Below are 287,246 nucleotides of genomic sequence, written 5' to 3'. Positions count from 1 at the left end.
AACGTGTGATGCAGGTAATAAGGGCAGAGCCGCAGAGTGAAAAGTGATGGGGGTGGTGGGCGGACGTTAGGGGAAGGCGTCTGAGTCAGTGTCAGAGCAGAGACGGAAGGAGATGAGGCCTCCTGATGTCAGCCTAGGTTCTGAGATGCATGTTCTTTACTATTAGGCTATAAAGATACTGTATCCCTCCCCCCAAATTTCAATTCAGTAAATTAATTAGAATTCTACACTAGATCAAACCAGTCAGTCCTAAAGGAAATCAACCCTGAATATTCATTGGAAGGACTGATGCTGAAACTGAAGCTCCAATACTTTGGCCACCTGATGTGAAGAACTGGATTAGAAAAGACCCTGATGCTGGGAAAGATTGAAGGCGGGAGGAGAAGGGGATAACAGAGGATGAGATGGTTTGATGGCATCACCGACTCAATGGACATGAGTTTGAGCAAGCTCTGGGAGATGGTGAAGGACAGGAAAGCCTGACGTGCTGCAGTCCATGTGATGGCAAAGAATCAGACATGACTGAGCGACTGAACAACAACTATATTAGTAGCTGCATTTTTTTTTTTAAGCAGTGGCAAGAATAACAGTCCATTTTGGGGTAAAGAACCTGGATTTAGGGTCAGCTGGACCATCAGCCAGCTTCTCCCTTGGTACCGAGCCACATCCTCACCGTTGGGTCCTGAACTGGATTCCAGGTGCCTCCACACGGCAGGCAGGGAAGGACACCAGCACTGAGTAATGGTCAAGGCCTCCCCGGCGTGGACCACCTCGGACAGTGCTCAAGGGAATATGAGGTTGGCCCGTCAGCTCCTGATCGCGGCTCTCTAGTGGTGATAGTGCGGCCCCTCATCCCCCTTAGGGGTGAATGGAGTGGCAGGTGGGCCCTCTGAGGATGTGGACACCGGCCCCCAGGGGCAGGGAAACCCGGTGGACTCAGACATGCCTCACACTTCTTCCAGGTCCCCCAAAGGCTAAAAGGGACCATAATCCGGTAAGTACCCGAACTGTTAATTCCACAGCAGAGAAACAAATGGGATCTGTGCTCGTGGCATTTAGCATCAGGCAGCTCCTCGCGGGAGTAATTCCATGATGCTGTGGGGCTCTGAGTGACCCGAGTGAACAGGAAACTGTTTTTCCAAATTGGAGCCTGCTACTTGGCCAGTGTCCTTGGGACTGTCGCCCCTCCTGCAGCCCCTTGGTCACCTGCCTCCCTCTGGCCGGGCCTGCTCCCAGGTCCCCGTGTCCCCAGCGGGGAGTCGCCCTTGAGCCTCTCCCGAGTGTCCGAGTGTCCTTCCCTAACGAAACCCACCACCCAAGGCCACCAGCCCTCCGGCCCCTTGACTCCTAGAGGCCTGGGGGTTACCTTTGTGCCTGTGAGCTTCCACGTGAAGCCCCCGAGACCCTTGTGATTCCAGACCCCTGCAGCCTTTCTGGAACCCTGAATTGGCAAGGGCTGAGTCACAGAGCCGGCTTGGTAACGCAGCCCACAGGGTCCCTCCCACCCCTGTGCAGCGCCAGGAGCCTGGGGTCATGGGGTGGTGTGTCGGGGATATGGGAGCAGCTGATGTTAAATACCTCAACAGGAAGAGTGCTGTGTCCCAGCTGCCAGCACCGCCCTTTCTGAGGTTCCAGGAGATGGAAGCAGTGGGCGGCAGGAGGAAAAGGCCCAGCCTTTGGGACAGTGGGGGTCCTCAGGCCCAGAGCAGAAGGTGAGCCTGGGAGCAGACGTGGGGCAGCAGGCCTTTGAGGCTCCCCACCTTCACCTTTGTAAACGCGTCGAGCCCTGTGGATCGATGACCTGCCGGGGTCAGAGCCAGCGTGGGGTAGGTGACCATGGGGAGGGAGGCCCAGCTCTCGCCCTCCACCAGCAACTCCAAACTGTGGGTTTTGTGGCCGCTTGAAAGTGAGGGTTTTGACCCAGTGGAGATTTGACCTTGAGGACATTTTGACTATTTATAAACAGAGTTCCTACTGTGACCCATTTTTTTGAAGGCCTCTTCTGCTGTGAACCCTAAGTTGTTAAATTCTGCACTGTTTACATAGGTTACTAACCAACTAGTTTTAGTCCGATCTTATAAAAAAGTTATTTTCTTTAAAAATTTTTTTCCTAGAAAACTTAAGTGATCAGTTTTTAGTCCCTGGGACATTTTATAGCACTATTATGGCTTGATTTCTGCTGAATCTTTTTGAGGGCACATTTTGCTGGTTTAAATTTGGCAAAATTGGAGTTTTAGCCTAACCACGTGACTCTTTCACCCTCCTCAGCTGTGTTTCGTGTTCAGGAGTCAGCAGTGGTGGTTGATTGGCTGCAGACGTCTCCTGGGGGGCGTGGTGTCTTCAGATGCTCCACGGCAGAGGCCATCAGCCCCTCCTGCACTGGGCGACCGCCCATCCCGAGGTGTCCCAGCGAGAGTGGGTGGGCAAAGCACAATGTGGGGACTGGTCCCCAGGCAGACACCCAGGGGAGGACGGCCTCACAGCAGGCGGTGCCAGGCCCGGAGGATGTTCCCTGTGGCTCAGACAGAACAGGAAAAGAGACAGTGGAGAGTACGTGCCTACCTGTGTGTGTGTGTGTGTCGTCCACTGGTCCTTCATTTGGAGATTTTTCTGGACTCTTAGTGTGTTTTGGCTTTCAAGTATCTTGAGTAGGTGATTTAGGACAGTGCTGCTCAAACATCGCTATGCGTTCAGTCACCCTGGAGCCCATGAAAATGAAGCCAGTGACCCAGCAGGTCTGGGTGGGGCCTGAAAGCCAGCGCTCCTACCAGAGCAGGGGGACCCCGTGGCTGTGGGATCTTGCCTTACCCAGATTAACACTCTTCCCATAACTTTCTTTTTAACCCCCAACAGCACAGAATCAGAACGACTGTTCCGCACTCAGCATTTGCATTTGGTTTCCTCAGTTGCAAGTCGGTGCTTTGTGATGCTCTGGGTGTCACAGCCACAGGTGACAGGGGGTCACAGCCACAGCAGCTGCAATGGCAGTGCAGAGCTGAGCTGCGGGTGGGTGAGCCCAGAGCCCGGGGTTCCCAGGGCCGCCCTCCTGCAGCCCAGGAGGCAGCAGGCCCGGCGGGCACGGGCTGAGCGTGGAGGCACACTAAATCTCCTATTAAAGCGGCTTCTCTGGTGCCTCAGTACAGCCCCCAGGTGGCAGCGTCAGTGGGTGTCCCCACGCTTTTACGCGCAAGGCCAAGAGCCAAACCCGGGCAGTTGTAATCCGTTCCGCTCCCCCAGGCCCACCTGCTCGAGCCGTCAGCAGGCTGTGCATGTTCTCCTGCACTCACTACACTGGGTCCCCCAACCTATCTCCCCCAAGTGTCGCCAGCTCTGACCTGCACACCACTAGGGACCTCTTAGCCTTTTGTATCAGGGTCATCAGCCCAGTCGCTACTTGAGATGCTAAGGCAGCACTGAGCTGAGCTAAGTCGCTTTAGTCTTGTCTGACTCTGCGACCATAGCCTGCCTGCCAGGCTCCCCTGTGCATGGAATTCTCTAGGCAAGAATACTGGGGTGGGTTGCCATTCCCTTCTCCAGGGCATCTTCCCAACCCAGGGATCGAACCTGTCTCTTAATGTCTCCTGCATTGGCAGGCGGGTTCTTCACCGTCAGTGCCACCTGGGCCCTTAAGGCCGGGCACGCCAGACTGAAAATAAACATACAAAAGAGGAGAGAAAAGCCAGTAAAGACAGCTTTTGAGATCACTGCTTTAGGCAAAAAGGCTCAGGAAGAAAAAAAAAAACAAGGACACCCAATGAAGTGTGGCACAATCTTGCATTCAAACACTAGTCACGGCTGACCTGAAATTCCACTGTAACAGGGCGTCTGTGTACACAGCTGCCTCTTGGTAAGGCCAACCGATGTCCACAGACAACTGGGAGCCACACCTCTGCTCAGGGCCTCTGTCGCCAGAGGGGTGGACCATGTGTGCTGTGGGTGCCCCGCCACCAGCCAAGCTGTTTCACCCAGAGGACACACAGGCCCAGGCCCGCACTGCCGCCCCTGGTCTGAAGCCCACAGCGTCGAGTTAACCTTACAGCAGTCAAGGATACACTTTTTTATCCCCACGTGAGAAGTGCTGGAGTTCGGGGTGGGCCTTCCTTAAGAAGGCTGCCAACTCCTCACCCCCACCCTTCGACCCCCAGAGCGCAGCCCTTGCTTTCTCCATTTGCAGCCGGGATGTGCAGCGGTGCCTGCAGCTGTGAGGCCTGGGACACAGATGAGCACCACGCTTGTCCCTGTCCCCCACGCCCAGCTCTTCCGATCCCGTCGGAGGCTGGGGCCCAGGTTGCCAGCCAGCGCCACCTCATGCCCTCTCGCTCTCAGGGGATGCACGGCGCTGGCAGCTACACCCAGGGACTCTGAGCCTCGGTCTCTACTCGGGCCCCAGATGGAGAGAGGTTTATGCACAGCCCTGGCCTGAATTAACCACAGCTCCAGCTCTCCCAGAAATGAATCTTAAGCCAGTCAATCAGGAAGCACCTGACGACCCCCAGCATCTCCTAAAGACAATACAGGCATACCTCATTTCATTGTGCTCAACAGATATTGCTTTTTTTTTCTTTCTTTTAACAAACTAAAGGTTTGTGGCAGCCTTGATTCAAGCAGGTTTATCCAATAGCAACTTAAAAAAATTAAGGCATGTACGTTGTTTTATGCAAAATGCTATTGCACACTTAACAGTGTAATGTAAACCTAACTTTTATAAGGACTGGCAAACCAAAGCCTTCCTTTGACTTGTTTTATTGCAATATTCTCCTTACTGGGGTGGCCTCAACCAAAGCCACCACGTCTCCAGGTCTGCTGTGATGACCTTATGATAACCCACCCACCTTCAGTCTAAGGTGACTTCCTGTTCCTGCTCCTTGGAACTCCTTTTAGCTGCTAGAGTGCATGCTGCCTGATTCAAGTCACTTTTATTCAAATCAGTTTTAATGTTTTTCTAGGCCCCAGTTCCTGTAACAGTTGTGGCATCAGAAGCGGGGCCCAGAGGAGCCCCCGATGGTCCCGGGAGCAGCAGACAGCCAGGCGCAGGTACTCACTGGGCCCCACAGCTTTGGCATCCTGAGCTATCAGACTCTATCTGAACATCTCTTCTTCTGGTTGGGGTCCTGGAAATCGGCTGGTGTCAGACTAGGTCAAACTGAGAAACAGGACTGGGTCCAGTTTCGACTGGGTCTGACTTGTGAGCCAGCCACATCTGTGGTTAAACCGGGTCTGACTGCGGCTCAGCTGGGTCCATGAGGCCTCACGTGAGTAATGGTCTAAGGATGAATAAGCAGGTTAACGGTACTGAAGGTGATCCTGAATCAGCGTCTATAGAAGAGAGCTTTTAAACTAGAGGAGTTTCTGTCTCCTCCTCTACAGCATCCATTGACCAGGAAGACACCTCCGGACACAACTTATCCCAGAGCCTGCGGAAGAAACCCTGGGGAAACTGGAGAAGCCGGCAAAGTGTGAGAATTCTGCCAAAGCCAGCTCTGCCAAGATCCACCACGATGCCCAGTGGGGAGGAAGGTAAAGTGTTCTGTTGTCACCTGCTTTCCAGATCCAGACTAGCAGGCAGAGAATACTTGTGAGAATTAAGTGGTACCTGTGATGTGTGACTGTGCTTTCGGGTACCCAGTCGTGGTTGACCTTTTTTCTCCCAGGGACAGATGTTACCTTCTTACTGGTCTCATTTTGTGTCCTGAGAATTTGGCTTAGTTGCCATCAGGTTGGAGATCAGGCAGAAGTGAGGGCCGCACCCCATTTGCTGCTAGGGTCCTAGTGACTGGCCAGCTGTCAGGGGAATCATCTAAAGAGCTCCTCCTTTGGGCCCTTTAGGGGTGGCTCTGGATTTTGGGGGCACCTGTTGCACCCTCTTTTCTGACACCCCTTGTAATTTATGGGGTTGCTGTCAGGACTATTTACTGAACCTGGACAAGATATTTGAAAGTTTTTTTTTTTTTTCTAAGTAGCTTTATGGTCAGAAGTTGGCCAAATTAGAAGCTGATATTCAGAGCCTAATATGAACTTTTTTTAAGCCTTCTCTCCAAAGCTGGAATGAAACTGTATACCCACAGGGAAAGAAAAACATTCTGAAGCCTTTGGAATGTTTAGTAAGTCCTTCTACAAAGATATACAGCTCTAAACCTAGGACATGGGAGCTTTTGATTTTCAACTTGACTGACCTTCTCGCTGATATGAAGAAGCAAACAGAACATGATGTAGTTGGGAGGGTGGGCAGCACCTTGGTACCATTCAAGTTCCCACCCACCTCTTGGAAGAATTTAACAACTGCACTTGTCTTACAAACCAAGTCTTCCCAAGAACAGTAATGCAGCTCTAGAGACAAACCAAACCTCCACCTGTGCTTTTTCACCAGTCCTCAAACCTCCCTGTTCACCTCAGGATTGACGACATCAAAAAGATGGGGATTTTAGGGAGCAACAGTCCTTCCACGGTGGGGCTTGCATTCTTTCTCTGTGCCTCTGGGGGTGTAAGTACTCTCCCTGGTTTCTCTAAGCAGTTCTCATCAGAGGAGAGGCTTCTGAAGACTAGGGCTGTGTTATATTCCACTGTATGGCAGAGTGATTCAGTTATATATATATATATCCATCTTTTAAAAACAAATATTCTTTTCCACTGTGGTTAATACAGTTCCCTGTGCTGTATACAGTAGGAACTTGTTTATCCATCGTATATGTAATAGTTTGCATCTGCTAATCCCAACCGCCCAATCCCTCCCTCCCCCTTGGAAACCACAAGTCTGTTCTCTGAGTTTGTTTCTGTCTCATGGATAAATTCATTTGTGTCATATTTTAGATTATATGCTTAAGTGGTACCATATTTATCTTTTTCTTACTTAGCATAATAATCTCTAATTGCATCCATGTTGCTGCAAATTGCATTATTTTGTGCTTTTTTAATGGGCTTCCCTCATAGCTCAGTAAAAATCTGCCTGCAATGCAGGAGACCCCGGTTCAAGAAGATCTGCTGGAGAAGGGACAGTCTATCCACTCCAGTATTCTTGGGCTTCCCTTGTGGCTCAGGTGGTAAAGAATCCACCTGCAATGAGGGTGGGTTGGGAAGATCCCCTGGAGAAGGGAGAGGTTACCCACTCCAGTATTCTGGTGGAGAATTCCATGGACTCTATAGTCCATGGGGTTGCAAAGAGTCAGACAAGACTGAGCGACTTTCACTTTTCATGGCTGAATAATCTTCTGTTGTATATGTGTACCACATCTTAATCCATTCTTCTGTTGATGGACATTTAGCTTGTTACCATGTCTTGGCTATTGTAAATAATGCTGCTATAAACATAGAGGTGTATGTATCTTTTTGAATCATAGTTTTGTCTGGATGTATGCCCAAGAGTCGACTGCTAGATCATATAGTAATTATATTTTTTAGTTTTTTAAGGAACCTGTACGAGTTTATATTCCTACCAACAGTGTAGGAGGGTTCCCTTCTCGCCACACCTTCCCCAGCATTTTGAGACTTGTTAATGATGGCCATTCTGACAGCTGTGAGGTGGTACCTCATTGTAGTTTTGATTTCTATTTCTCTAATAGTTAGCAGTGATGAGCTAGCTATCTCATGTGCCTAGTGGCCATCTGTGTTTCTTCTTTGGAGAAATGTTTTAGATTTTCTGCCCATTGTTGGGATAGGATTATTTGTTTTTTTTTTGTTGAGTTGTGTGAGCTGTTTATACACTTTTGGAAGTTAAGCCCTTGTTGACAACATCATTTGCAAATATTTTCTCCCATTTTGTAGGCTGTCTTTTTATTTTGTTTATGGTTTCCTTTGCTGTGCCGAAGCTTATGATTAAGTCCCATTTTATTTTTATTTCTATTGCCTTGGAAGACTGACCTAAGAAAACACTGGTATAATTTATGTCAGAGAGTGTTTTGTCTCTGTTCTCTTCTAGAAATTTTACAATGTCTTTAATCATGGCTAGAATTTTAAAACAAACACTACAAGGTATCTCCTTATGTCTGTCTGTCTGTATGTCTACCTCCAAATGGTATTGCCAGAGTTAATTTGTAAAGAGCTCTATTTAACTAGGTTTTATAGACAGGTGTTACATAAATCATATATTCTCAGAAATATTGAAACTAACCTAAGTGTTTTTCAGGTTCATATGATCTAGGATAATATTCACTAAATAAAAGCTAGTTTAAGTCTGTTGGTTTAAGGAAAACAGGCATGTCATTAAAGTTATTGGCATAAAATATATTTTTATTCTACCTAGGTTTACTAAAAAATAAGCTGTCATCTGTTACAGAATTTGTCGGCAAGAAAGATAACTTAAGATGCTTATCTGTTTAACATCTTGTGAGATTTTCATGACTGAACATAATTGTTGAGAACAAGTGAATTAAATAGAGGTAAGATAAAAGTTTATAAATAAACTTTCCAACAACAGTCATACTTTACCAGTATGTCTACTTAAAAATAGTTTCCAAAATCTTTTTGGTAACTTGAAACCTTAAAGTTATACTGAGAGAAGTTAAGTGATGGACATTCATTAGGTATCACTGAATATCTAAATCATTTCCAAATAAGATAAAAATTCTGACACATTAATTACTGAACAAATTTTTACCCACTTTTGGCTTTTATGGAAGAACTAAAGATATTTGGGTCTCTCTTTCTTTGTGTCACACTGGAAAATTTAACAAGGATAAATGTGCTTCTAGAAATTATAAAATTATTATTAACTTGCCAGTCCACAGAATGCTAGTGCTAAGGTAGTGTTCACTAAGAAGTAAGGATTCTAAGGGTTAAGAACTCTAATCACTAAGTCATTAAAACTACTCAGATAGTAAGGCTGAAAGGAAACTATGAAAAGTAGATAAGGAAAATAAAATGACAGTCTCAGGATGAGAAAGAGGAGAAAATCTGGGACAGAGCTTGGATGCACAGCACAGGATGCAGAATGTCTGTGGAAAAGGAAGTGTGTATGTGGTCAAACAGGCTAAGACTGAAATGGATTAAAGTTTTTCTTAAAAAATTAGTTTTACTAGCAAAATACACTGGTGCAAAATTAGAATTTGACTTTTCCCTCTGTTAAAAGGATAAAAAGTCCTCTTCGATTATTGTTCTGCTGTTTATAAGATATTGTAAAGAAAGAGTTTGTGTTTGTTTTACCTTTTAAGTAATCTATGTGGACAGCAAAAATTTTGTATGTTACCAGAATAACTGACTGTTTTATATTGTTTTTATCAGATCTTCACTTAACAAAACCTAGTCTTCTAAACATTAAGAGCACTAACTTTTAAGGTAAACTTTTGTATTTCCCTTTAATATCTGCTACTGTCACCTTGCTTAAATAGACAAGTACCATTGTATCAATGATCTGTGATCCTACTGAATTAAATGTTCAATCCTTTTGACATTTTCTCATCAAATTACTAAAATAGATGGACTTCCCTGGCAGTCCAGTGGTTAAGACTTGACGCTTCCACTCCAAGGGGTGCAAGTTCCATCCCTGGTTGGGGAACTAAGATCCCTCATGCTGTAGCCAAGAAATTTAAAAACAAACAAAAAAAATTACTGATATTCTTTTGACCTCAAAGTAAACTCATGTTTTCCAGGAGCCCTCTGGGAAGTCAAAAGATTTGCCTCTCATCTTATAAATGAGATGTTAAATACTTGGGTTTAGTTGATATAATATGTGGGAAGAATTGTCAAATAAGAAATGATAAACCTTCTTAGGTTATATTTATATCAACATATGTTCCTAGTATATATATTCCAGAAATTGTCTGAAGTTTCTAGAAATGTGTCAATACTTTAGGATAATCATTGGATAGTGAGAGTATTGCATGCCACAGAAATAACTGCATTTCCTCATCAAATGAAACCTCATCAGCTCTTTAATCACGGGCATTTCTCAGTCTTGTCCTTTACAGTTACTGTTTTACGGGTATGCTTTTGGAAAGGGCAGATTTATGGAAAGCACCCTACAGGAGACTCTTGACCACAAACACCACTGCCAAGTTACAAGGTGTGGAACCTCGGCTGTGGATTTCACAGCTGAAGGCCCCCGCAGACATCTGGTCCTGTGCAAATGTTGGAGACCACGAATCAAACCAACCAGGAAGAGAAGCGGCTGCCATCATGGTAGGATACTCCCTCCCAAGAGGGCTGAGAACATTTCTCTCCACTCCTCCTTCCCTCTCTGACCCTCCTTTTCCCAACTGCTATCCCAGGAAGGCCTCTCTGGGCCTTCTACTCACATTCTGTGAGCGCTTCTCCGGCCTGAAAAGATAATGCTGTTGTCGCAGGGTCTGACACGCGTCTGAAGATCCTATAGTTCTGTCCATCACAAACTCCGCCTTCTCTCTATCATATCAAGACCCTGGGTCTATCTCTCCATCTCTGGTTGACAACCCCCAAGCTGAGGGACTACTGCATCTAGGCACTGGGAGGAGAAAGGGACACCAGCACAAAAACACCTAGGAGGCCTGCAGATCGTGGCATTTCCCCTCCTGAGCCTCAGAATAAGCCACAGTTAGCAGAAGGCATTCGTGATTCAAAAATCCCTTCCCTTGGCAGCTCTCCACTGCCCTGGCTAGGAGAAGGTGCAAGATGAGGCTGTGGTCAGGGACTGCTCCTAAACTCTTCAAGACACTGCAGATGCTGCTGCTAAAAGCAAGAGCTGCCCAACAAAATCCCCAGACTGGCCAGAGTTGTTCTTGACTCCAGGACAGTGAGCAATTACCTTTAGCTGAGCACTGAGGTGTCTGTTCTGGGTCTGGATTAACAGCCCTGGGGAAGTGGAAACTTAGCTCCCTGAGGTCACTGAACAAGCCACTGGGCTGCACAAAGTATTGTCTTCAGCAGGCTCTTTCCTGACTTATGTGACTTTGGTGTAGGTCTCACGACCCCAGACACTCACTGGTGGTGATCCTGCTGGGAAAGCCTTAATGTGTGTCTGCAGCACTCACCACCAAGCCGACCAAGCTCTCCCTCAGACTGGAGCAACAACAGAACAGGAGCAGAAAGAACCACCAACTTAAGACTGTGAACCAAGGTCAGGACCTGTGAATGCCACAGATTCAGCAAAACTGGCACAAACTCCAATGTGGCAGCTGAGAGGAGTTCCAGTGCCTTAAATCTCAATCAGAATTCTCAGGCTGAGAGTCTGATTAAAAGATAAGTTAGCAGGCCCAAAGCAGAGTCACCTAAAGGAAGCCCCGCCTTCACCAAACTTGAGACCATCAGTGTTGGCTCGCCCAGAACCCGAGCCTGAAACCATCAGTCTGGAATCATGTGACCTGCACCAAAAAGGTGACCCACTGGACAGACAGACCCCTGCCATCACCTACAAGACAGTAACCTGATCACAACCCACCTTCCTGCCCAACTGGGCCGGCTGACAGGGCATCACTCACAGAAGCCACTGCAGATCCAGTCCAGGCAGCCAGACACCCACTCAGCACCAGCCGGGTGGGGAAGGGGACACAAAGCGAGTTAACACAAAACATCCTGCTCACTCGTGGACCTTGAAGGCACATCAGACCAGCTACAGTGCACTCAGGTATTTCAAAGAAAGAACGGGAACAGAAAACAAGAAGCTTTTTTTCTCCCTCAAATGGCTGTTGAATTTATTTGCTTGATCAATAATGGTCCTGGCAAAAATTAGTTAACCAACGCTGAGACAACTGTAATGAAATACTGATTTTAAAAATTCATGACACCGTGATAGAAATTAGAGTTTACACAAACAAAAAAGAAACCTTCAGTATTGCCAGCAAATATAAAATAAATGTAATATGACCGACAGGACAGCAAGAAGGCTTTTATACATTTATATTTGACACCTGACCATATTTTCAGTCACCATAATATCTTCTCTCCAGGTTTAAAAAAATAGTATGCTGATTTCTATAACAAAGCTTTTTTTTCGTACAAAAATCAAATAATGGCCAACAAGTCACAACAGTGCAATAGGTAGAGAATAAAAAACCGCATTAACCAGGTGCTGAAATAAATACTAACCAGAAGAGGATGCGCCCTCATGGGGTGTTTCCATCACCAGGACGTGTGGGTTTGTCTTCACAGTCCAGAGCCTCTTGGAGCCACTTACTCGGACCCAGCGGCACCGGACCCCGGTGCCTGTGAGCCGGACGCCTCGGGTAACCAAGGTCGTGGGGGGAGGGTCAGGACCACGGCTGACTCCCGAGGAAGTCCGACTCCTAGTACTCAGCCTGGCCCACCGGGCGTCCAGCAGCAGTTCGCCGAGCCTATGTGGACACTGACTGCAATCCTGTGTGAGCGCGTGGTTACCCATCGATATGGCTTATGCAGGCAGACACGCTTACATTCGGGCCCGAGCAAGCCACCCACGGCGCTCTGTCCTAATGGAAGGTCGAAGAAATATGCTGTGTGGACGCCCCGGGTCCTCCCACGACCCAGGCCACCGCGGTGACTCGGGCGGGGCTGAGAGGGGAGGGTGGGTGGGGCCGGCCGTTCAGGAAGGAGGCCCCCAGGACCCGCACCGCGGAGGTGTGAAGGCACAGGCGAGTGGCGGCAGCGAGATCCTGGGGACGTGGCGGGCGGGGCGGCCCCATGTGGCTCCCCCATGAACGAGAGAAAAATCCTGATTCTGCCGTAATAAAAAAGCAAAGAAAGACGATTTTTGGTTTAAAAAGAAGCCACTCAAGGGTTAAAATAGTTATTTAAGTTAACAAAGGAAATGACTCTTCCAAGAAGCCGACTGTCTGGGACACCGCTGTGCCAACCAGCAGTCTCCGTCTCTGGAGGCCCGCGCGGCCCGGCTGGCTCTCAGATGGGCGTCTCCTTCCGCTCCCTGCCGGGCGACGGCCGCGCCTGCTCCTTGGCGGCCGGGGGCGGGGGCGGCTCCCGGGCGCTGGGCTCGGGCTCCGGCAGGGGCTCGGGGCGCGCGCGCTGCAGCTGGAGCAGGCGAAGCTGCACCCGCAGCTCGATGATGGCCTCGCGCTCCTCGTGAATGGCCTGGTTCAGGTGGTTGTTCTTGATCTGCAGGGACAGACGCAGTGGACTGTCAGCGAGGGGTCGAGACCCCAGAAACGGTCAGGCTGAGCCACTGTCCGGAGTCAGTAGGCCTGCCTCCCTCTGTGGACCCGGGGGGCTCCCTCCTTCCCGGGGTGGTTTTCCTGCTCCGCACTAACACGATCTGTAAACTGTGGGGCAGAGCAAGCTGCTGTCCAGGGCCTGTCACCCGGCCCCCCAAATGGCTCTGGGGCCAGCAACCCCGGGTGGGGGGTCCTGGGTGGGGTTCTCTGTTGTGTCCCAGCCCCTGCCAGAGAGAGACAGCAGCCCAGACGCACAGGCCCGCGTGGGGAGACGAGGAGCGAGTCAGATAAGCACGATGCGGACCCCTCTCACTCCCAAGGGTGGCAGGCCCGCGCATGCGCACCTCCAGCTCCTCGTTCTGCCGCTGCAGATCCTGCAGGATGAGCTGCAGCTCGTCCTCGTCCTCGCTCTCGCTCTCACTGTCCGATGAGTACTCCTCGGTCTCGCTGCGGCCGTGCTGCTGGCGGCTGTGCGGGGACAGACGGGGCGGGGAGCGCGTGACTCACCCGCACATACAGGCTCGTGGTCAGCTTCCGGACTGCCCAGCTTTCTAGCGGGTCCACTCGGGACAAGGCCAACCTCAGACGTAATACAGAAGGTATGGAAGGGGTCGCTCTGCCTGGCTACGTCACAGGAAGGGGTGAGGCTGGACCGCCCTGCTCTCCCCAAAGTCCAAGCGGAGCCCTGACCCCTGCCCTCACCTCTGGATCTCCGCGATCTCTGCCCGGAGGCGCTCGATTTCTTCCTTCTCCGAGGCAATCTGTCGGCGCAGGAACTGCTCCATGGCTAGGAGCTCCTCCTGCTCAGTCAGGATCTCATTCTCCTAAAGCAGTGACACTGGTGAGCACCTCTAAAAGTCTAGGAAAGGTCGCTCTTCTGGGGTCTCCTCTGCCGCCCTGAACTGTTTACACCCATACACACAACACTGGGGCTTCTTTGGTAGTAAAGAATATGCCTGCAATGCAGGAGACCTGGGTTCCATCCCTGGGTGGGGAAGATCCCCTGGAGAAAGAATTGGCAACCCACTCCAGTATTCTTGCCTGAGAAATCCCATGGACAGAGGAGCCTGGCAGGCTACAGGCAGGCTTTGGAGTTACAAAGAGTTGGGAGTTGGACAGGACTGAGTGACTCAACACTTCACACACGTTAACACACACGTTACAGGAAAGCTTCTACTGCACACCCCTAAAATACCCAGTTTCCCTAATTTCAAGAAAAGCTTTGAGAAAAGGTAGACTAACTTGTTTGGGAGGAATGACTAGATTTTCCTCGACATAAAACGCTACTTAGGAATCCTTGTTATGCAAAGGATCCACAAGAGGCCAGCCAGCAGGCACACAGCAGAGTACGAGTGACTGTTTTTACCCCTAGCCTTTTGGAACATCTTCTCACAGAGAGTCTGTCTGAAGGCCATAGAGGCCTTCAACAGTGTCACCAGGGAAGAAAGGCCCCAGTGATGTGCAGCTGTTGTATCACCTGAAAGCAGAGCTGGTGATGGAAAAGTGTTCACAGAAGAAATCTTTCCTCCTCAACACAAGCCACTGTCCTCTCAACCCATGTCCCCAGGGATAATATTTAATCAGTAAATATACTCCCTTAACAGAATATGCATTTCTAAAACTGACATCTGTCCAGGATCTAGCTAGCCCCTCCAACCCAGAGAAAAGAACCACAGCAGACAAAACTTAGGAGAGAACAGAGATGGAAAGCTATAGAAATGAGCTGAAAGCAGCCAAGGCCTACATTTCTTTCCAAACTAACAGGTGGTGGGAGGATAAGAACCTGTGATCAAACGTGAAAGGCGCTGCGGTCAAGTTCACTTTAAAGTCAATGGCCTGAAGTGTCCAGTGTGCATAAGAAACCTCTCTCAGAGCTGTGCTCCTCACAGTCCCCAGTGTTTCTAAACACAGGTGCTCATCCTTTTTATGAAAGCTAATGTTACAAGAAAAACCAGGCTGAAAACTCTGAAATAAAGATGCATCTAGGACCTTACTCTCTCTTCAGGGGAGAAGAGTTACATGTCCCTGGTAGGCATGACAGAAAAGGACTAAAACTTGTAGGACTTTAGTTATCTCTGCGATACAAGGATGGTTCAACACAAATCAATGAATGTGATACACCACATTAACAAAATGAAGGATAAAAATCCTATCTCAAAAGATTCAAAGAAGCACTTGAAAACATTCAACATCCTTTCACAATAAAAACTCAACAAAGTGAGTATAAAAGGAATAGGTTGACATGATATGCTGATATGACAGGCCTACTACAGATAACATGGTACCCCAGTGAAAGGCTGAAAGTATTTCTTCTAAGATCAGAGAGAGGACAACAGGCCCAGTCTCACTACTTCTGGTTATGCTGTACTGAAGTACCAGCCAGAGTAACTGACAGGAAACAAAGGTGTCCAAACTGTAAAGAAGTAAAATTGTCTGTTTACAGACAACATGATCTTATACACAGAAAACCATAGATTCCATCAAATAACTGTTAGAAGTAATAAATTTAGGAAAGTTGCAGGACACAAAGTCAACATTCAAAAACCAGTTGCATTTCTACACACTAACTACTACCCAAAAAAGAAAGTCAGAAAACAAATCCATTTACAAATTTACAATAGCACTTAAAAAAAAAAAAAAATACTTTAGAATGAATTTAAACAAAGAGGTGAAATATCTATATACTGAAAACTATAAAACATTGAAGAAAGAAATTGAAGACACTAAATACAAAATGAAAGGTACCTCATGTTCATAGATTAGAAGAAATAATATTGTTAAAATTTTCATACTACCAAAGTGATTTACACATTCACTGGAATCTCTATCAAAATTCCAATGGGGTTTTGAGGTTTCCCACAGAAACAGAAAAAATAATCCTCAAATTCATTCAGAACCACAAAAGACTGTAAGGACCAAAGCAAACTTTTTTTTTCAGCCAAAGCAATCTTAAACAAAAGAACAAAGTTGAAGGCATCACCCCACACCCAAAACAGTGCAATACTGGCATAAACACATACATATAGACCAATGGAGCAGAACAGAGACCAGAAACAAATCCACACATTCGCAGTCAACTGATCTTTGACAAGTGCACTAATAAACAATGGAGAAAGAACAGTCTCTTTAATAAATGATGTTGAGAAACTGGTTTTCCACAGGCAAAAAAGTGAAACAACCCTTACCTTCTCTCACTACACACACATCAATCACCTAAAAATGGACTAAAGACAAATATAAAACCTGAAATCATAAAATTATTAGAAGAAAACACAGTAAGAGTTTCTTAACACCGGTCTGAGCAAGAATTTTTTTAGATATGACCTGAAAAGCACAAATATACAAAAGACAAATGGGATTGCATCAAACTAAAAAGCTTCCACACAGCAAAGAAAATGGAGTGAAGAGACAGCCTACGGAATGAGAGAAAATACTGCAGACCTTACATCAGATGAGGGATTCGTATATATAGGAAGAAGTTGAACAACTCTATAGCAAGAAAACCACCCAATTAAAAAATGGGCAAAGGACTTAACTTGACATTTCTCAAAGGAAGATACTGAAATGGCCAACAGATCACTGTCACTCATCATCAGGGAAATACAAATGAAAACCACAATATCACCTCATACCTGTCAGAACGGCTTTTATCAAAAAAACAAGAGGTAACAAGTGTTGGTGAGGATGAGGAGAAAAGGAACCCTTGCGCACTGTTAGTGGGAATATAAATTGGTACAACGACTGTGGAAAAGAACATGGAGGTTCCTCCAAAAATACAAAATAGAGCTATCACAGTTCTAGCAATCCAGCTTCTGAATATATAAATGTAAACAGGATACTGAAGGGATATGTTCACTGCAGCATTATTCATTATCAGTCAATATATGGAAACAGCCCAATGGTTGATGGATGAATGGATAATAATGTGATATGCATATATTCATAATACCTAAGTATACATATGCCCACATAAATATAAAAACATAGAAAACATAAACATAAATATATATGTAACGAATATTATTCTGACATAAGGAAATCCTGGCATTTAATAGCACAGATGAACCTGGAGGACACAGTGGTAAGTGAAATAAGCCAGTCAGAAAAAGACAAATACCACATGATTTCACTGATTATTTGTGGAATCAAAGAAAATGTTGAACTCATAGAAGCAGAGAGTACAACCGTGGTTACCAGGCCTTGGAGGGTGAGTAAAATAGGGAAGTACTGGTAAAAAAAAATACAGCTGCACTTGTGTTGAAGGACTGTATAGAGAGGCAATGCTGATGACGACACTGTACTAAATGCTGCATTATGCCACGAGAGTATCTTTCAGGTGCTCTCATCACAGAAGGTAACTGTGAGAGGGTAACTGACTGTACCAATCATTTCACTGGGTGAAGATGCATCAAATCATGTTTATACCTTAAATATATATTTTTCTTTTTTTTTAAAGATCTTGCAAAAGAGAGGAGTTACACTTACCTGGGCAAGAAGAATATTTATGACTTCCTCGTTTTCATTCATTTCTTCTTTGGAAACATCCTCTTTTGAAAGACTGGCTATTTCTTGTGCAATCTTGGTTTCACATTCCTGTCCAACAAGAGAAATGAAAGCACTGGTCAGCCCACTGTAACACAGTCAACAAACTTACACTGTCCCCATTCCCAAAATTTCTTCCTCAGCTTCTAGAACTGAAAAACTAAGAGTGACCAGCCAGCAGAATCTCCAGACAGTGGGGGCAAATGCTAACTGGGTTTTGACAGTAACGTGTGGATCTCACACTGTGGATACACTGGAGGAAAATGTTCGGTTTCAGCTAAAGTGCTCAGCATTTCCGGAACCCTCCCATATAAACTGCCTTCCGTGATCCTTCCTTTTTGGAGGGGGGTCTACTTTAAGCCTACAGTTAGTTGGTTTTGCCGATGGTACACAGTCAAATAGCCACTGTCTACCACAACACTGAACGTCTTCAACACCACAAAGTACCCTTGGGCTCCTCCGCCACCAGTTGCCCCTGGAAACCACTAACCTGCTTTCCATTGCTCTGGTCTTACCTTCTTTTATGGTTCATAAAAACTGAATTAATCAGTAAGCAGTTTTTCTCCTGGCACGTTAAATTTCACAACTCATCTATGTTGTATCAGTAGTTTGCTGAGTAATATGCAAGGATATGAATGTACCCCAGTCTGTTTATCCGTTCACCAGCTGGTAGACATTTCAGTCCTTTCTACTTTTGAGCTACTAATCAAACCTGTAAAAAACACTAAGTATCTGCTCTGTGAGGGAACATGCCTTCTTCTGTTAGATAAATACCTAGGAGTGGGATTGCTGGTCCAGTGATAACCTGATGTTTTAACTCTGAAAGAAACTGCCAAACTATTTTCCAAAATGACTGAAACAGTCAAGATCAGTAAAGCTGCTCTACGTTCCTGCCACACTTGGTATTTTTAACACTGGTCATTATGGCTGGTGTGCAGTGGTTTCTCACTATGACTGTGGTCTGTTCTTCCTCAATGACAAACGATCTTCACATGTGCTTCTTTATCATCTATATATATTCTCTGGTAAAGATCTTCAGTAAAGTGCTGTTCAAACTTCTGCCTTTTTTTTTTTTTTGCCTTTTTAAAATTGAATTTTTATTGTAATAATCATACACTCTTGTGGAGGATATTAATAATGAGGGAGGCTAAGCATATGGGGTAAAGGAGTATGAATTCTCTGTACCTTTCCCTCAGTTTGGCTGTCAACCTAAAACTGCCCTAAAAAAATACAACTTAAAAAATTGGCTTGTCTTATTAAGTCTAAAGAGTTTTTAATATATTCTAGTTCAAGAACTTTATCAAGTGTCTGTGTTTTTTTTGCAAATATGTCACAGCCTCTGGCCTGCATGTTCATCTTTTTAACAATATCTTTTGAACAGTATGTTTTGATAAAATACAGTTTACCACATTTTTCTTTTATAGTTCATCAATCTTTGTATCCTATCTAAGAATCACTCAAACAGCTCATCCAGCTCAATAACAAAAAAAAACAAAAATCCAATTGGAAAATGGGCAAAAGACCCAAATAGACATTTCTCCAAAGAAGACATACAGATGGCCAACAAGCAAATGAAAAGATGAAATCATCATTGCTAATTATCAGAGAAATGCATATCAAAACTACAATGAGGTATCACCTCATACTGGTTAAATCTACAAATAATAAATGCTGGAGAGGGTGTGGAGAAAAGGGAACCTTCTCACACTGTTGGTGGGAATTTAAGTTGGTACAGTCACAATGGAAAACAGTATGGTGGTTCCTCAATATACCAAAAAAGAGAGTTGTCATACAATCCAGTAAGCCCACTCCTGGGCCTATATCCTGGGCCTATATCCAGATAAAACTATAATTCACAAAGATACATGCACCCCTAATGTTCACAGCAACACTACTCACAACAGCCAAGACATGGAAACCACCTGGCCACTAAGAGGTGAATAAAGAAGATATAAATCCACATATCTATATATAAACACATATACAATGGAACACTATTCAGTCATTTAAAAGCAGTAACGCCATTTGCACAAACATAGATGCAACTAGAAATGATCATACTAAGCAAAGTCAGTGCCCTTATACGTGGAATCTAAAATGACTCGAATTATTTATGAAAAAGCAAAAGACCCACAGATACAGAGAACAGACCTGTGGTTGCCAAGGGAATGGGAGCACGAAGGAGGAATAGACTGCGAGGCTGGGGTTAGCAGATGCCAGCTATTACATGCAGGATGGATGAACAACAAGGTCCTACTGTACAGCACAGGGAACTCTCTTCAATATCCTTTGAAAAGCCATAATGTAGAAGAAAATGAAAAAGAATGTGTATCTGCGTGTGCATGGCTGATTCACTTTGCTGTAATTAAAACAACACTGTAAATCAACTATACTTCAATTAAAAAAAAATTACCACCTAAGTCAAAGTCAGTAAGATCTTCTCTGTTTTATTAAGTCTTAGTCTACGATTCATTAAGCACTAATTTCTATATATGTTGTGTGGTAAGGGGGGAAAAAAGTTCTCTTTTTTGGCATATAGATATCCAATTGTTACAGCACCATTTGTTGAAAAGAAAAAACTTCCCTAGTCAATTGTCTTAGTATCTTTGTTGAAAATTACCTGCCCACACATGTGCTGGTCTGTTTCTGGACTTTCTATTCTGTATGCCCATCCTTATTGAATACTGACTGTCTTGATCACTGTAGCTTTACAGAAAATCTTCATCAGGTGGTGTGAGTCTTCCAATGTAGTCCTTTTTCAAAATTGTTTAGACTATTCTAGATCATTTATATTTACACACAGATTTATTTTCCACAGAGATTTTAGAAAAGCTTATTAATTTCTACCAAAATCACCTGTTTAAATTTTGACTGGAACTGAATCCACAGATCAACTTGGGAAAACCTAACATCTTAACAATATTATGATATAAACATATTTCTAAATCATTTATGTCTTGTTTTTTTAGGTGCACTATCCAATAGTTCATTGTAAACATACAGAAATACAACAGACATGTATATCTGATCTTGTATGTTGGAGCACTGCTAAACTCACATATTCAATATTGTATAGATTCCTTAAGATTTTATACAGAGATGATCACATGATCTGTGTTATAAAGACTAATTTCTCTCCAATCCATCTTGTTTTGCTGCACTGGCTAGAACACCCTCCAGTACAATGTTGAACAGAAGCAGTAAAAGCAGAAATCCTTGCTCCTATACCCAATCAATCCCAGAAGAAAATATTCAGACTTTTGCCATGAAGTACAATGTAAATCACAGGTTTTTTCCTGTAAATGCTGTTTATCAGGCTGAAAAGATAAGAGTTTTTATCAAGAAATAAATATCAAATTCTGCCACACACTTTTTCTGCATCTACTGATATGATCTTATCATTTTTCTTATTTTTAGTCTGTTAATATAATGAATCTTTAAAAGTCATTTATTCCTCAAAGTTGAAATCAACTTGATAGAACCTTTGCCGCATTCTGTGAATTAATAAGCAGACATGAAGATAGCTTCAAGAAACTAGCAAAGCAGAGGTAAGCCATTCCATTCTGTCCTGGCTCTGGCTTGTTACGTCACAGTTCCTTTATCCAAGAGGGATGCAGAAGCGAGAGAAAGCCGCACCCACATGGGTCAAGACCCCGTGTTAAAGGCTGATGGGTGACACCGCACGGCGGACAATGACCACACGAGGCCTGGTGGGTCTGTCACTAAAACCTTATTCCAGGCCAAATCATGAAGGGAGTAATTAAAAACAGGCATTGTAAGCAAAAGACAGACAATCTGGTAAGCAGGGGAAAAAGGAGAAAGAAAAATGCACAGAGGGCGTCTGCCAGTCCTAGAGTGCAGGGCAGACAGCTCGTTGCTGCCTCCTCTCTGACAAAGACACCGCCATGTCCATGCAAACCGCCAGCCCTCAAGCCATAGAGGACTGCCGTGTCTGGTCTCTCAGCAGAACCACAACTGTGACCACCACAGACCACATGGTCCCAGTCTGACAAATGCCAACTTGTGTCCCCTGAAAGTGCTTTTGGACCCTGGTATTGAATCTGCACGTGGGTGTAGGAGATGTGGGACCTCAACCTCAGACTAGCTGACACTCACAGAGGCCCAGCGCACAGCAACACACTGAGCCAGAGGGAGACCAACAGTCTGGCTTGCAAACCCCAAGCTCATCAGGCAGAACGTGCCACCTGCCTGTTTCCAGGAAAAGAAAACCCCTCCTAACCTTCTGTACCTCCATGTGTAAGGCCTCCAATTCCCCTGCAGCCTTTGAAATGTATCACCACTGGACTGCTTCTCACCCTGGAAACCTGTTTACAGGTCCAACCAAGCCGGAAACAACAAAACTGATATCTTTTAGTCAAACAGTTTAATTAAAAAACTCAACTTCCTAAATTAAAGGAAGCACTTCCCTGATACCAAGCTGAAGGATCAATAATCCAGAACTGGAAACGTGTGAACAAATCTCCCACCAGGGAACTTCCCTTCAAAAGGGATTTGTTGTCATACTTTAAAAAAATAACTTAGAATGGTATATAAAAGATTTTAGCACAGCCTTTTTACATTTCATTATAAACATGATATACTAAAATAATACATTTACTCACTTGTCTTTTCGCTTCTCTCAGTTTTCTCTTGAGGGCTGTCAGAATTCTTTGTACTTCCCATAATCTCTCCTCTTTTGATAAATCCTTTATCCCGCCCTGTAGATCTCGATGTAAACAATTCAAAAGAAACTCCTAGGAAGTAATACACCACACACTGAACAGGATTTCACGTCTTATCATCTTAAAGCCACATGCCATTTCTAAAGATGCAAAATCGACTACTTTTCAGTCATCATTAAAGAAATGACATAATGGCACATATTGTATTCTCAAGGCTATGACTGAAAAATCCTCCTTAGTTTTTCTGCCTGAGCACTAAGTTCTAAGCCATCAGCACACATTGGTTCCCAGTAGTCAATTCACATTCCCTTCCCCCAACATGTCAACTATTAAGAAACAGGAACTTGGAGATGATAGGGAAGAAAAGTGAGCAGGGATCTGATGTGTTACATGCAAACAAAAGATGTAATAATAATCAAATGTAAGTAAATGTCTTAGTCTTGAGCTTCTTACTGGGCTTGCCAAGCACACACAACTGCCCAGCGCTATTGGAGAAGGACAGTGGGAAGCACAGATCCGGGGTCAAATCCTGGTTGTACAACTTGGTAATAACCAGGTGACACACAGTAAGTTATTTACCTCTGCCCACTTTCATTATTCTCATCTGTAAAATAAAGCCGATAAAAGCAGCCTTGTCCAGATAAGGCAACATTTTTGGACTGCTTGCAACATACCTGGCACCTTGTTGAACATTTTTAACACATTACTTCGTTTAAGGTCATCTTCAGATCAAACCTAGGAGAGCACTCACTTTTAAATGCAATCCCAAAGCCTTAAGGAGGTTAAGCAATGTGCCTAATTCAGTCAGTCAGGAGCACAGCAAGAATTTCAAGCCAGGTCTTTTGACTTCCAAACCTGTGCTGTGTACCATGATATCCTGACTTAATGAGCATGAATCAGCACCATGGGAAGTTCTGGCCTTGGTGTGCCATGAAGAGTGTGCCCGAAAGCTACATAAACACAGGAAGAACTCAAGGACCAGGGACTCATGGGCCATCAGCACCCCAGCCTCCCGCAGGGTCAGGGCCAGAGGGCGGGCGCACACACCTGTCTCCGGATCTCCTCCTTGATACTCTCCTGGGTCTCGGGCAGTATGGGCATTGTGGCCATGTTAGACCATCGCAGGGGCTTCGTCACTTGCTTCAGTGTCACATTTCCAAAGAGCTCTTGCACGTGTGTGAAAAATACGTAGAGAACACGATTGCTAATCTAAAAAAAAAAAAAAAAAGGATTTGCAAGAAAAACATTAAATTCATTTCATTTCATTTATGTCTATTGCCTAAGTTCCTCCTTTAATCCTCGGGAGTCACAGGACATGCTTTGCTACTTAATGGCCAATTTAAAGAAGAAAATGAGAAAGTACAGGTTAAGTGGTAGACTCAGCACTATAAGGGACTGGGGGAAAAGCCAAGAAAGGGACACAGAAGCTGATTATCACTGATTTATTCTGCTTTAGCACTAGAGAATTAACTGATTTTTTAAAACCTATGTTCTTTATTTTCCAGTTACTATGAGGCATTCTAACACACACGACTGGATCAACTGCGGAACAGGGGAGCCTGTGGCTACAGAGCTGGGCTAAACACGGGAGCCCCCACTCCAAGGACAAACACCTTCCGGGAAGTTCCAAAGCTCAGACGCTAAGACAGCAGGATGTCAGGTGGCTAAACAGCTAGTAAAAGAAACTGTTTCCTACCTAAAACTTACTCTGACAACACACCTGCATTTTCTGAGACACCATAATCCCTATTACAGAAATACTAAGTAATAATGTAATATTTACCAAATTCTGAAAACTTGACAGGAAATTTAAGAAACATCTTGTTTCCAAGCTATAAGCAATGAAGGAATCTTCAGTGAAAGAAAATACACTGTTATATGTGACAGTGACCAATAATAACCTGGTGTATTCGCCAAGAGGGCTTAAAACAAAAACTATAACCCCTCTCATTATTCTGCCCTCTGTTTCCGGCCTGAGTGAAATATCAGTAACTCCAATAAAGGAACTCACACACACTATGCCAGCACCAAGTGAGCAGCAGGAAACGAAGACCAGGAATTTACGTTATAAAGAATCACCACCCACCTCCTTGAAATGTCTCCCCAGGTTAAGATTCTATAAAATGCTTTATATAACCTTCCTGACTGAAACCCTCAAGTTAAGTCCCTGACCAAATGAATAATGTTAGGCCCCCTTGGGCCTGAGTCTGTATGTCTGTGTGACATGATTGAGCAGTAATGCTATTTGATGGAGTAACTGAAATCTTTAAAACTCTGCAGATGAACTGGGACTGCAGGTACCCGGGGGCTCCTCCTGCACTAAGGACAGGTCACTGTCATTAGGAGCTCCTTACAGACCTACACCCAAACCTGGACAATACTCAGATTTCACAGGCACAACATGCTCACCGCCTTCCACGTCAACACCGTCCACATTGTAAAAGAAAACAGCAACACTCAGGGCAAGCCCCTGCCCGCTGTCCCTGGTCCACTGCTTGGTGTGTGACTCAGCAATAGGAAGCACCCTCGCCCCAACCCCAAGGGCCCACACATGTGCCAGGAAGGCCGTGTACCTGCACAGTGGGGCTGAGCACTATGGAAATGTTCTGGATGTTCATTTTCGTTTCCAGTTCCTTGGCAATAACATGGTCCATGTGCACAATGAGCCAGGAGATGAGAAGGCGGCTGCACTCGGGCAGCTCTTCCAGCAGGCGCTGAAACTCCTGCACCTTCTCGGCCTCCGAGCTCCGGCCACACGCCTCCTCGAAGCGAGGCAGGAGCTCCTTGGTCAGCAGGTTCTCAGGCAGGTCCCGCAGGTACTGCTTCAGCAAACTGGCCACCGTGTTCGGCTCATACTCTTCCAAGTTTGGAGACTCCTCTCTGTCGTAGGCTGCTTTCAGCTCGTCCACCTTGGATTTAATTCCTGAGAACATTCAAATTCAGAACAAAAAAAAGTATCAAGAAAAAAAAAAAATCAAACACACAGCCTTCTTCCCCAGCATGCCCACCATCACCCCTGGGGGAGATGGGAAAAGAGCCAACCTGGCATGTTAACTGTTTGTCTGCATATTGTTCACACAATTCTTCCGTAAATAAGATAGAAGACTATACTCGGAAGACGAATTTAGCCAAACGCTAAATGATAATGGAAAAACAATATTCAGAACAAATATCACAGCAAACACAGAAACACTAAGCAAATACGCCAATCGATTCAGGGAAAATATGTTTTTAAAGATTAAGTAGGCAAAAGTTAAACTACAATTCAAGCATAAGCCTTCCTCTACATGAGTAGCCAACTGCTTTTTCTAACCAGTCACAAGACTAACCACATAAAATACAAGTCAGTACACAAAAGCACGCTGCAATGGGTGATGCAATGTTTATACTTTTTTATAAACAAAAATTGTATCAAATGGAAAAGGTGAGCTCACCATCTAAACAAACTTTCAAAATTATTCCCCAACAAATAATACGCATCTAATTTCTAAGTTTAAATTCTTTACATATTTTCTTAATCTGAAACAGGGCTAGAACCAAAAAAAAAAAGTGAAATCTGGGTTACTAAAATCAAATTGTTTTGCTTTTCTTACTGGTCAGAAAGAAACACACATAAACATTTCTCAGACACTAAGTATGTAAGTCTTGACTCCAATCTGCATTTAAGACAGAATTCAGTGACACTGACTGCTCGCTCACGAGAGCACAAGGTAGCTTCCGCTGTCTTCACTACGTGAAACTTCAGGTCAAGGTGTGACGCTACACACAACAGAGTACCACTCAGCTATGAAAAAAGCATGAAGCCCTGCCACTGGCAACAGCATGGCTCCACCTGGAGGGTGCTGCTACATGAAATAAGCCAGAGAAAGACCAGTACTTCTTTTATGGAATCTAAACAAATAAAGCAGTGAATGTACCAGAAAAGAAGCAGACTCAGACACAGAGAACAAGTCAGTGGAAGAGTGAGGGCTAAGCCAGAGGGAGGGAACTAAGAGGTACAAACTACCATGCGCAAAATAAATACACTCCACAGTACAGCACAGGGAATACAGCCAGTATTTCACAATAACTATGTATAATCTTTAAAAATAGTGAATCACTGTGTTATAGCTCTGAAACTTATAGAATATTGTACATCAACTATACTTCAATTAAAAAAAAACTTTAGGCCAGTTATTAAAAACAAGCCATGAACTGAGGCTAACACTGTAATGGTAAACATTATAAAACCTTTTAATGGCATCACAATAAATCAGTAACTTAATCCAGCACTGACAAAATAAAACCAGCAATTCCAAATAGGAAAATAATAATATAGATTTTATTTTGCTACAATCTTCATTTTGAGTGGAAAAGTTAGAAAATAATTCCTATTTTCTTACTTTTCTGAATAGAACATGGAGAGTGCTAACTTCAACTGAAATTCCTCATGACCTCCTCTCTCTCCCATGAACACCTTGTAGATATGTAATTTTGCCCCAGCAGTGCCTACCCGGAAAATGGCACAAGTGAACAATTAGCATATGTGTTTGGTCTGTTACTCGGAAACTGTTACCAAAATGCTTTCCTTTTAAAAACTGAACACTTCAAAGTCCCAGGTACAGAAAGAGCAGATGAAAATAGATTAATTTTAAAACTAGAACTTAGACATGAATAAGTGCGAATCAAAGTTCTCCATGAGAAAGCGATACTACTAGTATTCGAAAAGCAAAAGTCACATGCACAGTTCTGCAGTACAGAATGCTAAATGCAGTGTTCTGCCAGAGCCTCACAAATAAATACAAAACTGATCAAAGAGGGTGCTCATTCTCAAGAAGCCAAGGACCAGGGGAGCAGTTCAGTGTTGAATAGAGAAGACATTCCACACCTCCATCTCCAAAAGAATACAAACATAAAAAATCAGGACAAAGTCCAAAGAATCCTCTGAACAACACTGTAGGAACCTTCAGAGAAGCTTTCACCTAAAATGAAATTTCCTCATGCCTGTCAAAATCACGAGCGAGAAGCAGCTATGTTAGTATCATGTAGATCTTTAAAAATCCATCATTAATTTTTCTTAAAAAGCAAGTTTTACATTCAGTTAAATGTGTTTATTTTATGTAACTAAGAAGTCATAAGTTAAAATTCAGTGCCTAATTCATTTTCTTATTTTCTATAAAATAGCAGCTTCTTAGCCAAAACACTCTTCAATGACATGTTATCTGCAGGTTACGTAAAGGTCTCCCCAGTTATCAAACATGCCTGCCCTTTCTCAACAAAGAAAGGGCATATCACATCTACCTTCAAGAAATGTGCACGAACCAATTAAATGGAAAAACTAAATCTAGCCTCTTTATTCTAAATGTGTATGATCTAACTCATCATGAATATGCATGAGCAATGATGCATGTTACAGCCTCAGCCATGGGAAGGTGATGAGCGACAGCACGGATGTCGCACAGCTAGGACTTGCATCCTGCACCAACACCAAGGCCACACCACTTTGTAAGAACAGAGTCTCAACTTTGGACCACACGTGTCTTGCCTGACTTTAGACACCCAAAAGGAATCACACTCCTGCCAAGTATGAGATGTAAGTTTTCACACACACGGAATGTAGGAAAATGGAACCTAAACTTCACTAACGTCATGTCAGAGCCACACCTGACTTAAAGGAATCCACCCCTGGGGTCTAAACACTTAGCAAGAACAGTCCATCCCTCAGATAAACTGAGGAAATACTTACATGACAGCGTCAGTCACTATGCCTCGTGGCCAAGACACATCCTGAACCCAGACATCAGACGTCCTTTCTCCCCACTGACCTCCTCCCAGCACCCAGACTCTTGGGGGCACCCAGGTGAGGGGTGCTGCCCACATGCGCCAGTCGCTGCACAATGAACCCACTGTGAATCCTCCTAATGGGGGTGTGGGGATCGAGTAAAAAAGGCAGCGTGCGCATACACATGCACATACACACACGGACACAGTGTGGGGGCCTTTGTTCAACTGGAAGGACCAAGGACATGAATGAGGCTTAGGACCCATGTCACAATCTTGCTCACAAGTATCCTGCTCCTTCCTTTGAAACACAGAAGCAAGCCGACTGGTAGCAACTGGTGCAGCCCTCACCTGACACCCTGTAGATGCCCTCGCACTTCATGCCGTGCTTCTCCACATAGTCCACGCACTCCCGGAAGACCGCGGGCAGCTGCACGCCGTCGTACATCATGGTCCTCTCCACCGCATCGGCCAGTGGGATCCCGAAGATGGGCCTGAGGCTCGGGACGTCCAGCTGAGGCACCTCTGGCTCCTGAATCGGCTTCTTCTTCTTCTTCTTCTCCTTCCACTGTTTAACCACGTCAGCTGCTGTCAAGTCTTTTGACTTCTTCTCTTTATGCTTCTCCTCTTTGTGCTTTTCTTCTTTATGTTTTTCCTCTTTGGGTTTCTCTTTTATTTTAAAATCCTTCTCTTTCTTTTTAGAAAAGCTGGGCTTCTTGAAGACGTGGATCCCCTTGGACCTCTTCATTTTGGAAGGACTTTCGGCTTCATCCCCCGAACTATCTTCCTGAAAGGCAGCATAGCCTTCAGCTGCCAAAGAAACGCAGGGAGCGTGAGTCACAGTCTGCTGAATGTCACACTGTCCATTTTCTATGTTTAAAACAGGACCAAAGGAGAGTCACCTGGCCTTGGCGACCTAGCTTTCCACCTGTGGCCCAGCCCTCCTGTTCTCCCAGCCACTCATCTCAGCTAAAAGGTGTTGTTGTGACATCTCTCAACCACAAGAGGGCAATGTGCCCAGAGACAGTTACCCTTGCAACTGGTTTTATTTTATACATGTGTGCAAGAGGAACTTTTACAAACCACATTACTGTAAATGATCATTTATTATTTCAACTTATTTGGAAAAAAATCACACCATCAGACACAACGTTCCTTCACAGTCAAGAACATCCTCTAACCTGCACTCCTCTTAGCTTAGGTTCTCCTATTTGGTTCCTGTAATCTGAAACCGTCTGCAGTCACAACTGGAGATGCAGGACTGTGTAGGTGCTTTTCCTCCCCACTGCATCTGGCTCCCAGGTGTCTGGCTGGTAAGTCCCCTCTGGGGCCAGCAGCAGGGACTGAGCCTCCTCTGGGGAGAACCGACCAGGAAACCCCTAACATTGAGCGTCGGCCCCGCCCCTGAGTCAGAAGCCTGGGTTTCACACTGACAGCTACTCAGTATCAGAGCTGTCCTAGTTTGGCTTCCTTGTTTTTTGTTTTTTTTTTAAAACATCTAAAACTCTCCTGTTCTTTTCTTTAGCCAAATATCTTACAAGCTAAAATAGAGATTAATAATAGAGATTTTACAATAGAGATTAAAGGTTTTGCATAAATTCCCCTCTAGTTAAAATACCACGAACTCCACACCAACCAGAATGGCAAAAGAAGAGCATGATAATGGGTGGCCAAAAAGTTCATTTGAGTTTTTCTGTTACATCTTACAGGAAAACCCAAACTTTTTGGCCAACCCAATAATAGAAAGCTATCATCCTCCTTACAGAACAGGAATCCCATATAGGTGTGTTGTGGCATCTGCTTAAGAAAACAAATACAAAAAGGAAAAAAGAAAACAAATACACTTTCTTTACCATGTACTCCAACTGGCCTATACAACCTCACCAAGACAGCAAGACTCCATAAGCACAAAATTTCAACATTTACTTTTCATACATTATTTTTAAAAACCAACTTAAGAAACCTCCACCAGAAAACTTTACCACTTCTGGAAATTCAGTACTTTTACTTGCGATAGTAAGACCCTAAAATACAAAAACTGAGACCTTGAAAAGAAAATATAAAACAGGAGTCCCTGGATATAGGATGGCAGGGACACGTGACCAGAGCAGAAATGTATCAGGACTAAAGCCACAGCACAGAGGGAACAGCACTTACTCCTCTTTTCCTTCTTCTTGAACTTTCCCTTCTTCTTCCCATGGTCCTTCTCATCGTCAGACACTACGTCGGGAGGCTCGTGGAGGCTGTCGTGGGGGGGTGAGGGCTCGCCTGTGCGGTATAGCCCGGGAAACTTGGTGGGGCTGATCTCCTCAGAGCTGGGGGTGCGGGTGAGCCCGCTGCCATGCTCCACCCTGCGGTGCTCACTGGGGCTGCTGGTGGGGGGCAGGAAGCACTCGGTCATGCTGCCTCCCTGACGACAGCGAGGAGGGCTTCTCGGTCACCTATCCATCACACCTGCGGGAGACAGAGCATCACGGTCACCGGTGACCACCACCCGGGGCGGCAGACAGACGCACAGCTCGGCACACTCCCCCTTAAGAACCGCTGCTGGTTTTGTCATCTTGAGTTGCATTCGTGCATCACACATGCACGCTGGTTCTCAAAAAGCTGAAAGCACTGGATCTTCAAGTGTGAGGAAAATTAACCAAATGAAAGGACATAAGGACAGCAAGGCAGGACACAGAGTTTCTCCTAAAAAGAGCCCGCTGCTGTAAGGGGTTTCATTTTGATTGGTATCTAACAGAAAACCTTAATTTTTCTTAAGTTATGACCAAATAACCATGAATAACAAGAAGACTCTTATAAACTATACATGAATACTTCAGTATCGTAAGTAAAATTTACAAAGCAGTTAAAGTGAAAGAAGTAGTGATTAACACAGTTATAGATCATTAGCTGCAGTTACATACTGCATTAGACAATCCATGTGTTGATACAGCTAACAAAGGAAGAACCTCATTTGCTCATTCCTAAACTATACACAGTTTTGCTAGAATGGACACTACAAAGGACAAATGTGGGTAAATAACAAGGTTCTACTGTACAGTACAGGGAACTGTACTCAATATCATGTGAGAAACCAGAATGGAAAATATGAAAAAGAACACATGTGTGTATATCTATGTATAACTGAGTCACGGTGCCACACAGCAATTATTAACACAACACTGTAATCCAGCTATATCTCAATAATAAAATTTTTGAAAGAAATAATAAAAAAGTACAAATGTAAGAAAAGTTCAAGATCTGTTCACATTTTTCTTCTTTAGACAATGGTACACAGTTTAAAGTACCATGTTCAAAAGTAAATTGTGTTAGTTCTTAATCCTCTTTAATGTTTTTCTAATATTCATTTGAAATACTACCAGAATCACTTGTTTCTCTTTGCACTGACTTAAGGTGATTTTGAAATTTTAAAAACACACAAACACAAGTGATCACTGATTAAAACAAAGTCAAAAGACAAACAAATATGAAAAAAAATGTGTAAATTATGATAGCAAACTTTTCTAAAAAGCAGAGTTCTCACATATCAATAAAAATTTCAACATAGCAAGAATGTGAAGCAGTTCACAGGAAAATGACTAATATCCACATGAAAATAACTATTCAAGTACAATTGCAATTTTAAGAACATAAGACAGTAAGTTAGAATTTTTATAACATCAGATTGGCAAAGAACAAAAAAGTTCTATAATATACCAGCATACCAAGTGCTGGTAAGGATGTAAATATCCACTAAGGGAGAATATCCACTAACAGCTTAAGTATGAACCAGCTCAGTCTTTTCTGAAAAGCAATTTGGCAAAATCTATCAAATGTGCTCTCTTTGATCTAAGAACTCCTCTTTTTAGGAACTTATCCTTCAGACATCCTTTTACAAGCATTCAAAGACGTGCATGTGAAAATAATCATTTTAGCATTGTGAAAGCAAAGACAGCAAAATCTAAATGGCTATCAATAAAAGACACATTAAATTAGGCTTGATCCAAATAATGCAATGTAAAGTCACACACAAGCCATCTCTGACATAATTAATCATTGTTAAGTCTCCTAAGTTGTAAGAGAGGGAGAGAAAGATTTTATTTTGAGCCTTACCATGCCCATCTATCACTTGTACTGCTATTATCACGTTTTTCAAATGAACAGGCCATGTTTTTTCAGTCTCACAAAAATTGTTTTTGACGATATTTAATAGTCTGAGGAAAGCAATTTACAGCAGAGTATCAACTTTTAAATACATAAGCACACGAAAAATGTAAGAACAAGGGAACTTTAGTGATAATTATCTCTGAATTATAAGGTTATAAGTGATCTTTTCACTTTTTCGCATTTCTTCAGTTTTCTACCAGTACAGTATACACTACTACTTGCCTAAGCAGGAAAAACATTAAATGAGAAATTTCATCAAAGGAACTGTAAGCACCGCTGTCACTCTAATTCTCTGGTTTTACCTCGTGGGTCCTGATGTTGGCTTTTTTTTTTTTTTTTAAGTACATTCTTTTCTTCCCTTAACTGAAGGGATGAGAGTTTAAACAGAGCTAAGATGCCACCTGCTAAAGCTGAAACTCCAGTACTTTGGCCACCTCATGCAAAGAGTTGACTCAATGGAAAAGACCCTGATGCTGGGAGGAATTGGGGGCAGGAGAAGGGGACGACAGAGGATGAGATGGCTGGATGGCATCACTGACTTGATGGGTATGAGTTTGAGTAAACTCCGGGAGTTGGTGATGTACAGGGAGGCCTGGCGTGCTGCGATTCATGGGGTCGCAAAGAGTCGGACACGAATGGGCGACTGAACTGAACTGAAGATGCCACCAGCCTATTGGTTATACACCACAGGTGAGGAAACTGAGGTTTGAAGACCGGAGAACCGAAACACAGGTGTGGGAAGGAGCACAGCTTGACCACCATCCCTGCACTCTGTCTCCTCCGTGCCCTGGGACCCAGCCTTCCTTCCAGGATTCCTGCTCAGCCAGCTCATACTCGTCTTTCCACATTAGGCCCACAGATGGGCACAAGGAATCTTTCTGGAGTGATGGGAACAGTCTAGATCTGGATTGTGGTGATGGTTACAAACGGTAAATTGACATTTTAAGTGGGTGAAATCTTATGGTATACAAATTGCACCTAAATAAAGCTGTTAAAAAAAAGGATCAAGTACCAGCACCCCTTTCTCCAGGAATCCCTGCTCATGCCTCACGTGCCCAGGCTAAGCCGTGCCCGCCTCCCGAGCTACAGAATCAAGGCGCACACCTGGACGCCACACTGGGCCTTAAGGACCTGTGCATGGGGCCATCTTTCCCAGTAATTCACAAGCCCAACATTTAACACAGCACAGGCTGCACGGGAAGTGGTCAGACGTTTCCTTAACTAACTGAACCCACTAACAAGTCTCTTCCACATTCTCAACACACTGTATCCCGTGGATGACACAAAGACAAGGAGAAATGACCTGGCCCTCAGCCTCAACTTTTAATTACAGAAACAAAGAAAGGAAACCCATATTTTATTTTAATTCTGTGGCTTCAGGAACTTTCACATCAACCTAACATGCCCTGTGAGAAAAATGTTTTTCCAGGTTTACAAACAGTAGAACTAAGGCTCAGGGAAGTGAAGTAACTTATCCTATGCCACACAGCAAGAGGTAAAACTGGGATGTGCTTGACGGAAACACACGTTCTTTCCACTGAAGTGCCCTCTGTGTACACATGTGCACACACACACACACACACACGAGCACACTTATGCCCGGAGGAGCAGCATATTAATGACACAAGCAGAAACGTGGGGCTTGCTGTGAGAACAGCAAGAAGACAGGTCTGATGGGAGCAGATTCATGAAGAAGCAACAGAAAAGACATGGAAAGACAAGATGGGTCTGAACTGAAAGCCAGCAGGTGTCGAGCTGAGGAGGTCATCACCAAGTTCAAGTCCAGAAGTGACAGGCTGGGGCTGAGAGGCATGAGGGCAGGACCACGAACCACAGAATGCAGGCGGGTCTGGCCCACCCCCCAGTCTGTGGTCTGCACGCTCGGCTGACAAGGAAGAGTCCTGTTTCTGACATACTGAAGAGACGATCTTGCAAAACCCACTCCGGAGGAACAGCTGCTGCCCAGACTCAGCCACGCGCGGCTGGGAGGAGCGGCCACCGGCGCACAGGACGGAGCGAGGCAGGCACGGAGGTGCAGGGACGGTGCCGAGCTCAGGGAGCCACAGCACACCTCAGCGTCCTGAGTGAGTGGGCAGAACGGACAGGCCTCGAAGGGTCCACGGTGACTTTCAGCATAAACAGCCGAAGGCGAGGAGAAAAAAAAAAGAAATTCCTACTTCTGAGGCCCGAGGAGAAGTGATGTAAACTTGTCAACATTTAAGAAAGATGTCAGCACAGCTAAGAAACAGACCACACACTGACAGGCAAAGAAGGCAGACCGGACTGGGCCTCGAACACGAGGACCAACACTGTTCCTGGAAGGTTCTTTTTGCCTTTGCATCGCAGACTTGCAGCAAAAGATGCCAGAAACATCAGCGATGACGGAAAAGTCAGCCCTCTCAGCTGAAGGACCAGAAATGGGCGGTCCTTCCAGACAGAAAACTTCAGAAGACGCAGTCTACTCCGTCCAGTAGACAGACGACAGCGTCTACTCTGTGGTCTACCCCACCACAGAGACGTAACCATGACAGATGGTACTCCGGCAAGGGCAGACAGGTTAGGGAACAAAACAGAAGCTTCGCAGAGGCATGCATATACAGTCAACTGCCTGTCAACGAAGGTTCCAAAGGAATTCATGGGGCAAGGAAAGTCTTCAGCAAGTGGCGCAGAGTAACCATGTGGGGAAGAGAGGTCAGCGCTCCATCGCATCACCATAAAGTGTGCATGACAAACTAGACACAACAGTTCACTGCTAACAACTTAAAACTTCTAAATAAAACACATTTGTGAGCCCTTGGGGGTAGAATTTCCCAGACAGGAACAGAAAGCAATTAACTACAGAATTAAAAGTCCACAAACTAGACTTTTTATCAAAAGCAAAAACTTTTGCTCATCAAAAGACACTAGGAAGAAAATTAAAAGTCAAGGCCAAGATGTGGAGAACACACTTACAGTGTGTGTGTGTGTGTTTGTGTCTCACAAAAGACTTAAATCCAGGATATATACAGAACCTCTACAATTCAACAATAGACAATCCAAAACAAAAATAGGCAAAATCAAGCAAGCAATTTACAAAAGAAAGTCTATGACTGGTCAATAAGCCCATGAAAAAACCTTCACATCACTAAACATCAAAGAAATGGAAATTAAAACCACAACAAGCTATCAACAGACACCATCCCAAACGGCTGAAGTGCAAACAGAGCTATAATTCCTAATGTTGGTGAGGATGTGGGGCACTAGAAATTTAATACATTGCTGGTGGGAATGTAACATTTAACCACTTTGGAAAAGTATTACTATTTGTCAGTATCTTCTAGTTAAATCCTTACCTTATGACCCAGCAATTCCACTCCTGAGTATTTACCCCAGAGAAATGGAAACATGTTCACGCAAAGGCATGATCAGAGTAACTGTATTCATAACAGATAAAAAACAGAAACACATTGCCATTAACAAGACTGGATAAACAAGCGGTAATATATTCACACAATGGAATACTAGCATTTTTGAAATAAACAAGTCATTCATACACCAAAACAGATGAACTTCAAGACAGCACTGCATACACCCAAGATCACATAGTGTATGACTATTTATATGAAGTTCTGGAAGAGGCAAACATCTCCATCACAAGAATCTAGAACTGTGGTCCTGGCGTTTGGGGAAGAGGCAGGGACAGAGTACAGAGCAGCTAGAGAGAACTCTCCAGGGTGATGGCTGTGTTTTCTGTCCTGACAGGCATGAAGGGCTACACACACATACACATTTGCTGAAACACACCTCAATGAAACGCCGCTGACACACACTGTTGTTTGGTTTCAGGTGTACTAGTGGTTTGACATTTCCGTCCATTTTGAAATGATGACCAGTGGTGAGCCTAGTAACCACCTGTCTCCACACAAAGTTATTTCAACATTATTCCACATTCCTTATGCTGCACGTTACATCCCGAGGCTTTTCTTTTAATAACCGGGGGTTTGCACCTCCTGATCCCCTTCATCTATTCAACCCTCCACCTCCTTCCCTTCTGGCAACCACACATTTGTTCTCTGCATCTATGAGTCTATTTTCATTTTGTCTTATTTTTCAGATTCTACACATAACTGAGATCATATCTGTTTTCTCTGTCCGACTTATCTCACTTAGCAAAATGCCCTCTAGATCTACCCATGGGGTCACACACACACAAAAAAAATTAAACTGTGCCTATCACTGAATATAAATTAGCCCTCAATAAAATCTCACAGATTAGGGGAAAAGCCACGGATGCTATGCAGAGATGATCATGAGCCATTAAAAATATGAACTCTCCTCAAATGTTGCCACTCTCACCCTAATGATTGACATTCCCTCCCAGCCCCCCACACCCAAAATCACTGCAATAGGAATGTCTATTTCCAGTCTTTCCCAAATGAAAGCCTATGGCTACTTGGGGAAAAATCTCTCTCCAGAGAGAATTTAAGGGAAAAAATGTGACTTCCGTAATAACTAACAAAAACTATTAAAAGTATATAGCAAAAACAATACATCTAGAATTTTACTTTAGAATCCCCCAAATTATACCTTTGAAGTTAAATATTTCATGTAAAAAGAATAGTTATGACAGTTTTAACTGGGGTAAAGCCAAAAATAAGTTTCACAAAATCAGACTCAAACTTAATAAAGACTTAAAAAACTTCACTCCTCTATAGAACCAGGATATACACTGTCCCCAACAGCCTCTTCCCCTCATGTACCAGGATTAATCAGCACAGGTAAGAGGAACCACTCACCCATGCAAAGGACAAAGCAGCATCAGCAGGAAAGACAGACTGCTAAACTGAAGTCTCCTGAAACGAAGTTTTGGAAATAACTCCAATGACTCATTAAATCTGATAATATCTACACAGACAAGGGCCTCTTCCAAAAAACCAACAGCTTGCTTAACTAGTTCACAAGTTAAACAAATCCAATATTTATAAACAATTTTTATTAAATATAGCCTAAAAGTCACTGGAAGCAGCTTTTCCTTAGTTTTTATGGTTTTTAAAAATAATCTGGGGAGGGGGGAATCGGGATGGGGAACACATGTAAATCCATAGCTGATTCATGTCAATGTATGGCAAAAACCACAATACTGAAAAGTAATTAGCCTCCAACTAATAAAAATAAATGAAAAAAATAAAGTGGGTATCATCTGCAAAAAAAAAATAATAATAATAATAATCTGTAAATGGAAAGTCTCTAACCTAAATCTCTACCAAGGAATCCAGACACTGGTTCGTTAGTATATACCGAGCACTGACTCCCATTAACCTACTATCTGGGGGTGTCCAACCTCATAAGCATGTGTGCATACAAAATACATTCTTGTTCTTCAGATTTTCTCACAAGTAAAGAGCATCCAGATCACAAGAGACCACTAAGCACCAACACCATACGTGCAGAGACCCCTCAGAGCACACCATGAGGCCTCAGGGCACAAGGGACAGAGACGATCACCGGGCAGGAGCAGGACAAGCAAATCACAAAGATCATGATCAGCTTGCCAACAGGACACTGGAAATTTACAGACAACAAACAAACACATTCAAAATTCTGGTAAGAAGACCAGTGTCAACAACCACCCAAGTGTACAGGTAGAATAAAGACACTTCAGACACACAGGGCCAAGAACTGTATTCCCTGCACACTTGCCCAAGAGACTTGACGACCTGAGATGTGACCTGATGGGCAGCAAGGAATCCAGGAAAAGCAGGCCTGTGGCCAGCTGGTGACAATCCCCGTGACCCAGGGTAAGAAGGGTTCCAAGACATCTGCCTGTGCGGAAAAGAACAAGAAGACTGGAGCTTTGGGAACAATCTGCCATAAAAACAGAGTAAAACACAAATAACAGTAACAGACAACCGTTAACTTTAAGAAAAAAGGTAGATGGGAAATGAAACTGTAGTCCTCTGCCTGGCTCAGGATTACACAATGCTTCGGTAATATCACAATGAAAATGACGGATGCTGACTGATGGAACCAAACACTCTGCAGGGCATGACTATGCTGGAGGGCTGGGGGCAGGGGACCCGGGGAAGCGCCTCAGAGACCCAAATCCTCATCCACCTAACGCCCCGGTAACAGAGGACATCCAAAACTGCCACCATCAAAAACAGCAGTTTAAGGATATTACTTAGGTAAAGGAAATAAACACCAAAAGAAATAGCTGAAAGGCAACCTTCAGCTATAAAACTTGGGGGGTGGGGAACATAGCATTTTGCCTATGAGTCTTGACACTGGGATGGGGTCCCCAAGGCCACCCTGGGGTCATCGATTCACGAGAAGGACTCAGATCAGTAAGCACACAGTCAAGCTCAGGCTAAGACTTATTACAGAGAAAGGATACAAAGCAAAAAAAAGCAAAGGACAAGGGGCTGAGTCCAGAGGAACCAGGCGTATGCTCCCAAGGGCCCCCTGGCAGGGGAGACATGGGGACACATATGAAGCACCAGGGGTTTCTGACTGCTCCTCAGTCAGCCCAAGGTCCCCGAGGAGACCGGTCACAGCGGTGTTCTCTGTGGAGCGGGTACTGAAGCCCCAGACTCCCAGAAAGAAGGGAGGAACTCTGCATAAATCAGGCTATTCTACAAACTGCTGAGGCCCAATAACCACACTTCTCACTTACACAAAATTTTATAGGCTGTACGGAACTCTACTCCTCAAGGGATTTCTCCTAAGACATGAATATTACTATTCAAGAAAAAAAAAAAAAACAAGTTTACAAGTTGAGATGAGGCAAGTAATCCTTCAGATGAAGTGGGCTTAGAGGGTTTCTGATCGTCCACAGCGAAGTCCCTGTCGCACCATCACGCGCAAGGTTCACTGCCTGTACCCATGGCGCAGAGCAGTAGCCCCAGCTGCAGGACCACGCGTACCCCCACAGACCAACTCTCATCCCTCTGGGCTGTCACCTAATTGGTCCTTCAAAACTTCCAACTTCTGTTCAGGTCTATGAGGACAGATGAGCCTGGCGGGCTACAGCCCATGGGGTCACAAACAATTGGGCACGACTGAGCGACTAAACAACAAGTACTTTAACAGACATTTTACTCCTGAGTTACTGTTTCTTTTCTGTAGTCTTCTTATATATCATCAAACTTAATCTTTATTTTAATTTCTCCCCCACCCCCAGGAGCTTAGCCAAAAACTTTCAATTAGTGTCTCATATGCCATAGAGAAATTCACTGAATGACACAGTGATTTATGTTTTCTACTCAGCTTCTCAACATTCTCAGTGTCGTTGATTAAAACATGCCTAAGAGGTCTTCCCTGGTAGTCCACTGTCCAATGCAGGGGACACGGGTTCGATCCCTGACCGGGGAGATTCAACATGCTGCGGAGCAACTAAGCCTGTGTGCCATAACTCCTGAGCCCGTGCTCCAGAGCCCGGGAGCCGCAACCTGTGCTCCGCAATGAGAAGCCCGGGCACCTCTGGCAGGGAGCCCCCGTTTGCTGCAACCACAGAAAGTCCAAGTGCAGCAACGAGGACCAGCACAGCCTAAAGTAAATCAGTAGAGTGAGTAATAAAACATCTCTAAGATATAGGTTATCAAATCAGTCTAAAAGATGTGAAATTCCAAAGTTCATGATAATGAATATGAACGTATGAATGTCTTTTTAAGGTTGACAATAACTATTACATGACTATCAACAATAAAACAGAAAAATTCACATTTTAGGAAACTGATATGATGCAATATAAAATCAACCTCTGGATGAAACACAAATCTGCAAAGCACGGACTATGTCCATTAGTTAGGTGAACATAAAAACTCTGAGGTTCAGAACTCCAGGTGTCAGGAAATAAGCAGCCAGAAATAATTCCACCTCTGCCTGGGCTGAAAGGCTGGGGAGGACACAGTTCAGTTCTGCATGCAGCTGTCCAAATCAAAGGGCATATATGTATAGTAAGTATGGAGAGAAAAGTCCACTGCCTTTACACAAAATCAAAACTGTTATATCATGAGCAGTCACAAACACCGAGGACCAAAAAAAAGTTTTCTTATAAAAAAAACCTTGTGACCTAAATGAGAAGGAAATCCAAAATGAGGGGGTATGTGAACACATTTGGCAAATTCACTTCGTTGTACTGCAGAAACACAACACTGTACAGGAACTATACTCCAGTAAAAACTAAATTTTAAAAAACTTAATAAATATCATTTGAAACTTAACAGTAAAACAGCACTTTTTTAAAGTAACAGTATACCCTTTGGCTGGGGGACAGGTGGTATCTTTCCTGCCATATCTCATACTCACATGATCTAGTCTCAAGTAAATCTTAACTCAGAACTTAGCATGGAAACAGGGGAGTCCAATAAACCTCATTTAATAATTTTTAAAACGCACACCATCAGTTACAATAGAAAGTGGGTAAAAGCATCTAGTCCATTGTTCCCCGACAGTGCGCAGAGGGACCCAGGGCACTGCGAGCAAACGCCACGGGTCTAGGGTAGCTCAAACTGAGGGAAGCACAGTGCTCCTCGACACCTGTCAGACACTGCACAACTACCAGAAAAGAAGGAGGCTTTCAACACTCGACTGTGCACGTTCCCTTCCACAGCACACCTTCATAAAGCAGGGTTTTTTAGAGGTTTTAAAAAATCAACATGAAACAAGAAATAAGGGTGGTGATGTTTAATCTGATTGCAAGTATCATAAGCTGCACAGTGTTCAATGGACACACACAGACCACTAATTTTAGTTACTTAAGATTAAGACAAAAATTATTTTCTCTTTCAGCTTATGTGTATGATTTTTTTCAAATGGCTACTAAGTTGCCTGTCAAGTGGGCCTTAGAAAGCATCACAAGGAACAAAGCTAGTGGAGGTGATGCAGTCCCAGTTGAGCTATTTCAAATCCTAAAAGGCAATTCTGTTAAAGTGCTGTACTCAATATGCCAGCAAATTTGGAAAACTCAGCAGTGGCCACAGGCCTGGAAGAGGTCAGTTTTCATTCCAATCCCAAAGAAAGGCAATACCAAAGAAATGTTCAAATTACCACACAACTGCACTCATCTCACACACTAGCAAAGTAATGCTCAAAATTCTCCAAGCCAGGCTTCAACAGTACATGAACCGTGATCTTCCAGATGTTCAACCTGAATTTAGAAAAGGCAAAGGTCCATCTAGTCAAAGCAATGGTATTCCAGTAGTTATGTATGGATGTGAGAGTTGGATTATAAAGAAAGCTGAGTGCCGAAGAACTGTGGTACTGGAGAAGACTCTCGAGAGTCCCTTGAACTGCAAGGAGATCAAACCAGTCAATCCTAAAGGAAATCAACCCTAAATATTTACTGGAAGGACTGCTGCTGAAGCTGAAGCTCCAATACTTTGGCTACCTGATGCGAAGAACTGACTCATTGGAAAAGATGCTGATGCTGGGAAAGATGGAAGGCAGGAGGAGAAGGGGATGACAGAGGATGAGATGGTTGGATGGCATCACCGACTTGATGGACATGAGTTTGAGCAAGCTCTGGGAGTTGGTAATGGACAGGGAAGCCTGGTGTGCTACAGTCCATGGGGTCTCAAAGAGTTGGATGCGACTGAACTGAACTGAAAGTTGCTAAGACATAAATACGTATTTAGTTGTGTGAGTCTAACAATATAATTTAACATACTATTAAACATTTCCATTAGGCTGACGCCAGGTCTAATACATAAGATATGTATGAGACTGAAATATCAAGTCATAAAAGAAATGAAAGATGCTTGGAATCAAGACAAAAGGACTCAGAAGTCAACTAGAAGATACTCCCACTGGCCAAAGAGAACGAATAAAATTAATAACTGCCATGAACTAAAGTAAAGTACCAAGTATATTTAAATCCATGAGTTCATATGGATATTTAAAAATAAAATTCACTGATCACTTTGGAGGATATGGGAACTAGAGAACCATGTAATTGTTTGGAATAACTGGCAAATAAAGGGGGGAGCAGGGAAGCATTTATTCTGAACCTCCTATACAAAGTATAGTTCAGCCAAGTTTCCTTTTATCAAAATCTTCCACGTAATAAACAAAGAAATAAAAGACTATCACCACTTAATAAGCAACTTAAAAACAGACACTGGCAACGATCAATGGTTGTAAAGATCACAGACAAAAAAGAGACACCCGCCTGGAAAAACTAAACTGATAAAACCTTATTCTGATTAAGTCTCAAAATATAGGGACATACAATTTAGTTTATTTAGCTAATACTAAAGAAAAAGAGACGGGAAGGAGGAAGAGTGGGAGAATGAACATAAAAAGTAAGAGACTTAAGACCGAGAGAAGAAGGGGGCGACAGAGGATGAAATGGTTGGATGGCATCACCGACTCAATGGACATGAGTTTGGGTGAACTCCAGGAGTTGGTGATGGACAGGGAGGCCTGACGTGCTGCGGTTCATGGGGTCGCAAAGAGTCGGACATGACTGAGCGACTGAACTGAACTGTAAGACAGAGAATGAGAAGACAAGCCACAGACTAGAAGAAAATATTTGCAGAAGACATACCTGATACAGGACCATTATCCAAAATATACAAAGAACTCTTAAAACTCAACAATAAGAAAACAAAAACAATTTTAAAATGGGCAAAAGACCAGAAGAGAAACATCACCAAAAAAGATACAAATGTCAAATAAGCATATGAAAAGATGTTCCATATCATTGGGAAATTACACATTAAAACAGCAATAAACGTGACAAAAATAAATTTAGATTTTTTTAAATTTCTTAAAAATTTTTTGTAACTGTGTGGTGATGAATGCTAACTAGATTTACTGTGGTGATCATTTCATAATACATACAAATATCAAATCTGGCTCTCAATTTGCAGTGCTTCTGATTTAATTTAGCCTCCAAATGATTACGATCATGCTTCATTTTATCAAGGTATCACTCTGAAAGCAACTCCAAACAAGTTCTGCTAGTATTTTTGTTGTTCAGCTAGTATTTTTGTTTTTAATTATTTTTAAGACAAAAGCTTCACATTTAAATATCTATACAACCTTTCCAGGTGATCAGTTTGATGAACTTCATTCAAACTGATCAACTGCAAAGAAACAGACCTAGCGCCTGGTATAGAGTTAGCACTCAACAAATAAAAGCCTCATTCCACGATTTACACTATGATAGTTTAGAACAGAAAGTATACATGTTTATACATTCTTTGCTCATATGTGTATAAAACGCCTCTGGAGGAATATACCAGAAAAGATTAAGTCGTGATCTCTTCAGTGTTATCCTCAATGGCTCACCCAGGCCCCCAGTTCTCAGTAAAGAAATTGGGAGAGACCCTGATGGGGAGAGAGAATATGGCACAGCTGCGGGTCTAAGTACTATCACCCTTCATAGACGGGGTTTCCTTATCTGTTAATGTTGACACCGACCTGCCACAGCAGTGCCAGAATTAAACAAAACAGTATTCGTGGTCTACAGCAGGTACTCAGTAAGCAGCAATAACAACAACTACACAAAAGCAACAATATAAAATTCCTGGACAAAACTTGAGATTTTATAAACTATATTCTCCGCCCATAAAAGTGTGGAAAACGAAGAGCTTTACTGCTTTTTCTTTCCTTGACTCCCATTTTAAATAACGCTCAGAAAATTATAAGTGCAGTGTTAAGAAAAAAAATCATAAACAAATGTTAAGAAGCCAAGAAGAAACCTGGAGGAAAAGTACTGACACTAAACATGACAATTACTTTGCAAATTAATAAACAAAAACAAAAAGCGGCGGAGGATTTGAATCGGAAGCAAATACTTTTAAAATGAAAAAACAGGGAATTTAAGATTCTCTTTTTCACCCACCAATTTTCTAAAGAGGAACAAGTTTGATAACCCAACACTGGGAGGGTGTGATGAAAGAGACAGTCACATGCTACTGGTAAAAGTGTAAACTGACTCATTTAGAAGGCAATTCAGCAGCATCTACCAAGAATTCTCATTCTGACCTAGCAAATTCACTGTTAAACCTTGTCCCCCAATAGACAAAAGTAAGCAAAGTCCTGATTTTGATGGCCAAAATCCTTTATTATGTTGCATCTCTACAAGCACCTCAAATTCTTTATGAAAAAAGCAAAGAACAGAGAAAAAAACTAACCCAACTATATGCTGTCTACAAAAGACTCATGTGAACTATAGTAACAGAGGCAGCCTAATAATGCATGGAGTGTTAAATAAACAGATGGAGTAACGTTGGTAAAATGAGAGCCTGAGTGCTCAGCTGCTAAATCGTGTCCAACTCTTTGCAACTCCATGGACTGTAGCTCACCAGGCTCCTCTTCCATGGGATTTCCCAGGCAAGAATACTGAAGTGCGTTGCCATCTCCTACTCCAAAAATGATAGCTTAAGGAACTCCAAAAGTTCACCCTCCAGGAAAGCCAACGAAAACCAGTCAAAATCCACTTTTCACAACCCTGGAAACTAACCAGAAGCTTGCAGCAATTCAGGGAGCATTTATTCAAGAAAAACAGCTGAATCTTAGTGAGAACGTAGGATTTTGTGATTATTTAACTCACTCTGATCCTATCCTGGGCTTCCCGGATCAGTGGCAGCCTTGAAAATAAGAGCCCACATTCCCAGCACTGGCACAGCAGAACAAACCTCATTCACAAACAAACTGAAATTATTATTCCAGGCTCTTTGGAAGACCTACCTGCAGAAGAGGCCTGCCTTGTCTCACCTAAATGCAGTTACCTCAGAACTTTCCCCACGTCCAGGGCTAAGCCCATTAGGGTGTAGGCAGAGAGAGGTGTTAGCCGCTGCCCCTGAAGCAACAGGCAACAACTGGAGTCAACACTCCCTCCAAATCATGAGAAGAAAGGCTAAGCCGAGAGATGCTCAGGACACAGAATTCCTGGCTGATAATTTTTCCTTGCAGTAGTGTGACTGTGTCATCCCACTGCCTTCTGGTTCCTGTGGTTTCTGATGAGAAGTCAGCTGATGATGACACTGAGGATCCCTTGTATGTGACGAGCCACTTCTCTCGTTACTTTCAAGATTCTCTCCTTGTCTTTGTCTTTAAACCACTGGATTAAGAGGTGTCTTAGGTGGATCTCCTTGAACTCATCCCACCCGAGAAAGCCTACCCCACTCACCTCTGGATGATCTTGATGTCTGCACAGACAGAAACAAAGGCTAAGACCAAAGTTGTCAAGTGGCTGAGTGCTGAAGCTACATCCAAGAGATACACAGCTGCTCTGGTAGCTTACTGGTCTGCTAATGACAAGGCATTAGCAGCCAAGAGAATAAAACAGGAATAAACATAACCAAGGAGGTGAAAGACTTATACACTGATAACTACAAAACACTGCTGAGAGAAACTAGAGTAGACCTAAATAAACTCCTTTTTAATGGGACAATTCAGTACTGTTAAGATGACAAAGTACTGCTGTAATTCAAAATGATCTATAGACACAAGGCAAAACTTCAACAAGCCTTTATTGCAGAAATGGAAATCTGATCCTCAGTATGGAATCGCAATGGGCCTCGAATACCCACACAAAAATAAGGAAGAACAACAAAGGGGGAAGACTCACACTTCGTAATTTCAGAAGCAATTACAGAACTAGAATAACCAAAACAATGTGGTATTGGCATCAGGATAAGCATACAGACCTATAGAATCAATCTGAAGAGTCCAGAATAAACCCAAACATTTATGGTCAACTGATTTCAACAAAGGTGTCAAGACTATTCCATGGGGAAGAAATGGTCTCTTCAACAGATAGGAACGGGATAATTAGATTTCCATGTACAAAAAACAGGGCCTATCTCGGACCATATACAAAAATTCACTCAAAATGAACCAACACCTACATATAAGAAATAAAACTATAAAACTCCTAGAGGAAAGCACAGTGTAAATCTTCATGCCTGTGGATTTGGCAATGGATTCACAGAATATGACACCAAAATCACAAGTAACAAAAGAAAAAAACCAATAAATTCTACTTCATCAAAATGAACACTTCTGTAGATCAGAGGGCATTATCAAGAAAGTAAAAAAGACTACCTTGAGAGCGGAAGAAAGTATTTGCAGATCACATATACTGATAAGGGGCTTCCCAGATGGCTCAGCTCCTGGAATGCAGGAGGCACAGGAGATGCGGGTTCCGTCTCTGAGTTAGGAAGATCCCCTATAAGAGGAAATGGCAACCCACTCCAGTATTCTTGCCTGGAAGATTCCATAGACAGAGGAGTTTGCTGGGCCACGGGGTCGCAAAACAGTAGTAAACAACTGAGCATACACTGATAAGGGTCTACCATCCAGAATATACAAAGGAACTCTCACAACTCAACAACAAAAAGACAAACAACCCAATGCTAAGCTAGAAAAAGGACCTGAATAAATCTCTCTCCAAAAAAGATATACAAATGGCCAATAAGCACAGGAAAAGATGTTCAACATCATCAGCCACCAGGAAAATAAGTGCAAACCAAACCCACAATAAGTTACCAATTCACATCTACCAGGATAGTTTAAATTTTCAAAAACCAGAAAATAACAAGTGTTGGTGAGGATATGGAGAAATGAGAATCTTTACACTGGAGAGTGAAGTGGTGCAGCTGCTTTAGGAAAGAGTTTAGAAGTTCCTCAAACTGTTCCAACATAAAAGTCACTACATGATCCAGCCAATTCTACTCTTAGGTATGATAGTTCTTCCTTGCAGTAGGGTGACCGTGTCATCCCACTGCTTTCTGGCTCCTGTGGTTTCTGATGAGAAGTCAGCTGATGATGACACTGATGATGATGAGGATCCCTTGTATGCAATGAGTCATTTCTCTCATGAAGAACAATGAAAACAAGTATCTACAAAAACCGCTGCACATGATTATTCACACCAGCACTATAGTCATAATGTAGAAAGAACTTAAATGTTCAACAACTTATGAATAAACAAAATGTGGTATAACCAACCAGTGGAATATTCTCAGCAATGAAGAGGAATGGAGTCCTGACACCTGCTACAAAATGGACAGGTCTTGAAAACATGATGCTGAGTAAAAGCTGGTCACAGATGATCACATATATGATTCCATGTACATGAAATCTCCGAAAGAGGCAAACCCACAGAGATAGGAAGTAGATTAGTGGTTGCTAGTGAGTGGGAGCAGAGGGAAAGGTGAGTGGCTGATAATGAAGAAGAGCAGCAATGAAAAGATTCTAAATTGATTGCAGGGGTGACTGCACCCCTACACATACTAAAAACACTTTAAATTGAATTGTACACTTTAAAAGGATCAATTTTATGTTATATGAATATCTCAAAAAAGGTAGCATAAGGAAAATGCCAGCAATTTCACTCTCCTCTTTCACCCTCATCAAGAGACTCTTTAGTTCCTCTTTGCTTTCTCCCATTAAAGTGGAATCATCTGCATATCTGAGGTTGCTGATATTTCTCCTGGCAATCGTGATTCCAGCTTGTGATTCATCTAGCCTGACATTTCGCATGATGTACTCTACATGTAAGTTAAATAAGCAGGATGACAATATACAGTCTTGCGTAGTCCTTTCCCAATTTTAAACCAGTCAGTTGTTCCATGTAAGGTTCTAATTATTGCTTCTTGACCCACATACAGGTTTCTTAGGAGACAGGTAAGGTGGTCTGGTATTTGCAACTCTCCAAGAATTTTCCATAGTATCTTGTAATCTACACAATCAAAGGCTTTCACGTAGTCGAGGAAGCAGATGTTTTTCTGGAATTCCTTTGCTATCACTATGATCCAACCAATGTTGGCAATTTGATCTCTGGTTCCTGTGCCTTTTCTAAACCCAGCTTGTATATCTGGAAGCTCTCCATTCATGTACTACTGAAGCCTGCCTAGCTTGAAGGATTTTGAACATAACCTTACTAGCATGAGCAATGAGCACACTTTTATAGTAATTTGAATACTCTTTGGCACTGCCCTTCTTTGGGGCTGGAATGAAAAGTTAAGATCATGGCATTCGGTCCCATCATTTCATGGCAAATAGAAAGGGAAAAAGTAGAAGCAGTGACAGATTTTATCTTCCTGGGCTCCTAAATCACTGCAGATGGTGACTGCAGCCATAAAATTAAAAATGCTTGCTCCTTGAAAGAACAGCTATGGCAAACCTAGACAGAGTATTAAAACGCAAATACACATTTTGCCGACAAATGTCCATATTTTGACACATATGACAAAACCATAGTTTTTCCAGTACTCATGTACAAAAGTGAGAAACCACCAAGACGACTGAGTGGTGAAGAAGCAATGCTTCCGATTCTGGAGAACACTCTTGAGAGTCCCTTGGACTGCAAGGAGATCAAACTAGGCAATCCTAAAGGAAATTAATCCTGAATATTCATTGGAAGAACTGATGCTAAAGCTCCAATACTTTGGCCACCTGAAGAGAAGAGCCCATTCATTCAAAAAGACCCTGATGCTCAGAAAGATGGAAGGCAAAAGAAGAGGGCAGCAGAGGAAGAGATACTTAGCGTCACTGACTCAACAGACATGAATCTGAGCAAACTCTGGGAAACAGTGAAGGACAGGGAAGCCTGGCGTGTCGCAGTCCATGGGGTCACAGAGAGTCAGACACGACTTAGCGACTGAACAACAACAAGCAAAAAGCAGGCTCAGGTCTTTGTCAAATTAAAAGTTCCTTCCTATCCCTTTAGTAACCTCTGGTAACACTTCTTCCTATTCTCTTCACAGCTGAAAATTTGTTTATTCTTGAAATAATCTACATTGGCTTTCTCCACTCTGACTTTCCACTTACACCTCAATTCAATCGAACAGTTCCCTCCCCAGATGACAGCACTAAGCAGGATGCTATGAAAGTGCTCTCAGTTATCAAATTCAACAAATTCCGAACAACCGAGTTTTCCTCAAGTTCTGAAAGGAAGCATAAAGCTTCCTTTATTTTTTATTTATTTTTTTTTCTGGAGAGGCAGTTGTGAAGTACAGCTTCCTTCTGAAATGATCCCTCTTGGGCTTCTACACCATTTTCTCATGATTTCCTGATTTCTAAACACATGGGAATTTCCCTTTTCAGTTCTTCTTCAATTTGGCTTCAAATGCTATTCTTCTCCATGGCCTATTTCAGGACTATTCACCATCCGGAAACTCTTCCTATGTCGTGTTACCCAATGAAAGGCTTCAGGTACCACCTATAATAGATCCTGATGCCTCTCCTATCAAGCCCTCTCCTGTGTGCTCCGAAACCACACACCTGACCCTGCAGCAAGCATTTCCACCTGCATGTTCTATAGGCAACTCCTACTCAATTTATCCAAAAGTCAAAATACTATTCCTCCCCAGATCTGCTGATCTTCCTGAATTCCCTCAGTGTACTTTCCCGCTGTCTATTCAATCACCCAAATTAAAATCCACAGTTACCTTGTCCTACTATTTCTCTCTCACTTCCCAAATCCAATTCTCACCGAATCCTGTTAATTCTACCTTGTTAATATTTGTGCTATTAACTTACTCCTCTGCATCTCCACCGACCCTACCTTAGTTTAGGCCCTTATCTGTCACCTCAAACACTGCAAAGACTGTTCACTGTCCTCCTACACCCTGCCTTGTCTTCCCTCCATCCCTTCTGACTTCTATATGAGACCAGAGTGATTTTCCTAAAATGAAAACCTTATCATGACTCTTGCCTGGTTAAAATTCATATGCTCTATTATTACCAAGAGAAAAAGCCCTCGAGAACCCTTAGGATGGCATGGGGACTGATCTGTGCAGCCTCAACTTCTGCTACTGACACCATAAGCCCATGCTACAGCTGCAGAGAATGACTTTCCATCCTCGCAATCCTCTGGTTCAACTTTCCCTTGGCCTGAACCTCTTTTCCTGCAATTTTTGCCTTGGTCATGCCAAAGCTTTCTTCAAGTTTAAGGACATAAAGTCTAAAACATCTAATACAATGCCTGACACATAGGGAGGAGTTACATTGGGGAGAGAGGCTTAGGCCTCTTCATTTTGTCTCAGTGACTCCCATCTGCTTCGAGGTAAAGCTGAAATTACTTCACCTGTCTACAAGACTCTTCCTAATTTGGCCTCTGCCTACCTCCTGGGTTTCACAGCTTGCCACCAACCTCCACCCTTGTGGGCCATACCTGCAGATCCCACACTCACTCTGTAAGTTTGGACTCCTGGCTTTTCTCAAACAGATCCTCCTAACGAAATGCCCATCCTGTCTGAGCCTGTCTCCTCACTGTTCTCAGCCCTTCCCATACACTTTTCCCCTACCACTGCCCCCTTCCACACTCTCCTCCCCGTCCCTTAAAACTCTGACCACTACCTCCCTTCTATATCCTCTGTGCCCCTGGCCTTCCTCCAGTCAAAGCAACCTCAAAAACACACTGTCTTCATGGAAGTTCACGTAAGAGATAAAGTGTCAGCATCCTGAAGGCAGGGGCACTGTCTTATCCATCTGTAAGTCTTCACAGTACCTGCTACACAGAAATAAAACTAAATGATCTGCACTTTTACTTATTTTCTCTACATACACTAACAAAAGCTTCTATTAGAGATTTTCTTCCAAAAAAGAAAGAACATACTTCTGGGCTACATTTTGGGCCCAATCCCTCCTTGTAAAGGAAACACCGTAATTAAAGTTAATATGCACTTTCTGATACCACTTCTATTTTTCTAAATCAAGGGAGAAATGATCCCTGGAAGACCTGAAAAGATAAATACTATTTTAAAGACATAATAAATTATCTCTCACAGCTTTGAGATACTCTGTTTAAAGAATTACTTCCCAGCGGCTCCTGTTAAGCTAGCCCACCTCACTTCCTTTTACGGGTCACTCTGAAAGGTGTAAGCCCCTCTGCTAACTTCCTTCCTGCCGGCACCATCTGCCGAGAAACAGCTGACAGCAATTAACTCGTCCTCAGGAAGACACTCAGAAAGGAGTTACCAAGTGGCCAAGCCAGTTCGAAAGGCGGAAAATGGATTACCTTTCTCATTTCCACACAAGACTCCGTGACCAGCGAACCGCCCGTGGCCGGCGCCTTCCGGAGAACGTGAGCGCCTCTCCGCCGAGCACCTGCACCGCCACCGGGGCCGCAGGGCTGGGACCCGCCCGCTCCAGCCGCACAACCCGTAGTGACCGGCTCCTGACCCGGCGCGTCCACGTGAACGCGGCGTCCAAATCACAGCACTTTCACCCGCACGGTCAAAACCGCTCGAGGTAACACTTGATCACCTTCGAGCACTCAACCAGGCCTTAGGGGAAGATGCTCTGCTTGCTCAGGGCGGAGGCTCTGGAGTCACGACTCCCAAACCCGAGGGGCATGAGGACTTGAGGGAGGCTCGGGTGTGGGCTATGCGGGGAAAACTGTTTCACTCTCACGACGGTTAAAACAAGAAACAAACAAAAAAAAAAAAAAAAAAAAAAAAACGAAAGCCACTCCACAGCTGACCTCCACAAGAGCCTGTGGGCACAAGCCCACCTGACGAGGAGTTCTGAGAATACCCAGCTCGGACCTGCCGGCGCACCGAAGCACCCCCGCGTCCACCAGCCTCCCTCCGCGCCGAGCGCGCACCGGGGACCCTCTCGCATCCCGGCCGCGGTTACGTAAAAGCCTGAGTCCCTCTCCGCCATCCGAGGCCCGGGCCCCGGGGAAGGGCCCGGCTTCCACCCTCCCTGCCCGGACCCAAGAGCCCCGGCCGGCGAGCGGAGAAATGGGCTGCGCGGGCCAGAGCCGCCGACCAGCGCCCGGCCCCGCCGCCCCGGCAGCCACGCCCCCGCCCCGCCACCCGGCCGCGAGAGCCCGGCCCGCTGCCTGACAGACGCCGCGGGGAGGCGCGAGGACGCCTGCAGGCACCGGGCCCCGCCGCGACCGCCGCCCGCCACTGACCTGCGCCGTCGCCGCCGCCGCGCGACCGCCAGCCGCCGCCTCCTTGCTCTCACGCCGCGGCCGCCTCCTGCGCTGCGCCCCCGGCCGGCCTCGGGCGCCCCATTCCCACCCCGCCCCAGCCTCCGCCTGTTTACAATGATTGGGACAGAACCGGGTGAGCCGGCCCACCGCGCACGCGCACTCCTTCCTCCCGGCGCCGCCAGCTTCCCGGCTCCTCCTCCCAGCGCTGACGGCCGGGGCCGTGAGGGCAGGCGCCCCGTGACCCCCGCGCGAGGCACGCTGGGAATAGCAGTCTTCGGAAACCCAGTGCCCAGTCCTTAGGCGGCCCTCCGCGGGAGGCGCACTACGACATCCAGGAAGCATCACGCCTGTCCGGCCCAGGGGCCCGCGGGGGAGACCCGGGAGCCCGAGAGAACGCTACGCGCCAGAGAGCCGCCGGCGCCTGCGCAGTTCCCGGTGATGAGGGACCGGTGGTCGCGTACCTATCCAGCGCGGGCTCCGCGAGGACTGCTGCGGGCAGAGCCGGCCGAACTCCGGAGAAGGGCAGGAGTTGTCCTGCCCACGCTCCGCACAGCCTGTACCCTAACTCCTGAGGCGCAGACCGTCTTCACCGCGGGTTTCAGCCCCAACCAGTTAAACCGGCCCTGAGGCCGGCCCAGCAGCCGCGGGGTGGGGCTCATCCCGGGTTGGGTGGGGAGTCTGGCTTGGGGTGGGGACTTTTGCTGGGGATTTAGACAAAGGAAGCGCCCCGGGCTTCCAAAGAGGAACCTGCTAGGATTTCGTGTCGGCCTTGGCCTCAGCGTTCCTTAAACGGGGGCCGACGAGCGCCTCGATCCTTGCACCTTGTACCGAGGAGCTCTTGAGTCAGAGCTGCCCTTCGCTCGGCAGGCGTGCACACAAAACTGGATCTGAAGGAAGATGGAAGTAACTGCATTTCCTCCAGAAACCCTTCACAAAGGCTTCAAGAATTGTCCTGCAAATGTTCTTGTCTTATAAAGTTTAACAGTTGACTTGGGAGATGTCTCCTGTCCATCGAATTCTCCAAGGAAGAATGTTGGAGTGGGTTGTCATTCCTTTCCAGGGGATATTCCCGACCCGGGGATCCAACCCCGGTCTCCCGCATTGCAGGCAGATTCTTTACCATCTGAGCCACCGGGGAAGCCCCTAGATTGGGGATAGATGGCCCTTCCCAGTCACCTCCATTACTGCCTGTGCTCCTCTTCCTACAACTTCATTACATGTTTAGACTGACCTCTGATCCACCCTACCCTGTTCCAAATCAGCCCGCCTCAAGTCTGATGGTAGATCTCTCCCTTGTACCTTGCATTTCCCACTGGAAAGTTCAGCCCTCTTGGCTTGATACCCAGGAAGGGCCCACAACTGGCCCACAACAGACCAAGATGGTCTGCTGTAGCCATTGTATTCTGACTTTTTGAAAAGCTTTCTTATTGCCCGTCTGGCAACAGAACGGTGTCCTCTGTCCACTGGGATGGGCATGTTATCTTGCCAATTACAGTACTCTGGCAACTTTGATTGGGTCACGGAATGGGCATTGACCACGTTGGCTATTGAACCCTTGTTGGAAGTTGCTATATGGACACACAAAAGGGAGGAAAGATAGCATCTTATTGATGGTCATGTTATTCACAAAGAGGCCTTTCTCAACTTCACTGGTAGTCCAGTGGTTAAGAACCTATCTGCTAATGCAGGGGACACATTTTAAATCCCTGGTTGAGAAAGATCCCACATGCCTCGGCAACCCCATGCACCAGAACTACACCCCTGTGCCTAGAGCCTGTGCTTCACAGCAACAAGAGAAAACAATGCAATGAGAAGCCTGTGGACCTCACGGAAGACTAGTCTCCACTTGCTGCAACTAGAGGAAGCACACACATAGCAACAAAGACCCAGCACAGCCATAAGTAAATAATTTTTTTTTTTAAAGAGGCATTTTTGCAGCAGCAATGAAGGAGGCTAAAACAAGTGGGGGGTTGGGGAACAGAGGGAGAGAAACCAGAAGCTGGAACTACGCAGACTGGCTTCAGCTTCAGAAGCCATGGTTTGTATAGCTCTTTTGAAGTGCTTTGCGTATGTGAACCTAGCTGGGTGAGGCAATGCAATTACTCTGTGGTTATGGAACACATTTGTTGGTTGCCTCTTGAGAGTCATTCCTCCCACTTAAACCATGCAGCATAATCATTCCCTTTGGTGGCTGAGCCTTTCAGAGGTGGTAACCCAATCAGAACCTGACAAGACCCAATGGGATGTGGGTTGGGGCTTCTAGTAAACTGCAGCATCCTTGCTCTTCTGGCAGGGTGTACATTTGTGAGGTCTGGACAGGTGGCAGCTATTTTGCTCCTGCAAAAAAGAAAATCTGAAGGGAAAAGGTTTAGGTGAAAAGGCAACAGTCAGGCCTGAAGATGAGGTCAGTACTGTCAAATGTGCCCGCCCTGTTGCATCATCAGATCTGCACTGTCAAACCTCACCTCTTTGACCTGTCTCATAGACAGTCCTATAGACTGTTTAGAATTTACTGTGTTGATTCAACAAGTTTACATTGGGGAGTTTTCTGTAACTCAAAATTCTAAAAGTCCTAACTGGTTCTGTTGGATTTCTTATACATGATGTTGAAAGACCCTGACTAACACAAGAGAAACTGTGGAATAGACTTTCAGCTATGGTTATATGTTACAGTCAACAATTCCTCTGCACACAAAGCAAGTATAACTTGGACAATATTGTCAAACACAACCATTTCAGGGCATTGGAAATCATACACAGACAATTTGAGAATCAGTTATTCTTGAAAATCTGCTAAAAGATTCTAGTAGGAAGATTAGATATCTGTAACCTTGCCCAAGGCTGCCCTGTTGCCCCAGAACTGAAATTTTACTTGTGTAGGTGGGGCTAGCCAAGAAAACTAGTAGCTTTGCTCCCAGAGGGGATGAACTCGATTTGCCGTGGGAGGTCAAAACCCATGGCTTTGATGGCTGAAGGGAATATATAATAGTGCATCTGTTATGGAAGATAGCACGGTGGTTCCTCAAAATACTAAACATAGAACTACCACTTGATCCAGCAATTCCACTTCTGAGTACATACCCCAAAGAAATGAAACCAAAGAGAGAGAGATTTGTAAATCCATATTTGAGGTATTATTTGCAATAGCTGAAAGGTAGGGGGCTTCCCTGGTGGCTCAGAGGGTAAAGCATCTGCCTGCAATGTGGGATACCCGGGTTCAATCCCTGGGTCAGGAAGATCCTCTGGAGAAGGGAATGGCAACCCACTCCAGTACTCTTGGAAAATACTGGAGTACTCTTCCAGTACTCTTGGAAAAATCCCATTGACGGAGAAGCCTGGTAGGCAACAGTCCATGGGATTGCAAAGAGACACAACTGAGCGACTTCACTCAAAGGTGGAAACAACTCAAGTGTCCATTAAGGGATGAATGGGTAAACAAAATATGCTGCATACATAAAGTGAAACACTATATAGCCTTTAAAAGGAAGGAAATTCTTTTTTTTTTTTAACTTATACTTCTATTTTATTCACTCTAGGAACAATGTTATGAGATAAGCACTATATTACTTAGTGGTATTAGTGGGAAATGGATAGTAGAATTAAAAGGAAGGAAATTCTTAACAAATGTAAAACAAAAATCATGAGAGCTGAAGGAGAAATTGACCATTCATTTGCAGTTGAAGATTTAATCTTGGCCGTTGATCACACAAGATAAAATCAACAAGGCTATAGAAAAATCTGACTTACACCATCAAACATCAACCAACTTGTAATACTTCACAACTATAGAAAACCATCCAACAGCATCAGAATACACATTCTTTTCAAGTGCAAATGACACTCCAGAATAGACCATATGGTGGTCACTAAACACATGTCAACAAATTGAAAAGCATTAAGAACATACAGAATATGTTCTCCTTCTACAAGGAGAATTTAAATTAGCCACAGAAAGAAAGCCGAGAGATTTCCAAATAGTTAGAAATTAATATATTTCTAAATAAGATGTGGGCCAAAGAAGAAATCACAGGGAAAATTAGAAAATATCTAATTTTAATTTAGTTAGAAAATATCTAATTAATTGAATTAAAAACATCAAATCTAAAGGAATCAGATTTAATTGCTTCTAAAAGTGTGTTTGGGCTTCCCTGGTGGCTGAGCGGTACAGACTCCACCTGCAATCCAGGAGTCACAGGAGACATGGGGTTCAATCCCTGGGTCGGGAAGATCCTCTGAAGGAGGGCCTGGCAACCCCACTCCAGTATTCTTGTTTGGAGAATCCCATGGGCAGAGGAGTTTGGAGTGCTACAGTCCATAGGGTCACAAAGAGTTGGATACAACTGAAGTGACATGGCCTGCTCAAGTGTGCTTAGAGGGAAATTAATAGCCTTTTAAAAGCTTACATTAGAAGGAAGACTAAGTTACCAGTTTACATTCCCACTAAGCTCCCCCTCAAGAAAGTAGCAAAAAAGGAGTGAATCAAGTCTAAATTAAATAGAAGCAAGGAAATAGTGAAGATCAGAATAGAAATCAATGAATTAAAAAAGAAAATAGAGAAAAGGACCCAAATGCTGATTCTTTGAAAGATCAAATTGATAAACCATTAGCTGCACTGATGGAAAAAAAAATACACAAATTATAGAAATGAAAAATAAGGATTATAAAGTATTATGAGCATCATAACTCCAATAGTTTTTTTAATCAATGATATTTTACTCTTCTACTCATTTTTGGCCTCGAACAAAACTTACAAAGTTTATTTTGTATATATTTTTTTCTACTAGTCATACAGTGTATGGAAGACTAATAGCTGTATTAATTCTGTTGCTTAACTACAAAAAACTGTAAGCAACTCTTTTCAGATATTCATTACACTACAAAATTCTCTTCTCAAGCTCAAAATGCTTCATTTGATATCTCTACTGTTTTTAATATCTTTATTTGCTGCTTTAACTCCAATAATTTTTAAAGTAGATGAAAATGGAGGCATTCCTACAGAGAACTAATTACCAAACCAAAAAAAAGAAATTGAAAATCTGAACAACTATATATCAAGGTAAAAAAAAATTGAATCACTAAGTACAAATATTACCACAAAGAAAAAAAAAAGCAAAAGTGTTAGTCACTCAGTCATGTCTGACTCTTTGTGACCGCATGGACTGTATGCTGCCAGGCACCTCTGTTCAAGGGATTTCCCAGACAAAAATATTGGAGTGGGTTGCCATGCCCTTCTCCAGGGGATCTTCCCAACCCAGGGATCCAGTCCACATCTCCCGCATCCCAGGTGGGTTCTTTACTGTTGAGCCACCAGGGAAGCCTACCACAAAGAAAAGCCAGGTCCAAATGTCTTCACAGATGAATTCTATCAATATTTTAAGAGGGGAGGAACCCTCAACCTAATAATAACTTTATAGAAAATAGAGAATTAAGGAACATTTCCCAGTTTATTTTAGGAGGCCAAATCACCCTGGTACCAAAACCAAGAACATCCTAAGAAAATACAGAAGTACAGACTGAAATCCTTCATGAATTATACATCTTAAAAGGGTTGATTTTATGGTATGTGAACTGCATCTCAATAATGCCATTATATTTTTTTAAGATATGAGAGTTCAATGAAATATCCTAAAGAAAAACCCTACCTTTCAATGAACAGAGTGGAAGAATCCAGTGCCTTTTGTCTGTATCCTCAGGAGTGGCACTAAGGTCTTGATTCCTAAACAGTTCACTGGGTCATAGCACTGTTACATGATTGAAATGGTCTACTTGTATATATTTAAAATGTATGGTAAAGCAGAGACATTACTTTGCCAACAAAGGTCCGTCTAGTAAAAGCTATGGTTTTTCCAGTAGTCACATATGGATGTGAGAGTCAGACTATAAAGCAAGCTGAGCACCAAAGAATTGATGCTTTTGAACTGTGGTGTTGGAGAAGACTCTCGAGAGTCCCTTGGACTGCAAGGAGATCCAACCAGTCCATCCTAAAGGAGATCAGTTCTGAGTGTTCATTGGAAGGACTGATGTTGAAGCTGAAACTCCAATACTCTGGCCACCTGATGTGAAGAGCTGACTGATTGGAAAAGACCCTGATGCTGGGAAAGATTGAAGGTGGGAGGAGAAGGGGAAGACAGAGGATGAGATGGTTGGATGGCATCACTGACTCAATGGATATGAGTTTGAACTCCGGGAGATAGTGATAGATAAGGAAGCCTGGAGTGCTGCAGTCCATGGGGTTGCAAAGAGTTGAACACAACTGAGCGACTGAACTGAACTGAACAAAATAAGCGTCAGAACTGTATGAGTTCAGTTTTGCTCTTTGCAGCAATTTGCCCCACAACTTAATGGCTTTAAAGTTTTCAGCTCTTGCGACTGTAGTCAGCTGATGTGTTAAGTGGAGGTGGGCTCACTTGGAGCAGCTGCAATGGCTGAGCCTCTCTTACAGCCTCTTGGCTTCCCACTGAGGCTGCATTCTCAGGGCACGAGCACTTTTCAAATGTTTGCATGTTGTCTATTAATGGGATACTGGCCAAAGCAAGTCACATGCCAAGTCCCAGACTCAAGGGATGGAGAATAGATTCCGCCCCCAGATGGGAGACAATGGAAAGAATTTGTGCCATTTATTTGCAAACTATGACAAGAACTCTTGAATCTTCTTGGCTCCTAAGGAATGATTTTATATCCTCCAAGAATCTGTGATAAGTCACTGTGATTGACACCTTTGCTAAACCAGCTTCCTCTCAGGTTTGGCTAACACTGTGGAAGTAAGTACAGGAGCAAAAATTCAGCATGTTCACCATTCTACTTCTCATGACTGGTAGAGTGCCTGGCACATAATAGATGTTTAATAAATTTTTGTGCAATGAGGCTGTTAAATTCTTTCGGTAGCAAGTGATAGAAATTCAATTCAAATTTGCTTAAACAAAAAAGAATTTATTCACACACATAAGCAAGAGGTCCAAGATACTGACTCTCCACACAGCTGGCTTTAGGGCTTCAAATGCATCTTGAGGACTGTCCCTTACCATCTTTTGGTTCTCCTTTATGTTGGATTCATTTTCTGACAGCCTCTCTCCATGTGATAGCAGACACACCACTAAGTTTATATTCTTGGATAGTATCTGCCCTATAACTGTATATATCTTCTGTGTACGGATAATTGATAAAAGTGAAAATGAAATTTTAGAAAATGTCATAGAAGGTTATCACATACTTTTAGATGCTGAGATTTATCTAAGAGTTAATGTGATCATTTGGGTCTGATCCACTATATGACTGAGCCTAGGCCAGGGCTATTCACAGGTGTGCCATGTAATGAGCCAGAACTGCCTTGCCTTTCCTGTACCTTCTATTTTCTGAAAAATTGGTGATTGCTTTTTTACTTTTTTGATTATTTAGTTTTCAATGTACTTACAAGTAATTTCCTCCGAGTTGTGTGTTCTGTGTATGTAAACACCCCGGATGTCTGTTACTTCTTGAGATGTCTCTCCAGGAACTTGTGAGCTGCTCACCTCCGTGACTTGCTCTCTATAGGCCTCTGCCGTTCCTCTTCAGGCATTCCTTCACCAGCATCCCAGGCTTCCCCTTTGTCTTGCCATATTGGATCCTTCATTAGTTTCTAGGGCTGCTATGACCAAGCACCACAGACTGGGTGGCGTGAACAGCAGCACATTAGTTTCTCACAGTCGTGAAGGCTAGAAGTCAGAGATCAGGGTGTGGGCAGGGTTGGTTCTCCTGAGGCGTGTAACAGCCGTCTCCTCCCTGTGTCCTCACATGATTGTCCTTCTGTACGTGTCTGTCCCCTCTTCTAATCAGGACACCAATCATGCTGGATTAGGTCCCACCCATGTGACCTCATTTTCCTTTGATTACCTCCTTAAAGGCCCTACTTCCAGATACAATCATATTCTGAGCTCCTGGGGGTTAGGAGGTCAACATGTGAATTCAGCCCATAACCAACCCTTCTTTCCTGGTCTTACTCTTTCTTAGTTTACTCTTTCCTTTCCACAGAGCATACCATCTAGTAGCCTTTAGAGAATGGATGTGTGGAGATTCACTTTTTGGAGACCTTGCATATCTTAAAGTATCTTTTTTCTGTGCTGACAATTAACTGACTTGGTTGGAACAGGTCTACCTCAGATATTGACAAGTTAGCTGCTGTCTTCCCACTGTCTAGTGTTACTATGAAAAAACTCAAAACTTTTTAAATTTCTGATCCTTGTTTAAAAAAAAAATACTTCAACTTCCCCCTTCTTTAAGGAAAAAATGTTTTAAAATTCTCTATTTTGTCCCTGTTTTTATAAAATTGAGCTAGGATTAGCTTTATTCTTTGTGTGGGTGAGCTGCCTAACAGGCCCTTTCAACCTGAGGACTTGTGCACTTCAGTTGTGCAGCATTTTCTGTATTTATTTCATGATTTTCCTCCCGCACTGTTCTGTTCTTTATTTTTGTAACTCCTGTCATTTCTATCAAGTCTTCATACTTCTCTGCTTTTATGATCTTGCTTCCTATTTGTTATCTCTTTGTCTTTATACTTAAATTCTAGGAAACCTCTCCAACTATGTTTTCAACCTGTTTATTGAGCTTTTCATTTCTGGTTTCATACTTTTAATTTCCAAGGGTTCTTTTTTTGTTTTGCCTTTTTTGTTATTGTTTTTCTCTTAATTATTTATATGGCATCCTATTCTATTCTTATGCAATAACCTGTCTTATCTTCCAGAGGCTAGGGAAAGTATGTATGTTCCTTGCATAATCTATGGCTATTCTTCAGATTGTGATTTTTTAGTTTTGTGGCTGTTGTTTGTGTTTGTTTTGGTCTCTGACTTTCATATGAGAGGTTTTTCTCAAATGCTCAGTGATTCTTGGCTGTCCAAGTACATTTCAAAGTGTAGAACTAAGCTACAAGAGATATCACCTCACACCAGTCAGAATGGCCATCATCAAAAAAATCTACAAACACTGCTGGAAATGGTGTGTAGAGGAGAACCCTCTTATACTGTTGGTGGGAATTAAATTGATACAACTACTATGGAGAACAGCATGGAGGTTCCTCAAAAAAGTAAAAATAGAGTTGCCATAGACCCAGAAACCTCACTCCTGGATATATATCTGGACAAAACTATAATTAAAAAAGATACATGCACCCCTATGTTCACAGAAGCTTTATTCACAATAGCCCAGGTGTGGAAACAATCTAAATATCCACCAACAGAGGAATGGATAAAGAAGATGTGGTACACATATACGATGGAATATTATTCAGCCATAAAAACACAAAGTAATGCCAATTGTAGCAACATGAATGCAACTAGAGATTATCATACTAAGTTAAGTAAATCAAAGAAAAAGTCAAATACCACATGATGTTACTTACATGTGGAATCTAAAATACGACACAAATCAACTTACCTACAAAACAAAAACAGACTCACAGACAGAGAACAGATTGTGGTTGCCACGGAGGAAGAGGGTAAGGGAGGGAAGGTTTTAAAGTTTGGGATTAGCAGATACAAACTAGTACATATAAGATAGATAAACAACAAGGTCGTATTGTATGGCACAGGGAACTGTATTCAATATCCTGTGACAAACCATAATGGAAAAGAAGATGAAAAAGGCTATAATATATAAAACTGAGTCACTTTGCTGTGCAGAAGAAATTAATACAACATTGTAAATCAACTATACTTTGATAAAATTAAAATATATGTGTGTATATATATATATATATATTTAAAAAAAGAACTCCCGTCGAGTTTTCTCCAGTCACCTAAGCAACCTCCCCTCAACTCCAAGACCATGGCATATGTATGATCTCCATGTGACTGACTAGGGTGACCTTTCCCCACAGACTCTGAATTAGTGAGTAATTGTACTGATGTCCATGACTCTAACTTGTCCACAAGGATACACGAAATACTATCTCAAACTGCAGGATTCTGTTACACAAGGAGCAGGTATAATGAGATGATTTAATGGGGCACAGTATTTTTTTTTTAATTTGATAAAACTGAGTTTGAATGTTGTCAGGTTTCCGGTGGGAGGGGCGGTGCTACATGTCTCTGTCAGAGCTACCCAACCCTGCTGCCCTGCAGTTGTGCAGAGACACCATCTCAGCATAGGAGTGTGGCTGCTCCTCTTCCCCCCAAAACCTTTATGTAGAAAAACAAATGAAGGACTGAATTTGGCCCCTGGGCCATGCTCTGCTGACCTCTGCTCTGTGAACTAGTTGATCACAATTAGATCATTTGCATCAACACTCCTGACGCTAACTACAAGGTTGTTCTGGCACTTGTATAAAATAGTAGGCACCAGGCACCGCAGTGGGCCCAAAAGACAGAGAATCTGGCCGGAGCAGGGATCTGTCGCCACCTACTTACAGGTGACCTTGGGCAAGTTGCTGAACCTCTCCTTGCTCTTTGCTCTGGCTGACTGGACAGAGCCTGGAATAGCTGAAACTGCACAAGGTAGTTTCATGGTGCATTAGACTTTCTGGTTCACTGATCCATCTGGGGTTCTGGCTCTTGTTCCAGCCACACAGATATGCCATTTGTGACTCAACCAAACACCTTCACTTTAGCTCCTACGCTTTGGAAGCTCTTAGTAGCTTAATTTTCAGGTTGCGGTCCCTCCTTCCCCCTCTTCCTCCCACTCTTTCTCTTCTTCCCTCTCCTTCCTTCCAGCAGAGCTTCCCAAACAGGAGGAGAGAGCTCAGGCTTATTCATAAATGCAACATCTCAATCCTGTTGGATTCAGGGATGCTGATAGAGGCACGCCTTTAAGGACAGAAAATCGAGTTTTCAAGTAAAGGAATTTCATTTTTTCACTGAGGTTGCAACAGAAAAGAAAAGAGCCTTAACCAAAACAAAACTTTGAAGTTTGCCATCAAAAGGATGTTCTTCTTGTGGTTGTTGAAAAGCTTTTAGAGCTACACAGGCTTTTAAAAGCAAGGTGGGTTACCATTTCCCTGGGAAGGTAATTGTGGGTCTAATTACAACAAAGAAGCATCAGTTGAAACAATCTCTTCAGAGTCTGAATGAAATGGCAGGGGGTCTTTCTGCTAAATAAAGAATGAGAAATGTCCCTCTAGTGAATATTTAAGAGTTCCTTTGTTAAATATTTTACTTTGCAGGTTTCTAGAAGCTGAAGCAGTAGCGAAACAAACTCTCATCCTCTTGGTGGGACTGTAAATGAGGCAGTCTTCTGAGAGAGAAATTGAGAACATCTAACAAAATGTAAAGTGTACATAAACTGTGATCCGGAAACTTATTCCAAGGTTGTAAGATGCCAAGTGTGGCATGCATACATATTACTGTTTTTAATAATGAAACAATGGAAAAACTAAAGACCCATCAACAATGTATTGATTAATTCAATTATGACATTCATTTCAGTAGAATATTATGTATTTTTTAAAAGTCTATGTATCTTTATATTTTGGCATGAAAGATGTCCATGACATTCAACAAACAGCAAACTTAGTTATCTGAATGAAATATGTATGACAACAACCTGTCAATGTGATGTCATTAGGTATGATTCTCTGGAATAGGATATTCTGATTAGTCTGATTAGACTGATTAAAGTGGCCTGATTAATCAAGCTCTAGAAAGAGTATGAATGAAAAAAATTAAGGAACAAGTAGTCATTACACTATTGACACTTATCTAATTATAACACATATTTGACTCTCCAACCTAAAGCAGCATTTCTAAAGAATTTGTTTATTGGTAAACAAAAATAAAGTAAAATTATGAAAAACTTTTGAAAAATTACTAGATGTTAAAAACATGTACTTTTGAAAGCCTAGCAGGGAAATACCTGGAAATCATGTTTTAGTAGGCTAATATTTAAAATCTCGAATATCAAGCATACAAACAATTAAGGTGGCCCTCAAGAAGCAGTTGCTGCTGCTGCTAAGCCACTTCAGTCGTGTCCGACTCTGTGCGACCCCATAGACGGCAGCCCACCAGGCTCCCCTGTCCCTGGAATTCTCCAGGCAAGAGCACTGGAGTGGGTTGCCATTTCCTTCTCCAATGCATGAGAGTGATAAGTGAAAGTGAAGTCGCTCAGTCGTGTCCGACTCTGTGTGACCCCATGGACTGCAGCCTACCAGGGATTTTCCAGGCAAGGGTACTGGAGTGGGGTGCCATTGCCTTCTCCCTCAAGAAGCAGATCTCGATATAAAAAATCAGGATATACAATGTCAATATAAATTTTTAAAATTCATTTTATGCTGTTTTAATATTTATTATTTTCCTAAAGTTGCTTCACATGTATTTTCTCTCTTGTCCCTTGGTTTGATCTCTGTGCTGTCCAAGGAACACTCAAGAGTCTTCTCCAGCACCACAGTTCAAAAGGATCAATTCTTTGGCCTTCTTTGTGGTCCAACTCTCACATTCATACATGACTATTAGGAAAACCGTATCTTTGACTATACAGACCTTTGTTGGCATTTAGTTGTATGTAGAATTAAATTGTACTAGATGGAGAGGACTTTGACATAGGGCCTGCTATATAGTATGTTGCTTGTCTCTCGTGGCCTCAAAGTATTGGAGCTTCAGCATCAGTCCTTCCAATGAATATTCAGGACTGATTTCCTTTCGGATTGACTGGTTTGATCTTGCAGTCCAAGGGACTCTCAAGAGTCTTCTCCAACACCATAGTTCAAATCAAGGCCAACAGTACTTCCATAAGATAAAATTTTAAAAAACAGGCCAAATTTTTGCAGTTTTTGGTTAGAAAATATCAGTTTTTTTATTTTTATGATTTTTCTGTTTCGTTTCAAATTATGTTATTATTCTTTCAGAAATCATATGTTGTAAATAGAAGAATTTTTTCCTCCATAAATGAAAAGCCAGGTTGAATTTTTTAAAACTGTGTTTTCTCTTTTAACACTGATTTTTGAAGAATTAGAGATAGTTTGATTTGCTGCCTAAGAATTGTGGTCAGATAAATACATCATAGATCTAGGGGAAAATGTTCGTATATTTCCTTCAGAGAAATGTACATTTAAGGCCTTTGCCCATTTTTAACCAGGTTTTTCATTTTTGTTATTAAGTTTTAGGAATTCTCTATAGGTTCTGGGGGCTCCCATTCAGTGGGTTTCCTGTTTTGTTGTTATTCAGTCGCTAAGTAGTGTCTGACTCTTCATGACCCCATGGACTGCAGCATGCCAGGCTCTCCTGTCCATCACCATCTGGAGTTTGCCTAAGTTCATGGCCATTGCATTAGTGATGCCATCCAGCCATCTCATCCTCTGTTGTCCTGTACAAAACAGCAAACCTACTGAATGAGAGAGAATATTTGCAATCCCTGATAAGGGATTCATTTCCAGAAGGTAAATGACACAGAAGTAAGGATAAAAGCCTGAGGACTTAATATTCCTCTCAAAGAGTCCTCTTAGAAGCTGGTACAGAGTGAGCTCAGCTAGTCTGTGCACCGCCTAAGCATTTGATGGCTCTCAAACTTGTTTTAAGGCTGAAATTTTAAAAAAGCAGATACTGAGCTGTTTTTTAAAATTGAAATAGAAACAGTGGCCATTCTATCTTCTAACAGAGTAAATCTTTTGAACTGTCAGTTGGGAAGCACTGCCTGCTACAATGAATCTGATTTATGATGTCTTTGCTTTGACATCATCCAGGACTCACTAGGCGCCCTCCTCAGAGTGGGAGATGCTGTAGAATTTTCAGGCTTCGTTTGTTCCCCCATCAGTTCCTCCCTCTCTGACTCTGTGAGCTGAGCCATTCACAGGAGTCCTCTGTCACCTCCACATGGGTGAGAACTTGGAAATACAATTTTAGAATTTGAAGATGACATCAGGGCTTCTCTGGTGGCTCAGAGGTAAAGAACCCAACTGCCAATGTGGGAGACATGGGTTCGATCCCTGGTCTGGGAAGATCCCAAGTGCCACAGAGCAACAAAGCCCGTGTGTCACAACTATTGAGCCTGTGCTCTGCAACGGGAGAAGCCACTGAAATGAGAAGCCGGTACACTGCAATCAGAGAAAAACCCGTGCAGCCACAAAGACCCAACACAGTCAAAAATAAATAAATGAAATTATTTTAAAAACTATATCGACATATTTGCCAAAAGAATTACATTCTGTGAAATCCCCTTTCTAACCTGAGGAAGATTCAGACCTTGAGTGTCAGTCTCTGGCTCAGGGGTCTCCCTGACAGCTCAGCAGTTGTTAGAACAAGTGAAATCTGAGGCTGGGGAGCAGCACAGCCCTGGAGAAGCTCCAAGCGGGAGCCAGGACCTCAGATGAACATTGGCCCTGCCCTGAGACCCACATTCAACCACGGTGTGTCCAGTTAATAAACGTACATGAGCTAACTAGGAAGGAGATTCCGTGCTGGTCTTACGAAAAACAAAGGACCAGGTCGCATTACTCTTGTGGCTGTTTGAAAGTTCTATGAGAAAAAAGCCCAGCTGTGATCTTGGGACAATTAATTATAAGATGTGATTTCAAAGGCTGTAATTCTATTTCAAGAATCCTGCTGATCGCCAGCATTTGAAAAACACTCTCCACCATGCCTGTTTCACAAAGATCACTTTGACATGTTTTGCTTGGGGAATTTCTTTCTTGCCAACACTTATAAAAGCATTGAACTGGGTGAAACTGCCACTCTAAACATTTGAAGTTTGTCTTTGATTCAGGAAAGAGAAAGAGAAATGAAAGGAAAGGGAGGTCCGTTTAACATCATTAAAAACATCTTTGAAGGTGTGATAGGCTAGTGCCATGAAAACCTAGAATGAAATGGAGGACCACAACTTTCCTCACCCTCCTCTGCAGAGATGTATAAGCCAAATCTATATTATGGGGTCTCTGCACCCCCAAGACATAGCCTGGTTATAGGAATGCTCCTGCTGGACAGGTCAGCACACATCCAGTCCAGGTAGGAGGCCCCGCCAGTCTCTCTCCCGGTCACATCACCTGCCTCCTGATTCTAAATCGCCAATGGGGCTTCCTTGGTGGCACAGTGGTTCAGAATCCGCCTGCCAGTGCAGGAGACATGGGTTCCATCTCTGATCTGGGAGGATCCCACATGCTGCAGAACAACAAAGCCCGTGTCCCGCCACAACTGACCCTGTGCTCGAGAGCCTGGGAGCCGTAACTACTGAGCCCAGTGGCCGCCACTGCTGAAGCCTGCGCTGTGCCCCACAACAAGAGAAGCCACCACGATGAGAACCTTGCAAGCTGCAACGAGAGAGTAGCCTGGGCTCGCCAAAACTAGAGAAAAGCCAAGGCAGCAATGAAGACCCAGCACAACCATAAATAAATTAATACATTTTTAAAAAGCATTAAAAAAAAGATCATCAACAGCAGCAAAAACAGCAGAAAGAACACAACAGTCACCTCCTAATTTTGAAAGTATGGTTGTTAAGAAAAAAAAGTATGGTTGTTAAAAATGAGTGTGATGGCTCCATATATGCTGATGTGGAATACCCTCAGTGCAAAAAGCAAGTCACAGAGAAAGTCAATGTGAGCTTTGACTTAGAAATTCATTTTTAAAAGAAGGAGGGGTGACCTTGGCTGTCTGGACCTGCTGGAGCTTGTCTCTAGGCATATTGGCCTGCCTGGGGCAGAGGACCCCTGGACTGACCTGAGCGCCCTGGCAGGTTCGTGGAGGGGAGAATTCCTCCTGCCTGTCTGGTAAAGAAGGTACAGGGCTGGGGCAGGACTTGGGGCCCTGGGAGGACTTTTGGTGGAAGCCCGGGCTCTAGGGGCAGGGCTCCCCCTTCACATGGTAGGGATGGGGGATCTCGGGAGGACTGGAAGGAGGAGCAGATGTCGTTAAGTCAAGGTCATTAGGCCCTGGCTCAGGCAGGAAGGGTGCTTTCTGAGGGTCTTCCCCCCACCTGCTGCTGAAAAATGTACAAAACAACCTGGAAGAACCAGCCAAGGTCAAGCCTTGTGAGCCCAGAACTCGTACCTGTGACACTTGGTCCTGGGGGTTCGGCTGACGGTAGGACAGCCCCACGGTCTCCAGCTGGAGTCCATCCCCTGAAGGCCAACCGGGGTTCCCCCGTCATGGTGCTTAAGATGGTTCACTTCTTGGCGGCAAAAAGCACGGAACGGCCCAGAACAACTGTCTCCAATGGACGCCTGCCCCTTCTGCCCGCCTCTGTGGATCGGGCCGAGGTCAGTCAGTGTCTCATCAGAAACTCAAGGCTTGTGCTGCGGTGTCCGCTGCACCTGGGAAGTGTTCAGGGTGGGGGTGGAGGGAAGCGTCAGATGCGCTCAGATCCGAGGCTCAGGGCGCGTCTTGCTCCTGTGGGGAGCAGCGGGGCACAGCGGGTCTGCCCCTCTAGCACGCCGCCGCCTCCAGCCTCCAGCGCTGCTTCTGAGGGCTGAGCCGCCCCTCCGAAAACGGCCGAGTAGAGAGCACGCAAGCAAGCAGCCCTCAAGTCAAGGCTGAGTCAGTAGCCCGGGTTCCAAACAGTCTGTGGACTGCAGATCTCTGGAAAATGGCCTTCTCTCACTCCCCACCAGAAGCAGAGGCAAAGCAAGAACCTTAGGGTTTAGCAACCAGTTCCATCTGCTAGTGTGGCTTCTGGAAAGAAGCAAGCAGATGCAGGGGTGACTGTCCACAGCTTGGCCGTGAGGACAACAGAGGACGAGGAGCAGCATGGCTGTGAGCTTGCGGAGGGGACCCTGGAGAGCTTCCCCACAGGAGACTGTCGACAGCTGTGGCTTGAAGGTCACGCGTGCCACCTGGCTGCCAGTCTGTCCTGGCAGCTCCAAGACTGCAGGCAGCGGGTCACCTCTCCTGACAGTCCCCGTGTGCTGAGGGCGGGGCGGCCTGCCACAGTCAGGGAGTCCAGGCTCCGTCTCACTCAGCATCTCAGATGGCGAGGAGTGTGGAAGAGGGGACTGTGTCCCCTGAGAGAAAGTCAGATGAGGGGCTGCCTTAGACTCGGAGCTGAATCCAAGAGAGGAATTCAGGAGGACAAGGGCTGAGATACTCAACCCTCACCTACTCTCTGCGGGTGTATGGGTATACTCTTCCTGGGAGATGACAAAGCATTTCACCTCCTCAGCAGAGCCACAGACAAGGTGCCCTAGACATCTGGGCAATTTCCAGGTAGAGTACACTCAGCCCGAGGTCTCCAGAGCCCATGGCTGTTAGCACCATCACCAATGTTTTTCCTCCTAGCAAGCTTTCTTTTTTAATGTGTGTGTGGGGGTGCGGGTTTCCCAGGTGGCACTACTGGTAAAGAACCTGCCTGGCAATGCAGGAGCCTTAAAAGACGCTGGTTCGATTCCTGGGTTGGGAAGATCCCTTGGAGGAAGGCATGGCAGCCCATTCCAGTATTCTTGCCTAGATAATCCCATGGACAGAGGAGGCTGGTGGGCTACATCCATAGCATCGCACAGAGTCATGGCCAAAGCAACTTAGCATATATCCATCCATACATACAGGTACATACATACACAGGTGGTGGTGGCTTAGTTGCTAAATCGTGTCCAATTCTTACAAACCCACAGACTGTAGCCTGCCAGGGTCCTCTGTCTGTGAGATCCTTCAGACAAGAATACTGGAGTGGGTTGCCATTTCCTTTTCTAGAGGATCTTCCTGACCCAGGGATCAAACCCAAGTTTAGTGCATTTCAGGCAGATTCTTTACTGACTGAGCTATGAGGGACGCCCATATACACAGGTGTATATATTTATATGTATATACACACAAGTACACGAGCAGTTCAATGTTAACTACCTGCTAGTGTGGCTCATACCAAAGGGTTAAAATTGTCAGTAAGGATAAGCAACAAGGTCCTCCCGTATAGTACAGGGAACTATATTTAATGTCCTGTGATAAACCATCATGGAAAAGAATATAAAATATATCTATATATATATATATACACGTATGTGTGTGTATATCTGAGTCATTTTGCTATACAGCAGAAATTAATACAACATTGTAAATCAACGATACTTCAATACACTTTTTAAAAAATTGTGTCAGTGAGGAAAACCCAAAATTTGTCCCGTCGTATGAAGGCTCTTCCCTAGCAAGAAATGGGGATAAAGCTGATTTCATCTGATTTCTCCTCTCTTTTGCAAACACAAGTGTAATTGTAAAACAGTATTGTAATTCAAAGACCCATTCTTGGGCCATTTTCTCCCCCTGACTCCAGCTAACGCTGGGACCAGGCAATACTACAAAAGAAAATCATTCTCTTTTCCATAACTCCAGTATGCCATTTTATAGTAGGAAGTCATAGAGAACAGGAACGTAGTGTTAAAACTTACAGAAGAAAAGCACGCGGTGAAAAGAACCATATTGTGATCAGAAAAGACACAAACAGAGCAGAAAAGGTACAAACAGCAGCGCACACACTTGGCGATGGAGCTCCATAGCCACAGGATTCTTAGCTACGACCTGCATCAGGCACATCACCGCCATCTTCAAAACACTCAGACCTCCTCAGGGCCCTCCCTAGACATATTTAACATCTAGAAGCTATTTTCAACAACCCCACTAAAATTTTTCTTAACAAGTTTTGCTTATATTTGGAAGATTTTTTTGTTTTACCCTTGGCTAAATGTAGGCCAAGTTTGACGACTGTATTTTTTATTTCAACTGAAAGTAATTATATAAAGTCCCTGTTTGTTCTGTTACTGCCTTAACAATCTCAACCTTCCTTAAATACCTATTCATCTAATAACATGGCCCCACCTGTTTCATTTCTGTTTAATCTCTACCTTTCATTAAGTCACTAAAGACCCACAGCTATGCTTTTTAATCCATGGTGACCGCCCATTCGGAAATAGATGATTTCTCCTAGCTCTCGTTGCTCCTCTACCCTCTCACCCCAAGAAGATAGTCAGGTCTGGTTCCATTAAGAACACATACCTGTACTGGAAATTCCCTGACAGTCCAGTGGTTAGGACTCCATGCTTTCACTGTCAGAACCTGGGTTCAGTTCCTGGTAGGGGAACTAAGATCCTGCAAGCTGCATAGCAAACTAACTAAATAAATGATATACAATAAAAATTTAAAACAAACTATTAAAAAAAGAATACTCACCTGTATCAATACCGCCAGGTGATCTATTAGGTTAGGTGAAAGCCCGACACCTCCATAAGGCAAGGTTTCTACTCAGCGGACTCTCATTAATATCAGGTTTGCTGCTGCTGCTGTCACTTCAGTCATGTCTGACTCTGTGCGACCCCATAGACGGCAGCCCACCAGGCTCCCCCATCCCTGGGATTCTCCAGGCAAGAGTACTGGAGTGGGGTGCCATTGCCTTCTCCGTCAGGTTTGCTAAAGTCATTCAAAAAGCAATGCCTATTGGCCAGTCATAACAAAGAGAAGTCAGACACAGACAAGCACAGACAAATGCACAAACCTAAAGGCTGGGATCATGACCTGGGACGCGGAACTCTAACCAGAACCTCTGAGAACCTCAGCACCTAGAGCTTATCATATTGTCTCTCCAGGGTGGGACTCTAACCTGCAAGCCCAACGAGGTTATTAGACAATTTAGGCAGAGGTACATTTTAACACAGTTACCCCCAAAGATGGCTGAGGCTGACCCAAAAGCTATTCTTTTCAAACGTGAAGTAGCTCTGAGAAGCATGGAGCACCACGATGGGGACGCAGGAACCCAACCACCCACCGTCCAGGCAAATTCGGTCTGAGTTGGCTGGTCAGGATCAGTGGTGAGGGCCCACACCCGTCGGGGGCTACAGTGCCTTGGGCAGGTGGTCACAAGACGTTGCTCCCTTTGTGGTTGCCAGAATTGTACCTGGGTAACAGCTTGCTGCCTGGGACACACTGAAGCCAATGTTATGGCATCAGCTTTTGAGAAAAGAAAGAACTTTATTGTGGGGTCAGCCAGCAAGGGGACAGATTCGAGAGCCTTCAGTCTCCATGCCGGTCCCCCTGGCAGTAAACCTTTCTCTTCTCAAGGCGGGTGTCACAGTATTAACTCCCATGCAACCGGGCAGTGAATCCTTACTCTCTGACAATATGGCAACGTTTGAATAAAAAAATAAAAAATATTACATAAGAAGTACGAACTTAGAAAGTAAATACTGAGCTTGCATTTTATAACTTTGTGAAATAAATGCAGACTACACAACACCTCCTTGTGAATAAAACAGGACATTTCAAATGTATTCCAGGGAATTTGCTGGTGGTCCAGTGGCTGGGACTCCGTACTCCCAAAGCAGGGGGCCTGGGTTCGATCCCTGGTCAGGGAACTAGATTCCACATGCCACAGCGAAGACTGAAGATCCCACACAGCCAAATACATAAAATAAACAAGTATTGAAAATATTTTTAAAAACCATTGGCTTAGAGAGTAAAGAATCTGCCTGCAATGCAGGAGACTCAAGATCGATCCTTGGGTCTGGAAGAGCCCCTGAAGAAAGAAATGGTAACCCATTCCAGTATTCTTGCCTGGGAAATCTCAAGGACAGAGGAGCCTGGTGGGCTATAGTCCATGGGGTCACAAAGTGAGTGACCAGCACTTTCACTTTCAATGTGGCTATCACCCAGCCAACAGTTCTCTATACATGGCCAATCCCATTTCACCTTAATCCTAAGCATCTGCCGTTTGATGGAACGGCCAATGGTGTGCTTCATGTGCCAGAGTCGGCCACAGACAACTCTTCCCAGGATTCAAGACGTTCTCTGACGGAACCCATCTGATGAAACATCACCAAGCCCCCCCTCACCCCAACCGCATGGATTCTGCTTCTGCCTCTAGGCTCACAGCAGGCAGGTCACCTTAAGCTCACAATACATTTGTGTAGCACTGAAAAGATCATAGGTTTCTCTGTATCCAACAGTTCACAGATTCCTCCTCCTTTCGGGTGGGTGCTTGTAACCCTGGTTTTACATAAAAAGAGAATGAGATTCAGACTCGCTCTGTGACCTGCCCAGGACATCCAGGCAATGCTGGGGCTTAAACCACAGCCTGAAGCCCCGCCCAGCGCACCATCTTCACATCTTGTCTGGCTCACAGATGAAGCTGGGCACGTGTCCCGATTTAAGGTGAAAATAGAAAACTTGTCCATGATTTTGGAAGCCCATGAACACAGTATGTGTTTCTCCTGGCACCAGTTCTAATTTGGTGATTCAGGAAAGGCCATTTCTAGCAGGAGGCAAGCAGGACATGTGCGGGATTACAAGTATTTGAGCTTCTGGAGCCAAGCAGGGGTGACAGCAAAGACTAGGGAGGTGGGCAGGAGTCACTCTCGGAGGTGGACTGTGCACTGTTAGGAGCTCAGCTGTTAATCCGCTAGGGAGCAGGCGAAAAGTGACTGCAGATTTAAAGCCAGAAGTTTGGAAACATTTGCACTTTACAAAGGTCATGCGGTGACTATGAGGAGCATGGGTTGAAGGTGCCAGGACCAGAGTCAGAAAGAACAGCCTGTGGCTGCACTTGGGCCAAGTGAGAGCTGCAAGGGGGTGGAGGGGGGGCAGGATGGGACAGACCCCATGGCCAACTCAGGGAGCCCATGGGAAATGCTGACTCATTTGCATCCTAATTATATTGGGCTTCTCAGGTGGCGCTAGTGGTAAAGAACACGCCTGCCAATGCAGGAGACTAAGAGACGTGAATTCAATCTCTGGGTTGGGAAGATTGATTCCCTGGAGGAGTAAATGGCAACCCACTCCACTATTCTTGCCTAGAGAATCCCATGGACAGAGGAGCCTGATGGGCTACAGTCCATGGGGCCACAAAGATTCGAACACAACTGAAGTGACTTAGCACACACACATGCTATTGTTATTAGGCAGAATAATATGTGGCACTATTCCCTGGTTTCATGTTTTTATTGGAAAAAATTTAAGATATAATGAACACACAGCCAAATGACAGGTATTCGGTGTTCAGCCAGGTCTGTTCTGACAGCTGCGTGAGCCATGTGGGCAGAAGGATAGTGGCTGGCAGGTGACTTCAGGTGCATTCACGTGGGGGAGTGAGCACCATTTTCCTTCCCTTTCTCCTGCCGTGTCCCAAAGGCACGCGGGAGAGGACAAAGCCAGCACCACAGCCTCGCAGTTTTTCCTGCAATCTGGATGATGCTAGAGAGATTGCAGAGGGCTGGAGGGCAGAAACAAACATGGATGTGCACCACAGCTGGGGGTGACAGGAGCCTGGTGTTTAGTGATGCTGGCAGTCCCACAAACCCAGGGCTCAGGACGGCACTCGGCCTAGGTCACTGCCAGGCCCATCCTCACCACAGACAGCACTTGATACCAAAAGACGCGGCTTCTGTTTCAGCTTGTCTTGATGACAGACTTGTTCTTTTAAAAATGTCACAGAACAAGTAGAACTGGAAGTTATGCTTATGCTTCTCCGTGGCTCATTTCATGTTCTTTTGATAGTTCCAATATGTTTCTGCTCTTGAAAAACTGGTTTTGGCCTGAGACAATGAGAACTGTAGTTAGATGTCTTGGGCGGGCCAGGGGAGGGTGAGGTTGGTGGCCAGGACTGGGGCTGGACAGACTCTGGGGGGGACAAGTTCACCCAATTGGGTGGTGGGTTTCTGTGGCAGATGGTTTTCAGTAGATGGGCAGCAAATTGGACTTGGCTGTCATGATGGCTGTTCAGAAGTCTGGGTGCCTGTCAAGGAAATTCGATAAAGCCTTAGCCATATTTATGAGAATTCTCACAGTATATTGTCAAGTTAAAAAGAAAAAAAAGACTGCATTTCACTGGCCCAGTTCTGTAAGAAAAAGTACACAGGTACATGTGGGTAGAGAAAAAACACTAGAACATTGGGTTACTTGGGATTTGGGGTTTTAAAGAACAGACTCACTGAAATTTCTCAACAAAACTGGCTTGTTGTAAGAAAACACCCACACGAGGATATAGCAAAAGCAGAAAACATGGAGCTGAGATTATTCTGGGTTCAGGCAGGCCTGAGCTCGTGCCACGGGGGCTTCGCTCTGTCTTGTGACTGGCCAGCCTGTGACACCCCTTTCTGTTCCTCCACGATTCTGGCGTGCACAGGACCTGCGGGCTGCAATGGTCCTCCTGCCTCCAGACCGCGGCTGGGAGGCAGGCTGCTTTAGGTGGGACACCTCTGCTCCCTGGTGCACCCAGCACGGGACCTGGGTTCCGGGGTTACCTGACCAGCGGGGCAACCCCAGGTGTGCTCAGATCATGCACACACACGTTAACCTAACCATGGATATGGGAGAGGACACAGTTCTGCATGGTGCCACGGTGCCCCCTAGAGGACAGTTGTCACCCGCAGTCTCCAGACAGGCAGGTGGACGCCCCTCACGCACCCCTTGTCCCGCAGAGTGTGGAACAAGGCTAGCTTCCCGCCGCTGTCTTGCTCTGTGCTCAGTGTGGCTTGGAAGCATCCGGAAGAGCCCCAACCCTGTCTGTCCCCATTTCTCAGGAGAAACATCTGAATTCGAGAAATAATTTAATCATTCCCCACCCCTCCAAATCCATTCTGTGAATCCATTACTATCAGGAGAATCAAGCAGTAAATGAATAGTTTTCTCCTTTGCCCTATGTTCAGTGGATGTTTGTTTTTCTTTTTATCTAGAAATCAAAGAGAAAAAAAGAATGGGAGAGTCTTGAACACAAAGACATGGCTGTTAGGAGACCTGAATGCAGGAGGATGGGCCACAAAAGCCCACACCTCTGGGTAGTGGGAAGAGCGGGGCCTTGCTGTTTGAAGACCGTCTCCAGAATTGCTGAACACCTGCACCTTCTGAACATCACTCAGGATGCCTGATCAGTGAGAATGTGTTCTTTCAAGTGGTCAGGTCCACTTCTGGAGCCTGGAGAGGAGCCTGCCTGGTGCCCTGCCACAGCCCAGGGGTTCCTTCAGTCTGTGCTCTGGGCCCTTGTGGAAGGAGCTCTTTGTGTCTGTGCTCATGTCAGAAGGTCCCTGGGAGGAGACCTGGTAGGTCAACTCAGAGGATGCATACAAGGAGGGTTGTAAACACTCTGGGAGACAAGGTTTGTTTTAATAAACTAGCAATCACCTTGGAACGATGACACGGCTCCGCTTCCTCCTCCCCACAGGGCACTAGGAGCTGCCAAAGTTGCTGGGCGCTTTAGAAAACAGGCATGGACAAGGACACTCCAGCTCAAAAATGTCACGGAGGCCCCACTGCTGGGTGGGAGGGAAGGGGGAGGTAGCACAGCCTTGAAGGCGGCAGTTCCACAGCTGGTCGGTCGATGCAGCAGCAGAGGCGGGCCCTAGGTCAGTGTGCTTTACTTGGCCAGAGGACATTCTTCTTAAAGATAATTCTCGTGGGATTTTAAAAAGCAAGGTTTGGAGTTTCTTGCTGAGGTTTTTGTTTAATCTGATTAGTTTAAGGAAGTTGAGATGTGGCTGTTTAAATGAATACTGTGGCCTGACTTTATATTCTTAAAGTCCTTTATAAGGATAATGAAGTAAATCCCAGGTAAGAGAAAACACAGACCATAGGACTATCTGTCTTAAAATCTTATCGCTCAAATCTTAGATCCCATTTGGAAACTATTTATTAGAATTTGAGAAATGAATATATGTCACTGGTCTGTCAAAAATGTGACTAGATCAACCATTTCGGGGATTTTCAGTTACTATCAAGACTCGCACTGACAAAGAATTTTGTCCTTGTCATATGTTGTTAGCATGTTTATTAGAGATCAGATAGCTAGTCATTGAGAGGGACTCAGTTTTTGCTGTGTGACGGAATAGATTTTTTAAGGAAAAATATTTTAAAGGAAAATTCTGCTCATGTCTTTTTGAAAATTTTAGTTTTAGGTATGTATTTCTGAAAAGGTAAAACAGGCTCATGGCTCACAATTCAGGGATAAAAGGGTCGGTCCCTTCCCATCCTGTCCTTCAGCCTCATGTTCGCCCACTCAGAGGCAGCCAAGGTTTTCATCTTGTGAATCCTTCCAGGTATTTTACGTGTACAAGCGAACGCGAACATTGTAGAATATCATACGTTTTAGGGTTCCTCAGGTGGCAGCCCCATGGAGCAGCTACAGAAGCAAACAAAAAATATTCCCAGCAAGCCAGGTCTCCTGGGAACGGACCTAAGCCTGTTTATCTGAAAGAATAATGTGAGTGGAAATGAGACTAGATGTAACCGCTGGAATCAAATGCATAGGAATGCTCCTTTAGGCAAAACCTACTACAAACACCTGTGGTAAGCCTGCCGCCTCACTGACTGGCCGCCCCCCTTGTCTGTCCAACTCATACATATGCTGAGGGGCCCTGAGAGTAAAGTCCTTGGCAAAGACACTCAGAAATGCCACCACTTCCTGTCAGCGAGGTCTGTGCCCCAGACCAGTACAGACATCAATTCCACCAGTACCTGCTTTATTCCCCAAATGCCCACAGGCATAAGTTTCAAAAGTTTAATTATCAATACTTCAATTTATTTTCTTAAAAAAAACCCCAAACCTGAGGAACCTGCTAGCAGTACCTGGAAGAAAATCTCAACAACAAACCAGGGGGAAAAGTCACTTAAAACAAGCAGCAAAGCCAAAAGCATTACAAAACTATAGAACGTGACCCCAGACTCTGTCCAAAGGCAGGGAATACAGGATCAGACTTGGCAGATGGAAGGAATACTCAAAACAGGTGTTTGTACTCAACACGGAGAGTGTAGAAATATTAAGTATTTCCTGAGTTCCCTGCGGCCCAAGTATAGGCTCTAAGTAAGTTTTTAAATATTTGGCTGCCAAAAGTTAGCCACCTGGTTGTGGTGGGTGTTTAGTTGCTAAGTCATGTCCAACTCTTTGTTACTCCATGGACTATAGCTTGCCAGGCTCCTCTGTCCATGGAATTTCTCAGCAGGAATACTAGAGTGGGATGCCATTTCCTTCTCCAGGGGATCTTCCTGACCCAGGGATTGAACCCAGGTCTCCTGTATTGCAGGCAGGTTTTTTACCATCTAAGCCACCAGGAAAGACCTAGAATTAGCACCTACTAAATTATAAAATTAAAGATTATAACAAATTATTACTGCATTATCCTCTTGTGAATTATGAATAAGCTTAAAATAACAGATGTAGCAGTGCAGGAGTAAGTCCTTGTTGATGAATGTTTCAGTTCAGTTCAGTTCAGTTCAGTCTTTTAGTTGTGTCCAACTCTTTGCGACCCCATGAATCGCAGCATGCCAGGCCTCCCTGTCCATCACAAACTCCCTGAGTTTACTCAAACTCATGCCCATCAAGTTGGTGATACCATCCAGCCATCTCATCCTCTGTCATCCCCTTCTCCTCCTGCCCCCAATCCCTCCTAGCATCAGGGTCTTTTCCAACGAGTCAACTCTTCGCATGAGGTGGCCAAAGTATTCAAGTTTCAGCTTCAGCATCAGTCCTTCCAATGAACACCCAGGACTTATCTCCTTCAGGATGGACTGGTTGGATCTCCTTGCAGTCCAAGGGACTCTCAAGAATCTTCTCCAACACCATAGTTCAAAAGCATCAACTTTTTGGCACTCAGCTTTCTTCACAGCCCAACTCTCACATCCATACATGACCACTGGAAAAACCATAGCCTTGACCAGACGGACCTTGGTTGGCAAAGTAATGTCTCTGCTTTTTAATATGCTATCTAAGTTGGTCATAACTTTCCTTCCAAGGAGTAAGCGTCTTTTAATTTCATGGCTGCAGATGAATGTTTAGAATGTCCTTTATTGAAACTCAAAGTACTTTTTTTTTATCCTCAGAAAGTGTATCGTGCTTGAGAGTCAAACTGGCTTTCAGACAAGTTCTTTTCGTACTTTGGCTAAAGTACTATTTCTTGACTGATTTACTAAATTATATTAGTAAGAATTTTTATTATGTCAGGCAAATAAAAAATATTAATTGCCAGACCTCAAATGAAAAACTGCAGGTGTGAGAACATTTTAATGCAGATTTCCTGTTGTTTGATGGTGAGGTGAGAGTGGCAGGGTGAGTGGGATCAGACTGGAGGCCTGAGAGGACTGCTGAGGAGCCGGGTCTTATCTGAGTCCATTGTGGAGCCACCGCTTTACGCAGACATCTGATAGGATCTGCTGAGTTCATTCATCCATAACCCAGTCGGGTCCAACCTCCAGGGTGCAGGGTACTGTGCTTAAGGCAACCACAGAACAGAAAAACAAGGCCCCATCTTCATGGACTTTGAATGCTGGGTGAGAAGAGATGATTAACAAGAGACTGACTGGTAGATACTTTTGTGTGGGGGGGGTTGCTGTCACTGCCTATTAAAACAATGGAACTGGAGGGGGGTCATGGGGAGGGGTTGCTGTTTCAGAAACAGAGGTGGAGAGGCCTCAGCTGAGGTCTGAGTCAGAACAAGGAACCAAAACCTGCACAAACAGCAGAAGCTGCGGAGGAAACAACTCCTGCAAAACCCAAGGGTGGCGTGAAGCTGCTGGGGGGCAGAGCCAGCAGGTGTGGGCAGAGGAGAGAGATGGTCTGAGCAACGAGGTTGCTGAGACTGCAGGCTGAGGGGCTGGGGAGTCACGACCATAGACCCAGGGATGCCTCATGTCTCGTTTCCTTACTTCTTTAAATCAAGTCTGATCCTGAGTTCTGTGGCAACCAACGTGTCAGCCCGAGAGGCTGTCACCTGCCCTGTGTCACACAGAGCCCTGGGGCCAGTGTGGGGGGCCCTGAACAATGAGGGCTGAAACATCCATAAAGAGGCATCTTCAGGCTCAGGAGCCTGGCCCTCTGCATGAGCTGCCAGCCCTCTCAGAGGGCCTCTGCCCCTGCGGAGGCCGGGGCACCCCGAGGTTGGGAAGGCCCAGACCCCTTCTGCAGCCTCCTCTGTGCTCTCTCCCCTCCCCCCAGCAGCATCCCCAGGGGCAGGTGAGGCTTCTGGAAAACAAAAGCAGGAAGTCTGCCTACCTGACTCCTCCTGGGCACCTCAACCCTCTGGGGCACAGGAGCACCCAGGCCTGGCTCTCTGCCTGGAACTGGAGCTAGGGTTAGGTGGTGATGACCATACAGGCAGTCTCGGAGGATTGCCTTGGCTTCAGTGTGAAGCAGTGAGCTCCAGGGGCAGGAGCCATCAAGATACTGCAGGGGTGACTGTGTCTGAATGGGGGTGGGGTGGGGGAGGGAGGCTATCTTCAGGCAGAGGGGCGTCTCTGCACTCTCCAGCTTCCTCCGTCAGTCCCAGCAGCACCAGGAGGACGGGGGTGGGGGTGGGGGGCCCTTCTTTCCTCATTTCTGCTCTTCGAGCTCTCATTTCAGAAGCCAGATGGCAGAGTTGTAGCTGCCTCCATCCTGCCAGCACGACTTCAAAATAAAAAGATGTGAATTTATTTTTTGTAGCTTAGGAAAAACCTCTAAGAACTCAAGAGCCACAACTCCTAACCAGCAGCTGCAGGCTTGTTTGTGGGCACTGTGGCCTGGAGCTGATGCATCTTCGACAGCAGCCTGCTGCCTGGGGTCCGCCCTGTTGCAGGAAGGGGGACCCCTTCCAGGGCCTGAAAAGGGCTCTTGTCTAACACTCCGAAATGAATTGTCTGAGGATACACTTGTGCTGACAAAGCAAGAGATTTTATTGGGAAGGGGCACCCAGGTGGAGAGCAGGGGGGTAAGGGAACCCAGGAGAACTGCTCTGCCTCCTGGCTGCAGTCTCAGGTTTTATGGTGATGGGATTAGTTTCAGGGTTGTCTTTAGCCAATCATTCTGGCTCAGAGTCCTTTCTGGTGGTACACGCATTGTTCAGCCAAGATGATTGCTAGAGAGAAGGATTCTGGGAGGTGGTCAGACCTGTGTGTCTCCTTTTGACCTTTCCTGAACCCTTCCGGTTTGTGGAGGCTTATTAGTTCCGTGTTCCTTACTAGGACCTCCTGTCATAAAACAACTTATGCAAATGGTTACTATGGTGCCTGGCCAGGGTGGACGGTTTCAGTGTGCTTCCCCTAACAGCCCCACCAACTTCTCAAATTCAGAGGTCCCCTTTCTGACTCCAACCCTCCCTGCGTCAGCTCCTCACAACCGCCGGCCCTGGACACCGTCAGCAAAAGAACAGCTTTCTGGATCAAATGAATAACCTTTCCTGAAACTGATTCTACCCCTCAGGTCTGTCACCCCTGACATCAAGCAGGCGGGCAAGAGCAGCCTGTTCCCTGGACCTTCCCCTCTCCACCACGCCGTCACAACGCAGTCTGGGAACAGCCCTGACCTCACTGCACGAGAAGCCTAGGGTGCTCAGCTCCAGCAGCCCTGCCTGTCGAGTCAGGGTGGGGCCGATAGGCCTCTGCCCACAGCGTTCTCAGTGCTCCTGCTGACCAACCGACCAATCAACCAACCCTTGGAAGTTCACGGGAGGCTGTGTGGCTTCACAAGGCCTGCAGGGCAAGGAGAAGGTATGTATTTCATTTCCAAGGTTTCCCCATGTTGGAGTAAAGTCCATGAAAAAGCAGAAAGCAAACTTGTGAAAGAGCCTTTGTTTCAACTGATCTGTAGGGACATCCAGAGAGAGGGCGACATGCCCTTAAACAATAACTGCACCAGCCAGAAATGGCAAACTTATTCTACTTTGCTACGGTGACGTTAACAAAGAACATTGCACGCTCATTTCAATTTTTTATTAAAATACTTTTTTGTTCATGGGGACAACCAAAGGAAAAAATACATAATTTTATATGTCATAGATCATGTAAAATACAATAAACATAAACTCTTGGGAAAGCAGAATAGATTTTAAAAATCTTCAATGAAGATTTCATTAAAAACAAACTTTAAATATGTGGCTTTTTATATTTACCTCATTTTCCAGAAGTCTTGGCTTCTTTTCTCTATTGTGATGCTATTCTATTAATAAAGTTATTCAAATATCCTAACATTTTATCAAGTTTGCTTTCTGAAACTTTAGAAATCATATTTCTAAATGAATGACTCTTTTATAGCATCTATGTATCTTACTGCACTTGGATTATCATTTGATTTGGTACTACTGTTGTGAGCACAGTCTTGGTAATAATTAGATGTTATGGGGGGGGGGCAGAAAAGCACAGACATGTCTTACAAAAGGACAGAAACTTTTATATATGACTTTTAGAACACCTACTGGTTTAAGATTTAATTTTTTTGGATCTAGTTATATAAAAGGTCACAAAATGACTTTTGATTTTTTTTTTTTAAACCAGAGCTTTAATATAGAAATGAATTGTGCTTAGAATGATAATAGATGGTATAAATTATAGTAGAGTTATCAGTTTCCCAAATGCTATACTTTTAATTTGGAAAACTATTGTTCAAAACCTGAAATACATTACAGAATTGGAAATGGAATTGTTTAGGTGAATGCTTTAACTCCTTCATAAGTCAAAAAGTTAAGTAAATTTGAATGTAAAACTTACCATTATATTTAGGGATAATTTCTACTGGGAGAAATAGTGATAAGAAAAATCAGTTAAAACACAACATGGTTCAAGAAATTATTCTTCCAATAAGTGATATTATATTTTAGAGTTTAATAATGAACACCAAAAAAGGAAGATAAATGCAGTTTAAAAAAAAAGCTTGCTGACATATTTATGGAAAATTAAGCATGTTGTAAATAAACACAAAAACATTCCTCTATTCCTAGGTATAAATGACTCTGAAAAACAGTAAAGTGGAAATGAGGCAGCTGGCTGCAGATATCTTTAAAATTTTCTCTTTTAAGTTCAAGAAAACCTTCGGTTTTATAGTTATTAGTGAAGAAAGGGAGCTAATGTTTGTTTTCAAGGCACTTGTAAACAGAGGCATTCTAGGTAAAAGTAAGAAGACATCCCAATGTTTTCTCATCTGAAAAATACATCCATGAGCTAAATTTCAACTTTTTAAAAGGCTAAAGTACCTTGAGTGTTCATTAGAGTTATCTGAGAGAAAAGGTATCAAGTCTTTATATTTTATGAAAGTTAATCATAATATCACATGTGATCTTGTAACTACTGTTCAGATAATGAATACAAAAAGCATTATCTATTTTTATATACTAAAATATTTAGATATACAAAGAGGTATTCCTAGAAAGTTGTTTATAATTCAAATATATACTATTTGAGAAATTAATAATTTTGTAAAGCTAAGAGAACATAAACATGTATGTTTCAGTTTCAGCCTTGAAGACCAAGATTTTACTACCAAGAAGGGCACACACTATTTAAGCTTATCTTCCTTGACACAATGTTCTGTAGTGTATTTAGAGTTAATGTCATCTAGAACAGAATTATCTGGGGGTGGGGAGAGCAGGTAGCAGTTCACAATCTTAACCTCCTACTGTGTGATTTCCTTTGTTTAAGGAGAACACTTGATTCAGATACAAACCTAAAGGAAAGGTTACAAAATAACAAAATAATGAATGTAAATAGTTTTAAGTTTGTTTCTATTAGAATCCCCATTTTCAACCCTCCCCGTTCATATCTGGATTCTCTGCTCCGTCCCCTCTGACCGCCCGTCCACTGGAGGGCGTGGCGCTAAGCCCGAGCGGGCTCACTCCCCCGTCCAGCGAGCACAGCGCTGCCGTCTCCAAACAAGGGGCGCCGTGTCCCTGGAGTCCAGGCGGCAGTGGTTTCCCACTCCTGGAGCTCTTTACGCTGGCCCCTTAAGTCAGAAAAAGCTCTCCCTTCCTGTTACCGAGCCGTGCTCTTCACAAAGCCTCAGGTGTGCCAGGCAATTCTTGTAAAGATATGACCCACACCAGCACTCTGGGGCTGGGCTACAGGAGGAGAGACTCTCCCTACAGCTTTGTCGTATGTGGAGTGCAGGACTGAGTGCTCCAGAGAGTTCTACACTGTAAAATACAGTAAGCATTTATCTTCGAAAACTGATGTAAAAGAGGTTTCAAATTAAACTTTTATGGTGATCTTTTGGTGAGATCTCAGAATGATCTATATGAATATCTATCATACGCACAGAATGGGTAAATAATACCAGGCACAGTGGAAAATGGCAAACAACTCTAAAAACTCAGTGTCCCAGGAGTAGTACAGTGAAGAAATCATAACTCAAAATGCTCTAAACCTTTGACACAAGAGGCTTCTGGAATGTGGCAGAAGATGACAGGAGGCTTTGTGTTAGAAGCCTCTCCTCTCTGTAGGCATTCTCTGTGCACTTGCTCCTCACATGACCAAGGCTGTAGGTGTTTAGAAGAAAGGGCTCCCACCAGCAGCAGGCAGGAAGGGCAATTAGAATTGGAAGTCAGCACAATCCTTGATTTGTCAGACTTTAAAAGTAACTCAGTCCAAGCTCTTTATATCTTCTCAACCTGCTGCATTTGGATGCAACCAGTAGACATTGCTAAATAGCTTTCCATATCATACCTCTGACGAAACTGCTTCTATCTATACATCTTCTCCTTCCTTAAAACATGCAGTTCATACATTTGACAGTTTTGCTACCATAGTCGATACACTCTGGACCGATGCACTCGCAGCAGGCATTATGGAACCAGCGATACTTGGAAGCACCCATGGACTCGCAGGATATTTTACACTGATGTATGGACATGCAGTCATCAAAGTAAACCACAGTACACATGTGTTCTGAAAAACCAAAGATTAAGTAAGGTTTCAGAGCAATGAGTAGGAAAAGCAGAGAATGCTTTAACACCTAGCTGAACACTACTAGCAAGTTATTTATCTAAGCTCTCTTGCTGTGAGCCTGCCCAGGACGGTGGGTGAGGTGTGGGGAAAAGAACACATCTGTTAATCAAGAAGGGAGTCTCCCGCTCCAGCTCAGACACAGAGAGCTTCCTTCACCACTTCCTCAAATTTCACTCTGACCTGGAAGGAGATCATTGGGCACCTCCAATAAGGAGAGGATCCTCCAGCTAAAACAAGTTTGGGAGATACTGTTCTAAACTTATACTGAGAATTTACAATAAAATAAACTTAAGAAATTCAAAGGATGCAGTGTGGTTAGCAATGTGGCACAATTCGGCATTGGTTATTAGAAATTACCCTGGCTGGTGTCTCTAGTAATGAGCTTTGTGCTTATTAGTTCATGAATTTGAATAGTCTTTAGGAAAAACTTATGAATTATTTAACATCTAGCATGTTGATTATCTCAGAGAAGGCAATGGCACCCCACTCCAGTGCTCTTGCCTGGAAAATCCCATGGACGGAGGAGCCTAGTAGGCTGCAGTCCATGGGGTCACGAAGGGTCAGACTAAGTGACTTCACTTTTCACTTTCACTTTTCACTTTTATGCACTGGAGAAGGAAATGGCAACCCACTCCAGTGTTCTTGCCTGGAGAATCCCAGGGATGGGGTCGCACAGAGTTGGACATGACTGAAGTGACTTAGCAGTTAGCAGTAGCATGTTGATTATCTATATTTCAATAATGGGAAAGTGGTAGTAAGACATATTTGTACATTTCTGAAGTTTCCCAAGACCCAGAATTTGTCTTATAAAGCACTTTAACCTGAGGGGAGTTATGGAGTCTTACTATTAACAAAAACTGATCTGCTTTTACTGTTGAGGGCTGAAGTTCATACTACTTCAGATTAGGTAGGCTTGTAATGGAGGGCACAACAAGAAAGGCAAACAAAAAAGCACAAATTATACTGCTTGTGCGATACATCTCAGATTTTAAGAAATAACTGTAATACTCAAACCTGTCTTATCCTTCCACAGTGGACCTGTGTGGAGAGTTTTATTTGGAAACATCACAGACTTTATGAAAGTTACATCCCTCTTACATTCCAAAGTTCAGGTATGACTTTGCTCACTATTACATGTTCCTAAACATGTTTCTCCAAGTCCTACACGTCACTCATTCAGTTTCCCTTCTGACCAACAATGCTCACTTGCAGAGCACTGGCTGGGGTCAGGCTACACCTGGAAGTCAGGTGTCTGTAATACCAGCTGGCTCATTACAAAACTGAGCTGATGGCCTGGCATCATTCGTGACATCAATGCTATTACAGAAACCTGGGCTCCTAGGATGCTCCAGATGTTACCTGATGAGGAACAGCTCTGCATAAGGTAAGCAACCCTGTTGTTGTCTCATGAAAATAACAATGAAAGCCTAATGCAAACAAAATTAGAACCAGGTTATCTATTTTTCAGTGTAGCCTTTATCATCAAGAGTCTGAAGGAGCTGTGAGAACAACTCCTTGTTTACTCAGGGGTGGGGTTATTAAAGTCCAGAAAATACTTAAGACTGTACACACTCAAAACCAAAAAGCTGCTCTAAAAGATGTTAAAACAGGCTTCACAGACCACACAGAAAGCAAGGGGGATAACAGAGAAAAAGTCGCCTTTGGCAGTTACCTTTGTCACTAGAATACGGAGCATGAACGTTGTTACTGGGAACAGACACGTTTTGGTGGTGGGGTTGGTTCACGGTTTCCAAAAATGAAACCAGGTTCTCGTGATGTGAGAGCTCTTCTGCAACAGGGAAGGAGACGATGTTCCAGTTCAGCTGGGTGTCTCCTTCCGTGAGCGCGCGGAAGAGGGAAGGGATGGGCTCGTGAAGCTCCTCCACTGTGCTCTTCGAGGTTGGTGGCGTGTCGCTATAGTTGCGAGGGTTACACATGCCTGGCGGTTGGGGTGGGGGGATGGGAAGGAAGGCAAAGAGAATAAATTTCTTTTTCTCACTGATTGAAATGTCATGAGATATTATTAGGTAGTGCCTTGAAACCCAAGCTCCAAAATAGTAAAGTCAGGTGCCTTCTAACATGTACACAGACACTTTCCTAGCTTTTTGGCTAAGAGGCCTAGAGGCAATGACACCCTAGTAACACAGAGTACACCAAGGGCCCAGATCTTGTTTTCTAAATACCTATACTTGGCTAAGAGGAACAAAGCTCCTTGGGGAAAAGAGTGACTCCAGGGGTGGGTTAGGGAATGTCCAAAATGACCCTGGGACACCCTTCTGTGCCAGAAACTAAGAAAGTAATTAATGAATGATGGGACATGCCGAAAGACATGGGAGGCAACCTGAAAAGGCTCCCATTGGCCAAACTGACAATTTTAACATTAAAATAAATACTGACAACAATGGATTACCACTCTATAAATAAAATAGGGATTTATGAGTCTTTATATTATAAATAAATGAATTTAAAAATGGAGAAGGGGAAGCTCTTCCTTTTGGTCTTCTAGTCATAGGAAACATAGAGGACAGAGCAAAAAGTTAAATAATCACAAGAAGCTCTCAGTCAGATCCAGAAGGTGGCATATTTTCCACCAGAACTCTCTAGTTCCTTCATCAAGTCAATGGAATTTTAAAAGGTGATGAGGGGAGGTGGAACTTTTTTAGAATAAAAGAAACTAAAGAAACCTAACAAGCAAATATACTAAGTGGACTCTGCTGGATCTTGCTTTGACTAAAACAACAATAAACAGCCCTTAGGCAACTAGGGCAATCTGAATAGGACTGGGTGTTAGACACGAAGAAGTATTGTTAAACATGTTAGCTGTGGCACTGATATTATGTCATGTAAGGAAACTCACTCTTTCTTGAGATGAATAACTAAAGCAGTTTGGAGGTACAGTAAAACTATGTATTTACTTTCTAACAGTCCAAACAAACAAGGCGGGGACAGACACACAGACAGATGATGGATGGAGCAGGCATGGCTGTTGGCACTGGGGGCCACTAACAGCAGTTCACTGTGCTCTCTGTGTACATTTGGAAAAGTAAAAACAAAACAAACACACGCATACCCAAAACAAAGCCTGCGGGCAGAGATCCAGCATCTAAACACCACCCGCATCTGAGGAGTATGTTGAACAGCAATGATGAAATAAGCTAGATAAATAAGCTAAACAGTTCCTCTTAAGAGAAAATCAGAAGACAGGAACAGATGCTCTTACACAAGGGTGCTGGAGGAGGAAGCTTGCTGGACAAAGTACATGGTTCAAGTCCACAGTAGGAGATGGGACAGGAAGCCTGCCTGCCCTCTAATCTGGGTCCCTTCAGAAGTCTGGACCCTACCCACAGAAAGTATGGGAAGTGTTTCCACTTAGAAGGGAGGTGCGGCCACAGGTCTGCAAAGGACACCAAGGGAGCCCAACCTGGAGGAGAACTGCCCCCAAGGAGGAGAGCACCGCCACATAAAAAGAACTGGAGTATCTAAACTTTACACCAGAAACAGCAGCTGAAGCTAAAATGAAAGATGAAGTTATGTAATGAATTAACTCACAGTTGAAAACCGGTCATTAAATCCTTAAAGGTAAATAATGTTTTGGAGGGGGCAAGCTAAGAAGCACACCAGTTACTTCTAAAATTGTAGAGATATGAACACATATAATTAATCTTTCTCAGTGGAAGAACTCTTCCTAGAAAAAGCCAAATGGCACTATTGTGTGATGGTTAAAAGACACACACTCTCTCTCACACTCACACACATTCTCTCTCTCTCTCTCACACACACACACAAACCTCTCTCTCATATACACACACTCACACACACATACACACTCTCTCTCTCACTCACATAGTATTTTAGGTAATGATAAAAGTACATTCGTGTATTTGGCTTCCATGTTTACGATAAATACTTTTACGTGTTTATCAGGGGTCAATACCATTGTCTCATTTTTGCTTTCATTATACATACTAAATTAACTTATATTTAATGCTCTAAAATAATTCAAGTTTCTTTTACATCAGTTAACATCACACACACACACAAAACTATACCCATCAAGGGCAGAGAATAAACTGTCCATTTTGGGAGGACGATGCAGTAAGAATTCATTTATTTGACAGTCACAAAACACTGACATGCCTTGTGTGTACCAGACACTGTACCCGGTACTATCTTAGATACCGAGATATAGGGGTAGGAAAAGGCACATTGACTGCAGCTGTCTCAGAACTCAGTACAGGGCAAAAGAGAACAAGACACTGAAACATTTCTCCTCTTTGGGAGAGTCCAAGAGCTGAATGTCACTGCTACAGTCTCCCTCAGGCCCATGTCACCGTGGAACTCTGGGAAGATTCAGGAGCAGAAGACCTATTTTATCTATAAAACAAGAACTGCATGCCCCCTTACAAGGACAATCAGAAGAGGGCTCTTGGAAATTAAAAGTGAAAGCCAATGGAATTCCCTGGCGGTTCAGTGGTTAGGACACTCCACTTCCACTGCAGGGGCCACATGTTCGATCCCTGGTTGGGGAAGTAAGATCCTGCATGCTGCACAGTGCAGCCAAAAGAAAAACCAACAAACAACTCTGCTCTCTGCCAAGACTGACCCACCCCCACCCCTGGCCCCCATGTACCTATTCCTGACCTCTTTCATTTAAAATAATAAATAAAATTTAAAAGTAAATTTTAATAAATTTACTTATTTATTTTAATAAATAAAATTTAAAAATAAAATTTGCATGACTTTAAAAAATATATATATGTGTAAATAGTACGAAAATTAAAAATAAAAAGTAAAAAAAAATCTTCTGCTTGTTCCTCCACTCTTATTTTACAAGAATTTCTTCCCACACCTTTTCTATAAAAATACAAACACACACATATATATGTAAATACTATTCGATACAAGCAAATGCAACGATGTTCTAAACACCTACAATATCTTATACACACCCTAGTCTATGCACATAAAATACATTTATACTATTTAAAGTCTCTTAAAGTCAAGGATTCTATGATAGGAAATATTAAGAAACTTAACATAAACTTACCAACACAGTCACAGCACTCATCCCAGAGGGTCCCAAGACACAGCATGCACTCCTTACAGCAGGAGCAGTTTCCTTCTCCAGGGCGGCACTGGCAGAGCTCCTAGAAATGAAGCAGATGCTAAGACTTAAAATTCCAAATAACTACATTTAAAATCTCTACTTTTTTGCAGTAAAAAAGCACTCCATAATATCTGCATTTATAGTAATTTACTCTTGGCACATTATTTTTTTAAATTTAACATCATTAACTATTTGTAGGAACATATACAAAGTAGATATTTAGACTTGGAATTAGATTCAAGTACTACTTAGCTCTCAGGAGATTTAGATTTTCTTTTGGACACATTCAATGAATGCATTTTGGATCCTTTTATCTTATTTTGAAACAAAATAAAGAGATTTTACTTCATAATCCATAACTTCATCTCCCATATGAACGCAACACACTCAGGACAAGAACAGAATCCACTTTCCAGCTATTAGGTTCATTGTAAAATGCATGGCCAGTTGACTTGTAGTGGGAGCTGTGGTTCCTCCATATGTAAAGTATAAATAACAGCGTCTTTTAACAACTAGTTTCATTGATCTAAGCGTGCCTGACTGTTTACAAAATGGGCAGCGATCCTTCCCCTCCCCATGTCACCTTCTTTGCAGCTCCTCTGATCAAGAGACAAGGATCTATTTCCAGATCTCTTGAATGGAAGTCATCTTGAAACTTGCTCTGATCAACAGAATCTGGTGGAAGTGATTTAGTGTCAGTTCTGAGTGTGGGCCTGAAGATGGTGCGGGTGTTTTCACTTCTTCTCTTAGAATTTTGCCCAGCTGCCATGTGAAGCCCCGGAGAGGTCCACATGGACAAGTCAGTCCATCTGAAGCCACCCCAGCTCAGCCATCCTCCAATCAACCAGCAGCTGACAACAGTCACAAGAATAAGCCCAGAAAACCCACTTGGCAGATAAAGTCCCAAGCTGCTGACCCTCAGAAAGAAAAGCAAAATAAATGGTTATTGTTTTAAGTCACAAAGCTTTGGGATGGTTTGCTACTGCACAAAACTAATTAACACGGCTTGCTTTGTACATGAAGCTTCAAGGTAATTCCTTTATCCTCTCCCCTACCCCTTCTCTGGCCACCAGAGCCACTGCGAAACAAACCCAACCTGAGGGAAACTCCGTGAACACATGGCTTACTTGGCTTTCTCCAGTTGGTTACATTATATATATACACATATATAAAAACATAGCACAATATTCATCCCTATTAATCTTACTATGTTTCTAGACCATTAGAGTCAATCCATCATTCTTATATGACACAATTTTTTGCAAGATGATATTTCCAGTTTTAGTGAGAGGTAACTGACATATATCACTCACTGTAACACTGATATACATTAAATTTTCATGTTTAAGGTGTACAGCATGATGGTTTGATTTACGTTTATTGTGAAATGATCCCTGCAGTAGGTTTAGCTAACATCCATCATCTCATATAGATAAAATGAAAAAAAAAAAAAAAGATTTCTCCTTATGATGAAAACTCTCAGGATCTACTCTCTTAACAGCTTTCCTATATGTCACATAGCAGCAGTAACTACAGTCACCATGTGGGACATTACAGCCCTAAGACTTACTTATAACTGCAAATTGGTACTTTTTGATCTTCCTCCAATTTCTCCTCCCAGTGATCCCACTTCTGGTAACCACAAATATGACCTCCTTTTCTATGAGTTTGTTGGGGTTTTTTGCACGTATTTCATTTAGCACAATGCCTTTAAGATCCATCCATGTTGTTGCAAATGGTAGGATTTCCTCATTTTTTATGGCTGAATAATATTCCACACCCCTGTATGCATGTGTGTGTGTGTGTGTGTGTGTGTATGTATACAAATATATGCAAATACACACACACCCCACAACTTCTTTATCCATTTATTCATCAGTGGAAACTGAGGTTGTTTCCATATCTTGGCAGTTGTATGTTATGCTGCTATGAACATGGGGGTGCAGAGACCTCTTGGAGGTGGGTTTTTGCTTCCTTTGAATATATCCCCAGATGTGGAATTGCTAGATCATGTGATGTGTGATGGTTATATTTTTAATTTTTTGAGGAACCTCCAAAATGTTCTCAATAGTGGCTACACCGATTTACATTCCCATCAACAATGCACAAAGTTCCCTTTTCTTCTGAAATTCTTCACCTCTTTCACAGTCTGTCCATGTTCCAGCACCAGCTTCAGAAAGATGATTATATTCTATATCACTTTTACTTCAAAGTCTCCATCATAACTAGAGAGCCGGTTGTGCTGAGATGTGGGATTTCTGTGTGGACTGGCTATTTACTAGTTCACTAAACTCCCTGTGACCAACCCTGAGCACCACTCTGTAGGCTGAATGTAGGATCCCAACCAAACTGGATGTTCACAGAGCCAGAAAGCAAGCCTGACCTAGTGCCTCCACTTTTGTCCTGCCACCACCTCCCCCAGAATTCCTAAGTGGGTTTTATGTAACATTAACAGGCATTGTGCTAAGAGTTTTATATGCATTATATTGAAGCTCATAAAACCCTTATCAAATCATAATTTATCTCTATTTTCCTATAATGTCATGAATTTGTACATCATTCAATTAGTAAGTGGCTGAGATCTGACCCCGGTTTTGGATCACTATTCCTGCTTTTAAAACATAAAGCTTATTAATATAAATAATAATATAAAGCTTCTCATTAATTTAGCATTTCAGTAATTATAGTTATTACTTTCTTAGAACAAGCCCACAATTAAACTTAGCTAACCCTTCAGGTTGCCTAATCAAAGGCACTATTATATCTTTCACTCTCAGTACTTGAATACAATGACAAGTGCTACTGCCCAAGTTTAATCATTGTTTGTAAAGGTAAAATAAGTATCACTGGCATGAGCTGCAAAACCAGCGAGTTGGGATTTAATACCTAATTCTGTTTTTGCTTCAGCCAGTTAACGATTACATCACTGCCTCCATGGTCTGCAAGTCTCAGGGAAAGTGTGGGTGCTGCTCCTGGTCCAGATGAAAGGCTGGAGGGGGCGGACCAGCAACCCAACCCAACTGGGCTCCAGTGTCCTCCTGCCTCAGAGCTGCTCCAGCCCCAAGGCCTCCGTGAGCCAGAGCTAGGGGGACATTCATCTCCACCTCTGCGCAAAGTACCACGCTAGGTGTTCTTAAGGCATGGTGATCACACCACACCGTTCAATACATTTATAGTGGAAAAAACTGAAATCTTATACTAAATAGAAAACAGAAATTTATACGTTTGAGCTATCCTACATTGAACAGCATGAGTATTTACAGATAATTTGACAATCTGCTTCAAAAGCCTCTATGAAATGAAAACATGGCAGGATGAAAAGTTGTGGGAAGAGGCTAATCATTTAAAATGTATTTTTACTATGTTAGTATCAGTGAGAATCTTGACTATTACAAAGAATTTCAATTTTTTCATGCCAAAAGACAGATTTCATATGATTATTCAATCTTTAGTGGAAAATCTTATTCTCTGTATGACTAAGGTGTTGGTGAGATCTTAATCCTCTATGCAAAATAAATTGGGGGCATTATTCATCTAAGAGTAAGCCAAGACTTATAGCTTCATTTTATAAACTCTTTATGAAAGAGTTCATTTTATAAACTTCCATACTTCCAGGTCAGAGATGGAAACTGCTCACTTGAGGGGAATTTTTATTTATATTCTGATGTAAAATCGTTGGTAAATATCTCCACTCTTTAACTGTTGCCAAAATCTGAGAGATTTTGGAAATATCATCACCGGAAACAGCATTAGAGTCTAGTGGACAGCAGACGACTTGGATTTACAGGGCCTGGATTCAAGTCCTAGCCCGCAAATGGCAGCATGTCACACCAAGTCTGTTTCTCAGATGCTGTGTGATCCAGCAGTCCCACTCCTAGGTATTTACACAAGAGAAATGAAAACACACATCCACACAAAGACCTACACATGAAAGTAAATAACTTCATTCATCATCAACCCAAACTAGAAACAATTCATGTCCATCAGCGAGTGAACGGATGAAGAAATACACACGCCAGAACATCACTCAGCAAGACCAAGAAAGGACTCCCTGAAACACACAGCCGCACTGTCAATCTCAGAAGCACTCTGCTCACTGAAAGAAGCCAGCAGGCACAGAAGGGAATGCACTGTACCATCCTGTTAGCAGACATTCTGGGAAAGGCGAAATGACAGGGACAAAAATCAACCGGTGGTGGAAAGGTACTGAGGCTGGGGAAGAGGTTAGTCTTGACTCCCTGGGCACCAAGGGACTTTTCAGGGTGACGAAAATATTCCCTATCTCAACTGCTGTAGTGGTTACATGAGCATATATGACCAATCTTAGCCCCAAAAAGCTTTGGGAGTCTAAGGAATACCTCATTTCATCTTTGAAGGACCAGTATAGTACACTGAGGTCCATAAATTTATTATTTTAACAAATCTGACCTGAAAAGTAAGAAGCATTATATAAACATAAACTGGTATTTAAAAAAGTAATGCAGAAGATAGTTTTGAAAATATATTTCTCTATTTTAATTTCAAACTAAATTTCTCTAACATATATTTTTAAAAAAACAAAGAAACATAAAACAATGCTGGTGAAGAATGCAGAATGTGAAAGTTGTACTGATATACAACAACCTTTATTCTATATTTAAGTGTTAAAAATCACCTAGACATAGAATAAAAAGGACTGTATCAAGTATTAAGAGTAGTCAGTAATTAGATTCTAAACAGGACTATAAATTGCTTCCTTTCCTTTTTCTTCTTCTATGTGTTTTGTGGCGTCCCTTTGAGAACACAATATTTTTATCAAGGCAAATAAATTTAAATTTAGGTGGTAGTGGACTTCTTAAGATCTAGTTTAATTGTGTACAGTACAATAAAAAAAATAAGACACTCAAAAACATAAGCTGAGGTCCTTAAATATTAAACTAAACAAACTGATACTATTTATAATATCATGACCTAAAACCCCCAGGAATGTAAGAACAAAGGTAATTACGAAAATGAACACTGTGGGAACATCAGTAACCAACAAACCATCAGCCTGTACCTGCAGTGACACAATTTTCACAACCCTTACTTAGGTCAAATGAGTGTTTAAAAAACAAATATAAACAACACATCTTCCAATAATTAACCTTTATTCAAAAGAATAAACATAATTATAATTATGTTAGTTACAACAAATCTGTTTTGACATATGAATATTCTTTAAGGATGACATCAGACAGACTTTCAAACTTGGGACAGAAATATCTAACCCAAATCTTATCAACATGTTCAAATTCTAATTGGCCAACTTTTGCCTTGAAAATAATATAAACTTAAGTGAAATACTACTAACATTATGAAAACAGAATTTTGGTTAAATAGATCAGCATACAATACATGAACTACCAAAATATATTAAATTACACCCATTTCTTATATAAACCTCATAACAAAACTTTAATCCTACTTCAAAAGTACCCTAAAGCATTTCTTTAAAATCATCCAGATGAGGTGAAGTGGGAGGAGGTGGAGAAGAGACTGGACTGGCCATATGCTGACCAAGGCTGGAGCTGAGTGATGGGTGAATGGGGAGTTATTTTACTATCCTCCCTATGAACATTACATTTAAAAACTTCCAAGTGTTCTGATAAAATCCTCATCTTTGGGGTGGTTTTTTTTTTTTGGCCCCAACACACAGCATGTAGGGAAGAATGAAGTCTTAACCAGTGGACTGCCAGGGAAGTCCCCCACAACTTTGCACTGAAGGGAAACAATGACTTATTCGACCCTTAAATTACATCAGGTTTGACTTATTACTTCTGGATATTAATTTCAAAGATTTTCAGGAGGCATTCCCTAAAGCAAATCAGGACAAAAATAACTCAGAATCACAACTTTTAAAGACAGGGAAGTAGAAAAAAAAGAGGGAAAACATAGTAATGTTCATAAAAGGAAAGAAGAAACATCGCATATTATACACCAAAATATTACTAGTCTAGTAACAAAGCAAGATAACTGTAGCAAAAAACTAACGTGGAATTTAATTAGCACTGATTAAGGAACAAGGGAGAGTAAGTTAATTGTTTAGTTTACTGTGATTAAGAAAACCCTGATGTTACCCGAACTATTTACAATTTTAACTTGAAATACATTAAAAAAAACTAGAATTATTAGTGAGAAACTACTTTGAAATTTCAACTTATTTCAGAAAATCTAAGGTTTATTGAGTAGTTAAATCACTTTTTACAATTAAAAAACCAGACTGTTGATTTAGTTCATAAAAGTGCAAAATAAATATTCAGACAACTGGCAAAGTGCTAAAAGAATGCATCAGTGATCTCTGAACCCAAGTTTGAATAGCTTCATGAAATATAATGTTTATATCATCCTAAACATGACCATAAATATTAGCTAAAAATACAAGTCAATAAGTGATTTTTCAGTTCTTAATACAAAAGGGGTCTGAAGATTTCAGCAGTAGAAGCATAATATTGATCCAAATTTTAAGTATTCTTTTCGAAGAGGCAGAAGAAAAAAACAGGAAAGATTTTGTTAAAAGCAAAATCTTGTATTACCATTTTTCCCCTAAAAGAGGACAGCTCAACCACTCGTTATATGAGCAAAGGAATAAACCAAGATGACAATATTGCTTTCCTGATGTTAAAATTAGATTTCTTTCCTGTCAGCACAAAATAAATACTTACACAGGGACCACCCTTCTACGCAGCAATTTGTAGGAGGGGTAGGAATACTGTGTTGGTAAAACACATTTACACAACTCTGAGCTTCCAGGGAAAATGTTTTATATTTAGTTATTTCATGAGTTGCCGAGGACTCAAAGAAAAACAAATGTTCTAACTTATCCTCACAGTACATCATTTCAACACTACAGATGTTGTTCAAACCAAACCAAAAGAACAAAAAGCAAAGCTAAATGCCCTCTTAGGAGGGAAGTTTCTTCTACAGCATGGGCTTCCTTTAAGTTCTTATCTCCCATCTCTGTTTCTGTGCATGTTTTTCTGCAAGTTTAAGGAGAAAAGCTATCACTGCCATCTAAAATGTCAATGTGCCTTGATCTATGTTGAGTGGAAATGTGGAATTTTAATAACTTAGTATGTGTGATGGCAAACAAAGCCCCAGCAATTCCTCACCTTCTCAGGGCTGTCAACCACACTAAGAGCCTCCTGAACACTAGGGACTCTTCCTAGAAAACTGTACATATGCAAATTTGAATATAACTCTGGAGATCCCCTTTAAAAGAAGCATTTAGGAGGCCCAAAGACCCCAGCTGACAATTCTTAACAAGTGAAAGGTCAACAGCCAATCTATTTCTCAAGAGAACAGGAATAAAAGAGGGCATTAAAGTTCAAGTTTCTACCTGACTAGTCAGACTACCCTCCACACAAGGGCAAAAAAGACAAGAACTAGGTATCTACCAACCAACTACCACCCCAAACACAGCACAAACACCGGCCATTCAAAGCAAACAAAAACTTCACTTCAGGAAAATGATCAGCCTCAGAGCAGAGAACACACACCAGCATCGAGGAGTTCTCTGACCCTCAAGCGATACCCTCCAGTCTATGTATGCCAGCCCTGCCACAAACAGTCTGGCCAATCAGGCTTTTACGCTTCATTCTTCACTATAAAAGACATCAAAAGAATACTGTACATTTGAGGAAAGCCTCCTGCATGAAATAAATATACACTGAAAGAAAAAAATTATCTTGGAAGAAAGAGAAACCTAAGTAACAGAAAGGGGTGGTGGGGGGGGAAGAGACATAGCTCCATCTCCATTAATAAAACTTCTAGTAATTCCTAGAGATATCTGAGAAAACAGCATATTCGATACAAGTAAAAGTGTTAATATGAAAAGTTAACAAGCAGAAAATAAGTTATTGCTAAAATTTTAAAATTCAATAGAAAGGGTTTTAAGAAAATCCTCAATATTCAAGGCCTCTATCATTTTAACCTTATACACTACCACTACACACTACCAAGGGCTATCTCCACTCTTCCAGAAAAGGAACAGATGATTCTCGGCTCTGAAGGAACAGGAATTAGAATGCTCACATTACTGAAACCGTGTTTTTTTTTTTTTTTTTTTTTAAAAGAGTCCTACGATCTTCGAATGAGTTTACCAGAATCACCATTTAATAGGAGAAGCTGCACCTGATTTTCCAGTTTCTACACATTTTTTAAACCTACTTTTGGAAGCATTTTGTATTACAGATTTTTTAAATTAAATAGCAAAACAAAAACTTTTAAGAGTGTTTATCGACAGTAACAAAAAGCTTTCTTCTTTAAATACTGCCTTACCAAGCAAGGTCTTCAAATAAAATCCAATTTTTAATTAGCTGAATAATGGAAATCATAGTCTTGGAGAGTCAAAAATAATTTGAGGTTTAAGTAGATTTCCACCTAAACATGAATATAGCAATTGTTATGAGACTATTTCTAATAGTGAATAATGAAGCTACATTGAAACAATGTGGGAAATGGCACGGATTCCCCTATGACCACAGCACAAAGCTGGATTTCACGAGAAGACTACAAAATTTTCAGCCACCATTAAGCAGGTGTGTCAAATCAAAACTTCCGGTATAAAACTACATGATGTTAAATAATTATTGTTAATTTTTAAATTCCTGATAGCTGTGTTCAAGAGTTCTTATCTTTCAGAGATAGACATTAGAATTTGATAAAATAATGTCAGGGGTCTGCTTGACACTAACAGCAATGGGGACCCTAACAGTGCTGGGGAACAGAGATGAGGCAAGGGAAGCCCTGGGTTAATGACTGCTATAACTGCTGATGGTTACTATTGTTCATTATACTCTTCTCTCTTCTATTTAAAAACATCCAGAGTTAAAAAAAAAATTAACAACCAACCAACCAGCCTCTCTAGTTAAAAGTTTTGGTTTAAAATGCAAAGTGAGGGTACTTGGAGTATGAGACGGTAGTAGGAGTATGAGATGATGGCAGCCACAGTCACAGAAAGGCCAGGCTTCCCAGAATGTTAACTATTAATAAGCACCAAAATGTCACAAATCAGCACAGAATACCTCTCATCTACATAACTCATTATCACTTCTAGTACATATGTACAAGCGCTCTCATATCTGGAGTACAGGCAAGAGCTGGCTGAGTCATACTTCATACAGAATTCAAATATATGTAGTCTCAATAGTGCACTGAATTTCTTAGCCAACAGCTAGAATGGAGGCTAATTAATACAGACCCAAGACTGATGGTCTAACAGGATGGGAAAAGGGAGAACAGCTGTATAAGACATGAAGTTCACCACTAATTAACCCAACTTTATGGGCAATAATAATCAGTATGCGTATGGAAAGGCCATAGCCTACGTGTTCAGACACAGGCCACGTTCCACAGCCACTTATTAGCTCTATGAACTAAGCCAATCTCTTAACCCCACTTTTCTCTTCAGAAAGGCTTGCCTTGATGGCTGAGAGAGATCACCATCAAGGATCTTGAAAGCAGATTCTCCCAATGCCTGCGACCTTGAGAAACCCTGACCCCAAATCACCCAGCTCAGCTGCTCCTAGGTTTCCAACCCTCAGGAACTGTGTAAATAACAAATGTTTACTGCATTAAGTTACTCTGTTTGGGATAACTTGTTACACAGAACAGGCAATTAGTACATTATATTTAGAGAACAGTCTGTCTATGATTTGACTATCTAAATTTTTTTCCCTAAATATAGTAAGTGAGCCTCTTTGCTATGTAAACTAGATTGTACAACAGAACCCTTTAATTCACCTGAATAGATAGCTCATCACCTGGAACGGCCTGTTTACAAAGCTGGATATTATTTCCTGTACTGAACTCCCTGAGTCTGAGTTTGCTTCTGAAGTATGGGGGCAAAACCCCAGACTAGTGTTACGGTTCTTACACTGTATTACATAGACACTCTGTGTATTTGCATTCTGTATCTGCTATACAGTAAATTTTAATATTAGTAAAAACAGCATTCTTAGTCCTACCTGAATGAGGCATTTGCTCACATCACTGGCACAGAGCGCTTTGTTACAACTCAGTGACATAGGGACCCATGTCAGGAACACCAGGATGGTGAGCGTAAGCATAACAACAGAGGGTGACTTCATGATTCTTCAAAGATAATCAGTAACTCCCAGGAAGCTAAACAAACAAAAAAACAAACAAAAAACTTTAACTCAAAGGCAAGTGCTAAGGTAAAAACAAATACAAAAATGAAAAACAAATAAATAAACCAAGACTCATTGTCTGTGATAGGACTTATGAGTGATCGTTTATAAATATTATTCTCAACAAAAGATTACTTATACACTAAAAAAAAAAAGTTACAATTTTATCTAGCAACATCTTGTTAGCCATCTTCAAAGGTATAGAATTCTGAAATTCCTGACTACCCAGAAATGGTGACTGTGAAAGTTAAAGCAAATAAGTAGTTTCAATACTACACTGTTACCATTCAGCTTTAGTTTCAGGTCTACTATTCAACTTTCAGCCAGTCAAAAAAACCCCAAAACTATTAATATTGCATTATAAAAATTTAAACACATTTGATATTTTAATTCCCACAATTAAAATAAAATTTAAAAATGCCAACTTTTCTAGTGGTTACTTATTACTATCTCATTTTGTCTCTTAACGTAATTAGCTAGAACGAAGTAGTTCAACAGAAGGAATGGGCAGTTGTTCCTGAAATACTTTAGCGATTAACAAAGGGAAGAGTAAATTATCGATTGCATTAAGAACTCTTGATTTATCAAAATGTGACGATATTCTTTTACTTCTCTACCTTAGCTACCAGAGATTCAAAGTTACTGAAAAAGATGTTACAGTCCAAAATGAGAAAAAGACCAGCACAAATTCTGACGGTGGTAAAAACAACCAACACGGTCATTAAATTTTCAAAAAGGAGAAGATAAAACTTCCTAGGGTTTAAAACACACACTCAAAATGGAATCAATGAAATAAATAGGTGAGGTGAGACGAATAAAAGGTACGTTTATGGGCCTTTCAGATCGCTGTAAACCTTTATCCTAAGTGTGAGGAAGAACAATAAAGCAAAACCACAGAAGGTGGAGAGAGAATCGGGGCTCTGTACCCGGGCGGCTCGGTTCTGGACAAGGAAAGCCCGGGGACGCGGCCAAGGCGGGGCCCCTCCCGGACCGTCGGACCTACAGCCCGCTGCACTGAACCCGGAGCCGCCGGCCCGTACTCGTGGCGGCCCAAGAAGGCGTAAGAAAATGGAAGCTTCCTGAACTAGTTATCAGCCACAACCACTGAACAGGGGGTATTTCCCCACCTCACGGCTGTCCACAAGACCCTCCCCGAGCGGGCGTCCAGGTGAACGAGGCGCCGAGACGCAGGTAGCCGGCTCCTCAGCCCGGAGCGGCTGCCTCCGGGGCCTCAGGAACAAAGCGCCGCGGCCCGGCGGGCGGCGCTGACAGCGGCCCCGGAGGCCGCGAGAAGCGACGCCCCGCGCCCGGCCCGTCTTGTCCCCCGCAGGCCGCCCAGGCCTCGCGGGCCGCGTCTCCTCCCGCCGTGCCCGCCCAGCCGCGGCCTCCAGACCCAGAGCAGCGCCCCCGCCCGCCCCCCGCCGCTCACCGTGCGCGGCGAGCTCGCCGGGCCCCAGTTCCCCGCGGGTCGGCCGAGCGGGCGCGCCGCTGGCTGTGGAGGGAGGCAGGCCGCGCCTCCACGCCGTCCTCCGCGCGGCGCCCGCAAACCTCCTCCGCACCGAAAGAGGCAGAGACCTGCCGGTCGCCGCCTCGCCCCTGCACCCCGTTTCCCTCCGCCCCTCCGGCTCCCGCCTGGGCCGCCGCCAGCTCCCGCCAGGCGGCGTCTCTCACTCCCCCCCGCGCTCCTGTCAGCGCGCGGCCCGGCTCCGCCCCCCAACTAGGCCCCGCCCCCGCCCGCGGGCCCTGCGGGCCTGGGGTCCCACCCCGCTAGGGCTCCGCCCATCGGAGGCCACACCCCCGGCCGGGTACTCCCGCCTGGCCCACGCGCTCTGTCCTTTCTCCCTCTTCCCCGTCAGCATCTCCGGCAGCTTCTTGTTCCCACAGACCCTGCGGTCTGGCTCTTGCCCCAGGCTCGACTTGCCCTGGTCTCGGAGCTGGGACGTGACGTGCACGAGCTCCTCGAGTCCTCACGACCATCCTGGGAGGGAGCTGGTCTCCGCCTGGTTATGGGGATGCCCAACTGATAGAGGTAACTCGCCGGTACCCAGTGAGGCTGACACCTGAGCTCAAAGTTGATGTCAGAGGGAGGATTTATAAAAAACGCAGGCTTCTGGGGTCTCCCCTCACCTACTGAATAAGGGTCTCCAAGAGTAGAGCCTTCAGGCTTCAGTGCACTGGATGCTGCACCCTTGGAGAGCCCCTGACCCTGTGCTCAGCGCTGGAAGAGGGCGGGGCGGGGGGCGGGGGGGGGGGGGGGCGTCGTGCTGGTCCAGAGGGTGGTTGGCCAAGGAAGAGTGAAACCATTTGCTGTCGTTCCGGGTCTCCAAAGGGCTCCGGTACACAATCCTTTATGTTTCTTCGCAGAAGGCATTCACCAAAGAGGCAAAGTGATAAATAAGAAGTGTTTTACTAGACTAGGACGCTTGTAAGGCTTACAAAAGAGTGGGCAAAGGGGTGTCACATCCCTAGGCCATAGTTTTATAATCAAAGTGGGGAGAGGGAGAACTTCTTTGTCTTTCTTGAGTAGACACCATGCTTCCATCATCAGTTCCTCCTTCAGGTTGGGCAGGGGAGTTTTGTCAAGCTAGGTCCATAAATTACTGTTTTTTATGTGTGCAGAGAGCATAACCAAGGGGTCATTAACTTTCTGAGTTCATTGGGCAGGATGTGGGGCTCATTCCACCAGTGTTTTATTGCTTGGGGGTCATGTCCCATGCTTTTGTTGCATGGTTTTGTTGCTAAGCAGGACTGCTTGGTTTTGTGGTTAAGCAAACCTGCTTTCTTGAGTAACCATTAAATTACAGGGGTCTCCCATATTTTTCTATTTACAGTCCCCTAGTAGGATAGACTACACCAAAGCTTTTGACTGTGTGGATCATAACAAACTGGGAAAAATTCTTCAACAGATGGGAAAACCAGACCACCTTACTTGCCTCCTGAGAAATCTGTATGTGGGTCAAGAAGCAACAGTTAGAACTGGACATGGAACGACAGACTGGCTCCAAAAAGGAGTACATCAAGGCTGTATATTGTCACCCTGCTTATTTAATTTACATGCAGAGTACATCATGCGAAAAGCAGGGCTGGATGAAGCACAAGCTGGAATCAAGACTGCTGGGAGAAATATCAATAACCTCAGATATGCAGATGACATCACCCTTATGGCAGAAAGTGAAGAACAATTAAAGAGCCTCTTGATGAAAGTGAAAGAGGAGAGTGAAAACATTGGCTTAAAACACAACATTCAGAAAACCAAGATCATGACATCTGGTTCCATCACTTCACGGCTAATAAATGGGGAAACAATGGAAATAGTGACAGACTTTATTTTCTTGGGCTCCAAAATCACTGCAGATGGTGACTGCAGCCATGAAATTAAAAGACACTTGCTCCTGGGAAGAAAAGACACTTGCTTTTTAATATGCACTTAGCATATTAAAAAGCAGAGACATTACTTTGCCAACAAAGGTCCATCTAGTCAAGGCTATGGTTTTTGCAGTAGTCATGTAAGGATGAGAGTTGGACTGTAAAGCAAATTAAGTGCTGAAGAATTGAGGCTTTTGAACTGTGCTGTTGGAGAAGACTCTTGAGAATCCCTTGGACTGCAAGGAGATCCAACCAGTTCATCCTAAAGGAAATCAGTCCTGAATATTCATTGGAAGGACTGATGCTGAAGCTGAAACTCCAATACTCTGGCCACCTGATTCGAAGAACTGACTCATTGGAAAAGACCCTGATGCTGGGAAAGATTGAAAGTGGGAGAAGGGGATGACAGAGGATGAGATGGTTGGATGGCATCACTGACTCAATGGGCATGAGTTTGAGTAAGCTCCAGGAGTTGGTGATGGACAGGGAAGCCTGGTGTACTGCAGTCCATGGGGTCGCAAAGAGGCAGACACGACTGAACAACTGAATTGAGTGGGATTAACTGGGCTTCCTTGGTGCTCAGATGGTAAAGAATGTGCCTGCTATGCGGGAGATCTGAGTTCAGTCCTTGGGTTGGGAAGATCCCCTGGAGGAGGGCATGGCAACCCACTCCAGTATTCTTGCCTGGAGAATCCCCATGAACAGAGAAGCCTGGTGGGGTACAGTCCACGGGATCGCAAAGAGTCAGACGTGACTGAGCAACTAAGCACATTAGGATTACCTATTTAACCACCTACTCCGTCCCTATCAGACTAGCTAATGGGGTGGATTACATTATTGATATTAGTCCATTTTTATACAGTAAGTATACTTTTCAAAAACCATCCCTGAAAATTATCTGAAAGCAATAATTAAGTGTACACAAATTTAAGGATCTTATTCTTGGCATTACTTACTGGTTAAATGATTATGATACTCCAGTGCAAAGTGCTAAACTAGCTATGAAAAATAGTATTATAGATCAGAGGTTTACAAACTTTGTATTCTCAGGACCCTTTTATACTCTTGAAAATTATTGAGTGCTCCAAAGATACTTTGCTTATGTGTGCTACAGCTATCAAAACTTTTGAAATTAAAACTAAGAAATTTCAGAAATATTCATTATTTCACATATTATGTACTCTAAAAAAAAATTTGTGAGAGGATAATGAAAAGGCAAATAAGGTATTAGAATTAAAGTAAGGATGGTTTTGAGCTCACGAACTACCTGTCTTGGGACTCCAAGTCTTGGAACTCCAGCTTACACCTGGAGAACTAACACTGCAGATGAATATCATTGGCCCGGAAAGATATTCACGATATGTCAACATTTTTCAGCAGTGCATGTATTTAAAATGACTAGTATTTAAAACTGCATACAATTATTTTAAAAGGCCTGGAAAGAAAACTGTGGTGTAAGAAGTGGTTGTCTCTTGGTGAGATTATGAGCAATTTGTTTTTTTTTTTTTTTTCTTTGTGCTTGTCTGCATTTTCTCATGTCTTTGCTAGCATTACTTGGATAATAAGAAAAAGACAGTTATTTTTAATTTGAAGATCCTCTTTGATATGCTCTAGAAGAGCAAATGTCGGTTGAGCCTCCAGGTGGCTATTTTATTTCACCAATGACCAATGCAATAGCCTCTTCATAGGGTTTGATAGACTTCCCAGGTGGTGCTAGTGGTAAAGAACCCACCTGCCAATGTAGGAGACATTAAGAGACTCAGGTTTGATCCCTGTGTTGGGAAGATGCCCTAGAGGAGGGTGTGGCAACCCACTCAAGTATTCTTGCTTGGGGAATCCCATGGACAGAGGAGTCTGGCAGGCTACACTCCTTGGGGTCGCAAAGAGTCGGACACAACTGAAGCAACTTGGTACAGCACAGGGTTCGATGACAGGGTCAAATGTCACCAATTCACCTAAGGTGATTCAATCATCTGATGTAGATGCATCAGTTGACTGTCAAACCACCACAGTGAAGAGGTTTCCTATTGCTGTTAACAAATCACTGCCTTAAAGCAACAATCCATGTTTTCTTACAGTTCTGGAAGTCCTAAACAGGTTAGATCAGAAGAGCTGTACTCCTTCCGGAGGCTCTCGGGGAAGACTCTGTGTCCTTCTAGCTTCTAGAAGCTACCTGCATTCCCTGTCTTGTGTCCCTTTCACCATCTGCAAGGCCAGCAGTACAGCATCTTCAGGTCAATAAACCCACTTCCCTTCCACCTCCGCTCTCCCTCAATGGCCCCCCTTCTCTCTTCCTCCCTGTTTCTCAGCTCCTCTACACGTCTCTTTCTCAGACTCTCTCCCCGTCGCAAGATTCGTAACTTTATCATGTTTCCAAAGTTCCTCTTCCCATGTAAATTGACATGCACAGCTCTCAGGGATTAGGATGTGGGCATTAGGATGTGGGCATCTTCGTGGGTGGGGTGGGTGGAGGCAGTGAAGCTAGGGGAGGGGGAAATTGTCTTGCCCAGTATAGAAGGATAACAAGGACAATTGTAGCTTCTTACCTCTGGGTCTCTCCTCACTCCAGCCAATACACCCCAGGAGACAGAGAACAAAAAGGTCACCAAGGCACAGTGCTGGGTGCCCCGGGTAAGCGCTCCAGTTAGTCTGGAGTCTCCACTTTGGAGCTTCCTTACAGAAGCGTGGGCAGATTGCCCAGTCCAGCCCATGGGAGGAGGAAGCTGAGCTTGCCTGGAGGAGGCATCCAGCCTGTGCACCACACAGCCCAGTGCAGACAGGAAAACCACTCTGTGTCCTGGGACTGGCCAACTGCCCCAGGCTGGGTACTCCAATTTGGAATCCACCACTCCCCTCTTCATGCTTTGCACCCAAGAGACTCAGCTGAATTCGCATATTTGATTTACAGATCTAAAGGGAGCCAGTCTACCAGCTTCTCAGCTGCCCTGTGGGGGTAAGATTTAGGGATGGAAGGCCCTTTGGGGAGAAGCCTCCTTCCCCCATCCTCACCCTGCTCTTCCCTCCCTGCTTTGTGGTGGGAATTACCACAAAGCTTTCAGAAGAAAACACTGAGTTCCAAAGGCCTCTCAACTCTTTGTTTTAAACATAAAGAAATGTAGAAAATCTTGAGGCTATATATATAAACTCAAAATGGATTAAAGACCTAAATGTAAGACCAGAAACTATAAAACTCCTAAAGGAGAACATAGGCAAAACACTCTCCAACATAAATCACAGCAGGATCCTCTATGACCCACATCCCAGAATACTGGAAATAAAAGCAAAAATAAACAAATGGGACCTAATGAAACTTGAAAGCTTCTGCACAACAAAGGAAACTATAAGCAAGGTGAAAAGACAGCCCTCAGATTGGGAGAAAATAATAGCAAATGAAGCAACAGACAAAGGATTAATCTCAAAAATATACAAGCAACTCCTGAAGCTCAATTTCAGGAAAATAAATGACCCAGTCAAAAAATGGGCCAAAGAACTAAACAGACATTTCTCCAAAGGAGACCTACAGATGGCTAACAAACACATGAAAAGATGCTCAACATCACTCATCATCAGAGAAATGCAAATCAAAACCACAATGAGGTACCATTACACGCCACTCAGGATGGCTGCTATCCAAAAGTCTACAAGCAATAAATGCTGGAGAGGGTGTGGAGAAAAGAGAACCCTCTTACACTGTTGGTGGGAATGCAAACTAGTACAGCCGCTATGGAGAACAGTGTGGAGATTTCTTAAAAAACTGGAAATAGAACTGCCATATGATCCAGCAATCCCACTTCTGGGCATATACACTGAGGAAACCAGATCTGAAAGAGACACGTGCACCCCAATGTTCATCACAGCACTGTTTGTAACAGCCAGGACATGGAAGGCACCTAGATGCCCATCAGCAGACGAATGGATAAGGAAGCTGTGGTACATATACACCATGGAATATTACTCAGCCATTAAAAGAATTCATTTGAATCAGTTCTATTTTGTTTCAAGTTCTTAAGATCCTCCTAATTCCCTCTGTGATGTACGGCTGTGAATCCACCAGGCAGGACACCCAAGGGAGCTCTTCCAAGGCTCAGGACCCAGCAAACCTCTGGGGAAGCTGCTGGCCCACCTGCAGGGAGAAAATGCTGTTTTGGCAGAAGATGTTTGTACAGCACTATCAAGGGCTATTCAGAGATTTACAAATCACTCTGGAAAGCTCCTAAGGTCTCTCAAATCATGAGTAAACGCTACTCATGGCTCACTCTTGCCTATCAGATTAGGTCCAAACTCTGTAGCTTCTTTAAAATACTGTTTTCAACTGTTTCCTTTTTTTCTGATTACAGAAAATTTAAAAATTATGGATCCTCATGCTCACCCCTGGCCATTTTAGCCTCTGGAGATGGCACCTCGTTTTATGTATATTCCTTCTTTTTTAAGTCACATGTAGTGAGTGACATGCTTGTGAAAAATGAAATGATGCTAAGAATACTTCACTGCAACATGCTTTTTCCCACCTGGCTTATCTAGAACATCTTTTCATGCTACTAAATGTAGATCTTTTTTTAGAGGTTATACAAATACTCTCCATAAAGCCAAGGTGGTCTATTTGCATGCTTCATTCTTTTCCACTCCTGTATCTTGCACATTTTTCCTTTGACTTTGGACAGGATTTTTTTCTTTGTTGCATAAACCCTATTCACTTTTTTTCTAAGTTTATTTTATTGGAGCATAGTTGATTTACAAAGTTGTGTTTCAGGTGTACAACAAAGTGATTCAGTTATACATATTATTAATATCCACATTTTTCAGACTTCTCTATTATAGGCTATTACAGGATATGGGCTCTACTTTCCTGTGTTCTACAGTAGGTCTCTGTTGTTTATTCATTCTATATATAATAGTTTGTACCTGCTAATCCCAAACTTAGTCCATCCCTCCCGAACCCTCTCCCCCTTGGCAACCACAAGTGTGTTCTCTACGCCCGTGAGTCTGTAGGTAAGTTCTTGTGTCGTATGTTAGACTCCACATATAAATGATATGGTATTTGTCTTTCTCTTACTTAGTATGAGCAGTCTTCATTGTCTGGAAACCTTGCTTCCACTCTGAAACTCATGGGTATGAAGTGAGAGGCGAATAGTTCCAGGGCAGGTAAGAGGGGACCTAAGACTGTATCACAGCTGTGCTCATGTTTTATCCCACGGGGAGACACAGCAATTCTGAGACAAGAGTTCTTTCGAGACTGAGCTGGGGGGCGCTAAACACAACAAAATAATTAAAATAACAGTAAAACCAACCCATGCCAAAAACCCCACAGGAAGGCAGTTGGTTTCCTACTTTTACCTGCTTGCCAGCATCTGCTTGTTCACTCCCTTGGAATTAGTGATGTTTTTGGACTTTTGTCTACTTCTATGTCTGAGATGGAGCACGACCCTATGGTCCTTGTCCCCCATGGCCTCTGCCTGCCTTCTGTCTGTGGAAAAACTAGCCAAAAAATAAGTTAATCAGAGAAATGAGAATATGCAGAAACAAGGAAAACAGTTAAGAGAAACCAAATAGTAATAGTTTAGTCATTAAGCATAGTCAAGGACCTTTGGTTCCTCCTCCAGGGCTACAGATAATATTCTGAGCTATATCCTGTGAGCTGTCTTATAGGTACTGAAACCCCCACCAGGTAGAAGTTAACTGAAACCCCCACCAGGTAGAAGTTAAACTGTATGACGACCTAACCATAACCATGACATAGCTGCCACAATTCCTACAACTGGCCTCAAGGAAATGGGAACAAACTGACCATGGAATTGAAGACTAGCTGTCACTGATGACCAATTTCAAGGTGACTATCAGAGCTGTGCTGTTTCTGCACATAGCCCTCACCCTCAGCCTATACAAGCTCTAGCCCACTGATGGTCAGAGGAAAGAGTGGGCCTTTGGACAGAAGTCTATCCTCCCCTCAAGTTGTCAGCACGCAAAATAAAGCAAGCTTTTGCCTCTTTATTACCTTCTGAGCAGGGAGCAGCTGGGCCCCACTTATGGTTACATGTTGGGAGTACACTTTTAATTAAGATGTTTCTTCATGAAACTTCTACCACCTAACTTACTTCTAAGAGCCAGAGCTTCTTGGTGCTTTCTGGAGGACAAACTGCTCCTTCCACCATATCCAGCTTGTGGTGTCACTTGTTCAGGGAACCAGATGGCTTTAACAGGGCTTCCAACTGAAGTATCTCCGATTAGACTGTACCGTTCAAGATTTTCTGCTCTCTGCCCTTCAACAATGGCTTCAGCTTTTTGCCTTCAAGCCTGTCAAACTTTTCAAGTTCTGAGGTTTTTCTTTCTTCAAGCTCTTTAAAATACAGATGTCACATTCATCCCTTTCATTTTTAAATATCATTCCCATCTCACAAAGCATGTTGCTGTGATTCTCTTTCCCTTTTAGGAAAACAGAATTTTTGTATTCTCCAAATATTCCAGTTGGGATGGTTACACAGTAGTTTAATTAAAGCATTTTGAGATAGTTAAAAATATACTACTATAATTTATTTAGCAAAACTGCTTACATAACAATGTTCGCAATGATACAACACTGTGCCTTAAATCCCTATCACTAAAACCTAAATGCATGGATATTCACACATTCCTTAAATTCTTATGGACATTAATAAAGACCTGACAAAGGATTTGTGTGCAGAATAAAAACTTCCTATAAATCAATCAGTAATAAAAAGACAACACAATGAACACATGAGGACTTTTCACACAATAAAATGTATAAATGGCCACTACACATATTAGTAATGTTCAAACTCCCTAATCATCAGAGAAATGCAAATTGAAAGAACAGGAAGATACCACTACATATCCCTCAAAACTGCTAAAACTGAAGACTGACAAGTCAGTCTTTCCAAATGTACTTTTTCACTGTTTAAATGCTAATGCTTAAACTCTAACCTTTTTAGCCATCTAATTAGGAATTATTTAAATTTTAAGGTTTGAAAAGGATTTTTTAAGAAGTTGTGAAAATGCTTTTTTTCAAAAATACAAGAAGACAAGACTACCTCATGAATTTTAAAAAGTCAATTTCCCCTACATAAAATTTTGGGCTTTTATGTGTCAGAGATAGAATAAAAAATATTAACTTTTTGGATAGCTAAATATATACTTAGCATTGCTCAATTTCTAGAGTAACTGTCTTATTCTTCAGTCTGCTAAAATGAGCTTCATGGGGTCTTTGCTTGAGATTTTTAAAGTTAAGTCTGCAGCATGTCTTAACACGTTAAAATTCATTTTTGAGACCTCACCTCGTTACTGATTAGACAAGGCTAATTTTTGACTTAGAAAAAGGCTGTTTCCCAACAAATGAGTATTTACCATTTTGCCACCTGCTCAAGTAAACACTGGTGTTGGGCTTGGAGTCATGTGGGACTGGAAAGTAAAAAATTAAAAATAAATCACTTATCACACATTTCACTCTTATTTTTTTCTATAAAAATATAACTCTTTATTAAATAACATGCACAAATATCAACTAGTCATTTATTAAACAGATATGATTTAGAACAAGATTTAAAGAAATACAAATCCTTAGGTACAATTTAGTATCTTGTTCATGATATTTGAATAGTTAAAAAAAAAAAAATCACTGATTAAACTAACCATCATTTATTTCTTTCAGAATCCTATATCATTTTAGGCATAGACTTCATTCCAAGTTTTTTCTAGCATTTCAGAGCTTCAGAATATCTTTAATATCAAGAGCCCTTAACTACTTACTTAAGTATAAATTCCTCCGGAGAAGGCATTGACTTTTTTTTTTCCTAAGCTATTCCAATTAGCTTCGAGTCACTTTACAGAGGAAATCTGCAGAAGCAGAATCATGGCAGACAGGCTCCAGCAACTTGAGGTACCGTTGAAGAGGGAGAGAACTGTGGTTAGTACTAAGACGCTGGGGTGACTAAAAAACGCCAGATTTCTGCTTGCTTGGTTTTTCTCTTCTGCAGCTTGTTCTGTTTGGCCAAACAGTGATTTTTTTTTTTTTTTTCCATGTCCCCCATCTCTGGTTGAACCATCAGAACAAAATGCTGTATGAACTTCCCCTTCTCGTGTTTTCTGTGACTTCAATGCTCAGTAATCTGGTTTTTTTACTTTTAGGCAAAAGTATAAACAAAATTTGCATTAATTTTTTCATATTAAAAAGTATTGCTTTTATAAATTAGCTTTTAATGTTCCCAGCCTTAATAAACTTAACTTCAACAAAACCAGTGCTTTAAAATCTACCCTGCCTTTCTTGGCCTCATTTATCCAATAAAAAAGGCCAAAATCTTTCATCTAAATTTCTAAAGACTACTACATCCAATCTTTATAATAAAGTCCTTGCACTGTGTATTTTTCACATGTGCTGCTTTATTGCGCATGCCAAGTACAGTATGAATTAAAATATAAACTGAAGTAAAAATTCAAAACCCCTAAGCTTAATATATACCTTTGCACTCAAAAACTTCAATTTTACATTCTTTCCCATTAGCTGGGACTTCCAACTTGTTAGCTGAATTTAAATCACTTTATTCCTTATATATTCTCTTTACTTCTATTGGAATAAAAAACATCCAGTATTATTTTATAATTCAAGAAGGTATTACGGAAAGTTCTGTAAATTTTATTTCATATACTTATGATCAATTTTACATATAACCTAATTTTCTTTCCAAAAATGTTTAATAAGTTTAGCAGCAGGTTTCAAATCTGAAATATTCCTGAACATTTAATTGACATCATGTTATAGGAGAAACTGGACTTTTTCTATGTATATTGCTAATTATTTTACTAAAAAACAGCATACCAAATCTTACTTTAATTATAAAATTCTGAAAAGTATGTTTTGCTTCTTGATACAAGGAAAAAATACAACATATTAATTTTTCATAAACATTGCAGAGGTCAATAGGAATATGTCCATTGCTTTTACTTATTGTGACTACCAAGGATTTCTTTCTTGAGTATTCAGTTTTTATTTAAAAGTGCAAAGGTTATTAAGCTTAAAACATTATATTTGAGCAATGTAAAAAAGTTTACAATGATTTAACATGACCAATAAAATTTATTAAACATATTTACATATATTCACAGATTCTTTCATACTTGAGTATTAAAATAGACATTTACAATTTCAGAATTTTCATTCAAAGGCATTTTTGGGGGGGAGGGAGGAGAATAGGCTCTATCGTGAGATGAAGAAAGAGCTGTTTCTTTGCATGACTAATTCTAAATAAAATGTCCAACACAGTAAGTCAAAGTCCTACCCTGGGAGACTGGCATGAAACACCTTACACTACCGCCAGGCATCACTGTGGAGAGGGTTAACTTATAGGAAGCATGCAGCTAAGTCACAGTCTCTACAATTCTGTGATGGTAACAAGCTAACGCAGACACGCATGCCTTATTTAAAGGTCCTGCTACCTCAACACACTATCACTACACTCCATACCATACAAACTACAACTTTGGTCCAATAAAACATTAGACAAAACAGTTTTACAATTATCTCTTTGTATATGTTTTGACTACCAATCCCTTTGTATACATTTTGACCATTAATTACAAGATTTACATCTGCACAATATGTATAAAATAAGTTATTAAAAAGGAAGACAATATTAAAACTTTCAAAAAGAAAGCTATACAATTAACTTACAGATAAAATAAACTGAAGAAATTTTGTGCCAAGTTTTCCTTCCACATTAGAAACTATTTGGTAGAAACTGCGCCTTTTAGTTTGTTGATCTATTTTAGCAGACCGTGACAGAACCTGAACACCCGCAGTCACCTTGTACAGAGCGCTAACAGCTTCCAGCGCCATTAGCAGCCCCCTCTGCTCCCTACTCAACTATGACATCTGCCAACAGGCTCCAATGTGAGTCACATTCCACCAATATAAATAGTAGTTTTCAGTTAGAAACTGCTTGGATCTAAGATCCAAAATAATTCTTTTCATTTTTAATAAAATGACAGTGTTTACTACATCACCAACTTTAGTTGAACTTTACTAATAATTGTGAAGGCATAATATCGTATTTTTGTCAAAAGGCAGCATTCCACAGCACAACACTCTTGAGCCTCATTTGTTTAAGATACCACCAGGAAGTAACGGCTGCTATATAGGAGTCAATTCAAAGTCATCGTTAACATCAACCAGGGGAACGTAAAACTCCTGAATTTCATAGATGCTGATAGATTTATAGGTGGCAGGATCAAGTTCCTGGAGTTTGAGCTGCCATTCTAACCTCTGGACGGCATTTAAAGCTGCAGCTTCATGCTGTTGCCTCATTAAAAGACAGGTCTATTTAAGAGAAGAGAAGAATTGATTATTTATTAAAAACTGCTTTGTTTAAAAATTAATCTCATGCATTGTTTCTTTAGGGAGCAAGATGGATTTACTAGGGTATGTGAAGTTTCTGGGTTACGTCCATTTATGGTTTACTCTGTCTATATCGATATCCATATACCAAATCCTTCTGGGCCTGTGATTTCACACTCATCTAACAGACTTCAATTTGAAACTGTTCTTTTGAGCAATAAAATTTCAAGTTATCAGAAGAATTATGAAAATCTAAGGAAGAGTGATTTTTTAAAATAATTGAAAAAAAATAGTAAAATAAAATAATTGAAGCCAAACAATTTTCTTTATAGACTACTGGCAAAATAATATTTCTTGTCTTCCTGTTCTCCCCCTCCTCTTGTACAAAGGATAAACAAGCACGAAGACCCACTTTAGAAACAGCTTTTTCTGTGGCAGCTGCACCTTTGATACTAAATTGAATTCAAAAAATGGCAGGGTGGGGGTTCCTTTTCTTCATTTATCTTCCAAAGTACAACCAGCGTGAGGATTCACAGCTTACCATCTTTCGTTACCTAACCACACCTCTATCACACAGCAACAGTTTCTGTTGATGAAGGGGAAGCATCAGTTAAAGTGAACTTCTAAACATACATACCTTTAATTTGTCGAATTTATCATCCACATCTTGTAACCAAGACATGAACTGTCTTGCATTAAAGCGATCCCTCACAGAAGTTTTACTGTCATCAGACTGAAACAGAGTATTAAAATAGTTGGATATTACAAAATAAAATAACCTACTTTAAAAGAGGCTGATAAAATATTTCCATACTGAGCTGATTAGTTATTAGAATTATTAGGATGTTGGGTTTAGTAATTAAAGAGAACCCTATTGTTCTGTGAGTCAAAAATGTCTCAAAAAGGCATGTCATATGATGTATTACATGCCTGTGACCTTATTAACACATAACTGATCATGAAACTCATTTTAACATGACAGTTGGCTCAGACCTGGTAAAGAATCTGCCTGCAACTCAGGAGACTTGGGTTTGATCCCTGGGTGGGGAAGACCACTGGAGAAGGTAATGTCAACCCATTCCAGTATTCTTGCTTGGGAAGAATGGCCAGAGGAGTCTGGAGTGCTGCAATCCATAGGGTCGCAAAGAGTTGGACACGACTGAGCTACTAACACTGTCACTTACCACATGCTGGGAGTGAACAACGAGGTGGCAGACAGGGCTTTGGGGCGGACATTTCTCCCAGGACCCAGTCCTTTTGTAGGACCTATTCTCTGGAAAGTTTATAAGGAAATCCTACACCGACTCTTAATAATACCAGTTTTGGTATTTCGTTAAGATAGGCAATATTCAAATGTCAGCTTTGTATCCTATTGTGTAATCTCAAACTGATTATATACTCCTTTAATTTTCTATTCTGTAAATGGGGTTAAGAGCATCTCTTTACATCTTGTTTGAGAATTGACTTGTGAAGGCCTCGTTCTAATGCCCGGGCGACAGGCAGCTGCCTCCATGACTGCCCTGCCCAACTTGACCACCAACACCGCCACAGGGGTATCCAGGCCTCACGCAGCCCCACTACCACACTGTCCACATTCTGAGCTGTGACCACTTTTGCCCTGGTCTTCAGCAAAGATGTGTTGACTATTTTAAATTTTATCATTCAATCCTTCTTAATATTACAAGTTTATCTGGAAAATGAAGAGGTCTGATAAGAGAACAGCCTACCCAAGGAAGTGGACTTGTTCCTTAGACCCTCTGCAGCTCTGGACAAGCCTGCTCCTCAGTCGAGACTATCTATCAACTGTAAGGCCAGCCATACAAGGACGGGCAACAGGCCCACAGTCGTTCTCAAGACGATGACTACGTTCTGTTGACTGTGGCATGATCCTTTTTAGCCTCTGATCAGTCTGGGTTTACTAGGAAAATTCACTTTTCAGAAATTCTCTTTATGACCTGTCTGGGACTCCTTTTTTCTTTTTAAAAAGATGAGAAAAATAAAGCCCAGAAAGAACTAAGTAATTTTCTCTATAGTATACCGCATATACTTTCTTTCTCTGTGGTTGGCCTGATTTAATACAGCATTTCCCGGGACTTCCCTGGTGGTACAGTGGATAAGAATCTGCCTGCCAATTCAAGGTACATAGGTTTGATCCCTGGTCCAGGAAGATCCCACAGGCTGCAGAGCAACTTAGCCCTTGAACCACAACTATTGAAGTCCATTTGCTTAGAGCCCATGCTCTTCAACAAGAGAAGCTCCTGCCATGAGAAGCCTGTGCACTGCAACTAAAGAGTAGCCCCCACTCTCCGCACTAGGGAAAGCCTGTACATAGCAATGAAGACCCAGCGCAGCCAAATAAATAACTGACTTTTTTAAAAAACCCAGCATTTCCTAGTCTTTTTTGGTGATAATCCTTCATTGTCTTGTGTTTATACTTTTATATTCTCTTATGACGGGTGAATATCATTCTGGTTTATGAACCACAAAAAAATTCTGACGACTGATGTCTGGTTCTGGATTCCTGAAATTTATATGTGGCAGTTCATGTTTTCAAACTACAGCTACAGTTTCCCATAGTTCTTTTAATTTATCCCAACAACACCCAAGATCCAAATAAAGCCTGGCCCTCTTTCAGCACTGACTCAACCCAGGTTCTACCTGCCAATTTTTTTTAGCTTTCAGCTTTAAGCTTCCCAGTTGCTCAAAGGTCAGGGTCGGGGTATAAAATCCATGACAGACACAACTCACAAGATCTATAAAATGATCCTATCTTAAACATACATGTATCTGTTCTGTAATTGTCTTGATTTAATGACGTTCAGAGGGCCAGGTGATCTGGAAGTGCTTCCCTCATTTTCGCCTTTGTTGTGCTTTACTGACTGCTGAGCTCAAGTTTGTCTTGAAGATAGCAACTACCAGAGGCGCTGCTGTCCTGGGGGCACTGAGGCAGCAGGGAGACCTTACCTGGGCTTCCAGGGGCACGCTGTACACTTCCGCGTCCAGGAGAACCGTGCATGCACTGAACGGCAGTGTCTGATTTGCCAGTGTCCTTGCAGCTCTGTAATGAACCCGAAGAACCTCCTGTTCATTGGATACAATGAGTTTTTCCTAGTTGAACAAAGAATTAAAAAAAAACAAAAAACCTCTTCAACCACTTGTTTTAAAAAAAAAAATCAACTTAAAATGTTAAAAGAACTTGAATCTCAGAGCAGTTTCTCCTTCATAGTAAGGCTGATAAATTTGAGAACTCTTGAGAATTTTAAAAGTAAAGTTTCTTTCCAGAATTGGCAGTCTCTTTTTAAAAATGATCTTTTGAAAGTGTACAATGATGGCTTTCATTAATGATATATAGTCATCTACTGGTATCTGTGGGGGATGGGTTCCAGGACCCTTGTGGATACCAAAATTCATGGATGTGCAAGTCCCTTATATAAAATGGCATCATATTTGCATATAACCTACACACATACTCCCATATACTTAAAATCATCTCTAGATTACTTACAATACCTAAGACAATGTAAATGCTAGGTAAATTTGCCAGTATGTGGCAAAATCAAGTTTTGCTTTTTAACACTTTCTGGAATTTTTTTCTTGAGTATTTTGATCCACAGTTGGTTGACTCCATGAATATGGAACCTGTGGATATGGCAGGCTGACTGTATTTACCAAGATGTTCAATTGTCACCACTTAACTCCAGGATATTTTTGTCACCCCAGGAAGAAATACCTGGGCCCACCAGCGGTCACTCTGCATTCCCCTTCTGCCCCTGGCAATCTTAACTCTACTTCTGGTCTCTGAGTTTACTTGTTATGAACAGTTCATACAGGTGGAATCAAACTGTGTGGTCTTTTGTGACTGGCTTCTTTCATGTCACATGTTTTCCAGGTTCATCTGTGTTGTAGCACACATCACTTCCATTCATTTTTACATTTTATTTATCTATTCATCAGTTGATGGCTCCTTTGGGACATAGTGAATAAGGGTGCTATGAACATTCATGCTCAATTTTTGTCTGAATGTGTATTTTTATTTCTCTTGGGTAAATAACTACGAGTGGGATTGCTGGGTCATATGGTAGGTTTATGTTTAATTTGTTGACAAATTGCCAAAACATATTCAACAGCAAACTCCAGGAGTTGGTGATGGACAGGGAGGTCTGGGGTGCTGCAGTCCACGGGGTCACAAAGAGTTGGACACAACTGAGTGACTGAACTGATTCAACAGCAGTTGTGTCATTTTATGTTCTTGCCAGCAAGGTAGAAGATTCCAGTTTTTCAAACTCTTGCCAACATTTGTTATTATCTGTCTTTTTATTATATGCATTCTAAATATTCTGAAGTGGTACCCCATCATGGTGGCATGGTGGAGGCTTCTCTTCTGTAACAGCAAGGCATTTGTAACATGGCTACATGCATAGATGAAATATACCACAAGCTTGTGGCTGAAATAGCTACTGATGTGGGTTATATGACCTAACTCCTTTCTGCTAACAAACTGTTCACTGATGTGGGTCATGCACAGTGTTGTAAGTTGTTTGAGTGCGTCTTTATTTGCTTTTCTCTTTGTAATACTATAACTTTATTTCATTCATTTACAAACATTATTCTGAGCAAAGGTTTTATATAGGAATCCATGGCACAAAAAAGGTTAAGAACCTCTACCATAGGGAATCAATCATGAATGAAGAAATTACATACAATGTTTTGCTTGTATAAGAATCTATGTGTATGTCTGTAAAGAAGGGTCATAGCTTATATCACATTTTCAGAAAGTCCCTGACTGTCCAAGAAGAGATATAGAAGGTAATTTTTTATTTTTATCATTCCAAGTTACTTTGACAATTTCTATAAATAATTAGATAGGTTTGTTCTCTTGTCATTTCATGACAAAACTAACCACCAGAAACTGGAATACTAAAGCAGACCTAAAGGGACCAAGGTGATTCTGCACCATGGCAGCTGGTACCAAGCAACAATCTCAGAACCTGGAAACCTATATGTCTATACAGGAATTCACTGCTACCAGCCTGCAGATCTGGCAAATGACACTGAGAAATTTTAAGAGGTTTCTGTATATCAAATAAATCCTGAACATAAATTGTAACATAGGAACGGCTATCCAAAAACAGGCTTAAAAATTCTCCATCTTATTGCAGAAGAACAAGGATAAAATCAAGCCATTTCCCAAAATGGTTCTAAATAAGGAAGATTCACTAATAAAAAACTGTAGGCCATCACAATCTACTGTTAAAAGTTATTTTTTGCATAAGTGAATTTAAACATTTCTTACCCTTTCAATACTGTGCTGCAAACGTAGTTTCATCCTGACAACTTCCTGTTGTCGAAAAAGCTCTTTAAGTGGATCTGACAGTGAAGGTGGGGGTGTAATCTAATTAAAAAAATAAAGAGTTGAAAATATTAGATTTCATTTACAATAATCAGCTAATCCTATAAAATTAAACCTTTTTAGTGCAGAACATAATGCAAACATAAATTCTTACGTTCTTTGAATTAAATAATACAGTAAGTAACAATTTCACAACTGGTTGTTACTTTTCAACTCTTTGAAAGAAAGCAAAACATTTCAGAAAACGTACACATTTTACTTTTGAGGCCACAGCAAATCCCAAAGAGCAAATCAGGATGGAGAGTGTTGTTTATCGCAGAGACACGTTTTAGAGTGTCCGTATATGACAGTTCACAGACAGAGAAGGAGTAACAAACACACAAAAACACTGAACAAACAGTCCAAAAGATGACGGCAGTCTGAGTGTACAGTAAGTAAAGTCTCTCTGCAGACATGATAAAATCCAAACACAAAACTGCAGAGGTCTTGTATTTAGTGAGTTAACTTTTATCAAAATAGATGAAACTGTCTTCTAACAGAGTTGTGGTTTTCAAACTTCATTACAAATGTGATACCTCACTTTGTCTATCCATTCTCCAAAGAGCTTACAGTTAGTTCACCTCTAATTTGATTATCATGAACTGTGCTTTTTGATAGATGCTGGAGCTTAAGAAAGCTGACTCACTCTCAAGCGTTAATACAGAGAGACACCCAAGTATGGCAGTAACTGTCTGTGACCCCTGCATATTCTCCCTCTGCCCCCAGCTTTTAATAACTGTCAACATACTAGAGTGAAGAAACAAAGTTTTCTCAGAACATCCTGGCACAAAGCAGTAACTTTGGGGGGACTCTTCTGGCAGGGGCACAAGGAGATACTGACGTGCGGCTGCAGGGACAGTGTAGCACTATACCTGAAACGCTTGCCAAAGATGCAGAACTGGACCTAATCAAGACTCTATTTATAAACAGTAGACAGTTTAACACCACTAGGATTCAATCAGTTGAGTCAATGCAGAATATTCTATAAAACAACTTATTGGGGCTGATCATTTTTCAGGTCTCTAATTATACATTTGATTTGTGTCTTAAAACTTCTTTAAATTTAGTAAGAGGCAAGAGTACAGTTTGGTGCTATTATTTCAGTTTTGAAAAATCACACAGGCATCCTTCAAGTGGCACAGGGAAAACACCTCCTCCTTTAAGACTGGAGTGTCAGAGAAGGTTTCTCTAAGAGGGTCATGCCCGAGTTCCACCTTAAAGCAAGAGCCAGAGTAAAGAGTTCAGAGAAGTAAGTTGTGGGGGAAAAGAAAGAGAAAGCAGGGAAGGAGCTAATTCGCACAGGAGAGAACAGTACGATCACCTGCTGAGACAAGCAGTCTGGTGTTAGGAGGCACCTGCAGGCAGGCCTGAGCTCTGGAGCATCGAGTGTGACAGCAGAGAGGGCAGGATGGAGAGAGCAGCAGGGCCCAGCGCTACAGGCTGTAGTCTACCCTGCACACAGTGCTTCTCCAGGCATGACTCACAGAACACTGGGGCCACAAACGTGGTTTACAGGAAATGGCCCCGGACAAGTGAGGTTGGGAAGTATACACACACACACACACACACACACACACACACACACACACAAATATACTTATTTACATATCTCATAATTAACAAATTAAATTTTAATAGTTTTAGAAATCCTACAGTGAAGAAATCTATTTTTTGATTAATGATGTTTCCCAAACTTATTTGGTCATGAAAAACACCTCTCTTTCCCCACTGAAGAAGGTATTTAATTAACATGCTGTGGAACACATATTATGTGTAACACATTGGGGTAAATTTTGTATGTAATAGGGAACCAGGGAAAGGTCTTAACAGCTCATAGCTGTACTGGAGAACAGCTATTAGGAGGGCGTGACTGTAAGCAAGGAATGAAGGAAGCAGGTCACTGCTGCACTGGTGTAAGAGGGGGAGGCAGTGAAAGGGATGTGGTCTAAAATGTGGGTGACTGACTGAGGATAAAAAAGAGGGAGCAGCTGAGGACTCGCAGGTCCTTCAGCACTAGGACTGGATGGCTGCTAACAGAGACCACAAGAGGGGACCCAAGGAGAGAGAAGCAGGTTGGGGCAAGTTCAGTGCTGAAATGTTGAGCAGACCAGCTAGTATAAAAGAAGCCAAGGAGAGAGGTTTGTGCAGAATATATAAATCTGGGAATTCTCAAAATACATCCATCTGTAGAGAAGGAGTATGTGGAGACTTTTTTTTTGGAGACTTTTTGAGGACACTTTCCCTCTGCTTTTTCCTCATCTTGTCCCATGTTGTGGGACATTCAGAAGACGTCCAGAAGCACGTAGAACACAGTTACGGAAGTCAGTAGTGTATTCAGGGTTGAAGACAGAGGCAGGCAACATTCTCCATGAGACCTGCAGTGTCCCAGCCCTTCATAAGATTACAGCTCAAAGGGAGAAGCAGGCCTGTAAACAGTTAACTGTAACATCCTGGGGAGGTTTAAGGAAGACACAAGCAATTCTATTCCGACAAGATCCTGTCCAGTGACATCACAGCTCACATGATGATAGGAGAGAAAAATGGCCCTGGTGAAGACAGCATTCCACATAGAGGGAAAAGCACTGCCAAAGGACCCAGGCAACAAGCAGAGACTCCACAGAAGAGGGGGGCTCAGTGTGGCTGAAAGGCTGGGTGACTTGGACGAGTGGTGAGATGAAGCAGGGGTGGGGAGATGGCTCAGGCTGCTGTGCTCAGATGTAGGTTTTTAGGTGTGGCCAATGGGGAGCCAGCTAATCACAGCTGAGATACTTCAACAGGGAAACAGCTTTTTATTGTTTTTAAAGGGACATAAATTTAACAACAAACAGAAAGTGCCAAAAGAAACTAGGAGAAAAAAGAAGTGGAAAAATTGCTGCAATGCTGAAGTGAGAGATACTGACAAGGGCCCTGGAACAAGCAGCAGAGAACGTCGATTCTGGAATGAGTCCTCAGATCTAAGGGATAGAACCTGGTAAACTGATGGGTTTCTACTATGGTGTCATCACCAATAAATAACGTGTTTGTCAGGGATTGGGTGGAGGGTCCTGTTCCAAGGTCTGAGGTCGGAGTGGGTGCCATTAGACCTGCTTTCTGGAAACAGAGTTGGTGGCCAAGGCACCGCAGCAGCTCAAATTAACCTTCTACACCCAGGGCAGGGTCCCTGCCAGAGGCTCCCACAGGTGCATGCAGTCACTGCACTCACCTCAGGGCACCTGCCTGCTCTCCTCAATTCCACTTCCCTCACACACACAGGCACAGCCACAGCTCCTGACAACTCCCACCTACAACCCTCCTGGAAAAGCCTCAGGGTCAGGATACTGGGGAACCAAGCCTGGGACATGTGCCTGAGGTCATTTAACTGACTGTGCCCAGGAGGCACCTGCCATCTGATTCTAGAGATGATGTGGCTCAACAGGATGTTTTGGGACTAACTGCACATCGAAGGCTGCTGAAATCACAGAAAGAGACAGGACCTTGCTGACTGAAGAATTAACTCCTGGAGAACTCTGATGTTTAAAGGGTTGGTATAAGAGCCATAAGAAGACAGAAAAAGATAAGTGAGGCAAGAGAACCAGAAGAGCACACCATCATGAAAAACCAGGGAGGGGAGGAGTTTATGAAGAACCAGATGGTCATGGAGTTGAATGTGACAGAGAGCAAGTAGAAAGAAAAAAGGAGAGGTCAAACAGTGAGTCAGTTTGGAGCTCATAGGGGATCTCTGCCAGTGCACACACAGTGACTGGATGAACAGGAAGTGACACAGAGGGGATGTTGGGCACAGACCACTCTCCAAGGTGCGGTTTGAGATCGCTCACTAGGCATGACCAAGTGCCACAAGCAAGGGTAACTTTTTTCTCCCCAGGATGAAGGAGACCTAAATATGTTCAGTGGATGGGTAATGGCCAGTGAAAAGAGAAACTAAAAATACAGTAGTAAGAAGTGTTCTCATAGAGGAAGGTTCCAAAGAAGGCTGGAGGGAATGGAATCAAAAGGACAAGGAAAGGAGTTACCCTTCAGAGAAATAAAAGCATTAACTCCTTAGGGTTGAAAGCAGCAGCGGGTAAGAAACAAAATACCAAGGAGCAGTGCTGTTCAGTAAGGCAGCACAGACCACACATGACTCCTGAGCACTGACTGATGCGTGGCTGGTCTGAACTGAGACGTACTGCAAGCCAGCCTGGTTTCAAATACTCAGCATCAAAAAAAATACCTATGTAAACTATCTCTAAAGCTTTTCTATACTGATTATATTTTCACATAGAATTGTGGACATATTGAGTGAAATATTAATTTCACCCATCTCCTTTTACTCTTTAAAATGTCAAAAGTCAAATCACTCAGTCAACTCTGGCTCTTTGCAAACCCATGGACTATACAGTCCATGGAATTCTCCAGGCCAGAATACTGGAGTGGATAGCCTTTCCCTCCTCCAGGGGATCTTCCCAACCCAGGGATTGAACCCTGGTCTCCCGCAATTCAGGTGGATTCTTTACCAGCTTGAGCCACCAGGGAAGCCCAAGAATACTGGCGTGGGTAGCCTATCCCTTCTCCAGCGGATCTTCCCAACCCAGGAATCAAACTGGGATCTCTTGCATTGCAGGTGGATTCTTTACCAACTGAGCTATCAGGGAAGCCCCCATTAAAATGTGGTTACTAGAAAACTGAAGACTACACCATGTGACCTCCATCACATTCCTACCAATGGGGCTGCAAGTGTATGTCAAGTGAGGCTACTTACTGTGGGTATGCAGATCTTGCTTAAGGGGTTTCCATCCAGGAGATACGACCCATTAAACGTCACATATTCATCATAATACTGAGGTGCCTGAGGGATCACACTACATAACAACTTGCGCTTTTCTTCAATCTTTTTTCTTATGTGTAAGTATTCAAAATAGGGATTTGCGCGCTCTGAGCTGTATGGCTGGATCTCATCGAGCTTCAGTGAGTCCACAATGGCGGCCAGGGACTGCTGGGTTTTCTCTTTTGCTTGCAGCAAAGAGGGACTCACTTGCACGGGCTGAGGTACCCGAGAGACTTTCCTTTTCCGAGGGTGGTGAATCTGAGGGTCGTCCTCCTCAGTTAATCTTATTCTTCCTCGAGGGGATGCAGATTCACTGTCTTTGTCTGGTAACAGTGCACAGCTGGCCAGAAGCTGCTTGCTTTGACTGGCTCCTGTGTTTCCTTTGTTTCTGGTCATCCTTTGAGGGATCTGGTTTTCAGGTTTATCATCTTCAGCACTTTCCTCTAGTTCTACTTTAACTAAGTGTCCGTATTTATGCATTTCTGGTGGAGCTGACGGCTGTGGATGGTTCTCTAGACTCGATAAAGTACTTTGTTGTGACTCCTCATCCTCGATGGAAAGCAAACACTTCTCACTTTCAGGACAATGTTTTGGATTATCTGGTTCACTCAGGTTTCCTTTTGGCACCCCTGCATTCATTTCACATAAATCAGAATCACACTTATCGTTCAAATGAGTCAAAACCAAACTCTCCAGTTTGTTTTCTTTTTCATGTGAAGTATCCTGAATATCAGAAGTGCTTTTTTCAGCCTCATGGCCACTGGAAGACTTAAACATTAGCTTGCTAAATGTGTAATGAGGATTTGGCTGGGAAGACGCGTCACTTCCATTAAAGTCCTTTTCTGATGGCAATACTGGCAAAGTACTAGCTTTCTCAAAATTTGGTGCTGCTTCTTCAACAATGCTTTCAGAGTACACTGGGACAAAGGCATCTGTCTTCTGAACGTCCGTTAGGACAAAAGTATTTTCCGTATCTTTTGTAGGTTCAGTATCAGTATCCAAAACAGAAGTGATCATTTGAATTGCATTTTTCTGCTGCAGAATACCTGGTTCTTGAGCGGTGACATAGGACAAAGAAGTATGTCTGGAAATAGATTCACCATCTGAAAGTGACTGGCTGTGAGAAGAGCAAGGTTGCTGTGAAGGGAGAAAGGATGCTGGATTCTGAGCACAAGTGTTTCCTGGCAATTCAGTCTGGTGCACAGACACAAAATCCATATTCTGTTCTCTCAATACTTTGTTTTCAGGATTACAAAAACCCTGAACAGAAGAATCTTGATCAGGTGCAGCAGAATTTGGGCAGCTAAAGTCTCCAGTGTTTAACGACTCCATCTCCCATGACTTACTTTGGATCACACCAACCTGATTAGACGGCTCTAAGTGCACAGGACTGCCCATCAGCGTGCCCATGGGAGCAGTGCCCTTGATGACATTTGTATCAGTAGAATTATATTTGCTGTTTACAGATCTAGTTGGAGAGGCTGCAAAACTGGAATGTACATTAATGCTCAAAAGTTCTCTTTCAGGCACATTGGAGGATACCTCAGATTTGGGAGAAGGACAAATCTCTCTTGGCACAGCTGAGCCATCTTGACTGCTCTCTTCTGATATTGTTTGAAATTGCTTTGTATGCTCACAAATGACAGAGGGCATGCTACATCTTCGGGCTTCTGCAGCTGATCGCCCTTCATTTGTAACTAGTTTAGCATCTTCGATAGAAGATGCCCGGAGATGGGAAGTCAGAAGCCTGCTAGCATACGATGCTTTAATCCGCTCTGATAGGTCAGTCAGGCTATCCAGCTCCCTGTCATGAAGGGCAGGAGATTTGGCAACTGGCAAAAATGGTGACTGGGAAAAGGACATTTGGGAATCCGAACCCTCTAACATAAAGTCTGAGTCATACTCAACTGGAGGCCTTGGGGTTGTCATTGTAGTAAGGCAGGAATCTTCTGAGCTAGCCACTGAAATCATGGAGACAGACCTGGAGCTGAGACCTGGCTTTTCACTTTCTGATCTAGGAGACCTGTTCAAGCTATTATCTGAAACAAAGGATGATTTGCCTAAACTCGTCGTATTTTTGGTGTCCACAGATTGGGATCTGTTACTTACAGCATCTTTACAGTGTTTCTCCTTAGTGTAAGTATCAGTCAACTCAGAACTCTTTGACCTAGTAAGTTCTTTATTTTTGGACTCAGCTAGTGCATGCTTTGTTTTTTCTTTATCTTTTACTTTAAGTTCTAAACAATTGCGATTTCTCAACCGTTCCTTTTCTTTTTGTTTAATCTTTTCCTTGTGTTTTCTGTGCCACTGCTCTATTTCCAGGTCTTTAAGGCTTAGCATCCGTTCAAAGCTGGTCTGCATTAAGTCATCATTCACGAGCCTCTTTTCTTTGGGCCGAGTATCTTTTGATGCTGGTGATGACTTAGGTTTAGGCTTATCTCCTTCGGATTTTAGTTTGAGTGAACTACTCAGTTGAATTTTATCCTTATGTTTGTCTCGTTCTTTATATCTATCTATATCTTTATCTTTTTTATCTTTTTCTTTTCCATCAGGAGTTCTCAAAGGTTCATCTTTTGTTTTTTCTTTGAGAGAGAAAGTTTTTTCATGTTGTGCTTTACTACTGTCTGTTATACTTGACTTTCTCTCTTCCTGGAAGTGTTTGGAACTACTTATATTTACACTGTCTCTAGATTTGTCCTTTTTATCTACCTCCCTATCTTTTTCTTTATTTTTGCTTTTTTCTGATTTAGTATAGTCACTATTATCTGATGGCTTATTTTTTTTTTCCATCAAGTGCTTCTCTTTGCTGTCTGTTGGATGTCTCTCTTTCTCAAGTTTTTCTTTGTCATGTTTCCTATCCATCTTTTCTCTACTTTTATCTCGGTCATCGTTTTTTTTAACGGTAGTAATGTTTTTTAGCTTCTCACCTTCTCTATGGCATTTTTCTGTGTGGTGTGAATATAGCTTGTCCTTTTCTTTTATTCTGTCGACACATTCACTAGGATCTAATCTGTCTTTCTCTGACTTATGCTCATGTTTTATCTTCTTCTCTTTTTCAGAATTTTTTCTGTCAGCCCTCTCAATGTCCTTATCTTTGGTCTGAAATCGTTTCTCAGATTTTTCCTTACTTTCTTTCATATGCTTTTCAATTTCTATTTCCTTTTCCACTGAATGTAACCCTATAGTCTCTTCAGTGGCACTTACACCCAAAGAGCTGAATTCTGTTTCTTTATCTGTAAGTACATTCTCTCTCTCATCTTTTAAATCTTTTATTTTTTCCTCCCTAAAAGATTTCTCACTTTCCTTTTTAATCTTTTCCCGTTCTTCTTTAAAGTTTCTCTCTTTGGAAATATGCTTTTCCTTGGTTGATTTATCATCTTTAATGTTTTTCTCCAACTTTGACTTTTTTTCTAACGTTAGGGACTCATGTTCCATACTTAAAAATAGATCTTCGGTTTCATCACTTTTAAAAAAATTCTCTTTCCAAAACTCTCTATCAAATTCCACACTCCGTTGCAGCTCTTTAGTACCATCCCTACTTTTGTATTTTTCCTTTTCACCTTCAATTTCTTTTTTATGCTTTTCTTTTTCCCTTTCTTTATGTTTTAACTTATGTTTTTTTAATGTTTTACCCTCTTTATCCATTTTTTTCAGTGTGCAATCTGAATTTTCAAATGTTGGACTGTGATCATCATCTTTTATTTTGGCATTTGACTTTTCACCAAATTCTAAGTGGAAATCTTTATGATGTTTGTTTTTTTCCTTATGCTTACAAGATTTTACACTTGAACTTTCTGGCAAGAATTCAGATTCTATATTATCATACCGAACAAGATCAGGCTGTAATGACATTTCAGAACTGCCTGGTGATAAACAGGTTTTAGAATGTTCTTGTTTTAGTGGTGTTGATTGCTTTTCACTGAGTCCACAAGAATGTTTGGGAGATTTACCACTGGAAATATGAAATAAATGTAATGAAGTATCATCTTTCGGGCTAAAAGATTTCCTAAAATTCCCCTCGTCTCTGGTCTTATCTGAACAATCTAGTGTAGTATTAACTGTCAAGTTTGTTACTCTGGTATTTTCTTTCCCCTCTTTTTCTTGCTTCAGCTCTTGGTTCTCTTTATTTTTGTTCTGGTTCTTTAATTTTCTTTTAACTTTGCCTTTCTGTTTGTGTTCATTTGAAACTCCATATTCCTTTTTGGTTTGAATATCAGAATTTGATGTTTCAGGGACAGAACATGGAGCAGAACACTTTTTGTTCTGAAGAATTTCTTCATCTGAACTTTCAGAACTTGAATATAAAACCCTAGATGGCTTTTGTTTTTTACTTTTAAATGATTTAGGATAGAAAGTTTTTTCCTGTTTTGCAAATAAACTATTCTTTTCTACTTCAGATTCATTCTCTTTTCGCAGTTCTTTCCTAAGAATATGCCTGTCATCAATCATTTTATTTATTTCCTCTTCATCATCATCTTTGAACTCATACTCATCAAGGGCAGATGGAAGAGGTGCTTTACTGGGAACTATCTGTTTACTTTCACAGATGAGAGAGTCTTTCTCTGTCTCAGAGTCAATATTTTCATCAACGCTGGAAGGATTTACTGACTGAGCCTCTTCAGAATCTAGAATATGAAAAAGAAAATCTCCTGTTAGTCAAGAGACGACTGTCAGGAAGATAAGACTGAGAGAAAAACATAGTATATACAGCAAATACTTCAATTCTGAAAAAACTTCATATTAATATGTAAATAATACAATGAAAAAATATGTAAGAGCTCTGCTACAGTTTTCTGGAAAAGCTTCAGAGGCTGCTTCAGAATGAGACCTCTTGACACCTGTAAAAGCACACAATACACTGGATATAATATATATATATATATATAAACTAATATTAAAATGTATGAACAATATAATTAAGAGGTTCAAAACTCCAAAGGGCTGGATTCAGGGAAACATTGGCTACTAATGTAAAAAATAAAAAAATCATTTTGTGGCCACATTATGTGGCATGTGGTATCTTAATTCCGCAACCAGGGATCAAACTAGTGCCCTGAGATGGAAGGATGGAGACTTAATCACTGGGCCACCAGGGAAGTCGTCTGTAAAATTTTATATATATGTACATTTTCTTTTTTCCTGGAGAGAGAATATTTAAGTAAAATTCTTTGATGCAGAAAAGATTAACAATCACTAACTTAAAAACTTTAATTAAATAAAAATTAGATTATTTTATATGCTTCAGAATTTTTACTAGTAAAAGCATAAATGATCAAATGATTCCCATAAGGACAGAACTTGAATAAAGGTGAACAGTTGTAACTATACAAGAAACATGATTGTCAGCTTTACCACCTGTAAAAAAAGAAGAAAAAAAAAAAGAAATATATCCCCCAATTACAACATCAAGATTGTAACAGATAGACTGATATATAATTTGAAAAAAGCTACTTTATCCTTTAGCTCTTTTATAGATTTTTTTCCTTCCTAGTTGGGCATCTTTTCTTAGCTGAAATGTATGTTGCATGCATGGAGCCTCCAACTGCAAAGAAAACCCAGGCCTGTAAAATTAAAAGAAAACTGAAGACTCTGACCAAAAGAGAACATCAAACTTCACTTTTTTGGCTAAAAATATAACAATATAAAGGTAATCAATTTATTTGAATACATCAAGTTTCCCCTAAAAGTGATCTAGCTCTCAAATATTCTTAACATGGAAACTCAAATTGCAGAAGCATTTTAGAGTGTAAAGTTCTGAGCACTGGACAAGAGCTCTGGAGAGATGTAGAGAAGATGTATTAATATTCTAATGCTATTAGCTGCCAAATGAGTGACAGTTTTATTGACATGTGGAATTTAAAAAAAGAACATTTTTAGAATGACAATTGCTTATGAAGGTAACTCCATTCCCAGTTCTTAATACTGCAATATAGAGCATCAAACTGTAGAACTTTATGGTGCAAAAAAGGGAACAGCTGTTTTGGGAGTAGTATTTGTTCTGCTCCTCGACTAAATAAATACAAGAATATGTACTTATATGACAGGTGTTATTTTCCTTGTTGGCACCTTATTTACAATTTGTTCTTAAGGACTTTTCTCCCCTTGCAGTTTTTAAGGAGTGGATGTTTTATGGTTTGTATATAACTATTCTATTCTTTCTCATTAGGTAAGTTTAACTGGAAACTGGGAATGATTTTTTCCCTTGTATATTCCTTAACACCTCAAGTAGACACTAGAATCAATCTTAAGTAAACATTTAGTATGCTTCTCTAGGCACAGAGTGCTCAGCGGGAGGTGTGATGTGATGAAAAGAACACAACTCTGCAGAGTAACAGTGACTCAGCCTGATGATGGCTCAGATGGCTGTTGGCACCTCGTCTAAAGGGTGCAGGTACCCTTCTCCAGTCAGTACGTGGGAAAGGGGAGCAGGATTCCGACAGCAACAGCACTGAAAGGGGTGGGAATGATATTAGGAACTTCAGGCAGATTTCAGGGTGTGAAAACAACTAATGTAACAAAAGGCAGCGCACACACAGCATGTCCCATTTCATATACAGCTTTTTTTCATTCAATAGTTGCAGACATTTTCTTTTAAAATTGCATTTTCTTTATTACTGTTTTTAAGGGCTGCATGCTACATGGAGTTAATATATAATCACGATATACCGTGATGACAGTGTGGAGTTACCCCGGGAGGAGGATGGCAGCCTGGCTCTGGCCACTGAGTTACACCTGCCCACCAGGCTCATTCCTCTGCGTGTGGGCTCTCAGTACTGCCAATCAGGACCCTGCATGTTCTCCTAAAGCTGGCAAGTCTGGGACCCCAGTGATGACTCTACATATGTGATGCCATTCCACTGGCAGACCAGGTTCAAATCCCTTTTTTTCCCCAAGGAGTCCTAAACCTTTCTGATTTACTTTACCCAGGACTATGGATAAAGTTGGTCTTGGAATTCTGGTGCAGTAGTAAAAACAAACATGTTTGCTCCACCTCTCTTAGGATAGGGAGAAATTCACCTAAGAATTCAAATCCGCAAGCCCCTGTATTGAAAATGGCCATGGTCATCGTGATGTGACACAGTTTTCAATTTGGTTTCAACTTTTTTTGTCTTTACTATCTATTTAGTTACTAGATTTGAATTTGTATTTAAAAGTTTACTGAACTATTTCTGATAAAAAAGCTCCTTTAAAAAATATTATGTTTATCATTTCAACAATTTTCTTTGGGAAATGAGGAAGACGAGTAAGAAATAAGCAATCATTAAAGCACTAAATTTTTCATTAAAGTATTTTGTTATCTGTGAAAAACTGCTAAATAACAAAACAAAACTTAATTGATTAAAAATGCAATACATTTGAAAGTTGCTCTTGTACATCTCAAGGCATTATTTGGAAAATAGTTTTCCTGAAATTGAAATCATGGAGAAGTAATAAGCAAAATCCAGATTTTGAGAAAAATTACCAGGCAAGTGATTTTTTCAACAACAAAAAATTACAAGAACAAAAGAACGGCAGGGGATATTTACATAACATGGTGAATTTTCAAAATCTAATTCACACACTATGTGTACTATAATCTACTCCTTTCTTGATAAATTCTTCACAACCCTCTCTGATTCTTTGTTCTCAAATATGACAACTGCTCGTTGCTGTCACTTGGGAATTTTTCATCAAAATCTGAATCTTTGTATTTTCCTCTTAGACTTTTTTAACCTTGCACTTTAGGTGCGAATGAAATTCTAGGTTCAAAACAGTTTTCATACAACGTCGAGCCTTAAGCTGCACCCATCTTCTCACAACAGCTTTTAAGAACAAGAAATCAGAGTCACTCTGACTCTGATTCTGGGAGTCTGTAAACTTTTAAACAATCTTTATCCTTGAAGTCGTGACGTAACCTGATGTGGGGTTCTCCCTTTCCATGCTTTTTGCTTTGTATATTCCCCTTTCATCTATAAATATCTTTCTTCAGTTAAGAGACATCTTCAACTAAAAAAATTATTTTCTTCCCAACAATTATTATTTTTTGTAAAAAGAATACTGGATATGCTGGGTATGGTTTTTTTTTTTAAACCATTTTTCTCATATTCCCGCTGCACTTTTCAATGTTTTATGTGTTGCCCTTCTCTTAGACCTCAAATTAGATCTTCGGCGATGTCCAGTTTATTCTTTGACCCTATAGGGAATGCTTACTTTCAGTAATGATTAAAAACTTTGAATTTCAAGGACTTTCCTGGCCAACTTTTTCAAGGTGGCTTTCTGTTAGAGTTATTGGATTGACTGCCCCCACCATCATCCCAGCGTCTCCAAGCGCACTGAGAACTTACCCTTCTGCTTCCTATGTAATTTTCATTCTCCAGATCAACTGTTGTGCTTGTTCATTTTGGCCCTTCTTGTTTGTCTTTCAGTTGATTTTCCTCAACTCTCTGGATTTCTTTTCATACTGATCAAGGGAAAAACTGGTTTCTTCAGCAGTTTAATGGAGGACCTCTACAGCAGGCGTCCCCTGCATGTGTGCGCCATGGTCCCTCTAACCGCAGTCTGTTGCTGAGAATGCGCCTGCAACAAGCTGGCTCTGAACTTCAGAGCCCCTGGGCTCCAATGGGAGGGATATTTGAGTTGTTGCTTTGCTCTGCAATACTCTACTAACCACAACCAGTATACTGAACCTGATTACATAAATATAACTTACATTCTAGTCAAGGAAGTAACATTAGGAAAAAACACCTGCATTTTAGGAAACATATCTTTATAGCTTCCATATCCCTAAATTGATTGTAAAATGCAGTCTAGAGACAGGAAAATAAAATATTGGGTAATTTTATACAGCTTATTCTAAATCTCCATTTCTAAATCTCAATTTAAAATGAAATAAACCTCAATTTTCCTAAGTAAAAGTTAGTTATTTTATTTTTACTGTATAGGAAAAAAGTAGTCATGTTTAGTACATTTATTTGGAAGTAAGTATGCCATATGGGAATATATTTTCACTGTATTTCTACAGTAATAGGTACAGGTAAAGGAGTTACAGCAAAGAATTTAGGGGTGAGCTGGGGAGAGAAGAGAGGATAATCAATAGGTGAAAACACTGTCTAAAAGCAAAATTGACATAAAAAGTAAAACCAAGTACCACACCACTCTGTACACTCCCTTAGTTATACATTCCTTTCTACCAACGTATCAGTCACACAAAAATGAAGTCTATAAAGTATAAATTAATCAAGACTGTCCCCCTCTGAAAATATAACTGGTATCACTACAAAAAATTTGATGTCACTAAAGGAAACTGACAAAAATCACCCAGTCTCGGCTATTCCATCAATACGTGTGTGTGTATATATATATATATATATATATATACACATATACATATATATATATATTTTACATGGAGGTCCTTTAAACCATGAGTAGGTAAAACAGGATGATATAGCTAAGGCTAAACTCATTTATTTGTATATATATATGTAATATTTTAAGTCAAAGGTCTTAAAAGAGTTCTGCCCAAATGTACCCTTCAGAGTTTTAGTCTTAAATATTCAGCAATATCTCAAGGACTAAAATAATGTGACAGACTCACTTTAAGTTGCTAGGCACTGGTAGAAATGCGGTTTATAAGAGAAACCATCAAGCTAATATATTTTTAACAAAAAATCGATTCATTTTGAATTTGCAATAAGCCATTTTATATATGTTGGGCAAATACACTTAAAATTTCTTGATTATATTTACATAAACTTCAAAGAGAGATATTGAGATTATTTTATGTAACATAAAAATTTAAAAACATAAAAATTTAAAAACCTATATTCATTTGTAGACATCCAAACAACATACCAGCTGCAGTTACAATTTCCCATTTATTTTTCTGATATATGAGCAAGTAAAAAAATATAGAACTATGCAATTTTTATAGACACTACTAAGGAGCAAATGCTCATAATATGGTAATTTAGGTATAGCAATTTCTTTCCATTTTTCTACACTTAACAAAATTTGACATATAAAATTTTAAAAAGACATTCAACCTTGAATTTAAAACTCTTAAGCTTTCGAGTTAGGTTGATATAATGAATCTACATAAAACACATGATAAAACCTGTACTGATTTTAAAGTATTGGCTTTCAAATAAGAGAACTATAGAGGTTTTTGATTGTTTAAGATTCAGGTAGAAGTAGTTGGTGATATTTAGAGAAACGTGTGAAGAATTAAAATCAGAACTCTGTGTATAAAGTGTACCATATATATCACAAAACAGAGGAGAAAAAGCAGAGTATGTGAAACATAGTGACGGAATTTAATTGATCACTAAAGAATATCTTATTGCCTATTATGCTGTATGCTCAGCCCTCTGCACATCACATGCCTTTCCATTTCTTGTAAGCACCTATACCACAGTGATGGGTGAAGAATTAAAGTCGTTGAACACCAAGTACAGTGCTTACTCTATGTGACCTCTACCTGTAGTCTTTATGCTTCCAAGGTTAAAAGAAGCTTGTTTTAAAACTTCCTCAGGTGAGTCTTCTTCCTACTTACAGTTAAATTGTTAACATCACATAATCCATTTAATAAAAATTTCTGGTCTATTTTGACTTAAGTAATTGTTTTTTGTATCTCTTGATTTATTAACTGCTATAATTCCATATCTGCATGAATCAATAGTCATAATCAATAGTCATATTTTCATAGTTCCTGAAATATAAAACTGAGGATATGAGTTTAACAAATATGACAATATATTTAGAATAGTTACAATCTTTTAACATTAAGAAAATAAGGCTTCAAATTACTGGTCATTTTGTGTATTTTATGACACAGAAATGCACTCAGCGAACACCAGAGGGAAACAACATATCACTGTCTTTTTGGAAGTTTCTTAATCTATCTCACGGTAGACTCTAAACACAGACTGCCTACTTATGATGGAGTATTTCCTTGCTTAATCTGAAGCATGCAAGTGAGCAAAGCTTATAGCAGTGGCTTAATAAACATGGCCAAATTACTGGCAGTCAAAGCAATGTAAGGAAAGTGTGAACAATTATTTCTTAACAATGCCTGGCATTTTCAACTTTACCCACTGGGCACTTTGTTTAAGCAATAAAACAGGGTCTGCAAACCTGCAGCAGAATCTCTACTTTGGCAATTAATGAGTGTCAGAAAGCATGGGGAGGGATGCAGTGCGACACAGAGTCACCCACTTCTCCGTTACCGTAATTCTGGTTCAGGAGCGTGGTCTGGTTCTCTGAATATGACTCAGCTTTCAGCAGGTTAGCAAGAAGCAAATATCTGTAGCAAATCCTATTATCAGATAGAATTTCTGTCAGGAAGGTAATATGGAATAAGACTGTGGAAAAAGGGCAGAGGTTAGGGGGGAAAAACCACAGAATTATGCAGATTTAAGTGTCAAACACTTGTATGCAAATCAGTTGTACTGACTAGGACAAGAATTCCTGCAACAATATCATGAATATCTGATGTGCATGACATAAAATGACTACTCAGGGAGGTTCATGAACTTGGGCCATCCTGCACATTGTTTATTTACTAATGTGTGATGAAATGATGAAGCAACAGGCTTCTATCAGAGGAAATCAGTGACATCACAAGTACACTCTGAGCTCACAGGATAGACACCTCTTGTCAGAGCATTCTCCTCTCTCATGAAAGAAGCCGTGCACTGGCGTATATTCTGGCACAAGCTCTGTGTCCTGAGGACCTGACACTCTGTAGAACAGTGCCTCTGAGCAGCACTGTCACAAAGCACAACACCTAATGGGATAAGCCAAACTCTCAAATGTTTCCTACAGAATGCCTTTTTATCTACTCCAAATTTAAGTTCTGAAATCCATAGCCAGTTATACTCTCTAACTTTGCAACACTTAAAGTGTATCTGTCACATGGATGACATAACATACAAAATGAGTAACAATGCTGTCAGGCTTTACATGTACAAATGTCTATGGGCAGTCAGATTAATACTCGATTAAATATTAATACATTCTGAATTTAGATTAGATGATGTTTAGTCTGACAAGGACCTCATGTAAATTAAACAATAAATTTGGGTATTTTCATCAGTCTTTTTCAGCAACTTCAAAATCTTTGTATGATACTTACGGATGATTTTTACTGATGATTTTTAAATCATTCCTTGAGGGATTTTGATCAAGCAATAATTCAGGCACATTCACCATGTGGAAAATAAGTATGCTGAAAAATCAATACATAGTTGATGAACACATGAAACAGTATCAGTAAAAATAAAAAACGGTTCTAAAAGATGTACTTTACTCTAATGAAACAAGTAAGTTCAAATAAAATACTTAACTTCTTCCATGGAAAAATTTATTGCAGCACTTTTTTCTCACAGAAAGATTTTTAACCAAAGCTGCTTTTCACTGCTATTGTTTTCTGAAGAGACCAGGATTACAAAGTCCATAGGCATAATAAATGGGAGAATTAACATATAAAATGCTTCTCTTCTTCAAATCTTATTCTCTTACTTTCCTATGGAAGCTATGTAATTCAGTTATTATAATCCTTATTTCACATAGCACAAAGATGTTCAATTGACTTTCAGTTTGCACCTGGCAGATAGATTCACAAATACTTTGAAATTAAAGAAGTGACAGGGGTTAGGGGATAATCATGTTAGTATCTCCATTTCCTTCACCAGTTATGTCCTCTGAGCTCACGGATGGCCCCTCCGTGCTGAAGCACCGAGGAGACCTTGCTGTTGCCGGACCAGGTGTTCTCAGACTCACCCAGTCTCCTTAATGGATAAACTCAGTCTACAGGTTCAGCAACTCTAGATTTGTGGGTAATGGAAGCTTCTGGCATAATCCCTAAGGCCCAATTACCCCTTCCTCCAATTAAACAAATATTTGTTAAGCAATGTCTATGTACCAAACACTTCAGTCTACATTTATTGGAGGGTGAAGGAGAGAAAATATACACAAAAAGGAATGTTGCCACCTTTACAATTCCTCCTATAGTTTTAGTTCCCATCACTACGATTCCCATTACTAAACACTGCTGTCAACCCTTTAAAAAACATGTTTGTCTCTCTCTATTCCTCCCTCCCCCATGTCTGTTCTCCTTATAATCAGCCCCCCTTTTGGATGGGTGATAGTTAAGTGGAAGCCTTTATCTTTTCCTAAATGGAATATAGGAACAATCACTACGCTGGCCCCTTTCAGAACTATTGAAAACATACCAGACGTTTCCCCTAATATATCATCTTGAGAATTTCTTAGTATTTAAAAAACCCAATATCCTGAACCTTTTATGTGCTATTCACCTTAACTGAGTTTTGTACAAAATTCCCCTGGAGAAGTACCTATTAAGTACACACTTAAAATAGTCTTGTCCATTTTTTAAAGTCTGATATGGTGTTTTAAGTCATTTTTATTTTTTCTACAGGTCCTCCCTCTTTTCATACAATCCAGCTGGGAGAAGATGCTGGGTGCAGCTTAGCACACTTCTCTGTCTGGGCCCCTCCAGCCAATGGCAGCAGGACCCGACCCGGAGGACTGAGGAGGGGAGCAGACTGTCCCTCGAGCAGGAGGGCAGGCAAGGGTTTCATTCTCTTTAATTTAATGTTGGCAACTACTGATCCTCAATGCTCCTGGACATCAACCAACAGGGTGTTGCAAAGTGGTCAGTCTCTCTTATCATTCTTTTAGCTGGATTAATCTTATAAGAAAACAATTCTTCTCATCATAATGAGGTTACCCAGTGATAGAGTTCATACAGGAATATGGAGGCAAAATAAATGATTGACTTTTCCCCCTTTTTTGCCTATTTTTTGAGATAACAAACTGGTTCTTTGGTGACCATGATTTAATTTAAAAATTCACCATGAGAGGTTCATGAATTTAAACATGTTCAATGGGTTTCCAATCTTTGCAATTAACACCCTTATTGAAGCTCAAACTTTCCCATTTTTGGCCAGTGGGGAACTGTTCCAAGCCATCTAAGGCCTTCTGACAAAATCTGAAATCTGAAATAACGAGATGTTCTATATTTCCTGCCCTAGACTTAGTTTAGCATCATCCATTGTTTTCCAAGAAAGTTTGGCTTTCTTTTAGTAGAAAATATTTACCAATTATAATTTGGGTACCAGGAATGACTACTGCTACTGTCTTTGTCAGCTTTAGATCTTTTCAACAGATCTAAATTTATATTTTAGTTTTAATTTGGAAATAATTTCAACTCACAAAAAGTTAGAAAATAAAAAATAATAAACATTATAAATCCTTTACCTAGGTTTTCCTATTGTTAATGCTTCACTCTTCTTGCATTATACTTTCTCTCTATATATAACATATGTGTATAAATACATATTCTTCCTTAACTATATGAGGGTAAATTACATATATAATGGTTCTTTACCCTATATACTTTGGAGGGTATTTTGCAAGACATAAAGATATTATTTTGTTACAGCACAGTTGCCAACTTCATGAATTTACACTGAAACAACACTAATCTACTGTCCATATTCCTTGCTAAATGATCTAATAATATCTTTTATAACTACTTCCCCCTTCCACAACAGAAACCAGTCCTGAAGCAGGTATATTTTTTACTTATCGGTTTTTTAAAAAACTCTGAGTATGCCAAAAGTTTTCTGAAATACTCTTCTCAGATCTTCCCTTTTTTAAAACTGTGATTGTAAAATTGTGCCCCAATTTTACAACAATGACCAGAATTCAGCCACCTAAACACAAAAATAAAAATGCAAAGGTACTCATCAATGCCAGGAAGGGTCTGGTGAGCTAGTGCTCTAATTGATAAAAGGATTTAAAGAATTCAGACGTGGTACAGCTAGCAGTGGCAGTGTGTAGCAGTGCTGGTACCTATTAATGGGGAGAAAGTCTGCAACAGGCTCGAATCTGACATCAGCAATTTGTGGGGAAAAGAAATCACAGAAATAGGGCAAGAGCATCGGGACTCCATTTACACGGAGGACGTGGAGACAGGACCTCGAGTGAGGTTACCGAACTCACCATTCTGAACAGCTTTTTCTGTTACAAAGCAGAAGTATGACATTCTACTAAAATAGCATGTAAACACGTGAACGGAGACCACGTAGAACAAACCTGTGTAACTCTCATCATCATCAGACAAAGGCACCTCTCTTTTCAGCAGCAACTCCAGCTCCTCTGTTTCTGCCACATCCACTGGACGCTCCCCATGTTTATTAGCTTGAAAAGGATTTCCACCATGACGAAGCAGCAGTTTCACAATCTGCAACATGGAACAGTAGGAAGACTCAGTCCTTTCGTAGACTGCATTATCTCAACCATTCTCCCGATTACACGCATAGTCTCCTCCAGCTCCGTCTACTCTGCCTCCTTTCCCCAGTGTCTATTCTAAATCATAATTACTCTCAAGTTCCATTTTCACTGCCATTGCCCTTCGGATCACATCTACTACGAAGACAGCTGCTCTTTTTTTTTTTTTTCCATTTTCTCCTTAAAATTGAAGTTGGGCTGTCTTAGCACTGAATCTCATGATTTTTCTTCCTGTTTCATCAAATATTTGACAAATATTTACTGAGTACCTATTAACAAGGACTGCATCAAGTTCTGCAGATAAATCAATAAACAAGAGTAACAAGCTCCCTGGCCTCTTGCAGTGTACAGGCTACAGGAATTCTCAAAAGAAGTATTTCCCCTGTTTAAGGCAACCAGCCCTACACCAAGGCTCTTTAATTATCTTCTTTTCTCCATCTCCCTGGGATGTAAACTATCACTAACTGATATGAGTTTACTTAAAACTAATGAAGCTTAAAATGCAAGGCCTCTGACTTTCACGGTCCCCTTACATGGCCCTGTATCTAACTTTTCATTTGTTTCTTAAAGAACTTTGTCCCCACAAATTACATAAGCTTTGGGCTCCACAAACCAAAATGTGCCTGGTTAGTCATTTTTTTCGTTTTTCTTTCTTCCTACTCCACTTCTTTTCTATGGTAAAACCTCTTTCTTGATTGACTCCTTTCTAGAAACCAATCTTTCCAGTTCATCTCTCTTTTGCCTTAAGACAATAATGGGAATAAAGAAACAGACTTTAAAAAAAAGAAACTGTTTAAGCCTATACTCTTCTCCTCCACCTAAACCTCTCTTCTTTCCTTAACAGTCAAGCTCCTGGACAGTGTTTATCCTTGCAGCCTTGACTACTCCTTTCTTACTGGCCCTTTACCCTTCCACCTACAATTATGCTGCCATCAGTCCAGTGAAATGAGTCTTCTAAAATCTGTGAATATCTAAGCCACAGGTGATTTCCCTAGGGCTCTGTCCTTGACTCACTTGATTGATGCTCTGTTCTACATCATCTCCTTGGAGCGCTCACCACCCACTCTGAATGAGATGACAATTGTGCAATCCATCCATCTATTTTCATTCTCATGCTCATTCTTTCTTAGCCCTCTTCTTCAGCTTCAGAACCAAATATCCAAGTGTTCTTTCAATATATTGTATTTTAATACAAATGTTGAAACCAATTGGTCCCAGAGTTCATTAAACTTGCACCCTTATCTTTTATCTTTTCTATTCTTAGTGACTAGCACCAAAATATACCCAGTCACTGAAGCCAGAAAGATGGGAGTCATCACTGATTCTTGTTTTTCATTCATTGTTGTTTAGTCACTAATTTGTGTCCTTCATTTTTGTGATCCCACAGACTGTAACCCACCAGGTTCCTCTGTCCATAGGCAAGAATACTGGAGTGGGTTGCTAGTCCCTTCTCCAGGGGATCTTTCTGACCAAGGGATTGAACTTGCATCTCCTGCATTGGCAGGAGGATTCTTTACCACTAGCGCCACCAACGAAGTTCTTTTCACTCATATTCCTTGTGGGACAGGTGGGAAGTATTATTAATTCTGCTTCATAGACATCTCTTTTGCTTTGAGCTGTTATTTCCAATGACATGAGTGTGTTCTGTCACAGGTAAATCTGTACTATAATTTATTAATACGTTTCTGCCCTTATCCTAGACTGTAAACTTTATGTGAAATCTTTGTCTTTGTATTCTCAATACACAACTATGATGTTTTCTGGTATATCACATCTTTCTCAAAAAACAACATTAAACAAGATGCTACAAATTAGGAATTTCTAACAAATTAAAAGTATTTAAGAGTAACAATGATTCACAGTGAAATAAAAATGAAAAGTTGCTTCTAGGCTATGAAAGAATAAACCATCAAAACAGAACACTTGAAATGTAAGAATACAAAAAGAAAACAAATAACTCATGTCAATTGATAATGTTTAATTTTCCTATTCACTAATTTTCATGTTTTTTAATAAGATCAAATAGCTTTCCAAGGGTGCTAGTGAAAAACAATTGTCCCTAATATTTATCTCCGAATGCTTAAGTATCACACCTAGCATGCTCCTTCTGTATTTTTCAGTTTTAGGTGTTGTCTACTGTCTTACAATGGAAGACAGGGACTCAGCTCTCGTTTACCAACTCCACCCCTGTACTCCTATACACAACCATTCCCCCTCCTCCTAACTTTCCAAGACAGTCATATTATTTTGTGTGTATTATGACTAATATAAATGTTGAACCAAGTAGCATAACATGACTAAACTTCCATTCTTACACAAGTTATTTTATCCCAGAGTTAACTATCTTCATTTTTCATTTGCTCAGTGTTCTACATACTTATCTTTAACTCATCCCCCATTCTGCTACAAGCACAGATCCTTCAGTTCCACACAGAACCACTGTTTCTGTTAAAGCCCTTCTCAAAGCCTTCTCACTTATTTTAAAATGGACTGGCTGCTGTCTAGATTCGCTCCTCGTCTGTCATCTTCCTTCATCCTATCATCCTAGAAACACCCTTTCCTCAGTTTTGTGTTGCATTCTTTAGGTCGTATTTTCTTTCTTGGTTTACTCACTCATTTTGCTGAAACACTACCTCCAGAAGATTCTTGAGAAATGGTTAAATAATCTGAAATTTTTTCCCTACATGTCAAGAAATACCTTTACTCTATCCTCACTTGAGTAATACTTACTTTGGACATAGAATAGTTTTCCCTCCAATTTCAAAGGCATGAGCATTATCTTTTAGCTTCTAGTGCTGTATTGAAAAGTCTGACACCATTCTGATTTTTTACCTTTACATGGAATTTGCTTTTTCTCTCTGTAAGCTAGAGGACGTCCTTTGCCTCTATGGCTCTGAAATCCCAAGATAATGAATTTTGATCTCAGTCTTTTTAACATTCATGCTGAGCATTCAATTGCCCTTTCAATCAGTTCTGAGAAAATTCCTGCTTTTATTTATCTGATAAAGTCCTGTGTTTTCACTATTCTGTCTTCTAAGAACTCTTTAAGACACTGGATCTCCTGAATTAATCTTATTTTTTCTCATTTCCCGTCCTCGATCTTTGTCTTTTTGTTTCCTGGTTTCTGGGAGGTTTTCTCAACTTTAGGTTTAACCTTCAATACTCTATTTTTCATCCTGTTATCATTTTATTAATTTCTAAGAGCTTATTTTTTTTTTTGTAATTTGCTAATTTCCTTATTTAGCAAACCTTCAGTTTTTGTTTCATGGCTACAAGAAACTCTCATCTCTTTGGAGAAGGTAACGAGTTTTTTTTTTTTTTTTTAAGTTTCTCTTGGTCTGTATCCTCTAAGTTCCTATTTTTCCATTTGCCTGTTCTGATCTTTACCTTCCATATCAGAGACCTTTCTCAAAGGTCAGGGGATCAATGGCTGTCCACATTTAAGACTAAGGAACTAAAAGACTTACTGTAAGTTTTCCAGGCCTAGGTAGGACTTGCTGATAGATGGACTTTGGGCTAATGTGATATGCCTGGGCCACTTCATGGCTAAGCTTGGCTAGTTCACCCCTCTTGGCTAGTTCACTTTTCTATGGAGAAATCTCTCAATTCATGCCTTACTGTCACCATTCTGCTTGACTGAGGTCTTAACAAGCTGACGTTTAATCCTTACTTCCAACTATTCTTGTGGTATGTCAGTCCAGACAGCATGGTTTATACTTGTTAGAAAATAAACCTTCAATCAAATCCGCCAGGGAGATGTGCATCTGGCTGTGAAGGGTTAAGAAGGACTATGAGGGTCAAAAACTGTTTGATCCAATCCTCTTGTTTTCTTATTCAACAGGCATTTCCAGGTGAACCCAGCCATCAATTGCTAAGCTTCAGTTTTTCTGGGATTTTGTGCTGAAATGGCTTTGACTTCAATTTTCGTGGATTTTTTTAAAACAGGAGGAGCTGGTAAATTTGGTCTGTAGGCCAAATCTGGCCTGCTGACTAAGAATAATTTTTATATTCTTATAAAATACTTAAAAAAATCGATAAAGGAGAAATATAGAGGAGGACACAGGAAAAAGAGCAAGAGGAAGAAGGAAAGAGGTATTTACTATTTGGCTTTCTACAGAAAGTTTGCCAAACCCTGTTCTATGTAGTCACCACTCAGTCCTCAAATTTCTATCTCCCTAAATACTGGTTTCCTGTTTCGTCTGTTCTTTGTCCTTGTGGATCCACGTTCTTTAAAATCTCACTTTACTATCATTTGAGAGTTTTGAGAAGGTAACTGAAGGCAAAAACCTTTAGTTATTATAAATACTGGTATAGTGAACATCTTCACAAATTGAAATATTTCCCGCACCACATTTTTAGCCTTATTTCCTTAGGCTAGAGTCCTAGCTTGAGAAAATAGAAGATCTTGATACTGCTGAATGCCTTCTATACCTATTAGGAAATAATTTAAAAAATATTTATTCCTATGATGGGACAATTAGTTCATTCAAGCACGCTACAAACCCAAATCTAAATAATCAATACTTTACAGATCATCCTCACAGGCAAAAAACTATTCTAAAAAGAATTTAAACTAACAAAGTTGCTTAAAATAGCAGGCAGTATATTAGAAGTAGGTAAAAATGTTGAGACAAGAAGAAAATAATGGTAGGTGGTATCTAAAACAGAACCAGGAATAGGGCTACTATAAGAACATATATCATGAAGTACTATACAGTTGAGAAAGGTAGGCCAAAGATTAGGTTCTTAGTAAGCTATGTTAAGAAAAGCAATCTTCTCTTACTCTGAACAATTTAGGACAGAACTGCTATCTTTCTGTTTTTCCCACCTTAGAAATGTCTTATGGATGGTTGCAGTCATCATGAGTATCACTGGAAGAAATCTAATTCTTTGGTGGAGAATCATATGGTACAGATAAACACAAATGAGCTTTTGGTAGCTCTCATTTCCCTCCTCCTCTTTGGGGACAAGTAAAGAATAAGGAGAAAATAGCCCTCAACAGCTCTGAATTATGACTCCTACTATCCTAGGCATGTTGGTAGGAGGAAAAGCAAAGGTCTCCTGAAAACAGCATGCCAGTCTCCCTCTGGAAGGAGACTGGAAATAGTGTTTGAATCCTTGTAAGTACATCAGCTCAAAGGTCAGCTTCTGGAAATATTTTGCAGCAATGTGCATATTTAGAAACTTGTATTCATAGAAACATGTCTTACTCATAAGGCATAATTCTTTAACATTACATTTAGCAATCAAGAAATCTTTTTATGCAACATTTGAAGAAAAAGTATTCATGTCTGAAAAACTATCAATAATGCTTTTTTTTAAAAAGGGAAGTGAGCACAGTATTTAACATAGCACACCCAGAATATAAATTACATATGTATGAGACTCAATATTCAATGCAGTAAACAGAGAAGCACATGAGTAAAAATTAATACAGTTAAGTGCTATCCCATAGGTATGTATGAGCTGTCAAAGGAGCAAAAGAGACTGGAACAACGGTAAGCATCAGTTTAGGAAAAATAACATTATAGGCTTCATTTTTCTTCAAAATTTGAACTTGAGAATTATGAAAAAGTCTTTTAGAAAGATTTAAACAAGAAAATGACATTTTTAATTTCTGAGTTTTAGTTTCTAAAATATTTGAGTATGTTTGAAAAAATAACAATATAAAAGTAGCCTTTTAATCTCTAACCCTGACATTTCTATAACATTTTAGATTTCAAGGTAGGTTTATGTGCTCAGTGTCTTTTTTTCCTTCAAAATATCCCCTTTAAATAGGTATTATTTATTATGGATGAGAAAAAGGAAGTTGAGAGGAAAAAGTAACTTGAGACCACACATTTGGCAAACTGGCCAGGCCAGAACTGAATTTGTATCTATCTTCACCAAGTTTCATTTTTTTCTCAACTAAAGCAGCTTTTAAAAGGCAGGCAGCATGACCCTGAAATTTTTATTGTGTCAAAAAAGAAAATAAGTGAAATGTTGTTGAAGTAATTAGCCTCCAACTAATAAAAAAAATTAAAAAAAAAAAAAAAAGAAAAGAAGGCTGAGAATGTTTGCTGCTAATCAAAGAACTAAAGGGGATTTTTCTAGCATAAAGGTATGAGATGACATCAAAATTCGAGTTAGGGTGTTAGAAAGCATGTCCTATGTTATTCACCAGAGAGCAGAGAGTATATTGAACAACAGCTCTTCCAGCTTAATATATCCTTACCTCACTTTGTCTTAAGAAGACATTGGCATTTATCTTATTTAATCCCTTAACTTGGACTCTTATCAGTTTAATAAACTTGGGAGTGTCTCAGACCAATGGTGCCTCATGTGTCATTGTTTCTCCAAACTCCGGGAGAAGCTAAGGGTACTGGAATGTAGTGGGTCATACAGTTTCCACAAGAGACACCAAAGGATGTTCATTTACTGTGATGATTAAAGTGATTAATACATATGAATCATTTACAACACTTATCTCTGAGTGAAAACACACAAATATTACTGTGAGAAGTTAATGCAATGTAGTTCACAAATTCACAACCACTCCAGCCAGGAACTGGAAATCTTACAGAGACTGAGAATCCCACATGAAATTCACAGCAAACAGAAATCCTTGGACAGAGTCTGTGCCACAGATCTAGGGCAGCTAGTCTCACTTGAAGCAGGATAGAGACATTTTGTATACAAAGATATGCTCAAAAACAATGAACTGATGGATGTGTCTGACCTTATTCAGGGCATTTTAGAGTTATGAAAGAGAGAGTAAGGAAATACAAAATATATATTTACAGAGAGAACTAAATAAGAAAAATTACAACAAGGCTGAGTAGTAACCAAGGTAATAAAAATCCAAGGCAAAATAAAATTAAGAGTACACTCTGTGAGTCTCAGAGAAGCAATATATATTAAAATCCTTTGCAGGGGTCAGTAACTAGAGACTAAAAATTTAATAAAGCAAAATAGCTTACACCGTGTTAGAAATGAAGAGAAGAAACACAACAGCTGTTTTTGGCTAATGGTACTGGGAAGTGTGGAGGGATGCAAGGGAGAATTTAGGTATTTTTCTGAGCTAAACAATACTTTTCAATTTTCTAAACTATGCACAAGTATTCGTCAATAAAAGTCAAAATTAAGTGAAAAACAGAAACTACTTCTTTGATGAACCAAATCCTCTGCTTTAGAACCACGGCTAACAGTGCCCTAGGTTGATCTGCTTTGGCTATAAGCAGGTTACAGTAATGGAACTAAGCATTAAACATGCTTAAAACATAAGCTTCATTACAACAAAGATGGGGTAGGCTTTGATGTCAGTATGCCAGAGACTGAAAATGCAGATGGAATTTAAAACCCAGCATGGGTCATAAAATTGCATCAAAACAAATCAAACATGGTATTTAAAGATGCCATTAAATTTTCAAGCATATATAATCGTGTTTGATTAAATCATGTCTTATTATATACATAAGCATCTGACTATCTTAAACAATGTCAGCTAAAATTCAAGAACAGATGTTATGTACAAAGGAATCATTAAATAGTAATATCTTAAAAAAGGAATGACAGTGTAAAATTTTTATAAGTAAAATATGCTTTAATCACTACATCTAATTACCCGACAGTAGAATGGCCCTTCAAATAAAAATTTTGCCAAGTTGCTTAATTATCAAATTAAATAGATTTTATGCAAAGATAATGCTAAACTCATAAGAGGAATTAGCAATTAGAAGGTAGAAAAAGGGAAAACAAAACACAAATGAGCTGGTCAAGCAATGAATGAAATATGACACCAGACTGTACAACTAAGAAGTGAGTTAAATTACTCTGGGTTAAATTTATCTTTTGAAGATGTGTATTACTGCTCCTCCTGTCATACTCACATCTCTGTGCCCACTACTAGCGGAATCATGGAGTGGAGTGTCATCATCTAATCCTTGTGTATTAACATCTGCTCCAGCTGCTATCAGTATCTTAGCAACATCATAATATCCCACGTTGCAAGCTTCATGCAGTGGTGTCCAACCTAAAGTTACAATATTAATTGAACATATGGTTCACTTCTACTAATTCAACACATATGCTTTTACTATAACCATGTGTGATACAGTAATTCTAAATGTACACAAATATAGAAGAAAAAAAGAATGATGAACAAGCTACTGAAAATAAGTACCTATGAAAACCACTAATTTTACAGAAGGTTCATTCACAGTAGTATTATTTCCCATGAAAGTGAAGTCGTTCAGTTGTGTCCAACTCTTTGCAACCTCGTGGACTGTAGCCTATCCGGCTCCTCCATCCGTGGGGTTCTGCAGGCAAGAATACTGGAGTGGGTTGCCATTTCCTTCTCCAGGGGAGCTTCCCGACCCAGGGATTGAACCAAGGTCTCCCGCACTGCAGACAGGTGCTTTACCCTCTGAGCCACAGGGAAGCCCCATTATTTTCCATGGGGCTAAATTATTTGACAAAAGTATTAAACTAACATTTAAGTTTACCTAATGAATATAAACTTGCTATAATTTATAAAAATCAACTGAATTATAAAATAAAAAGTAGAAAAGGGCAAAATAAGCTTGTTAGGGTCTTGCAATAATACAAGATATTAAATAGAGTTCCCGGTATATAGCAGATTCTTATCTATTAATATTTTATATACAGTAGTGTATATATGTTAATCCCAAACTCCTACTAATTTATCTCTTTCCCCTACCCAGGGCTCTCTCATATACTTTTTTTTTGTTTTTCTTTCTTCCATATACTCTTGATGGGAGTGTAAATGGATCAAAGGTCTTTCTTTTTGGAGGTTTATTTGCCTGATTATCAAAAAATTGGATGAAAATTTTATCCTAAATTAGATAAAAAATTATATGGTAATATGCCAGATAAAACAGAAGCTTAATATTTAAGAATCTGAGTGATTATTGACATGGAATTGTCAGTAACCCTGACATCAGGGTTTCATGTACAAACTCCAAAATAGTTTTACATTAAAGTATACTTTTAGAACACTTTTATTTCAGAAAGAGAAACAAAGAATGCTGATTAAACTGAAACCAGAGTCTGTTTAGGGGATAATCTCAAAATTTTAGTTCCTGAGTATGTCTTTAATTACAAGTCTTACCTGCAAAATCTTTCACATTCACATTTGCCCCTAAACTTATTAGTTCTTTGACTTGTTTTACATCTCCTCGAATAGCTGCCATGTGTAAAGGAGTTTCACCACGTTCATTTCTTTTATTAACTTTGTCTTTTTGTCGAGATGAGGAACTGGGAGTTTTCTTTTGGGCTGGTGTTGTTTGCGATGGATGATTTGGTGTGGAATCTGTAAGAAAGAGAAAAGTTTAAAGTTCTAGGCTAAATATTTTGTATATTCATGTAAAGATTTTTACAGGTAATGTGCTAATTTCTTGGACTGAGGGAGTACGTTCTCACCCAAACAATCTGACACTTGACTTGGATAATCTGATAATGACCCAGAGTAGATCTTCCTTTAGGGTTATCAAATACTGCATGTGCCAACTAAGAAAAAAATGTTTCACTCTGTCAATTCTACTCTGAAAGTACTTGCTCAATGAATAACTTGATAAACTGCAAAAAAAAAAAAAAAAAAACATTTTTCATGGCATGTTATGATATTACGTCAAGACCTAGATGAAATGACATTGAAGGCTAGAGTTTACACCTCTTACTCAAAGTACTGAACTCAAAGTATGTATTCCAACATTAGGTACAAATTAAAGTCATACATGATTTTAGTATGAAATGAAGCTTATGATCCATAAGAAATAAGGACAGTCTAGAAAAAGGTCTTTAAAAATGGGCCGATAAAGGAGGGGAAAAAAGTGCTTTGTTTTGATTTCTATCTTTTGGTATTTGTTCCAGTTTCTCTCTTAGAAACAAGAAAGTTAACTGCATGACACTTAAAGTCCTCTCCTCCCCATTTCAGAACTAAGAAAAAAACAAAACAAAAAATAGTTTCTTAATCAATTAAGGATTTGAGACATATGTACAGTGTTAATAATTCTGAAAATTTACAACTATTTAAAAGGAACAACAGCTCTAAGGGGAAAAAAAAAGTCTACAGAAAATAATTTTCTAGCATCATATAATGACTTCCTTGCAAACTGCCACGATGGGAGTGCTAAAGTATTACCCCTCTTTTCTCGGTAAGAAAAAGGTTTAAAGTTTACCTTTTGAATTTTAAAGTACACGGAGTTAGTAACGGTTTCTTATCTATAAATTTCTATAATGTACACTCCAGAAGTACATGAATCTTGTCTAACTCATTACTGTATCTTGACTGCTTAGAAGACTTCCTGTTACACAGTGTACCTACACAACATTTGTTGAGTGAATACATGGTTATTACAATATTTATAGTCAAATAATTTATTTAGGAAATTAGTCATTGAACTTTAAAACAAAAAGGCATTTTTAAATTCAAACAACTTGCAAGGAATTAACTCATACAAAATTTTCTCAGCCATACCAAAATAATATAACACAAACAAAATACCAGTAGTACTACCCATAATGGCAAACAGAATAAACATGGAAAATGAGTTATGTAATGGATAAGACTATGAACCTTAACAACCATATCTATCAGCTGGCAAAGAGGCTGACACTTCAAAAGCTTTCTGCTCTATACATGTATTAATAAGAAGGACTGATATACCCTTAAATGAAAAGAACAAACTGCAGACCAGTATTACAGTACTAATCTTATTTATATTTAAAAACAAACAGCAACAAAAGATACGTTTACATGTTTATATCTAAAAAAACTTTGAGAAGAAATTATGAATAGTGCTTGCAGCTCAAAGGGAGAGGTTATTGGAAATGAGGAAATATTTTTAGCTTCTTGCCTTATTGCATTAATTCTTTAATTTACTCCAAGGATAGAGGTTCACAGTATTAAATAACATTTTTAAGAAACAAAAGTTTTCTCATCTAGCTATTAAATCTGAGTCAGAGTCAACACTTTACAGAAACATTTGAAGTTTAACACTGTAAATAACTTTGATTTGGCCAGTCTCCCCAAGTTGTGGGTGGAAAGGCAGAAGAATAACCAAAACAACATGCCCCACTTTAAGGAGAAAGCCCTAACGCGTTCTTGTTAGTGAAAGATACAGATACACTTACGTTTTAATGGAAACTATGATCTATAGAAACTCTAAGAATTTTACCAAGTTGTCCTATTTTTTAATAACAAAGAGCCAACACTGGAAAAGTTCACTAGAAAAACTGTGTTCTTGTCAATGCATTTCAACAGGTTCTGTCATGTTACCCCAAGTGTTATACAAAGATGCCCTGAAGAAAAGAATTTTTCTTCCAAATTTTTGGAACTTTTCTTTCCAAAAGAAAAAGATTTCTCCAAAGAGATTTACTTTCTTCTTGCATTGGTCAATGAGAACTTTATACAACTTAAAATTCTTGTTTTTAGCTACCAGAATGTATAACTAAGTTCACTGCTCAATGTAGTAACTATCCCAGCCCAGCTGTCTGGACCTTTTCTACCTTTTAAACTCTTTTAATAAATGACCAAGTTGGTTGTTTGTTCCTTCTTTGTCTTCATCCTGCTGGTAAGCCATCTTTAATCATTTCTGGAGGGCAAACTATTGATACTTGAATAAACACACACACACACAAGAAGCACAATATCTTAAACGGAAATGTGAAACGAAACATGAAATAAATTTACATAATACACTGCAGATATTTTTTCTTTTGAAATAAATTTTGTTGCTGCTGTTGTTCATCCATTAAATCGTGTCCGACTCTGCAACCCTGTGAAGTGCAGCCTGCCAGGCTCCTCTACCCATGGGATTTCCCAGGTAAGAAAAATGGAGTGGGTAGCCATCCCATTCTTCAGGGGATCTTCCCGGACCAGGGATCAAAGCCATGTCTCCTGCACTGCAGGCAGATTCTTTACTGTTGAGTCACCACAGAAGCCCAAAATAAATTTTAGCAGATCTTAAACAATAAAACATGAATTACACTCTTGCTTCTAAAAGCACATGATAAGATTACCAGCTTACAATAGAATGCTAACTATAAAAGTAAAGTATAACTATAAAAGTAAACTATAAACCTAGAAGCAGCTTTACAGAAACTGAAGTAAAAATTTCTGCAGTAAGGTAAAAGCACACACAGTTCTGCAACAGATTTCTCATGTGGACTGATCCAATTCTAAATAATAGTTGACTCTTGAACAACTCAGGGACCAGGGGTACCCACCCTCCTCACATTTGAAAATCCGTGAGCAACTTACAGGTGGCCCTCCAAATCCAGAATTCTGTATCTTCAAATTCAATCAACCATGAATCATGCAGCAGTATTTACTGCTGAAAAAAACCCGTGTGTATGTGGACCCACTCAGTTCAAACCTGTGCTGTTCAAAGGTCAACTGTACTCATTTTAGTAGACAAACAATTTGCTGAACGTCTGCTAAGAGCCAAGATCCCTGCTCCTGTATAACTTTTCATCTAGTAGATGAGACAGACAATAAACAATTGTCAAACAAACACATGTTAAGATTACAAACTTATAAGAAACTGATTAAGTCCAAGAAAGGACAAACATTTAAAGTAGTTAAAAATAACTGCCAAGACAAAACTACAATGTGAAGAAAACCATGAACACACAGGAACTCAATGATGGTGAGTGTTACCTGGACTGTTGTCCCTTGCTGTCATCTGCATAAGAAGTGCCATCTGCTTTCGCTCTGAAAGTGGGTAACCAAAAAGAATGCTAACTGGAGTGGATTTCTTATTTCCAGCTTCCTTTTTTGTTTTCTTCTTTTCTGGACCTTCTTTCTCTGGAATTATTAATAAATATGTAAGAATCTGAAACAAATTTAAGCACTCAAAAGTAAAGCATAAGGAGACTTTTTAAAAATAGATGATACATGTTTATGAGAAACAAGAGTAACAGAGAAACTTGCAATAGGCAGACAAAAGAGCACTAGGATTTTATTATATAAGCAATTTTCTCCCTGAATGCTTTGGAAAAAAATCTTAATTGCATAATTTTCAGAAAATTACTTAACATTTGGAAATTTAGTCCTAGTAAGATCTGTATTTTAATGATCAATTCTATTAAACAACACTTCAAACATTCCTTAGCTTTACATCTCTGACACTCCTTCATTCACTCTAACCTTATTCAATTATTCCTAAGCCTATATAGCAATGTTCCTTCACATTACCTCCCTAATTCCACTAATAATTTGTACATCTTCTAAGGAGCTGTTTAAGACAAAACACATCACACAGAGTAATTACTGAAAAATAACACCAAACCACTCTATTGCAGTTACAGGATAGTTGAACATGGAAGACTATTAATCAAAGCTGAAACTGAACAAAATTAAAGATTCTATATGTGTGTGGGAAGGGGCCGGGGGAATTAACAGAGGTCCTGCAAAAATTCAAAAATGTCTAAAAAATTTTCAAAGAGATTTGATCCATCATAAAGCCAGTTCTCAGATTTAGCTATTTGGCAAATCTCTGGCCAATGGAGTCAACATTCCCCATTATAAGTCAGAAAATTCAGATGGAACTGAATTCCACAGGTCAAATAAACATAGGTGCCTGTTACTCCTTCCTTAAGGACATTTCTGGAAATTAATTCAAGTGGCCGTGTGAGATGAGCTGCCTGTTAACTGTCCAGGCATCTGTTTCCTGGAAAATCCTGTACCAACATCTGGGATTTACTGATCTAGGTTTGCAGTATAGAGAGGAGCTACAAAACTATAAATAAATTAATAAAAATTGTAAACAAATGTAAAATAGCAAAATGAGTGCAAGAAGACAAGTAGTAGTCAATACTGTCATTTTTCTCAGGTAGATGTAGACAGCAGTTAGACTACTCCAGGAGATAAGCATTTATTGATCTAGTAACTTTCAAGAAACGAATAAAAGTTTGATACTATTTATATATTACTGTATTATTATTTAAGGCATAAAATCCTGTAATGTGCCAGTTAGTTAATCAGGACAAACTGGCATCCTAAAGGCCTGGAAAAATCAAAGGGCCTCCTTTACACTCTGCTGGCCACAAATCACCCAAAATTCAATAGCTCCGAAAATGTCCATTTTGTTGATATTTGCAGAATTTTACATAACAGAAATAAAAAATTCCAAGATTATTAAAGTCAGCCTTTATTAATCGTGCTAATATACTATTTTCTAACTTTTCACTTTATTAATGATCCAATTAGTATAAAGCCCATTTCAGCAGTGTTACACCTAACTTACTAAATTTATTATAAACCCCCAAATAGGTCTTTTGGAGAAACCTATTTTTTCCTGAAACACATTCTTTTTCCTAATAATGTTCTGTATGCTTTGGTTCTCAGATTTAATGAGGAACCACAACTGTTGTTTTAAAAGTTGTTGATCTGAATACCAAATCTTTAAATATAATGAATGTACTTCTCACTTAGATGAAAATTCTTATAACAGTTTAAAGAAGGAAGTTGTTTTAAGAAAAAAAAGTACAGTTTAGTAATTAGAAGAAGCAAAATAAAAAATACATATCTATCCTTAAAACACTTTTAAAATTTTGGAAAAAAATTTTTCTTTTATTTTCTCATTTACAAACTCTTGATTTCTGGTATTAATCGCATTTTAGTAACACAATGTTTTAAGAAGAAAATGCTTGAGGACTTCCCTGGCAGTCCGGTAGTTAAGACTCTGCACCTTCAATGCAGGGGATGGAGGCTAGATATCTGTTAGGGCACCAGGATTCCATGTGCCATGAAGGAGTGGCCAAAAAATTTTTTAAAAGTAAATTCAATAAGATTAACATCAAACAGCAAAAATCAATTATGTTCCTTTATACTTGCAATGACCTCCTAAAAAGAATATACTCTAAAGTGGTACTCAGTTTATAAAAGAAAAACTTTAAATAATGAATAAATAATGAATTCATTATTAAAATTCCATGCTGCAAATGAACAAAGATATTATATTTTGGAAAAGAATAAACAAATTGGATATATTCCAAATTTTCAATCAAAAACTCATACTAGCATTTATATGAACACTATTTTTTCTCTGAGTTACCTTAGCCATCTGTCTTGAGTTCATGCTTTACATGAGACAGAAAAATAAGGTAGGTGAATAGTAAGTAGCTGGTGTAAGATAGATTAGAGATAACTTTATACCATTTTTAAAAATCATAAATCTTAGATTAGTATGTCCCAAAGTGTGCTTTTTCATGTTGAAACCATTCAACAAAACCCTGTGAAAGCATGGATTCTTAACAACTGGACCACCAGGGAAGACCACCTTAAGAGATTTTTAAAGAAAAATTCAGGTGGTTTACTTAAGACTAAAGAAAAACAGATACAGCCTTTTCAACAATCCAGTATTCTTTACTTCAAGGTTCAGAGGACCTTTAGAATTACAGAGATATCTCAGTCTTATAATTCTGAAAATTAGTGCTTTCTTCTCTTGTCTTATCAGAATAAACAGAAAGCTCAACACTGTCACACCTCAATTAAGTATACTGAGAAGAGACAAAAATGTTTTTCTTGGGGAACTAGTTCATAAGCCTACCAATGTCTCAGAAATATGACATTTTCCCACAAAGCAGTCACAGTATAAGGAATGAAACTGTGGGAGCTGCAATTCAAATACAGATGGTTCTGCAATACCTACAGTTTCTGACAGGTGAGTGCTTATATCTTCTGATTTCCAGCCATGACCTTCAGATCACAGGCAATTTCATCACATACTGCTCTTTTAGGTGTGCCCTGGTACTCAGGGGCCCCATTTTAGGAAAGTACCACTAACTCCACAGTAAGTATAGATCTGTTCAATTTAATGCTGACTGTAGACAAGCCATTGCCCAATTTTGATAACTAAGTATTACTGACTTATCAGGTCAATTAACAGTTTTCAGCATGATTTTAAGAATAATTGCTTTGCTGTATACCAACTCCACAAATTTATAAAATGAATACAAAGTATATTGGAAACAGAAATTTTATTTTAGTTTTTACAGTTAAAGGCCATATGCTAAAAACTGGACACTGAGGGACTAAAAAATATTTTACACTTAAAAAGTTCAGAGATAAGAATGTAAGCTAATTAAAAAGTAGAAAAAAAAAAAGAATCAAAACACCTAGCTAATGTAGTTTTCACATACTAGGGGATACATTTACTCTTTGATAGCATTTCTCCAGGAAACTTGGTGTTTTAATAATCCATTTTTAAATTCAACAGGGCCAGCAGCAAAGTCAACAGACTAAAGAGGTCAACTGAAAAATTTTTTAATTTATTTTAAAAAACACACTGCATGCTTGAAGAGTAAGATACTGTCTATGAAAATGACTATGTGTGGTATAACGTGTGAAGGGCGTACAGCTAAGAGGTGGAGGACCAGGGCACCTTCCCACAGGGGTCGCTGCTCAGCACAGCTCCAAGGGTGCGCCTCTCATACCCTTCTACGTGAATGGACCCCCCAGCTGTGCTGCATGCCTGAGTGGTTGTGTGCAGGATCCTGCTTGCAGCATCCACACAGAACACATCTTGGACATGGTACATGGGAGCTCTTAAATGAGGCTGGAAAATTTGATGTCACTCATATAGTCACTTATTCAACCACAGACATCTATATGCTGGTTTGAAAATAAGTTATTTATAGTACAAGAATTAATTATAAATGTGACAGAAACCACTGGCTAACAGGAACCCCTGATAATCTAGTTACCTGAGCATGTCCTGTAAGAAGATATAAGTCTCTCCCCCCAATTCTCACTTGTATGTCCTGGGTCTGAATCTACAGAATGAGAAGAGACAGGAGAAGAGAAAAAAGCATACGAAGGGAAATGCAGAATTCAACAAACCAACATTTTTCAAAAGACCACAATGATGTATCACTGTTTTTCCAAAAGATTACTTTTAAGGTAAAGCCAAAAGGACATTTAAAACACAGGTTTGGCCAATACCTAAGATTTCAGTTTCTTTGGTCTTAGCGTGAAGAAAGTCAACTATGTAGCTTGCAATAACAGTTATTACTGAGGCTGCTTACTAAAACATATCTTTCTTGAGAATATTTTTTCAATCTCTGAATACTGATAAAAGAGACAGTACTCTGTAACTGCTTTTCTGTTTAGAATTTGCCTTTAGAGAACTTGAATAAAGACTTGAATCATCCTTTTTGTTCTACAAATGCCAAAACTACTCAGAAGACAATAGAACATTTTGGACTACAGTATCATTCCAGACCAAATATTTCTATAAACATTTCAAATACTATGAATTATTACACTGACCACCTCTTAGAAAGAAAGCAGGCTAAAGCAAAACAAAATTTATCAGCTAAGAAATGGAATGCTGCCTAACAACTCAATAAATTAGACAATCAAGAATATGGAGAACTGACTTTTTGACAGTATGGCCAGAGCAAATATTTTTAGTTACAAACAAGATGCTATTATAACTTAAAATAATATTATTCTAATCTTTACAATCTCAACTTATTGGTTCATAGTTTTTTCCCCCAGAATGATTACTATAGACAGTATTCATGAATTCAGTTAGGTATAAGTAAAAAACAAAAATATTGGGGGAAAAAATTTAGAGAACAAGTAACTCCTAAACATAATATTTGCAAAAAAAGATAAGCTTAAAAGTTTAGTGATGAGAAAGCTCACTCAATTGAAAGGGAAATCATTAATAAAATAACATTTAGACCAATTCTACAGCCAATGGGTAAACAGATTGAATCACAAGCCTTTCAATAAACAATTACATTTGCTTTTTGTAATTGTTAACAAAACCATTAAGTTAACAACTAGAAGAATTCTATGAAGAATATTTGACATTTCATTTCAAGATAAACAAAAATTTAAAAAGGCCTCCAAAGGTTGCAAACCAAAGTGGCAACTAATTCGTTGCACCAACAAACTGAATTAAATGGATAAGTGAAAGCAGATCATATTATTGCGATCAATTAAAGAATAGGGGATAAAATAAACTTGCTTTTAATTATATTCATTAATATAAGAAAGCAGTTTAATAGTTTATCCAAATCTCCTTTTGGAAGTAATTAATCTATCCTGACCCCACACACCCTTTGGCTTTTACTCAAGTAAGTATGCTTGTATTTGGGGCATCTGTATATGTATTCTATAAAGATTTAATTAAGGAGCTAGAAAATTATCAGGGGGAAGGGACAAAAATAAATCTATAATAGACAATCTCCATGAAAATCACCAAAAGAGGAGTATCCTTATTAAGCAAAACACTAATTTTATCTGTTAGTTTTAACACAGTTATCAGAAAAATAACATTTATTTTCTTTTTTAAAAAGTTGCCCTCTCCAAAGTTGCTTGAGTCATTAAATAGGGTAGATCCTTCAATGGCATCAAAGCCTCAGGAAAGCAGGCCTTGATGGATGGCCAGCAGAGACTGAGTTCAGAGCATGTGAACACACTCTACAACTGCGACCATGGCCTTGGGGAATGGAGCATACTGTGCCTCTCTGCATCTTCTCCTTCCACATTTATTCACACATTACTTACATACGCCACTAGAAAAAATGCAGTAAGCAAATAGATAGTGCTTATTAAGAAGAAATAAACATTTTTTAAAAAGTAAAAAATGTTTTTTTTTAACTTAAACATGGAAACTAAAATGAAATACTACTGGTTTATCACTATAGATAATTAGATCAAAAAAAAAAAAAAAAAACAAGTGTCCAGATGTTATTTGAGATTAAAGAACATAAATATACTGCTGGAAGATTTTGTAACTACATATAATTATTTTAAAGAAATGTCATAGAAACGTTGTATCCTTTTAACCCTATAACCCTACTCTTGGAATGAATAAGAAAGAAAAAATTCAGGGTATAACAAAAACACAATCTGGAAAGACACTCTTATGGCATTACTCATAACAAAATAATTCAAATGTAGGCTGGAGGCCAAGAAGAGACTCACTCGTGTGTAGCCTCAAACAGTCAAGTTCAATACTTTCATGTTAAAGAACTGCTATGACATCCAATGAATGCCATTAGACTAGGAAAGAGCATTAGTATGGTTTTATGGTGGATAGAGCAGGAATAAAGTTCACTCAGTAGAAACATTAGCAACTATTAAAGATAACAGCAGTTATCAGTTATTAATATTTTGCTGTTGTTTAGTTGCTCAGTCGTGTTCAACTCTTTGGGGGCCCCACTGACCTCAGCCTGGCAGGATCTCTGTCCCTGGGATTCCTGGGCAAGAACACTGGAGTGAGTTGCTATTTCCTTCTCTCCAAGGGGTCTTCCCAACCCAAGAATCAAACTCATGTCTCTTGCATTGGCAGGCAGATTTTCTAACAGTGAGCCACCAAGGAAGCCATATCAGCATTATAAGGTGCCTACTTTAAATATTCATTATCCTCTCCCTATTAATAGGAATACTCCAACTTTAATCAGAGTGACAATATACCCAGATCAAAAATATTCAACTTTTCAGACTTTCCTGCAACTAGCAGAACTTAACCAGTTGAGGTGCAGGCAAAAGCCTCTAGGGAGGTTGTTTCAAGAGTAAAAAGCATCACTGGTCTTTCCTGCCCAGGAAGGATGTCCTGTGACTATAAGGCAAAATGCTGAAGGACAAAGCCTATATACAAGCTAAGGGTGGCAGAGCAGAAATATGAAAGGAACCTAGTCCTTGTCGGTATTACTGAACTGCTGCACTGCCTATGCCTGCTCTTACTGCAGTAGATGAAAAATCTCTAAGTCAGTTTTCTATTTTAACTAATATACTGCAAACTGCTTATATATGTTATGTCACTCAGAGATCACAATTTCTGAAGTTGGTATTATATATGCACTTTTACAGATGAGACAAACTGGATTTACAAGGAACTCAGCTAATCTGGCCACAGCAAGAACTCAACATTGGTCTGTCGGACTCAACAGCCCCCGGTAAGAAACACTAGGCTCTGACTTCTCTCTGTTATAACTGTAATAACTTATCTTGTCTGGATTCTAGGCTGGGAAAGACTGAAAGTAAAAGCTAAAAACTTGTGATAAAGCTAGCTGATGATATGGCTGTAAAGAAACAATTTGTTTTCTAGATCAGAAGTAGTTACTTCCATAGGCTCAGTGAGTTACGTACAGACAAGCCTCTTAACATTTTATGGAACAAAATTTATAGAAATTCTCTAACAGGATAGGATGATGTGGGGTAGATACTGGAATGATATAAGTAATTATCCTGGAGATTTGTTGAAATGAAGACAATTATGATACAGCTATAAGAACTCATGGACAACACTTCGAATTATGCTGTAATTTCCCCCAAAATATTATCTGTCTAGTTAAGCAACTACTTTTCTAGAAAGTGCTATCTTTTAAAAAATTAATAAACATGAAATAATTGAGAATTTAAAGAGTTTAAGACACATTAGGCTATCTCAAAATGAAGACTAGCAATGACTTATCTGGCTGATGGCATTATTGCTGATTATGAGAACCACTGAATCTTTCTTGGACAGTATGAATGTCTTTTAAAAAAAATAATGATGGTTGTTTTATAAAAATAATGTATGTCTGTCATGTTAAAAATTCAAGGCATATAAAAGAATACAAAGAAGAATGTAACAAGTCATCCCCAATACTGGAAACAACATGTTAACATCTCCTGAGTGTCATGCAAAGTACCTTTCTAAATGCACGTAAAGACAGAGGGATCAGGGGAGAGAGAGAGAGAAATCAATTTATGTAAGAGGAAGAAAATACCATACATATGTGCGATCTTTAAATAAAAATCTGTAAGATTAACTTTAGTTTAATCCAACATAAAAAGAAAAGGAACTAAAGGAATCACTTCTTTTCTACAAGAGATTCATATGCTAAAATATAAACACAGGCATATATATAAATATACAGATAAAAATTTAAATACGGAAAGATTAAAAGTTTTAAGCAATAATTTTGAAAAAAAATTTCAGTGTTAGACAATTTCAGTTAATCTCTTGTCATGAGAGATGATGAGTTGAGTAGCACTCAGCTTTTTCTCCTTTTTCCCCATTCCCTATTCTTTTAATTTTCACTAACTCAGGGTTCATAATATTTACATTTTTATTCAGGACCCTTAATAACTCACTAGGTTTAGGTTGAGTCCTACAATGAAACAATCTTTATATTTAAACAATTTTCTCTCTTTGTATGTGTGTTAATATCTGTTTTATGTGCATAAGCGTATAGACAAATATAAAGAATATGACATAATGCAAACAGTACATATTATTTCATAACCTGTTTTTTCTTTCATAACCTGTTTTTTTAATTTGTATACTATGAACATCTTTCCATACTGCTTATTCTTCTATAATATTATTTTTAAGGGTAAAAGGTATTTCCTCAGTATTTACCATAATTAAACAAATCCTTTATTTCCTAACAGCCCTTTCCTGTTCTTTTCCTATTATAAAGTTGAGAGAAACACACTTGAAGATAGTTTTCATTCTCATCAATAATTATTATTGAATAAATGCCAAAAGAAAGAATAAGTCAAATGTTAACAAGTTTAGTTTTTAACATACGTTGTTATATCAAGGTAGTTCTATAACTTAAGACAAAATAAATCAGTGACCAGTTTGTATGATTTAATCAAAGTGAAAGTTGCTCAGTTGTGTCTGACTCTTTGCCACCCCATGGACTATACAGTCCATGGAATTCTCTAGGCCAGAATACTAGAGTGGGTAGCCTTTCCCTTCTGCAGGGGATCTTTCCAATCCAAGGATCAAACCCAGGTCTCCTGCATTATAGGTGGATTCTTTACCAGCTGAGCCACCAAGGAAGCCCTTGTATGATTAACCAATGATAATTTTGTCAGTCATGATAAATTCTATTTCCTTGACTACTATTATTTCATATATTTCTTTGTCAACTATAATTCTGGTGTTCTAAACTACCTGCTTGTATCTTTTGTCCATTCTCTGATTTCTGTGTTTTTTTCTTCACATGTTAGAAAACTTTAATTAGATTAAGTGTTGTCATATACGTTGTATTTCTACCTTCTATACTTTATTCTGTATAGTTTTTTTTTTTTCCTTTTTTTTTTTAATTTAATTTAATTTTATTTTTTATTTTTCAGTGGGTTTTGTCATACATTGATATGAATCAGCCATAGAGTTACACATATTCCCCATCCCGGTCCCCCATCCCACCTCCCTCTCCACCCGATTCCTCTGGGTCTTCCCAGTCCACCAGGCCCGAGCACTTGACTCATGCATCCCACCTGGGCTGGTGGTCTGTTTATTCTGTATAGTTTCAGCTAATGATCTAAAATATTAAAAAGATCAATGTCATATGAGTTTTGGTACTATAATTTATCATTCATATTTGAAACAGTCATTAATGGTACTCTGGACTCTTTTTTAAAATTATGAAAATAAGACAGCTTGATTGTAAATAAGACATTTTTCCTTGGGCCTGGGGAAATTCTTCTCAATGCTTTGGATGTGTGGTGTGTATGTGCGTTCATGCAAAACTAAGGCATTCATATGTTACTTACTAAAATTTATAAATTCAGACTACCAAAACTACAGATATACATTTAAATCCATCAAAATCTTATTTAATGTTAGCATGTGACCTTTTAAAAAAAAAATGTTCATACTACGCAAGTCTGAGAGAGAGCTACAATGCCCTATTAAATTCAAATAATGGAAAGACTGTAGCAGAGAAAAGCATTAATCCCATCAATAATATATGAATTAGACTATGTTCATTCAGTGCCTAAAGTTCATGTCTTCCTAAGTCTTTCTCCTTTATTTCACACTAAATGAAAGACAAATAATCCACCTGATCTAATAATAAGGGTTCTCCTGGGAAGTGTGTTATTTTGAAATCTTATATATTTTGAAAAACATGTTAACAACCTTTGAATTTTTCTAAGTCCCTTCTTCAAACTACTAACGAGAGAATACTGTCACTGCAAAACAACCTACTTAATGTAAGTACTTTAAAAATGACTAGCAGAAGGATTTCCAAGGAGAAAGTCTGAGACAAATTAAAGCCTGTATATCTGAAAGCACATGAGCACTTTCTTCTCAGCTAAATGACTTCGTAACCTTGAAAACAGTGCTGAAAAATAAGGAGGGCCAGGCCTAAAAAAAAAAAATCCTAACCTTTAGAAGGGAGTGTAACTTAAAATGAACAAAGCACATAATTTCTTAATTACTCAAAAAAAAAAAAAAAAAAAAAAAAAAAAAAGAGCAAAACTTCTAATTCAAGCTAAGAGAAATAGCCAAATACACAAAAGGAAACCTAGCTACTACCAAAAGTGTACACTAAAATTAGGTTATTTTCTAAAGCTATATTAGCATACTGCATTTCAAAAGTCCTTAGGGTATTTTCAAAGATTCTGGAGTCAAGATTATTTCTATATTGATGACTAAGGTGGCTAGAAAGATAAAAGTATGATATAATCTGTACATAAATTTAGAATGTAATACTGATTTTTTTCTGAGAGTGAAACTAAAAACTAAAACATTCTTAAGAACAGTTCATTATTAATACTTCATTCAGGGGATAAAGCAATTATGATAAACATACAACAAACATTCAAGTTTATATGAGTTTTAGGAAATTACTATCTCAGGGCTAAAATACAACCTAGTATTTATAGATAGTGGTCATAAGGTTCTAATCTATTATGAATAACTGGGATTGACCAATGTCAAGTATCATTCCTGATACAATGCGAGTTTTGAGGAAAAAAGTACTATGAATTGGACTGAGGCAGCCTCAATATTTTTCTTCTTTTTTTGGAAGGGACATATTTCTGATTCATTTCTGAATCTAAAATGTCTAAGCTTTTTTTCCTTTGGTGGGTTCAATAATTTGTCCACAAAAACTGAACAACTCTTTCTCAAATATAGCACATCAAAGATCCATGTGAGTAAATTTTCATCACTGAAATGCTCCCCAAAAAATCAAGTTCTTAAAATGGTAAGAGGTCTATAATGAACACTAAGACTAAGAAAAAAACTGTTTTTATCTATGATAGAAATTATATTTGGGCAAGGAATATATGAATTTCTGCCCCAATGATAAACCTGAAATTCTGAAATACAAATATTTCTCTATAAAATGTAGTACAAAAGGAATGATAAAATCACAGTAAAAGAAGGATAATGATTTTACTAGAAAACAACAAATTTTCCTACCTGTGTCTGAATCTCGTTCTTCATTTCTTGATGGGCTGATGGTAAAAGGAAGTTTACGTTTCATGGACGATTTCTCTTTCATCTCCTTGCCCACATCATTTCGATCAATTTTTGGAGTTTTGCTATAGGATGCAATCTTGTCTTTACTCTGTTAAAAAATTAAACATGAATAAAGTTATAATGATACTAGCTAAGCAGTACAATATAAAAAAATTCCTTATGAAGGAAACTTTCATACACAAAAGTTGAAAGGGTATTACAAACTACCATCATATTCAATGTCCTCAAGGCCCACTTTCAACAAAACCATGTTTTCTAATTTGTTTCATATTCCCTTTCATTTAGTAATATAATATAAAATAACAGTAAAACAAGATATCTTGAATATAATAGAACTCTATGTCTAAGATAGACATCATCCAATAAACAAATACATAAATCAGAAAAAGAATTCTAGATTGAATTGAGCAGTAAAGATTACTGAAAAATACAACTATCAAATTATTTCCCACGTGTAAAGGAAAATCCTTTTGAGCTGTCTTTTCACTTCTGCTAATGAAATGGAGCTTCACAGGCATGCCTTTTGCTTACAATGCTGTTTTAAATGGTCAATTTTATTATTATTCTGGCATACTGAGGCTAACAGGTCAGGAGACCACTGCCAGTTCAAAGAGAGTTTGTCACTCACAGCTCCCAAGAAAAGAGGGCATGTCACACATGCAACACAGTTTCTCCTGGGGAAGCACCTAGCCAGTTCGGGGAGGCAGAGGGAGGGAAAGAAAGGCACGTGGAAGCTTTAGTGTGGCTTCCAGAGGAAAAAGCTAGGAGAGCAAGCAGGTTTAGGGTTGGCTAGTCTGCATAACTTGTGCAGGCTCTGGGGTATACATGTCACTTCTTTAGTTGTCTGGTACCTGATGGTTATTCTGCGTAACCGTCAGGGCAGGGGGACAGTGCCAGAGTATGAGAGTTGCTAGAGCTGGTGGTCAGGGATGAACACTGGATTGCTTGTTTGCAAATGAAAGGTGTGGTCACAAATGAGCTATTTTATTTTCTCTTGGAACTGAGTGGCCCTGGGAAGGACAGTCTGCCCAAGGTCAGTGAGGCCCCAGATGTCAAAATATCAGAAGTAAACAGGAATGATTAATAAAAAGGTTAGCCAAAAAAGTTCAAGAGATCTGCCTTAGGAATACAAATATGTTGTTATTAACAAAAGAATCTAAAAAAAACATTAACAAGTCCCTTCTACCTTGCATATCTGTTAAGACTGTTCTATGACATAAACAAGTTAAAACAAACCAATGTGTTAAATATGTTACATGAAAAGTGTTCACAAGACTATATCAATCATGTTCTCCTATGCGATAATTTGGTGACTAGTGTGATATTCATACAGGGCTTCTAAGATAGCCCAGCTGGTAAAGAATACACCTGCAATGCAGGCAACCCCAGTTCGATTCCTGGGTCAGAAAGATCTCTCGGAGAAGGGACAGGTTACCCATTCCAGTATTCTTGGGCTTCCCTGGTAGCTCAGACAGTAAAGAATCCGTCCGCAATGCAGCAGACCTAGGTTCAATCCCTGGGTTGGGAAGATCCCCTGGAGAAGGGAGCGGGTACCCACTCCAGGATTGTTGCTGGGAGAGCCTGGCAGGCTATAGTCCATGGTGTCCCAAAGAATTGGACACAACTGAATGACTTTCACTTTAAGTGTGAATATTCTTACCTGCTACCAACTTACTCTGTTCTCAAGTAAAACTGTCCTTAAAACTGTTACCCAAACAAAGTGCTTTTATGAGAATCTTAACACTAAAAATTATTTTCAGATCTGGGGAAAATAACTTTCAAAAGAAATAGTTACTTCTGATTGTCCTGAAATTTCTATATTATCATAGTATTTATATATTAATATAAATATTCTTGTCTATTTCGGAGAGGGTCACTGGCACATTCTTCTTTCATATACATAATAAACTTAACAGATTTTTTCATTTTAAAATATTAAGTGCTTTTAATTTACACTTTTTCTTAAAATAACCTACAATAGCCATCACACATAGCCATCACACACAGTTAGCCAAGAAAGACCTTCTATCACTGCTGATACTAAACAAGGTGCTGGTAGTCTTCACCAACTCAAGAAGATAGAAAAAAGAAGAGGTATAAATTTACCTGGAGATAATTTAAAATATATATACATATATAAACCCTTGAAGGATATAAATCAAAATGTTAATGGCTATCTGTGGGTAATGGCATTGCAGGTGTGCTGGGAGACAATCCACCACAGCTTTCTTGCATTTCTGTACATCTAGCAAACAGAAGCACTAAATAAATCCCTTTGTTCTGTCTTTTCAAAGTTATCTGTACACAGAACAGCCTTGGAAGACAGAGACAGTGTCTTCCTCTGCAGCAAAGGGTAGATCAGATCTGTTTACTCTTCAATATATAACTTCTCTCCTTAGGGCTAAGGTCAGGTAGATTTACCTCCCATTAAAAAGATTTGGGGTTGCTCTCCCGTTACACAGTCCACTGTATATGTAGTTGTCACTGGCCTTCACTACATGCCTTTGTGAGAAATAGGGCTCTGACAACAGACACAAACACTGATATATGGCTACTGCTATGGCTATGTGAAAAAAAAACTTTTCTTTCTATCTGACCCAGGAGTCTCATGTCTTCTGCTGGAGTTCATGAAACTAATTAGCCTGCAAATAGCGAAGAGTAAAACCTCAAGATTTTTCATCTCAAACAAAGCAATTTCTATTTTCATTATGCTTATATGTTTTTTAATTTTTCTACAGCGAACATGAATTACATTATTTAAATAAAAAAAGTTCTCAATTATCATGTGGAGAAGACAGGAGATAATGAAGACTGAACCTTCACTGATGATGAAAAGGACAGGACAGAGCTATTTAGGAAGGTAGATGATTAACATCCACTCGTTCACACTTCATGAATGTAACTCGATATTTAGACTATCAGAATATGTTTGATAAAAGATACTGTTTTGCAAATTATAAACACCAACTTATAGCTAGAAATGCTTCAGTGGAAAAACTTCTAAACTAAACCAATGGGGAAAAAAATCCCACAGATTGTCAGTAAAAGGATAAAATATTTGAAGAATTCTGAGTAGGTATTTTTGATGAACCCCTGACTATTGTGATACTTAATAAGGTAATAAAATCATTTTCTATAAAAAGCATATTGCTACAGAATTATTATTTCAAATATGGCCTATTTTTGAATGCATTTAAGAAATTAAGTTTTGGTTCAGGTTATTTTTAAATTTAGAAATCTCTTAACAGTAATGTCTTGTGTTATATTAAGCTATAAATATGGTCTCTATTTACATAAGAGAACAACTACAGATTCATTTCTAAAAATTTTATGGAAGGACAAGCTCAGCAGAAGCTAGAAATTGGCTTCAAGGCCAATAACTAAGAAAAGACAATCCTAAGAATAGGCTTTGCAAATAAATAAGTGAAAAAAGATAATCATGTTGCCTTCTCTCCTCCCCTCTAATTTTGTCATAAGAAACAGTAGTAACATATAGTCTATAAGCAAAAAATTGAGAATGGATATTATGGCCCTTCCTCTCTTAAGCTGTCAAATATTTGTTTAAAATGAAAGAAAATTACTTCCTACAGCAGCTTTGGATGTCAAGCTGCTGGGAGATCCCGAGCATGGCAGTACTGAGCATCATGCACACTGCTTCAGAGGGGCTTCTGACCCTTAAACAAACACACGTGTGCTCCTGAAAAAACAATGCATGATTAAACTGAGGCTGAGAACAGTTAAATATATCCCTTTGGGTAAGTCAACTGTTAATACTAAAGAATTTAATAGTTTGTATCTATTCTTCCCATTTATTTTATAAACCTAATGATTAGTAAGCATTCTTAACCTAGGGAATGTTTTTAACAGAAATATATTAGTAAAAGTTTTTGCTTTTTTGCTTGCCTCTACAGGTTTAAGAAATCACACTTTTATGAAGGCAATGTTCAGGACTACTGCGTATTTAGTGGCAATCATCAAAAGATAAAAACAAAGCACCTAGATGATTAAAAGCTTCAACAATTTTGGCCTTATAAATTCAAATCCAAAAACTAACATCAAGTAGCCTCACATATAATTTAACAAACGCAACCTTCCCTATATTTAAGCATTTAGAAGTGAAAGCTCCAATTCTCTCCTCAGATCTAACACAGCATCCTGTCCCCACAACTCTGAGATTTCCTCTACCCAGGTCCACTGCCAAAACCCAACAACTTCGTCTTTTCCATTCACCGCTGTGGCACCTGGCCACTCTCTGCAGTGCAACCTCTGCTTCTCTCTTGTCCTGTCCTGATCCCTCCGAAAAATGTGTGAATTCCTCAGGGTATACTCTCCTCCACTCCTGCCCCACTCTCTTTGGGTGACATCGTCATACCTATAGGTAACTCTTCCACAAATTCTCATACTTTTAACTTCCTTTAAGCTATTCTCAGCTCTAGCCTCGTTATGTCTACTGATACTTTTATTGGATGTTCCGATGGCCGACTTCATTCAACAAGTACAGACCAAACATGCTTCCTGAAACCACCTCTTGCTTTCCTGAGTGCCCTCTAACAGTCCAATCAACCTCAGCATGGACCCAGACCACTTTTCTACATACACAGGTAAATCTCAGTAATTCAGTGTCTTTCAGACCTGCCACTTCTCTCTATCCTCACAGTCACTGCCCACACTGCCTTCTCCTTGGATTTTTAAAATAATACTACTGGTCTCTGCTATGGCCCTTCCCTTTGGCTCCCTGGCTACAGAATAAATTTCAAGATCTTTAGCAAGGAACCCAAGGCCATAATGAACCGGTCCCTGTCTAAAGCTTATTTCCTATCCTCCATCCTTCATAGGCTACATCCTAACTTTGTGTGCACTACTTTAACAGATTCTTGTCTTTTTTACATCTCCTGCTTAAGACTACTATTTACTCTCCTTTTCCTGCTGGTCACATGTGTACTTGTCCGTGAGAACCCAGATTACGTATGTTCCCACCGTGAGGCTACCTGGACGTCCACAAACCGCTCTTCTCCTCTGTCCCAGCACTGTGCACCCGAACACTTTCATTAGCGTGCTTCCTACAACAGTACGCAAGCTCACAGAGTGTGGTCCTTAGGTCGTCTCAGGGGACCAGCAAGGTCAGAAATAAGCTCACAGTAACACACAGAATGTCAGTGTGTCTTTGCCTCCTATTCTCTAAAAAGTGTGCCTTTGACTCTTGAGACTATGTGACAAGAGATATCTGAACACATGGACTGCAGAAACAAATAATTTGAATATCTTTCTGTTAAGCCACACATTAAAGATATTTTGCAAAACTAATGACACGCTTCTCCCTGATACTGTCTTGGAATATATAGTTTCATAAAAATATATTCTTAATATGCAACAGCTTTTAGACCAATTATTAAACACATAAATTTTTTCTCAGTTTTCATTTCTGATTATGTAAATGTCAATAGACATACTCATTTATAAAAAAGCCCTTCAGCCTCCTCAGTTATGCTGAAAAATATTAACGGGTCCTGAGAGCAAAACATTTCAGAAGCAGAGACAAAGCAGTTATTTAAGAACCTTCATAAAGATTTAAACATTAACTACTTTTTGTTTCAAAGGTTCACAGGAAAGGCACACAACACAAACAAGCATCCCACATGAGGTCTGTTGGATAAAATAAGTAAATTAGTGAACTCATTCTCCTTGAGACTTGGCACATTAAATACATTTGAGAAAACTTCTGTCTATAGTAGAATGAAGATACTGGCAACTTATCTCTGCAAGAAACAACTATAATCCTAGACAAAATTGTCAAAAAAAAAAAAAAATTCAAGGCTCCAGAAACTCAACAAAAACAAACAAACTGAGAAGCACTTTCGGTAAGAACTGCTGAACTATGGATAAGAAGACTGCATTCTCGCCTGGGGCTGTTCTCATTCCGACTAATGCTTAGTTTGCATGACAAGGTTCCAGGGTGGAGCTGGCAGTGAAAACCAGCATCTCTGCTGCCAGACAGTCGCTGTGACTTGACAAAGAAAGCCAAAACCTCACCCCTCAGTCGCAATGTTGATAAAAACAACCAACAGGGTAGGAAACAAATGGAAGCAGGGAACAAAAAACACAGTTCTATTAGTTAAGGTTGTGTGGTCCCACTGTTGGGTAGCAGCAGCAGATAGACAAGCCAGAAATTTAACAGAGAGATTAAAGAAATCAAGGAGCCAGGGGAGCACTAGATAAGACAGCCATTCACCCCTGGCTGACAGGGCAGCTGGGAAAGCATGTGGGGAAGATCAGAGAATGGCTAGCCTCAGCACATATCCCAGATGACACCAAGACCATGTGCGCTTGTGGCGGAGATGTGTGAGGGTCCAAGCTCTCCACAACACCCTGAGTCGACAAGGAGCCTGCACACATGAAGGAAGACCTGGGTGAGCCCAATGGAAAGTAAATGCTAAGGTAGGTCTGAAAATGCCTGAACACTGTGAAGGAGGAAACAGACAGAGCTGGACTCCATCTTAGGCCAGGCTGCGAACATTAGGCTACACGCATGGTCACCCTCCCAGTGGACTCTGAACTTTGTGCCCGGTGTCTATAGAAGTGACATACCAATGGGAAACCAGACCCCCGAATAAAAGAGCCTCAGGACTTGTACTTGGACTTTCCCTTGCCTAAAAGAATATGCTAACTATCTCTGTAACAGAACAAAGTCATTAATTCCATTATGTTTATCGGGATATGACCATAGTCCTATTGATAAATGTCCACTGTTTATCTAGTGTTGTGACACAGGAACCATGGGTTAACTTTGATTGTTATCTCTCTTTCACCTTGTCCAGACTAGTTTCAAGGAATTTGGGGAGGTGGGTTTGAGCAAGTACATTTAGGGTATATAAGGTTTTCACAAAAACTAGTCAGGGTCCTTGGCTAAGAGGAGACTCTGCCTTGGGCCCGCCGGTGTAATAAACTGCACTCCACCATCTGCACTGTCCTTCTGAGTGAGTTTGTTTCCCAGAATGCGTGGCTATAACAACTGAACATGCTCCCTAAAACACATGCAAATCTACCAGTGGAAGGTAGAAACCTTACTGGCTCAAGGTGTTTCAGCAAAGTGTCTGAATCAATGGTTGCTGACTAACCCATATAAGTATGGGGCAACCCCTAGAAAGCAAGACCAAACAACCCCCACCCCCAACAAGACCCCAGTGGTTGTGACAAAGTAACAAATATCCAAAACACCTGACATCTTACTAAAAGCAAACAAAAACTAGCAACAGTTATAACTTTCAGGTGGAAAATAAGGAGAAACCAGTTGTTCTAATATATAACGCAAACTGTTTCATTTTCAACAAAAATGAAGACACATGGGGAAGTGAGGAAAAAGTATTCAACAGAAACTTCTCTGAGTTGGTCAAGATACTAGCTTTGGCAAAGACTGTAAAGTAACTATCAGAAAGAAAGAAAACATTGTTCAAAGAATCAAAGTAACACAACTTATCAAATAGAGATCTGGAATAAAGGAAAATTACAAAGAAAGACAAATGGAAATACTCAATTTGAAAAGCAGAGTGACTGAAAATATACTAGGTATGCTCAACAACAGATGTAAGATGGCAAAAAAAAATCAGTAAATTGAACACACCAATTCATGAAATATTAATATACAGATCCCAGAAACTCAATAAACTCTAGGTAGAATAATCAAAAAGGGATCCTAAACACATTACAGTCAAATTATTTAAAGAAAAAAAAAAAAAGAACAGCAATGAAAAAATTCATCACAATTAACAACTGACTTCTCATTAGAAACACTTGAAGCAAGAAAGTGGGATGACAATCTATTGATATTAATACTAAAACGAAAAAAAAGTCAAGTAAGAATTCTATACCCAATAAAATAAAGGCTATCAGTCATGAATGACCACAAACTGTAACTCCACTTAGGTGAAATATCCAGAATAGGAAAGTCTATAGAGACAGAATGCAGACTTATTCACACTAGGGCTGTGGATTTAGGGACAGAATGGGGAGTTACTGGTAACAGGTACATAGGGTTTCTTTTTCAGGTGAATATATACTAAAATTGATAAAGGTAATTGATAAAGGCACAACTGAATTCTACATTTTAAATGAGTGAATTGTATGGTATGTGAATTATATCTCAAAATACTCATTTTTTGAGACTGGCAGAATCAAGATATTCCTAGGTCAACGAAGACTGAGAGAAACCACAGTTGAGAATCTGTCTTACAGTAAATCCTAAGGAAAATTCCTTAGATGGCAAGGAATTGACACCAGTGCCCTGAATTCATAGGAAGAAATTAAGAGTGCCAGAATTGGTCAATTTCTGGTAAAAACAAAGAACTGTATAAATATATATAGTTCTCTTTAATTTTCTTTTCTTTAAAAACAAAAATGTATAAAATAATAATTATAACATTCTGTTGTTGGGCTAATAACAACTGTAGATATAATCTATATTACACAGATAACACAAACGAAGGGAAGGTAATACAGCTATACTGGAGAAAAGCTGCCTTATTTTACTGCATGTAACTCAATAATAACCTATAGTAATTAGCATGCACATTATAATCCCTAGATCAACATTTTAAATTAAAAATACAATTTAAGAAATATGGTCACAAAACAGAAATTTAAATAGTGCACTGAAAAATACATATATATTTTAAAAAGGCAATGAGGGGAGAGGAAAAAGATCTGAAACATAAGAACAGAGAGCAAAATGACAATTATAAATCCAACCTTATCAGTAATTAATTAAATGTGAGTGGGCTAAACACTACAATCAAAAGCAGAGAATGCTAGTGCAATCAAGCAAAAAGAGGAAATAAAAGCATTCATACTGGAAAAGAAGTTAAATTATTTTTGTAAGCAGATGACAATCCCAAATGCAGAAAATCCTAAGGAATTCACAAACTTTTAGAATCAATATATGAGTTCAGTAAGGTCAAAGGATACAAGATCAGCATACAAAAATATCTGTATTTCTATATACTAAACATTAAAAAAATAAAAAATGAAATTATCTACAGTGGCACCTGAAAGAATGAAATATTAATAATTTAACAATAAAATTACAAGATCTGTACATTGAAAACTACAAAGCATTAGTCATGGAAACTGGAAATCTTAAATAAATGGAGAGAGATTCTGTGGCGATGGATTGGAAGACATATTGTTAAGATGACAGTACTATTACAGTCTAACCTACAGTTTCAATAAAATACCTGTAAAAATTTCAGGTGTTTTTTTGTGGAAGCTGATAAACTAATCCCAAAATTCACATGGAAATGCAAAGGACCTAAATAGCCAAAAGAATTTTTTAAAAGAACAAAGTTGAAAACTTACATGTTTGATTTTGAAAGCAGATTTGAAGTTTTTTGGGGTTTGGGGTGGGAACAGGGACACACTGCAAATGGGCATAAGGATCTTTTAACAATGATGAAAATGACTGGGAAGACCCAGAGGAATTGGGTGGAGAGGGAGGTGGGAGCGGGGATCGGGATGGGGAATACGTGTAACTCTATGGCTGATTCATATCAATGTATGACAAAACTCACTGAAAAAAAAAAATAAAATAAAACAAAAAAATAAAGAAAATCATAATGCAAAAAAAAAAAAACCAAAAAAACCAATGATGAAAATGGTCTAAATTGCATTATGATATAGTTGCACAATTTTATAAACTTACTAAAAATCACTGAATTGCACACAAAATGGGTAAATTTTATGGCATTTAATTATACCTCAAAAAAGTTGTTTAAAAAAAGACTTATACACAAACGTTCAGAGAATCTTTCTTCATTTTAGCCCCAAACTGAAAATATTTCAGATGTCCTTCAACAATAAAATGGCTGAGGGGAAGAAAGGAACTTAAAAGAAAGAAAGAAAAAAAAAAACTTCAAAGGTAACGTATAAAACTAACTAGATGAAGGAGAGACTAGGGACAGTGAGACCAATTACTAGATAACTGCAGAAGTCTAAATAAAGGTTTAGAGGGCCTAAATTAAATAGGAATGAAGAAGGATAGTTGTAAAACTGCAGAATCACTGGCAAGGACTAATAACAAACAACAAAAACAGTTAACATTTATTGAGTACTTCCTGTATAACAAGCATTGTATTAGATACAACACTTTAGTCATTTCACTGTCACAACAATTTTATAAAGTACCACTGTTCTCTATTACACTGAAGTTGGAAAAATTACATAAGATTTATCCAAAGTTACAAACATGGAAAACGGAATAGCTACTGTATTTGTGCGTTTTGCTACCAGGAGTCAGGGAGAAGAAATAACAAATGACTGTGAAGTCGTGGATTCCCCAACCCTTGATTATTTCTCAAGTTAACTGTGCAATCTTAGTAATTTTGTTATCTTAGGGAATGAAAAACAATCTCACCCCCAAATCCCCAAATCTGACTTCCATACTGTTTTTTATTTTATGGGCAATTATTAATATTAAAAATACTAAATCATGGGATTCCCTGGCACCCTAATCCAGTGCTTAGGGCATCTAACTACTTTACTGTGGAGGGCCAGGTTCAACCCCTGGAAGGGGAACTAAGATCCGGCAAGCTTCTAGGTATGCCCAAAATTAAATTAATAAAACTTACAATTAGAGAAATTTTTTAAAAAGTAAATAAAAGTACTAAATCAGGAGGTTTTTTTTCACAATTTCCAAAGAGTCGACAAAATCTTTAGCATAATCATATACCTTTCTTCCATATGGTTTTTCTACCATATTGCTGTCACTGTCAGAATTTTCACTCTGAACTGGTTTTGTGAACCCAGATTTGGGCATCTTATAGCTGTTCAGCTAGCTTCTTCTCTTGTCAGTCTTCTCATCCTGGATCTGTAAAGAATGGATATATAAGGGTTATTTGCATACATATGCAATGAAACCTACTTAAAGTTTATGCACCACAATTAGTGCAATTTGGTTACCTCTATGCCTCTATAAAGTCATTTCTTAGGTAGGTTATCTTAGTCTAAAGTAAGCTTTCATTTAACGATCTAGGCTTTTAATTAAAGATCTCCTATTCAAGTCCATTCAGCTTGCCACTGAAAAGAAGAAAACTACTATTATATCGCTTTTCATCTTCTCTAGACTAGTATCTAACCTTAGCTTTTGGGGTAACCAGCCATGTCGAAGTGGAAGTTAAGTGTCTGTCACTCCGCCCAGCATGGCTCTAGCAGCTGGAGCTCCTAACAGATTCTCTGGTAGTTCTGCATTAGTCTGGAAATTATTTCTAATTATTTCTAGATATAATGAGTAATTTTACAACATCTAATGCTATTTTAAATTAAATAAAGTCCTCACTACTTAAAATCCCCAGAGTGGTTTCCTTTCATTCACTGAACTCCCAGACACCCCCAGGTATTTAGTCACTCTGTAGTCTATACGTTGATTTAATCCTTATCATACTGTAATTGTCACTTTACATATTGTTTTCTTTCCAACTTGTTCAGTCTTCTGTCTCCTGCTCTACAAACTGATTTAATAGATCAAAGAGCCTCTTGGAAGCCTGTGCTTGAGAGATCCAGAAAAAATTCCAGAACGTGGGTTTTACAATACAAAACGGGTAGCCATGAGGCTAGACCTGTGTTGCTGTTAGCCACATACAGTTGTTGAAAGTTAAATTAATTAAAAATTGGTCCCACACTACACAGTACCTCTGTATTGTTGGCACCGTTATCTGTTCTATGACCACAGAAAGCTCTCCTGCACAGCCTTTGGCTACACTAAGGCTGCCGGCTAACAGGAGCAGGACTTGAGCCACAGCAACAAGTATAACGACTGACAACCTTACTTTTTAACTACTTGATGCTGTAAATTTCCTGTAAGGGGGTATCGATCTAAGTAATTACATTCTAGGATCTATACAAATTATTAAAATCCAGACATTCTAAATAGAAAATTAGTAAAAATCTATATTCTTCAAATTGGTGCTTTAAAATTTGTGGTTTCGATAGAAACATAACCAAAATATCCTTAACTGAAATGAGTTAATCGGTAAATTATCAAAACTAGTTTAAATTAACCTGAATGTAGCCAAATTAAGAGTATAATGCAACACATTAAACTTCCAGAGTTCAAACAGTTCAAAGCTTTCATTTTACAGAGCAGGAAACAAACTTGAAGAAATAAAGGGAAAATACTGACACTACACCGAAGAGGCAAAGTTTCCCTTGGGGTCATTTAACTGTTTCTACTGTTACTATATAAACAGAGTCATTTAAACATAGCACTGTCCTCAAAGCCAGCTCTATGCAAAGCTTACAGAGTTAAGAATTACAAGTCATATCTAAACAGAAAAATTCTGACTCAAAAGCAAAACTGAGCTGCATAGTATCAACACCCACTAACCCAGGTGAGACTATGAAGATAAAGCAGTATCTCTTCTGTAGATCAAGTGAAACAAGTCACTGGTGAATGAAGAAATGTCATGAATATTTTTTAAAATTAAAATTAAACATGGCAATAATATTGTATTAATAGACTGTTAGAAAAAGCTATTATTCAATAACTGTATTTGGAAAATCTCAGCACCAAGAAAACTGACAACTGGATTTTTAAATATTACTTTAGTCAATCAAGTATTTGATATATGATTAGGTTCTGGGCCCAAGATATATACTGTAATCATTAGAACGATCGATGCACAAAGAGGTGATCAAAATCACATTGGGTAAGTAAAACTTGACTGTTTAAGAAAGTACAAATAACCCAACAGAAGGCAGAAACAGAAATACTGAGGAATGAAAAACAGAAGGAACACACAAAGCAGTAATAAAATGACAGACCTAATCAAAACATAGCAATAATTATATAAAATGCAAATACTAAAAATACCAATTAAAAGACACAGATTGTCAGAGAAGAGGGAAACAATGATCAAACGATACACTACTAATAATTTCACTTCAAATATAATGGTATGAGTAGATTAAAAGTAAAAGAATGGAAAAAGATATGCCACGCAAGCATACTCAAAGGAAAGATGGAGTAACTAAATTAATATCAGACAAACAGATCTCAAAGCAAAGAGGGACATTACATACCTTACATATTACATACTGATAAAAGGACCAGTTCACAGAACATATATCAAACTAGCAACAGAACTTCAAAGTACAGGAAATAAAAACCGACCAAACTGACAGAAGAAATAACCAAATTGATAGTTATAGTTAGAGGCTCAACTACTAAGTAAGGCAGAATATCAACAAAGATATAAAAGGACTAAAAAAATGCCATCAATGTGAACTGACTGGATTTAATTGACATTCATAGAAAAATCTTCAAGAAAAATTTCTGCAAGAAAATTAGATACCGAGGGAACATTTCATGCAAAGATGGGCACAATAAAGGACAGAAATGGTATGGACCTAACACAGAAGCATTAGATATTAAGAAGAGGTGGCAAGAATACACAGAAGAACTATACAAAAAAGATCTTCACGACCCAGATAACCACGATGGTGTGATCACCAACCTAGAGCCAGACATCCTGGAATGCAAAGTCAAGTGGGCCTTAGGAAGCATCACTACGAACAAAACTAGTGGAGGTGATGGAATTTCTGCTGAGCTATTTCAAACCCTAGAAGATGATGCTGTGAAAGTGCTGCACTCAATATGCCAGCAAATTTGGGTAACTCAGCTGTGGCTACAGGACTGGAAAAAGTCAGTTTTCCTTCCAATGCCAAAGAAAGGCAATGCCAAAGAATGTTCAAACTACACTCATGTACTGCACTCATTTCACACGCTAGCAAAGTAATGCTCAAAATTCTCCAAGCCAGGCTTCAAAAGTATGTGAACTGTGAACTTCCAGATGTTCAAGCTGGATTTAGAAAAGGCAGAGGAACCAGAGATCAAACTGCCAACATCCGCTGGATCATCGAAAAAGCAAGAGAGTTCCAGAAAAACATCTACTTCTGCTTTATTGACTACACCAAAGCCTTTGACTGTGTGGATCACAACAAACTGTGGGTAATTCTTAAAGAGATCGGAATACCAGATCACCTGACCTGCCTCCTGAGAAATCTGTATGCAGGTCAAGAAGCAACAGTTAGAACTGGACAAGGAACAACAGACTGGTTCCAAATTGGGAAAGGAGTATGTCAAGGCTGTATATTGTCATTCTGTTTATTTAACTTCTATGCAGAGTACACCATGAGAAACGCTGGACTGGATGAAGCATAAGTTGCAATCAGGACTGCCGGGAGAAATATACATAACCTCAGACATGCAGATGATACCACTCCTAGGGCAGAAAGTGAAGAAGAACTAAATAGCCTCTTGATGAAAGTGAAAGAGAGTGAAAAAGCTGACTTAAAACTCAACATTCAGAAAACAAACATCATGGCACCCAGTCCCATCACTTCATGGCAAATAGATGGGAAGACAATGGAAACAATGATAAGACTATTTTTTTGGGCTCCAAAATCACTGCAGACGGTGACTGCAGCCATGAAATTAAAAGATGCTTGCTCCTTGGAAGAAAAGTTATGATCAACCTAGACAGCATATTAAAAAGTAGAGACATTACTTTGCCAACAAAGGTCCGTCTAGTCAAAGCTATGGTTTTTCCATTAGTCATGTACAGATGTGACAGTTGGACCATAAAGAAAACTGAGCGCCAAAGAATTGATGCTTTTGAACTGTGTTGTTGGAGAAGACTCTAGAGAATCCCCGGGAATACAAGGAGATCCAACCAATCAATCCTAAAGGAAATCAGTCCTGAATATTCATTGGAAGGACTGGTGCTGAAGCTGAAACTCCAATACTGGCCACCTGATGCAAACAACTGACTCTTTGCAAAAGACCCTGATGCTGGGAAAGATTGAAGGCAGGAGGAGAAGGGGACGACAGAGGATGAGATGGTTGGATGGCATCACCAACTCAAAGGACATGAGTTTGAGTAAGCTCTGGGAGTTGGTGATGGACAGGGAAGCCTGGCGTGCTGCAGTCCACGGGGTCGCAAAGAGTCGGACACGACTGAGCAACTGAACTGAATTGAACTGATTTGAAATAAAAGAGAGAAAACCTATATAATCAAAATAATCAATGAAAGGGGGAGCATTACTACAGATACTAAAAATACCAATAGGTAAAGGACAATAGGGGAACATCACAAACTTTATACTAATAAATCCAAATTAAATGAAACAGACAAATTCCTTGGAAGGCACACACTACCAAAGCTCAATGAACAAGACAATCTCAACAGGTCAGTACTTTTTAAACAATTCAATTTCACATTTAGAAAAAAAAAACTCCTAGCATCAATGGTGAACTCTACAAAACAAAATTCTACAAAAACTCTCCAGAAAAGGAAAGAGAATATATTTTATGAGGCCATCAATACTCTCTGATAGCAAAATCAGTCTTTTACAAGAAAATTCCAGAGCAATATACTTTATAATCATATAACAGAACTGTCAATCACATTTTAGTAAACTTATAAAAATCAGTAAATTAGTAAAAAAAAAAAAAAAAATCCAACTATATAAAAAAAGATAATACATCATGACTACGTGGGATTTACATGAGGAATTTGAGGTCAGCTTCATGTTTGGCAATCGATCTATGTAATTCACTGTATTAACAGACTAAGAGAAATAACCATTTCAACAGATGCAGAGAAAGCATCCATCCATCTATAACATCTAGCAGAAAACACAGGAGAATATTTTAGTGATCTTGGGTTAGCCAAGATTTCTTAAATAGGCTATGAAAAGCAGAAATTTATTACAAAAGAAAATATATGGATTAAGTGGGACTTTGCAGAGGTAACTCTTGCTCTTTAAATGACACTGTTAAGCAAATGAAGAGCAAGACATACAGGGAGAAAATACTTGCAGACTATGTCTATATAAATGACTTATATCCAGAATATATAAATAACTAACAAATCAATTAGCATAATCCAACCTTAAAAGAACAAAAGATTTAAACAGTCCATCAAAGAATTACAGAAAAAGATGTTCAACCTCATTAGTCATCAGGAACATAATAATGAAATACCACTATACATCCATGAGAATGGCTAATATTAAACAGTAAGGAAGACCAAGTATTGGGGAAGATGTAGGGGAACCAGAACTCTTATATATACAGCCAAGGGTTAAAGGGAAAGGCAAATTAGTACAGTGCTTTACAAGTGAAAATAGTTGGTGGTATCTTCCCAAGGCTAAGAAGAGTTATTCTTTACTTCCATCCCTTGTATGATAGTTTTGGTGACTATTAGAACACAGCTTGTTGTTCAACCTCCTTGCCCTAAGACTACACAGAGACAGCAATACCTGTTAAGGGCCAGCTGTCTGCAAGCACTCTAACAGCAAAAAGGAAACAGTTAAAAAGTTTTGATTCTCCCTTTTCAAAGGTGTTTCTTTCTTTACAATAAATACATTCTTGCTTGTTATAGACCAAAGAGATTATGTATTCATCTGATAGCAACTTAATTCTGGGGATGACAATCCATAAATGTATGCTATTATATTCAAGAGTTTTTCTACTCTACTTAGTCACAGTAGCAAAATATATCTTCTTCTAAAAGTGACTCAGCATTCTCTTAATTTTTTTTAAATGATGTTCCAGTTTGTGATAACTCAAGGGATACTAAAAAAAATTATCTTTAATAGTATTGCTATCTGAATAACTTTGTTTCTAATAAACTACTCTAGTTGCTATTCAGAAGTACCAAGGTAGCAAATATAGGTACATCAAAAACTCCAGTATAAACTAAACATCATTTGGATGAAGAAACTGCATATATGCCATTTATTCTTTTAGTTTAAGCACTTTAAGAACAAAGGTTGTTTTCTTTAAACGGAGTCAAAATTATACCAAAAACTTATTAAATTTCTTACACAGTGGTGAGTAATGGATGGTGAATATTTCTGGTTGGTTAATATCATTGTCTTGAACCATCTGTATATTCAGTGTCACCTTCCACTATTCCCCCTTCCTACATGCACGCTATTCTCAAAAACACACTTAGAAATTTCACAGCTCTCTAAATGGTCACAGAATCTGCACTTAGTACCAGTTACATCATTTGATTACTAGTCAAAAAAAATGAATCCATTAACAACTTAAATTTATCAAGCAAATAAACAATAGTGGCCCCAGAAGTCCTCGAGATAAGTGCTACACATTCATTAGGTCTGAAAGAGACTCAGGAATTTGTCCTTTCAATAAATATCCCAGTGGTTTTATCATCAGGGAAGTTTGAAAAACAAATTAAATGATGGATCATTTTTAATCATATAAAAAGATCTCAGAAAAGAATTCACTTAGGAAAATTAAAAATAGGGGATTTCCCTACCATACTAAAATAAACACAATGTGTATGTATGTGGGTGTGTGGGTTACCATAAAATTTAAAAATAACCACATTAGGCAGCCTGATAGTCTCTTTAAAAACAAAACAAAACATTTTACTATCATTTCCTTTTTTCACAGGATGATAACTCTTTGGAAGAGTATTTTAACTTACAATGAAATGGATTCTGAAGAGCATTCAAACACTGGTATCATATTTAGTTTGTTCCTCTACAGGTTGTTAGTTATACCATAAATACTCCATAGCTTTCTTCTCCTAGGTTTATCTGTTTCTATTTTTTACGGGAAAATTTCAGAGCAACCATTAGTTTCTTGTCACTGCTTATTAGTTATAACATTTAATACTGGCTTCCCTGGAAGTCGATTTTTTCCTCTACTCTAGACAGAAAAATTGTTTTAGTTAATGCTTTTTTGTACTTTTAAGTTTGAAATAGTCTCAACAGAAGCCTATAAACCAGTTAACATTTCTTTCTTTTAGATTACAAGTAGAAAATGATTTAATTTCTATCGAATTCTTTCAGCTCAGTTCAGTCGCTCAGTCATGTCCAACTCTTAGAGAACCAATGGACTGCAGCACACCAGGCCTCCCTGACCATCACCATCTCCCAGAGCTTGCTCAAATTCATGTCCATCGAGCTGGTGATGCCATCCAACCATCTCATCCTCTGTCGTCCCCTTCTCCTCTTGCCTTCAGTCTTCCCAGCATCAGGGTCTTCTCCGGTGAGTCAGTTCTTCGCATCAGGCGGCCAAAGTAGTGAAGCTTCACCATCAGTCCTTCCAATGAATATTCAGGACTGATTTCCTTTAGGATTGATTGGCTGGATCTCCTAATAGTCCAGGGGATTCTCTGGAGTCTTCTCCAACAACACAGTTCAAAAGCATCAATTCTTCGGTGCTCAGTTTTCTTTATGGTCCAACTCTTACCATCCATACATGACTAATGGAAAAACCGTAGCTTTGACTAGACAGACCTTTGTTGGCAAAGAAATGTCTCTACTTTTTAATATGCTGTCTAGGTTGGTCATAACTTTTCTTCCAAGGAGCAAGCATCTTTTAATTTCATGGCTGCAGTCACCATCTGCAGTGATTCTGGAGCCCAAAAAGATAAAGTCTGTCACTGATTCTTTCCCCATCTATTTGGCCTGAAGTGATGGGACCAGATGCCATGATCTCAGTTTTCTGAATGTTGAGTTTTAAGCCAGCTTTTTCACTCTCCTCTTTCACTTTAATCAAGAAGCTCTTCAGCTCCTCTTCAATTTCTGCCATATGGGTGGTGTCATCTGCATAGCTGAAGTTATTGATATTCCTCCCAGCAATCTTGATTCCAGCTTGTGCTTTACATTTAAATGTAACTTTAAACAGTTTTTTCTAAACTGATTTTTTCAAAGCCTCCTTCACTGAGATCTCTACAAACTGCTTTTGAGAGGGCAGGGGTAAAATCACAACTGCAAGAAAGCTACATATCTCAAATCTCTTGACCTGTGTAAGGTGGTGAAAAAGATCTCATCGTCCATCTACCTTATCAAATTCTTTTTAGTAGGAAAAATCACTCCACACATTCTCTCGGATTACATACACATCTGCTTTAGCCAAAGGAGTCTCCTCAATTCCTCTCTGAGACATAATGCACACCTGACGCTTGGGGGACACAATGCACGCCCACCCCCAAAGTTCCAATTATTGTTGCTACAAATGCATATCACTACTCACAAAGTGTAACCAAACAGATGTAACAAACAAGAACAGCAGAATCAAATACAACTAACTCAAGAACAACGGTACAGACAGATAAGCATCCTTTTTGAAAGCAAGGTAACTGCAATGATGCTAAGTCTTGTTTGCGGGTCAGACAGAATAACAACTGCCCTGGCTCTTCAATAAACATTTCTAAGTTTCTCTTTTTTATTTATGAATTGCCTGTTATACTAAAGCTTTAAAGCTAACTATTTGGGGAGAAGTTTATCATTTTAGCAGCGAGTATAAAACCGCCAACAGAAAGAGTCCAAACTTTGAGAAGATACTCTGAAAAGCTACTCCAAACAAACTTTGGCACCATGTCTGTGGGGGGAAAACTATCCAACATGTCAAAAGGAGGGCAAAGTTAAAAGACAAAGGAAAGAGAGAAGACGCTGGTGGGCTATAGGCAAGATAAGAATGAGAGAAAAAACACCTTTGGTTGGCAGTACAGATGGAGAATTTTGGAGAACAGAAATGGATAACAGAATATGTGAAGCTGTATGCTACGGTAAAAATCGACACAAGTGTCCCTTTAGGAATTAAAGAAAAGTCTGTAATTTGAGACATTTCCTAGTCTTTCAGCTTTAGTGAGCACTGGACCCTCTGAAGAAGGCAATGGCAACCCACTCTAGTACCCTTGCCTGGAAAATCGCATGGACAGAGGAGCCTGGTAGGCTGCAGTCCATGTGGTCACTAAGAGTCAGACTGGACTGAGCGACTTCACTTTCACTTTTCACTTTCATGCACTGGAGAAGGAAATGGCAACCCACTCCAGTGTTTTTGCCTGGAGAATCCCAGGGACGGGGGAGCCTGGTGGCCTGCCGTCTATGGGGTCGCACAGAGTCGGACACAACTGAAGCGACTTAGCAGCAGCAGCAGCAGCAGGACCCTCAGAACCAGTGCTTTAAACACCATTTGTTGTCTTTACTCACTCTTTCAACTCTAAGTCTGACTTAAAAATTCTTCATTGGGGAACCACACACCACTAGGCTTTTGTCTTTAGCTTCCACCTAGAAAACCAGAAGAGATCTAACTCAAAGTGTGCCATCTTCCCAACTAAGTTATCAGACATACTTGGCTTTAGCATAGCTCCAGAGTTACTTGGCAGCGAGTACTTTTTTAAGAATGCATTTTTACCAAGGTAGTGGGGGCAAGAAGAGAGAATTTTCCTACGATTGGACTAAGGTAAGTAGAAGTTTAAAAAACGTCAAAAACAAAGCAAAACAATACCCCCAAGAGAAAACAAGCAGAAGAAAGTTACTGACACCAAGACATAGTAATGGAAAAATACAGATTATACAGATTAAAACAATTGAAAATATAAACACAGATGCAACAAAGTGACAGTTTAAAATAATGCTTTCCCTAATTTCAACCCTAGGCTGATATTAATTTAAGGATGATCAAACTGTGCTGGCAGTATTTTTGATGTGCTGCAGTAGGTCTGATGAGGTGCTCCTTGATTGACATTACTACTTTTATGACATATCAATTTACTCAAACTATGCTGTTCTTTTAGGCTCATGCCATCTCGTAATTCAAACTTGCTTGCTTATCAGAAGCAAAGCAGAATACTTTTTTAAAGATACAGACTCACCTTTAGAGCCACTGAAACGATACCTGGGGAGGCAAGACAAACACCACTTTTTGAAAAGCTCCTTTGTCGCTGCCTGGGGAAGAGGGAAAACAGGAACTGGCTGCTCGATGGGTACAGGGTTTCTTTCTGGATCATGAAAATGTTCTGGCATTAGTGGTGACTGTTGTAAAATACTATAAATATACTTAATACCACTGAATTGTACATTATAAGAATTTTATTTCAATAAAAAAATCTCCCTGAAAGTACACGTTAACAATTCTGAAATCACTATACATGTCCTCTGGAAACAAACATTTGAGAAAACAGACAGTGGATGTTAGGAGATTGTCTTCTCACCACAGGAGCAGGACGCTCCAGACAGGCAGGTCAGGAGAAGGCTGGAATGTGGCAGAGGATTACTGTCTGAGACATCAATATGAATTCATGTCTAGTTTGATGTAAGATGGTACAGAAAAACCTGAAGGATCTTTTAGGCCAACCCAATGGCCAAAAGTCATAGATTCACAGATATACATACACAGAATTAGTACACATACATATACTCCTTCCTGTCAGCTAAGTGAGCCCAGAAGCAACACCACCTGACTAACAAGGAGCACACCTAAGATCTTGGTTACTATTACTTTTCTCCAATGAGAAGATTCTGGGCTCCTAAGAGAAATGGCTGATCCTAAGACTGAGGCAGGACACAGACAAGGTAAGTCTGGAGACTCTCATACTGCCAGAGTAAGGAGGTGCTCAAATAATACGTAAACATATAAAGTTAACAATGGGAATATCTCAAAGGGATATAGATATCAATTGAAGGAGGTCCCTGCTGGCAAACTCACGATAATCTGAGCAACAAAGTAAAACAGTACTGGGTTATAATCCAAGGTAAAATATCTGTGTCCATACTGACACAAGTAAATGTTTAAGACAAAGAACAGGAGAGAACAAATTTTCCATGAAGAATTCCAGGTAGTTCATGGGGATTTTCTGCTCTCAAGGTGGTAGGACATAATGCCCTACTACTCTGTTAAGTCTGGGTCACACAGTAACTTCCTTCCACAGGACACAACATGGAAAGAGGGGAGGAAAGAGTAAGTTGAAAAACCCTACAAATTCTAACTCAGCAAGGTGATCAAAGTTAGCATCAGTAGTGATAAATCATGTTGACAGTATGTATCTTTTTGATAACATGTGGTTAAAAGGGCATTTTACCTCTGTAATCTTTCTTTTCAAAATGCTTAACCCCACACTTTTCACAGGAAAAATAAAAGGTGAATTTCAATAGTGGAACATCTTACAAAAAAACACCTGACCAGTACTCTCTAAAACTCTCAAGGTCATCAAAAACAAGGACAATCTGAGAAACTATCACAGCCATGAGCACTTAAGGAGACATGATGACTAAATGTAATCGGGTATCATGAACAGGATCCTGGAACAGAGAAATGAAATTAGGTAAAAACTATAGAGACCGGAATACAGGATGGATTGTAGTTAATAAGAATGTATCAATTATATAAATGTATACAGAGGACATTGATTACAGAGGACACTGGGGTGAGGTAAACAGGAACTCTGTTCTATCTCTGCAATTCTGTGTATCTAAAACTATTCTAAAGCAAACAGGTTATTTTACAAAGAAGTTCCCCAGGTAGTTTTAATGGTTTGGGAACTGCTAAAGCAACATTTGCCTTGATCCTTTTCACAGAAAGCACCTGCATACCTACCAACCCCTAGTCACTCCACTCCATATTGACTTTTCTTCTCTGATAGCCTTTATCTCTGCCTCAAAATCCTGCCCATCTTGGTTTTCTTGTCTCTCTCCCATCTCTATCCCATGCTCCAATCCCTCAGGTTATCTGACTTCTTAATATTAAAAACCTTTTCACCCCACTTTAGCCACTTATTTTTCCTCTTTTGAATTCTGTTAGCATTCCTTTGCCATATCTACTTTATCGATCATCATTTTCCTATGATTTCTAAATGAAAAGCCATGCTGTTTTTTTTGAATACACATACATACACAAATGAACTGTGGTTAAATATACTTAATATAGAATTTGCCACTTCTAATCATTCTTTAAAGTATAATTGAAATGAAACATTAGTTTCAGGATGGTTATTGTACACTCTTAGTTTCAGGTGTACAACACAATATAATTTTATGTGTATGTATTGCAAAACAATCACAGTAAGTCAGTAACACCCATCACCATGCATAGTTAAAAAATTTTTATGAGATTTAGTCTCTTAGCAACTTGCAAAAATGCAATACAGTGTTGTTAACTATAGTCACCATACATTCTCTTTTTCCCGTAACTTTTTTATCTTTTCACCTCTTTCATTCATTTCTGCCCTCACCTCCTTCCAGCAACCACCAATTTGTTCTTTGTATCTATGAACATTTTTTTTTAAAGGTCCTCTATCTAAGAGAGATCCTATGGTGTTTGTCTTCCTGTCTGACTTATTTCACTTACCATAATACCCTCAAAGTCACTCATGTTATCACAAATGGCAAGACTTTATTCTTTTTTATGGATGAATAATTTACCATTGTATATTTAATCACATTTTTAAAAATCCATTCATCCATACATGGGCACTGCAGTTGTTTTCACTTCTTTGCTATTGTAAATAACATATTTGCAAGTTAGTGCTTTTATTTTCTTCAGATAAGTACCCAGAAGTGGAATTGCTGAATCATAAGGAATTATATTTTTAATATTTTGAGGAACCTCCACACAGTGGTTATATCAATTTACATTCCTACCAATAGTGCTAAAGGGTTCCCTTTTCTCCATATCCTTGCCAATACTTTTTTAAAATGTGTAGGTCTGTGGCATTAAATCCATCCACACTACTATGCAACCACTACCAGCATCCAACTTCAGAACCTTTTCATCTACCGCAACTGAAACTCTACCCATTAAACAATAATTCCCCACTCCTCCTGGTCCCTGGCAGCCACCATGTCATTCTCTGTCTCTATGAAGTTGACTACTCTAAGTACCTCATAAAAATGGAATGAATGTAACATTTATCCTTTCTTGACTGGCTTATTTCACTTAGCCATGTCTTCAAGCTTCACCCATGTTGCAACATGTATCCTTCCTTTTACAGGCGGAATAACATTCAATTTATTGTATGTAAAAACCACATTTTGTTTATCCACTGACAGAGACTATGCTAAGAATATGAGTGTACAATGGACTATACAATCAAACATACATTTTATGTCTCTATTTTCTTTATGTATCCTTTCTTCTCTTTTAGACTCAAACTATCTCTATTTCAAGATCTGAAAATATATTTTCTTTTATTCCCTGTAATTTCTTTTCACATTTAACTCTTCCCATCTGTCTGTAATGCTAGTCTTTAATAACAATCTTATTCGTTTATATGGGGCTTCCTAAGTGGCTCAGTGGTAAAGAATCCACCTGCAACACAGGAGACACAGGTTCAATCCCTGGATCAGAAAGATCCCCTGGAGAAGGAAATGGCAACGCACTCCAGTATTTCTGCCTGGAAATCCCATGGACAGAAGAGCCTGGCAGGCTACAGTCCATGGGATTGCAAAGAGTTGGATACGACTTAGTAACTGAGCACGCATGCAAATAATGTTAAACTAGAAAAACAAATATCATTAATAGGAATCAGAGGACAAGTGAAAACATTTGCAACACATATGAAAAAGAACTAGTAATCAAAGAGCTGTAACACATCAATTAAAAATCAGAAGACGACTTGAGGCAGTTCAAAGAACAAGATATACAAACACAGAGTTAACACAGAGAAATATTCAGATTCATTCATAATTTTAAAACTAGAAAATAACGTATAACTTTTCATTTAAAAGACTGACAGAATTAAGGCTGTGTTGGCAAGGATTAAGGAAAATCATACATATGAATATTCATACACTACTGATGGCGAAGAAACTGGGATTACCTCTTTGGAGAGGAATTTGGCAAAACTATTAAAATGCAGATGCACAGCCTTTTGTCTTAATAATCCAACTTTAGTATTTACCCTACAGGTATACTATACAAATATGCAAAGATAATATACAGACGCAACCACTAAAATGTTACTTGTATCCAAAACACTGGAGAAACAGTCTACTCATTTTATAAAATCTAGCTAAATGAAGTACAGTGTATTTTTATGCTAAAAGTTATGCAAAATTCCTATTTCTCTGACCGTTCCTCTTCTGCAGAAACTCTAAGTGTCAGGAGTAACTCAGGACCTGATCCTGGATCCCTTTTTAATTCCTAACACACTCCCTAAACAACCTGATCCACTGAAGAGCTACTCCCTTCCAAGTCTGTATCTCTAGTCCTCCTCTAAAACTCCCAATCTGTCTACCCAACTGCCTACCTGTCATCTTCACATGGGTGTTTAACAGGCATTATCAAGCCCAAAACTTACTACAGAAAATTCTTAATTTTCTCTGTCAAACTTTCTCCACACTCCCCACACTTCTTCTCCGTTTCAATAAATGGCAGCACCATCCATCCATCCATCCCTTAAGCCAAAAACTTAGAAATACTGACTCCATCTCTAAAGCACATTTCAAATTAAATCCATGTCTTCCGTATCAACTGCTAACCAACCCAAGCCACCATCATCACTTAGGCTAGGGCAAAACTTGGCAAATTATCTCCCTGTTTCTATTCTTACCCCACCCCTCCCTTCTCTCTCACACACACATATTCCTTCTACAAGCAGCCATCAGTGGTCAGACCTCTTAAAATTAAAAATCAGATGCTATCACTGACTTGCTTTTTTGTATTGGTTTCCCACCGGAAAAAAATCACAACTCAAACTAAACCATATGGAACAGAATTAATGGAACAGACATGGGAAGAAATTTTTAACGCATTTAAAATTCTCAAAGAAACAAGAGAAAATTCCAGTATGCAGCAGGACTAAAAAGAACCAAGAAGAAATGCATAGTATGAAAGTACAATGATTGAAATAAAGAACTCCACAGATTAGGTAAATGGATAAGCAAAAGAATGAGTTAGCGAGCTAGAAGATTAGGTAGAGGACAGTTGCAGAAGATATCAAGAGGGAATTCTTTTTTAAGAAAAACATCAAAGAACAGACAAGAAGCAACAGAATCTATATTAACAGAATTCCCAGAAAGAAAAAAAATTGAAGACAAACTACTTGAGAAAATGACAATAATTTTCCAGAACTGAGGAAAGATCAAAGATCTTAGATGAAAATGTCTGGAATACAACCTGGCATAGAGTAGACTCCCAGTAAGTAGCTAACTGTTGAATGAGAGAAGGACAGAATGAATACAAATCCAAGTGCCAAACAAGACAGAAAAGGAACTATACCCAGACGCACTATAGACTGAAAAAGATAAACAAAAATGTCAACACCTAGAGAGGACCTGCAGGTCACACACAGGAGAAGAAACCACACTGACATCAGAACTTGCAAACAGCAACAGCAGAGACAAGAAAATGATGCAGAAATATTCCAAAACGTAAAGGGGAAAGAATTTCAAACCAAAAATCTTTAATTAAACTAAGCTATCATTTAAAAGTAAGAGTTAACAAGTCATATTTTCAGGCATAAAAAGGTCCTAGAATGTATATATACATAAAACTCTGTTCGAAAATTGTTTTTTTAAGTAGGCACTTAAAGAACTGAAATAAATCTATGAGAACACTATGTGATATATGATAATTGTGTGCATGTTCGGTCACTAAGTCACGTCTGACTCTTTGTGATCCCAGCGACTGTAGTTCACCAGGCTCCTCTGTCCGTGGAGTTTTCCAGGTCAGAATACTGAAGTGGGAGTCATTTTCTACTCCAGGGAATCTTCCCAACCCAGGGATCGAACCCATGTCTCCTGCATTAGCAGGCACATTCTGTACCAGTGAGCCACCTGGAAAGCCCTTATATGGGAATTAATTATTTGTTAGGGAATTAGGTTATTTGTTAGGAATAACCTAACAGAGCTAGTATATCATACAAAAAGAAAAATGACAGATGGATGGATGTTTGAAGAATACCTCTACAGAACTACAATTCTACAAAACATCAACATGGCTGCTGGGACCTTGTGGGGGTAGGAGGTGTAGTGGCAGAGACGAAAGGAAACTGAGAAAGTGGATAAAGTACTTCTCTTGTTTGGAGGAAAGAAAATATACATATTTGAATATATATTTTAAAATATACATATTTGAATATATATTTGAAAATACACATATTTAAATATAATTTTAAAATACAAGATTAAGAAACTGTTAGAAATGAACAAAAATACAGTAAATAGAATGTAAATAATTTCCAATAGATATTATGAAAATTACAATAAATGAAAATGGATTAAACTCATTAATTAAAAGATAAAGAGTCTCTGACGTTGGGTAAAAACAAGATTCAGCAATATACTTTGTAAAAGAGACCCAAAAAGGATACAGAAACAATTAACAATAAAAGGACAGGAAGAAGACACACCAAGAGATACAATCCCAGGTTGGCAGACTCTGCTTTCAGCCCCATTCATCAACCATTCAGACACTTACTGATCTGGGGACAGCTCCTTGTCATTCCTGGGCCTGTGGGTTTCAGCTTTCTTTTTAGGACAGGGCTTCAATTTTGACTTCCTAATATTCCTTTGAGTTCTTTTTCCATTTCAAGCACCTGCTGATTCTGCTTTTTTGCTTTCAAGCTCAGCTGTGTTTTTTAAATATTTTATTTTTATCTAGCTTTCCATATACATTACTGAAAAAGAAGGGAATGTCCCCAGTCTGCCTCACAGTCCAGAAATCCCCAAAGCATATACTTAATGTTCTCATCTACATCATGGAATGGTAACGCTCAAATAATAAGGCTATGAGAAAATGTTATCTTCACATACAAAGTCTTTGGTGCATATAAAATATTCAAATGCTGCCCTCTAAATTTATCAGCAATTTTACATTCTAACTAAAGAAAGTAGAGATGGAACCATATGAATGGAATGGAAATTCCTAACTTTTTTTCCTGATCCAGCTTCCACTGCGCTACAGCTATCCTGAGGGTAAAAAAACAATTCCAAAATTGTTTTGAGAAAAAAAGGTAACTAGTAGAAGATGAACTCAACAGAATTCAAATGACCCTTAAGAGTAGGGACTACCCTTGTGGTCCAGTGGTTAACACTCCATGCTTCCACTGCAGGTGGCAGTGGTTCCATCCCTGGTTGAGGAACTAAGATGCCGGGAGGCATGGCCAAAAATAAAATAGCTACTTTAAAAAATAATAATAAATAAAAGTTATGGAGCTCATCCTTTAAAAGAGAGAGAGAGAGTCATTGAGTTAGGGAAGTGACTATTATTTTCTCTGTGATTTGATCTGGGAGACTTTAGTCCAAGATTCTATTCTGAGATCTACCACTGACTTTTTGGTTGACCTTCATTACTTCTTGGTACTTCTGTTTCTTCTTGAAAGTAAAGTTAGGCTAGATTACATTGAAGAACTCCTGTTCTTCCAAAATCCTGATTCCAGAATAAGAGGTTTAGAACAATTTCACTCCATTCTACGTTTCTATGAATACAAAAATGATAGCTTAAACTACTAAACAATTTTGACATCCTTATTGCTGTGCTCCCCCATGCAAAAGGGCTTCTCTGGTAGCTGAGTCAATAAAGAATCTGCCAGCAATATAGGAGACCATCTGCAGCACAGGAGACCTGGGTTTGATCTCTGGGCTAGGAAGATCCCCTGGAAAAAAGAAATGGCAGTTCTTTTGAAACATCCCACCCTCACCTTCTCCCACGGAGTTCAAAAGTCTGTTCTGTTACTTCTGTGTTTCTTTTTCTGTTTTGCATATAGGGTTATCGTTACCATCTTTCTAAATTCCGTATATATGTGTTAGTATGCTGTAATGTTCTTTATCTTTCTGGCTTACTTCACTCTGTATAATGGGCTCCAGTTTCGTCCATCTCATTAGAACTGATTCAAATGAATTCTTTTTAACGGCTGAGTAATATGTTGTGAAGTAATTGGCCTCCAACTAATAAAATAAAATTAAAAAAAAAAGAAAAAAAAAGAAATGGCAATCCACTCCAGTATTCCTGTCTGGAAAATCCCATGGAAAGAAGAGCCTGGCAGGCTACAGTCCATGGGATCGCAAGGGTCGGATACAACTTAGTGACGAAACCACCACCACCCACGCAAAAAAAGCAAACCATCAGACATAAATATTAAACATTTCCTATCTGCACAAAGACCAAAAGCTTAACTCCCAAACTAACAGAAAAGCTTTAAGATAAATCTTAAATATGGCCGTATTTCTGGAATAAGAACTGGACCTCTCTACTATCTCAACTACTTAAACAGTTAAGAGTTCAGTCTCTGAAATGGGTTCATGCCTGCTTTATCATACCTTCCTAAAGTAAGCTGTGGGTGATTTTCACCACAATGTTTCTGGCAGCTATTTCATAACATTTCCCCCACAAGAATATGATGGCTGTATTTCAGCCCAAGAAATTAGTATCATAAAAATCACAAATTTAACCAACAGCATGGAAAAGGTGAAAACACCCACATCCTTTAAAATAAACTGTCTTCAGCACTGTCCTTAAGACTATATTTTCTACAGTTCTTAAGAGATGTCTATGGTCTATTTTATATAGTTCTATATTAATTTTTATAATAAACAGGTATTACTTGTATAATCTACAAATGAAAAATTTTTAAATAATAAAAGAGGTCAACTTCCACTTGGGTTGCTCTGGAGAACTACAGTGTTCTGGTTAGAACCCAAGGGGAAAGACTGATGAGATGGCAGGTGAGAGAAGTACCTCAGACAGAGGTAGAGGTACTTTCTGTGTTTTATGTTTTCTAATCCAGCCATTAAAATAGGAAAGCAAACAAAAGATTAAAGACAGAAGCTCAATCCAGTGAAATAGGTTGCACTTTGTGTTGGTGCTGCTGTAGATTTATCTCTTTCAAAAATCTAAAAGTGAAAGTAAAAGTTGCTAAGTTGTGTCCGACTCTTTCCGACTCCATGGACTGTCCATGGAATTCTCCAGGCCAGAATACTGAAGTGAGTAGCCTTTCCCTTCTCCAGGGGATCTTCCCAATCTAGGGATCGAACCCAGGTCTCCTGCATTGCAGGCAGATTCTTTACCAACTGAGCTATCAGGGAAGTCCTAAACCACAGCATTAATTTAGAAGACTGTATCAAGTAAAGGCACTGTAAATAGTCAATTTAGTTTAGCTCTATGCATGTATTACCTTCAAAATTCCACCAAGGTAAACCAGCAGTATAAAAGACAGCAATACTTAAGACAGTCAAATTGCTTGAAATATAAACAACCAAGCAAGGGTTCATGCTTGCTTCATCATATCTTCCCAAAGTAAGCCATGGTTGATTTTTAGCACAATGTTTTCTGACAGTTATTCCATAACATTTTCCCACAAGAAAATGATGATTGTATTCCAGACCAAGAAATTACACCCGCCCACACAAGAGAGCAGGCCACAGGGAAGGACAGCAAGAACTGAAGCACAGCAGGGGAGACAAAGAGGCTAAACAGAGGAGGAAGGGATCAACATGGAGTACCTCGTCACTGTGTCGTTTGATCTTTATGATGACAAAAGCAATTTAAGGCTTTAAAAAAGTGAGTGACATAATTTGAGTAGCATGTTTAACAAGGGACCATTGAGGGGAAAAACGGGGCCGTTCGGAAACTCTGGAAGAGAGACTAAAGAGGAATAACAGGAAAGACATGGAGACTACTTCAAGTATGACAACCAGATTGTGAGATGGGAATAAGAGTCCACAAGAGCAAGGAGGCTAGAATGACACCAGCAACAAGAAGCAGAAATGCTTTGAAAATACTTTAAAAGAAGCAATTATCCATTGTATTTATCTCCTAATAGAAATGACCAAACAATATCTCAAATTTTTTAAAAAAATAAAGCTCCCATTACTTCATTAGATATTTACAAAAGAGAATGTAAAAATATTTTCTGGTATTGTCAACAGTGGACCATAAAGGATCCCATTCTAACAATACAGTTAGAATTTTTAAAAAAGTAATACAGGCAGTTGGACTTAGGATGATCTACTTGCCCTTGATATCTAAGCATATTTACATATAAGTTTATTTCCAGAACTGTAAAGGTCAACATACAAAATACTCATCTGTAATGGAGAGTTGACATAAATGACTTCTAAGATTCTAAAAGTGAGTTGCGGGGGGTTACTGACCTCTTTCTGGCCCGATAGGGCTCTAAATGTGTGACTTCCATAGACCAGCAGAGGGCTGCAACAGCCCAGAGAAAACGGTCAGGCAGCTTTGCTTGCATCTCTGGCACTGAGTGGTGGAAAATTTACAATACTGAAAGTAGAGATCTAATAACCATGACGTACTCACTCCCCTATCAACAGACTCTAAAAGGGGGCAAAGACCAATCCCCCAAACCCTGAAAACTAGCAACACTCACCATTAAGCATTCTGCTACCAGCTCCTTTCACTTATTGCAAAATAGTAAAGTATTTGGAAGCAGAACAAAATCTCACTAATGTAGGGTAATTAGAAGGGAAAAAAGCCAGTCAAAATGAGTTGGCAATTCACACTTCCTTCCAGACCACTACTACACACTACTGCTACAAGACTAACCTTCCTAAAATGATTTCATGAGGTTACCCTCACATCTACTTTGCCAATCTGTTCTGCATATAGTGCAATGCAGAAGTTTTTACTCTGCCTAGATTTGAAGGTAGATTTCTACCTCGTGTATACGATAATCATTTTCAGTTCCACTAGTCAGTCCACCCTTACCGGTATATACAACACACAACAGAGCTGAAATGGAAAATGTCACCATGGTGAACCCTGGAGAAAGAAAGAAATTTACACAGATCTAGGGAAAGGGTAGAGCCACTGCTGGGAAAAGTTTTGTGCAAAGAGGGAGATAGGAATTTGCTGGGGGAAGAAAGCAAATGGCTCAGGGAAAGGTATACAGGGGCCTTCAACTGAATTTGTAAATGTTTAATTCTTAAGGCTGCAGACAGGTGCTATATGCACAGTATGCTATTTTCTGTACCTTTTAAATTAACTGAAATATGTGAAAATCAAAACATTTTTGGTATTTTAACTTCACCCCTCAAAAGACAAGTAACTCGTGATCTGCTCAAGAGATCAGACCTCTGGTCCATTCTCAGTACATACTCATCCTTTAATTCTGAATACGCTCTCATTTTTACAGCTTTCTTTAAAAAATGATAGGTACATATTTTAGCCTTAAATGAAAGGAAAGGACTTTTTACTGCTTAGATAACTGCATATAGTTTGAATAATGGCACATAAAAAAATAAAGAGATTTGAAATAAAAAGCATGGCATAAAAACCCAGAATAGTTTTTATGATAATCACAGCTTCTGCAATATAAGCCCGAAATCCTAAAAATCATCTTTATCTATGCCCAAACTCTCTATGTGTTAGAGGTAGTTGAAGTCAGTACCCCTCTCGAGAGAGCAACACTTATGAAAGTATTAAGTTATTTCTCATCTACATACCACACCATTCCCACCCTGACCCAACAATAAGGTGGGTGATTAACACTACTTCAACTATAGCCAAAGTTGTAGCTTTCATACAACTTCACACCAAGGCTGAATTGTCTGGGCCTTCTTTTAGTCCTATCTACCACTTCTGTGTCCTGTACACTCTCCGACATAAATCCACTTACAATACTACCCACAAGAATTCAGGACAACTGCCAACTTTAAAGGAAGTATAACCTATAAAAATACTGAATCACTGTATTATACACCTGAAACTAATATGACTGATACTATATATCAACTAAACAGCAATAAAAAAAGAATTCAGGATAACTGCATATGAGTCATTTAAAAGGTGCTCTAAGTTAACTTAGGATAGTAGTATGCATGATTGTTAGCTCTTTTTAGTCAGGTCAATTTAGGATTGTAAACTGCTTTCCTGTCAAAGGATGCTGAGGAGAGTAACCAGGAATGTGTTACAGAGGGAACGAAGCATAGTGAATTCATTGTAATCTAACAGCATTAAGTATGTGACACAAAAAGGGTGGTACTGTGGAAACTCCAATCCCAATGGCAAAGAGTATGTGTGTATTTGGTTTCATATTTAAAATAAAGCATTTCCTGAAATAAAACAATGTAAATATTATGAACTGGGGGTAAAAAGGCAAATCTCACTGATGATGCCAATATTAAATAGCATTATCTATAAAAAGAAATATACTGTAAGTCTAAAAACATAAACTTAGGACTATTTAAGAATGTAACAGTTCTACATCAAAAATTGAACTTAAATTGCCAACTCAGTGATTCTTCTTCGTCTTTTTTGGACACACCTATATCAGAGCCTGAAAGCCATAGGACCTTCCACTAAAAAATCTGCAATGTAACTTCCAGATGTTTACAGAGCCTCTCTGTAATTATGGATCCTTGTTTTAAGTAATTATCTCTTCCAGCTAGATTTTAAGCTCCATACAAGCAGAAACTGTCTTCTTCAGATATGTGCTTAGCAATGGCACCTAAAATCTTATTATCTAAGCACTTTTTCAATGATCTCCTTGTCTGCTATATGAATTCTACACAGCCTCTTGAATTGTTTTCCAAGACAACCTGTGTTACATTATTCCCCACCTTGAAAATATGTTTTTATCAAGCCCCTCTTCCTGGCAATCACCTTTCTCATCTGCTACCCATTTTCTCCCCCTTAGTCCCAGTTCATCCTCTTATGCCAGACCATTTGCCTGACATCAGCCCTTAGAGTGTGATGGAATCTGGGGTACAACAGGGAACAAGACAGACACAACCCATGTCCTTGAAGGCTCACTGTGTTCCATTCTATACCAACTAGAAAGCATTTGAATGATTAAAGAATACTGTCCCCTATTTCACATATTCAGTGTAAATTCTTAAAAAAAAAAAAAAAAAAAAAAACTACAGAAAAATACCAGCGAAGATCATATTAAATTCCTGCCTCAACAACGCTAAATGCAATACTGTTCATAAAAACATTTATTTAAAATTTGTTGGGTTTTCCTTGGTGGTCCAGTGCTTAAGAATCTGCGCAGGTTCCATCCCTGGTTGGGGAACTAAGATCCCACACGAGGCAGGGCAACTAAGCCCATGTGCCACAACTAAGACCCGACATAGCCAAAACAAACAAATATAAAAAAATAAAATGTTAACTAAGCATGCACTGTTTAAAACCTTGATTATATCCATAATACTTGTTCACTGTGGCAAAGCTTGAAAATACAGAAAAATAAAAGAAATTCTGGTTACGATCATATTTAACATCCAGAAATATTCTGTCACATTGTCAGACTGAATCATTCAAAACTTTCCTTGTAAAAATTCATAATACAAAATATTTTCCCCACAAAGGTTCAAATTTTATATATCATTATCTTTTTTTTCTCTTAATAATATCAACTTCTTTGAAGGTGTAATTTTTTAAAGGAGCAATACAATCACTGATTTAAACTCAACTGTACAATGAAAACAAACTTCAAAAGGGCATGGTAAAGAGTGAATAGAAGGGGAAAAAGTAGAAGCAATGACAGATATTATTTTCTTGGTCTCCAAAATCACTGCAGACAGTGACTGCAGCCATGAAATTAAAAGACGCTTCCTCTTTGGAAGGAGCAAGACAGTGTATGAAGCAAATACATCACTTTGCCAACAAAGATCTAGACTCAAAGCTATGTTTTTTCCAGTAGTCACAAATGGATGTGAAAGTTGGACCATAAAGAGGGCTGAGCGCCTAAGAATTGATGCTTTTGAATTGTGGTGTTGGTGAAGACTCTTGAGAGTTCCTTGGACTTCAAGGATCAAACCAGTCAATCCTAAAGGAAATCAACACTAAATATCCATTAGAAGGACTAATGCTGAAGCATCTTTGGCCACCTGATGCAAAGAACGGACTCATCGGGAAAGACCCTGATGCTGGGAAAGATTGAGGGCAGAAGGAGAAGGCGGAGACAGAGGATGAGATGGTCAGATGGTTAGACAGACTCAGTGGACATGACTCTGAGCAAATTCTAGTAAACAGTGAAGGACAGAGGAACCTGGAGTGCAGCAGTCCATGGGGTCGCAAAGAGTTGGACACAGCAAGCAACTTTCAGTAACAACAGAGTGAATGAGAATTTATGAGGAGAGCCCATTATCAGTCACAGGATGTTTGTAATTGTGCCTGTGACCAAAGGATATGAAGTATCAATTCACAGAAGAGAAAAGGTAAAAGATTATTTCTCCACCTTATTAGCTAATGATCAAATTCCTGTAGCTAAAATTAAATCCATTCACACCACAATTAAAGATGAAAGTCTTGGATAACAAGAAAGTGGTTATATAATTTAAATAGAAAAGTAAGTAAAAGTAAAAAGTAAAGTCGCTCAGTCATGTCCAACTCTTTGCAACCCCATGGACTGTAGCCTACCAGGCTCCTCAATCCATGGAATTTTCCAGGCAAGAGTACTGGAGTGGGTTGCCATTTCCTTCTTCAGGGTATTTTCCCAACCCAGGGGTCGAACCCAGGTCTCCCGCATTCCAGGCAGACGCTTTACCATCTGAGCCAGCAGGGAAGCCATTTTAAATAGAAGGACACAAATGTTAACGTTAACCAACAACAGATAGGGATAGATTTATTTTCACTGGATATTGGAAAGCTACTGAACAATAGCACCTGAAGGGGGAGGAGGAGCTAAGGAGGTGAAAAGTGTACAGGAAAGGAACAGTGAGTGAGCCCCTCTGCTGTTACACATTCCTGTTTACTTTCAATAGCATGAGGACTAATAGAAGATAAAGAAGTATTTTTTGGTCCTGTTTAACTGCAGCCTAAAGAGAACACTCATCTTCATTCTTGGGATGTTTTTATGAACCTTGGAAGACAGGGATAATTTCTGAAGGTTGAATAACCACTGATGGGTGATCACCTCAACTAAAAATCTGCAAACAAATTGGATTGATCTTAAGGAAAAAATTGGGCTTCCCTAGCAGCTCAGAAAGTAAAGAATCTGCCTGCAATGTGGGAGACCCAGGTTCGGTCCCTGGGTCGAGAAGATCCCCTGGAGAAGGAAATGGCAACCCACTCCAGTATTCTTGCTGGAGAATCCCAAGGACAGGGCAGCCTGGCAAGCTACAGTCCATGGGATTGCAGAGTTGGACACAACTGAGCGACTAATACTTTCACAAACTTAAAGAAAAAATAACTCTCAAAATAATAAATGAACATTTACATAACATAAATTTCAAGCTAGTTCTTGAGTAATAGTGTCTGGAGTTGGAGACATTCCAGTGACAACTTTCTGAAGTCTTTTTCATAACTAGAAATGTACAATTACTCTCATCATATATTAAAATAACATATGTAAAAGTATCTAACAGTACAAAAGCTCAATAAAAGTTATTTTCTTTGATCACCAACTTCTAAATAGCCAAAATTAAACTCTGGTAAAAGGGACTTATTTTAACTCAGAGGTTGAAAGACTTTAGTACACAATATGAGAATATAAACCAAGGCTTTATTCCTAGTTACAATATTTTTGTGTGAATTATGGTAGAAAATAGTTTATAAATTAAAAATATTCTCAACTACCTGACATCATTAACCACCATCACTAATTAGTAAATTGGTATAAAGAATGTCTTTAGTACTTACTTCTACCCTGTTTGTTAAAGCTTCAGAAGTGGTAGAACAGAAAGCAAGTTGTGTACAATGTGGTTTTGGTGGAAGAGAATATAGAAGTAGGTGCTTCTTTCCTCTTCCTTTAGATTTGCTATACTTCTCTTTCATAAAGGAGTCTAGCATTACTCCAGAGAATTTTAACCTGGATCCTATCCATGGTTCAATATCATCAGATTAGCGGACATTTTGCTGATCTCAAGGGTAGTTGTGAAATTCAAGCGATCTGATGTAAAAATATTTCATGAACTACTGAGGACATAATTTTTTACATACTATTACCTTTTACCATGAGTTTATATACCTATTTCTAGGAAGAAAGACCCACGCACGCATGGTTTTTGTTTTCTATTATAAATCAGAATGCCAACAAAACTCCTATTTAGGAAGAACAACAGTCTGAAATGTAAGGAGTTACAAGATTCTCATAATGCTTTTAAGCAATCAGTTCAGTTCAGTCACATATGGGAGTTTTAAAATATGGTATTTATCACTAGTATTTGTGGTATTTTCCCCAATTGTGGCCGAAATGCAAACTGATAAGCAGAAGTGTAAGCAAATACACATTTTGAAACAATTTTAATGCAATAAACAAATATTAAGCGATCAGCCAAAGAAACACAATTTTTATATGCCAAAGAAATGATTTTGTAACTTAGCTTCGTAATTTACCTTTTTTTTTTTAACCTCAACTTGGAAGTATTTCTGTAGAGGGTTCCACTAATCCGAAAACTTAGTTTGGGTTGCTATTTTCTATACTAGACAAACTCCTATTTACTCTTCCTGAATCTATTTCTTTATAAAAGTCCTAAATGAGTCTGGTTAGTTATCTTTCTCCTTCACTCACATTGTTTTAAGTATGTTTCCTTATGATCTGAAAGGATATATGAACCTCAATATTCATTTGCAACACTGTTTACAAAGTCAAGACATGGAAGCAACCTAAATGCCCATTGACAGAGGAATGGATGAAAAAACCATGATATATATATTCAATGAAATATTACTCATTAATAATGAGTAAAAAGAATGAAATAATGCCATTTGCAATAACATGGATGGACCTAGAGAGTGTCATAATGAAGTTAAGCCAAACAAAGGAGGAGGAGTACCATATGACAGCCCTTATATGTGGAATCTAAAAAGAAATGATGCAAACGAACTTACAAAACAGAGAGACAGAGCATGAACTTATGGCTGCTGGGCGGAAGGGACAGTTAGGGAGTTTGGGATGGACATGTATATAATGTTATATTTTAAATGGATAACCAACAAGAACCTACTGTATAGCACATGGGATGCTGCTCAATGCTGGGTGACAGCCTGGACTGGAGGGGAGTTTGAGGGAGAATGGGTACATGTATATGAATGGCTGAGTCCTGGTTCACCTGAAACTATCACAACACTGTTAATCAGCTATACCACCAATACAAAATAAAAAGCTTAAAAAAAATAAAGTATATTCCCTTTTAACAATGAACATTAATATCAAGGTGGAGTCTGTGAGAACAGTTCTTATAAATCTGTTAACAACTGTAGTCCTTCGGTAGCTGGTGAGACTAATTTGCTTCTGACAACAAACATTAAAAAAAAAAAACACAACAAAACGACAACTATATCAACATCTCAGGAAAAGGCTTGCTGGCCTATCTTCCACAATTCTTCGTTTTTTTAACCAACACAGTAGAAGGCAGAATGCTAGCCCCACAAATTTTTTACAAAGTCAGAAACTTAAGAAAACACTGCCTTAAAACGTCTCAAAATCAGCTAAGCACTCTTAATTAAAGGTAGAATAGAGAAATGGTTAAGAATGAGGACAGCAGAGTCTCACTTTTTTAGGTCTGTGAATATCTACACACCACGTTCAAAGCCTCATTTTCTCAGCGATAGTATTTGTTTTACGGGGTTGTTATGAAAATTATCTGAAATAGTTCACTTAAAAACTGAAGATTCTAAGTGCTCAACAATGTTTATCATAAGCTTTACCTTCAAAGTTACAAATAATCTGTGTAACACCACTATACCACAGTACTGATGTACTGACTTCTGGTATTATCAATGTAAAGCACTAAAAGGAAAGGTCTCTAAACCTAATAGCAAAAGTCACATTAACATTCCTACACGGTATATTTTATTTTAGATCTACAAGATAACCTTAACATGAACTACTCAAAAGCTGAGTTTACAAAGGAAATTACATCTCCTGTTGTTGCATATCTCAAAACTAGCAACAAATTAACATTGTTACTAAGATACATAACTGTTACTTTTTAAAAGTCACTCTCTGTTAAAGAAACAGACTGTGCATGCATGAGTGTATATGAGAATGTTTTCAAACGCTGTATGAAGAAACTTCATATGCTCCAGAGGAAGTCAGACTCTAACAATCACAATATTTAAAATGTTCATAAGAGGCTTTACTAACATTAGAACTAAGCAGGGATCAGAAAATGTATCTACAGGGAGTTATAATCTGTAAAACAGCAGGTGCTCAAAACAAGGAAGGTAAGGCTAAGGAAAAACCTAGGGATCTAGACACCTTAGATAATACAGTAGGAAACTGTTATTTTTAAAATATCACCACTTTTTATATGTGCAAAAGCTTATAGTATATAATGTGCTTTCCATATACGATCATATTGGGCCATCAAAAATGCTGTTAATTATACAACAAAACGTTTTGGTTTTTTGCAGATTACAAATACAAGGCTTTGAAAATTAATATGATTTGTCAAAAAACACAGTTAGGAAGTGACAAATCAAGAATTTAAATCCCGGTCCTCTCACTTATATTTCCCTGTTCTTTCCACTATTCTATAAATCTACTTCTTAAAAGAAAGAAGCAAATTAGCACCTTCACAAAAAGAAATCTCTAGGCCAAACCACAGACTTTTAATTAGCTGTGCTGAGTTGGGGAAGTCATTTCCCCTCATCAGGCCTTTATTTTTTCATCTGTAAAATGAAGGAAACAGATTAGAAAATTTGAAGTCCCTTCCAGTTCAAAGGATAAATCTCTAAACGGTACCCTTTAAGAGTACCAGCATTTTACAAATACATGTTGATGTCAGCTTTAGCAACAAGTTCCAAGTCAGAAAGTGGTGTCATTAACTATTAAGCAACGTATGGCAATTACTGGATAAATTCTTCACACCCATGTGATAGATGCTGCTTCAGTAGCATCAAGTTTATATACAGAAAGCTGTCTAAACCTTTTCCAGACTACAATGGAAATTATTAAATATCACTAATCATTCTCTCTTTAGACTGAAGCAATGCTCTTAAAATATAAGAATGGTTTAAAGAAAATCTAACCACTAGTCAACCAGTACCAAGAAACGGAAAAATTTTAATATTATTTTTATTCTTTAGACTAAAAATCTCTTTTCCAATGAAGAGTTTTCCAAATATCCCTATTGTTTCTTTGATACCTCAACGAGTATCAGATACATGTTTCAGCAACTTCTATAGGGGCAAAAAAAAAGTAACATACAAGCATTTTGATAAAAACATCTTCCATTTAAATTCATTCCACCAGTTAGGTACTTATCGCCAAAGAAAATTCAAGCTTTTCTCCCCTTCACGGTATCAGAGAACTAAAATCAAAGACTGCACAATATACTTTCACCTATTACGTTCTTTCCTCATCTGAATATTTTTTCTTACTCTTCTTCCTCAGTCTTCATGGAATACACACCCAGGGATTTCCACTTTCCCAGCTCTGCCTGTTCATAAAACCATCTTAACAACAACTACGGAAACCAGAGCGCTTAAGACCATCATAGGCCTCTTTCTCTTTTCCTTTCATGAATACTACCTTAGGTTTTCCTTCATTTTACACCTCGCCTGTCCTTAAAATAGAACACATATCCTGAATAATCTTGACCTTACTCAACCATTCGCAGACCTTTAGAAATTGTTAGTGCTTGTGTCAACTATAAAAGATTTTTTAATAAACCTTCCCCCTCTTGCCTAGGAAACATTTCAAGTGTTTACATGTTTTTGCGTTTAGCCCAAATTAAAGACTTTCCCCAACAAGCTTAGTTAATATAACGACTTGATCTTACACAGTCGACACTATCTCATTTTGTTTTTTAAGCCTCTTGGCACCAATATAGCATATGTTCTGCCAGTTCTGAGCTAATCTCCAGGAAAGCCTTTGTATAACGATTGAAGAAACTGAAACAGATCAGTGCCCAAGATTTTTAAAAGCCTACACGAACATATGTTTTTAATCAACAGTCAATTTATTTTAAAATAGCTATTTCACCAGTTCACCTTCTCCCATAATTCACATAAACCGTTTAAAAAAAAAAGACACGACTGGGAACACAGGTTCAGGTCAACTTCAGGATCAGAGGCTTTTCCGAAGCGTTAGGGATGCCGGGGTCTGAATCCCGTCACCGCGGCCAGGTGGCCGCGGGCGTCCAGTGGACATCACACTCTCGACCACTACGCCGCTTGAAGCATTCCCTACGGCTTCAACGGGTTCAAAAGTGTCAACTTCCCGTCCGAAACTGTTTCTTACTGTTGTTATTAAAACAGCTGTCAGCTGGGCTCCAGTGACCTCTTTGTACAACCGCTTATTCAACGCTTTGGGATCCTCGAGGATGCGTCACGGCGGGTTACCCTCGAACGAGCTCTGAGAGCCCGGCGGCCCGCGGGTCCGCGAGCGCCGGCCCGGCTCACCCGCGCCACCCTCCCGGCCTCAATCGGTCCCCGCGGCTCAGACTAGACGCGCCCCCAATCCGCCCCGCCCCGCTCCGCTCCGCTCCGGCGGCGCCCCCGGCCGCGCACACCCGCTCCCCGCCCGCTCGCTCGCACACGCGCCGCGGCCCCGCCATGTTCCGGGAGCGGCGCGGCCGCCCGCCTGGCCCCCGCCCCCCCGGTCCCCGCCCGGCCGCTCCCGCCGCGCCCCGGCCCCGGCGCTCCTAGCGGGCGGCCCGTCCTGTCAGCGCGGCGGGGCGGGGCGCGTCCTTACCTTGCTCTGGGGAGGGGACGGGAGCGGGCGCGACTGAGGGGCTCCTCCCGGGCGCCGGGGCCGGGGCTCGAAACCGCGCCCCTCCTTCCTCCTCGCCTGTCGCCACGCCCCCCTCGCCCGCACGGACCCCAGGCACGGCCGGCGCGGGAGGGTCTACCCCCGGGACGAAGGCCTCGGCGCCGCCGTCGCTGTCGTGCTCTCCGCCACCGCCGCCGCAACCGCCGCGAACGCCGCCGAGGCCGGGCTCGAAAACATCTCCGGTCTCCGCCGTCCCTCACCACAGCCTGCTCGCTCCCAGGACGGCGCCGCCCGGCGATTGGCCGCGGCGCGGGCACGTGACGCGCGGGCACGGGACGGGCAGCGTGAGCGCCCCGCCCCCGGCCCGCCGCCCCTTCCGTCCGCCCGCCCCGCCCGCGGCCCGCCGCCCGCCGCTCTAGAGGCGCCGGGAGAAGCTTCCCGAGCTGGGGGCGGGGGTCGGGGCGTACCAAGTGGACGCGGGGCAGCGGGGTCGGCCGGGCGCCGGGCGTCGCCCTCTCCCCTCCGCCGGCTCCGACCCCAGAAGGCAGGGGCTAAGGGAGCCAGAGAGTAGCGCAGGCGCCGCCTCGCCTTATGCAGTGGCCACCTCCGTGGCTTGACTGGAAACTTCTGGAAATGGCGGCGGCGACGAGGACGAAGAGGCTCTATCTACGTAGGGTATTCACATGTTATTTTTTGCGGGGGCGGGCGGACGAGTTTGCCAGCTGGGACACAGGAGACCGACGCTGCGCCCCCGGCTGGAGGCGGAGGCGGAGGCGGGTGTCCGCCCGGCCCGCGGCGCGCGGTGGGCCCGGGGCGTCCGGAGAGGCGGGCACCCGCTTCCGCGCACTGCGCCTGCGCGCCGGCCGGCCGCACCTGCGGGAGCCCGGGGACCCGCAGGGCCGCGACGCGCCCTCACCTGCGCCAGGTGGGTCCGGGCCCGTCCCGAAAGCACGTCCACGTGCACCTACCCCCGGGCCCTCACGCACTCTGCAGTGCGCCCTCCCCCGTCACACCTTCGGATAACCTTTTAAGACAAATTGTGGTGCATTTTCCCCCAACCGCTCGGGGCACTGCCAGCTGGAGGACTGCGCAGAGGAAAAGTCACCGCCTCGGCAGCCTCGCTGCTGGCAGTCTGACTTCCTCTGGAGGTTAATCCGCGACAGTCTGTACTTGCCCTTATTTAACCACCGAAGGGATTACATAATCGGAAGGAAACCATTTTATTCTGAGTTGCTTCTGGTGGCTTTTTATTTACAAAGAGGTTAATCCGCGACAGTTTGTGCATGCCTTTATCTAACCATCAGAGGGCCCTCATGGTTGTGGCCTCTAAACTAACAGCACGGGTTTGTGACTTAGTGAAGAGCTTGTCATTAATCAGCAGATGAGGTATTTCAGACTTGACAGAGAAAGCTACATCCCAACATTTAACTATATAAAGCATAAACTTGCATTAAAGATCACTATTTTTTCCTTTCCTACATTTCTCCCATCTTTAAATACATCAGGTTCAATATGAATAGTTAAGAGTGGACCTTTTGGCTAGAAGTGGAACACTGTTAAATTTAATCTGGATATTTATGGCATGAAGTAACAAATCCACTAAAAATTTATAACCAACTCGTCTGACTTCTCAAGTGGTTGAGTTGGTTCTCATTTAACTCGCTGTAATGACAATAGCTATTTTTACAGCAGTACAAGCCTCAGTTAAAAACTGAAAGCAAATCTTTAATTTGCTGAAATCAGTTAACCATAATTTATGGCAATAACTATATGCACAGCCTTGTTACTTAAAAATCAGATTACGTGGGTAATTGTGATCCAAGGCATTGTACTGACTACTACTGAATACGACACTATCTGTACAAAGTTCATTGTAGAATTATTCAAGTTACAAAAAATTTTTAATTTAAACTTAAGATTATATGTGACACATTGTAAATCAGCCACAATTTGTTATTGGAAAGGTTCAAATGAAACTTATGAAGGGAAGAGGAGCTAATTTTCCTATATAATGTTTAACTAGAAGTACAAATCAAGAAGGTAATTCTTACTAGGATAGAGGCCTGAAAAGTAGCTGGAGCTAGTTGACTATGTTGCTAAGGCTCTTCATTGTAGAACCCTGTCTTTCATTAGCTCAAATCTCTTCAGCAAGTGGGAAAAATGTTTTTTTAATAGCACCAGGAGGTCTAGGATCCCAAGCAATAAACATCACTCTTAGCCAAGGTTAAGTTTTATCACACTTATTTAGGATTATTACTAGCAGACACTTAAAATGTGTGTATGTGGTATGTGAAATAAAAGCCACCTGCAAAATTTACCTTCTTTCTAACTTACTTCTTACCGTTAAGAATCAACTACTGTTATGTTTCCTACATTTAAGTCCAGTTAGATCATTCAAAAAAATCCTGCCATATTTTGGAAAGGTGAATTAATAAAAATACAATCTCAGTTTTGGCTTACCATATTGACAGTCTACGCAGATGTAATGCTTGGGCAGTGAATACTCATATGATTGTCACTTGCTGTAGGATTTACTAGGGCAGTAGCTCTGTCCAGTTACAGCAAGTACTTCTGAGGAACTGGTAGCCTTCCCTAGCAACATTCAGTAGCCACTCCAAAAACCACCAAAAAAGCCAGGCATGAGTTTTTGCCCAATAGGAGGAATGACAATTTGAATTATTTGTTGGTTTATTTTTGTAATATGAACATTTCCTCCCTAAATATCTCTTTCTGAAAAAAACAGCATAGAGCTAGGAACTGAGAAGAGGAAATGAGGGAGCAAATGGTGTTAGACACATCAACAACGCCAGCTTCTCTTTATTGGTATGAGAAGCAGGCTAGGCTATAGCTGTCATCTCTAGCAACTGAAGACTGGCAAGGAGTTTTGAATCAGTGTGTTCATATATCTTTGGAACCATCTTGGATTACTATAATGAAATTTTACCTGCCAAATGTTTTTAAAAGCCTATATGTAATTATTAAAAACCAGTGCTCTTGTGTAAAAAATTGGTACAATTTTCAAGAAAAATGGGCAAAAAAAATTACGCAAGATTCAATGCAAAATCCTAATACATACTACTGTAGTGCACTGTAAGTGATGATCTAAAAGTATGTTTTGATAGTGGTATAAAATTATGCCTATAAAGACCTAAAACAAATTTTCTGCTTCTAAAATAGAACATAATAACCAATATCCTTAATACATAACTTGTTTTTTCAGCCAGTATTTGAAACTTTCCCATTCCTAACTTTCATCTACTTGGGGGAAAAAAAAAGTCAAGAATGTAAGACATTTTTTACAATAGTAACTTTAAAGGAATTTAAAGTTATTTAAATTTTTCATAATTTTTAATTTTTTCATATGTATTTTGTCATAATTTCAAATAAAAGCTTAACAGCTAACAAAGAGAAGATAGACTATTTTTTTAAAAAAGATAAAAATAATAATAAAGCATTCCATTGCCTCTGGGAATATGGTCTGAGGGCTCCAGGGCAGAAGTGAGCATTTTCACTGTGTTATTTTTTTGTGCCTCTTGAAAAATTACTTTTGCTGTTACTTTCTTAGGTGAAAAATGAAAACTAATTCTTAAAGACAGTCTTAAAAAATAAAATGTATGTTCATGTTTTTAAGCATCATATACTAGTCTGTCATAAGATTAAGGCCGACCAGTGACTTTGAGAAATCCTGGAACAGTTGGATTATTTAGATTTACCCCTGAATTAAAGCTGACTATTAATTTTTTATTCCAGCTTGCAAAACTCATAGCTAGTTTCCTGAACTGGATGTTATACACAAAGGGTTTTATTCTTCTAAGCTGTAGTATGCATTCAGTTTCTAAGCTTGGAATATGCATTCAACGGAGGAGCATATTTCCCATTCTCACTGAACTTTCAAACTCAAGTTATACTTCGTTTCTTCTCCTAGTTTTTGTGTACCTGCAGTGTCATAAGAGTGAAGGATAATGTCAAAGTGTTTTGTACCTTCCTTCTTTAAAAATGATAAACAGTACACCTAAAGACAACTACCTTATCCTTGTTACACCTACAGTCTGCTTGACATATCACTTACCAGTTGAAATTACAGTAACAACTGTGTGCCACAATACTAACAAGGTTTATAGAGAGATCGTATTAAGATTTGGCTATGGCTAAAGATGGGAGAGCAAAATATACTTGAAATTTGACAGAATTTTTATTTCACAGTACCCTAATATTGATAAGTGAACAGGCAGTTGAAAATGATGCTCTGAAGTTCTGACATGATACTTAACAGCTGTAAGTTGCTAGGTTACAAGCAAGGTGTACACAAATGGAAATGAACGAGTAATATAAAAAGTTTAGGTAGATAAGAGATTCATATTTTATTTCTCCACTGACATATTTACAGCTGGATATAAATTAAAGACCTGCTTGCACACCAAACCCAGGTCCTTTCGGTGGTTCAGTCAAAGAGGTAAGACCTCCAGCTGGCTCACAGGAGAAGCGTCCACTCCTGAAAGAAAAGTAACATTAAGCTGACTGCAAATTATTACCATTTATAATTGTTACCTCACAACAGCCCATATAAGAAACTATTTCTCTCCCAACTACTAGCAGGGACTATTTAATCCAAACATCACAACTGCTGCAAGATTTTCACTTCCTAAATATGAAAACTGATGTATAAAAATATGAAATATGAAAAATAAAAAAAAATACTAATACTAGTTCTCACTCAGCAGTGAACATATATCAGTGGCTCATTAAATCTTTACAACAATGCCAAGAGACAAGGGACACTGGCCAGTGTTTTACAGACACAGAAACCAAGGCTGGGGTGAGTCAGCGTCTACGCAGAGATGAGCGCTAAGAACTCAATCCCAGAGGACATTTTTAAAAATCATGTTTTAATAAACTAGAGCATTACACTTATTCTATTTGAATTTTATTTTGACTGAGATCCATTGTCATAGGGAATATATACTTAATACACTATATTTGTAAACAAACAGAAACTGAATTCTTTTGAGAGATTTGAGGGCTTGGGAGGAGGTCCCTTAGAGGCAGTGAAGATGAAATTAATTTGTATTGATGTTTTTAAAGGCTAAATTATTAGTATTCTTCAACAGCAGGCTCCAGATCAGCAGGTGCCACAAAGAAAACATGAACAGGTCCTCCTACAGTTCTATGAAGAGAGGCAGCAAGAGGTAGACGAACCTGTCCTCTTTTTACCCCCACACATACTTTCCCAAGTGATCTTTCAGGCTCAACCTCTGTCCTCTGTCTGACCTCTGCTGCTAGAGCCTCGCTCAGCACCTACTCCTGTTTCACCCTCCTATTCCCTGGCTTTGTTCATTTACCTTGTTCCTGCCACAGATTTCAACTGAAGAACTTACTCAATTAAATCTTTTTATTCCCTCTGGCTTTGCCCTTCACATTCTGTCATCAATCTTACAAGTCTATTTTTAGAGCCCTAGAAAATCATTTGTTGAGGGGACAGGAAAATGACACCACATAATCATTTATAAGCTCTTTCAAGCTACTATATTACATAATGCAAGTAACTAGTATAGTATAATAAAGAATACATACAAAGTCAGAAATCAGTTAATATATCTGCATTACAGGTTTACTATGAAAACCAAATACAAAAGCAGTCACTATACACTATAGTATAGTCGCTATACTATATCTAACGGATAGGCTCTATCCATTAGAGCCTAAAATTAAAGTTGTAGGGTAAGTGGCAAAATGATGTAAAAACAGTATTTCGCTTTGTAATTTTTTTTTTGTTTGTTTTAATGTTAACTGGTAGCAACCCACTCTAGTATTCTTGCCTGGAGAATTCCATGGACAGAAGAGGAATGTGATGGGCTACAGTCCATGGGGTGGCAAAGAGTCGGACACAACTGAGCAGGTACACTTGCTGTTCTTGACTACCAGTAAAATAATAAAATTAATTAACTCTGAAAGACCTCTCTTTCTTCTCCCTTACTATGTTCCTTCTTGTGGAAGATGTTTTCTGTACCCCAAAGCATTCTGTAAAATTTAAAATATCTTTTTAAAACTAAATATGAAGAATTCAAGTTGGGTTTAAAATTAGTTTCAGATAATCCATACTAAAAAACAACCTCTATTCGTCAATAATTTGGAAGCAGGATTAGATGTTATGTTCAGTACTTTAAAAACAACCCCTAGCACACAAATATTTGTAAATGTCAAGGAATATTGTATTACCGTCAGTTTAGCATTTTCTTTCTAGCCATCATTTACCAAAATAAAAGCAGCTCTGAACCAGAGAGACAGTCTTCTTTACCAGTTCTGACCAGAGTTTACGTGACAGCAGGGCTCAAAGTCAGTTACCACAGAACCAGTTTCACAACTAGCACCTCTGTCAAATATTAAAGGCAAAGCACTTTATTATAAAAATACTAATAAGAAGTAGCCAGCTTTGGATAATTTAAAGAATAACTATAGTTGTGTTTTGGTTACTGCCATTTTATTCACTTAAAAATTTTTGGCTGCACCACGTGGCATGTCCCCTGCAGTGGAAGTGCAGAGTCCTAACCATTGGGCAGCCGGGGAATTCCCTATCTCAACTTTTTAAATAAGAGGTAATAAGAAGGAAGTAAAAATAGGTTTCTCAACCAGTAATTCTAAAGTCTTTGGCTCAAATCTGGAACAATGTCAAAAACTTCCACTGAAGAACTATTTAAAATTACTGATAAGCAACATCCCTATTATTAGATGTTGAAAATGCTTAACTGTGGTACTTACTTCCTGTTTATTAATGTTCAAATACAATGTTACAGTACCCCCTGGATTAAAAACAAACTCTAATTTTACCGCTGGTAATCTCATCCAGGAGCTTCCCTGGTGGCTCAGACTATAAAGAATCTGCCTACAGTGCAGGAGACCCAGGTTCAATCTTGGTCAGAGGAGTCTGGTGGGCTACAGTCCCTGGGACTGTAGCAAAGAGTTGGACACAACTGAGCAACTAACACACACAATCTCATCCAGACTTATAACTTTAAATGCCATTTATTAATACAATAACTAACAAACTCCCAGTGTGTATTTCCAGCCCTAATGTATTCCCTAAATTCCAAGTTTGTATCTACCTTTCAGCCACTCTACCATGAATGTCTAAGTAGGCATGTCAAACATGCTAAGTAGCACATCCAAAACAAAGTGACTGTTTTTCCCCAAATTTGCCCTACCTCAAATCTTCTTTAATGGAATCAGAGGTACTCATCCTAAAAAGTTAGAAAGCATTCCTAATTCCTCTGTCCCACAACATCCATTAAATTTTAAACTATTCTTTACACAGCAACTAGGACGATAGTTTTAACAAGATCGCGCATATCATTCCCTACTGAAAACACTCAACAGTTTTTTATACTGAGGATTCAACCCAAACTGCTTACCTGGGTCTTCACCTCTCTGACCTCTTCGACCCGTCTCCTCCCTCATCACCTCACTTCAGCCATAATGTCGTCTTACCTTTCCTCCAGGACCTTAATACATCTTCTTTCCCCTCTAGAACATTGTTCCTCCAGATTTTTACATGATTCCTTTGGGCTTATTCAGGTCATTAACTAACCACCCCAGAAAGGCCTCCCCTGACTAAATTTACCTCCATTCTCCCAGCATTTATTACTCAGATATTACATCAGTTAAAGTACTTTCCTGGTGGCTCAGATGGTAAAGCGTCTGTCTACAATGTGGGACTCCCAGATTCAATCCCTGGGTTGGGGAGATCCCCTGGAGAAGGGAATGGCAACTCACTCCAGTATTCTTGCCTGGAGAAGCCCATCGACAGAAGAGCCTGGTGAGTCCATGGGGTCACAAAGAGTCGGACACGACTGAGCAACTAAACTTTTACTTTTCACTTTACACCAGTTGTCTCCATCACTAGAATATAAAATATATGACGACTTTACCTTGTTCATAATTTGTACACACAACCTAAGATAGTGACTCACAAACAGCTGTATCCAGAAATATTTGTGAAACATATGAATGCTGAGGGAATGCAATAAAGTAGATAAAGCAAGAGAAATATTGTAATGTGAAATGACAAAAGGTTTCACTTCAGTAGCCGCCATAATGGAGACTGATTCTTCAAAGTGGAAATATTTTATTCCTAAAAATATTTTCGGTGTAGCTCAAGAAAGTGAGGAACTAGGAAGAGAATGCCAAGCCTCTTTTAAGTAAATTCATTTCAAGTGTTGAAAGAAGAGTATGTTTTTTAGAGGCCAGCTTGCCTTTGCTAAACTTAAGTTATCCTGAACTGACCTCTTTTTCTCATTGTATGTTAGTTGTTTAGTCATGTCCAACTCTTTGCAACTCCATGAACTATAGCCCACCAGGATCCTCTGTCATGGGATTCTCCAGTCAAGAATACTGGAGTGAGTTGCCATTCCCTTCTCCAAGAGATCCTTCCACCTAGGGATCAAACCCAGGTCTTCTGCATTGCAGGCAGATTCTTTAACATTTGAGCCACAAGCAAAGTTCCTTTTTTTTTCACTAGGTAGGGTCAGTAGTCAGCAAGAACACTGAGGGAGTACTTCTCAGTACTTCCAGCAGATCACAAAAACCATGCATACCCTCCTGACCTAGTAATTCAACCTCAGAGAATTGTTGTTTACAACAAAAAGTAGGAAAATATATTTTAATACAATGTTATAAACGTCACATCATAGTTCTCTCAATACATCAGAATACATATGGCCTTTAAAACCTACAAATATGTTGAGACAAGGAAAACTTTATGACATAAGCAGAAAAAAATGCAAAGGGAATATGACTGTTAAACTATGCAAACACTGCTAATATTGAGAGAATTTTAAGTAATGTGAACACTTAGATAAGGAATAGGAGTTTGTTTGGAAGCAAAAGTTCAGGGTGAAACCAGAAAGGAATAATTAGAATCATAAAACCTGGGGGTAATCTTTCTACCCCCTTCTGATGTCTATGTCAGAAGCTTTCTCTATCTCCTTTATACTTTAATAAAACTATATTGCACACACACAAAAAAAAGAATAATAAAACCTGGATAAACAGTGTTTAAGCTGAAAAAGATCTAGGTATTCTAACTGATTGTAAGCACAATGTAATGGTATAATGATGTGAAGTAAGAATTGATGTAATTAGGCTGCATTATTATAAGCATGATGTCTGGAATAAAGATGACAGTCCCACAGTGTTCTACATGCTGAGTATGTATCTCAAATACTGTGATTAGTCCAAGTATCACATTAAGAAAGTCATCAGCCAACTAGAAGACATACAAAGGAGGAAGACCAAAAAACTATGTCATGTAAGGAAAAACAATGAAATAACTGTGGATATTAAATCTGAGAAAAGATATGAGGAAGATGATATAGCTGTTTCGAGTAACTAAAGAGCTGTCATTTGGAAGAGGTCTAAAAATTATCTTGTGTTTGTTCAAAGGAGATAATCTTGGGACCTCTACGTGGAAGAGAGGAAGACAGACATTGAGTCAAATTCTGGCAGCATGAACTTTTAAACAATGAAATAAGTTTCTATTTGTAGTAAATTTGCCTTCCTTATAAATATCTAGGTATATACCAGATGATTACATACAGGGTTTTAGAGAGGGTAAAAAAATCATTTCTTTAAAATGACAAGTTGATTTAGACAGTATTCAAGGCTCCTGAAAACTCCCATAGACTTACAGTATAAAATTTTTTAAATTAAGTTTACATGAAAGACTAACTTAGGTTAAGCCATAAAAATTTACTAAAAAGAAACTGAAAAATACCTTGGCCCAGGTTTGGGGATTTTGCCAGCCTTGAGTTCATCAATAATTTCTTCAATATCTTTAGGTGTCAGATCCTCCTAGAAAAAACCGTAGAACAGTCATATTAAAATTACATCCTATTACTGAAATCAAGTGTGAATCCCTAGTTATCAGTTTATTATTGGCTGTCCCAGCTCACGCGTTACTTACCAAGGCAGCACACCTGAGTAGTTCCTGGACATAGCCTGTCCTGCCAAATGCAGTCGCAGTAGGAGCTGCAGCTGAAGGGGCAGCTCAGAGCGGTGCTCTGAGGGAGACAGTTCTGCATTTGGACTCAAGTTCCAGCACTTACTAGCCAGCAATCTTAGAGAAATTACTCAGCTTCCCCAAATTTGTTTCTTCATTTCTCAACTGACTTAAGAGTGTTTTGAGGTTTAAAAGCGAAAATACATAAAATAGAACATGGCCATGCACATGCTCAACAAATGCTATGTCCCTGAAGAATCGGTGAGATGCACTGGCAGTCATAAACAGTACATGCCTTGTATCTATTGCTAAGCTAAAGACCTAATACTCTAGTGATATCTTCTTGATTTCCCAGGTGAAATTCAACCTGTTTCAAACTTAATTTTCCAAGGGAAAAGTAATTTTGGACACATTTATTTAAAAAATTCTGACCCTCCAATCCCCATTTCAACCAGAGCAGGTTTGTATTTTGTACACTGTGTACCTGTGTAAAATTCTGACCTCGAGAAAGGATTCTGTTATTTAAAATAATAAATACAATTAAAACACACAGATACACTCCTAACCCTGGCTGTGCGATAGGTTTAGTCAAAATAGAAGGGGGCAAGATTAAGAGGAAAATGCCTAAAGTACATCATATCCCCTCTAGCCCTCAAAATTATTAAGTCCTTAAGATGTTCTGGCCTCTGGTTCTAGACTAGAGAATGGCAGTGCCACACAGTGTCCTCAGAGCCTTGCCATACAGAAGCCCTTTAACAAATGATGGTAAATATTTATAGAAACAAAAACGGCTTAGAGTTCAAAAGATGCTCAGAACCTCAAAACTAGAAGGAATCTTTAAACTCATCTAGTGATTTTTATCCCCCGCAATTCTTTATTATGAAAATTTGAAAAGTATACATGAATAATCATGAATGAAAGTCGCTCATTTGTGTCCAACTCTTTGCAACTCTGTACAGTCCATGGAATTCTCCAGGCCAAAATACTGGGGTGGGTAGCCTTTCCCTTTTCCAGGGGATCTTCCCAACCCAGGGATCGAATTCAGGTCTCCCACATTGCAGGCGGATTCTTTACCAGCTGAATCACTAGCGAGGCTCACATGAATAATCATATTTCTTGTCATATCTGAATTATGTACAATACACCTTCTGGTTTTGTGTTTGTACTGTACCATTTAAAAGCAAGCTACAGACATCATGACACTTCACCTTAATAACCACAGCAGGCATCTCCTAAGAACATTTTTTTTTTTGGCCATGCCACATGACTTGTGGGATCTTGGTTCCCTGACCAGGGATTGTACTTGGGCCACAGCGGTAAAAACGTGGAGCTTTAACCACTGGACTACCATGGAACTCACAGAATATTTTTAAATGTTCTTAAATAATACAATGCCATTATCACACCCAATTAACAATAATGGTTCCTTAATAAAATCAAATGTCAAGACCATATTCAAATCTAACCATCCTCAAAATGTATTTTATATTTTTTCCCTAATCGGTAGCCATTCAGTTTATGCGACTATTTCATTTTATCCACCGGTCAGCTGAGATCCATAAAAGTTAACTGCCTTACCAGAGACCATACCATGACTAACTGAAAGAAGTTCTTACATAAACCCATAGTCAACTATATTTAAACTTACAGTGCTTCATACAAAGCCTTGACTGTCTAATTCCTGCTTAAATTAAGATCCTCCTGATTATGAGTAAATGGCAGAAATGTAGGAAAGGGAAAGATATTGCCATATTTTTAAAAGATTTTTTTTTTAAGGTTTTTTTTTTTTAACATATGAGAAAGAGAGGGGGTAATAAATTTGAATCACCATCATTCAAATGAAGAAAATCCCTATAGGTAACAGAAGTATCCTAGAAATGTAAAATGCCAAAGAAGTCCAATTTCATTTTCATTTAAAATAAAATCATAGATTTCCATTTCAGGCATTATGGCACACTACCTATCCTGACTGAATGTCCTGTTGTAACAACTATAAATTCTGGATAAAATAAAAAACAAAAAATTTAAAATTTTATTAAGACATTGACAAGGAAAAAATACTCAGAGGTCCAAAACTCAATGAAAACTTAGGGAGACAAGTGGAACACCAAACAAACTTGGCTTCAGGCTGCCACAGCTTATAGGGGCAAAGGACAAAGTCGCAGGCAGAGGAGGGCATCCAAACCACACAAAGTGGAGACACTCGAAGGCTATATTCTCACTATAAAGGAAACCAGAAATTAAAACTGCCCCTCAAAACACCCGGCTAGTCTGGAACCTTACACTTCAGGGGTAGAAGAGGATATAAGGAGAGGGGATTTCTTTTGGGTCAGTAGTATTTCCAAGAGCAAGAGAGAAGCAACGTCAACTTCTTCTGGAAGAATCTACCTTCAACATGGGCCTAAAAGAATTTCCATAAAGATACTTCTAAGAGTTATAAGCTAACAAGATATTATGAATGAAAACCACGATATAATTAGGGTAGCAAGCAATTAAAAAAGATAACTAGAAAATGCCACACACCTGGATATTAACATTTCTAAAAAAATAGGTCAAAGAAATAAAATTGCGAAATTTAAAAACATTTAGAACTAAATGATAAAAATATTACTTATCAAAACTTGTGAGATCCAGCTAAAGCAGTTTTTAGAGAAAGGTATGATACCATCTCTAAAATTTTTAAAACACACAACACAGTATGACTACCATGCCTGGATACATATATTTTGAAAGTTTAAAAAACACATACAGGAAGAATACACACTAAATTTATGACAGTGGTTAGCTCTGGGAATGAAAAGGAACAGGATTTTGAATGGGGGTAGAGGAGGTTCACCCTCAGGTGTAGCTTATTTCTATGTAGTGGCAACCCACTCCAGTATTCTTACTGGAGAACCCCATGGACAGAGGAGCCTGGAGGGCTACAGTCCCTGGGGTTGTAGAGTCGAATATAACCGAAGAGACTAAGCACAGTACATGTATAATAACAATGATAAAATTATAATACCTGAAGCAAGTGTGTTAAAAGGTTATCTATTAAGCTGTGGTGGTGATTTTTTGTATTTAAGTTTTTGCTATTTAAAAGTTTTTTAAATGTATCCTGGAGTTAAATGCAAAAATGTTTAATGATAACTTTTTTTTGGATGACAATTTTTGAAAAATGTTCTGATGGACAATAATGTGGAAGCTAAAACTGACATATTTTTATTAATAATTATTTGATTTTTAATAAACTTTGAAACCATGAAAAAATACTTTCTAGATATTTATACCAACAGGAAACCAAGTATTTTAAATATAATGTCATACAAATTTAATTTACATTAAGTAAATACTCACATAGTAGTTGTCATTTATTTGAACCATTGGTGCATTTACACAGGCCCCTAAACATTCCACTTCTATAAGAGTGAAAAGTTTGTCAGGTGTAGTCTCTCCAACCTTTATTCCTAAAAGTATAAATAAGCACTGTAAGGCTCAGATAATATTTTAATTGCAACATAGTTTAAGGAAAAAAAACAAAACCAACCTATTACAGAGGCATGTAAAAAGTATTTAAGAGCACTGAATTTCTTAAACAAACTCTATAGTTTTTACAGAACATTCAAGGATTTCTTAAGTGGACCTGTTCCTTTTCAAACAGTCAAATTTCAAGGGCCTCATCTCAAGTGTTTGTTGTTACGTAACAGTGTATCAGACCATATAAATTTTGATCATTGATAATTAACCTACTATTGTATTGTAGCTATACAATCAGACTGGGGAAGACTCAGAAAACAATTAATGTCAAAGATCATTAAGAATGTGAGTATAGTAAGTACTATCAAATCTTTAGGGAAGGCATTTTTATTTTTTATTTATTTTTGGTTTTTTTTTTTCCATTTATTTTTATTAGTTGGAGGCTAATTACTTTAAAATATTGTAGTGGTTTTTGCCATACATTGACAGGAATCAGCCATGGATTTACATGTGTTCCCTGTCCTGAACCCCCCTCCCACCTCCCTCCCCATCCCAACCCTCTGGGTCATCCCAGTGCACCAGCCCTGAGCACTTGTCTCATGCATCCAACCTGGACTGGTGATCTGTTTCACACTTGATAATATACATGTTTTGATACTGTTCTCTCAGATCATCCCACCCTCGCCTTCTTAGGGAAGGCATTTTGGTAAAATCTGACCCAGCAGAAACAACCTTCATGCACAGTTGGACAAGTATGCAGAGAGATGCATACATGAAAGTAACTGCAGCATAATTTAACTTATATAGAAAAATGAGGCAGACATACATATTATTATAGTCAAAATCAAGTGCAAAAAAGCAAATAGACATATTACAGGTATGTATTCAACAATAAAAATAATTAAAACATTAACTCTAAAACTGATATACCCAACTGTCATCACAAATTTGTACCTCAGAGGTAGGGGGATGGAATTTTAAGTGGACTTCAGTCTCTGTTTTATATACTTTAATACTGTCCAGATGTTTTTATAACATACAAATACTTTATATTCAATAACAAGAAGATTAAGAGATACCTCCTTTTACTTCATTTGATATGTTTAGTGATAAATGTGACAATGGCAGTTTGCCCCTCTAATAACATCATCTTCCACACTTCCCTTCCTGAAGCATTCTTCCTGTTCAAATCTTATTTGTTCGAAGTCTTGTTTGGAAGAATATGAGGATAATACAGTCACTTCATGTGCCACATGCTATCACACAATGAGTGAAACTTACTTTTCTAAACAACAAAAACTTTAAAATTTCAAGAAGCTTTTAAAACATACTCAATGATTAGGAAAGAAAACATGAAAACTCAGCTTTGAGAATGAAAACTAAAGAATACAGAATAGGAAGAAATAATGGTGGGCAAACACAGTAAGAAAAATGAACTCATGAAGTACAGATCCAGTATGATAGTAAAAGTTGGAAAATTTAGGTAGAAAGAGGTCACATTTCAAAAGACAAATCTATTTTTCATAAATATTATAAATATACTGTGTCCCATACCAAGTTTTTTCTGAATGGCTTCCAGTATGCTGTCTGAGTTTCGGAGCATGCAAGGCGTAGTAGTGCAGACTTGAATGTGATACTTTCCAACAGGCTTTCGATTATACATTGTATAAAAAGTTGCTACTTCATACACTCTCATTGGAGGTACTTGTAAAATTTCTGCAACCTAAAATATTTTAATAATATGGTTACAAATGAGCTTTACGTAGGTCATAAAAAACATTAATTTCAAAAATGCTTCAATTTGGTAAAAACCAAAAAAGTTCTTCAATACAGAAACTACATCTGTATTTGATATCTGTGAGGCATAAGTCCTTCAATTTTGACACTTAAAAATCACACATATATCCAGGTCTTGACATGAAAAAAGAACTCATTAAATGGCATTTCAAATGACAAATATATTAAACTTTCTCTTATCAGGGATTCTAAAGGAAATGTATTCTCAAAAGACATCTAACCCTGGGCTCACTCCTGCAGTATTAAAGTAGCTCTGCTAAATCTAATTCTGTGGTACTAAATCAGGCTTATACCTCTGAACCTGGGGAACTCTCTCAAAATACACAAGCTGGTGTCCAATTAAGGGGCTAATTGTAGGGCCCTGGTGTCTAACTAAAATAGTTCTCCTGAGCTGCTGTTTTACACTCCCGATGCCTTAGTGATTGATGATGGTTAAGTAACAGTGCATGGGTCTCTGGATATTGTTTTTGTTGTAAGGCTGGGCTTTTCTTGGAGGGGGAGGGGCAGTAACATTAAAAGTCTCAAAGTGGAAAGAATTTTGATTCTATTCTCTGTATGCCGTTTCTTCCTCTCATACATACACATCCAATTCTACACAGGATAAGACAATATTTTTTAAATGTTTTCACACTTAGTTTGCTCTGCTAAGCCTGACACTCAGCAAGACTTCCAACAAGCTTACCATTATCACAAACATAAATTTTTCAAAAAAAAGTTATGATTAGAAACGCACCTAAATCATCACTGAGGAAGCTGGCTATTATAAAAATATGAAGAATTTAGAAACACCCCCAAACATTTATTTATTGAAATAAAAAAGCACCTATGTTTACTAAGTATATCACTAACCAAACTTGCTTTATAACATTTTTCATAATCAAAACAAACACACAACAAGGGTCCACAACACTGTTACGAGTACCGTGCCAAGTACATAGGAGATCTATGAACTCTATCTAAAATTTGCATCCAGGATTCCATTAAATAAACTGAGGACATTCATAGACTCTAAGAAAGACTCTAAGACATTCCCCTTGTTACAGTGAGAAAGTGACAAGGGGAATGAAGCACAGCAGAATCTCTGCAGAAGTCAGTCAAATACAAACTGCACAGAATTAGAGATGAGTCAGCCCCAGTTCTACCACTTAGAAATAATAATATAATAATTGGAAGAGCTTTGTCTAGTCCAGAATCAATACAAACTGCACAGAATTAGAGATGAGTCAGCCCCAATTCTACCACTTAGAAATAATAATATAATATTTGGAAGAGCTTTGTCTAGTCCAGAATCATCACTGCAGATGAGCAAGTCCAGAAAAAAATCAGATCTCTGAGCTCAAAGTAAAATGTATTTTCCATTATATCAACACTGGCTTATTAGCCATGTGATTCTCACAAGAATCAAATAATATATGACTTTGTATGACACTCATAAATAATACACTATAACATAATACCATACAAATGTAGTTACATTAAAAGGATATGAATAAACTTGAAATCTGGATTACTGCTGAAAACACTGCTAGGAAAAAATGAGTCCTAAAATATGTGTGAATATACTAACTGTATTTAAATGGGTCACTCAAAAGATTTCCCTAGGTTGTTGATTCCAAGCGGCCATAACCAAACGTCACAAATACCATGTATTACAAGGATTTTAATTAAAGCCTGGGGCCAAAAATGCAAAGTAATAAAAAGATTCACATTAGTTGTGAGCAGATCTTTTTCTCTGCAATTCTAGTATTTAAACAGTACATTCCTTTTCAGAATATCTTGACAGCAAATTATACATATTTGGGATCTTTTTTCCTTCTCAAAGACAGGAAAAAAGCCTCTTTCACTCTAATGCCCTTACTATTTCTTGCAAGGATAAAAAGCTCCACCCTTTCAGTTTTTTGCATTAAGGGAACCAATAGAAACATAAATATAATTTAGAGTATGAGATATATAAATGATTTGTTGTTGTCGTTCAGTTGCTAAGTCGTGTCCAACTCTTTGAAACCCCATGAACTACAGCACACCAGGCCTCTTTGTCCCTTACTATCTGCTGGAGTTTAGCCAGTCCAGGAGAACTTCATATTCCTGGATTCTGACATTAATGACCATCAGAGGAATTTCCACATAAGGAAGTTACTATATACAACCTCTCCTCTTTTTGAACTAGCACAAAAATGAAGTACCTTGTTCATAGCAGAGATGGGCAGCCATCCATTCTGTCTCTGGGCTAAATCCAGAACTGGAAGCACAGCTGCTGCTTTATGCCCTTCCGGGTAGTTTTTCACAATGGCCTCTATCCTCTGTATCAGAGAGAGAGAGCACTTGTTTTTATCTATCTGGAAGATACTAAATATTCTGTAAGTTAATCATAACGTTAATTCAGTCATACCTTATAGTTTTCTGGTGTGAAATCAAATGGAGTTTCTGGGTTATTCTCAGGAGTATCTCTGTGCTACACAAAAGGAAAAAAATCTTTCTCAAAATTATCAGCATTTCCTGAAAAGTGTGAACAACTTTGTACCTTACTACTACTGATCATTTAATTTCTTCACTTTGATTCAAACATGATATATGTCAATCTATCCTTGCTTCAAAAGCAATGGCTAAACTTATTATTAACTACACATCTGATAAGTATGATTACCAAAATAATGTTAGCAGAATTAAAAAACTTAAGACATTTTCAAAATCACCCTTTGTAAGTTACAAGAAGTAGTCTTAGGATCAAAAACCAAAAAAAGTGTTATGCAACTTGATGGCAGAATACGATCTTCTAACGTAATATAATTACAAAAAAATTATTGGGAAGTCATATTAAATTGGGAAGTCATATGAAATTAAGACACGAAATTTTGAGTGTGACAATACGTACATTTTTCCAAAAGAATGTACCAGATTATCAGAGACCCACTACCTACTCCAAAAGCACCATCTCTTCCCGACACAACAGAAACTAGCCCACAGATAGTTTTCCATAACAGAAACTAGCCAACAGCATGCTTTATTTCTTCTCCAATAAGAGCAGGCCCTCTTCAAACACTGACAAGAAATGGCATGTCAACAGGAAATCAAATGAGTCACACTGAGATTAAAACTTACATCAATTAATGTTTTGTATATATGGTGAAACAGAACTGAATCCCTTAATGTGTTAACTCTCAAAGTTCTGCTTTTTCAAGGACATGGAAAAGGAAACAAAGTTTCTTTGGACAATCATCTCAAATATTTTCAAAGACAACAAAATACAAAGCAGGACTCTACTTTTAACAGTATGGCTAACTCATTTATTAAGATTCAGCCTTAAAATAATTCATTTTCCAAAACTATACCAACTGAATCATCACACAACTCCACCAAACTGCCCTTAAACACTAGATTGATTTCTGAAAAATGTACCTTGTCACAGAAAGGGCATACATATCTTAGTCTTTCTGAATTGTGCAACCAACCAACCTCTACCTGTAGTGAAACTCTGGAAACCAAAAACATGAAGGACAACTGCCAATGTATTCACTGTATTACTGAAATCCATGAGTTTCAAGCTGGTGTCATTTTGGGATTCCCCAATCTGCAGCCTCAGAATCTTCAGCAAGCCAACATAAATGATCTTGAAAAATCCACAGTATACAAGAAATCAGGTTAGGGCTCACAGTTATTTCACAAGGAATAATCTAAATTCTTAATCCCAGGGTGGCCCATTACTGGACATGCAGTGAATTCAATTAGCTATATTTAAACTCCCACAAACTCCCACTCCAGCAAACACCAGAGATGTTGCTCTTTAAGATGTTGCGTTTAGCCAAACTTCCAAGTCCTTTCATTCTGAAGAAATCTTAGTAATTACTTACCACAAATAAGGCTCCTCCAGCTCCATTCTGAACAGCTGTCTTATGCAGATTTCTTATATGTTTTCCCTAAAATTTTAAGAAAGTTCAGTAAATCAAATGTTTTATGAAATTTTAAGATTAGTAATTTAAAGTAATAGAATCAACTTATAAAGTAAGTTGGACTTCCCTCATGGCTCAGCGGTAAAGGAAATGGAGATTCAAAGGTAAGGTTACTATCTTGCTTGCCTATGGTAACACATAATAGTCAATGGAAGAGCCAGAACCACAAACTAGATCTCCTATGTTCTTTTGCATACAATCGCAGAGCTAATGTACCATTAACTTACTGCTTTTCACTTGTGTCTGAATCAAATTGGATGCCAACCTTTATTCGCTATGGATCTTCATAAACATGTTTTCATTCTATAAAAATGTATTGAATGCTACCCCCTTTTCAATTCTTCACTACTTTAGAAACTCCAGCCATAAAAGTATTAGTCAGAAAGCTGCTCATAGTTGACCATACTCAATTACTTTGGAAGGAATCCATTTGATTACTCTCTTTGGTTTTTTTTTTTTTTCCTTTGAGCATGAAGCCAAGTCCCAGTCTATCCCATCATGGGCAGCTAAATTCAAAGAGAAAGACTAGTCTTAATGTCTTAGGCTCCAAAGTCACTGTGGACAGTGACTGCAGCCATGAAGTTAAAAGATGTTTGATCCCTGGAAGAAAAGGTACGACAAACCTAGACAGCATATTAAAAAGCAGACACATCACTGCCAACAAAGGTCTATATAGTCAAAGCTATGGTTTTTCCAGTAGTCATGTACAGATATGAGAGTTGGACCATAGGGTAGGCTGAGCACCAAAGAATTGATGATTTTGAACTGCAGTGTTGGAGAAGACGCTTGAGAGTCCCTTGGATAGCAAGGAGATCAAACCAGTCAATCCTAAAGGAAATCAACCCTGAATATTCATTTAAAGGACTGATCCTAAAGCTGAAGTTTCAATACTTCAGCCATCTGATGCAAAGAGCCAACTCACTGGAAAAGTCCCTGATGCTGGGAAAGACTGAGGGCAGGAGGAGAAGGGGGGTGACAGGATGAGATGGTTGAATGGCATCACCAACTTAAGAGGCATGAGTCTGAGCAAGCTCCGGGAGATGGTGATGGGCAGGAAAGCCTGGCGTGCTGCAGTCCATGGGGTCACAGAGTTGGACACAACTTAGCGACTGAACCACCACCACCACAGGAGGGGGGTAGGCAAGTGGGAAACCCAGGAAAAGAAAAAGCTAGGGAGAAGCCCCCAGTTTTGTGACGGACGTCAAACAGCCTAGCTGAAAGAGCTGAACCAGTATGTGAGCCGCTGCCCACAAGGGAGCAAGACTGCAGTTTGAGTCAAGTTAATTGCCTACCTGCAACAGTAACTACAACAAAATACTCTTTGGAGGAATTTTAAAAATTCATAACCTCTATGACCATCATTCACAATATCCAGGACACAACCCAAAATTATTCAACACACAACAAAAAAGGAAACAACTCATTTTCAAGAAAAAAAGACAACCAGTGGAGATTACCAAACAATAATTTCAAAAGGACTACAACAGTGCATAAGGACATAAAAATATCTTCAATGAATGAAAAGACAGGAATAGAAACCATAAAAAAAGAACCAAAGGAAAATTCTAAGACTGAAAACATAATCCATGAAAATGCCACAACCCTTTCACCTTTATGAAACTAATTAGTGGCTTGGCAGTGAGGCAGCATCAGTTGTAAAGTGATGTCAACAATACAGAAAATGCTGGGCAATTTACTTAAGGAAAGATGGAAATAAACCTATTCTGAGTAGCTTTTGCTCCATATTTCATAATTTTTAGGCAATTCTTGACAATCATTCAATAAGATATTACTGCACAAAAATGAAAAATAAAGTTCAAGGAGATTAAAAATTATGGCTCAAAGTCACACAAGTGTCTTCCACTAGACACAGTACTAAATTCTGGATTTTAATCAATGACAAGTTAAAAAAAAAGCCTGTGGCTTAAGAAATTGGCAGCTAGCTGAAAATGTAAATGATTCCCTTAAAAGTTTCTCTTTTAGGAAAGGAACTTCATTAGTGAGACCTCTTTACTCACGTATTTCCTGACTTTTGCTAGGTCATTCTGATATCCCAATATTTGTAAAAGATTAGAAGGGCCTGACTATATAAATTACAGAACATCTTCACAATGGCATATCATGCAGCATTAAAAATGACAGAAATGTTTACTGACCAGGAAAGTTGCTCAAAGTGTATAATGGGAAAAAACAGGCTACAAAAACAGTATGAACAATACGATCTAGTTTTTAAAAATTCCGCCCCCAGAAGCAAGGTTCAAGTCTCTTGCTTTCTTCTTTAAAAAAAAAAAACAAAAAAACCCTTCGTTGGTGTGAAAATGTGTGTCCTGTACAGTGACAATAGAAATAACAGTAGGGAGCCAGGCGAGGCCCCCCAGAAGCAAGGTTCAAGTCTCTTGCTTTCTTCCTTAAAAAAAAAAAAAAAATTCCGTTAAGGTCTTTTCACTGCGGACGTCAAGATGTTCACGTTTTGGTAATTTCCCGTTTGATAAAATGACAGGTGATTTTTATTTTTTTAACTTAATTCTACTTGCTGTTCCTAATATTATGCTTTTCTTATTTTGTCCTTTCCACCTAGAATACCCTCTCCCCAGTCCATCTGATCCCACCCCTAATCTATTCCTATTGCTTCTAGGAAAAATTATATCACCTTCAAACCAAACTGGATGCTCTATTCCTGAGTATCTCTAACACTGCACGATTGACTCCTGAAGGATACTGGGGTTTAGGGGAGTATCCTAACTGGTTTTGTGAGGTTCTTTTTTTTGGTGGAGCTGGGGGCAAGGGTGGGGGCTGTCAGTGCTTGCTGGGGTCTCAGTTCCCTTACCAGGGGTTGAACCTGGGCCACAGGCAGTGAAAGCGTGGAATCCTAACCACGACGCCACCAGGGAACTTTCTGTGGAACTTCTTAGCAGTAGAATATCCGAACAAAACAGATTCCAAATGAGGTTCCTCCATATACCCTGGTGGCTCAATCGGTAAAGAATCTGCCTACAAGGCAGAAGACCTGGGTTCGATCCCTGGGATTGAGATCCTCTGGAGACGGAAATGGCAACCGACTCCAGTATTCTTGCCTGGATAATGCTATGGATAGGAGCCTGGTTGGCTACAGTCCCTGGGTTTGCAATAAGTCGGACATGACTGAGCGACTCAATCACCATCTACTCTGGATCCTGCAGTAGTCTAGTATTTACTGTTGGAAAAAAACACGCTTATAAAGTGGACCCGCTTAGTACAAATCTGTTGGGAGGATCAACTGAACCTTTACGTGTACGGTATTTACTACCTCAAATTACTACTGCGTAAGACTATCAACTCCACAAGAATAGGGGATGTCTAAATCCATAGCCTAACTGCAACATGGAGGAAATAACAGTATCAACCTCATAAATGAGATTTCGAGTGTAAAGAGTTAACAGTGCTTGGCACACGGAAAGCAGTAGCGGAATGTTGTTCCCTATCCCCATTATTACCCACATTGTGTCACCTGGAGCCCGGCAGGTAAGAGTGGACCCTCAAGCGTTTATTGAGAGACCAAGTCTGTACACTGCAATATCCGAGAACACCAGGGACAAGCGTAGAGGCCCAAAGTCCGGAGAAGGCGCGGTGCGGCCACCAGGAGAAACCGGGACTCACTTGCGAGCCGCTGGACTCGCCCCACGCCCAAAGCCCCGCTGGCCCCTTCCCCCGGAAACTGGCCCCACCGTCCCAAGGCCCAGCCGGGGACGCCCCGCCGTCCCCCTCGTCATCTCTGGGCGCGTGCTGCTCAGTGAGCACGAACGAGCGTTTCGCCCGGGGACTCAAGTGTCCTTCCCCGAGTGAGACGTGCTCGGAGGTCACGGGCGTCCGGCCCGACGGTCTCGGGCGCGGAAATACCCCACTTGGCCAACCTCCCCACAGCCACCGGGGGACCCCGGGACGTCCCTCCGCGGAACTGGACGCCCGCGGCCAGGCACGCGGGGGGATCCTGGCGCCGCCCCCCAGCCTCCCGTCCCGGGGAGGCCTCGCTCCGCCGCGGCGAGGACTCCCCGAAGAGGGTGAAGGCCGCGGTGTCCTTGTCGCCGCCCGGAGCCAGTCACAGGCCCGGGCTCCCGCGTGCCCGCCGCTACAGGAGGCGCGGAGAGAGGCGGGGAGGGCGGCGTCCGCGTTCATTCGAGCCTCCTTACCCAGTGGGCGGCGAGGCCGGCCGCGCGGGCCCGCAGCGCCGCGGAGAGGAACATGGCTGGCCAAACTGCGGGGCTCCGGGCCACGCCGGGCACGGTCCCGAGCGGTCGGCACGCACTGCGTGCGCGCGCCAGGGCCCAGCCCGCGCGCCCAGGGCAGCGGGGGCGCGCGGGGGCTGCTGGGGCCAGTGGGCGGAGACTTCCGGGGCGGGGAGGGGCCCGCCGGCGCCCGGAAAGCAGTCGAGCGAGCGGTGCTTGGGCTCCACTCGAAAGGAGAAGTCTCCGGGAGACTGGCGCTCCGCCGATCCGGGCTTATGGGACTAATTTCTCTCCTGGAGGCTTAAGAGGATTTAGCTGTCTCTCTTGATTGTACTTCCCTTGTACAATTGCTCCGTGGTAACCCCTATCAGTTGTGTGTTACACATTGCAGAACTGAAGACAAATGGGCTGCCACTCGGCTCCCGTTCTTCTGCTTTGAGGTGCGAGCCTTCGTGTTTAGCGGGAAATAATACGATAATAATATAATCTAGACTTGGCTCCGGAGTCGCGGAGAGTGGGAGGTGGAAGGCAAGCTGGACGGCTCTGAGTGACGACTGCCGGGCTGCGTGGTAGTGCTCCCTGCTATTCTCGGTTCTTTGTACGTGTTAGAAATTTTCCATAATAAAACTTTCCATAAAGAAAAAAAGCCACTTCCTCCTTGCTGTTTGTCTGGTCATCTCTGGAAATTCCAGCAAATATGTGCTCGGTAACAGCTGTTCTGTGCCGAGCGCGTTTCCTGCAGTGGAGGGTTTACCCCGCCGCCTGCTTTGCTCCCGAGTCTCGCACCCACTCCCTTCCTTCTGTCCATTTTCTTGGCTGTAATGAACTTGTGAATGATTTCTGAACTTTCACATCAGAACAGGGACTTTTTAAAAACATGTCCTTCGTTAATTTTAAAACTCCAAAATATCCCTTTGCAACACTGTGAGTCATGTTTCACAAATGAGGGAATTCGAGTCACAGAGGGCTGCCAGCCAGTAGCTAGGAATAGACACCAAATGCCTTGGTTCCCATTCCTTTGCCTTATCTTTTATATTGGTTTGCGTCTTCTAAATTGGCTTCAGTATTTCCCTTTAAAAGGGAAAAATATTCTGGGAAAAATATTGATTCAAGCTGTTTTATTATAGTGTTAGTCTCTCAGTCATGTCGACTCTTTGCTACCACGTGGACTGTAGCCCACCAGGCTCCTCTGTCCATGGGATTCTCCCGGCAAGAATACTGGACTGGATAACTGTTCCCTTCTCCAGGGGATCTTACTGAACAGGAATTGAACTCGTGTCTCCCAAATTGCAGGCAAGTTTCTTATCATCTGAGCCACCTTATAATAATATAATAACATTACCTAAATATTGATACACCTAACACTATTATACACATAACACTTTTATAGTTCTTACATAACTAAGACCAAAACATATCACAAACACATAGAAACTTATACATGGATGATATTGATTGATAAGGCATGGGTTCTTTACACCTGGAATGCATGCTATTTTACTGGATTCTATGAGGGCCTTCTCTGACCTTCTGGTCTGAACTGCCTTCCCTAAATACACCTGCCTCCAGTTTCATCACCACATTTACCACCAGGTTATAACCAACATAGGTGGAGAATCCTGCCCTTCTCAACTCATTCGGTTCAACAACCTAAACTGTACCTGTCATGAGAGGAATTCGCTATCTGTTGACAATGAAAATCTCATGGTGCAAATGTTTGGCCTCTCTGAAGGGGCTGTATGTCTGGTTGGATCCAGGCTTACAAGCATGGGTACTGGTGAGAGTGCTTTTCTAATACAAGGAACAGGAAACCTAAGTAAAGTTGATTGAACAGTATTGGGTTATGATCTCACACAAAAAGAATCCCAGAGGTAGAGCAGTTCCAAGATTAGATAATTCAGTTACTCAAGGAGTCCTTAGAAATTTGAGTGTCTTCCATCTTTTCATCTTCCATTTTCAGCTGGGTCTCCGATGATGGTCACAAGATGGCTGCAGCAGTTCCAAGGACCCGATAGAGATGATAAGATTCCGAGGGAGAAAAAGAACTCTTTCAAGGAAGAGCCCCACATGTTCCTCCAGCAGACGTCTTTGTCTCATGGGCATTCCTGCTACAGTAGTTAAAGGACAGGCTCTGGCATCAGAGCTGGTTGAGGGCTTTGTAGCAGTGTGACTGGGCAAATTATCTCTGTGGGCTGCCACTTAAATGGTACCCTCCTCAAAGCTTTACCCTGGAAATGAGATGGGTTACCAAATGCCTGTAAAAATGAAAGGAAATGAAACACCTGTGAAATGCTTTTAAAAGTACTTATTTTATGGTAAGCATCAGCAGGGGGTCTTCCATGGTAGAGCAGCATCTTTGGAGGTGATAATGCGTAGATAGATAATCCGTAGATAGATACACAATCCACGTATATTTCATTGGTGTCCAGCAGTGAGCAAAGACTTAACAAAATAGGTGTCCCTAATTTCTGTTACTTAGGAGCGAAACCAAAACATGAAAAGAGTAATGCTTAAAATATGAAAGTTCAGTTAAGAGAATGTCTAGACTGTTAACACTTTTCCAACAATGATATACAAAGTAAAATGCTTTCAGTTCAACATTCAACTGCTGGTAAGTGTGGCACCGCTCTTCAGCAGTCCGAAAGATTTGTTAATGGCTAGGGTGATTTTGGCTTATCCTTAACCCAAATAATTTTCAAGTGCAAGTGTCAGGATTAATATCTCTCACACCCAGTAATGTGAGTTCATTTCTAAAGCTACCCCACTGCACAATCAACTATTCTTCCCTGAGTTCTTAGGTTAGAATTGTGGGGGCTGTTTGAAAAATCCCTATCCTTCCTTCTACTTTCAAAGTCATGGTTTCTGAACACAGACCCACATGGACATCAGTGATTTCAAATGTTAGTGACCAAATAAAAATAAATAAATAAATAAATAACAACAACAACAAAAAAACACAAATGTTAGTGACCTAACCATGTAAGCATGATTAAAATTGGCTTGATTACATATATGTGGATTTCATTCCAACCCCAAAGAAAGGCAATATTAAAGAATATTCAAACTATACTATACAACTATGCTCATTTCAAATGCCAGCAAGGTAATGCTCAAAATCCTTCAAGCTAGGTTTCAGCAGTAGGTGAACCGAGAACTTCCAAATGTACAAGTTGGATTTAGAAAAGGCAGGGGAACCACAGATCAAATTGCCAACATTCAGTTGGATCATAGAAAAAGCAAGAGAATTCCAGAAAAACACCTATTTCTGCTTCATCAACTATGCTAAAGCCTTTGACAATATAGATGACAACAAACTGTGCAAAATTCTTAAAGAGATGGGAATACCAGACCACCTTACCTGTCTCCTAAGAAACTTACATGCAGGTCAAGAAGCAACAGTTAGAACTAGACATGGAACCATGGATTGGTTCAAAATTGGGAAAGGAGTACATCAAGGCTATATATTGCCACCCTGCTCATTTAATTTATATGCAGAGCACATCATGCAAAACACTGGGCTAGATGAATCACAAGCTGGAATCAAGAATCAGCAACCTTAGATATGCAGATGATACTACCCTTATGGCAGAAAACAAAGAGGAACTAAAGAGCCTCTTGATAAAGGTGAAAGAGGAAAGTGAAAAAGCTAGCTTAAAACTCAACATTCAAAAAACTAAGATCATGGCATCTGGTCCCAGCACTTCATGGCAAATACATGGGGAAAAATTGGAAACAGTGATATATTTTATTTTCTTAGTCTCCAAAATCACTGTGAACAGTGACTGCAGCCATGAAATTAAAAGACACTTGCTCCTTGGAAGAAAAGCTATGACAAACCTAGATAGTATATAAAAAAGCAGAGACATTACCAACAAAGGTCCATGTAGTCAAAGCTATGGTTTTTGCAGTAGTCATGTATGGTTATGAGAGTAGGACCGTAAAGAAAGCTGAGCACCAAAGAATTGATGCTGTTGAACTGTAGTGTTGGGAGAAGACTCTTGAGAGTCTGAGCAACTGAACAATAACATACATGTAATGGATATTATGGCTGCCTGGATAGCGTATATTCCACTATTCTAAGTTAGTACTATTGCCATAAGCCGAGAGAAGTTGGCCCTAACAATAGTGGTCAACCCTTTAAGAATACATGTGTTTTGGGGTGGCAGATGGGGCACTGGGAGTCAGGAGAGCTAGAATAAAGTTGAGAGGAAATGACCAACGGTGAGAATTTTGGCTCTGCCAATCCTATGCTTTCTTCTCCAATTGAAGCATCACAAACAGGAAACATTAGGGACGTGGAATAATGGAAATCATACGCTTTGTCATCAGAGGGACCTGAATTTGCATTCTGACCTCATCACATACTAGATTCTGTGAAGCTGTGGTCCTCAATATCTGAAAGTATAATGGGAACATTAAACCATTCAGTTTATGGAAAATGATGAAGATGACTCCTGGCTTAGGACTTCCGGTACCTAAGAGGGGGTCTGCTCCATCTGTGGGACGCTTTAGTCGAGAGTTCTAAATTGTGAAGATTCCCTAGGTCACAGCCTACTTATTAAGGCAGCCTTGGGCAGATCACTGTGTACTCTGCCTCGAACGTTGCTGACTTGCCTGGCTTTCTAATGTGTAATGTGAAATGCAGGCCCAGTCCTGCTTTAAGGGAAGAAGTGTGACTGAGAGTCAGTTGTTATAAAATCAAAATTCAAAGGAAGGAAAAAAAGGGATAAGGTGACTGTTGGTGAGTAAGACAGAGTTGAAGGAGTTGGGTGGGGGTGGGGGAGTTCTTCAAGCAGGAGATTTGAGAGTGCAAAGAAGAGTCACCAGTCACAGTGGTCCACTGAAGCGCGCAGCTGTTTCATGTTGTTTCACACCTGGGTGAGTGGGGATAAGGACAGTGAATCATCTCTTCACGGTCCTTCCAGATTCTCCTCAAATTAACCAGGGATGTGTGGGACCAAACAGGAATGAAAATCAGAACAGTCAGTAACTTAGCTACATGGACTCCCAGAGTAGACTGTTAAAAAAATAATAATAATAAGCAAAACGTCACCTAAGCCATTAACATATTCAGGTGACTTCCCTAATGTGAGAATGAACCTAGAGGCTTCCATGGCTCAAGTGAAATTTTCTACCCAGAATTTAATCAGTTTGATCAATTAATCAAAGTACTTAAACAACAATGAATATAATGTCCGCCTAACAGCTTGGAGAAATTTTAAGACTGCTCATTGCTGGTATCAGAATGTGGAGCAACAACCTGTCATCCATCATGGCAGCAATGTAAATAAGACCAGCCTCTCCAAAGAGTGATGCGGCAATGTGCACTCAGTTTCTTAATATGCAGATCCTTTACCCTGCAAGTTTATGCCTGTGAATTTATTCTACCTTTCTACTTTGTAGAAAAGTCCACAAAGTTGTATGTACCCCACAGTATTATTGGGCTTCCAAAGGTGGTGCTAGTGGTAAAGAACCTGCCTGCCAATGCAGAAGACATAAGAGATGTAGGTTCTATCCCTGGGTCAGGATGACCCTTGGAGAAGGGCATGGCATCCCACTCCAGTATTCTTCCCTGGAGAATGCCATGAACAAGGGAGCCTGGTGGGCTATGGTCCATAGGGTCGCAAGAGTTGGACAGGACTGAGGTGACTTAGCACAGACGCAGAGTATTATTCATAATATTGAAATCCTGATTGCCTTGTAAATTATCATCAATAGAGAACTGATTAAACAAAATACAGTACAGCCATACAACAGCTACTTATTAAAAATTAATAATAAAGATCAGTATTTATCATAAAAGAAAAACACCCACAATAGAGTTTAATTTAAAAAGTTTTACAGAATGTTATGTATAACATGAGCACATTTTTTGTATGTGTATAGGAAAAAATGCAGAAAGGTACACAACAAAATGCTAAAAAGAGTTCTCTCTGGGTTAGAGAACTTTACACCCTTTATACTGAATTTATTTCAATTGATATGTATTATTTTCATCACACAAAAAAGAAAACTGTTCATTTTGAGAAACAGTCTAAGAAAAAAATAAAAGTTAAAAATGTAATTTGGGGAGACTTCCTGGTGTTCCAGCAGTTACACCTCTGTGCTTCCACTGCAGGAGGCATGGGTTCCATCTTTGGTCAGGGTACTAAGATCCTGCATGACCCAAAAAAAAAAGAGCAATAAGAAAAAAATGTTTTAATGAATAACTTTGTTAATAATTTTATTTTATACTCACTTCTTTTTACTGGATGAAAATCTTCAGAGTTGCTTCCTTTAACTACTACTGATTTTTGTTCAGGTCTTCATTTAGGGCTGGGAAGAGGGAACTGGGCTGTTTCTTAGGCTCTTTGGGGAGTTGTGATTCTAGGCAGATGAATTAGCTCTGGACACCCTCCCACTGCTCCTTCTAGTCAAAGCTATGGTTTTTCCAGTAGTCATGTATGGATGTGAGAGTTGGACTATAAAGAAGGCTGAGTGCCAAAGAACTGATTGTTTTGAACTGTAATGCTGGATAAGACTCTTGAGAGTCCCTTGGACAGCAACGAGATCCAACCAGTCCATCTTAAAGGAATCAGTCCTGAATATTCATTGGAAGGACTGATGTTGAAGCTGAAACTCCAATACTTTGGCCACCTGACTCATTTGAAAAGACCCTGATGCTGGGAAAGATTGAAGGCGGGAGGAGAAGGGAATGACAGAGGATGAGATGGTTGGATGGCATCACTGACTCAATGGACATGAGTTTGAGTAAACTCCAGGAGTTGGTGATAGACTGGGAAGCCTGGCGTGCTGCAGTCCATGGGGTTGGAAAGAGTCAGACACGACTGAGCAACTGAACAGACTGAACGACTGAACTGACTGAGCAAGGGCGGTTGATCCTGGTGCTGGGCCTTCATGGTCCTTCATGGAAGAGGGGTGCTTTTGGCAGGATTTGCAAACTGTGTGCCAACTGTGTGTTAATGCCAAGACAAGAAGGAGTTGTGGTTCCAGGAGGTGGAAGGACAGGAGTGGCTGTGTGGACTCAGAGACAGCCTGATCTCATGAGTCTTGGCATCAGCATTTCAGAGCAGAAGAGACTAGACAAGATCTGGTCCAATCTCTTCACTTAAAAATTAAAAAAAAAAAAAAAAAATTACTGAGATGGCCAAGCTGTTAACAACTTCCCTCTCCTTTAAGAGTAAATTATTAAATGTCACATTCTGTGAAGTGGTGCTCTAGCATATTCTGTAAAACTTAACAAAAAGACCCATTCCGATCATTTGGGGAGTAGCATGGTAATGCTCAGTTTTCTAGCTGCAGCCCCATGTACTTCTTGTGTTTATATAGTCAAAAGTCAAAAGCTGACTAACAACAGATGAGCCCTTTCCTTTTGCATCACTTTTCAACTTTTCAAAGAACTTAAAATAAACTACCATTTTCCATTATTTACTTAAGGGACTTGTTTGGCAGAATTTGTAGCTCTTGGGAACCCCCGTGTCATTCTCATGAAGTACACAATCTGATTCTTACTGATCTGCCAGCATCTAAGGAAGGTGAGTATCACTCTGCATGATGTGTGTCACCCAGAACAGAATAAGACAGCTGAACTGCCCTGTAAGGTTTGTGACTTTCCACAAATATTTGGTGTGTATAGAATCAGGAAACCACTCTTCCCTGAGATAGAGGAAACAATAGAGATGGAGATAAGAGAGAAGGGCTTGGGGAGAGAGAAAGAGAAATGGGAGAGAGTATATCACCCCAAGGATTAATTTCCTCTGAATAAAAGAACTTTCTTTTCTAACCAGCATTTTACCCAGGGCAAACAAAGGCACATTCTGAAAACCTACAGCAATCCTGAACTTTCAAGGGCTTACCAAAATGCCCAGCTGGCATCGTGTAGAAAAGGGCTTGCAATAATTTTCACATGGATTCACTCTTCTGCTAAACTCCAATTCAGAATCTTTATGAGATGCCAGACCTCACAGCACATACAGGACCTCAGTCCTTGCTAGTGAACCTTGCTAGATTCTAGAACCTGAGTTCTAGATTGTATTTGCCCAATGACTGTGCTACAAAGATCAACCTGATGGTAATTACAAGTGCAGATTTCACCGGATACCATCTCTGTTAGCCCACATTGTTTAGTCACTAAGTCTGACTCTTTTGTGACCCCATGGACTGTAGCCTGCCAGGCTCTTCTGTCTATGGGATTTCCCAGGCAAGAATACTGGAGTGGGTTGCCATTTCCTTCTCCAGTCCACTTTGGAGGTTTTCTCAGAATAGCATTTTGAAAGGTATTGAAAAATGAAGTCACCAGAGTTAATGTGGGGATTGCCCGATTGACATTCTTTCAACCAAGTATTTGTTCAGATTGCAACAATAGTAAACTTCCTCTTTTCGTGACTACTTTCTAAATTGGCATAATACTTTGTTAAATGTGTAACCTAGGTGAAAAAAGTTCTAAGAGGGACAGACTTTGTTATTCACTGAACCAGTCCTCAATCCATTCAGTGTTTGCCAAGTTCCTTTCATGAGTCAGGGAAGAGACCGCAGGTGCTGACAATGTCAGACTAAGGTCACAGTCCTGCCTTCAGGGAGCTCACATTCCAACTACTAGCACAGGCCTGGGTTCTTAGGTGGATATGTCCACGGAAGAGAATGGAATGTACAATCTCAGACTCTCGTATTATTAATACATGGCCAATTCTCTTTGAAATCTATTGTTCTTTTGCTGTGACGTAATTTTGCAACTTGTCCTACTGTTTTGGGAATAATATACATGCAAAATAACAAACATTATTGAGTACTTGTTATAACCAGGTGGTAAGGACATCATGGTGGGCAGACTTATAGGATGAGACTCAAGTATCCACCTTCCTTGTATTCATGGCCTTAAATAATCTCCTCCTCTAAGTGTAGACTTGCCCTAACCAATTGACTATGACAATGGTGATGGATGTCACATCTATAACTAGGTTAGGGAAGACTATGACTTCTTCCTCTGTTGTATTATTGGCTTCCATGCTTTGGTGATGCAAACTGCCATACTGCAGAGGCCCACCTGACAAGAACCTGAGGGTGGCTTCCAGCCAACTGCCATCTTGGAACTGAGGCCCTCAGTTTCCCAGTCCATGAGGAACTTAATGCTGCCAACAACCCTGTGGACCTGGGAGCAGATCCTTCCCCAGTCAAGCCCTCAGGCAAGGTTCCAACTTGGGCAGCATCTTCACTTCAGCTTGTAAAAGACTGAGAAAGAGGGCCCTGGCCGACTGTGCCCAGATTCCTGACTTATAGAAACTGTGACATAATATATGCAACTTGTTATAAGCAGATAAGTTTTAGTAGAGTAATGTGCAATGCATCAATAGATGTAGAATGTGGAAACTACACTGTTCTTAAGAGTTGCAAGGATAGACGGAGTCAGACAGAACACAGACTACAGCACAACGTGAAAAGAAGTGTCTCCTTCAATGACTTGGTAGGGTTTAAATGAAGGACTCAATTCCCTGATTCTGGCATTTTAATTCTTGTCTCAAGCTCATTTGATTTCTGTCATAGATTTTCCAGCTGGCAAAGCTCATGAGCAACCCCATCACTTTAGTGCTAGCCCTGTACCCCACCTGAAAAGAAGAATAATGGTACATATTGGAACTGCCCCACTTCATGATGTGTTACTTGGGGGTAGGGGGAGTATTTTATACTCAGCACTCTTTTAAGCACCTAGTTCCTGCCATTTTGTGTGAGGAGAGGGCTCGCAAAATGTGAATGATGAACTGTAGCCTCACAGTAAAAGAGCTAAAAGGACATGGAAAACCTCTGAGTTTTTTGAAAGACCTGGTGCATGTAATGGAGATGGAGGGACAAGGGGCTGCCAATGCAGGTTCATACAGGGCTCTCATGACAACTCGTAAAGCAAAGCCACCTCGAAAGTCTTCCACAGGTCATACTGAGAGCTGCACGCTTCCTCCAGAGGCTTTCCAGAATCACTGGCAGTAGCGGACGCTGCCTGTGTTCCGCTCACATCCCCAGGGTACTCACCATCACGGTATATTTTAGAACAGCCTTACTGCAAGCACCCACAGCTCTCCCTGTGAGGGCTTCAGCCAGAAGTGCAGGGCAGCCCTCAGCCCTGGACCACCTGACCAGAAGGAAGGACCCTGAAGCTCTGCACCCTCCCTCTGTGAAAGGACTCTGAGCTGTCTTTTGTGCTCTCATCCACAGCTCCTCAGCAGCACTGAGCTCCAGGCACTCCATGGGTAATCCACCCAATCACATTCCCTTAAGTCACTCCACCTCAAATCAACTACTTGGACTAAAATTTTCATCTCAAAGTTGACTTCTGCGGAAACCCAACTGAAGACCCTAGTGAATAAACAAAGACCGGAGATTAAAGTCAGAGTCTGGGTGCATTGGTCTCACTGAAGCTGTCTTGCTCAAGCACCTCAAGGACTAGACATGACCTGGTGAAGAGGGATCTGGTGAAGAATGTTGGGGTGGCGGGTGGGTGCAGGACTTCTCAACTGACTTGCTCCCTGGGGTGGGATGAATGTGGGGGCTCAGATCCAGCTGCTGGAACTGAGAGAAAGTTGAGCTCCAGAGCTGTGGCCAAAGGCGGTGGCCACAAGAGACAGCAGTTATGTCAGCAGTGGGCTGCAGAGACCCACCTGCAGGAGGGCAGTGCCCTAGCAGGAAAGCACCCTGACGTGAGTCTGGGTGGTGCCTGGATGTGCAGGCAGCCACTGTGGTGGGGGCGTGGTGGGGGAGACCAGACTCTGGCACTGAGGCAGGGTAAGGGCTGGGGGCTTCCCTCTCTGAGGAGGAGCCGCTGGAACAAAGGAAACGGGTCCTAGGGGGCCTCTGGAGCTGACCAGGGTCTAACACTGAACTCAGGCTACAGAACAAGTAGAAGCTGATCTATGCCCAGGTCCCTGGGGCTACAGCTCTCTGGTTTGGAGCCACGTCCCACCTTCCCAGAAGGTGGCTTATTTGGCCTTTCGGAGCTCAGTTCCCTCATCGGCAGCATGAAAGATGTGCAAAGGTTTTAGCCACAAAACGTAAAGTTGGGGCAGGAGGTGAGTGTGTCCCTTCTCTGCTTGAGTAACGGGGGGCAGCCGGGAGCCGCCACGCTGCCCCTGGAGACAGAACTCGCTCTGAACGGAGAAGGAAGGTAAGGGTGATCTCAGAAACACCCATGATCAAGGAACTAATCCCGTCCTTTCTTGGTCATGCTGCTTCCTGTACCAGCTGACCGTCTCTGCTGAAGTGATGCCTCCCAGGCAGAGCCCGGAGGACGCAGCGGGGCTGAAGTCACAACTCTTCCCAGGTGTGCCCGTGTGCGCATGCGCCAGGCAGGTCGCCAGGGAGCAGCCGTGGGGAAGGAGAGCTGCAGAGCGTCAGAGTGCCGGCTTGTGGGTCCCTAATGGGGGCCCCGCGCGAAGGCAGGGTGATGAGAGCGAGGTCGCCTAAGGAAAAAAATAAACTGGGTTCTTCTTGCATCACTGGCATCTCTGATTGACCCCGGAGACTGGCTTAGGTCAAGGCTGGCGACAAGGACCGGGTTGATCCAGCAATGGAGAGAGGAAGAGCTCAACCAGATTTCAGCGCTGAGACAGTACATATGCCAAGACCCGTGATGGGGGGCCACAGACACAGTGATGAACTCTGGCTGAGGCCCAGGTACCAACTGATCAAGGTGGACTGCAGTGGTGCCCAGAGTGGATGTTGGCACCTGCTAGTTATCAGCCCTGTGTCTATCTGTCTATCTGTCAAAGAGCTCCAGTGAGCACATGTTTGTGCCCCAGGTAACCACTAATATATAGGACTGGTGGAATGTTCCATTTTCAAGATATACTTATCAAGCTAAATTTGTATTAAGCCTCTTAGACAGGAGAGGAGATTTCAAAAACCAGAGGACTCTTCTGAGAAATGTAGCTGCTTAATCACAATGCTTATGACGCTACCCTTAAACTGACCTAGAAATCTAGAGAGGAATAGTTCAATCTACAGTACATCTTTGCCTTATCTTAGAGTTGACAGCTGATTTTCCAAAATGATTTGGATGTCCCAATAAATTTTTAGAATATTGACAAATAAGTTGTTAACACCTATAAGTCAACACAGAGTCTGGTTTCTTTCAGCAAAGTTGGGAGATATCGGTCACTCTGAGAAGCCCCACTTCTGCCTTAAGCAAGGTCCCAGGAGAGGTGGTTATGCTCTCGCTCTGACCTCTTGACCTCCTGAATCCTCCCAGGTCTTGAAGAGCAAAAGCTGAAAACAAGGGTCCCTTCCACTGCTGCAACTGGTTCCTGCTCTAATCACCCACACCAGGACTGAAAGGTCCCCAGTGACATGGTGGGAGTACAGATATTTATTTTTAAATAAATTATTTTTTCTGGTTTAATCAAAAAGCTTTTATAAAGTTTAGACTACATGCAATACACTAATCTCTAGAGGATTTGGCAAAGATTTATTTTTTTCAATTTCTAGTTTTTTTTAAATGTAGGCGCAGATTTGCTTAGATTAACACTGATTCTCAGAGCCCCCAAGTTCAGCACAAAGGACAAGGTTAGATACACCAACTTACACTGATGAAGGCTTCCAGGTGGTGCAATGGTAAAGAAACTGCCTGCCAATGCAGGAGATGCAGGTTCCATCCCTCAGTCAGTCAGGAAGATCCTCTGAAGGGGGAAATGACAAGCCACGCCAGCATTTTTGCCTAGAAAATCCAATGGACAGAGGATGGTGGGCTACAGTCCTTCCTTAGGAGCACAAACAGTCAGACACAACTGAGCGACTGAGCATGCCACGCTCACACACACTGGTGAGGAGCCTGAGACAGCCTGAGCAGATCTGAGAGAAAGCTGACATGTCCTGTCGCCTAACCGCTGGAAGTTTAAGCCATTCTGCTGTGAAAGCAAACACATTTTGGCATCTAAACTCCACTATGAGTTTGGTTTGCACCTTGGTTTTCTAGTTCCAGGTTCACAAAGAATAAATAGCAGAGTTCAGTGCAGCCTTCAGTAGACAATCTCCCCTGTGTGCCACAGCCAGAGGCCAAGTCTTCATCCAAAGGTGCTGGTGGCCAGACACTTCCCAACATGACCCCCAAGCCACTGGCAGCAGAGACGGGAGGAAACCCCTTGGAAATTCTGCTGAGAAAATGCTCCCTTTCATCCTAACACACATGTTCCTCCTGCGGGAAGAGGCTGTGTGCTTTGGATTATGTTTAAAGATGTTTAAAGGCAGTCTTTTGTGGGGGCGGGGAGACATTTTCAAACCCACCTGACCAATCCCATGTGCAATCTTGAGTTTTTCTTCAAAAGGCTTTCGATTTCTTCTCTTAATATAATTTTCTTTGGGCCGAAGGCTGTTTTTCCTCCAATGCTGTGGGTGTCTAGTCCAGGAACTACTAGTATCTTGTCGATCATCACTGTGGACACTCTGGGGGTGACATAATCTGGGTTCATGCTGGGCCTGCAGTAGCGTTTGATTCACATCATGACTGCAAATAGAAATTGAGCCTGCCTGGGCGTATATCTAGACAAGACAAAAGCTCTAATTCAAAAAGTTATATGCACCTCAGTGTTCACAGCAGCACTGTTTACAATAGCCAAGCCATGGAAACACCCAAATGTCCATCAACAGAGGAGTAGATAAAAAAGGTGTGGTACATATATACAATGCAGTATTACTCAGCTACAGAAAAAGAATGAAACAATGCCATTTGCAGCAATATGGATGGACCAAGAGATTATCATAACAAATGAAGAAAGTCAGACAGAGAAAGATAAATATATGTGAAATCTAAAAAAATGATACAAATGAACTTACCTACAAAACAGAAACAGACTCAAAGACAGAAAATACAAATTTATGGTTACCAAGTGGGGAAGGTGGGGAGAGGGATAAATTAGGAGTTTGGGATTAACAGATACACACTACTATACATAAAACAGATAAACAATAAGGACCTACTGTAGAGCACAGGGAACTATAACAACCTATAATAGAAAATAATATGTAAAAAGAATATATACATGTACGTATGTATAACTGAATCACTTTGCTGAATCACTGAAACATTGTAAATCAGCTATACTTCAATACAAAAAAATTTTTTTATTAAAATTAAAAAAAAAAAAGAAATTGAGGATGCAGCTGTGCTCCATTCCCATTGCTGAGGTACACTCCCCCTGCCCCCCGACCCGAGGACCCCACAGATCCTGTTTATGAAACCTCTGGTCAGGTGGTCAGCTCTGTAACAAGCAGGAATGAGAGTCTGAGCTCATTACTTTCATCTTTTGCAATATACTTTATAAGCATATTTAATAAAAGCAACATAATATTCAAATAAAATTCAAGTCTCCTTTGTTCCCCTCCTCCTTTGCCTTCTTCCACTTTTCTCAACCCCCAGGAATACCCTCCAGAACACAGCTCTGTTTATTGTGTGTATATGTACCCATCATCATACATAGTGTTTTTTAAAATTTTTAAATCATTTGTATTGTACTGTTTAAATTCTCTGCAACCTGTTTTTTTTTTTTTTTCTTCTGAGTGCTATGTTTTAGTGACCTATGTTAATAAGATTAACATATAGAGACCTAGTTTGTTTTTAAACTGCTATTTTAATGTTCTTGGACCTACAAACTTTGTCTCACACAGGTTTGCAAGTTTCTCTAGAGGAGATCTAGATCACAAGGAATGTAAGTTTTCAGCTTTACTTGATACTGGTCGTTTAATACGAAAACAGTTGTATTCATTTTCACTCCCATTAGTAGAAATCCAAGTTCCTATTTCGATGTCCTTTCCAACATCTCATCTTGTCCAGTTCAACATCTTGTAAACAATCAGAGGAATATCATGTGACATCTAATATCATGTGACATCAATTCATGTCTCTCTAAGTACAGTGAAGAGGAGAACATTTTGTGAATTTTGGTGATTTTGTTTGCCTTTTCTCTTTCCTGTTCATAATTTTTTGTCCATTAAAAAAATGGGGGTTTTGTTTTGTTGCTTTTTAATTTTATTTCCTTGTGGTTCTTAAATACTTTGCAATACATGTTACAAATATCTTCTCTGAATTCATGGTTTTTTCTTTTTAATTTTCCAGCTAAATTTTAATTTTGGCATCATTTAATAATTACAAACAAACTTCTAAGTTTTTTCCTTTATGCTTTTTTGGGCCTAAGAAATTCTGCTTAACTTCAAGTCATGAAGATAATCTGCACATTTCCTTTTAATAGTATATAAGTTGTGCTTCACATACAGTGTTCAGTAAGGTTCTAATTGAATATATTAATATTTACAAATAACTTGCTTTTTAAAAAATTTTTATTTACTTGTTTGGCTCTGCCAGGTCTTAGTTGCAGCATGAAGATCTAGTTCCCTGACCAAGGATGGAATGCAGGCCTCCTGTATTGGGAACTTGAAGTTGTTAGCCACTGGACCACCAGGGAAGTCTATACAAATAACTCCCACGAAATCCTGCTCCCCCAAGAGTCACCACTGATATTCTCAACATCGCTTGTCCACGGTCCCCTCTCCCCCACCCCCATTTTGATCCTGCAGCTATCACACAAGGAGGGGACTATACTAGCATTCATGCAAGCTTAAATAATTAATACTAGAACATCACTCTTCATCAGGAAAATGCACATCAAAGCCATAAGGAGGTGTCGCCTCACACCTGTGAGAACGGCCATCATCAAAAAGACCACAAGTAACAAATGTTGGTAAGAATGTGGAGAAAAGAGAACCCTTTCACATTGTTGATGGAAATGTAAACTGGTGTAGCTACTGTAGAAAACGATGTGGAGGTTTCTCAAAAAACTAAAAATGGAAGTACCATATGACCCAGCAATTCCACATCTGGGTATAAAGCTGAAAAAACCCAACACTAATTCAAAAAGATACATGCACCCCAATGTTCATAACATCATTATTTACAGTTGCTATGATATGGAAAAAACCCAAGTGTCCATCAACAGAGGAATGAGTAAAGCAGATGCCTCGTGCATGCTAAGCACGTGCTCTACCACTTTGAGCTACAACCACTCAAAGATATGCTGTATGATATCACTTATATGTAGAATCTGAAAAATATAATGAATTAGTGAATACAACAAAACAGAAGCAGGCCTGCAGATATAGAGAACAAACTAGAGGTTACCAGTGGGTAGGAGGGGGAGGGGCAGTATTGCGGTGGGGGAGTGGGAGACAAAAACTATCAGATGTAACATGGGCTCAAAATTTCGTAATTACTGTAAATGGAAGATTCCCCTTTAAAACTACATAAAAATATTTTTAAAGAATTAATACTAGATCTGGACACAATTTATAGAATTTGAAGTATCAAGCTACAGGATTTTCAAGTTAGAGAACATCATGTGATTGTCTCATTTCCTTAAGCAGTATAAATAAGTAAAAAGAATGAGAAAGGAGAACCCTGTGAGGAGTTAGGACTCCCCAGGAACAGCCAGTTCTCCACGGTTTGAGAAACTATGGCACGAAGAACTGCCAGCTTTTGAAACCCAGGCACAAATTTTCCTAGTGTCACATCCAGCACACGAGGTTCATCTTGCTGAATGTTTTCAAATTAAGACTGTTGATATTGCCTCTAACAAATAATTTATCTTAATTTTGCCACAGAAGTACATAAAGAGAAACAGAGCCAAGTCCTAGAGAAGCTCTAACTAATTTGATGGAATGTGAATACCTGCGATCACCCTATTTTGGAGATTCTGTGGAAAGAAGTCATTCATCAAATTTCCTCACCACCAAGAAACAGGCTGTCATATCTGTCCTCTACATACATGAATATCACCCTTCAGTGTGTTAATACTTGCTGTTCTTTATGAAACTCATATGTAAATTCCTCCATGGGTACATTAAAATTTACATTTGATTTTTGAATTTAAAAATGATCAAAACTGTACACAGATCATGTTTATTAGCATGTGGGAGGAGAGCAAGCATTCATGCAGACCTTTTATAATACACAAAGCATGGATTTCTGCAAACATATTTGGTCATTACTAATTTCTGTGCTACAGTGGTTTGAAAACATTTTACATGATTAGAATATTCAGGGTAGAGTTCAGACAAAAATCGCATAACTGTATGAGATTTGGAAGAGCTGCCTAAGGATTAAGTCCTTCAATGAACACAGCCATGGAGCAGAATTCAGAATGAAGCCAGGCTACATGACTGCATCACTGTTCCACTCCCTCAGATCTGGAAAGGTCTTTCCTTGAGGACACTGCTAAGGAGAGAAAAGAGGAAATTACTTCTATGTGTGTTTCTGAGATGACTTCAAGGGGTTTTTTTTAGTGGGCAAAAAATTTCCAGCCTGCCTTCTTTCTTTCTTTTTATTTTTTACATCTCATCTGAAAGACAGTGTGGTTTTCCACCAGCTTGGTGCTGTCACTACAGTCATTTTACCTGACCTCTTTTTTTCAGCAGGCGTAAGGCAAGGCTGAGCTCATACTTTCATGAAAGCCACTCTGCCGTCTAAGCAGAACGAACGCTGTTAGAAGAGCACGCAAATTGTAATTAAACAAAAATCCAGCAGCCAGCAGTTTCTTTTGACCACAGCGGTTTTTTCCTCCCGCGCGTTCTGCTGAAACAGCAGTGCCGCTGTGCATGGCCAGGCATGGGCTTTCTGCTCGGCTCTGCTGTTCCTCTGATGAGAACTGTGCGTGTGAGGACGTTTTATTTTGTGCATGCTAAGGGTTGCATGCAGCTGGATTTCAAGTATCTAAAGACGTGGGCCCCTCCCTCCTCGTCTCTTCTCACTATAGGGTCCAACCCAGGGCTGTCATGGGTGCTCAATTATCATCTTCTAAGTGAACGTGTGACCGCACAGGTCCCTGCTTTCTACATGAAACAGTGCAAAGTAGATGGGATTCGGGTCAATTACAGAGCAGGATCTGTGTGGTGCAGAAACAAAAAGATGAGCACAGGACTCCAACCAGAGGAAGCAGGAGCTGGTGTCCACCAGGGCCTTAGTGATGGTGGTTTAGATCTGTGTAGACATAGGCCAGAGGGTATACATGTGTGTGTATTCACAGATAGTACATGTTATGTGTTCAATTATACACACGACCATGTAATGATTTCTACATTTCAAAGTGTTGTATATTATGTATACATATAGAACATATGGATAAGTGTATATATATTAGGGGTGTATGTTTATATGTGTATAGATATATATGAATATATATATATGGCTTCCCTGCTAGCTCAGCTGGTAAAGAATCCACCTGTAATTCAAGAGACCCCGGGTTGATTCCTGGGTTGGGAAGATCCCCTGGAGAAGGGATAGGCTACCCTCTCCAGTATTCTTGAGCTTCCCTGGTGCTTCAGACAGTAAAGAATCCACCTGCAATGCAGGAGATCTGGGTTTGATCCCTGGGTGGGGAAGATCCCCAGAGGAGGGCATAGCAACGCACTCCAGTATTCTTGCCTGGAGAGTTCCCATGGACAGAGGAGCCTGGCAAGTTACAGTCTATGGGGTTACAAAGAGTAGGACACAACTGAGTGGCTAAGCACACACACACACACACACACACACACACACACACTCACACACACACACACACACACACACACACACTACAAATAATTTGCACAAGAGTTCCTCTTTTTAAATTTTTTGGCCGCACCAGGCAGGATCTTAGTCCCCCAACCAGGGACAGACCCTGGGCTGCCTGCACTGGAAGCATGGAGACCCAACCACTGGACTGCCAGGGAAGTCCTCCGAGTCCCTCTTGACAACCATCTTTGTTTAGAAAAATACCTTGATTATACACTTGTGGGCTGGAAGGAAGTGAAGTCATAGCTAAACCAGTGTGAATCTAAATATCCAGAAGAATTTGGGAGTCAAGAGAGCAGACGGGAAGCAGATTAAAGAGAGGTGGATTCCACCAGGGCTTTCTTGGGATGGTTGTCTTGGGGGAACACAAAGAAAAGTGGCTGAATTTCATGTCTGTGTTGGCCCAAGCGGAGAAAAGATGCAGACAGTGGAACTGGACCCCAAAAGAGATGTGAGCACAGCCAGAGCAGGCTTTTGTAACTGAGGGTGAACATGAACATGAGTCTATAAAATCTCAGTAAGTGAATCCGGGGCAATCATGAGAACTCTCACTGACTTGGGAAGAAGGTCAAGCAAATTATCATTAAATCTTAGACGTTGCCGGCACGTCAACTTAAGTCTCTGGGTTCTTGAGACTTGAGAAGCCCTCACTTCATTCCAACAAGTCAGCTCGTGCGGGATCTTCCTGAGGCCCAGAGTGACAAAAGAAGACAAAAGCAGACAAAAGAAGATAAAAGACAAAAGAAGACAAAAAGAAGACAAAAGCAGACAGACAAACACGCTAAGCCCACAGCCTCTCCAGGGGTTGTTAACAATAGATTTTGAACTGGTAAGACCTACTTAGTGGCTCCAGCCCTAAGCTGGTGCCAAACCTGAGCAGTACAGACCTCCACACGACAGTCCCTGATGCAGACCTGTGCCCACAGGCCTCACCTGAGCAGCAAGGTGGGAATGGGGCTTGGGGGCAACCTGGGCAAGTACGGCAGCTTAGTTAGAATGGTGATGGAGTCTTGTTACCTTCCCCCAGGGCTCTGTTAGTGCATACAGTAAACTTGCGAGGTAATTCTATACTTGCAGACAGAGATGGGCACTGCTCCTCTGTGACAAACCAGAGCACCGAGGCTTCAGCTTGCTCAGCGCCAGCAGAACAGGATTCTGGGGGAGGAATTACGGTTTCCCGTGTTGGGCTTGGTTCACTGGATACCATTGTCCTTCTCCACAAAGGGTGTATTGTGAAATGTTCACAACAGCACTTTTAGGAAGAGTTCAATGTCTATCTCTATCTTGGTGAGAATGTGGGTGAATCTCCATGAGGGGTGTCAGAGTCCCCCAACAGAGGGAGAGGGGAGTTTACACTTGCTGTGTTGCCAGCCGAGCCCAAGACCAGGCTCTTCCCCAATGTCATCTGTGCTTTCTGAGAGAGGCGGTGACAGTGACCAGCTTCCTACAACGTGACAAGATAGGTACCCAGGGTAGGGATTTATGGCATCCTCTGGTCCACTTAAGATTTTGGCTCTTTATTCTTTCAGAAGTTTACCTCAAAAGAAATAGAACATAAACAAATACCGAACTCTGGTCAGTGATACAGATGTTGGAGTATTTAGTTGTGGAATGTTCTTATGCCCAAAGCTTGCTTTTTTCCTTTTTTTTTTCCTTCATTAAAAAAAAATTGACATGTACTTGCTGTACAATATTATGTTACAGGTGTATGATGGAGGGACTCAGAATTTGAAAGGTTATACTCCATCCATAGTTATAGAATATTGGCTATATTAACTGTGTTGTACAATATATTCTTGTAGCTTATTTCATACATAATCGTTTGTACCTCTTAATTCTCTACCCCTATACTGCCCTTCCCCCTTTCATCTTCTCACTGGTAACCACTAGTTTGTTCTCTACATCCATGAATCTATCTTCTTTTTTGTTATATTCACTAGTTTTTTGTATTTTTGGGATTCCACGTGTAAGTGATATCATACAGTATTTGTCCTTTTCTGACTTATTTCACTTAATGTAATACCACTCACATCCAGATGCCTCTTAAACACTCCAGTGGACTGTCTTCTTGAGTCCCATCCCTGTAAGTGCCAATCTGAACTCTGGGCACACCACCTCACATGCTGAGAGAACCCCCTGCCCAGGTTTCTCTCTCCTATACCTCCTGCCGCCACCTGCCTGTGACCATTCACTGTCCTGGATCACCAGGTGCCTCCCAGCCCGTCCTCCCACAGAGACTCACTTCACTCTAGTTGAATGAAAGCTTTAAATGCCAACTCATCTTTAAAAAACATACATCTAATTGTATCTCTTCTCAAAACTCATCAATGGTTTATCTCTGTGAAAGTGAAAGTGAAGTCGCTCACTCTTTGCAACCCCATGGACTCTAGCCTGCCAGGCTCCTCCATCCATGGGATTTTCCAGGCAAGAATACTGGAATGGGTTGCCATTTCCTTCTCCAGGGGATCTTCCTAATCCAAGGATTGAACCCGAGTCTCCTGCATTGCAGGCAGACTCTTTACTATCTGAACCACCAAGGAAACCCATCTCTGTGGTTGGGACAAAATACAGCATTCTTAGTGTGGGTTGCATGGACCTCCCTTTGCTGCCTCTGCTGGGGTCACATGAACCTCTGTTCCGGCAACAAAAGAAGCATCTTCCTACCCCAGGCCCTGTGTATATTGGAATGTTCCCAACCATCCTTCCTGCGAAACCCCTACTCATTGTTTAGGTCTGAGCTTAAATAAGGCATTTTCAGAGGAACTTCCTGACATACCCCTCCACCATCTAAGCTATGTCTCACTGTTACTTTCTCCTACAGTAGAATTAGTGATATGATACAGTTTATCCGTCTCTCCTGCTAGAATTCAAACTCCCTGTGGGCAGGGAGCCCGCGTGCTGTGCTCAACCCTGTGTCTGGGGACACAGCCCTGACACAAGTCCCCAGCACCCAGAAAGGGTCAGCTCACACACTTATCTGTTGGGTGAATGTTCACCTGTGCCTCAGGGAGAGGCAGTTTGAAAGGTGACGGACAGAGTCCAAATCAACACGGCACAGTGATGACCTGTGTCGCTACCCCACCTTGAGTGTGAGCATGACAGGCATTTGCAGAATCATTCCCGTCCCTCGCCTCACCCCTCAAGCCTGCACACTCCCCACTTGCAGGAAAAGAGAAAGGGAGAAAGAGCATCCAATACCTTAAATGCCTGCTAAAAAGACTTCCTCTTCCTCACAGACTCACAGGCGCTTTGGGCAGTCTGCAAGTCCACAGGAATGAAAAGAAAAGGGCCTGAACTCAGAATCACACGGTCAGTGCCCCTGGCTTTGTAGCCCACTAGATTAGGACCTGACATGGATGGTTTTGTATCTTAGAACCTTCATGAACCCTGCTTATGCTGCCCACCTATTAGGAGACAAAATGAGCTAAAGTAAGTGAAAGTGTTTCTTATGCCATAAACCTACGGTCACCACATAGAGGTGGGATACCTGTAGACTGAAGAAGAGTAAAATGTTAGATATACTGATTTTGCTGTTTTTTTTTTTTAACAACGAACGATGTCAATACCAGTTTTCTTAATATTATCTTACTGTGAGAATAATGAACAACTTGATATTCTTTCCACTTTAAGGAAGATATTAAATATAGATAGGAACATGGTAGAAATGACTTAAATTTAGAAATATTACTTCCTACATCAGCAATTTATGATCACTGTTACCCTACACAGAACTTAAATTGTGTAAGCACTCAACTGACCTGTAAGGAATAACTTTACAGGTTATGCCACACTAAAATCTAATTTTTTTTCTCATACTACTTTTATAACAAACCAACTTTATTTTCCTGTTTGTAAAAGTAATATGCATTCATAAAAATTCAAATGATATACAAATATAGTAAGAAGCAAGAGAAAATTATTCAATATCTTTTCTTTACCTACATAAAAAAATATTGTAAAAATAGGCAAGATTTGCAAGTAATTATAAACATGTCTTGTAACAGGCATCATTTGATGAGAATTTTAAAATCTCTCATACATGGAATTATTTCAAAAGACTTTCCACATTTTAATGTTCCACATTTTAACTTATCAGCTATTAGTTCTTTTTGCTGATGTGTGTTTGAGAAGATCATTCTTTTTGGCTGAAAAATAAGAACTAAAATGTCCATTAGATATTTCAGCAACCTTACAATATATAGAACAACTAAGATATAGATATTGTTAGCAAAGGGAAACGGCACAAGCATCCACAGTATTTTTTTTTTCACAGTATTTCTTAAATGTTACATTGAAGGAACAGAAATAAAGCTTCATAGCACATGCTAACTTTGCAAATTATTAACAAATACAGACATTATGCTGCATCTGTATTGCCACAAGGAAACAACTAAGATATTACTAATTTTAAATGCCAGGCTGTCAGCAAGAATGAAGCTGAAATCCAGGGATGTTCCAAGAAAAGGCAGAAACATGCCTGGAGCACTGAGTAAACTTTCAGGCTGAATTCATGTGAATCACTGGACAACCCTGGGTTTCTAAATTCTTTTGCAGCCTACGTGTCAGGAAGACTAAGGGCTACTCCTGTTCTGTACCGCCACCTAGTGGACAATGACACCCACGCTCCGGCACATTGCTCGCCCCAGTTAGATAAGGAGCTGATGAATACTGTTTGGGACAAAGAAGACAAATTACCCTTTGAGTTTTAGTTTTGGTTTGGACTTCAAATTTCAGAAGGCCTGGTTAGTGAAGCAAATCTGGTATTTCATCATCTTTGATCAGCCAGTAGGAAAGAATAAGCAGCATTTATAAGCTGCATCTTTTCCTCTTTTCTAGCATTAAAAATGCATAAAGGTGTTGATATCTCCACTGAGTTGCCATTAATAATTAACTTTTTAAAATCTCTTTTTGTCCTCCTTCTCCGGCTCTTGCTCCCTATTTCATAAGTCTTTGATACCAGCTTCAACAACTCAACCATTTGTTTTAAAGCAAACAGTAATTCAGGTCCCCTTGCAAAGTATTTCAAACTGTGGAAGCAACACATGAGTGGATCCTGAGATCAATACAGGGAGTCTTGTTCAGCATTAAAAAATAAAATATTCATTTTTTGAGGAGCCTCCACGCTGTTTTCCACGACAGGACCGCACTTCTATGAGAAATAATCCAAGACAGTCGGACTCCCAGAAGCAGGAGCGATGAGGTGGAGATCAAGTTTCGGTTACAGGAGATGAAGAAGTTCCAGAGATCTGCTGACCAACACTGTGTTTGTAGTTAACCGCACCATAATGTACACGGAGCATTTTAAGAGGGTAGATGTCGTGTTAAGTGTTATCACAATAAAAAAAGCGATCATTCAGGAGGGCTATGAACAACAAAGAAAAAAAGAAAGAAAAACAGACTAGCTTGGAATCTAAAATGTCAACCAGCCTCCCACACGTCTGGTGAATGTAATGCTCTGAAACCTGTTACACGCACGTGTTATATGTCTTCCGGCGTGAGGTTTTTCATCCTGTGGGACAAGTTCCAAAAAGCTCAAGAGGCCCTGCTCTGTTGTTCTTAAAAAAGACACACCCAAACTACAGATAAAATCTGTTATATTGCAAATTGATTAGGGTTCCTTGTATGTAAACAGCTTCCCTGTTTCTGAAATAGGTGGTTTAAGATGCCCTGAGCCAGGTAACCACCAGCATCCCGAGCACAGAAGTGGAACTTGGTTGGCCAGTCTATCCTTTGTCTTTGATGTGAGGACGTGCCAGATGGTCTGGAAGCCTTGGTGATGGGATCCGAAGCAGATGCTTCTCACTGTATGTCAGCCTCTGTGGTCTCAGTGTCCTAATCTGAATGTGAAACTGTTCATGCTTACTGCGTGGAGCTGTCATGAGAAGCAACGCAGACCGGTGTGCCCAGCACACGCAAGTGAAAGTGAAAGTCGCTCAGTCGTGTCCGACTCTTTCCAACCCCATAGACTATACAGTCTGTGGAATTCTCCAGGCCAGAATACCGAAGTGGGTAGTCTTTCCCTTCTCCAGGGGATCTTCCCAACCCAGGGATCAAACTCACGTCTCCCACATTGCAGGCAGATTCTTCTCCAGCTGAGCCACAAGGGAAGCCCAACAATACTGGAGTGGGTAGCCTATCCCTTCTCCAGCGAATCTTTGGAAGAAACAGTCAGTGTTGCACTGGCATCTTTCCAAACAGTTCTTTGTCTTTCTGATGGCTCCAGATTTCTACAGCTTAGAACTGCAAATATCCCTACAAGAATTTAAAACCCGACTCCTAATCAGGAGTGCTTCTCCAGAGCAGTCCAGTGAGAGCCTGTATTCTGCATTCTCTGATTCTGTTTATGATTGTGTTTACTATAAACCTCAGTGGAAGTGTTTTCCTTGTTTCTGCAGGGCCTTGTATATTTTACAGAGAACACAGGTCTCTCATGTTTTTTCTTCTCAAACTGGGATACCATCCTGGGGGGAGTGACCACCCAAATGGAACCACGGTGTCTCCTGTGAGCAGAGCAGGCCTGGGGAGAAGATGAGCACCCATTTATTTGCTTTAAACTGAGGGGGAACTGACATAGAACATCACATCAGTGTCCGGTGTGCACCACAGTGACTCCACAGTTGTAAATATGTGAGACCGTCACCACGGTGAGTCTAGTTAACATCCATCACCACACGAAATCACACATCTTCTTGTGATGACAACTCTGAAAGATCCATTCTCTTAGTAACTTCCAAACATGTAGCACACTATTGTTAGCTGTGATCACAGCCTTGTTTCCATCCTCAGGACTCATCTGTAACTAGAATTCTGACCTTTGACCCGCTCTCCCCCTCACCCACCGGCCCCGCCTCTTGGCAGCACCAGGCTGCTCTCTGAATCTGAGTCCAGCTGCATTTACGCCCCTTCCCTTCAGTCTCTCCTCAACCTCTGCTCCCTCCTCTTTGCTCCTCCAACCCCAGGAGGACCTGAATGGACAGAGTGTTGCTAAAAATAGCACCTGCCTTGCCTCTTGGTTGTGGGGGAGCTGAGAGTGTCCTGATGGAGAAATGAGCAAAGAAGAAGCTGTGAGGAGAGCGGTGTTGCACCAGCGTCCAGTATTTTCATGTCATGAATCCATCTCGGGAACGTTAGCAACACAGGCAGGCGGTGAAGGCACTGGGGTCTGCTGCTCACCAGTGGTGCAACCTTGGCAAGTTAGCAGACCTTGTGAAGCCTGTTTCCTCGGCTCTAAATTGCAGAAAGCAGTACTCCCCACTCATAGTAGATTTGAGAATTAAACGAGTAATGAGGGTAGATGTGCTGAAATAGATCCCAGCCACAGTAAGTATTGACGACCGACTAAAGGTTTATGTCCCCCTACATTCACAAATGGAAGCCTACTCCCTGGAGTGATAGTATTTGGAGGTGGGGCCTTTGATTTTTGTCATGAGGGTGAAGTCCCCATGAATGGGATTGGTGCTCTTATTAGAAAAGACAAAGATCTCCCCCAACCATGTGGGGGCACCAAGGGAAGGCTGCCATCTGCAAACCACGAAAAGGACCCTCAGCAGCCACGGACCTGCCAACAACCTGCTTGTGGGCTCTGGCCTCCAGAACTGTGAGAATAAATGCTTGTTGTTTAAGCCACCAGTCTAAACAAAGGTCTGTATGGTCAGCGCGATGCTTTTCCCAGGAGTCACGTGAGGATGTGAGATCTGGACCATAAAGAAGGCTGGACACCAAAGAATTGATGCTTTCAAACTGTGGTGCTGGAGGACTCTTGAGAGACACTTGGACTGCAAGGAGATCAAACCAGTCAATCCTAAAGGAAATCAACCCTGAATATTCATTGGAAGGACTGATGCTGAAGCTGAAGCTCTAATACTTTGGCCACCTGATGCAAAGGGCTGACTCACTGGAAAAGACCTTGATGCCAGGAAAGATTGAAGGCAGAAGGAAAAGGGGATGACAGAGGGTGAGATGGTTAGATGGTATCACTGACTCAATGAATATGAGTTTGAGCAAACTCTGGGAGATTGTGAAGGACAGGGAAGCCTGGTGTGCTGTAGTCCACAGGGTCGCAAAGAGTCAAACACAACTGAGCAACTGAACAACATTATATTGACACAGATGGACTCCAGTTCTCATAATTAGGTGTTTAGTTAGCGTGTATTTGAAAATATGTAACTAGCACCTCAGATGATTAATCATGGAAATGACAGTGTTTGAGACAACAGAGAAGTAAATTAAAAGTGAAAAGCTGAGCTGATTCAAAGAAAAAAACACAGTAATATAGGAAATACTCAACACTGACAAAATTGCGAGGACAGAATATGACAGACTTGGGCGTGAAACTCTGTTGGTTCTGGTGGAGTCTCTTCTGTGGGAGAGTCCTCCTGTGGGGCCCACAGATGAATTCACAGAGAGCCCATCACTGGGCTGGGAGGGGTCCGGGTGCCCCTGGTCTAGTCATCTTTGTTGTGCAGACAAGGTCACAGCTAGCAAAGTGCCCTGGCTGGATACTCCGACTTGGTGGAGGGCCTCCCGGGCCGAGCTTTCACACAGGAAGTAGCAGCTGCTGGTGGTGCTCATGTGCGAGGCAGGCGGGCTCCCCGGTAGCAGCACCTACCGCTGCGGTCACCAGCCCCTCACGGCCCCAGCTGCCAGCAGACAAGGTGGCAAAGAGGAGCCCAGATTCAGAGGCCTGGGATGAATCTTCTGGACAAACTGCAAGGGTGGAGGGGGAAGGCAGGGCAGCCTCTGCTTTCTAAGAGCCAGAGGTGCAGCCACTTCCGGGAGGGGTTGGTTAAGGGAGGAGGAAGTGTCCCAGTCAGTGCAGGCTCTGGCTGGCGTGAATCCCAGGAGAGGAGCCTTGGGGCCTTGCTCTGGTGGAAAGCCCAGGCACCAGGGCAGGAGCTGGTGCCCCTGCTGTCCTCAGAGGCCTGCTGGGATGCTAGAAAGCTTGGTCCTGGGCTGAAGGCTGAGTGGAGGGTGAGGGAGGCAGGTCCTACATGGCCTGTGAGTCTCACTACTAGGCTCACGGGTGAGCCCACCTTCCTGGGACCATGTCTGAGGAGCTTTCTCAGTGTTCAACCCGAACCAGATGGGGTGGGGTCCCCCAAGAGCAAAACCCCGGGGACTAGGAAAGGCACCTTCCTTCGAGGACAAGGACCAAACACGGCCTGTCTCTACACAGGGTTTCTCAGGCAGCTGCCATCAGCTTCACTAACCAGAGTTACAGGGGGGTTGGACCAGGGTTTAGTAACACCAGGCCCCCAGGCATCTCCACCATCAGCAGGAGACCTAAATAACGTTAAGATAGTTCCAAAAACTAAAACAAGGCATAGAGCAGACCATGAGCTTACCAATGCCAAAGAAACATCCAAACAGCAAAGTGGAAGAATTACTGTCCAAGTCGTTGACATTACAGCATTTGTGATTATTCCTTATGAACAGTCAACTACGGAAGGAACGTGTCAGCCAGTTTTCTAGCAAGCTGAGATCCTGGGATGCCTGGAAGGATGACGGTAGGGACCTCTTTGGTTCCAGAAACTGCTAGGTGGTACTTTTCCCCTCATTTTGACTGTTTTGGTAATATGAGTTGAAAGATGAAATATTATTATCACAACCTCATGGGGAGAACCCCAACCAAAGAAACCTGAAACATAAAAATGCTTTTTTCCCCCTTTCTTAGATTTTGAATGCTAGTGCCAAACATTCAAATGTTGTGATTTAAAAAAAATATTTTGCCTTTTAAATTTATTCCTGGGATGAGGGGAGGGTGATGTTTTTGCTTTCGTATGGGACTGTCTTTAAAATGTCCATATGAAGTTCTTCAAAAGCAAAATTTTTACTCTTGAAAGGAAGAAAAAAATTTGTTCCTCCACCTAGTACTCAGGTCCCTCAGACAAGGTGCTCAGTCTGCCCGGCCAGAGGTGGCCTTCCTGCTGTTTGAAAGAAGACAAATCACCAGAAAAAGCAGAGAAACATGGTGAACAAAGGAGGGTGAGAAAGTCATATATAGACTGGGCACCAGAGAGGTAAGTGCAGATGAAACGATAGTCCATGAAAGGGAACAATTTTTAAAAGGTGTGTAGGTACATACAATTCTGTGAAATATATTCCCAATGGTAATAATTAGAGGAGAGTCTGGCATAATTAGAAGATATTCAGTAAAGTTTAAAAGATGCTTAACTTCAATTAAGTACACAAAGCACTGCTGAATTAATGAATCTAACAACATTCATTGGGAGTCACTGCGCGGTTGCAGTGTCCTTAGTTCCGGGAACAAAGCAAGGAGGGAAGTAAATGTCTGTTACGTGTCTAATGGTGACAAGTGCCACAGATAAACATGCAGTAGGGGGCTGGGGTCAGGGTGGCCTGAAAGGAAGCAGAGGGGAACCCTTTGGCCTCTGGGGTTGGGGAGTACCGGCAGAGCAGCAGCAGCTCGAGGGCCCTGGGCAGTGGGTCAAGGGGCAGGTGGGCAGGAAGCCAGAGTGATGGGAGCGGGAACGGAGGCAGTGAGGGGAGTCAGGGTCAGATCACAGAGGCAGGCTGTGTGGGACCAGGCAGGTCCTTTTAGTCTGGCTGCGTTCAGAGTCAGTGGGAGGTTTTGAGCAGAAAAGCGATAGGATCTGACTTTTCATCCTTTTTCAGCAAGGACCCCTCCAGCTGCTAGATTAAGAATCAGCGTGAGAAGGTAAAGGCTGTAGCCACAGAACATTGAGTGGGCCACTTAATCACCCAGCAAGAAGCTCCAGGGCTCCAGGGGAAGGCATGGTGGGCAGGCTTCCACCTGTTCTTCGGGGCGGTAAGGCCAGGAGGGAGGAGGGGGTAGGACAGAGAGCAACCCTGGCTGTGAACACAACCAGAAGTCTGGTTTTGGACATACTGGGGTCGAGTTTTATAATACACATATCTTTCTTTTCTCATGTTGAATTCTCCGTCCATGTTGGAGAGGAGGTGCTGTTTCTTTTTTAGTATTACCATCGAACAGGAACTAAGGGTTTATGTAACAGTCTGGCGGGAACTGAAACCAGGGCACGGTTGGGGGAGGTGGGATTTGGAGTGTTTCTGTTTAAACACAGGGAGACAGATGGATGTCCCACCATCCCATCTTCCTTCAGCAAGAACTCAACTTGCCATGCGCCTTCATGAGCCAGCCCCTGGCTTCCGGCACTTGGTGCTGCATGACATCATGTCCTCAGGCCCTGCTGGGACAGGCAGCCCATCGTGGGCCCTGGACACCCGGTAGGCTTGTGCTGAGGGCGCCTGACACTCAGGCAGGTCTGTCCCCTAAGCAGGTCACTGCCAGGGGGCAGGAACGGCTTGCTGCCTGGTCATGTGCCGGGCGCGCGACCCCGGTCCCTCTCCTGCACGTGCTGGTGTCATCTCTGTGCTACACGGGGGCAAAGGGAACTCGTGCAAAGTGGGGAGGCTGTGTGCTGGGCTGTCAGCACTGAAGTCCTTGGTCTCTGACCCCAGAGTCTTGTCTTTTGCCAGCCTCTAGGAAACAGGAGCAGGGCAGCTAGTCAGAGTCTGAGTTGGGTGAAGTCTCAATCTTTCACACCTGCGGGCACACCGTGCCTCTCAGAGGGGCTGTGGGAGCCCCACTCGGGTGGAGGGGTAGCACGGGGTGAAGCAGGAAAACTGTCAGAGCAGTTGGCCCGGCCGGCCGGGAGGGATTGGTCTTCTTGTGGAGACCTGCTCCTGAATGGAGCACTTGATGGGGCAAGTGAACAAAACTGATCCCAAGGAACGGAAGGGCTTGGGCGAGTGTTCAGTTTGTCTACACAGTGATCCTTTCCTCCCTCATGTTGTAAACGGGAACCCACTCTACAGTCCTCAGGATTGAGTAAACGAAGGGACAAGTGGAAAGATCATTTTCAGAATAAAGGTAGCAAATAATGGCTGCTGAAAACCAAGGGAATCCTTGTTCCCCTTTGTCTAGGGAGGGATGAGTCACCGGGCCACGAAAAATGTGAGACCTTTACTTTTACAAACAAAATCCATGTGCACTTATTTTTAAGAAATTGAAGACTGGCGAGGCTGCTGGAGTGCTGAGCCTCCCCACTCACATCATTACTGGGGAGCCCCCTCCTCCTCTGTGGATCTGATGCTCAGAGGCCCTGGCCAGAAGATACCCACAGCAGGCGCTAGGGAGCACAGGGCTCTGGAAAAGCTGCTGACCAGCTAAGGGAACATAGGTCAATCTTTCAAAGACGCAGAGCATTAATTTAGAAACGTAAATTCCTGCAGAATTGCAACTCTAACCTTTATACTACGTGCAGTGCAATCCCTCGTCCCCTATCGGAGTGCATCCTTTTAAGTTGATTTCAACGTTGAAAAGGGAGGGCTAGCATGACAGTGCTTCTAGAACCATCAACACAAAGAACTCACAGATGAATCAACATCACAATAACTTGTGGGAGTGAGGGAGGGGAAAAGTCCTTCCACCCCAGGGATTTCCTCAGGTGTCTGTTCTGGGTCTCCTGCTGGTCAAAATCTGTTCTTAGAGGAATGAAGGGGCGGGTCAGAATGGTGCACCATGACAAATGATACAGAAGTACGCCAATGGTGATCTGGGTCTTCTGGTCTCGTGTTATTTCCCCCAAGAAAGAAGGAAATATTAAATCCAGTGCTTATCTTTATCCCTCTGAACACGCTGCCATCCCAAAGAGATAAGAAAATGGACATATGATGAAATGTGGAGATCCCAGCAGCCACTTTGACACGAAGTAGGGAGCTCTGACTTCCACAAACACAGGTGCTTCTGTTTCTCATTTTGCGTCAGCCGAGTTAGAAAAATGTCTTCTCCCACACACAATTTTCAACATTTCTTACTTACCCCTTTTATGCACTCTTCCAGGTGTTCATACTGAAAGACAGGAATGATGTCACAATCTGAAACCCAGAACTCTGGCATCCAAATTAAGTTCTAACTATTTCCATCTTCTCTTGCTATCATGTCATACAACAAAAAATACAGTAATTGCAAACAGCCTTTGAATCAGATCTCCTGCAAAAGAGGTGGTGAATCCATGGAAGCTTCCAAATACCTTTTTATTCCAAATATCCCTAAAATTCTCATCCAGATTTTACATTCTGTTTTCTGCTCCCCAGATGAACTTTTCCTCTCTGGATCCACACACAATCTAAGGGGCTATTTCCTTTCCAAACATCTTTCTTCTTCAAATTCACATCTCTTCTTAAAGATACATACTTTCTACTCATCTCCTTGGAAAAGACACTGATGCTGGAAAAGACTTGAAGGCGGGAAGGGAAGGGGACGACAGAGGATGAGATGGTTGGATGGCATCGCCGACTCAATGGACATGAGTATGAGCAAGCTCTGCGAGTTGGTGATAGTCAGGGAAGCCTGGTATGCTGCAGTCCATGGGGTCATAAAGTCGGACACGACTGAGCAACTGAACTGAACTGACTGACTCATCTCATACCAGTCAGAATAGCCATCATTAAAAAGTTCACCAAAAAGCGTATAAAACTAACAAATGCTAGAGAGGGTATGGAGAAGAGGGAACACTCCTATACTCTTGGTGGGAACGTTAATTGGTGCAGTCACTATGGAGAACAGTATGGGGTTTCCTTAAAAAACTAAAAATAGAGATGCCATTTGACCCAGCAATCCCACTCCTGGACACATATCTGGAAAAGACGAAAACTCTTAATTTGAAAAGACACATGCACCCCAGTGTTCACAGCATCATTATTTACAATAGCCAAGACATGGAAACAACCTAAATGTCCGTTGACATATAAATGGATAAATGAGATGTGGTACATTTATACAAAGGAATATTACCTAGTCATAGAAAGAATGAAATAATGCCATCCATTTGCAGCAACATGGATGGACCTAGAGATTACCATACTAACTGAAGTCAGACAGACATAAACATCATATGATACCACTTATATATGGAATCTAAAAATGATACAAATGAGCTTATTTATAAGACACAATATCTTGTAATAAACCATACTGGAAAAGAATCTGAAAAAGCATACATAAACCTGAATTTATATACATATATGCATATATATGTGTGTATATATATATATATAGGACTTCCCAGGTGGTTCAGTGGCAAAGAATCTGTCTGCTAAGCAGGAGACCTGGGTTCAATCCCTGGGTTGGGAAGATCCCCTGGAGAAGGAAATGGCAACCCATTCCAGTATTCTCACCTGGGAAATCACATGGACAGAGAAGCCTAGCAGGCTACAGTTCACAGGGTTGGAGGGTCAGACAAGAGTCAGACAAGACTTAGTAACAAAACAGTAGCATATATATCACTGAATCACTTTGCTGTACACCTTATAATATTCACAACATGTAAATTGACTATAATTCAATTTAAATATATATATATATATCCTCCACCTACTCACTGAGTCTTTTCTTCAAGACCACTGTTAATGTAACACACATCACACCCCACTGGTGACCATGGTGTTCCTGCAGCTAATTCTGAGAGGCCGGCCCCAGACAGGACTTCCTGGTAAACTTCTCAAGGCTTCCTTCTAATGTAGCAGTTTCCCTAGAACACAGGACACTCCCAGAATGTGCCAATTCTGAGCCCAGACCTCCTATTCTTCCTCTCTTGCTTGGTGTAGATGAAGCCGTGCAGGGGGGACATGGGCCCCATCCTCCCCACCCCCACCCCACCCCCAACAGCATTCTTCATCTAAGGAAGCCCAGCCTCTCTCTCAAGTTCTCGGCCCTGGGGCAATTGTGAAATTGGCTCTAATGATTAAACAAAAAATTCTCTGAGTCTCTTCCATCTTCATCCACTATGAATGCTTTAGAATGATTATATATGATCAGCACTGTCAGCCATCTGCAAAAGAACCTAAACAACCCAACCAGCACTGTATCTCTATGATTAAAAGACAGATCTGAGTTTGAAACCCTTGTGATTACTTTGCAGGAGAAAGATATTATGAGGAAGAAGTCTAGAACTTGACTCAGGCCAGGTAAGTGTCTCTGCTCATTTGGTGATGACAACACATTCTGCTAGATGTTCAGTATTAACGATGTAAGATTACTGTATTGTGTAACCAAAAGAAGGGAGTGCTCATTCTTCCTGTTTTCTGTTTTAGGACAAAATGGAAAGATCATCTTGTTCTTATCCCATTTTTCCCTTACCACAGAGTGAAAATAGCATGTAAAAGTTAATGTAATAGCATGTAAAAGTTAACGTAAAAAGCAAATAAATGAAATATATCCTGAGTCCCTTAGTACAACAGATAGTTCTACAGCAAAAGAAGACTTTTTTCCCTTTGATTTACTTTTCTAACTATGGTTGGTTGCTTTTATTACTGAACATTTAAAACAGTGTCTCCAAAAAAACCTCCATTATATGTCCCAAATGAAAGAGAACAGGTTCAGTTCAGTTCAGTTCAGTTGCTCAGTCATGTCCGACTCTTTGCGACCTCATGAATCGCAGCACACCAGGCCTCCCTGTCCATCACCAACTCCCAGAATTTACTCAAAATTCATGTCCATTAGAGTCGGTAATGCCATCCAACCATCTCATCCTCTGTCGTCCCCTTCTCCTCCTGCCCTCAATCCTTCCCAGCATCAGGGTCTTTTCCAATGAGTCAGCTCTTCACATGAGGTGGCCAAGGTATTGGAATTTCAGCTTCAACATCAGTCCTTCCAATAAACACCCAGGACTGATGTCCTTTAGGATGGACTGGTTGGATCTCCTTGTAATCCAAGGGACTCTCAAGAGTCTTCTCCAACACCACAGTTCAAAAGCATCAATTCTTCGGTGGTCAGCTTTCTTTATAGCCCAACTCACATCCATATATGACCACTGGAAAAACCACAGTCTTGACTAGATGGACCTTTGTTGGCAAAGTAATGTCTCTGCTTTTTAATATGCTGTCTAGGTTGGTCATAACTTTCCTTCCAAGGAGTAAGTGTCTTTTAATTTCATGACTGCAATCACCATCTGCAGTGATTTTGGAGCCCAGGAAAATAAAGTCAGCCACTGCTTCCACTGTTTCCCCATCTATCTGCTATGAAGTGATGGGACCAGATGCCATGATCTTAGTTTTCTGAATGTTGAGCTTTAAGCAAACTTTTTCACTCTCCTCTTTCACTTTCATCAAGAGGCTCTTTAGTTCTTCTTCACTTTCTGCCATAAGGGTGGTGTCATCTGCATATCTTTGCATCAGGTGACCAAAATATTGGAGCTTCAGTTTCAGCATCGGTCCTTCCAATGAATATTCAGGGTTGATTTCCTTTAGGACTGACTGATTTGATCTCCTTGCAAGTCCAAGGGACTCTCAAGAGTCTTCTCCAGCACCACAATTTGAAAGCATCAATTCTTTGGTGTCCAGTCTTCTTTATGGTCCAACTCTCACATCCTTAGGTGACTACTGGGAAAACCAAAGCTTTGACTAGACAGACCTTTGTTGGCAAAGTAATGTCTCTGCTTTTTAATATTCTGTCTAGGTTGGTCATAGCTTTTCTTCCAAGGAACAAGTGTCTTTGATTTCATGGCTGCAGTCACCACCTGCAGTGTGATTTTAGAGATGAAGAAAATAAAGCCTGTCACTGTTTCCATTGTTTCCCCATCTATTTGCCATGAAGTGATGGGACTGGATGCCATGATCTTAGTTTTATGAATGTTGAGTTTTAAGCCATTTTTTTCACTCTCCTCTTTCACTTTCATAAAGAAGCTCTTCAGTTCTTTGCTTTCTGCCATCTGGGTGGTGTCATCTGCATATCTGAGGTTATTAATATTTTTCCCGGCAATCTTGATTACAGCTTGTGCTTCATCCAGCCTGGCATTTCACATTATCTGGGTAGACTTAACATAACAAGAGCTCTCAGTGAGTTTTCATCAGCTGGTAGCAGAAGAGGACATTAGAAAGAGAAGCAGGAGAAGATTCAACACCATTTGCTGGCCTTGAAGATGGAGAAGACAATGTACAGGGATTAGACTGGCCTCTGGGACTGAGTAAACCCTGTCCACCAGTCAGCAAGGAACCTCAGTCCTATAGCTGAACAAGCCAGATAAGAGTTCAGAGGTGAACTCAAGAAGAGGACCTGGTCCTGAGTTTGTGAGAATTTGTTTGGCTGCAATGGAAATCTAGCCCAGTAATTTGCAGCCTTCAAGTGGGGCCTGAACCAACTTGATGCATCAAAAGCTACTCAGCAAACTTTGTTTTTTGTATAAAAAATTTAATTATATAAAATTATTTTTAAACAAAAACATGAAACATTGGCATCTATTTTTGAATCAATTAAGTTATGAAACTATTTTCTTTTGTACAATGCACAGTGGCAGTGAAACAGTGTGAAGTGTAGTGAATACCTACAGAATTTAGTTCTCATTGTTGTATTTCTCCAAACTTTGTGTCTGTATATGTGAAATACAATTTAAAAATTGAGTTTATAGTGATTTTTTTGAAGTGCACCAGTCTTCACTGTTATTGTCTTTATAAAGGACTTGTCTTAAACTTTCAAAAACAAAAAAGAAAAATAAAACTATGGTACTAGCATAACTTTGCTATTTATTTTTAAGTGTTCTTATGTAGAACAATTTGAGTCAGCCCTCAAGCAACTTCCTTTGTTTTTATATACATGAATTTAGGGAAAATTGCACTCATTAAAAAAAAAAAAAATTTCCCAGTATAATAAACTCAACAGTAAGCTCAAAGCAATGTTAAAAAGACCACTGTGAATGGAACACAAAAATCACAGCTTTACCCACTAATAACTGGAATTCCTGATCAGGAAGTAGGTATAGAAAGCCCAGGCCCTAGGGCTTTCCTCTCTGGAAGAACACCTTTTGAGTAATTCTTTACAACTTCAGCATCAAGCTCCAAAGTGCTGGACAGAAGTCTGGAATTGCTTCTGGAGCAACTTGCAAGAACAGGAGTCCTCATTGCACTGCACCCCTAGCCCCGATGAGTGCACTGTTCTCCGTGTGCCTGCACACTCACAGCTCAGCACCGTCTGCACCGCTAGGTGGTTTGTTCTACAAGTGCCAGCAAAACTGTGGGACCTCTGACCTCCTACAATCCTTTGACCTTGAGCTGTAGGTCTCAGTGACGCATTGATTTTGCCCACTCAAACTCCTGACAAAGGGTGTCTGACTCTGAAGGGCCATAGCAGCTCCGTAGCACCTGGCAGGGTCAGCTGAGCCCCTAATGCAGGTGAACTGCAGCTGAACTTCTCCTTCTGCCCCAACCTGCCTCCCTGTCCTGCACAGGTAGTGCTCCCTGAGAAACTCCTGCGTAGAAATCTCTGCCTCAGAGTTTTTTCCCATGGCGGGGTAGGGGGTGAGAGGAGGTGGGACAGGGAGCACCTTTGGAAACAGGTGTATGTAACTACAGTGTAAGGCCCCAACCACTATTCCTTCCTACTTCCATTCTCCACCACTCTTAGTTAAAATAATTGGGAGCAGTGCCTCAAAACGAAAACTCTGAACAGGTCTGTGCCCAGCATTCCATTTTAAGATGCAAGAGGGCCATCTCCTAGGTCACTGGCAATCTTCGGTTCATCACATCTTCTACCAGGGCAGGAAAGGAGGGGGAGAGCTGAGCAAGGTTTGAATTTTGTTGAGCAGAGCTGGCTGTGTGCTAGAGAGGAACAGAGAGGGGGTTACAACTGAGGTTTCATGAAATTGAGATCGATGTTCTAGAAACATTTTGAAAGCAACTTGACTGAGAAAGATGCAAATGAGGGCAGCTGCCACAGGCAGCTGGTCCGGCGAGATGCTTCCTTTGCAAAGCCACCTAGCAGTCCGGTTGCTATGGCAGCAGGAGTAGCCCTTGACTGCAGATTCCAAGTAAAAAACACTCCTCTGACTTTCACTCTTTTTTTCTTTAGTATTTTGAAAGAAGCTTTTGAAGTAAAATATTCAGAGCTGGTAGCCTTCTTTGGGGTACAGTAAAGCAAAGTCCTTTTTCTCTTGTAGCCTTTCTGCATACATATAACCAATGCTTTTAAACTTGTGATTTGCATAGAATTTTAAAAAGGTTTTATGCAGCTGTGACCAAGCAATTAGGTGAGCAAGACTATGTGACATATATTGACAGCTCCTTAGCTGTCTAGATAATGCAGAATTATTCATTTTTGTGCTTCAATCAAAAGAAATTAATTTGTTTATTGAAGTGTTACATGTCTTATTTCTCCATTAGTAAATTTTAAATAAATGAATTTTGTTAACTATTGTGTTTAAATAATCATTTCCAATCAGAAAGCAGAAAAAACTGAAATGACTATAAATCAATACAATTTTATATCTAGTTCTTGTTCGGACCTCAGATTCATAAACAAAGATGTTTTTAAGAGTTTCCTAGTAGGGGATAATATTTGTAATGCCCATAAAATTTGTAATGCCCATTTATTGAGGACTTACTCTGTTCGAAGTACTTTGCCAATCACTTTCATACATAATTTCATTTAATTCTGTTAACTCTGTGAGATGGGTGTTAAGTCCACGTTTTGCAGATACAAATTTGGCAGCTGTAGCATCTTTCTTTATGTGTGTGCTCAATGGGAAGGCCGCATGAGGACACAGAGAAGGGGCCTTCTGTAAGCAGAGGAGAGACCCTCGCTAGAAACCAACCCTGAGAACACCTGATCTTGGACGTTATGTCTCCAAGTCTGTAAGAAAATGAATTTTCATGGCTCAAGTCCCCCAGTTTCTGGTATTCTGTGGTGCAGACGAATACAGCTACTACAAGAAAACATAACCAGTACAATTCTTGATCTGCTCTACAAGAACACAGTACAGCTTTTTTTTTTGTGTGGGAAATAGTCTTTTTTTTTTTTCATTTATTTTTATTAGTTGGACGCTAATTACTTTACAATATTGTAGTGGTTTTTGTCATACATTGACATGAATCAGCCATGGATTTACATGTATTCCCCATCCCAACCCCCCCTCCCACTTCCCTCTCCACCCGATTCCTCTGGGTCTTCCCAGTGCACCAGGCCCGAGCATTGAAACATGTTTATTATCTAGGGTGAAACAGTACAGCTTTTTTAAGAGAAGTTTTAGGTTTACAGCAAAATTAAGAGTCACGTACACAGGTTTCCCAATGTACTTTCTACCCCCACCACCAATTCACGCCACTCCCACTTTCAACACCCCCCACCAGATGGTACATGTTTGACAGTTGATTGCATTGACACATAATTATCCAAAGTTCGCTATTTATATTAGGATGTACTCCTGGTATTATACTTTCCATGGATTTGAACAAACATGACCTGTACCCATTATAACATCATACAAAGCACTTTCACTGCCCTAAAAATCCTCTATGCTCCTTCCACTCATCTCCTCCCCAGTGTCTCCATAGTTTTGCCTTTTCTTGATCAACATATAATTGGAAGCATATAGTATGTAATATTTTCAGACTGTCATCTTTCAGTTAGTAATATACCCTTAAGATTCCTCCACATCTCTTTGTGGTTTCAAAGCTCATTTCTTTTTAGTGCTGAAGCATATTCCAGTGTCTGGATGGACCACAGTGCATTAATCCATCCAATCACTGAAGGACATCTTGTTACTCCCAAGATTTGGCAATTATGAATTCAGTTCAGTTCAGTTCAGTTGCTCAGTCATGTCCGACTCTTTGTGACCCCATGGATTGAACCATGCCAGACCTCCCTGTCCATCACCAACTCCTAGACTTTACCCAAACTCATGTCCATTGAGTCGGTGATGCCATCTAACGATCTCATCCTCTGCCGTCCCCTTCTCCTGGCCTTCAATCTTTCCCAGCTCAGGGTCTTTTCAAATTAGTCAGTTCTTTGTATCAGGTGGCCAAAGTATTGGAGTTAGGATTAGAATAAAGGTACTATAAACATCCATGTGCAGGTTTCTATGTGGACGTAAGTTTCAACTCCTTTGGGTAAATACCAAGAAGCATAGCACTGGATCATATGGTAAGAAAATATTTAGTTTTGTAAGAGATTACCAGATTGTTTTTCAATGACACTTGAGTTGTTTTCTGCTTGGGGCTGTAATGGGTGAAACTGCTGTGAACTTTACTGTATAGGTCTTGGAACATAGGTTATTTTTCCCTTGGAGAAAATACTGGAAGTAGAATAACTGGGCCACATGGTAAGGGTATATTTGACTTTGTAAGAAATTGCCAAGCTGTTTTCCTAAATGGTTATATACTATTTTACATATTCACCAGCAATGAATGTGAGTTTTGGTTGCCTCATAACCACCCCAACCCTTGATATGCTTAAGCTTTTAATGAGACATCCCCATTGGTATGCAGAGGTATTCAGAGGACTGTTGACATGGAGCAGCGCTTCCCGGGCTCACTCGGCATTTGTGTATGTTCTTTGGTGAAATGGTCATTTAAACATCTCACCCATGTTAAACTGGATCATGTGTCGTCTTATTGAGTTGTTAAGAACTCTTTTCTATAAAAATTTCCTTCTGCTAATATATCTTTGCATTTTCTTTTTTATTTTGAAGAGCAGAAGATTTTAATTTTGATGAAGTCTAATTTGTCACTTTTTTCTTTAATGACCCATTTTTGGTGTTTTAAGAAATCTCTGCCTACCACAAGGTTGCAAAGATTTTGTTACATTTTTTTCTAGAAATTTTACAGTGTTAACTTTTAGATCTATCACTCATTTTAAGTTTAACATATAGTATGAGGTAAGGGTGAAGGTTAATTTTTATCCAAGTGGATATTCAACAATTGTTGAAAACTTTATTCTTTCCCCACTGAACTACCTTAGTATCTTAAAAAAATAAATTTGCCATATAAATGTGCATCTGTTTCTGGACCATATATTCTTCTCCATGGATCTCTATGTCTGTCGATTCCTATTTCTATCTTATGACAATAATACCACACTGTCTTCATCTTTAGAGTTTCAGTCTTGAAATCAAGTAAGGTGAGTCTCACCTGAGTCTTGCATGTCAGAGCTGGACTGGCTGAGTGCCAAAGAACTGACTTTTAACTGTAATGCTATAGAAGACACTGAGATTTCCTTGGACAGCAAGGAGATCAAACCAGTCAATCCTAAAGGAAATCAACCCTGAATATTCACTGGAAGGACTGATGCTGACACTGAAGCTCCAATACTTTGGCCACCTGATGCAAAGAGCTAACTCTTGGAAAATACCCTGATGCTGGGAAAGATTGAAGGCAGAAGAGGACGACAGAGGATAAGATGGCTGGATGGCATCACCAGCTCAATGGACATGAACTTGGGCAAACTCTGGGAGATGGGGAGGGCAGGGAGGCCTGGCATGCTGCAGTCCATGGAGTCACAAAGAGTCAGACATAACCTGATGACTGAACAACATACAGGCCTACCTTAGAGACATACATGTTTGGCTCCAGACCAAATCAACAACCTACTTAAGGAAGCAAAACCAGTTTAAGCAGGTTAATGTTTTATGTGCTGTTTCATAGTCTTTAACTATTGAAATCCGCTGATGCAGCAGGAAAAGTTATTGACAATCCATAACCAAATGAACACGACTATGTTTTAATAAAATTGAAATCTTATTTTTTTTATAATTTATGTATGTCAAGAAATATTTGTTTTGTTGCTTTTATCAATATTGACGTGTAAAAAAATTTTTTTTGGTGGGCTGTATGAAAACAGGCAGAAGACTGTAGTTTGCCTAGTCCTGTCTTAAACTGAAGAAATCCTCTTTGCTGTTCATGTTTTTAATTTTTTGACTTAAAACAAATATAGAGAGCCAACTTCAGGTTTTACCATTTGGTACAAAATGTAATATGTTCTAGCAGTGTTGGGATATTTAAAAAGATATAAAAATAGTGAATAATTTTGAAACAAAACCAAACACTCAGAATTACTATTTATGACTATTAGATATCAAAGACAGCAAACCCCCAAATCACAGTTTTCCAGGTTTCATCACATTAAAAAAAATTAAGGTGAGATTCACACAGAATAAAATTCATCACTTAACCATTAAAGTGTACAAATTAGTGGATTTTAGTACATTCACAATGTTGTGTGACCATCAACACTAACTGGCTCCAGAACATTTTTCTCACCTCACTAAAAGAAACCCCATATCCATTAAGCAGTCATTCTCTACTCCCCCTTCCTCCAGGCTCTGGCAACCACTAGCCTGCTTTCTGTCTCTACAGATTGCCCTCTTCTGTGTATTTCACATGAATAGAATCACACAATGTGTGACCTTTTGTGTCTGGTTTCTTTTATTTAGCACTGTTTTCCAGGGTCAGTGCTATACCATGCATAGTGCTTCATTTCTTTTTATAGCTTCATTTCATTTCATTGTGTTGATGTACCAAACTGCTTATCTATTCATCAGCTGAAGGACGTTTGGGCTGTTTCCATTTATTGGCTATAATGAAGAGTGCTGCTATAAACATTTTGTGTACAAATTTTTATGTGCACTTCTCTTTCAATTCTTTGGGGAATATACCTAGAACTGGAATTGCTGCATCACGTGGTAATGCTACATTTAATTTCTTGAGGAACTGCCAAATTGTTTTCCACAGTGACTGTTCCATTTCACATTCTCACCAGGAATGTCCAAGGGTTTAAATTTTTCCATATCCTCACCAACACTTGATATTGTTTGATTCTAGCCATCCTATAGTGTGTGAAATGGCATCTCATTTGTGATTTTGATGTCCTGGATGACATTTTTTCATGTGCTTACTCACCACTTTATGTCTTCTTTGATAAAACATCTATCCACCCCTTGTTTTTTGTTGTTTCTGGACTGCTTGTCTTTTTGTCCTCAAGTTATAGCTGTCCTTTACTTCTAGACACTAGGTCCTTATCATGTACATGAATAGCAAATTTTTCTCCCATTTTGTGGGTCACACTTTCACTTTATTGGTACTGTCTTTTGATGCACAGAAGTTACTAATCTTGATGAACTTAAATGTATTTCTTCTTTTGTTGTTTGTGATTTTGGTATCACATCTAACAATCTATTGCCAAATTCAAGAATAGGAAAATTTACTGCTACGCTTTCTTCTAAGAGTTTTATGGTCTTAGCTCCTGTATTCATGTCTTTGACCCATTTTGAATGAATTTTTGTAGATGGTGTGAGAAGTGTCAAACTTCATTCTTTTGTATACGGTTTATCCAGCTGTTCTAGGACCACGTGCTGAAAAACTATTATTTCCACATTGAATGATCTCGACACTTTTGTTGAAAACAGATTGGTTATAGAGATATAGGTTTATTTCTGGACTCTCTTGATTATAGCTTATTGGTCCTTATGTCTATCCTTGTCGGTACCACATGGTCTTGATTGCGGTAGATTTGTAGTAAGTTCTGAAACTGAGATGTGTGAGTCCTTCAACTTTTCAAGACATTTTGCCTATTCTGTGTCTCCTGTAATTACATATGAATTTAGAACCAGCTTTTCCATTTCTGCAAAGAAAGGTAGGAGGAATTTTGACACAAATTGCATGGAATCTGTAGATTCCTTTATGGAGTATAAATAATAGAAGTCTTAATAATACTAAGTCTTCTTTTGCACAACCATGGGATGTCTTTATATTGCTTTAGTCTTCTTTAATTTCTTCTGGATAAAATTTCCAATATATTATTGAATAGAAGTAGCAAAGCCAAGTATCCTTAACTTGTTCCTAATCTTTGGGGAAAAGCTTTCAGTTTTTATCATTATTCCTCACATTTTTGAGGCATAACAGCTTATCCCTCAAAGCAGAATCATAGCTGCTTTATCAAAGACAATTTTCCTAATAAATTTCTATAAATTTTTTTAGTAAAATAATTGTTGTATCTCAACCTAAGGATCTTTTCTTGAGACTGAGAAGAGGAAGTCAGCGAAATAAAGGCAGACTTCCAGAGTTTATATCTCTGTTAGGTTACAAAGATGGGAAAAATAGAACTCTGAAATACTTAGTCCTACTCCTAAAAACGGTGGAACAGTATTTCCCAGACCTTTCCCCAGCAAAAAGTAGATGAATTAGTTTGTTAAGAAGAGTTATGAGGTATATTAGATTTTGTGTGTGTGTGTGTGTGGTTCCAGGTAAGTTTTATTCTTCCAGGACTTAAATGTATCTATAATAACCCCACTTAATTCCACAAAGAATTTGAGTTAGCTTATTTTTATCATATTTAAATATTATAGTGGTAACCATAAATTTGAATATATTTAGCATATGATTTAGTATGCATTTCCAAAGCTGCATATTGTAAATCATACTCCAACACTTGGTGTAAATCAATATCCTGTTTTTCTTAAAAATGATTCAATTATTAAAGGTCATACTCCATTTACAGCTACCATAATATATTGGCTATTCTCTGTGTGGTACAATATATCCTTGTAGCTTATTTATTTTGTACACAGTAGCTTGCACCTCTTAATTACCTACCCCTAACTTGCCCCTCTGGAGAAGGAAATGGCAACCCACTCCAGTGTTCTTGCCTGGAGAACCCCAGGGATGGGGGAGCCTGGTGGGCTGCCGTCTATGGGGTCACACAGAGTCGGACACAACTGAAGTGACTTAGCAGCAGCAGCAGCAACTTGCCCCTCACTGCTTCCCTCTCCCCTCTGGTAACCTCTGATTTGTTCTCTGTGAGTCTATTTATGTTTTGTTATATTCATTTGCTGTATATTTTAGATTCCACATATGTGATAACATACTTTGTCTTTATCTGGTTTACTTCATTTAACATAACCCTTAAAAGTGTCTTAATTTCTTGGAATTTGGAGACACCTAAAGCTCCAGTGGAGTACTGGCCAATGGGAATGTCTAGGGTGCTGTGCATTATATCCCAGTTCAAGTATACTGTAGGAAATCACTGAAAAATCCACATGTCTTCATACATTAAAGGTCAATATTTTGTCTCTGAGTTTCTTTTTCTTTCTGTATTATGATTACATAATACTCATGTAATCTTTTTGCATGATTACAAATCTTTCTCTATCATGCCTTCTTTTTGACAAGGACTTATCTCCCTGAGTGCATGATGTAACTGTTCTTATATTCTTTCTACAACTGAAGCTCCTTAGCAATGAACTGGGGTCCTTCACTGTCTCTGAAGCATTCATGCATGAGATGAAAAACCCACTGTTTTGGATGTTACTGAGAAGATGCCTACAAGTAAGAGAGGTTCAGAGACCATAACCACCAAGGAATTTTTAATTAAAATTTACACTCTAAGATTTAGGGAAATTCTAGTTTTCCTGCACTGAAGCATAAATCCCACGTCATAATCGCTCGGCACAATGTATGCCAATGCTTTCATGAACAGTCCACAGAGCAAGATGACAGAATGTCTGTACATGAATTTCCTGGCTAATCTAGCATGTGAAATCTAGTTACCATGAGCAGTCAGATGGAGAAAAATGATTATGATGAAGAGAAGGCCCAAGGGAAAGGATTTTTCTGCTTGAATAACTAAATGTCAAAATTAAATCATTTCCATTGGGAAAAGCGTATCAAATTCAAAAAGTAAAGAACCACAACAATGGGAAATGAAGACCTGCCTCTAGCATTATGTTTTCTCAATTTAAAAAAAAACACAATCAGAAATGTGTTATACACATGCACATACACACACATACTCTCTGAATTATTGACTTTTCACACAGTGAATGCATCCAAGTAACCTGTATCTTACTCTATTTCATTCTGATTTTTTATTGAGGTAAAACATACAAGGCATAAAGTTCACCATTTTTAAGCATACAGTTCTGTGATATTAAGTACATTCACACTGTGGTGGAATCATCACCACCATCTGGAACATTTTCATCATCTCAAACTGAAACTCTGTCCCAATTAAACAATAATCCTCTTCCCCTCAACCCCAGCTCCTGGCAACCACCATTCTACTCTGTCTCTATGAATTTGAGTACTCTATAGATTTCTCATACAAGGGGATTTTGCTTTCTTTGGTGAAAGGCTTATTTCACAAACGTCCTCAAAGTTCATCCATGTTGTAGCCCATGCCAGAATTTCCATCCTTTTCAAAGCTGAATAATATCCCATTGTGTGTATAAATACATTTTGTTTATCCATTCATCTGTTGATGAACACTTGAATTGCTTCCATCTCTGTCTGGGCTGTTGTGAATAACGCTGCAGTGAACATGAGTGTACAAATACCTTTCTTAAAAATGCCAATCGCAACACATTAAGTTGATTTTCTTGGCCTTAAAAAACCCAGTGTTCTGGTTCATTGAGATCAAATGTATCCTTTCCTTTGAGCCACATGAAGCTAACCAGGGCAGTCTCAGACTCATTTCCCTTCCTTGAACTTGGAAGAATGTTCAAGTTGCTCAGTTGTGTCTGAGCCTTTGTGACCCCATGAACTACAGTATGCCAGACTTCCCTGTCTATCACCAACTCCTGGAGCTTACTCCAACTCATGTCCATTGAGTCAAGTGACGCCACCCAACTATCTCATCCTCTGTCACCCCCTTCTCCTCCTGCCTTCAATCTTTTCCAGCATCAGGGTCTTTTCAAATTAGTCACCTCTTTGCATCAGGTGGCCAAAGTATTGGGAGTTTCAGCTTCAGTTCAGTTCAGTTGCTCAGTTGTGTCCAATTCTTTGCGACCTCATGAACCGCAGCACATCAGGCCTCCCTGTCCATCACCAACCCCTGGAGTCAACCCAAACCCATGTCCATTGAGTTGGTGATGCCATCCAACCATCTCATCCCCTTTCAATCCCTCTGCTCCTGCCTTCAATCTTTTCCAGCATCAGGGTCTTTTCAAATGAGTCAGCTCTTCACATCAGGTGGCCAAAGTACTGGAGTTTCAGCTTCAACATCAGTCCTTCCAATGAATACCTAGGACTGATCTCCTTTAGGATGGACTGGTTGGATCTCCTTGCTGTCCAAGGGACTCTCAAGAGTCTTATCCAGCATTACAGTTCAAAACAATCAGTTCTTTGGCACTCAGCCTTCTTTATAGTCCAACTCTCACATCCATACATGACTACTGGAAAAACCATAGCCTTGAATAGACAAACCTTTGTTGACAAAGTGATGTCTCTGCTTTTTAATATGCTGTCTAGGTTGGTCATAACTTTCCTTCCAAGGAGTAAGCGTCTTAATTTCATGGCTGCAATCACCATCTGCAGTTACTTTGGAGCCAAGAAAAATAGTCAGCCACTGCTTCCACTGTTTCCCCATCTATTTGCCATGAAGTGATGGGACTGGATACCATGATCTTAGTTTTCTGAATGTTGAGCTTTAAGCCAACTATTTCACTCCTCTTTCAGCTTCAGCATCAGTCCTTTTAATGAATATTCAGGACTGATTTCCTTTAGGATGGACTAGTTGGATGTTCTTGCTGTCCAAGGGACTCTCAAGAGTCTTCTCTGACACCATAGTTCAAAAGCATCGATTCTTTGGTGCTCAGCTTTTTTTACAGCATGTGCCAGAAAGGATGACTGAAGAGCAGATTTTTTTCCTTTTAACAAAGGAAACCATCCATGAGTGACATGTGATACCTTGTGCAGAGAATCTCCCAAAAGGCCCCACTCAGACAGACACTAAGCAGCCTGTTGTCTTTCTGGAAGTAGGACCGCTTATGGCCAGCCAGGCTTGTAGTGTGGTCAGGGTTAAGGTCTATCTGAACAGCTATAATACCCAACACCTACCACTAAATCCAACACAAGCCCAACTGCACTTTCTCAGGAAACTGAGTCCACAGACTGTGTTAAAAGATATTATGGGCTTGCAGGGTGAACATACTGTTCACTGTTTCAAAGTCTTTCTGAGAGACACTACTTCTTGAGGCATCAGTGGTCTACTGTTACATGATAAACCTTCTCAAAAATGAGTACTTTCACACAGCAACTGGTCCTTGGGCTGGTGGTTGCGATGACTTAGCTTGACATTCCTGCTCTCACTTCCAGAGTCATACACGTGGCTGTAATCATCTGCCAGTTCCACTTGGTCTTCCTCATGTGTACTGGCTGTTGGCCGGTCTCAACTGACATAGAGGTTATCAGCTCAGGCTTCTTCACCTGGAGGAGTGTGGGGTCTGAAAGGGGGTGGGGAGAGATAAAGAGGAAAGGGAGGGAGACAGACATAACGCTCATGTGCAGGAGGGAGTCTTCCTTTCAGGATTTTGCAAACTTGAGACTTAGAGATTTGGAAGTCCTTTCTCCATGTTCTTTTTTTAAAAAAAATATTTATTTGTGGTGTCGGGTCTTAGTTGCCATACATGGGCTCTTAACTGTGAACTCAGTGTTTGCAGCTTGCAGGCTTAGTTGCCCTGTAGCATGTGGAATCCTAGTTCCCTGACCAGGGATCGAACCCATGTCTGCTGCATTAGAAAGCAGATTCTTAACCACCAGACCACCACAGAAGTTCCTTTTCCATATTCTATTGGCCAAAGTGAGTCACAAGCCAGCTCAGTTCCAAGAGCGGGGAAATGAATTTCTTGGGAAACAGGAGTGGCCAAGCTGCATGGCAAAAGGATGTGCATACAGAGATAAGAAGGATTACTGTAATTATCTTTGTCAACAACTTGTCACTCTACTCTTATGGCTAAAAATGAAGGTATTGTCACTGGCAAAGCCATTAACAATTCTTGAGGAATAAAAATAGAATATGGACAATAAAATAAAGTCTAACCTTCTTTTCCTTTTCCTTTGTGTTTAATCTAGTTTCACTTGCTCACAGGGAACCATGGGCCTCACAACTAGTATTTCAAACCAAAGTTTCTAGTACAAAATAGCTGCCCCAACACCTCAACTTGGTAGACTGTGTGCAGAATGCTGTACCTGGCACTTCAAGACACCTGTACATGGCAACAATGGGCCCTGTGCAGAGATGCTGTGCATGACACCTGGATCTGGAGCATGAGCAACACAGCTGTGCCCAACCTGCAAAACTCCAATCTTCTCTTCACTTAAAAGAATCTTTAAAAAGCAGCCTTGCCCATAGCCTTTTGGGGAGAGCATATACTCTAAAGCAGGGGTCCCTATCCCCCAGGGCCATGGACAGGTACTGGTCCATGGCCTGTTAGGAACTGAGCTACACAGCAGGACGTGCATGGCAGGTGAGCAAGCGAAGCTTCATCTGTATTAACAGTTGCTCCCCATCGCTTGCATTACTGCTTGAGCTCTGCTTCTTGCTCAATGAACTCAATAAATGTAATGTGCTCAAATCATCCCACAACCATCCCTCCTACCCAATACAGTCCATGGAAAAATTGTCTTCCATGAAACCAGTCCCTGGTGACAAAAAGGTTGGGGACTGCTGCTCTAGAGCACGAGCTCCCATTTCTCCATTCTTTGATCAAAGAATAAAGCTTTCCTTTGCTTCTCATGATCCCCCCCAAAGGGGTAGAAATGGCAGATCTCAACTATACCCTTGACAGCAAATGATCCAAAGAGATGAAGAATGACAGGGCCAGGAGGCTCCTAAGCTGGCACTCCAAATGACCCCTTAAGGAGCCCTGGCTGACATTTGATACGGAGCAAAAACACTGTTGAATTCTTAGTTGACACCAATGTCATTTTTTTGGTTCTGAACACCAAATCCAGCAAACAGTTCTAAGAACTGTAAAATTATGGGGTGTTCAAGGAAGTCTTAAGAAGGGGAATTATAGAGCCACGGCCACTACAATGGGAACTGGATGAACACAGGTGCATCCATTCGTTCCTGTTCCCCTTGAATGCCCTCCACCCCTACTAGGAAGAGATACCTTACATAAACTGTGGGGTTACCCTCCACCTAATGGGAGACAAAGGACTGGTATCTCTTTACACAAGGGGCTGGAGACGATAATGTTAATGATTGAGGACAAACCTCCCCAAACAGAGCAAGTCCATCTCCCTGGAGTGAATCCTGAGGTATGGGCCCCAGCACAGGTAGGACCAGTTAAAGGAGCCAGTCTTGCGATAGTTCATCTAAAACTTGGACATACACAGCCCAACAGAAAGCAGTACTCTCTGTCAGGAGGCCCTCTTGAGCATTTCCCCTGTGATACAGACCCTAAATGACCAAAGCCTTACTAGACCACGCCAATCAGCTTGTAACACCCCATTCTCTCCATAAGTAAACCCAACAGGGAATACTGGATAGTTCAGGACATCAGGGCAGTCAGTGGAGCCACAGAGTATACACGTAGGTGGTCCCTAATCCCTACACACTGCTGGGCACTCTGTCACCCAGCAGGATGTAATATTCTGCCCCAAACTCCAGAGACACGACCTGGGGTAACAGACCCCTGGACCACCCTTGTGACCCTCTGACCCGAAGCTTCTCTTCTGAGAAACCACCCAAGTGTGGCCACGGAGACAGGCCCCACAGCAAGCAATGGATCAGGGTCAAAGGCCTAGAGATCTGCATTTTCAGGAAAAATGCGACATGTGAGCATTATTCTCTTGTCCATATAGGGGCGAGGGACCTTAAACTGTCTGAGTTTCTTTGTCTCCCAAAGGTTACACAAATGGGGGTCGTCCAAGGATGAGTATGCTCAAGGCCGAGGCCTGTGGGCAACCAAACATACCTGAAGAGAAGTTCCCCTCCTCCACCCAAGGTTACCAGCCACTCTTGCTCAGCAGGAAGCACTCACCAAAAAGGACTCAGGCCCTCAGCGTCCTCTCCCATCCACACAGTGAGGAGGAGACACAGGGCAGAGAAGGGGTTTGTCACCAGCAAAGCCCATTTATAATTCCCAGGGAATAAAAATAGAACCTAGGTGATAAAAAAGGATTGTCTGACCTTGTTTTCTCTGCGCTGAGTCTAGTTCACTGGTTCCCAAGGCACAGGGTACAGAGGCCTCCCTCCAGCTCTTCCCAACAGGATGCCTGGTACAAAACAGTGGCGACGACGGCAAAAGCTCCGCCCCCAACACTCTGTTCAAGATGGCGGGGGCAAGCCGTGTGCAGAAACGCTGCACCCAGCACCTTGGTCCGGTGCAGGAGCAGCAACTGCGCCTGCGCTGCCCCCAGGATCCCGCGAGAACTCAGCCCCCTCTCGGCCATGGGATCTTTATAAGCAGCCTCGCCCCAGCCCTTACTTGTGGAAGCTCCTATTGGCGTGAGCTGCTGGAGGTAGGAGGACCCTTGCTGGGAAAGGACTCATGAAGGCAGGTAGCAGTTGGACCCCACATCCCCGCTCCGACAGTGTGCCCTGAAGATCTGCCTGCATCGGTTCTTCAGCAGCTCTTGTGATAGAAACTATCGGAGCGTCTGCTAATAGGAAGCTGCTACACCCACGTTGGGACGCTGAGCATCCGTAGGAGGAATTGGGAACTTACTGCTTTTTGTTGCAAGAAGATTCCTAGGCTGTAGTGCTGACTGACAGAAGTAAAAATCTTAAGAACGTACACGGTGTCACCATAGTCTTAGTGCTACTGCCCCATTTCCCCCCCTGAGGACTGCGAGTCTGCAATTACAGACTCCGAGGGACTTTACTCCCGGGAGCCTGTGTAATAGATTTCCTTCTTCCTTTAGCAAGCATCCTCTGACTCAAAGCTGAGGACAAAAATACTATCAGTATGACGAAGGAATTTAACTGGTGTGCTTTTGAAGGCCCATTTTTTTTTTTTAATCTGCAAAAACAAAACCCAAGGTCAAGGTTTTTTTTTTTTTATTTTATTTTTTTTATTTTTTTATTTTTCAGTGGGTTTTGTCATATATTGATATGAATCAGCCATAGAGTTACACGTATTCCCCATCCCGGTCCCCCATCCCACCTCCCTCTCCACCCGATTCCTCTGGGTCTTCCCAGCCCAACAGGCCCAAGCACTTGACTCATGCCTCCCACCTGGGCTGGTGGTCTGTTTCACCACAGATAATATACATGCTGTTCTTTCGAAACATCCCACCCTCCCCTTCTCCCACAGAGTTCAAAAGTCTGTTCTGTACTTCTGCGTCTCTTCTTCTGCCCTGCATATAGGGCCATTGTTACCATCTTTCTAAATTCCGTATATATGTGTTAGTATGCTGTAATGTTCTTTATCTTTCTGGCTCACCTCACTCTGTATAATGGGCTCCAGTTTCATCCATCTCATTAGAACTGATTCAAATGAATTCTTTTTAACGGCTGAGTAATATTCCATGGTGTATATGTACCACAGCTTCCTTATCCATTCATCTGCTGATGGGCATCTAGGTTGCTTCCATGTCCTGGCTATTATAAACAGTGCTGCGATGAACATTGGGGTGCACGTGTCTCTTTCAGATCTGGATTCCTCAGTGTGTATGCCCAGAAGTGGTATTGCTGGGTCATATGGCAGTTCTATTTCCAGTTTTTTAAGAAATCTCCACACTGTTTTCCATAGTGGCTGTACTAGTTTGCATTCCCACCAACAGTGTGAGAGGGTTCCCTTTTCTCCACACCCTCTCCAGCATTTATTGCTTGTAGACTTTTGGATAGCAGCCATCCTGACTGGCGTGTAGTGGTACCTCATTGTGGTTTTGATTTGCATTTCTCTGATAATGAGTGATGTGGAGCCTCTTTTCATGTGTTTGTTAGCCATCTGTATGTCTTCTTTGGAGAAATGTCTGTTTAGTTCTTTGGCCCATTTTTTGATTGGGTCATTTATTTTTCTGGAATTGAGCTTCAGGAGTTGCTTGTATATTTTTGAGATTAATCCTTTGTCTGTTTCCTCATTTGCTATTATTTTCTCCCAATCTGAGGGCTGTCTTTTCACCTTACTTATAGTTTCCTTTGTTGTGCAAAAGCTTTTAATTTTCATTAGGTCCCATTTGTTTATTTTTGCTTTTATTTCCAATATTCTGGGAGGTGGGTCATAGAAGATCCTGCTGTGATTTATGTCAGAGAGTGTTTTGCCTATGTTCTCCTCTAGGAGTTTTATAGTTTCTGGTCTTACATTTAGATCTTTAATCCATTTCAAGGTTGTTTTGAACTCAGTCGGGTGAGCACTGGCTCTCTGAGCAGGAGAGAGTGTGTGTTGAATTCTTGGAGGATTCTTGGACATACTTGTTTCTGGGTCCAGAGGAAAAAAGATGTAAAGTTGTCAGAGTAGAAGAGGCTCCGAGTGGACTCAGAAGTGCAAGTGGCCAAGATGACTCAGTAGTTTTCTGGGTTGGAAGCTTGTCCTGCACAGGGAGAAAGATGTCCTTCACTTTGAAAACCTGGGACGTGAAACTACCTCTATTTATAAGTTTAAAATTTTTACTTCTGTTTCTGTCGTGTTCCAAAAATGATTTAAGGTGGCTTATGGAGACACAAGGGCTTCCCAGGTGGTGCTAGTGATAAAGAGCCTGCCTGCCAATGCAGGAGACAAAAGAGAAAGGGTTTGATCCCTGGGTGGGGAAGATCCCCTGGAGGAGGGCATGGCAACCCACTCCAGTATTCTTGCCTGGAAAATCCCATGGACAGAGTAGCCTAGCAGGCCAAGTCCATGGAGTCAGCAAAGAATCTGACACGACTGAAGCGACTGAACATGTATGCATATATAAACTCACCTGCACAAAGGTAAACAAAGATACCCTCTGGCTGGAGTCCATTTTACACACCAAATCAGGGCTTTGCCCACTGCCCTACTCTGCCCTGGACATCCTGTCTGTGAATACTTAAGGCACAGGAGATTTGGTTCCAGGAGATGAGGCAGTGAGGGAACAGAAGTGACCAAGCTCAGAAGATTCTCCTGTGAACCCACCTATGAAACAGAAACAGATTCAGATATAAGGAACAGACTGGTGGTTGCCAAGTGGGTGAAGGAGGGATGGAGTGGGAGGTTGGGGTTAGCAGATGTAAGCTTTTGTAAATAGGATGGATAACAAGGCCCTACTGTGTAGCACAGAAGACTATTCAGTATCCTATGATAAACTCTAATGGAAAAGAATATTTTAAAAAGAATTTTCATAGAGCAGAAATTAATAATATTGTAAATCAACTATGCATGCGTGCTAGGTTGCTTCAGTTGTGTCCAACTCTTTGCAACCCTGTGGACTGTAGTCCGCCAGACTCCTCTGTCCATGGGGTTCTCCAGGCAAGAATACTGGAGTGGGTTGCCATGTCCTCCTCCGGGGGATCTTCCCAACCCAGGAATTGAAACCACGTCTCTTATATCTGGGTTGGCAGACAGGTTCTTTACCACTAGTGGCACCTGGGAAGTCAAGTCAACTATATACTTCAATTTTAAAAATACTGATAAAAGGATTAAAAAAAAATCCTTCTGGTATTAGAAGAGACTGAAGAATGAGCCCAGGAGTGGAGGAGCTGAACAACATTGCAGAACCCCACCTGGGGGCAGAACCTCAGGGGAATAGCCTGCCCAGTTCCTTGGGTCTGAGTGTCACAGCCTCAGCAAGCTTGTTGTGGGCTGGCTTGTCATAGAAGTGTTGGCCTCATCAATGCTTTAAGGAGCATAAGAGCTTAGAAGAGAAAACAGAAGGTCCTCCCTGAAACCTCAGCTGTAGGTTGAGGCCCACTAGTAGGTCAGGAAATCAACTTAGTGAGTCTTCGACCAGTGATTTTTCATTAAGTGGAATAGAAAATAAAAAAATTTTTAAAGTGCTGTTTCAGGATTGCTTTTTCAGTAACAGATCAGTATGTATGTACAGGGTAGTGATGCAAATGTATTTCATATTCTGGGTCTTGGTCAAAAAGCTTGAGAAGCGCTGAATTAGGCTACACTACTGTAAGGGAATAAGGCTGCCTTTTATATCAGCTTCTTCCAATTCTGAAATAATGTCTTTTCAAATAAGCTACACTGCATACTCCACCCTTTAAAAATTCAGAAAACTTATTGGAAGTCATATGAAACTCACCATAAGGCTGCCCACCCAGCCCCCACAACACCCCCCCCCCAAAAAAAAAAAACAGGTCTGAGAATGTTTTGTAATATTGGCTAGTTCACATGAAAAGTCAAGTAACAAGAGCACGTGGGTAAAACATTCCATAAACCGTTTGGCAAAATAAAAACTCTTAGGGTGGTCAAACAAAGACTGTTGTGGGGTTTTTCCCTCAGATCTCTCAGATCCAAAAAGTCACCCCACTGCCACAACAGGTCAATTAAGACTGGTCTAATCAGGCTGCTGGTGGTCTCTTTCTGGAAGTTTCCATGGACACAGGAGTCACAGTGTGTCTTCTCCTGCTGTCCTCTGCCCTGAATCAATTTGTCAGGTTTCTCTTTTCTAGGAGAAAAAAGCTAAGGGTCGAATTCATGGCGCATCAGCATGGATTTGTGTATTCATCTCAGGCCTTGTCTCGTATCCTTATCCGTTTTTTATTTTTTAATCTCCTGCTTCAATGTTATGTCTTCCTGCTACAGCCTTTCTGTCTCCTCTCCGTGTGTGTGTGTGTGTGTGTGTGTGTGTGTGTGAGTGTGTGTACGCGAGCGCACTAAGTTGCTTCAGCCGTGTTCAACTCTTTGCAACCCCATGGAATGTAGCCCACCAGGCTCCTCTGTCCATGGGATTCTACAGGTAAGAATAATGGAGTGGGTTGCCACGCCCTCCTCCAGGGGATCTTCCTCACTCGGAATCAAACCTGTGTCTCTTGCATTGCAGGCAGATTCTTTACAGCTGAGCCACTGGGGAAGCCCAGAAGCGTTTATAAAGTGGGTGGTTTCTGCTCTAATTCTTTCTTTTCTTTGTAGGAACTTTGTGATCTCAATCATTCATGACCCCATCTCAATATATCTATAAAATTCTATTGATGTTTTGTTCCATTATGTTCTTTTGATACCTTTTGTTCATCTCTGTTGATATAATTATCATTTGTGTTAAAATGGTCTATTTTCCTATATCTTCCTGACTAGATTTGGATCTTCCTTAGGAATTATGTCTTTTTCATCTTTGCATCAACTGTGTATTTAACAAAGGGCCATGCACACAGTGCATGAGTAATAATAAATGTTTGTTGACTAATTAAATGTAAACATTTAGCTCAGGGTCAGTTAACCTATAACATAGGCCAAATACTGACATGCCCAACTTTGTGACCATAGCAGACATCATTAATTGATCACTGATCACAGTGTTCTTTCCCACTAAGCTGGGATATAATCCCTAAATCCTTCTCAACACAACTCTCTGGCCAGCAACTATGAACAGATCATTGCTGTTACACCACGGGAAATCTGTCAGCCTGGTTTTAACCTAATGTTACCTTTGCTGTAAGCTGCATTAGCTGGCGCAAGACAAGTCTGGGTCAGAGTCAGCATTCACTGAGTGCCCGAGAATGACCCACAGATGGTTTACAGAATCCCATGGGCAGAGTAGCCTACGCTCCATGGGGCTGCACAGATTAGACAAGACTGAATGATAAACATACACACACACTCACACACAGTAGAGGTTGTTATGGATGAACAGTCAAGTTCTTCACGCTGTGATTTTACATTCTGCTACTTCTCCTTGAGAAGATAGATCTGGTTGTTTCCTCCACTCACCTTCCTTGGGGAAAATGGGCCTTTTTTCTCCCCATGCTCTGCTTCGCAGTCTTGGTGTAGTCTCCAGGGAGCTCTGTGCTGACAGCATGATGAGCTGCTTGTGAAGGAAAAGCTATTCCCAACAGGATTGCATAATAGACACTTCACAATTGAGGAAATGATAACAGTGCTTACAAAAAATGGAAAAAAAGCCAAGAACTAAAGATTTCTCAGCTCTATTTTCAGCAATACAGGTAGAATTATATCTTAAGAAGTTTGACTCTATGTAATTTAAAACTACTGATTTCAATATTTGGGGTCATCTGTGTTTCTTCTGTCTACTCATTTCTTTCTAAAGGAAAAAAAGAGCAATTCCTTCTGAGGAAAAAAAATGGAAAAGATGACAATCCAGGCCCCTGGCCCCTGCAAATTACTTAAACTGGAAAAGGTTCATTTAGAAACTGAGAAAGATCCTATAGCTTAAAGAGTTCATATGACTAATATTCATCCTTTTTTTTCAGATGGAAAGCTTTTGGACAATCACAGCCTTGAGATGTGACAAAGCTACTGCAGCTGAACTTAAAAATATGAACCTGGACAGTGCTTGTTGGCCTTTCTGTGAACTTCAGGTTTATTCTTAGATCACCTCCTTCCACGGAAGAATTGGAGCGTGGCTGTTCCCCATAGCACTGAATCTTTAAATCAGTGGTGGTTTCTGCCATCCTGCCAGAGAACGACAAGGTGAGTGCCAGGTTTTGATGACTAGGATTCATGACCAAAGTCCTAGGTCTATCTCAGGCCGCCTGTGTCACCTTTACTTGCCCGCTTCAGGTTTATTCTCCTGTCTTTAAATAGTCTGACCAAAAAAAAAAAAAAAATATGAACCAACCACATTCCAAGCCAGGGAGCTAATGTTGGGGAAAGTCCAACCCCAAACAAGATGTGTGTGTCTGTGTGTGTGTCTGTGTGTGTGTGTGCACACTAGTCACTCAGTCATGTCCAGTTCTTTGCGATTCCATGACTGTAGCCCACCAGGCTCCTCTGCTTGGGATTCTCCAGGCAAGAATACTGGAGTGGGTTGCCATTTCTGAAACAGTGTTCACTGAATTCTGAAAGTAGCCAGCATCAATAGGGGCATAAAAGGCATCCCAGAGAATTATGGGGTATGAGGTTCAGGGGTTGTTGTGGTTATTCCAGTTTACCTTGATTCGTGGAATTAACATTGCACATTCTTATGCAATATTATTCTTTACAGCATCGGTCTTTACTTTTACCATCCACTGCTGAGTGTTGAGAAAGAAGTTCCCGCTTTGGCCCAGCTACTTCATTCTCACTGGAGCTGTTAGTAATCACTCTCTGCTCTTCCCCAGTAGCATACTGGACACCTTTTGACCTGAGGGGCTTGTCTTCTGGCATCATATCTTCTTGCCTAAACATAGTCTCCATGGGATTCTCTAGGCAAGAATACTGGAGTGGTTTGGCATCTGCCTCCTCCAGTGGACCACGTTTTGTCAGAACTCTTCACTGTGACCCATTCATCTTGGGTGGCCCTGCAAGACATAGTTCATACATAGCTTGATTGAGTTATACAAGCCCCTTCCCCACGACAAGGCTGTGATCCATGAAGGGGGAGGTTTACGGGATCAGGCGCTAATCTGGGATTCAAGAAACTCGTGCTGTGACACAAAGATAATACACGTCTCACCCTCTACTAGTTAAAATGCTTTTAAGCAGTACAGATAGAGAGCGATCTGCAGAATGAGGGCATGCAGCCATCTGTCACCACTCCTGATCCCCTGAACACACCTTCCTGTAAGCTTCCCTGAGGTTCTGCAGTTCTGCGGCCTGCAAAGGCATGAGGCTGGGAGAAGAGAGAGAACAGAGGAAAGTGGTTTGCAGAGAGGTCTGGTTACTCCTGTGTACATACAGTAAATATTTTATGTGAGACCAGTTAATATCGTGCTTCATTTTTATGAAGAGGGAGGTCAAATATGTTATTGGTCTGAATATGTTTTATTTTGTCTTTGGCCCTCAGTCGTTTATTCGTTTATTTGTCTATTCATTTATCTATTCAGCCAATATTTATTGAACACCTGTTGTGTATCATGCTTTGTCCTAGGTGCTGGGGAGGCAGATAGAGATATAAAAGACATTCAAATAAAATGTTGTGAAGAAATATAAAGCAGTTATAGGAGGTAGTGAATAACAAGGAAGATGAAAAAAAGTTGAAAGTATTAGTCACTCAGTTGTGTCTGACTCTACAACCCCATGGACTGTAGCCTGCAAGGCTCCTCTGTCCATGGAATTTCCCAGGCAAGGATACTGGAGCAGGTTGCCATTCCCTTCTCTAGGGGATCTTCCCAACCCAGGGTTCAAATCCAGGTCTCTTGCGTTGCAGGCAGATTCTTTACTGTCTGAGCCACCAGAGAAGCCCAACGAAGAGTATATTGCCAAGAAAAGAGGTAGTTTATATTTGAAGGAACACTACGGAGATAATGAATTTGCATAATAGCTGTTAAAAACACTGTTTTTGAGACTCAGCTGTCTTTTATTTTTTGGTATTCAACTTATGAATCTTTCATTCTGATAGTCACTATATAAAAGAATCAGTTTTCCCTATGATAAAACTAAACCGTGCTATTTTAAACAATAATGTATGATGGAAGAGTGTGTATTATATCAATTATTACTTAAGTAATTAATTTCCAAGATGTCTCAGGTTGGGTTTTCCAGAAACAGATGCTGAGATAGAGTTTGATGTGTACGGTTTTTATTGGAGACCATCATCTGTGGAAAGGAGATGAAGGAAGTGGAGTTTCTTGGAAAAAGTGTCAAACTATCACGCACACTAATAACAGCCCTACAGAGAGCTCTGGAGCAGAAACGACCGTCAGAGTGGTACCAGGTTGGGCTGAAATGGCTGGGTCTCTGTCTTTGACCACGATCGGTCAGTGGACGTGGGTCCCCCAGGAAAAGCATGCACTTGGCCAAGTCAGCCCACGGCTGATGAGGCAAGCAGGAGGTGGTGACACTAGCGTATCTCCCTAGCATCTGAGAACAAGCACTTTGCCTCTCCTTCTGCAAGTCAGTTTCTTGCACATAGAGAATAATGAATGAGTGGGAAGACAGCAGTGATCAAAATGCAGCTATAGTTATGCTTTAAGCTTAACTTTCTACCAAGTCTTTTAACAAGAGCTGGTTAATTCTTTAAAAAAAGTTTTTTTATAGTATTTTTAGATGAGTTCTAGGTTCATAGCCCCTACGTACACAGACTCTCCCCGCCATCCATATCCCA

General features: G+C 40.7%; 4 protein-coding genes across 12 annotated transcripts; all 4 read right to left on the bottom strand.

The window, feature by feature from the left end:
• Positions 1–11,568: 11,568 nt before the first annotated feature.
• On the bottom strand, positions 11,569–52,200 carry RALBP1 (ralA binding protein 1). Its single transcript, XM_065932574.1, has 10 exons — positions 52,041–52,200; positions 30,188–30,484; positions 28,382–28,840; positions 24,844–25,193; positions 23,318–23,479; positions 22,211–22,342; positions 17,532–17,639; positions 13,749–13,870; positions 13,391–13,514; positions 11,569–12,990 (listed from the first exon to the last, which is right to left on the bottom strand). The coding sequence occupies exons 2-10, from the start codon at positions 30,429–30,431 to the stop codon at positions 12,778–12,780; spliced, it is 1,914 nt and encodes a 637-aa protein (XP_065788646.1). The 5' UTR covers positions 30,432–30,484; positions 52,041–52,200; the 3' UTR covers positions 11,569–12,777.
• A 29,374-nt stretch (positions 52,201–81,574) lies between these two features.
• Positions 81,575–101,541, bottom strand: TWSG1 (twisted gastrulation BMP signaling modulator 1). Of its 2 annotated transcripts, XM_065932573.1 has the most exons (5): positions 101,298–101,541; positions 99,686–99,842; positions 89,640–89,739; positions 86,265–86,531; positions 81,575–84,532 (listed from the first exon to the last, which is right to left on the bottom strand). In XM_065932573.1, exons 2-5 carry the CDS (start codon positions 99,806–99,808, stop codon positions 84,351–84,353), a joined length of 672 nt encoding a protein of 223 aa, XP_065788645.1. In that variant the 5' UTR covers positions 99,809–99,842; positions 101,298–101,541; the 3' UTR covers positions 81,575–84,350. The 2 variants fall into 2 exon arrangements, with proteins under 2 accessions (XP_065788645.1, XP_065788644.1); XM_065932572.1 differs by lacking the exons at positions 99,686–99,842; positions 101,298–101,541 and adding an exon at positions 90,283–90,614.
• Positions 101,542–110,471: 8,930 nt separating this feature from the next.
• Positions 110,472–204,955, bottom strand: ANKRD12 (ankyrin repeat domain 12). Of its 4 annotated transcripts, XM_065932568.1 has the most exons (13): positions 204,654–204,955; positions 174,017–174,154; positions 163,240–163,387; positions 155,777–155,845; positions 151,728–151,874; positions 148,176–148,376; positions 146,935–147,077; positions 138,872–139,019; positions 123,704–128,394; positions 118,870–118,968; positions 116,541–116,684; positions 114,214–114,309; positions 110,472–113,558 (listed from the first exon to the last, which is right to left on the bottom strand). In XM_065932568.1, exons 2-13 carry the CDS (start codon positions 174,101–174,103, stop codon positions 113,373–113,375), a joined length of 6,159 nt encoding a protein of 2,052 aa, XP_065788640.1. In that variant the 5' UTR covers positions 174,104–174,154; positions 204,654–204,955; the 3' UTR covers positions 110,472–113,372. The 4 variants fall into 4 exon arrangements, with proteins under 4 accessions (XP_065788640.1, XP_065788641.1, XP_065788643.1 ...); XM_065932569.1 differs by lacking the exon at positions 155,777–155,845 and having other exon boundaries at positions 110,672–113,558; XM_065932571.1 differs by lacking the exons at positions 138,872–139,019; positions 146,935–147,077; positions 148,176–148,376; ... (3 more) ...; positions 174,017–174,154; positions 204,654–204,955 and adding an exon at positions 135,885–135,941 and having other exon boundaries at positions 110,673–113,558.
• Positions 204,956–208,841: 3,886 nt separating this feature from the next.
• NDUFV2 (NADH:ubiquinone oxidoreductase core subunit V2) lies at positions 208,842–228,185 on the bottom strand. Of its 5 annotated transcripts, none has more exons than XM_065932562.1 (9): positions 228,032–228,185; positions 223,767–223,832; positions 222,308–222,370; positions 222,102–222,218; positions 219,676–219,844; positions 218,002–218,111; positions 214,438–214,514; positions 212,439–212,564; positions 208,842–209,163 (listed from the first exon to the last, which is right to left on the bottom strand). In XM_065932562.1, the coding sequence occupies exons 1-9, from the start codon at positions 228,083–228,085 to the stop codon at positions 209,070–209,072; spliced, it is 876 nt and encodes a 291-aa protein (XP_065788634.1). In that variant the 5' UTR covers positions 228,086–228,185; the 3' UTR covers positions 208,842–209,069. The 5 variants fall into 5 exon arrangements, with proteins under 5 accessions (XP_065788634.1, XP_065788636.1, XP_065788638.1 ...); XM_065932564.1 differs by lacking the exon at positions 212,439–212,564 and adding an exon at positions 211,871–211,906 and having other exon boundaries at positions 228,032–228,184; XM_065932566.1 differs by lacking the exon at positions 228,032–228,185 and adding an exon at positions 223,378–223,525.
• Between the last annotated feature and the right edge of the window lie 59,061 nt (positions 228,186–287,246).

The sequence above is a fragment of the Muntiacus reevesi genome, chromosome 4 (assembly GCF_963930625.1).
Source record: "Muntiacus reevesi chromosome 4, mMunRee1.1, whole genome shotgun sequence".
Classification (NCBI taxonomy): domain Eukaryota; kingdom Metazoa; phylum Chordata; class Mammalia; order Artiodactyla; family Cervidae; genus Muntiacus; species Muntiacus reevesi.
The sequence above is the reverse complement of the archived record's forward strand: the minus strand, read 5'-3'. Positions and strand labels throughout refer to the sequence as shown.

Excerpts from the sequence above, each read along its gene's own strand:
- RALBP1 (XM_065932574.1), bottom strand. The coding sequence starts at position 30,431 with ATGACCGAGTGCTTCCTGCCCCCCACCAGCAGCCCCAGTGAGCACCGC. Across the intron at positions 28,841-30,187 it reads CAAGAAGAAGGAAAAGAGGA|CTGAAGGCTATGCTGCCTTT; the intron begins GTAAGTGCTGTT and ends TTTCTTTGGCAG. Across the intron at positions 22,343-23,317 it reads AGGAGGAGATCCGGAGACAG|GAGTTTCTTTTGAATTGTTT; the intron begins GTGTGTGCGCCC and ends ATTACTTCCTAG.
- TWSG1 (XM_065932572.1), bottom strand. The coding sequence starts at position 90,492 with ATGTGGACCTCTCCGGGGCTTCACATGGCAGCTGGGCAAAATTCTAAG. Across the intron at positions 86,532-89,639 it reads TGAGTGCTGTGACTGTGTTG|GCATGTGTAACCCTCGCAAC; the intron begins GTAAGTTTATGT and ends CCCAACCGCCAG. Across the intron at positions 84,533-86,264 it reads TCCGTATTCTAGTGACAAAG|AACACATGTGTACTGTGGTT; the intron begins GTAACTGCCAAA and ends TTGGTTTTTCAG.
- ANKRD12 (XM_065932568.1), bottom strand. The coding sequence starts at position 174,103 with ATGCCCAAATCTGGGTTCACAAAACCAGTTCAGAGTGAAAATTCTGAC. Across the intron at positions 163,388-174,016 it reads AAAAACCATATGGAAGAAAG|AGTAAAGACAAGATTGCATC; the intron begins GTATATGATTAT and ends ATTTTTTAACAG. Across the intron at positions 155,846-163,239 it reads AGAACGAGATTCAGACACAG|ATTCAGACCCAGGACATACA; the intron begins GTAGGAAAATTT and ends CTCATTCTGTAG.
- NDUFV2 (XM_065932562.1), bottom strand. The coding sequence starts at position 228,085 with ATGTTCCTCTCCGCGGCGCTGCGGGCCCGCGCGGCCGGCCTCGCCGCC. Across the intron at positions 219,845-222,101 it reads CCATCTCTGCTATGAACAAG|GTTGCAGAAATTTTACAAGT; the intron begins GTACTTCATTTT and ends AAAATATTTTAG. Across the intron at positions 212,565-214,437 it reads ATCCCCAAACCTGGGCCAAG|TGATGGAGACAACTGGTGTA; the intron begins GTATTTTTCAGT and ends TTTATATTCTAG.